This window comes from Mesoplodon bidens (genome assembly GCF_964165515.1).
Source record: "Mesoplodon bidens genome assembly, chromosome: 3".
Taxonomy (NCBI): domain Eukaryota; kingdom Metazoa; phylum Chordata; class Mammalia; order Artiodactyla; family Ziphiidae; genus Mesoplodon; species Mesoplodon bidens.
This window is the reverse complement of record NC_138178.1, coordinates 70,607,424-70,895,781: the sequence shown is the minus strand read 5'-3', so window position 1 is coordinate 70,895,781 and position 288,358 is coordinate 70,607,424. Positions and strand designations below refer to the sequence as shown.

At 44.7% G+C, this 288,358-nt stretch overlaps 1 protein-coding gene across 5 annotated transcripts; it reads left to right on the top strand.

Annotated features, from left to right (window-relative positions):
* Window positions 1–68,442: 68,442 nt before the first annotated feature.
* On the top strand, window positions 68,443–250,244 carry ATP10A (ATPase phospholipid transporting 10A (putative)). Of its 5 annotated transcripts, none has more exons than XR_014015259.1 (21): window positions 68,443–69,028; window positions 141,630–141,834; window positions 188,692–188,777; window positions 206,070–206,176; window positions 206,558–206,689; window positions 207,692–207,822; window positions 209,999–210,251; window positions 213,572–213,789; window positions 215,359–215,553; window positions 218,005–218,569; window positions 224,366–224,469; window positions 224,554–224,680; window positions 229,625–229,809; window positions 235,573–235,900; window positions 238,410–238,486; window positions 241,679–241,804; window positions 246,169–246,369; window positions 248,340–248,420; window positions 248,499–248,583; window positions 249,039–249,226; window positions 249,370–249,490. XR_014015259.1 is itself a non-coding variant. In XM_081227118.1 (21 exons), exons 1-21 carry the CDS (start codon window positions 68,553–68,555, stop codon window positions 249,986–249,988), a joined length of 4,437 nt encoding a protein of 1,478 aa, XP_081083244.1. In that variant the 5' UTR covers window positions 68,443–68,552; the 3' UTR covers window positions 249,989–250,244. The 5 variants fall into 5 exon arrangements, 4 of the variants coding, with proteins under 4 accessions (XP_081083244.1, XP_081083245.1, XP_081083243.1 ...); XM_081227118.1 differs by having other exon boundaries at window positions 210,071–210,251; window positions 248,499–248,603; window positions 249,370–250,244; XM_081227119.1 differs by having other exon boundaries at window positions 246,283–246,369; window positions 248,499–248,603; window positions 249,370–250,244.
* Window positions 250,245–288,358: the final 38,114 nt, after the last annotated feature.

The following is a 288,358-nucleotide window of genomic DNA, read 5'->3' as shown; positions in this document are numbered from 1 at the left end:
ACTAGCTTTCTAAAGCCTCTCATGGTTAGAACACACTCAGTGAGTCCAGTTGAAAACAGGGGGAAAGGTGAAGAATGGAAGCACAACCATCCACCAAGTCTGACGTGAAAGCAGAAATATTCTGGTATGGCAATTCCTCAAAAATGAAAAATAGAATTACCATGTGACCCAGTAATTCCACTTCTCGGTGTATACCCCAAAGAACTGAAAGCAGGGACTTGAACAGGTATTTGTACACTCATGTTCATAGCAGCATTATTCACAATAGCCAAAAGATGGAAACAACTCAAATGTCCATCAACAGATAAACAAAATGTGGTCTATCCCTCAATGGGTTACCATTCAGCCTTAAAAGGAAGGAAATTCTGACACGTGCTACAACACAGATGAGCCTGGAGGACATTATGCTAAGTGAAATAAGCCAGTCACAAAAAGCAAATGCTGTATGATCCCACTTCTCTGAGGCACCTGGAGTAACTAAATTCATAGAGGCAGAAAGTAGATGGTGGGTGGCAGGGGCTGGGGGAGGGGGAGGGGGAGTTAGTGTTTAATGGGTATGGAGTTTCAGTTTTGCCAGATGAAAAGAGTCCTGTGGATGGATGGTGGTAATGGCTGCACAATATTGTGTAGGCACTTAATGCCACTGAGCTGGACACTTAAAAATGATAAGTTTGACGTAAGGTAGATAGCTAGTGGGAAGCAGCCGCATAGCACAGGGAGATCAGCTCGGTGCTTTGTGACCGCCTGGAGGGGTGGGATAGGGAGGGTGGGAGGGAGACGCAAAAGGGAGGGGATATGGAAACATATGTATATGTATAACTGATTAAATTTGTTATTAAAAATAAAATAAAATAAAATAAAACCTAAAAAAAAAAAAAAAAAAAAGCAAGACAGTGGCTACTTCAGGGACAGAGGGGGTGGTGATCAGGATGTGGTTCGTGGATGGGATCACTAAAAAAAAAAAAAAAAAAAATGATAAGTTTGTGGGGAGGGGTGGTAGGGGAGGGATGGATTGGGAATTTGGGATTAGCAGACACGAACTATTATACAGAGAATAGATACATAACAAGGTCCTACTATGTAGCACAGGGAACTATATTCAAAACCCTGTGATAAACCATAGTGGAAAAGAATACGAAAAAGAATATATATATGTATACCTGAATCACTTTGCTGCAAGCAGAAATTAACACAACACTGTAAATCAACTATACTTTGGTAAAATAAATTTTTTAATGATAAATTTTATGTTATGGATATTTTACCAGAATTTTTAAAAATAAGTAATTTTTTTCAAAAAATAATTACTCAGAAGCCTTCCCTTAGAATATGTATACGGCCTAGAATCAATGAACCTCCCGGGAGACCCCTCGTCTCTCCTCATTTTCACCGGGAGGGGGTGCTCCAGAGCCAGCCTGAAGCGGGTGCAGAGCCGCTAAATCTCCCTCCAAGGAGTGTCTCCATGCCCTGCAACAAGCAGGAAGCCTTGGCTGCATAAAGGAGAGGCTGTTCCTCAGACACTTGGGCGCAATTTCTTTACCTGCCTTTCCAGGAGCTGCCTCTCTCCTGGTGCCAGGGCCTGGCGGAGGTGTGCTGCCAGACAGCCGTCAGAAGCCAACATTCTCCTCCCTCCTCCTCCACCCGCCCTGCCCTCCCCATGAAACCACCACTCAGCAGCATGTTTCCTGTGCTAATGGTGTTACTTTGTTTCAAAAAGGGAGACAGGTTCCCTCTTATTTCCTCCACTTTGTCCTAGGACACAGAGAGCGTGGGCAGAGGGTGGGGTGAGGCCCGACCAGGATTGCTGTCCTCCCAGACCAGGTTCCCAGAGGCCTGAGTGGGGACAAGGTGACACTTAGATGACTCATCTGGGGAAGAGGAGTCCACCCTGGAGAAGGGAGAGCGGAGGAGGGGAGGGGCTCTGTCCTGGGGAGGGAGGTGCTGGGAGCCGGGTCTGGGGCTGCTTCCCAGGCCCCCAGCCTGACCAAGGCCCCTCGAGCAGTGTGGCCCCTTCTGTTCTGCTCTGGTTCCCACCCGCCCTCCACCAGCTGTAAGATGGGGCCATCGGGGACCCCTCTGAGGAGAACCATCCAGTCTGACTTCCCCTGAAGATGAGAAAGAGAGAAAGCTGGCTTGTCAGCTGACAGCTGGGAGTTAAAACCGCAGGAAGAGAATTCAGAAGGATTTTACCCAGAGAAGGATGTGGTCAGAACAACTTCGAAATGGGTGGACCTCTCTGCTGGATGTAAAATTGCAATGGAGTTTTTAACGTTCCATATGAATGAGAAAAAGCAGTTTTACACCAACAAAAACAGCAATGCTGAGGAAGTTTAAAGTAGCGCAGTACATCAGAATGCAGCCCACACTCCCACTAAAAACAACTCGCTCCACCAAAAGAGCTGACCCACCAGTGACAGTGGAAGGAAAGTGGGTCAGGTGTCTGGGGAAAGGGCCTCTCTAGAGGAAGGTGCTTCTGGGGGGGCTAGGGGAGGGGGGGAAGGCAGGAGGCAGAGGGAGGGTCCCACAGCCCACCAGGCCCTCTGCCCAGCAGGTGCCCACAGGAGGGGCAGGCGCTCTAAGCCTCGGAGGAGAGCCCTGGGAGAGCCCTCTTTACTGCCTTTTCCTTTCTTTCCTTCTTCCTTTCTTTCCTTCTTTCTTTCTTTTTCTTTCTTTCTTTCTTTCTCTGTCTTCTTCCTTCCTTCCTTCCTCCCTCCCTTCCTTCCTTCACTCCTTCCTTCTTTCTTTCTTTCATACATTGGTTGCAGCTTGGATTCAAATTTCTTCAGACACAGACTTGTTTCCAACACCCTCTTGGTGTTTTACAGAGACCTCACCTGTGTTAGTCTGCGTTCTCCAGAGAAACAGAACCAATAAGATATATAGAGAGGTAGTGTTGTAATACCTTTCGAGGCCCAAAATGGAGCAGCTCCTGCCTGGAGTGCCGCATCAGCAAACCAAAACCTAGATCACTTTTGTGTCCCTCTAGATGCTTTGCTTGACCAGAAATGCAGTCTATGCAGTCAGTCAATTCCCAAATGCCAAGTCAACTTTGGGCCTTCTCACCCCAAACAAGGGTTACTCTGGGGCCCCAGCCAATCAGGTGTGTTCTATTTGTCTTTCCCTTGTTCTTTATTCTTTATCCTGTGAAAGCTTCCTGCCTTTTGCTGTTCTCCAAAAGGAGACTATCTGCTTCATGAGGTGTTAAATTCAGTATGTATCACCTAAACTGTCTTCTTCAATCATCTTCTAACAATAGGAAGAGATCCGTTATGGAGGATTAACTATGGAAGCCAAGAAGTCCCATGACCTGCCATCTGTGAGCTGGAGGCTCCAGGCCAAGTCTGAAGACCTGAGAACTGGGAGTCTGATGTCTGAGGGCAGGAGAGGATCCCAGCTCAAGTGAAAAAAGCACATCCCTCTTTCCTCTCTCTGCCATCCTGTTCTATCCGACCCCTCAGCAGGTTGGGTGATGCCACTCACCTTAGGGGGGGCCAGCTCCTTTAATCAGCCTGCTAACTCAGATGCAGATCTCTTCAAGAGACATCCTCACAGACACACCCAAAATCATGTTTTACCAGCTATCTGGGCATCCCTTAGCCCAGTCAGGTAAACACATAAAACTAACCATCATACCACCCAAGTCACATCTTGGGGAGAGCCTCCCATTCTGAGAAGTTCCTCCTATTAAAACATGTCAGGCTTGATGCTGTAACCACTACTGTCCAAGGATTGTAAAATTCTAAAGCTCCAACAAAACCAAACAGCTGGCATCTGCACATCAAGGTAGGAGATGTTGAAGCTTTGTCTGGCTCTGGATTCTGTAAATATTCAGAAATATTCTGTAAATATTCAAAAATACTGCAGACTTTTAGGTGCAGACTCACCCCAGGCTCCTTTGCAATCAACTAAGAGCCCTCAGATAACCCTCTTCAAGGAACTCAGAGATGCTGACAGCAAAGAGAAAGCCTGGATGATCCATCAGTATATGTGAAGCAGCACACCTGGATTCTAAAAATGCTTCAAGATACAGCCTCTGATGTAGACTGGGGGCTAGGTCTGCATTCAAGCCTTGCAGGCCTGCCATGATGCCTGCTGAGTTGTAAGATCTTGATGACCAGGAACTGAATGCCATGAGCATAATAATTCACTTGTTATAAAATCACTAGCAAAAGTGGCACATGACTACAGTATTCAGGAAGAAACTGTAAAAATGATTTAAGAGGTCATGTTATAGATAGGGATGGTGTTTAAAATCAGATGCCAGGACATGTTCAAGCCAAACGTTTCAGATATTAGAACAAATATCAAAGTTGTACTTTTAGTAGCTTTAATTTGAAAGATTGCCCATAAAAAGAAAAAAAAACATAACTCAAGGATACTTTTGATTTATTTTATATTAGTCTAGAGAAAATTTGTGGATATTTAGGAAATAATACACATAGATGAAAGACAGATCTTTATTTAGTCTAAATGTACTGCTGAGAGTACACAGGAGGCAGCCAAGGGACCTGGGCCCAGGACTGAGAAAGGTGATGCCAGCTTATGTGGAGATGCTCAGTGGGGCAGGGGTGGCCAGTACACTGGCACTGATCTGTCTGACCTTTCTGGATCCAAGCCATTTCAAACAAATAGGATTTTACTGCCTCAAATAAAAATGAAAGATGAGACATTGAGACTCCCTGGGGAATTAAAACTCTTTAAAAGACAAACCCTGATGGGGGGGTGGGGCGACCTTTAAGATGGCAGAGGAGTAAGACGTGGAGATCACCTTCCTCCCCACAAATACATCAGAAATACATCTACATGTGGAAGAACTCCTACAGAACACCTACTGAACACTGGCAGAAGACCTCAGACTTCCCAAAAGGCAAGAAACTTCCCACGTACCTGGGTAGGGCAAAAGAAAAAAGAAAAAACAGAGACAAAAGAATAGGGGCAGGACCTGCACCCCTGGGAGGAGCTATGAAGGAGGAAAACTTTCCACACCCTAGGAAGCCCCTTCACTGGTGGAGACGTGGGGGGGGGGCCGTGGGGGGAGCAGCAGGGAAGCTTCAGAGCCACAAAGGAGAGCATAGCAACAGGGGTGCAGAGGGCAAAGCGGAGAGATTCCCGCACAGAGGATCGCTGCCGACCAGCACTCACCAGCCTGAGAGGCTTGTCTGCTCACCCCCCGGGGCGGGTGGGGGCTGGGAGCTGAGGCTCCAGCTTCAGAGTTCAGATCCCAGGGAGAGCACTGCACTTGGCTGCGTGAACACAACCTGAAGGGGGCTAGTGCACCACAGCTAACCAGGAGGGAGTCCGGGAAAAAGTCTGGACCTGCCTAAGAGGCAAGAGACCATTGTTTCGGGGTGCATGAGGAGAAGGGATTCAGAGCACTGCCTAACGAGCTCCAGAGATGGGCACGAGCTGTGGCTATCAGCGCAGACACCAGAGACGGGCATGAAATGCTAAGGCCGCTGCTTCAGCCACCAAGAAGGTTGTGTGCAAGCACAGGTCTCTATCCACACCTCTCCTGCTGGGAGCCTGTGCAGCCCGCCACATCCAGAGTCCCATGATCCAGGGACAACTTCCCCTGGAGAACACATGGCGCGCCTCAGGCTGGTGCAATGTCATGCTGGGCTCTGCCGCCACAGGCTCACCCCACGTTCTGTACCCCTCCCTCCCCCCAGCCTGAGAGAGCCAGAGCCCCCTAATCAGCTGCGACTTTAACCCCGTGCTGTCTGAGCTAAGAACAGACGCCCTCAGGCAACCTACATGCAGAGGCGGGGCCAAACCCAAAGCTGAACCCCAGGAGCTGTGCGAACAAAGAAGAGAAAGGGAAATCTCTCCCAGCAGCCTCAGGAGCAGCAGATTAAATCCCCACAATCAACTTGATGTACCCTGCATCTCTGGAATACCTGAATAGACAATGAATCATCCCAAAATTGAGGCCATGGACTTTGGGAGCAACTGTAGACTTGGGGTTTGCTTTCTGCATCTAATTTGTTTCTGGCTTTATGTTTATCTTAGTTTAGTATTTAGAGTTTATTATCATTGGTAGATTTCTTTATTGATTTCATTGCTCTCTTCCTTTTTTATATATATAAATCTATTTTTCTTTTTTCCTTTTTCTCTTTTTGTGAGTGTGTATGTGTATGCTTCTTTGCATGATTTTGTCTGTATAGCTTTGCTTTTACCATTTGTCCTAGGGTTCTGTCTTGTTTTTCTGTTTTAGTATAGTTTTTAGTCCACATTATCATTGGTGGATTTGTTTTTTTGGTTTGGTTGCTCTCTTCTTTCTTTCTTTTTTTTTTCTTTATCTTTTTAAATTGCTTTTTAATTTTTTAAATAATTTTTTTATTTTTTATTTTAATAATTATTTTATTTTATTCTTTCTTTCTTTCTTTCTTTCTCTTTTTCTCCATTTTCTTCTGAGCTATGTGGATGAGAGGGTCTTGGTTCTCTGGCTGGGTGTCAGGCCTGGGCCTCTGAGGTGGGAGAGCCAAGTTCAGGATATTAGTCCACAAGAGACCTCCCAGCTGCATGTAATATCAAATGGTGAAAGCTCTCCCAGAGATCTCTATCTCAACACTAAGACCCAGCTCCACTCAATGACCAGCAACCTACAGTGCTGGACACCCTATGCCAAACAACTAGCAAGACAGGAACACAACACCACCCATTAGCAGACAGGCTGCCTAAAATCATAATAAGACCACAGACACCCCAAAACACACCACCAGACGCAGTCCTGCCCACCAGAAAGACAAGATCCAGCCTCATCCACCAGAACACAGGCACCAGTCCCATCCACCAGGAAGCCTACACAACCCATTGAACAAACCTTAGCCACTGGGGGCAGACAAAAAAAACAATGGGAACTATGAACCTGCAGCCTGACAAAAGGAGACCCCAAACACTGTAAGTTAAGCAAAATGAGAAGATAGAGAAACACAAAGCACATGAAGGAGCAAGGTAAAAACCCACCAGACCAAACAAATGAAGAGGAAATAGGCAGTCTACCTGAAAAAGAATTCAGAGTAATGATACTAAAGATGATCCAAAATCTTGGAACTAGAATGGAGAAAATACAAGAAACGTGTAACAAGGACCTAGAAGAACTAAAGAGCAAAGAAATAATGATGAACAACACAATAAATAAAATTAAAAATACTCTAGAAGGAATCGATAGCCAAATAACTGAGGCAGAAGAACAGGTAAGTGACCTGGAAGATAAAATAGTGGAAATAACTACTGCAGAGCAGAATAAAGAAAAAAGAATGAAAAGAATTGAGGACAATCTTAGAGACCTCTGGGAAAACTAATTAAACACAACAACATTCGAATTATAGGGGTCCCAGAGGAAGAATAGAAAAAGAAAGGGACTGAGAAAATATTTGAAGAGATTATAGTTGAAAATGTCCCTAATATGGGAAAGGAAATAGTCAATCAAGTCCGGGAAATACAGAGTCCCATACAGGATAAATCCAAGGAGAAACATGCCAAGACACATATTAATCAAACTATCAAAAATTAAACACAAAGAAAAAATACAAAAAGCAACAAGGGAAAAACAACAAATAACATACAAGGGAATTCCCATACGGTTAACAGCTGATCTTTCAGCAGAAACTCTGCAAGCCAGAAGGGACTGGCAGGACATATTTAAAGTGATGAAAGGGAAAAACCTACAACCAAGATTATTCTACTGAGCAAGGATCTCATTCATATTCGACGGAGAAATTAAAATCTTTACAGACAAGTAAAAGATAAGAAAATTCAGCACCACCAAACGAGCTTAACAACAAATGCTAAAGGAACTTCTCTAGGCAGGAAACACAGGAGAAGGAAAAGAACTACAATAACAAACCCAAAACAATTAAGAAAGTGCTAATAGGAACATACGTATCGATATTTACTTTAAATGTAAATGGATTAAATGCTCCAACCAAAAGACACAGACTAGCTGAATGGATACAAAAACAAGACCCATATATATGCTGTCTACAAGAGACCCACTTCAGACCTAGGGACACATACAGATTGAAAGTGAGGGTATGGAAAAAGATATTCCATGAAAATGGAAATCAAAAGTAAGCTGGAGTAGCAATTCTCATAACAGACAAAATGGACTTTAAAATAAAGTCTATTACAAGAGACAAAGAAAGACACTACAAAATGATCAAGGGATCAATCCAAGAAGAAGATATAACCATTGTAAATATATATGCACCCAACATAGGAGGACCTCAATACATAAGGCAAATGCTAACAGCCATAAAAGGAGAAATCGACAGTAACACAATCATAGTAGGGGACTTTAATACCCCACTTTCACCAATGGACAGATCATCAAAATGAGAATAAATAAGGAAACACAAGCTTTAAATGATACATTAAACAAGATGGACTTAATTGATATTTATAGGACATTCCATCCAAAAACAACAGAATACACTTTCCTCTCAAGTGCTCCTGGAACATTCTCTAGGATAGATCATATCTTGGGTCACAAATCAAGCCTTGGTAAATTTAAGAAGATTGAAATTGTATCAAGTATCTTTTCTTACCACGATTTATGAGACTAGATGTCAATTACAGGAAAGAATCTGTAAAAAATACAAACACATGGAGGCTAAACAATACACTACTAAATAGCCAAGAGATCACTGAAGAAATCAAAGAGGAAATCGAAAAATACCAAGAAACAAATGACAAAGAAAACACGACAACTCAAAACCTATGGGATGCAGCAAAAGCAGTTCTAAGAGGGAAGTTTATAGCAATACAATCCTACCTCAAGAAACAAGAAGCATCTCAAATAAACAACCTAACCTTACACCTAAAGCAATTAGAAAAAAAGAACAAAAAAATAAACCCCAGAGTTAGCGGAAGGAAAGAAATCATAAAGATCAGATCAGAAATAAATGAAAAAGAAATGAAGGAAAAGATAGCAAAGATCAATAAAACTAAAAGCTGATTCTTTGAGAAGATAAACAAAATTGATAAACCATTAGCCAGACTCATCAAGAAAAAGAAGGGAGAAGACTCTAATCAATAGAATTAGAAATGAAAAAGGAGAAGTGACAACTGACACTGCAGAAATACAAAGGATCATGAGAGATTACTACAAGCAACTCTATGCCAATAAAATGGACAACCTGGAAGAAATAGACAAATTCTTAGAAAAGCACAACCTTCTGAGACTGAACAAGGAAGAAATAGAAAATATAAACAGACCAATCACATGTACTGAAATTGAGACTGTGTTTAAAAATCTTCCAACAAGGGCTTCCCTGTTGGCGCAGTGGTTGAGAGTCTGCCTGCCAATGCAGGAGACACGGGTTCGTGCCCCGGTCCGGGAAGATCCCACATGCCGTAGAGCAGCTGGGCCCGCAAGCCATGGCCGCTGAGCCTGTGCATCCGGAGCCTGTGCTCCACAACGGGAGAGGCCACAACGGTGAGAGGCCTGCGTACCACAAAAAAAAAAAAAAAAAAAAAATCTTCCAACAAAAAAAAGCCCAGGACCAGATGGCTTCCCAGGTGAATTCTATCAAACATTTAGATAGCTAACACCTATCGTTCTCAAACTCTTCCAAAATATAGCAGAGGGAGGAATATTCCCAAACTCATTCTACAAGGCCACCATCACCCTGATACCAAAACCAGACAAAGATGTCACAAAGAAAGAAAACTACAGGCCAATATCACTGATGAACATAGATGCAAAAATTCTCAACAAAATGCTAGCAAACAGAATCCAACAGCACATTAAAAGGATCGTACACCATGACCAAGTGGGGTTTATTCCAGGAATGCAAGGATTCTTCAATATATGCAAATCAATCAATGTGATAAACCATATTAACAAATTGAAGAAGAAAAACCATATGATCATCTCAATAGATGCAGAAAAAGCTTTTGACAAAATTCAACACCCATTTATGATAAAAAATACCCTCCAGAAAGTAGGCATAGAGGGAACTTACCTCAACATAATAAAGGCCATATATGACAAACCCACAGCCAACATCGTTCTCAAGGGTGAAAAACTGAAACCAGGGCTTCCCTGGTGGCGCAGTGGTTGGGAGTCCGCCTGCCGATGCAGGGGACGCGGGTTCGTGCCCCGATCCCGGAGGATCCCGCGTGCCGCGGAGCGGCTGGGCCCGCGAGCCATGGCCGCGGAGCCTGTGTGTCCGGGGCCTGTGCTCCGCAACGGGGGAGGCCACGGCAGTGAGAGGCCCGCGTACAGCAAAAAAAAAAAAACAAAAAAACAAAAAAAAACTGAAACCATTTCCTCTAAGATCAGGAACAAGACAAGGTTCTCAACTATCACCACTATTATTCAACATAGTTTTGGAAGTTTTAGACACAGCATTAAGAGAAGAAAAAGAAATAAAAAGAATCCAAATCAGAAAAGAAGAAGTAAAGCTGTCACTGTTTGCAGATGACATGATACTATACATAAAGGATCCTAAAGATGCTACCAGAAAACTACTAGAGCTAATCAATGAATTTGGTAAAGTAGCAGTATACAAAATTAATGTACAGAAATCTCTTGCATTCCTATACACTAATGATGAAAAATCTGAAAGGGAAATTAAGGTAACACTCCCATTTACCATTGCAACAAAAAGAATAAAATACCTAGGAAGAAATCTACCTAGGGAGACAAAAGACCTGTATGCAGAAAACTATAAGACACTGATGAAAGAAATTAAAGATGATACAAACAGATGGAGAGATATACCATGTTCTTGTATTGGAAGAATCAATACTGTGAAAATGACTATACTACCCAAAGCCATCTACAGATTCAATGCAATCCCTGTCAAACTACCAATGGCATTTTTCACAGTACTAGAACAAAATATTTCACAGTTTGTATGGAAAAACAAAAGATGCTGAATAGCCAAAGCAATCTTGAGAAAGAAAACTAGAGCTGGAAGAATCAGGCTCCCTGACTTCAGACTATATTACAAAGCCACAGTAATCAAGACAGTATGGTACTGGCACAAAAACAGAAATATAACTCAATGGAACAAGATAGAAAGCCCAGAGATAAACCCATGCACATAGGGTCACCTTATTTTTGATAAAGGAGGCAAGAATATACAATGGAGAAAGGAGAGCCTCTTCAATAAGTGATGCTGGGAAAACTGGACAGCTACTTGTAAAAGAATGAAATTAGAACACTCCCTAACATCATACACAAAAATAAACTCAAAATGGATTAAAGACCTAAATGTAAGGCCTGACACTATAAAACTCTTAGAGGAAAACATAGGCAGAACACTCTATGACATAAATCACAGCAAGATCCTTTTCAACTCACCTCCTACAGAAATGGAAATAAAAACAAAAATAAACAAGTGGGACCTAATGAAACTTAATAGCTTTTGCATAACAAAGGAACATATAAACAAGATGAAAAGACAACCCTTAGATGGGAGAAAATATTTGCAAATGAAGCAACTGACAAAGGATTAATCTCCAAAATTTAGAAGCAGCTCATGCAGCTCAATATCAAAAAAACAAACAACCCAATCCAAAAATGGGCAGAAAACCTAAATAAACATTTCTGCAAAGCAGATATAAAGATTGCCAACAAACACATGAAGGGATGCTCAACATCATTAATCATTAGAGAAATGCAAATCAAAACTACAATGAGGTATCACCTCACACCAGTCAGAATGGCTATCATCAAAAAATCTACAAACAATAAGTGCTGGAGGGGGTGTGGAGAAAAGGGAACCTTCTTGCACTGTTGGTGGGAATGTAAATTGATACAGCCACTGTGGAGAACAGTATGCAGGTTCCTTAAAAATCTAAAAATAGAACTACCATATAACCCAGCAATCCCACTACTGGGCATATACCCTGAGAAAACCATAATTCTAAACGAGTCATGTACCACAGTGTTCATTGCAGCTCTATTTACAATAGCCAGGACATGGAAGCAACCTAAGTCTCCATCGACAGATGAATGGATAAAGAAGATATGGGACATATATACAATGGAATATTACTCAGCCATATAAAGAAACAAAATTGAGTTATTTGTAGTGAGGTGGATGGACCTAGATACTGTCATACAGAGTGAAGTAAGTCAGAAAGAGAAAAACAAATACCATATGCTAACACATATATATGGAATCTTTAAAAAAAATGGCTCTGAAGAATCTAGGGGCAGGATACGTATAAAGACACAGACACAGAGAATGGACTTGAGGACATGGGGAGGGGGAAGAGTAAGCTGGGATGAAATGAGAGAGTGGCATGGACATATATACACTACTAAATGTAAAATAGCTAGTGGGAAGTAGCTGCATAGCACAGGGAGATCAGCTTGGTGCTTTGTGACAACCTAGAGGGGTGGGATAGGGAGGGTGGGAGGAAGACTCAAGAGGGAGGATATATGGGGATATATGTGTATGTATACCTGATTCACTTTGCTGTAAAACAGAAACTAACACACCATTGTAAAGCAGTTATACTCCAATAAAGATGTTAAAAAAAAGAAATTCATCTAAGATCACACACACACCCACACACACAAAAAAGACAAACACTGGACATTTATATTATTGAACAGCTAAACTGTATTAATCTCCCACCCAGTTTGACTTATTATTCTCAATCTCTACAAAACCCTTCACATTTGTCACTAAAATACATTTCCCAATAAATTTACTGGACTAAATCTTGGTACCATGATGCTATAATATATCATATACAAACAAAACTGGGAAATATTAGGAGATGCTTTTTTCTTTTTGTGTAAATGGTAAAAGCTCAACCTTCTACAGCACTACATTTCATTTGTAAATGTCCAAATGATACCTCTTCTGTGTCAAAATCTCTATTAGACCACAAACTTCTCTGTGACTGTAGCTCATGCTGGCACAGAACATTGTGTTGTTCTTACTTGGAGGATGTCAAGTTCAATTTATTTTTATGAAGAGAAATTGCTCATGGGAAAGTCAGAAGTTTTAAGGGAAGTGGAATCATGACGCACATGAGTTATACATTTAGAATGCCAGTGAATGTTCTCTGGGAGTCTTTGACAAATGTTCATGTCATCAGGATGTCAACCGCTCCAGCTGCTTTCCTGGATTCTTACAGAATTCCCAGAGCCAGAGTAAGTCCCATCTTTGTTTTCTAACTCTTCCCACTTCAAATGCTGGCTTCCGATAAGAAGCCTTCTTTGGCTGAGGCTATAATGTTTTTAGAAATAAATTTAATGAGAACATCTTTGTATCTAACCTACCACACACATTATATGGAATTTAATTCATTTTCTGCATGAATGTTAGCACTCTCTTTATGAATTAAGTGGCTGAAAAATGTAGGGGTGAAGACAGCTCACGATGGGCTGGGTGTGTATTTTGCCTCCTGAATGAAATTCAAAGCAGTGACCCCTGTTTTAAAAGTCCAGGTTCTATTCTCTGCCTCGCTTGCTGCCAGCCCTCCCCTACCCTCCCTGGGTGATACCCAGACTGCCTGGGGCATCCTCACCCTCAGGTCTTTCTTCTGTTTTCCACATCCACAGTGCCCCCATGAATTCCAGGGAGCCCATCCTTCTCCTGCCAGCCAATCAGCCCACACCTCAGCCTTGCTCTTCTTAAACGCTTCAAATGTTTGATGATTGACTATTAGGTTTAGAAACACAGAGCTTCCTTATTTCTTAGACCACCTTTCTATCAAGTACAAATTGAAAAAAGAGATTTTTCTTTATGAGATTTTTCCAATTAAAACAGAAAATGGGTTTGGCAATGGTTACTGTCTAGGTGGTAAGTGACTGAAGAGTGATTTCATTTTAGAAATATTAGCAGCTTTCTTATTTTAGTAAATAAGACACTTGCAGGGAAAATGTGTAAAATAGGGCAAGATACGTGATAACATTTAAAGTCCAGGAAAGGAATCAAAATGAAAAGCAAAGCAGTGTTTGGGGTTAAGCTATTTGTACTGTTTACCTCAAAAGGAAGTCAAGTGTGACTGCATCCTCTAAATCTGACTTTTCCAACAAATTTTGTGTTCTGTAGTTGGCGGTGCAGGCTGTGCATGCACCACTAGGTGGCACCATTGCCCACAGCACACTCCTTACCCCTGCAGGATTTGCCTTCCCGAGGGGCAAAGAAAAATCCCAGTTACACACACTCCCCCACCCCTACCCTCACCCCCAACCCAGTGTCCTGCACTCAGCGTTAAAGATCACAAATGCCTCTTTGCCTTCTATCGTGTGCTGCCTATATCAGAGGCTGTTAGCAGAGCTCAGAACCCTTCACAGTCTCCCCTAGGGCCTGGAAGGTGGGGAAAAGACAGGACCCCCCCCTTATGCTAACGTGCATTAAGGCATCCTGCCTGCCAGCTGGATCAACCAGAATCCCAAAGAGAGGGTCAGATTCAAGAGAGACCTTGGAAGGTTGTTCCAGAGAGAAGCAGGGCAGGTGGCTGTGCCAGGTTTAGGAAGGGTGGGAGCCGTGTGAGGGACTCATTAGCAGGAGAGAAGGCCTGGGAAGGAGAGCCTCAGGGTCCAGGCCTGAGACGGAGTGGCCGGAGGCGGCTGTGTCCGCAGATGCCAGCAGGCCATGGGGGCATGGACCACTGTCCCCATCTGTCAGGTGACACGCAGGCTACAGTATCTAAAGCAAAGAGTCCAGGACTGATCCTCTACCTAACCGTGAACTCTGAGCCTCATCCCCGTGGCATTTGTTTTTTGTAAAGTAGGGATACCAACCGGAGTGAATGGGATTCCAGGCCCTGAGCAACAGGAGGGCAGGAGCGAGCCCCTGGGAGGAGCTGTTATCCAGGAGAAGGTGAGTGAGGGGCAGACACTGCCCACCTGCTTCAGCCACAGGTGTAGGCAGGAGGCATACACCCCGATTACTTCCTCTATGGGTGCACTGCTGTGAGAGTTTCATCACTTTTCAGGCAAATTTTAGCATCAGCAGCTTTTGAGAGCACCTCAGCAGCTGCTCAAACATATGAAGGGCTGTCCTGACTCCTAAATCCAGTGGGTTTGTAATGGGGAAGAACAAATCTGACTCCATATTGGATCCATCTCTTTTACTTTAACCTTTGTGTTCTATTGCTTTTGCTACAGGTTAATCACTAAAGGAAGGCTGCCTACAGTTTAAAGTGAACATAATGGCTCATCTCCAGGAACCCTGCCTCCCATGCCTGAGTGTTAAGCTAAAACACCTTTGTTTATTTTAACTCACAGGAAACATCCTGACCAGGCCCACCTGTGAATGGCTGCAGGAAAGAAGAAATTAACACATCCTATCCGGAGTCTGGCAGAAACCAGGAAATGTTTGCAACAACTTATAGCCTTTTAAAATTTACCTCCTGCCTCCCCCTGTTTGTTCTATAAAAGAAACCAGCACCGAAACCCAGGTGAGATGGTTCTTTGGGACACAAGTCCACCATCTTCTCGGTCTCCCAGCTTTCGAAATAAAGTCATTACTGTTGCCCTAACACCTCATCTGTCCATCTATTGGCCTGTCATGCTGTGAGCAGTACAAGCTTGGACTCCGTAACAGGGTTAGTCATTCCTGAGAGGCACTCCAACGGCTGAGGGTTGAAGGAGCAGGAGAAGGTGCTGGTGCAGCCAAGAGCCCCTCCAGGTCAGTCCTGGGACCCACAACCCGAGCACTCCAAGGGTGGCAGGGACTGGCGGGGGTGGGGGTGGGGTGGCTTGTCAACTTTCCCAGCACAGAGCTGGGAACATTTGGGAATAAGACAGCCAGTACATCATGTTGGGGACAAGCCACCCTACACCAGGACAATCCCCCTTTCAGACCCGGAAACAAGAGGGTTCTGTGAGGGGCTTTCAACACGTTCCCCTGCAGGGGCGCCAAACACGTTCTGCTTTTGGCAGCCCCTGTAAGGAAAAGCCAACAGCATCCTTCAGTGGAACTTACAGATTTCAGGCACTTGCTCCCACCTTCCCAGTCCCCACGGCAGGCATGTGCTCCGAAGACCGAAGGGGCCCCTGTACTATTATTTTAAGAACTAAAATTTCCCAGAACCCTGGAATGCTCTGAGAACTGTTACAAAAAGCTATTTTTGTCCTTTGAAGATTTGGCCTTTTTTTTTTTTTTTTTTGGGCGGTACGCAGGCCTCTCACTGTTGTGGCCCTTCCCGTTGCAGAGCACAGGCTCCGGACGCGCAGGCTCAGCGGCTATGGCTCACGGGCCCAGCCGCTCCACGGCATGTGGGATCCTCCCGGACCGGGGCACGAAGCCGTGTCCCCTGCATCGGCAGGCGGACCCTCAACCACTGCGCCACCAGGGAAGCCCCAAAGATTTGGCCAATATTTAACCTTCTCCCTGAGTATCCAATTTCTTGCCTATGGAAGTACTTCCCAGGTTCTGAAGGCTGCATTCCTGATGCAAACGTTTTCAGTTTGCCAGGACATGGGCTGACACTGCCAGGGTACGTGGGACCCCGAGACTGTCAAGGATCACAGGCTTCTGCAGAAGCCCTGAAGGAGTGCAGGTGCAGGGTAATATCTCCTTTGGCTGGACTCTTCTCCACTCCTAGATTCACTGAGAAAGTCTACCATTGGTGTGGAAATGGTATCTTCATACCTCTAGGTCACAGCCAACTTGTACACGAAGACAAAAGAAAATGTATGTTTCCTTCATAGGACAGGGTAATCCTTTCTCTATTGCCTCATTCAAATTCACTTAACTGTAGGAATTTTCTCATTTGTGAAATTCATAATAAATGCACTCCAACAACCTCTTTTCTTCCCACTTAGTTTTAGAATTCAAGCACTGAGGGTGTGTGTCCCCCACCCGCTGGGTAGTCAGTGCTGTGTTCTTCCTGCTGACCATCCCCACGTGGGAGACTCACTGTGCAGAGGGTCTGCGTTGCGGCGAAGCCCAGGCCTGGGTGGGCTCTGAGCACCTCTCTGCAGCCACATTAACTGTGAAAACTAAGTGTCCACCAGCAATTTGGTAGGACAATGAGGTAAGTGTGCAGAGAGGGGTCACCATCAGGCAGGCCATCCCACACTCGCCACCATCTATTGAGGGCTCCCTGTGGACCCAAAGACTGTCTAAACCCTATACATTTATTCCTTTTTTACTCCTTGTGCCCCTAGGGCAGGGTTTCTCAACCTTGACAGGATCAACCCTGGGAGGGATAATTTCTTGTGGGGACCATCCTGGGCATTGGAGGAGGTTTGGCCACATCCCTGGCCCTACTCACTAGATGCCCTTCCCAATTCAGGACACCAAAACTGCCTCCACACACCAGTAAATGCCTGCTGGGGGTCAACCAGGGGAGAACCACTGCCCCGTGCGGCCACCAAGCAGGAAAGTGTTGGCAGGAAAGTGAAGGTCCTGGGAGGTGGGTCAGAGCGATGCTGTGAACTGGGAGGAATGTCCCCAAATGTCCTTGGACACAACAGCACAGGCTGGGAGACCCTGCAGGGTAACAAAGCGGGGAACAACATCGAAGGAGGAGAAGCTTGATTGCGCTGCAGGATGGGCAGGACAGGAAGCGTAGAGGCTGAGGAACAGAGTGAGGTATCTGTCTGCCAGTAGGGGACCCACTCAGGCTGCACCCATCCCTCAGCAAACAGCTCCGCGTCGCAGTCTGCACAAGTCCGTGTGATCCCATTGCAGAACACAGGCAGCATGTCACCTCCATAGATGAGACAGAGGCATTCTCCCTTTGTGCTGGGTACCAGCAAAGCCCTTCCGTGCCCACCGTGGTTGACACCTGGTAAATGGCATCAGCAGATCAAAGCAGAGAGACAAGTGTGTCCAAGATCGTGAGAGCACCCAACACTGCATCACAGGGGGAATGATGGAAAGAAGTAGACACATGCTTCTGAGAAGAGAAAATGCCTTTCAACAATGTGACAGAGCTTATGGGGTATCCCAGCCCCTGAAAAATAAAGGTGGGGGACAGGACAGCTTCCTTCACACATCTGAAGGGCTCTCATAGAAAATCAAATGAGGATGAATGGATAAATGGTACCAGGATGCAAGTGTCAGGGGAGCTGTCAATCTAGATGATTCTGAGACTCTCTGATTCCATCCAATCTCCCCAGGGAACCAAGGAGTCATGGTAGAGTCATGGAGAGTCATGGTAGGCTCTGAAGACCACATTTCAGAAGGAATTCTACAAGCTGTATCAGGTTCAGAAAAGAGCATCATCTTATTATAAGCAACATTGTCATGTTCAGTTACATTTTACCAAGTTAATAGGGTGAATTTTCTTCTTTCCCCCTTAAGAAGAACATCTATAATTTTATCAGATTATAAAGGTATACATATTCTCTTCAGGATATTTAGAAAATACAAATGAGAGTAATCTCACCAACCAGAAATAACCATTCTTAATATTTTAATATTCTCCTATATTGCATTCCAAGATTTTTTCTATACATACAGATTCCTACCTTCAAACATAATACAAAGAATATTACAAACTCCTAATGAAATCTGTCCTTCCAAACATGATCTTCAAAGTTTCCAGCATTATGAATGGCATCATTAATTTTGAATCTTTCCTAATCCATTGAGCATAAAGATTAAATCAAAGCAGCTGTGATTGGGCTAATGGCCCCCTTCAGATTTCCAACTTCACACTGATTTCATTATGTTAGGGAAGACCTCTCCTGCTATAGTACTTGCATGATTCCATTTTCTTCTCTCTTTCATAAAATAATAAGGGCAAAGTGTAATAAAAGCTATTCAAATAATTGCTCAAACATTGCAATGATGAAGCTGCCAAAATTAGACGTCTGGCCAGTGAGCAGCGTCCCGATGAGATCACTCAAAATGCTGGTCAGTTGATGTATAAAGTGTTCAATCAGCAAGGAAAGAGGAAAGTACATGCCAGATATAGGAAATCCAAGGACTTGATTTTTTCTTCTCCTAATGAAGTGTGTGTTGTATGCAAGGTTTTGAATCCCACTCTTTGCACGTAACATATGCCAGCATTGCTGCCATGTCATTAAATTTTCTAAGAATGCAGATTGGAAATGGATGTATAATATCCATCTGATGAATTTCCTAATAAATTACTTCTTCCATTTAAGTAATGGTTATGGTTAGGGCAATTTTTATCATAAATAAATGATCCTAAAATTAAAACCCTGTAGAGAAAACTTACATGTGCTTTGTTTTTGTAGGCAAGTGCCTTGAAGTGAAATATGACTTTGAAGGGTAAGCATGTGTATGATACTTGATCCATTTTGCCAAATTGCTCTCCAGAAATACAATCTTTCAATGAAGTACAGCCACATGAGCAGGATATAAAGCTACTGTTTGGGCTTCCCTGGTGGCGCAGTGGTTGGGAGTCCGCCTGCCGATGCAGGGGACGCGAGTTCGTGCCCCGGTCTGGGAAGATCCCACATGCCGCGGAGTGTCTGGGCCCGTGAGCCATGGCCGCTGGGCCTGCGTGTCCGGAGCCTGTGCTCCGCAGCGGGAGAGGCCACAGAAGTGAGAGGCCCGCATACCGCAAAAAAAAAATAAAAATAAAAAAAAGCTACTGTTTTATCTTTCCTACAACCCTTGCTAATACTGGCTATTATCTCATTTTTTCCCTTCAATCTTTGACAATAGGCAAAATGCTTATCTTTCTCATTTGCATTTTTACATTTGAGGAGTAGAAATTTATTAGGAGATTGCATTTTACCTTTTGTGTGTTTTGCTCATTTTCTATTCATCAGTATTAAGAATATTCAGCATTTTCCTTGATTTCTATTGAAACTTTTTTGGATAATACTCACCTCCTTCCCTCCCCCCTCAAATTCTCTACCAATTGAGAAATCTGCTTTGCAGCCAGCAAAGGACCTGGTTTCTCATGGAGCTGGATTCTGTAGGTCTGGGGTGAGTCCCAAGAATGTGCATTTCCAACCAGTGCCCAGCTGATGCTGGAGTGCCTGGTCAGGGGGCTGTGGCCACACGCAGGTTAGAAGCACCCACCTAACCTGCACCAGCTCTTTGCTCCCTCTTCTCAGAGGCCTTTTAGCTAACCCTAGTGTTACCCAATTAGGTCCAGCTGCTGGCCATCCTCAAAAATCAATACTCAAGGGCTTCCCTGGTGGCGCAGTGGTTGAGAGTCTGCCTGCCGATGCAGGGGACGCGGGTTCGTGCCCCGGTCCGGGAGGATCCCGCGTGCTGCGGAGCGGCTGGGCCCGTGAGCCATGGCCGCTGGGCCTGCGTGTCCGGAGCCTGTGCTCCGCAACGGGAGAGGCCACGGCAGTGAGAGACCCGCGTACCGCAAAAAAAAAAAAAAAAAAAAAAAAAAATCAATACTCAAGAGAAGCAATATTGATAGAAAGGAAAGTTGCTTTTAATCAGGATGCCGGCAATCTGGGGAGATGGTAGACTCAGTGTCCTCCAAAAACTACCTCCGAAGATTCTACTGGGCCATGAAAGTTTTTAAAGGGAAAAAGGAAAGTAATCTCAGTTAATCATGGAGACAGAGGTCAGAGTCGTTGCCAACCCCCACTGTGTGCAGGCTTGTCCACTTTCTGTGATTTTTCTTTAGAGGCTATCTTGTTCAGTTTGTTCATGAGATTACCGAAGGGGAAGCTAGGGAAGAGATCTGGTCATCATTTACTTACTTATTCTTCACTTCTACTTCTTTGATCTATTGAAGGAACCAACAAGTTAGGCAAGGTACTGTGTGATCAAAAGATTTGCAAGGTGTGCTTGGGCTGGAGATGAGTAGAGTATGGGGGTGCCTGATTTAAGGTTAGTTAGAATATAGCTCTGTTAAAGTGACAAGAAAAGGGGCTTCCAGTTGAGGACAGTTTCCTGCAAAGAGCTCTTTCCTGCCAAAAGCCGCTTATACTGGGGGTAAACAGTGCATTTCCAAAGAGGGCAGGGGTACAGACAGTTGTAAGGTAACAATTCTGTAAGTTCGGTACATTCTGAAAGTTCTTGCCCAGGTCTCCCTGCAGCTGGTTCCCCCAGCATCTCCTTCCACGACACCTCTCCCACGTAGCAGAGGCAGGGCATGTGCCTCACCCATGCCCAGTCATATAAGAGTGTATGTAAAAGACAACCAAACCAAAGATGCTTCTAAAATATCATCCTTCACAAATCAAAACTACAGTGAGGTACCACCTCACACCAGTCAAAATGGCCATCATTAAAAAGTCTACAAATAACAAATGCTGGAGGGGGTGTGGAGAAAAGGACACCCTCCTACACTGTTGGTGGGAATGTAAATTGGTGCAGTCTGTATGGAAAAAGGTATGGAGGTTCCTTAAAAAACTAAAAATAAAGTTCTCTATGATCCAGCAATCCCACTCCTGGGCATATACCCAGATAAAACTGTAATTCAAAAAATACAGGCACCCCTATGTTCATAGCAGCACTATTTACAATAGCCAAGACATGGAAAACAACCTAAATGTCCATCAACAGATGAACGGATAAAGCAGATGTCATACAATATACAATGGAATATTACTCAGGCATAGAAAGAATGAAATAATGCCATTTGCAGCAACATAGATGGAACATAGAGATTATCACGCTAAGTGAAATTAAGTCAGAAAGAGAAAGACAAATACCTTACGATATCAATTATATGTGGAATCTAAAATTCCCTGGTGGTCCAGAGAGTAAGACTCTGCGCATCCAATGCAGGGGGCCTGGGTTTGATCCCTGGTCCGGGAACTAGATCCCGCATGCATGATGCAACTAAGGATCCCACATGCTGCATCTAAGACCCAGTGCAGCCAAAATTTATTAATTAATTAAGTAAGTAAATATGACACAAATGAATTTATCTACAAAACAGAAACAGACTCACAGACATAGAGAACAGACTTGTGGCTGCCAAGGGGGAGGCGGGTGGGAGAGGGATGGATTGGGAGTTTGGGATTAGCAGATGCAAACTGTTATATACAGAATGGATAAACAACAAGGTCCTACTGTACAGCACAGGGAACTATATTCAATATTCTGTGATAAACCATAATGTAAAAGAATATGAAAAGGAATATATATACATATATATAACTGAATCACTTTGCTGTACGGCAGAAATTAACATAACATTGTAAATCAACTATACTTCAATAAAATAAATTTTTAAATAAAATAAAATATCATCCTTCAATAGCTGATAAAGCACCTTAAGGCTTCCTAAGGCTTCTTTCCTGCTCGTATGCACAGAACTGTTGTCACTGATGCTGACCCTATAAGCTGAGACCAGGTCTTTGTTGGGACATTCTTTTTTTTTTTTTTTTTTTCGGTACGGGGCCTCTCCCTGTTGTGGCCTCTCCCGTTGCAGAGCACAGGCTCCGGACACGCAGGCTCAGCGGCCATGGCTCACAGGCCCAGCCGCTCTGCGGCATGTGGGATCTTCCTGGACCGGGGCACGAAACTGTGTCCCCTGCATCGGCAGGCTGAGAGCACGAACCCGTGTCCCCTGCATGGGCAGGCGGACTCTCAACCACTGCGCCACCAGGGAAGCCTTGGGACATTCTTAATTCAGTGTTACTTAGTGCAGTGGTGAGAGTCACCTCATCCCTTTCCAACCATGCCCTGCATTATGATGAAGGATGCACAGCTTCTGAGCAAGGGTTCTGTGAGAGCAAAGCAAAGTGTCAGATTCTAAAAATATCTTTTGTTCTTTCCTCCGAGTGCATTAGGAGAGAGATCCTTAGCAAAAAATAAATGTCTCGCCAAACCGGCAGGAGCAATGCGTGTTAATGATGCTGATTCTTTTTGTCCTAAATAGAATGTTTTTTCAGGACTATCAAAGTTTTAAAGATATACAAGACTTGCAAATAAATAAATTATGAGCTTTCTTTCAGGTTCAGTGTATCATTATTCAATAAGGAAAGCAAACCTGTGTGGTCAAACAAGATCATGAAATATTGATTCTAATCACAAATTCTCACTTTTATTTGATCAGATAGAATGTTCAATATGTTCTGCCATTTATTAACAACAAACAAAATTATACTCTAGGTGTGAGACCAAGGAAAATTTGGCCACGTTCTATAAAAAAAATAATGGACTTATTTTCTGTTGTTTTAAAAAATGACTCTTGTTAATTTTTAAAAATAATTCTTGTTTATTCCTGAAGCCAAACACTGGAGTTAAATACATGCTTGCCTATACATTTATTGAAGGTATACCCTGGTTCCTCTTATGCTCCTCACCCATTTATGTGAGTCTAGCTACATATAACATTTCATTATCACAAGTTAAGTGATGCTAAACAGCATCACTATCTTGTTTTTATAACTTAATAGAATAGATGATTGAATTATATTTAATCAGCAGTTTTAATCTTGACTGCTATTGGTAGTCTATCTTCAAAGACAGGTTCCATAATTTATTTCTCAATGTTTTTTGTAACATTCCTCAAAATGCATTTTAACTCATTTATTTGTATGTAAAAATGAAGTCCATTTTTTTCTAAGAGAAAATGACTGTGATGTGACACATGGGTTGACCATTAGGTTAACCTGGCAGACATTTTCTTTAGGTTGAGTAAGCCGAATCTACAGCTTCAAAGTTTTGAGAAAAATATACTTAAAGTTTGTGATAAGTGTTTTCTCAAAAAGTATTGTATCAGCAAAGGTGTTATGGAAATTAATGTTTCAATTTTCCCAACCCTTTATTAAGAGAATAAAAGTGAAAAATAAACAAACTAGGAGAGTCTCTGTAGGAGAAAATCTGTGCTCCCATGGAGAACTGGGCACTGTCTACACACACTTTCAGCTCATCCAGTTCTTGCCTTTTCCTGCCATTGAGCTATTTTACATCTCTAGTTGTAGACAGCTGATCTCCATGAAAAATACCTCCTGCCTGCAGCCCTGTAAACCTGCATCCTGTGGGGGGTCAAGCTGACCCCTCCCCACAGCGGGAAGCGACCAGTCTCATTTGCACATTCCTTTCAATATTCCTGACCTATAATCTTGGATTCTCCTTTGAACTGATGGTAATATCTTATTAGTTCCCTCACTTATAATGAGTTGAAATAAAATCTTTAACATGGACTCATTTTATACATGTATGAGAATCATGATTTTACCTTTTTTTGAAAATTATCTTTCGCTTTGCTAATCCTGATAAAGCCTTTTTCTCTCCCAGAAATTGAGAACGTAAATGACTTTGCTGACTCAATAACAAACCCCACGTCAAGTATGCGGTTTCCAATTTTTACTTTTAACAAAATTGAATCAAGCAGTCAGCAGGTAGATTCATGAAAATAATTTGTAATGGTGGATTATTATGGGATTTGGAGCATGTAACTGCAAAGACATCCAAAGAGTTGAATATCACGGCTGTAATAAAAATCAGCCCATCTACAGCTATAAAAAACTGTAAAAAGGAATAGAGTCAATGCTGAACTCTACCACAGTCTAGCATTAAGTAGTGCTCATCCACGGGTACATGGACTAATTGGAAACTTATCATTTATTTCATTGAGATGTATCTCCAGTACAACTTTCATATTATTTAATAACAGTTCCAGCGCATTTGTGTTTTCATCCATTTACATACAGGCTTTGTGACAGAGAAGTATGAGATTGAATAATCAGTAAAAGGCATTCAAGCAAAAAATACATTATGTTAGGATAAAATTGTGCGAGGAAGTGAAAAAGAAATAAACAGAAGAAAAAACCTTATAATTTCCAGCTGTCAGAGGTTTTGTTCTATATTTTTTAAGGATGACGGTGTATTTCATTTTACTAGAGGAGTTAGATTTCATTGTATACATTTCAAAGGATGACATAATATATATATTTAAATGTCAATATTTGCAATATATCAGAAACTACATTCTTTTCAAATATTTAAACTCAGGATAAAACATGTCAAAAGCCATTTTTACCGTGGGTAAAAATGTGTACAGTTTTTCAGTGTACTTTTAGGAATTTGTGAGAAAAAGTTGGAAAACCATTACCATAACTACTGATGTTTAATTTTAGTTGGGGTGTCTTTTGACATACAGATGTTTAAATTCACCCTCGGTTCAAATCTTGTGATTCTCCTCGCAATTACTTTCACTGTCTTGAGACTTAGCTAGTACTTCCTTGTTCACTTATATAGGCTAGGGTTTTTAATAGCTCCTGGGAGTGGATTTTAGCAGAGCACTCCCCTAATATCTCTGTAATCACTCGTTCCAGTAACACCTCCCCCCCCCACCTCAGAAATGCTCCCTGCACATCCTGGTTCTCTCCACCAGGGGTCTGCAAGTTTTTGGACTCCTTTTTTAAAAGAATGCAAGTTTCCATGTAACGCCTTGCATATTTTTAAGTTGACATTTACTATTTTTAATCATACATTGAAATAGTTTCAAAAGATTTAACTTTCAGCATGTGACATATGTTGTCATTACAAAATGTACATACTCTTTAAAATGTGTCCAGTGGAGTCTAAACAGCCTAAAAATTTGATACCCACCATTTTTAAAATGCATCAACAAGTTTCTCCTTAACAGCTTAATTTTATACTATTTATGTTTCTGCTTCAACTTACTTTTAAAATTTCCCTTCCCCCATAAGATATTACTATATCAGTTTTTATCATTTTAAAATAGTTTTTATAATAATTTTTATGATGCTTTAAGTCTTTTGCAGATCACACTATCAAGTTTTCTGCAACAAAAATATGTATAGAAACACCATTTTTTCTATAAGCGTAAGTCTCTAAAATTTAGGTGATTTTTTCTAGATTAAGTTATTATTGTAATTAATATTAACATTCAATTCATCAAGGCAAATGACTATGTTATAACTTTTGGTAAATAATTATTAATAATTACTAAAAATATACATTTATCAGAAACACATCTTACAATGAGACAAATGGTCCTGAGTCTTTTTTCAGGTTATTTCATGTATCCATGGATGAATATTACCTATTCATGAGATAGGGTTCTGTATCAATTGTACTACCATTCTTTTTTATATATGTAAGCATGGAGAAAAACCTCTTCTCACTAAAATAAACTTCTTCACATTAAAAGAGTTAAATCTTTTGAAACTATTTCAATGTATGATTAAAAATGGTAATGTGTGAATGAAAGTAGTTTTGTTATAAAGATTTCACTCCTTCCACATTATGTGCTGAAAATTACCTGGTGAGTGATCATGATAGATTATTCTTAATGATCTGATCTGTCAGTTTATAAATTGATTAGATCCTCCTTCAGTTCACGGAAAGCAAAGATCTAGAATTCTCTGATATGCAGGAGGACTTGTGACACTGTTAATCCTTCAAGTTCTGGACACCTTCCAGGACTATGACCGTCCCCTTGGCTGCAGCTGCCTAGAGGCCTTTACCCTCCATCAGGTGGATGCGTCATGGCCCTTCCTCACTATGGGGACAGGGTGGGGAGACTGTGGAGGGGGGGACAGGAGCTGCCCCTCCTCAGGCGGCTCAGCACTGGTTTCAGGAAGCGAGGGTCTAGACCACGGTTCCCTTGAAACTGCCTGTGCCCTTGGAATCTGCTTTTTGCTGGGGTTTGCAGATCCCAGTCGGCTGAAGGCTGCCTACACAGATGTCAGGTGAGGACAGAAGTACATCGCCCCAAGCTTTCTCTTTTTTTGCTAAAGTCTTACTCTTTACTTATCTACATATGCAGCAAACTGCTGCAGAGGCCCCTATGCCACATGGCCAGTCTTACTGCTGCAGGTCCCCCTGTGCTGGGCACCAAGGACACGTTATCCCAGCCTCAAGTTCAGTGGCCCAGGGGGATGGCCAAGGGAGGAACAGCATGCTGTCCATAGACCCCAGACCCCATGGCACTTCTTTTCCAAAGAAGGAAAGAAATGAAGACCCCGGGAGTCCCTGCCCCCCAGACAAACAAATGTTCTGTCACAAATCTGGTTCTCTTCACAGCTGAAACCAGGGGATACACTGTGTTTTAGCAAAACTGTTTTCAGCACAGAGTCTGATTTTAAATACAGTGTCTTAGTGGTCATGCTTGCACTACTGCTGTTGTTAAAAAACGGCTTGTCTACTGATAAATATGATACACATGGATATATGGCAGGTATCTATAAGGTATATAATACCTTGTTTCCTTACAAAGAGATGATCTGAAGGTTTTCTTGGCCTAGAGGTCACTTCCTTTTTTCTCCCAGGAATATCTCTAATGTCACAATTGGTGTTAACGAATGAATAGAACGCTCTTGGGCCAGGACACTCTGTACCCCTAGGTACAGGCCAGCGTGCCAGGCCCTCGGATCACGTGGCCTGCAGCCCAAAGGACTGGGTGGGCCAAGCACGTGGGGCCAGCAGAGTGCCCCCAACAGGAAGGCGACCGGAGGCCAGCCGGGGTGGGGGGCATCTTGTGGTGATAAGGAAGACAGACACCAAGAACTTGAGGAGAGGCTGGAGGCTATCCTGACAGTAAAGAGCCTGTCTCTTCACCAGTGTTTCTCAGGTTAGAGCTCTTGGCGAGCATGTGATGTGACACCCGCACTCCTCCAGGCCAACATCTAGGGCTCTTCGGTGATGAGCCCCGAAGGCCCCCTGGGGTGGGTCGGTGCAGGGCCATGGGGTAACGGCAGGACCTGGCTCTGGACAAATGTCCCTTCCTGACAAACTCTAGCCAGGCCCCTATCAGCCCTCCTCTGAACTAAGCCTCAACCTCTACTATAAAGACCTGAAAAGACTAACCTAATTTCTAACAGCCCAAGCTGCCTCCCTAAGTTAACCCTGGACCCTCCCCACTCCCATTAAATTGCTGTCTTGAGAAAACTCAGCCAAAGGAATTTACTGTTTGTTCCATCTGAGATAGGCCCCTGTCTCTGTGGGAGCCTAAGTTTGGTAAGTGCTGGTTAACAAACCCAGATGGGTTACAAGGAACAGCCGTCCTTTCCCACTTTCTGTAACTTTCCACTTTCCTGACTCTACTGACCGCTGCCCACCCCCCACTCCTGTCCTCTTCCCCCTTCCCTCATCCTCCCTTTAAAATGCTCAGTCACTTCAGATCAAATAGACACATGGAGCTCAGTTCACACTGGGCCCTTTCCCTATGACAACAGTATGTTTCTGATGAAAATCTGTCCTTACCCCTTAAACTGATGTCTGTTTTGTTATCTTTGACACTGGATTCAAGTGCAGCAAGCCTGCCCACCACACTCGCACCAGTGACCCCACTGACCTGCCCTTTTCCTCTCTGAGGTTTTGGAGTGGGAGTTGGTTCTGCTTTGTTTGTTTTCCTGAGTTTCAGTCTCTTTGCATGTAGCCACCATGGTCAGCCCAGGCCAGCAACCTACCCTGTCTGGAGGTCATAATTGTGAGCCCCGTCACAGGAGGGCCTCAGTCCCTGCCCCCAGCGACAGTCACAGGCTTCTCACCCCTTATCCAGTCTCCTCTTTGGTCCCAGCCAACTTTGCCTGCCCTGTGATTTACACTGATTCTCTCTACACTGTTCAGATGTTCTCAAAAGGATCCACCCTTCTCTTTACCCTCTTCCTAGCAACTGGAGTTTTGACTAGAATCCAGTGTTATTTTGCCCTTCACAGTGACCGCCGGCCCCTGTGCTGGCCCTGCACCAGCCTTGACACTGGCCCTGGTGTTGGATACCCACAGGTCCACCCACCCCTGCTCAGAGCCAGGCCCCTGGGACACTGGCAGTGAGTATATCTGGCGACCCCACCCAGGGTGCTCCAGTGACCCTTTGAAATATAGTAATAATGCACCAGAGTTTACTGAGCACCTTCTAAGCACCAGCACTGAGTCTAGAGCTAAGGATTGTCTCACTTGATTCCCCAAAGTCTTGTGGGGTTGGGGGGGTGGGCGGGGAGGGAATGTGCTTCTCTGTGTTTCATAGACGGGCAAGAGAGTCCATAAGACATGAGCTATTTCCTGAAGACCATAGAGCAGCAATGCTGGGTTGGGGGTGAATCCCTCACTGAAGGATTGCCCTCAGAGATGACCCCTCGGAATGTGTGCCCACCACAGTGGGTCCACCTAGTGCCGGATTCCTCTTGAGCTGAAGGAACCTGCTCTCAAGCTTCCTTGATGTGCTGGGCCTCTCACTCCCTGTATTTGCTTCCCATTGTGGGAAAACAAACTACCGCACACTTAGCCACTCAAAACAACACCTACTGATTATCTCTTGGCTTTGGTGGACCAGGACTCTGAACACGGTTAGCAGGTCCTCTGCTCAGTGTGTCACCAGGCTGAGATGAAGGTGTTGGCATGGACCATGGTCTTGTCTGGGGCTGGGGTTCTCTTCCAAGCTCCCTGTTTCTCAGCACAACTCAGCTCCTTGTGGCTGTAAGACGGAGATCTGCACGCTCTTGTGGGCTGTCAACCAGGGTCACCTAGAGGTCACTCTCAGGTCCGAGCCATGCGGCCCCTCCAGTCAAAACATGGAGGCAAACTCTCCAGGGCCATAAAGAAGATGTGGCAGGGTAAGCTGTGACAAAGTGAAAGAGCGGCATGGACATATATACACTACCAAACGTAAGGTAGATAGCTAGTGGGAAGCAGCCGCATAGCACAGGGAGATCAGCTCGGTGCTTTGTGACCGCCTGGAGGGGTGGGATAGGGAGGGTGGGAGGGAGACGCAAAAGGGAGGGGATATGGAAACATATGTATATGTATAACTGATTGAATTTGTTATAAAGCAAAAAATGTAAAATAAATAAATAAATAAATAAATAAAAAAGAAGATGTGGCACATATATACAATGGAATATTACTCAGCCATAAAAAGAAACGAAACTGAGCTATTTGTAATGAGGTGGATAGACCTAGAGTCTGTCATACAGAGTGAAGTAAGTCAGAAAGAGAAAGACAAATACCGTATGCTAACACATATATATGGAATTTTTTTTTTTAATGTCATGAAGAACCTAGGGGTAAAACGGGAATAAAGACACAGACCTACTTGAGAATGGACTTGAGGATATGGGGAGGGGGAAGGGTAAGCTGTGACAAAGCAAAAGAGAGACATGGACATATATACAGTACCAAACATAAGGTAGATAGATAGTGGGAAGCAGCCGCAGAGCACAGGGAGATCAGCTCGGTGCTTTGTGACCGCCTGGAGGGGTGGGATGGGGAGGGTGGGAGGGAGGGAGACTCAAGAGGGAAGGGATGTAGGAACATATGTATATGTATGACTGATTCACTTTGTTATAAAGCAGAAACTAATAAAAATAATTATTGAGGTATAAAAAAAAAAAATTCTCCAGGGCCAGCAGGAGGGCTTCATTCTCTTTTATGGACTCACCTGATGAGGTCACGCCCACCCAGAGTGGCCCCCTTTTGATTAACTCAGAATGAGCTGATTACATTTGCAAAGGCCCTTCATGCCGCATCATGTGATCTGTGCTAGTCACAGGTACAGGGTGAAAGCTCATCCCATGCACAGCCCCTGTTCAACGGGAGGGCATTCTGCAGAGCATGCACCAGGGTGCAGGGCCAAGGCTGACTATGGATCCTCATTCCCTCTTAGGCCCCTCAGAGCCGTGAATCACTCCCACTTGAAAACAGGGCCAGTCACATGGGTGTTCAACTCTTGTAGGAACTCAGGAGGCTGTGTGGCCACTATGTGACAACTGGTGACAGGGGGAGGAGCAAGTCTGCAAGTCAAAGGGTGCACCCCTCCTGCCCTACCTGTCATCCCACCAGCCTGCCCTCTGCCCCACCCCGAGATTCCTGCACCTTGGGCATGAGTCGCTGGCTGTGAGAGTGGAAGTTTGTCTGGACAGATGAGGACTGTGCTCCACCTTGGCCCCAGCCGTGCCGAACGGGCTCTCCTCCCCACTCAGTGTGGAAGACTGGATCCGTTTCCCCCTCCTGTCAAGCTACACACACAGGAAAGGCAGATTTCCTGAGACCGGAGAGAGAGAACAGGAGCTCCTGCAATAGGTATGGAAATGCAGATGCCAAAGGGAGCTGCTCAGCGAGATTTGAGTCCTGCCTGCTGTTCAACGAGAGCCCAGAAGAACGGTGCCAAGTGTAATTGAATATTCCTATCCAGAGCCTCCCAGCCACCTCCAAGACAGCATGCAAGTTTAATCCATCATTCTTATTAAGCAATGTCTGCCTGTGGCAAAGGAAGAAATCCACGTGGTTCAGCAGGGCCCTCAATCAGTCTTTCTTCTCTCCCTCTGGCCATACTCCACGGGGTGACCACTGGCCAAGGTCGCTGGCTTCAGGTCTTCAGAGGGCTCTCCCTTTATGTCCTTTTGCTCTAAATCCTCAGAGATTTCCTCAATGTCAGCTTCCAGGTCTGCAAATTTGTATTCAGCCATCCCCCCTTCATTATCCCTCCCTTCCCTTTGACTCATATTTTATTTACAATGTTTCTAAATTCCAAGAACACGTTCACATTCTCCCGGGCTCCTTTTTCATTTTAAAGCTGTGTCTTCCTATAGTGTGTATATATGCATTCTACATGTATGTATATGCAACATGCATGTATATGTAACATGCATACATTATTATTATATGTATATGTAGTCATGTGTGATTTATGCCTTAATTTTCTGTATATTACATATTATCTATGTATGTAGATATGTGTATTATATATAATTCATTATATATAATATGCTATGTACATACAATATTTGTAAAACAACATACACACATGCACTCAATTACTAGTTACATCCAATTAAGTTTCCTCCAGATCTTTGGCTTCTCTCTTCTCCAGAGTCAGCCTGTTCACTCGCTCTTTCTTTGTGGTTGGTAGTTTTCCTCACCTGTGGGGTTTTCCTTTGAAGAGAGGCCTTCGGGGTTAGTACAGGCAGTGCGGGAGAGGGCAGAGCTCCCAGGCAGGCAGGCCAGCCAAAGGTGCCGGTGCACAGGCTGCTGGAGCCTTGTTCCGAAAGGGCTGATCTCCGCCCTCACCGAGAGCCCATCAGGACCAAGGCCTCAGCCAAGGGCCTCGTGCCTCGGGTTGTTTAGGAGCAAAGGGTAGAAAATAAGGACACAACACTGCCAGTGACCCCATGTAGTGATTCACTGGGTCTTGCCTTTGTGCCAAAAGACCCCAGCTTGTCCCTCCAGTCTGGCGGAGACAACCCCTGCTGACCTTTGGCTATTCAGATCCTAGTTTTATCCCTTCCTGCTCAATCAGACCCACCTGCATTATATTTCTCAAGACTTCCTCAAAATTCAAAGCCCACCGATGTCTCCTTTCCTATGTTTCTGCATCCATGTATTTTCTTACTTTTCAAAAGTATCTTTTCTGTCTACCTGGAGGAGGGGTAGGGCTGCCTGGGCCACATCTGCATTGCCGTTGTGATTGCATCCTGCCAAGGCTGCAACCGTCTCCTCTTGCCATCCACCCTGTCTCCTAAGACCTGGGATTTGGGCGTTGGCTGAGGGTTGGGCACCCTCTTGCAGTCAGTGTGTGGGGCTGCCATGCTTTCTCCAGGGAAGAAGAACCCCCCGCCCCACTTTCAGATACTCTGATTCAGTAGGTTAGGTTGGAGCTCAGGACTTAACAAGGGCACCTGGTCATCTGATGCCAGGGCTCGGACTAACTTCTGGGAACAGGTCTATCCTGGAGCCGGGTGGTCCAGGTTTGACATTCCTCCATCATTTATTGGCCTTGGGAAATTCAGTCCCACTATCCAAGCTGTAAGAAGGAGGGAATGGGGGCCCCTCCCTCATGGTTTGACTGGATAAGTAAATGGTAAAATGCAGCAGAGGACAGAGCACAGCAGGAGGAAACCCCAGAGGTTCCAGCAGGTGTACCCCAGCTCCTGCTCATGCGTGGGCGGGGGCTCCAGTTGGTGACCCTGGGCTGGAGCCTCTCGAGTGGTGGAGTTCAAGCTGTACCACTTATGCAATGTCTTCGTAAGCAGTGGAGTGTGGAGGTCAATCGAGTTCTTCACAAAGGGACTCAGGCTTGATGCCACTTGGATCCTCCAGACAGCTTTCCCAGGTTGTTCTGACCCCTCCTTGGATGGCGGAAATTTGGCTGTCAATCCTTTCAGCGGGCAGAATACCCACCTCTCATGCCCTCAGATAATTTGCAATTGTTAATCTCCCATTCTGAGGAAAACTCACCAGGTGTGTTAGAACTACACCCAATTTAAAAGAAAGGTCAGAGTGGCTATTCAGTCTTTGATCTCGTTGGCCGATTGTTTGGGTGGAGTGGCTGCTGCATGTGGTGTGCATCACCACTCACTCACATCAGTGTGTGCATGTGCTTGTCCAAGTGCCTGAATATAATAAAGAACGAATCTGACTCCTTATTAGATATTTCTTTTACCTTAAACTTTGTATTCTACTGCTTTTGTTACAAGTTAATCACTAAAAGAATTTTGCCTATTTCCTGAAATGTACAGGATAGCCCATTCTCAAGTCTATGATCTTTAAGGATTTAACACTTTTCCATTCATATAGGGATAAAAAGTTGTAGAACAGAGAAAACATTTGTCTTGTTGGAGGTTTACAAGAGCATTGTGACTTGACCTGCCTGGACCCCTGAAAGGACAAAGGATTCCAACACCAAGATGTTTGCAACAACCAACCACACCCCTCCCTCACCTTGCCTTTAAAAATGCTTTGCTGAAACTCTTCGGGCAGTCGGGGGTTTGTGGGGCCTGAACCCATTCTCCTTGCATAGCCCTGCAAAACCCACCTCTGCTCCAAACTCCAACATTTTGGTTTGTTTGGCCTCACTGTGTATCAGGTAACATTAACAGGGTGGTATGCCCTAGATGGTACCTCACTTCTATTCAGAACCAAGTAATTTTTGTTAAATACTTGTTCTTGGTAATAAACCCCTTCATTTTCTGTGAGGAACAAACAAAAAGCTACAGTGTTACTAACACTCATCTACAATTAGCATGTTCATCATGATGCAGACTTGGATAATAATCCCAAAGATTTTGAAGTAACCCCTGAATGCTGAATACAAAATTGAGGCCATACACAGAACCCATCTTATTCTAGAACCCATCTTATTCTACTTTGGAAAGATGAGAAGATATCAACTGGTGATAAATCAAGTGATTAAGATGAAATGGAAAAAGTTTTCCTTTCTGATCTGACATGAATGTCAGTGATTGGAAAAGGAAGCAGATTTGGTATATCAGAGCAGGTGGGTCAGAGTTCATCTTGATAAATTTCAAAGGAAAATAATGACCTTGATTTAAACTGTTGGTACATAGCTCTTCAAAAGAGAAAGGAGTTTGTTTCAAAATACACCCTTCTTTCTTTGATCCTGCCATGGAGCTGAAAGATAAAACACATCATAACAAAATGGATGTCGATTTAAAGAATGTCTACTCTGGAAAACATAATTTTATCAGAGACAGGGAAGAAGAAGGGAAAGAGGAAGGAAGAAGGAAACTCACACTGAGCACAGTGGTTCTGAGACTCAAGATTACTTCCTTCTGGCACAAATGCAGAAACATGATTATGAAAAAACTAGAATAAGATGTAACTCTTTGTTTCTAATTCATGTTTGTGGTTATTGCATTTCATATTTTAATGAAATGTTAAGGAAAATTGAGTTTTCCATTTCTCTTTTTCAAATCCTATGACCTCCCCCTGTCCCCACCCCAAATGAGTCTGCACTGTGAATGAAGCAGGGTTCCACCAGGAACACCAGGGCATCCTCCTCAGACCACAGGGCCCAGGGGTACCAGCATAGCCCAGTCCCCTGTGCCATGCATAAGGCCCCTTGGGCTTGGCTCTGGTTTTGCAGGTGATGGGCACCCTCACCAGCCTCTGTCGACCACTGAGTTCTCCTGCCCCACAGGCCCTGTGGTCGAGAGTGAGACAGGGGAGGCTACCCCCGCAGGAGAGTTTTGGTATAACTTGAGTGCCAGTACTGAAGGCTTTCCAAAACTCTTTTTCAATAGAAACCAGCTTCTCAGAATTTCTCTCTTTTGTGCCTATATACACACTTTGGCTGTTGATTTAGAGTGAAGCTTCCTCACTCTGTTATATTGTTTTCTAATCTTCACTACCACTCACTGGACTCAGTCTCCAAGAGCTACTGTCTCTCCTATCCTTACATTGTTCTCTTGATCTATTGGTACAATGTTTCTTACACATAATAATAGTAATAATAATAATGCTACTTCAAATACAACAACATATAAAAATAACTATATACCATGACCAAGTGCGATTTATCCCAGGTATTCAAGGTTGGTTCAACATTTGAAAATCAATGACTTCATCAAATCAACAATTGAAAGAAGAAAAATCACATGATCATATCAATAGATGCAGAAATAGCATTTGACAAACTTCAACACCTATTCATGATAAGAACTCTCAGCAAACTAGGAATAGAGAAAAACTTCTGCAATTGGATGAACATCTACCAAAAAACCTACAGCTAATATCATACTTAGTGGTGAGAAACTCAAAGCTTTCCCACTGAGATGAGGAACAAGGCAATGTTGTTCCCTCTCACCATGTTTTCCAGCAACACACTAGAGGTCCTAGCTAATGCAATAATACAAGAAAATAAAAGGCATGCAGACTGGGAAGAAGAAATAAAACTGTCTTTCTTTGCAGATTACATTACTGTCTATGTGGAAATTCTGACAGAATTGAGAAAAACACTCCTGGAATAATAAGTGATTACAGCAAGTTTGCAGGACACAAGGTTAACATACAAAAGTCAATTGCTCTCCTATATAATAGCAATGACCAAGTGGAATTTGAGATAGTAATAGTCTTTTGTGATCATTTTGATTTGAATTCCTAATGCCTGAATTAAGGTGCATCTTTTCTTCATTTTTTAATCATGGCATTCCATCTTTCTGTTTTTGTTAGCTGTTCTCTGCTCCATCCTGTCTTCCGGTTCAGACCAGGAGCCAGAAGGCACAGGGAATGAGCAGGTCTGCTCTCCTTCCCATCCCACTCCCACAGAGAGCAGCACATCAGTCAGCAGAAACTACACACAGTGCTTATTTAGTCACTGCTGTCCTGGGAAAGAGTTCCAAGTAAGGCAGTAATTTACTTATTACAGTTTTTAATGAAATGTATGCTTTTACGATCAATAAGTAGAAGGTCTGAAAGTTAAATGCAGTGAATGCTTATAGTCTGAAGCACCATATTTTCTCCTAGGAGAGCAAGGGATTAAAAAGGACATTTTTTTCCCTCTAAATCTACAGGAACAAAAAATGGACTCCTTCTGGGGAAAAAAGGACCCTGAGAGTTTTAAGGTCTAAAAGATAACATTTCTATAAAAGAATGCCATTTTTTATCATATTAAAACAGAGAATTAGGATTTATTGTGGGAAAAAAACCCGACTGTCTTTGCACCTGGATCAGCTCACACATTCTGTTATTACTAGGGCCCAATTCTCTAGAATTGCTACATTATTGTAAAGAACCCAAGTCAGATATAAATTTACTCATTTCACTTTCTTTTAAAGAAGTTCAGACTAAGTTTTCCTACTTCAAGCATGTACCATGTTAACTTTGGGTATGAGGCTCAAAGGACCCTGAATTGTTGGAGATATTTTAAATATTGTTTTTAACTAAAACAATAAAGAATCACTTATTTCTCTGAAATTAACCACATCCAAACCCTAATTCTCCCTATGGATATTAACCATGTTGCTGGTGTCTCCTCCCTGCCCCAAGCTTTCAGAAATTCACAATGACCACAGGTGTGCACATGCCAAATGTCTCATGTTCTCCATCTTCTGAGTCCAGCCCGCATTTCCAATCTCATTTCATGCTGTGCCCATGGTACCCCTGTGCCCCCATATTCTCCTACTTCAACCCCAACAACATTTGCTCCAGCACCAAGGAGTCATCACCATTTCCCAAACATACCACATGGCCCTTAGCTTCTGGTCTTTACACACTTTGTTCCCCTGTCTGGGTCTCTCTCTTAAAACACAGCCCCTTACAGCTACTGGAATCCAATCATTCTTCAAAGCCAATCACAAAGGCCACCATCTTGTCAAAGGCTTCCAATTCCAAATGAATATCCTCTTCTTCTGTTCCCCCTGGGAACCTGGGATTCTACTCCAGCCTTCCCCACAACCGTCTGTTTGATTTAATCAAGCACTTTATATATTGGCCTCTGGCACATGTTTAGGTAACTTTCTCTCAGATGGTCTCTACCCTTTAGTAACTTAGGGGGTCTTCTTATGCTGTGGTAATTGTTGTTCATTCTTCTTCACTAGATTGTGAGCTTACTGAGAGCAGAGACTCCTCTCCTTAGCTTTGTGCCTGGGTTATTGATCAAAGTCAAAGGAAGCCAGTGTAACTATACACTTCCAGGTGGCTGCTCACGGCACCTGTGGGATGGCAGACACCTTGCCTTCAGAAATGATCCAGCAATAAAAGAAGACCTGAATGTACAAGTTGATTATAATGTCCATGTGGAAAGATAAAACAAGTAAGAATAGTCTGAAAAACTCTGGAAGAAAATAATAGGGGAGGAAACTCTCCTTACCTGATAATAAAATATATTATAAACCTTCCTTCATAAAAGTAGTATGGTATTGGAAATGAAAGGACAGCAGGCCAATTAAACACTATAAAGTCCTGAAACAGAACTAAGGACATATGGAGATAGAGAATATTATAAAAATGACTTCATAAGTCAGTAAGTAGAAGAATTCTCAAACAAATGTTGTTGGGACAACTGGATAGCTATTTAGACAAGTAAAATTGGATCCATGCCTCACTCTCTACACCAGATTATATTACACATGTAACAGAAATTTAAGTGTAGAGTTTTGAAACTATCTAAGTTCTAGAAGAGAACAAGAGTAAACCTCTTTATTACCTGGAGTAAGAAAACCTCCCTAATTATGACTCAAAATTCAAAATATAGAAGCAATGAAGGAAAATACCAACAATCTGTAAAAAAATTAGGCAAGATATAGACAGAGTTCACAAGGGAAGAAATAGTGAAAATAGCCCTTAACCATATGAAAAGATGACCAACCTCACTCAATATAGGAAAAGCACAGGGGAGTGGGGGGCGGGGGTGAAATGGGTGAAGGGGGGCAATAGGCACAAACTTCTGGTTATAAAATAAGTCCTGGGGGTATAATATAAAGCATGATGACTGTGCAATACTGTATTGCATATTTGAAAGTTGCTAAAGAGTATATCTTAAAATTTTCCATCACAAGAAAAAAAATTGTAATTATATGTGGTGATGGATGTTAATTAGACTTATTGTGGTGATCATTTCATAATGTGTACAAATATCAAATCATTATGTTATGCAGCTGAAACTAACTAATGTTATAGGTTGACTATATCTCAATTTTTTAAAAAAGAATTTGGGAAAGACTTGCAAATTACATATATTGAGATACATGTTATTAATAAGGTTTGAACTCTAGATAGTTGAGTTAAAATAACTAATGTCAATATTATTTAGATTGAAATACATGTTGACATTCAAGTTCAATTTCCACTTATATCATCAAGTTGCATTCCTCTACAAGAGATATCGTATTCAGCATGTAAAAATGATTCATTCCATTGAATTAGGAAAACTGAAAAATGCAACTCTAAAATTATACTGAATATATAATATAATCTTTCTTCAAACCAAGAGATTTACTTTCAATAGAAGGAAAAACATTTTTGTAGACTATTCTGATTGTTCTGATTCTGACCTAAGCAGGAGTTGGTTCTAACGGGAGTGGCTAAGATTAGACATACATACCACAGGTATCTTTACCACCCTCCCACCCCGCCCCAAAGCAGACATCACTAGTTAATTAGTTGATCATGGAACATTTAATCTTGTCGAGTCTGGATTCAGTTGCAGAACGTTTTTCATCCTAGTACTTAAGTCAGTACCAACAATTCATCCTTTAGCACCTATTGCCATTCTCTGCCTTTGCAAAAAACTTTAAATCAGAGTAGAAGAAAACATAAATGGTCAGTGTAAGAGTGTTTAAGGCCTCATAATTCTGAACAAAAGAAAAACATAGGAGAAATACAAATTAAAACTAAATTGGTGGAAAACAACAAGGCCCTACTGTATAGCACAGAGAACTATATTCAATACCCTATGATAGGGACTTCCCTGGTGGCACAGTGGTTAAGAATCCGCCTGCCAATGAAGGGGACACGGGTTCAATCCCTGGTCTGAGAAGATCCCACATGCCGCGGAGCAAATAAGCCCATGTGCCACAACTACTGAAGCCCATGCACCTAGAGCCCATGCTCCACCACAAGAGAAGCCTCCACAACGAGAAGCCCGTGTGCCGCAATGAAGAGTAGTCCCTGCTCGACGCACACAGAGAAAGCCCGCGCACAGCAACAAAGACCCAACGCAACCAAAAATAAATAAATTAATTAAAAAATACTAAAAAAAAATCCTATAATAAACCATAATGGAAAAGAATATTAAAATAAAAGAATGTATATATGTATAACTGAATCACTTTGCTGTACAGCAAAAGTTAACACAACATTGTAAATCAGCTCTATTTCAATAAAAAAAAAGAAAATCAAAAAAATAGTAAACTGGGATACCATTTCTCACCTACCACGTTGACAAAAATACAAAAGATTGTCAAAAAACTGCTGGAGAGACAATGAGGAAGCAGGCACTCTCAAATATTCTGGGTGTAATGCAACACAGGAAAATTTGGCAACGTGGAGAAAAATGACATGTGTATTTACTCTTTGACACTACAATCACACTTCTTGGAATCTAGCTTAAAGACACACTTGCAAAAATGTGAAAAGATGTAGACAAAAGAGTATTCATTGCAGCAAGGACCAGAAACGGCCCACATGTCAAAGTAGCAGGAACTGATTGCACTATGTATACCCTGAAATGGTTAAAAGGAAGGAGGGCTCTGGGCAGTGGCTGTGTTAGGGTTGATGTGTTATTCTCCTGACTTTTGTATTTATTTTTTTTTAATTTATCTTAAATACTACCCTTACCTTTCCCCCGAGATTAGCCATGGAGGAAGGTCAGTAGACAACTTTTCTATTATTAAAGCAAGAACCTGAAGGTGGCCCATGCCTGTTTCAGGAGCTTACCTTCTACTTGGGGAGTATTATATGTTTCTAAAGTTTGAAAAGCATTGCTGTATAAGACTTATGCCTGACTACATTACAGAGAAATATTTTGTTACCATCACAATTCTTTTCCACTCTTCAACTTTCTGAGTCTGGTGGCCCTTCAGGCTTCCATAGGCTGCCTCCCCTTCAGCTGGCTTCATCCCTGGCTGCCTGCATGCAACCGCGTGAATGTTGTTGCTATAGCTTGAGATACCTCTTGCCGTCTCAGTACTTCACAGCCCCCAAGTCTCTCTTTCTGTGTCCCTAGGTGGCACTGCTCATGGGGCAAGGGTGTCAGAAATTCAGCAGGACTGTTAGATGCCATGTCACAGCCAAACATACCACTCCTGTGGCACTAGAAAGCAACCTTATAAATAAATAAAGCAAACTAAATGAGATTGTGTTTACAAATAAAAAGTGCTATGGAAATTGTTAACTGCTAATCAGATGGGAGGTATATTACATAAAAATGCCAGTCACATAGTTTCACCATCCCAAGCCTTTTAATCCCTATAAAGTCTGGCTTGCCTCAGAGCTTGGTCCACCAACTTGTAACCGTTATGAATAAACATTTCCATTCTAGCTTAAACACATTTCCCTTATGCTGCCTAATCCTTTATTTCCTTCCCCAACTCAGGAGAAGTACATTGAAGGTAACAATTTTATCATCCTATAGAAGTTTCCCATCTAATTAATTAAAAAAAAAAACTTGGCACCAGAGGAACTGGCACACGCTTCTCTGCATTTAAGATGTAAGAAAGATTTTGAAGGTGTCATAAAATCTGCTTTCCTCCACCCAAGATCAAAGCTCTTCACACTCAGTGCCCAGGACTGTGGGGCAGCAGGTAACTTTGCTGGTCATTTGGTTCAAGTTCCCGGTTGATCTCAACCTCTTGGAGGTTGGTTAACTCAAAGGATACCAACCAAGCCTGGGGTCTTCCTCCGTGACAATCTCTGTAGCAATCTCTCAGGACAAAGTCTACGTTAATACATGGAAGGGTCATCATGGACGCAGAGAGAGAAGGACAGGGGCAAGGAGGTGGTTCGAGATATATGACAAACACCTTTCTAATCCTTCCCACTGCTGCTTTCTCACACCTGCCTCATTTTGTCGGGCCCATGGCTACCCACAAAATCCTTCCCTCCTTTCCTCGCACCTGAATAATTATTTCCTGTCTTCCCCTCTCTGATGTATGTTCTACCCTCCATAACTTCGCTTTTATCTTTCCATATCGTCACCAGGAAAACTCTTTAAAATACAGCTTCAAAATAAAAATCCCTCAGTATTCAAAATTGTTTAGAAACTGTGAAGTATCAATTCCCCCCATCAGATGAGCAAAAGTGGACAGATGAATAGTATCTTGGGAATTCCCTGGTGGTCAAGTGTTTAGAACCCTGCACTTTCACTGCCACAGGCCCAGGTTCGATCTCTGGTCGGGGAACTAAGATCCTGCAAGCCACATGGTGCAGCCAAAAAAAAAAAAAGAGAGAGAATGGTATCTTGTTGGTGTGAATAGGGGAAATCAGCTCACTCCGCACAGTGGTATAACATTTTGGAAGGTCTGTGTCTATCTAAATTCAAATGCACTTTTTTTTTTTTAACTGAGAAACCAGTTCTAGGAATCTAATTTATATGAATTCTTCAGCTTGTAAATAAAGGTGTGATGTATGTTTCTGGTGACATTGTTTACAATAGGAAACTGTTAAAGATGACTTACATGCTTATGAATATGTAAATAGCCAAGAATGTTTGGGGAATATGTTGCCAGAGAACGTAACAGAACTACTGCAAAAGGTAAGGTGGACCTACAGGTCCTGCAGAGAAAGAGCTCCCATCTCACAGTCTCAGAGTCACACGATGAACGAAGACACAAGATAAATCACATGACCACCATTTACATATGAAAAAACTCAATTAAGTCCTTTTGTCAGGACCAAACACCAAACCATTAAGATGTCTCTTCCCTTTATATAATAATAATTTTTCAAAACTATAAAATAAACGTAAGTCCAACAAAGTTCTGATTTTTCTCCTCATTCTGAAAGTCTCATTTTGTTGCCGGTGCACCAACTTCATTGTTAACTCACTGCTCAGAGATTGAGTGGTGATTCTGCGAGAAAGTGAAAAGGAGGCTTGCAGTTTTTATTCTGTAGTTTTCTGTATTGTTGGAATGTTTATAATAAGCTTATGATCATACACTTCTTTTGAAATTCAGCTACATGTATATTTCCAAGAGTTCTGTGCAGGTTCCACTTATATCTCAACACCTCCCCACCATCCCTCCACCCTGGGGGTGTCATCACATCAGATTTCTGACCAACCTCAGAGACAGTCTTCAGAGTAGTGGCTGGGCTCCTCTTCACACTTCTGCCCCTGACCATCATCCTTCTCCCTGCAGACTTGGACCCTGACTCACACCTCTTTCTCATTCTACAAGACCAAGAAGAGCCATGATTCTGTCTTAGAGAATGAGTGATACACTGAAGCCCACCCTCCCTCCACAAATGGAAAGGATATGTATTTTAAAAACAAAAATATAGCAGACTAAGGTTGAAAACTATCAGCACTGGAATTACCAAAGAAGTACAGCGGTTAGATGGGAAACAAAAAGATAAGCAAAGGAGAACTCAGGTTTCTAAAACGTGAAACAGTAAGCATTAGGAAATGTTAAGTGCAAACTAGAAATTAGGTATTTAAGAGAATCTGATTAATGTATTGAAAAATGTACAAAAAGAAAGAATGAAAGAGTGTACCAAAGCCAGTTTTAAAGCATCAAAAGAAAGAAGTTAGCTGAGGAATCAACAGTGAGCAAAGCGAGAGAGCAGCTAGTGCCTGTAAGAATGAAAGCCATTTGGAAAAATGGCTACTAGTCATAAAAATGCAAATTAAGGCAACGAAGTACAATTTTATAACTAATAAGTTTAAATATATATAATGATAAAAATCCCGGGCTTTTGAGCTCCATGGTAGCTGGCTCCCTAGCGTGTATGTATGTAGGCCCCACACCCTTTCCCCTACACAAGAAACACTTCCCCAAGTGAGACAGAGCTCCCAGCTGCTGGCATGGAAGAGAGAAATTGGGCAAGACTCTGAGTGGGAAGGGAACAGAACAAGGGCCTGGGAGAAGGGGTATGGGTGAACTTGACTGGAGGCTTTGAATGTCCCACCTCACTGGTCTTGTCCCATTGCCCCATGTTTCTCCACCCTTCCCCACCCTGCCCCCTGCCCTGACACATTCTCTGCCTTTCCTCATGGATGGAGAGGAGCAAACCATTTATGTCCTAACAAATACCTGCATGGTGAGATAATATGTTGATATTAACCAAGGTTAGTGTTAATTTTCTCATATCCCTTTTCCCATTTCAGCAGCAACCTGGAAACTCTTGTCTTACCAGCTCGGGAACAGTGGCCAGAAGGGTAACAAAGACCTAGCGCTTGTGTTCTCCAAACAGACTTTTGTGGCAGAGAAAACCAGCTGAGAGAGACCTCAAGGAAGCTCATGATGAAAAGTCATTGATCTTGCACACTCTACCCCAGACTTGACAAAGACGTCGGAGCCAGAGAGAGGAAGGAGGAGAGGGCCCACGGGGCTCGGCCAAGGGGCACAGGGCATAGGCAGCCCCTTCAGACTTTTTCTCACTGGCTTCTTCCTCTCCTGACTTTTCCCTTTTTATTCAGTCTTTTGTCACATCTGTGTTTGTTCTGCTGTCTCTCAGTCTTCTGATGGAAATATGGTGATGATGATGATATATGTGTGTATGTGTTTGCACACACATGTGTGTGTTTATCAGCTTCTCATGCCCTTTTCCAACTGTCTCATTCATTCATTCTTCGAATATTTACTGACAGCATACTATGTGCCAGTCATGGTTCTAGGTACTGGAGCTATAGCAGTGAACAAGCAGACAGAGATTCTAGCCTTCTGTTTGCACAGATTTTATATTCAAATAGGTAGGGGGCAGTGCCGGGAGGATATACAAATAAACAAAAGGTGCACGGAGACCACAATATCAGGTGGCAATGAGGGCTTTGAAGTAAATATGTGAGAGTGACTAGAGAAATAGGCAAGTAGAGATGTGGGCGAAGGGACATCCAGGCTGGGGGAACAGCATACCTGGGGGCTGACGTGGAGCAGGCTCAGCATGTTTTTTGTTTTCTTCTTTAATATTTATTTATTTATTTATTTGCCTCCATTGGGTCTTAATTGCAGCACTCGGGATCTTTTTCAGTTGCCGCATGCAAACTCTTAGTTGCAGCATGTGGGATCTAGTTCCCTGACCAGGGACCAAACCCAAGACCCCTGCATTGGGAGCATGACGTCTTAGCCACTAGACCACCAGGAAATCCCCTCAGCATGTTTACATGCCGGGAGGTCAGCACTGCATGTACAGGTGTGAGCGGGGGGAGAGGTACAGTATGGGGCCATGGAGACAACCAAAGGCAGGCTTGCTGGGCTTCCTCCACCATGGAAAGGACTTTGTGAAGTCACTAGGGGTTTTGAATAGAGGAGTAACCTCATCTGAAACACAAAGTTAAAAAGATCACCCTGGGCGCTGTGTGGGAAATAGACCAGAGTGGTGGTTTCTGGGCCAGATGGAGGCAGGAGGCTAGGGGAGCATCTTAAGGGAAAGATGGTGGCTTGGGCAAGGGCAGTGTGGCAGAGATGGAACTGGTGAGGAGGAGTGGGTTAAGGTCTATTTTGAGGGTAGAACGGACAGGATTTGTTTATATAGCACATGCGGGACATCAGAGAACATGAGTAGCCAGCTCTTCCTCTCCCTGAGCTCTTACTTCTGTTTTATTTCCTCAAAATTTCTCTTTTTAACCTTTATAAAACAGAGATCTGAACTAAATGTTGTGTATTTATTAGTCTTTCCGGAAAAAGATTCATGCCTTAATTTTAAATGCTTCTTTTGAATATATTATAATTTATTTAGAATAAAAAATAAACTTTCTGATGTTTGTGATAGAATTGCTTTTTTTGTTTTTATGTGCTGCTCAGTTTCTTTGATCAGCATGCCAAGAGCCATTTTTCTTATTTTTAATTCCAAATCAAAGTCCCTTTATTCATAAAAATATGAAAGACATTTTTAGAGCTGTGTATTAACAAAGTAAATGCAGTGACCTCTGCAGTAGCAATAAATGCCCCATCACACAAACTGAAGTTTCTGAATATCATTTCCCACTCTACACTACACCATCAGGGCTCTTTTGAGAAATGGTTTATTCCAAGGCTAGGATAGGGAATGTACAAGATGAGCCTGGAACATCACGTTATCCAGTAGATGAGGAACGTTGTAAAGCACAACGGGAGTTGTATCAAAAAGACTCAGAAACCAGCCTGAAGAACCCTCACTGACCAAATGCTGTCTACAGTAATTGACATCCATGAGTTCATTATGACACAAAACAAAAATATCCAGATTGGTCATCATAGGAGGATGCTATGGAACAAAGTCATTATTCCATAAACTAGTTAATAACATTTAAAAAAAAGACTGACCCAAATGTCAGTGTATTGAGAGGTCCTGGGGAAAGTTAACTTAGTGCACTGATGGTGGCAGTTAAACAGAGTTCGATTGCTGAGAATACTCACAGGACTGAATGGCAATGCTCACAAATTTACAGGTTATAACAGAAAAATCTGACATACTGCATCTAGCATTAAAGTGAGGACATGCATCACTGCCAGAGTTTGTCCCCCTGTAAGGCATCCAGAGAGGTAAGCAGCAAGCTATGCTCCCTCTGAAAGGGCTGTGGTCAGGCACAGGTTCTCTGTGTGATCAGGAACCACAAGGCTGGAGAGGAAACTGCTAAGCATGCTGATAAAGCATAGCGAAGATGCAGAGCAAAATTGGGATGGTGAAGTGTAAAGGATGCCAGAGATTAGGGCCAGGGAGCAGAGGCTGGAGCGTATTCCATTGTAGGAATATACACTGTGGTGTTTTCCAGTTTTTAACTATTTTGAATAAAGCTGCAATGAACAAGCCTTTTTGTGTGTGCATGTATTCTCATTTCTCTAGAGTAAATGCCTAGGACTAGAGATGCTGATCAGAGATGTTTAATGAAATGAAAAATGACCAGTTATTATTCCAAAGGGGTTGTCCCAGTTTTACACTCCCACCAGCAATGGTGGAGAGTTCCAGTTTCTCCCCATCCTCACCTCATTTTGTGCTGTCATTCCTTTTCATGTTAGCCATCCTAGTGAGTTTGTAGTTGTACCACCTGGGCCTGGAGTTTCCTTTATGAGAAGGGTTTTGATTATGAACTTAATATCTTTAATTGATACAGAGAGGCCCTGAACCAAGATGGCAGAGTAAAAAGATGTGCTCTCACTCCCTCTTATGAGAACACCAGAATCACAACTAGCTGCTGGACAGTCATCGACAGGAAGACACTGGAACTCACCAAAAAAGATACCCCACATCCAAAGACACAGGAGAAGCCACAATGAGATGGTACGAGGGGCACAATCACAGTAAAATCAAATACCATAACTGCTGGGTGGGCGACTCATAGACTGGAGAACACTTATACCACAGAAGCCCACTCACTGGAGGGAAGGTTCTGAGCCCCACGTCAGGCTTCCCAGCCTGGGGGTCCAGCAATGGAAGGAGGAATTCCTAGAGAATCATACTTTGAAAGCTAGTGGGATTTGATTGCAGGACTTTGACAGGACTGGGGGAAACAAGAGACTCCACTCTTGGAGGGCACACACAAAATGGTGTGTGCATTGGGACCCAGGGGAAGGAGAAGTGACCCCAGGGGAGACTGAACCAGACCTACCTTCTAGTGTTTGAGGGTCTCCTGCAGAGGCAGGCGGTGGTTGTGGCTCACCGTGGGGACAAGGACACTGGCAGCAGAAGTTCTGGGAAGTACTCCTTGGTGTGAGCCCACACAGAGTCGGCCATTAGCCCCACCAATGAGCCCAGCTAGGCTCCAGTTTTGGGTTGCTGTCAGGCCAAACAACCACAGGGAGGGAACCCAGCCCACCCATCAGCAGTCAAGCAGATTAAAGGTTTACTGAGCTCTGCCCACCAGAGCAACAGTCAGCTCTACCCACCACCAATCCCTCCCATCAGGAAACTTGTACAAGCCTGTTAGATAGCCTCATCCACCACAGGGCAGACAACAGAAGCAGGAAGAACTACAACCCTGTAGCCTGTGGAACAAAAACCACATTCACAGAAAGATAGACAAGATGAAAAGGCAGAGGGCTATGTAACACATGAAGCAAAAAGATAAAACCCCAGAAAAACAACTAAATGATGTGGAGATAGGCAACCTTCCACAAAAAGAATTCAGAATAATGATAGTGAAGATGATCCAGAACCTCGGAAAAAGAATGGAGGCAAAGATTGAGAAGATGCAAGAAGCGTTTAACAAAGACCTAGAAGAATTAAAGAACAAACAAACAGAGATGAACAATAGAATAACTGAAATGAAAACTACACTAGAAGGAATCAATAGCAGAATAACTGAGGCAGAAGAATGGATAAGTGACCTGGAAAACACAATGGTGGAATTCACTGCTGTGGAACAGAATAAAGAAAAAAGAATAAAAAGAAATGAAGACAGCCTAAGAGACCTCTGGGACAACATTAAATGCAACAACATTCACATTATAGGGGTCCCAGAAGGAGAAGAGAGAAAGAAAGGACCCCAAAAAATATTCATAAAGATTATAGTCGAAAACTTCCCTAACCTGGGAAAGGAAATAGCCACTCAAGTCCAGGAAGCGCAGAGAGTCCCATACAGGATAAAACCAAGGAGAAACATGCCGAAACACATAGTAATCAAATTGGCAAAAATTAAAGATAGAGAAATTATTGAAAGCAGCAAGGGAAAAATGACAAATAACGTACAAGGGAACCCCCATAAGGTTAACAGCTGATTTCTCAGCAGAAACATTACAAGCCAGAAGGGAGTGTCATGATATACTTAAAGTGATGAAAAGGAAGAGCCTACAACCAAGATTCCTCTACCCAGCAAGTCTCTCATTCAGATTCGATGGAGAAATCAAAAGCTTTACAGACAAGCAAAAGCTAAGAGAATTCAACACCATCAAACCAGCTCTACAACAAATGTTAAAGTAACTTTTCTAAGTGGGAAACACAAGAGAAGAAAAGGACCTACAAAAAGAAACCCAAAACAATTAAGAAAATGGTCATAGGAATATACATATCAATAATTACTTTAAATGTGAATGGGTTAAATGCTCCAACCAAAAGACACAGGCTTCCTGAATGGATACAAAAACAAGATCTTTCTGTAGGCTGTCTACAAGAGACCCACTTCAGACCTAGGGACACATACAGACTGAGAGTAAGGGGATGGAAAAAGATATTCCATACAAATGAAATTCGAAAGAAAGCTGGAATAGTAATACTCATATCAGATAAAATAGACTTAAAAGTAAAGCATATTACAAGAGACAAGGAAGGACACTACATAATGATCAAGGGATCAATCCAAGAAGAAGATATAACAATTATAAATATATATGCACCCAACATAGGAGCACCTCAATACATAAGGCAACTGCTAACAGCTATAAAAGAGGAAATCGACAGTTACACAATAATAGTGGGGGACTTTAACACCTCACTTACACCAATGGACCGATCATCCAAACAGAAAATTAATAAGGAAATGGAAGCTTTAAATGACACAATAGACCAGATAGATTTAATTGATAATTTATAGGACATTCCATCTAAAAACAGCAGATTACAATTCTTCTCAAGTGCACATTGAACATTCTCCAGGATAGATCACATCTTGGGTCACAAATCAAACCACAGTAAATTTAAGAAAATTGAAATCATATCATGCATCTTTTCTGACCACAAAGCTATGAGATTAGAAATGAATTACAGGGAAAAAAAACATAAAAAACACAAGCACATGGAGGCTAAACAATACGTTACTAAATAACCAAGAGATCACTGAAGAAATCAAAGAGGAAATCAAAAAATACCTAGAGACAAATGACAATGAAAAGAGGACGATCCAAAACCATGGGAAGCTGCAAAAGCAGTTCAAAGTGGCAAGTTTATAGCTACACAAGCCTACCTCAAGAAACAAGAAAAATCTCAAATAAACAATCTAACCTTGTACCTAAGGGAACTAGAGAAAGAAGAACAAACAAAACCCAAAGTCAGCAGAAGGAAAGAAATCATAAAGATCAGAGCAGAATTAACTGAAATAGAAACAAAGAAAACAATAGCAAAGATCAATAAAACTAAAAGCTGGTTCTTGAGAAGATAAACAAAATTGTTAAACCATTAGCCAGACTCATCAAGAAAAAGAGGGAGAGGACTCAAATCAATGAAATTAGAAAGGAAAAAGGAGAAGTTACAACAGACAGCGCAGAAATATAAAGCATCCTAAGAGACTACTACAAGCAACTCTATGCCAATAAAATGGACAACCTGGAAGAAATGGACAAATTCTTAGAAAAGTATAACCTTCAAAGACTGAACAAGGAAGAAATAGAAAATATGAACAGACCAATCACAAGTAATGAAATTGAAACTGTGGCTAAAAATCTTCCAACAAGCAAAAGTCCAGGACCAGATGTCTTCACAGGTGAATTCTATCAAACATTTAGAGAAGAGCTAACACCCATCCTTCTCAAACTCTTCCAAAAAATTGTGGAGGAATGAACACTCCCAAACTCATTCTATGAGGCCACCATCACCCTGATACCAAAACCAGACAAAGATACTAGAAAAATAAAAAATTACAGACCAGTACCACTGATGAATATAGATGCAAAAATCCTCAACAAAATACTAGCAACCAGAATCCAACAACACATTAAAAGGATCATACACCATGATCAAGTGGGATTTATCCTAGGGATACAAGGATTCCTCAATATATGCAAATCAATCAATGTGATACACCATATTAACAAATTGAAGAATAAAAACCATATGATCATCTCAATAGATGCAGAAAAAGCTTTTGACAAAATTCAACACCCATTTATGATAAAAACTCTCCAGAAAGTGAGCATAGAGGGAACCTACCTCAATATAATAAAGGCCATATATGACAAACCCACAGCAAAAATCATTCTCAGTGGTGAAAAACTGAAAACATTTCCTCTAAGATCAAGACAAGGATGTCCACTCTCACCACGATTATTCAACATAGTTTTGGAAGTCCTAGCCACAGCAATCAGAGAAGAAAAGAAATAAAAGGAATACAAATCAGAAAAGAAGAAGTAAACCTGTCACTGTTTGCAGATGACATGATACTATACATAGAGAATCCTAAAGATGCCACCAGAAAACTACTAGAACTAATCAATGAATTTTGTAAGGTTGCAGTATACAAAATTAATGCACAGAAATCTCTTGCATCCCTGTACACTAATAATGAAAAATCTGAAAGAGAAATTAAGGAAACACTCCCATTTACCATTGCAGCAAAAAGAATAAAATACTTAGGAATAAACCTACCTAGGGAGACAAAAGACCTGTATGCAGAAAATTATAAGACACTGATGAAAGAAATTAAAGATGACATAAACAGATGGAGAAATATACCATGTTCTTGGATTGGAAGAATAAATATTTTGAAAATGAATATACTACCCAAAGCAATCTATAGATTCAATGCAATCCCTATTAAATTACCAATGGCATTTTTTACAGAACTAGAACAAAAAAATCTTAAAATTTGTGTAGAGACACAAAAGACCCTGAATAGACAAAGCAGTGTTGAGGAGAAAAAACGGAGCTGAAAGAATCAGAATACCTGACTTCAGACTATACTACAAAGCTACAGTACTCAAGGCAATATGGTACTGACACAAAAACAGAAACACAGATCAATAGAACAAGATAGAAAGCCCAGAGATAAACCCACGCACCTAAGGTCAACTAATCTATGACAAAGGAGGCAAGGATATACAATGGAGAAAAGACAGTCTCTTCAATAAGTGGTGCTGGGAAAACTGGACAGCCACATATAAAAGAATGAAATTAGAACATTCCCTAACACCATACACAAAAATAAGCTCAAATGGATTAAATAAACGCAAAATGGTTTAGAGACCTAAATGTAAGATCGGACACTATAAAACTCTTAGAGGAAAACATAGGAAGAACACTCTTTGACATAAATCACAGCAAGATCTTTTTTGATCCACCTCCTAGAGTAATGGAAATAAAAACAAAAATAAACAAATGGGACCTAATGAAACTTTAAAGCTTTTGCACAGCAAAGGAAACCATAAACAAGAGGAAAAGGCAACCGTTAGAATGGGAGAAAATATTTGCAAACAAATCAACCGACAAAGGATTAATCCTCAAAATATATAAACAGCTCATGCAGCTCAATATTAAAAAAAACAAACAACCCAATCCAAAAATGGGCAGAAGACCTAAATAGATATTTCTCCAAAGAAGACATACAGATGGCCAAGAAGCACATGAAAAGCTGCTCAACGTCACTAATTATTAGAGAAATTGAAATCAAAACTACAACGAGGTATCACCTCACACCAGTTAGAATGGGCATCATCAGAAAATCTACAAACAACAAATGCTGGAGAGGGTGTGGAGAAAAGGGAATCCTCCTCCACTGTTGGTGGGGATGTAAATTGATACAGCCACTATGGAGAACAGTATGGAGGTTCCTTAAAAAGCTAAGAAACGAATTACCATATGATCCAGCAATCCCACTAATGGGCATATACCCAGAGAAAATCATAATTCAAAAAGGCACATGCACCCCAATGTTCATTGCAGCACTATTTACAATAGCCAGGTCATGGAAGCAACCTAAATGCCCATCAACAGACGAATGGGTAAAGAAGAAGTGGTACATATATACAATGGAATATTAGTCAGCCATAAAAAGGAATGAAATTGGGTCATTTGTTGAGACGTGGATGGATCTAGAGACTGTCATACAGAGTGAAATAAGTCAGAAAGAGAAAAACAAATGTCGTACATTAACACATGTATGTGGAACCTAGAAAAATGATACAGACAAACCGGTTTGCAGGGCAGAAATTGAGACAGATGTAAAGAACAAACTTATGGACACCAAGGGGGGAAAGCAGCGGGGGGCGTGTGGTGTGTTGAATTGGGCGATTGGGATTGACATGTATACACTGAAGTGTATAAAATTTATGAGTAATAAGGACCTGCTGTATAAAAAAATAAATTAAATTAAAAAATTTTTTAAAACATACAAAAAACAAACAAAGCAAAAGGAAAAGGTGAGGATAATGGCAGTGCTACTGGGCTATTAAAGGAGTTCAATCTTTCTTTCTGATTTGAGAAAATGTGGCTATGAAAAGGGGTATCAGCCCTTTTGTGGCTGAAAAACGGTTAAGTGTCACCACCCTAATTACAACGATGTTCCACTCAGCAGAAAGCAAAAGCTATTGTTTGTCAGGTGATATGCTAGGTTATTAGTTTTCTAAATAAACAGAATTTTATTCAAGAAAAGTAAAAAAAAATATTGACATAGAGATATTCAGATTTCCTATTCCTCTTGCGTTAGTTTTGGTAAACTGTTTTTCAAGGAAGTTACTCACTTCATCTAATCTATTGACTGTATTGGCATAAAGTTATTGCAATGTTTCTTCATTACTCTTTTAATACCTGGAGGTTGTAGTGATAATGTAATTCCATTTAACTTCTCCTTTCCGTGCTATTGTTGTCATATATTTTAAATTCAGTTGTTATAAAGCTCACAATAAATTGGTATAATGTTTGCTTAAACAATCATTTGCATTTAAAAAATGTTAACAAATTAAGAATATTATTTGGAAATAGAGTCATTGCAGTGTAATTAATTAAGATGAGGTCATACTGGAGAGGGTGGCCCAAATCCGATATGACTGGTGTCTTTATAAAAAGGGGAAGTTTGGAGACAAACGTGCACACAAGGAGAACACCATGTAAAGATGAAGGCAGAGATCTACAAGCCAAGAAATGCCAAAGATGGTCAGCAAAGCAGCAGCAGCTGTGAGAGAAGCCAGGACTAGATTCTCCCTCACGGCCCTCAGATGGAATTAACCCTGCTGACCCCTTGATGATGGGCTTTCAGCCTCCAGGCTGTGAGATAATACATATCTCATTATGTGAGATAATACATTTCTGTACCCGAGTTTGGGGTACTTTTTTACAGCAGCCCCAGCAAACTCATACAGGGATATACTGCTCTACACTTTGTTCACATCCAATAAATGAGATATAACACACATCATTACTACACATATTCTTTTCCAACTTCCCTCTTTCACGCATTAATGTATAGATATCCTTCACCAGTGCATTCAATTCTACTTCATTTTTAAAAAATGGCTACCTAGTATGCATAGTATGGACATACCTTTTCTCTGTTAAAATGTTATTTACCTTTTATATGTTATATGTTAGGCTTTTATAGTACAGAAGTATTCACTTATGTAGTTGATCTTGTTCTTTATGGCTTCTGGGTTTTGTTCTTGTTTAGGAAGATCTTTCCACTCCAACATCTTAAAGATAGTATATATTTCTATGATATTTTTCCTTTTTAAAGTTTAAATAGTTAATCCACCTAGAATTTATTTTAATTTATGGTGTGAGATTAGACTTTTTTTCCTAGTCAAATTTTCCAATATAATATATTGAATAGTTCTTCCTTTCCTCAGTTGATTTAAAACTCTACATATATCATTGACTAAATTTCTATAAATACAGAAATTTGTTACTGGGCTCTATTTTTATCCCAGTTATACATTAATTCATGAAAACCAGAAATTATAGCTTTAATTGATGTAAAGTATGATATATCCCTTTTTTTACATTTCAGTTTACAGTGTGTGTGTGTGTGTGTGTGTCCCACCTTTTAAATATATCATTTGATATATAAACTTTATGTTAGATATGTTTGTTACAAAGTATAATGATATACTTGAATAGTAGTTATTAGTAATAGTTAATAGTAGATATTACTATTACTGTGAAACAAATTACCCAAAAACTTAGTGGCTTAAAACAACAGCCATCATTTATTATATCCCAGTTTCTGTGGATCAGGAATTCAGAAGAGGTTAGCTGGTAGTTCTGGCATGGGGTCTTTCATGGTCCTGGAGACCTCAGCTCCTCGCTGTGTGGATCTCCCATCGGGTGGTGTGAGTGCCCTCCAGCTTAGCAGCTGGCTTCCTCCAGAACAAGTGATCCAAGAGAATGGAGGCAGAAATGGCAATGTCTTCTGACCAAGCCTAGAATAACACATTGTCATGTCCTCAGTATCCTCGAACACCAGGAGATGGGGCTCACTGGGGCCCCTGGATAAAGCACAAGAAACAGTCCACTCCTAATAACTTACATCTACTAGTGTGTCCTGTCCTCATCACAGCCCCCTTCCTCCTCCCTTTGCTATTTAACATTTCACCCTGTTTTTTTTTTAATGTCTGCATTTTCAAAAAGTTTTATTTTGAGATAATTGTAGATTCATATGCAATTGTAAGAAATAATACACGGAGCTCCACTACACTCTTCACTGAATGTTCTTCAGTGTTAACATCTTGTATAATTATGGTACAACATCACAACCAGAAAATTAACATAAATAAAATTTATTAACTTTATTCAAATTTCACCATGCAATCATGTTTTACGTGCACTCATGTGTGTGTATGTATGTGCATGTGTTTAGTTCTATGCAATTTTGTTTCATGTGTAGATTCATCTTATCACTGCTACAGTCAAGATGCAGAACAGGTCCATCACAAGGACCCCTAGGGATACCCTTTTATAGCCACAGCCACTTCCCTTCTTTTCTCCTCCCAAACCACTGGCAACCACAATACTTCTCCATCTCTAGTATTTCATCATCTCAAGAATGGAATGGAATCACACAGTATGTAATGCTTTTTTTTTGTTTGTTTGTTTGTTTGGGTTTTTTTGTTTGTTTGTTTAGCAGAGAAAAATTTATTGCAAGGCTCAGCAAGGAGAACGGGGAGATCCTACTCAAAAGGCCCAAACTCTAGTATGTAACCTTTTGAGGGTGGCCCTTTTTTTCACTAAGCATAATTCTCTTGAGATCCATCCAAGCTATTGTGTGCATCAATAGCTCATTTATTTTTTTGCTGAGTGGTTAATTCCATGAAATGCATGTACCATTATTTGTTTATCCATTTACCTGTTACAGGCATTTGGTTTGTTTCTAGTTTCTAGATATTATGAATAAAGTTGTTGCTGTGAACATTTGTGTACAGGTTTTGTGTGAATGTAAGTTTTAATTTATTGGGGATAAATGCCTAAGAGGGCAATTGCTGAATTGCATGGTAAGCACTAGTTTCGTTTTCTAAGAAATTAGTTTATCACATATAAAATGTGCTGAATAATATTTAGCTCAGTATTACTCATATTTGTGCTGTGTAAGAACAGTGTTGTTCTGTATGTAATCTTCTAGGACTTATTATTTCACTGAACATTAGGCTTCCAAGATTTCTCCACTTTGTTGCATGTACCTGCAATTTATTCATTTTCATAGCCCCACACATTTTTCACTTTGTGACTGTATTACTGTCCACAGGCAGTGGTGGAACAAGTCGCTCCAATTGTGAACAAACACACCATTTACAATGGAAGTGTTCATGGGCAACGTTTCTTTGGGCTGATTCTTAGAGATGGGGGTGCTAAGATTTAAGGAATTTGAATGTTCAACTTTCAGATGAAACACCAAAACACTAACTGAAGTGAGTACACCAATTCATACTTCCACTGATGAAGTTTAAAAGTTTCTTCTAGAGAGGGTGTGGAGAAAAGGGAACCCCCCTACACTGTTGGTGGTAATGTAAATTGGTACAGCCACTATGGAGAACAGTGTGGAGGTTCCTTAAAAAACTAAAAATAGAACTACCATATGATCCAGCAATCCCACTCCTGGGCATATACCCAGAGAAAACCATAATTCAAAAAGATACATGCACCCCAGTGTTCATTGCAGCACTATTTACAATAGCCAGTACATGGAAGCAACCTAAACGTCCATCAACAGATGAATGGATAAAGGAGATGTGGTCATATATACAATGGAATATTACTCAGTCATAAAAAGGAATGAAATAATGCCATTTGCAGCAACATGGATGGACCTAGAGATTATCATACTAAGTAAAGTAAGTCAAACAGAGAAAGACAAATACCATATGATATCACTTATATGTGGAATCTAAAAGAAGATAGAAATGAACTTATTTACAAAACAGAAATAGACTCACAGAGGAAACAAACTTATGGTTACTAAAGGGAATAGTTGAAGACGAGGGGAGATAAATTAGAAGTTTGGTATTAGCAGATGCAAACTATTACATATAAAATGGATAAAAAACAAGGACCTACTGTATAGCACAGAGAACTATATTCAATATCTTGTAATAACTATAAATGGAAAAAAATCTGAAAAAGAATATGTATATACATATATATAACTGAATCACTTTGTTGTACACTTGAAACTAACACAACATTGTAAATTAACTATACTTAAATTTTTAAAATTACTGAGTAAAAAAAAAAAGTTCCATCTAGTCCACATTCTCAAAAGCCTTAAGTATTGTTTGGCTTCTTAATTTTTGTTAATGCAGTATGTTATTAATTTCTTATCTCCAAATTTTTTTCATATTTATCTTCATTTATTCTTCAGTTACTTATATTCAATTTGTCAAGTTGAAAAAAAAATCCAGTTGCAATTAGTTTGGAAAATGCACAAAATCAACAGGTTAATTTGAGAGGTGCACCCAGGGACACGGCATACTTCTATCTATTTAGATCTTCCTTTATCACCTCAGTAAAATGTCATGTCACCAGCCACGTGTTCACATGTTCCTCATCTCTAACACTGGGATAAAAATCCTTCTGCCTCAGGGCAGGATGATGGAGATAAAGGCTATAAAGTGATCAGCACATGCCGATAAGGTGTTACCTGCTCCCCAAAGGTTAGACATTACTGCTGCTATTGTCAGGGTTTGTCATGTTTATTTGCATACAGCCCAAACAGATTTTTAATTGCTTTTCATTAGGTATTTTATATTTATTCTAAAAATGAGGCCCGTTGGTTGATTCATTATATTTTCCAATTGGCTTTTGGTTGTATATGAGAAACCTACTGATTGTATATCTTTATCTTGCCATTGGACATATTACTAACCACTTCCTTGCATACAAGCCATGATGTTGCAAAGAGTGATAAACTGTGCCTTTTTCTTTTCCAATATTTATACCTATACATATTACTATAGGGTAATAAACTATAAATAAACTATAGACGGTTCCTTCACAATTACACGTTCTGATTTTAATGGGGGTTTTGCTAGCCTTGTAGAACAAATTGAGAGGGTCTCAATATCTTTCTATACTATATTATGAATACAATTTAAAACTAAACTATTTGAAGTTTCAGCAGAATTTGTCTGTCAAATGTTCTCCATTGGGTGCTTTTGGAGGATGGATTTCTGAGGACACTTTCAAGATCTTCTGGGGCTGGTTAATCTATTCAAAATGTTTTCTTAGCAAACCATGCAACTGACAAAAGATTAATTTCCAAAATATACAAACAGCTCATACAGTTCAATATCAAAAAACAAACAAAAAAACCCAATAAAAAATTAGGCAGAAGATCTACAAAAACATTTCTCCAAAGAAGACATATGGATGGCCAACAGGCACATGAAAAGATGTTCAACATTGCTAGTTATTAGAGAAATGCCAATCAAAACTACAATGAGGTATCACCTCACACCAGTCAGAATGCCATCATTAAAAAATCTACAAATAATAAGTGCTGTAGAGAGTGTGGAGAAAAAGGAACACTCTGGGCTTCCCTGGTGGTGCAGTGGTTAAGAATCTGTCTGCCAATGCAGGGGACAAAGGGTTCGAGCCCTAGTCCGGGAAGATCCCACATGCCCTGGAGCAACTAAGCCCGTGCACCATGACTACTGAGCCTGCACTCCAGAGCCTGTGAGCCACAACTACTGAGCCTGCAAGCCACAACTACTGAAGCCCACACACCTAGAGCCCGTGCTCCACAGCAAGAGAAGCCACCGCAATGAGAAGCCTGCACACTGCAACGAAGAGTACCCCCTGCTCGGCGTAACTGGAGAAAGCCTGCGCGCAGCAACAAAGACCCAACACAGCCAAAAATAAATAAATTAATTAAAAAAAAAAAGGAACCCTCTTACACTGTTGGTGGGAATGTAAATTGGTGCAGCCACTATGAAGAGCGGTAAGAAGGTTCCTTAAAAAACTAAAAATAAGAGTTACAATATGATCCAGGGATCCCACTTCTGGGCATATATTCGGAGAAAACTCTAATTTGAAAAGATACATGCATCCCAATGTTCATAGTAGCACTATTTACAATAGTCAAGACTTGGAAACAACCTAAATGTCCATAGACAGATGAATGGATAAACAAGATATGCTGTGTGTGTGTGTGTATACACACACACACACACACACACACACACACAATGGAATATTACTCAGCCATAAAAAAGAATGAAATAATGCCATTTGCAGCAACAAGGATGGATCTAGAGACTATCATACTAAGTGAAATAAGCCAGACAGAGAAAGACAAATATTATATGTGTGGAATGAAGAAAAATGATACAGATGAACTTATTTACAAAACAGAAACAGACTCACAGACATAAAAAACAAACTTATGGTTACCAAAGTGGAAGGGGGGAGGGATAAATTAGGAATCTTGGATTAACATATGCACACTACTATATATAAAATAGGTAACCAACAAGGATCTACTGTATACAGGGAACCATACTCAACATTTTGTAATAACCTATAAGGGAAAGGAATCTGAAACTAATACAACATTGTAAATCAACTATACTTCCATAAAAATAAAAGTTTTCTTATTCCTGAGTCACTTATTCTAGTTTATATTTTCTAATTGTAGAAAGTAGAAAAATAACACTAATATATAAAGGCAGATTATGTTCATTTTATAGATATACTACCACAAATAGTAAGCTACTTTTTTTTTTTTCGTTCAGAAAACAAGCATGAATGGTTGCCTCTCTGAACTTTTGAATGTCTGGCAATGCATTTAATTGCCAGGACAGTTGAATATCAATTTGACTAATATACAAATCTGTATTCAAAATCTGCCTCCCATGGAAGAGTGTTGCAGTTTTTCCATCACATGGGGAAGGTAAATGTTTATCTGCTGAGTACGTTCCAGAGGCAGCCCTGTGAGGCACTCTCCTGGCACCAGGACGCGTGGCAGCAGTGACCAGGCAGCCCCCAAGCCTGGCCTGGTGGAGCTAGGTCTTGAGTTGCAGAAGAGCGCCCACAAACAGCACATCAGGAGTGAGTCACAGCAGGGAGGGGACAAGCCAGGCTGCTAGGGAGACGGGCTTGCAGAGTCCTGTCCCAGACGCTGGACTCTGCTCTCTGATGTCCTCCTCCTTCTGGGTCCTGGCCTCATTACCTTTGCTTTTAGTTCTCTCTCTGATGCTTCCATACAGATTTTCTATTAATGTTTTGTCCATTTTTTCTAGATGTCCTCTGAAGCGTTGGTCCAATTTACCTTGTCAGCCATTAGCACAGGCATCTGGGAGGGAATTTTCTGGATCCATCCTCCACATTTCTAGCCTCTTCTCTGCAGTTTTCATTTCTTCATCTTTATGCCCTGCATTCTAAAAGATTTCCTCAGTTTACCATCCAGATTACTAATTTTCCCCCTCTATTATTTTTTTAATTATGATAAAATATACATAAATATAACATTTGCCATCTTAGCCACTTATGTTGTACAGTTCAGTGACAGCAAGTACATTCACATTGTGTATTATGTTTTTAAAAACTATGTAACCAGCCCTGCCTTTGCTCCAAAGTTTTTACTATTTTTAATTTATTGTTTCTCATTTGCTTCTTTCCCGTGGCAATTCTATACATGGGCTGGACTTTGGGATCTTTTTTAAGGATAATAATGATTTTTAATGTTATTCTGTGTTCTGTGCTGGCTCTGTATTCTCTCAGAGAGGACAAACTTACTTGTGTGGAGTTGTTTTCTTTCTCTCATGTTACTAGTTCTGCTCAAGAACCCGGTGACTCTTGACTGTTTAATAAGTTCATACTCAACAACTGCAGATGTAGACCAGAGTCTAAACCCACCTGCATGTAGAATCACCCACATATAACTGGTCTGGAGCGAGACTTGGGTGTTGGTGTGATTTTGAAGCTCACCAGGGGTCCCTCATGTGCATCAGGCAGTGAGGGCAACTAGTAGAAATAACGGGCCTGGGGTCTAGAGCAGCAGCCTGGTTCTTATAATGCAAGAATGATGGATCTCCTTTCCTCCCCAGATGCCCCAGCACGGCTCGTGCTCCCAGACCTTCTCTTCAGATTTGGGACTTTTCCAGGGGGTATATTTGGAAAACACTTTTTAAAAAGCGTCCTTGCCTACTTGACTATATAATGCATTCCCTTATATTTATTAGACTTCCTCACCAACCCACTTTCACCTGCTTTATACCTCTAGGCATCCCTTTCTATCTTCTGAAGATACTTTCCCCAGTTTCCCAGCACAACTATACATTTATCTTAAAAAAAAAATTCATCTGTCTTTCACAAGAAATTTAGTTTGGAGAAAAGGAGAACAAACTGTGCACAGGCAAGCATTCTAAAATAGAAATGTTTACTTGAGTCTCGGTGAATTTAGCATTTCTGGGATTTGGGGCATTACCATGGATCATTAACCAATTAATCTAACCTAATATTCCACAGCTCTATACTTTGATAATTTTAAAATAAATGTTAATTAATTAACATTTATTTAAAATCACATTATTAATGCCAGCATCTGTGCCTTGTTAATAAATGGCCAGCATCTGTGCCTGCTTTGATACATTTCACATTTCAAACTCTCTTATCCCTTTTTTTAAAAATTAGGGGTAGTCACAGAGTAAATATTAAACAAATGTTGTTAGTTTAAAACGTTGAGAATGTGATTGTCACTTAGTCCAGAAGTATTAATTAAGCAAGCATCACACCATCAAAGGGGCTGATTCTCAGTACATGAAAGCTGGACACAGTTTTCAGGACTGCCTCGTCTGATCCTCTACGTTGTTCAGTGAGAACGTCACACCAGGGTCTCTGCTATACACTCTATTTACGCTCTGTCTGTAGGTACCAGCTTCTCATCACATAGCTCTAAATTACAGGTCTCTTTTGATGTTGCCCAGATCTGTATCTCTGGTGCTGGCCTCTCCTGTGATGTTGAGACCTCACTATCTCACTGCCTACTGGGCATCTGTTTGATGTCCAACAGGCACCTCACACTTAGCATGGCGTATGCTACCTTTGTGTTTTCTTCCCCAAACTTGTTCTTCCCTTTAGGGGTGGAAAAACTTTTCCTTCTTTCCTCCTAGGTTCTGTGGCTGGTCTAATAGTTAAACTGACATAAGACAAATTAATAGAAGAAAAACACATTTAATTTTTGTACATAAAAAAAGAGACTCAAAGAAGCAACAAAAGCAGGCAGCTTTTAGACCTTTTAGACAAAGAAACAATGCATTTGTGAAGAATTGATGAGACAAAGGGGTTTGGGCTCAGGGAGTAAACGGTGAAGAAGTAAAAAGGTTTGTGTATATAGCCTTCTCAGTCCTAAAATTCCTTCTTTCTTTCTTTCTTTTTTTTGGCAGCACTGTGCGGCTTGTGGGATCTCAGCTCCTCAACCGTGGATGGAACCCAGGCCATGGCTGTGAAAGCCCGGAATCCTAACCACTAGACCACTAGGGAACTCCCCTAAATTCCCTATTTCTGGTGATAAGTATGCTTTCTACCCTCCTGTTACAGAGAGGGCATCTTCACATGGGATATTTATTTCCTGATTTCAGGGGGACAAAGGAGGGTCAAAGTGTCGTTCTTGCACTGGCTGTTTCTCAAGTAACTTTTTTTGTGTGTGTGCGATATGCAGGCCTCTCACTGTTGTGGCCTCTCCTGTTGCGGGGCACGGGCTCCGGACGTGCAGGTTCAGCGGCCATGGCGCACGGGCCCAGCTGCTTCGTGGCATGTGGGATCTTCCCGGACCGGGGCACGAACCCGCATCCCCTGCATCGGCAGGCGGACTCTCAACCACTGTGCCACCAGGGAAGCCCTCTCAAGTAACTTTAATTCAAACTAATCAATGTGCCAAAGGGTGGCATACTCTGCTCCCCTTCATCCCCAAGTTATTAACTAAACTCTTAAGTGTTACTCTTGATTCACCTCATTTCCTCATCCAAACATCCAACCTGTTGGCCAATCAATTAACTCTACAGCAAGTCCCCTACAAACAAACGCGTTCCATTCCAAGAACATGTTCCTAAGTCCAATTTGTTCATTAAGTCCAACGAAGTTAGCCTAGGTACCCAGCTAACACAATCGGCTATATAGTACTGTACTGTAATAGGTTATAATACTTTTCACACAAATAATACATAAAAAACAAACAAACACAAAAAATAAAGAAAACATTTTTAATCTTACAGTATAGTACCTTGAAAAGTACAGTAGTACAGTACAACAGAAGGCATACAGGGGCTGGCATCGAGTGAACAGGCAAGAAGAGTTACTGACTGGAGGAGGGAGAGGAGGTGGGAGATGGTAGAGCTGAAGGATCGTCAGCAATAGGAGATGGAGGGCCAGCTGCAATTTCACTCACACCTGACACTGATGCCACAGGTTCTGGTTGCTTGCTGGATTCAATTCTATCTACCCTCTTGAAAAAGTGATGTCTGGGTAGTAGCTCTTTTTTTCTCGTCATAGATTACATGGTAGCACTGGATGGCATTCTGAACAGCTGCTGCAACCTTCGTGTACTCTTCTACATTCGGGTCCTGTGCCTCAAAAACTAGCAGTGCCTCCTCAAATAAGGAAAATCCCCTTGCCATTTCCTGTGTCGTGAATCTCTTCGGTTCTTCAGTTACTTCTTCTTCCTCTTGTTTCTCTGTGCCCTTTCTCTGGGCCCCCAATTCCATCAGGTCTTCATTAGTAAGCTCCTCATGTTGCACAGCAAGGAGTTCAATGAAGTCGTCCTCTTGCAGACCTAGCTCCAGCTTCTCACTGAGGGTCACTAAGTTACTGAAGACCTCTTTGGACTCCTCATCCACTTTCTCAAATCCACGAAAATCATGAACAAATTGCAGGCAAAGTTCTTCCAAACCCCATTCATGGTGACGGCCATAACCTCACGCCAAGCAAAGTCAATGTTTTTTATGGCCTTATACATGTATGGCCTTATAGCCCTTCCAAAATTGTCACAAGGTTGTTCCTGATTCGTCACTCACCTTTACTGCCTGATGAAAAGTGTGACATAAATAATATTTCTTGAAAGTCGCTGTAAGTCCCTGGTGCATAGGCTGGATCAGCGACGCAGTATTTGATGGCACATGCACTACTTTGACATTGGGATGAAAGTCGTCCATGAATGGGGGGTGGCCCAGAGCGTTGTCAAGCAGCAAAAGAATGTTGAATGGGACGTCCTTCTCCAAGCAATATTTCTCTACCTCCAGCATAAAGTGGTGGAAAAACCAGTGTACGCCAGACACATGAACTAACTTACATGATTGGACATGCGAACACACATTCACACCTTTGAAAGTTTGCAACTGAAGGTGTGTATGTAAGGGACATATTGTACCTGGAAGACATACTGCCAATTTTTCTACTGTCTATCCATTGCCTGGGTCTAAGACACCTCCTATTTAATCCACTGCCTTGTTGCTCCCACTGGGCTCCAAGCCCATCTTCCATCTTTTAAAAGGGGAAATCAGATTCTTTCATCTCATGCCTTTGCTTGGGGCAGTCCATGGCTTCCTGTTGCCCTTGGAACATATCCAGAGAGGCCTGTCCCTTCCAAAGGCAGGTGAGGCCCTGCACGCTGGCCCCTGTGCCCCAATCCCACTCCCAGCCACGCTGTCCTCCACCCACATCCTGCTCTTTGACCCCAGACTGACATCTCTGGCTGGGCCTCCCTGTTGAGCTGGGATGTGTGCACCTGTGGACCCCTGCCTCCTGCACCTCGGCTCTTGGGCCCGGTGCCCACCTGCAGCACCCTCCCCCCGCTCCCCACACTGTCCTCCTGCCTCAGCAACGCAAGTTTTTAGCTACACATCCTCAACTCCCTTCTTTCTTTCAGACACCATGCCCAGGCCACCAGCAGATTCTGCTTGCTTGAGTAGCTGCTTTCCAGCCTCCACCATGGCTACCCCCACCTGAGCCACTGTCCCCTGTCCAGGGTCACTGCAATAGCTTCTGACGGCCTCCCTCTGCTGCTCTCACTCCTCTGCATTCTATTCACGCAACAGCCAATGATCTGTTTCTTTTTATATAAATTTATTTTATTTTTATTTATTTATTATTTTTGGCTGTGTTGGGTCTTTGTTGCTGCGGGTGGGTTTTCTCCATCCACTTGCGGCGAGCGGGGGCTACTCTTTGTTGCGGTGTGCGGGCTTCTTATTGTAGTGGCTTCTCTTGTTGCAGAGCAGGGGCTCTAGAGAGTATGGGCTTCAGTAGTCGTGGTGCATGGGCTCAGTAGTTGTGGCGCAGGGATTCTAGAGCGCAGGCTCAGTAGTTGTGGCGCACGGGCTCATCTGTGGCATGTGGGATCTTCCCAGACCAGGGATCGAACCCATGTCCCCTGCATTGGCAGACGGATTCTTAACCACTGCATCACCAGGGAAGCCCCAGCCGATGATCTTTGAAAACCTGAGTCCAGTCACATGAGTCCTCCACCCAACCCCTCCCCCCAGCTTCCCTTCTCACTCAGCTAAAAGCCAAAATGATCACCGTGATCCTCCAGGCCCTCCAAGAGCCCACCATGGGGCCCTAGTCACCTAGCCCATCTTCTGGGCCCGGAACCTCACCCTCTCCTGCACTTGGCGTTTCTTCTCCCAGACATCTGTGTAGCTTGTTTCCTTAGCCTCTGCTCAGGGCTGCCTAGGAGAGGCCCACTCTGACAGCCCTAGCTACAGTAAGCCAAGCACACCCCTCCCTGCCGGGTTGCCCGTGCCCCTCCATTTCCTGTGCCCGCCTTGTTGGAATTCCCACAGGAGAACACAGTGTTCCAGAGAGCAGGGACTTAGTGTGTTCCCAGAGTGTCCTGTTTAGTGGCTGCCTTTGTTATGGGACACCGATTCCAGTATGTGTGTGTGGGAATTCACCAGCTGGTGTCCTACAGTTCAACTCAATTATGACACCATCTCCCACAGGGTAAGGGCTCAGTCTCACAAGACTGCTCCCACTTCAGGAGACAATCACAAGTTCAGGTTTGTCAGCTGGGCTTCTGACAATAGATCAACTATAGATTCTGGCTATAGATTGGAGGTTCCCAAAGGCCCCCCTTCCTTGAGTTTAACTGATTTGCTAGAGTGGTTCACAGAACTCAGGAAAACATTTTACTTACTAGATTACCAGTTTATCATAATAGGATATAACTCAGGAACAGGCAGATGGAAGAGGTGCACAGGGCAAGGTGTGGGGAAAGCAAAGAGTATCTATGCCCTTTGTGAGCCCTCGACACTCCTAGAATCTCCACATGATCACCACCCTAGAAGCTCTCCAACCACAGTCCTTTGGGTTTTTATGGAGGCTTCATTACATAAAAGTGATTAAAACCTTTGATTAATGGTAATTGATCCAACCCCCATGCTCACTCCCCTCCCCAGAGGTCAGGGTGGAAAGTTCCAACCTTCTAATCACTTAGATGGTTCCCTGGCAATCTGCCCCATCCTTAGGGGCTTTCTAAAAGTCACTTCATTAACATAAACCCAGGTGTGGTTGAAAGGGGTTTGTTATGAATATCAAGGCACCTTTATAGCTCTTATCACTTAGGAAATTCCAAGGGATTAGGAGCTCTGTGCCGGAAACCAGAAATGGAGACAAAGACCAAATATATATTTCTTATTATAGATCACAATATCACTGCCTCTTCTACTAGAATGTTAGATCCGTGAGACAATTCTCCCCTGTGGCCCCAGTGCCTAGAACTGACGCCAGGCACATGCAGGTGATGAATAAGTATTTGCTGAGTGAGGACAATGAAAAATACTTGCCCGGGGGTCAGCAGCAGGGCCTCCTTAGAGCTCGGGTCCAGATGGCCAGCCTGGGAGTCCGTCCAAGCCTGGTCCGGGCCCAGGCAGCTAAGAGTCTGAGAGTTTGGCTGACAGAAGACATCCAAACCCAAAACCCCTGCAGAACAGTCTAAGAGAGGTTTACATACCACTACACATATGTCAGAATAAAAGTAATTCCATGAGGTTCAATGGATCATGCAGTGTGGAAACCTTCGAGGACAGATGAACTAGGCCTTAGTGGAAATACTGAATTTGGATTGGTGAAGAGCAGGTGGGGAGAGGTTCCAGGCTTAGGGAGCAGTGTGACTCACAGAATCTTGGAACCTTAGAGCGGAACATAGATGGGAACGAACAAGGCCTGTTCTGAGAAGCGTAAGGAGACCTCTCCCTTGGGGCTGGTGGGGAGGAGGGCGGGGCAGAGTTAAATTAGCAAGTTGATGCCTGTTCCCTGAGGGTCTCAAGGGACCTTTGCCTGAGGAGCCAGCCTTTGTCTTTGTAAGCAGCAGGGGACTCCTGTAAGCTCCCGGGTTAGGAAATGAATTGAAGTAGTCAAGGAAGTCAAGTAACCCCTTTGGCCACCTGGGGACTGGCTGTAGCTGGGAGACTGGAAGGCAGGGAGACCCACCCAGAGGCCCTGGGGCAACCCTGGGGATACTGTAGGGATGGGAAATGGAGGGAACCAGCAGGCCCTGGGACCTCGCTGGGTTGGGGGATGGAGGAAAATGTGGATCCATGAGTTAGTCCCTGGACACCAGAGAAATTGTGGTCCTTCGTGGGCTGTTAACACTCAATTTGGTAGACCACTGGTCCACTGTGAGATCTGATTTCTTTCCCGAAAATGCAGGCACTTCAGTCAAAATTTTCTCTGATTTGGGCCTTTGATGTATGATGATGTACCATACATCAATATGGTACCCCCAGGAATGGTGGAAGGAAAGAGGCTTGATCGATTGCGTGGATTATTTTCTTAGTACCTGTCACTCTACCCTCCTCAAGCTGGATTCTAGTAAATATTGTGGTCCATGGCAAGGTTCCCTGTAGACATGTGAGCCCCTGGCCTGGCTGGATGGGTTGTAAGCCAGGGTATGGGAGGTGAGGACCATTCTGAGAGAGCGTTATGGGGAAGAGGTAAGTGATTTGAGCAAAGCCAGGGAAGTGACTTGTCAGCGGGCACCTGAGGGAGGAACTCAGGCCAGCAGAGGCTGCTGAGGTGGTCCCTTGGGAGTTGATAGTGGCCCATTGCAGTAAGAGAAATGAGGGGCTGGCCTGAAGGAGGAGGAGGAGGCCAACAGCTCCCCAGATTCAGATAGGCAGCACCCAAAAGTGCTCCTCTCACCCAAATTCCCAGCCATGGTCTCCTGGGCAAGAAATCCCTGCTTCTCGCATCTGTACTTCTAAAGTGGCCGAACTGTCACCGCTGGCTGTAGTACATCTGGGGGCGAGTCTTACTGTCCCCACTTGGGGCTCCCCATACCTTCTGCCATGCCCAGTCTCTGCCCACCCTTCACACACTGCTCTCTGATTCCCTATGAATACTGAGGGGAGCCCTTTGCACCAACAGACACTTCTGCCACACCCTCCTGGGCACCCCCCTTCCCCTTCCAACAACCATCTTCAACGCCCCGTCACCGTCTGGGTCATAGAGGCCACTTCAGAACCAGAGCACACAAGGTATATTTTGGCCCTAAGGGTTTACCAGAGAGGAAAAGAGACGGAAATAGAGCAAACCAAAGCCTGCCTTTGCTTAGCGAAATATTCCTCCCTTCAATTAAGGGGAAAAAAAGAAAAAAAATTCTATTTAGGGAAGTAAAGAAAGGCAGTGATTGATGATCATGAAAGTTCAAAGTCTAGTTCACCCAAGAAGTGAATCTGAAAGGGCAGGGTAAGGAAGAGTGTAGAGGCAACGAAGAATCCTCTTGGGGTCCCAGGAGCAGATGTCCTTGGTAAATAAGACATAAAAATCGGAGCATTGGTATGCTCTGGTTCATTTGAACTGTGATTCTAGTTTATTCCAGGAGGCTCCCAGCCTCCTGCATGGACTCGGGAAGAGCCCGCCACCCTAGGGGGGCTGCGGTCCTTTTCTCCCACACTCTGCCGCCTCCTCTCTCCTCCGGTGGCGGGGCGCTTTTGCAATGTGCTGGGACCGAACTGATGCTTCTGGGAAACGAAACTAAGCCGCTCTAAAGTTTCCAGCTCGGCTTTTTGTTTCCCGCTCTCCTTGGTGTCCCACGCTGGGCGCGGCGCGGGGCGGGGCCGGGGGCCGGCGGGGCGGAAAGGCCCGGGAGGGTGCGAGGACAAGTGGTCTCTGTGCGGTGCCCGGCCCCGACGGCGGGCGGGCGGGCTGGGCTGGGCTGGGCTGGGCTGGGCGGGGCTGCCGCTAACCGCGTCTCTGTGCGTCCCGCAGGCTGGGAGCCCGAGCCGCCGCGCTGGGCCGCCGGCGATGATCACCTAGGAGGCTGGCGCGCGCGGGCGCGAGCGGCGGAGTAGCCGGGCGCGGCGATACGCGGCCATGGAGTGGGAGCCGGCGGCGGCTGAGGAGCCCGGGCCCCCGGGACGGCGGCGGCGGCGGCGGCGGCGGCGGCGGCGGCGGCGCCGGGAGGTCAGGACGCGCACGGTGCGCTCCAATCTGCTGCCGCCCCCGGGCGCCGAAGACCCCGTGGCGAGCGCGGCCAAGGGCGCGCGGCGGCGTCGGTGCGGGGGCGCCCAGCACTTGGCCGACAACCGGCTCAAGACCACCAAGTACACTCTGTTGTCCTTCCTGCCCAAGAACCTGTTCGAGCAGTTCCATCGCCTGGCCAACGTGTACTTCGTCTTCATCGCGCTGCTCAACTTCGTGCCGGCGGTGAACGCCTTTCAGCCCGGCCTGGCACTGGCGCCCGTGCTCTTCATCCTGGCGGTCACGGCCTTCAAGGACCTGTGGGAGGACTACAGCCGTCACCGCTCCGACCAAGAGATCAACCACCTGGGCTGCCTCGTCTTCAGCAGGTGAGCGGAGCGGGCGGGGCGGCGCTGGGTCCGCGCAGGGCCGGGGCGCTCCCGGAAACTTGGCGTTGGGCGCGGAGTGAGTGGCACGGGGTGGGGAGGCCCGGAGAGAGCGGCTCAACTCAGGGCGGAGGGCCGGCCCTCGAGGGACCGGGGGCCGAGCCGGGACTCTGCGACTCGGCTCGCGGAGAGCAAGAAACCGTAGATGTCGGGGCGCGGGGGTACCCTGTCCTTGATTGTCACTCAGACACCGCTTCTGAGCCTAGGGATCCCAGGGCTGGAATCCAGAGGCAGCTGGGCGTCCTCATTCCCAACCGCTCCTGCCTTGTAAGTAAAAAGGAGGGAAATCTATTCCCGGGCGCCCCAGCCTGAAGTCCCAGCCTCAATCTTCAGCCAGACTCCAAGCGCCAGGATGTTGAACGACTTTAACAGCCTACATAGGAATGAATGTAAAGCTCGGTCTTAGATAACATTTCGTACTGGGGCAACAGAGTGAAACTGCCGCCAAGTTCTGACATGCCAGGCAGAGACCAGTTAAAAGGGCAGGGGTAGTAACAGCGGCGCCCATCCATTGACGTGAGCTGTGAGCAGGCCACCCAGCTGGGTGCCATCCCATAGTTGACTGTTTAGTTTTTTAAAAATTAACCTCAGTTTCCAGATGGAAAGACCGAGGCTTTGAGGGGTTTTTCAAGCCCTGTCCACAGTTAGTACCAAGGAATGTACTTCCTCTGGGCTCCTCCTGCACCTCCCTAAAGTTTTGGATCCTCAGGCGGGACCTGTCTGGGATGCTTCTGTCTCTTCTCTCTTTACACTCCCCACCCCAAGAGAGCCACTTGGCTGCATACCCATCTTGGAGCTCTGTCTAGTAGTAGAGTCCACCTCAAGGCCACACCCCTCAGGATGGCAGATGGTCTTGGCCTCCATCCAGAACTCAGCCCATCTTTCCCTCCTGTTGTCTTTGCTTGAGTCTCAGTGTAGGGGCTGATATGGGCCGCTGAGGTGAAGGACATTACCCTTGTTCAGCCACCATCACATGTGAGCGGACTCCAGGAAGCCCCTTGTACTCTCAGTGGGCCATGGTTATTCCTGCCTCTTAGGATAGTTTAGACGAAGACCATGAATGCCTTTGAGTATCTCTGACCCTCCCAGCAGCACTGACTGTGCCTTATACTTATTTTACAAATGAATAAACAAGTTCAGAGAGGTTAAGTAACTTGCCCAAAGCCACACAGCTGCTATGTAGTAGTATTAGAATTTGACCCATGTCTTCCCTACTTCACAGCTTTTACAATATTCTGGTGCTTGTGCTTCTTAAATTTATTTAAGAATCAGCCTGAGGAGCTTATTAAAAATAACAATTTAACAACTTGAATTTAAGAATAAACAATTTAACAATTCTCAGGCTCCAGTCCCCAACACATCTGACAGGCTCATCTGGGATTGGGCCCAGGAATCTGTATTGTATTAGCACAGAAGTGATGCTTATATCATGACCCACTTTTGAGTAATGCTACCTGCTTGCTGTCAAGGGGTACCCATTGTCCAGTCAGCAAGCATGACATCGATAGAAAGGGCTGTGGGGTTTCCTAGCTCCTGTTCCCCAGGCTCCTGAAGCCAAGAAGGGAGGGGGCACCCTTACGCAGATGTCCTCAGGGTCCCCCATTCCAACACTCCAGTCTGTTCTGCTCACCATGACCCCAGTGGGGCTCCAGGTTTTAGTCTTTACACATGTATCACTTCCTGTTATTACTCAGCTGGTAGCTCCTGTAGCCTCCTTTTTAGGAATACTTAGGCCTCAAGAAACAGTTTATTTTCAGATGACAAAGTGCTTTCGACCCATGAAGTCAATTAACCCTTAAAACAACCATCACCCCCAACATGCCCATGAGAAAACTCAGAGTGGAACCCCAAAGCAACCTCTGGACTCCATGGCCTCAGAATGTTTCATGGGATTCTGAAACCTTCATCTTCCTCGTGGACCCACCCATCCGCGTTCTCTTCCCCTTCTACCCTGACCTGACCTGGGTTCTCAAAAGCTGGGTACAGTCCTCGGGGACGAGGCCTGGGGGATAACGGTGCTTTCAGGAGGAGTTCCCCAGAACCTCCCAGTTCCCAAGTCAAATTCCTTGAATGCTTTCCTGGGGAGAGAATTGGCCTTCTTCCTGGAGAGACTCCGTGGGTGTGAGATGGTGGCAGCTGTGTGTAGAGAGGAGGCCTGTCTGGAGGAGAGCCATCCCTTTTCAGAAGCCAGGTCAAACTTCTCTGGGCCCAGAAAGTCTGGGATGGGTGTTTTCCGGCCTAGGCTTTGAGTCCTGTGGATGTCTGAGCCCTCCCCGTCCTCCAATTGCATTCCACGCTGCATGTGGCTGCCTTGCTGCTGTTGCCCATCGGCTCAAACCAACACCCTGAGCTCTTCCTCACTGAGCCAGACCCAGCCCAGGCTCTGGAGAAGGGAGAGTCTGGGTCTCACCTGGAGCATACCGTGGGGACCGATTGCACCGTGGGGCATGTCCTTGGGGGTCCTGGGTGGGGCTGCTAGCCCAGAGAGGCAGCTCAGGAGACTCCCTGCCGAGGGCACGAGTCCGGGGACCAGGGAGCGTGGCGCACGTGACAGAGTCAGGGCCCCCTGAGACTGCAACCAGGTCTTAACCTGTATGCAGACAGACACGTGTACGGCCTTGAAGTCAGGATCTCAGAGAGCTGGCACTGAGGCTGGCCAGAGAAGCCTGGGAAATGACATTTTATGTCAGGCCAGAGTTCGTTCAAGGCCTTTGATGACTACGGAGGCAGTGGCCCCACGGTGGTGCACAGTCAGGGTCTGTCCTGTGTTGTGTCACTGCTCTGGTGGCTGTGAAATGGGGCTTCTCAGTCAAGTGCATGTAAATGCAGAGTGAGAGCAGACTGGTTGTGGAAGCCTAACCTGTTGACAGTGTCTCTGGAGGGTTGCTTCTCTGTGTTCTGACTGGAGCGTGCAGTGCATCAATGATTTGTACCGTTATTTATGTGGTGTGTCCCCATAACGGAGTCCTTGGGTCCCCTCTCTGTGAGAATCCCCCATCAGGCTTGCTGGAAGTGCAGGTTCCCAGGTTCTCCTCCCCCCACCCCTGGGCTGCTGAGCCTCTGGAGGTGGGAGAGTTGGGGTCCATATCACGGCTTGGTTTGCACGAACAAACCTGAGCGGAGGTCCTATTTCCACGGCCTGAGCCCACGGTATCATCTCCTGGATTTCAGGCTGTGTTTAGGAAAACCCTCCTGAGCCAGCAGGATAGGAGCGCAGTGGGTGATCTTGGGGGTTCAGGTCCTGCCTGTGGCCCCCACCCTGGGGGAAGGTCAGTCTGAGCATCACTCGGCTGTGGGCTAGTGCGATGGGGGAGGCATGGAAGCCCTTTCTGGTCACGTAGACCTCGCTGGTGTTGGTGACAGTTGGCTGGAGAAACCACCTCCTTCTGGGCACAGGTGGAAAGAAAGGGGGTGACTGAGTTCTGTCCCCCTCCCCTCCCAATGTGACCTCAGGTTTCTGTTGCTGGGGGGCTTGGAGTTCACTTTAGCTGGCAGGCATCCACCTCCAGTACCAAGCGAGCGTCCAGCTGGGACAGGACCGGCGCCACCAGAGGCTGGGATGAATGGGGGCAGCGAATGACCACAGGTCCCAAGGCAGGTGGGACTGACAGAGGAGAGGGGACAGGAGTGCAGAGCCAGCCCAGAGGATGGCGGTTCTGGTGGTGGGAAAGCAGAGCATGGTTATCAGAGGGGAAGCTGGGGGGAAATTTAAGAAGAAACATTCCTGGAAGGGGATTTGCCCAAGAGAGGTGAAGAGCGGAAGCAGGGGTCCAAGCACTCATCCACCTCTTCAACCACAGGGCCGGTGGGGGGGTGGGTAACACGTTAAAACCAGAAACCTCGCCCCTGCTGCCAGAAATGGGATGAGCCTCAGAGTGGTGCAGCCTGAGGTGGGGGTCCTGCCTGGCTGAGACTCTGCACAAGCCCCCCCTGCCTCACTTGCACTCCATTTCCTAACTAGCCAAGTGGGGTACTGGCCCCAGGTCCACGTGCCCCTTCTGGCCCTGATCCTGTGGCCCTGGGAGAGTTTGGCACCCTTGTGCTATGGGCTCCCCACCCTCTGCCCAAACCCTGCCTGGGTTCTTGTGTAATGTTTTCCCTTTTGCTTCCATACGCTTTGAGATAACTCAAACATAGGCACCTTTCAGTGTCTGTCTCTAGGATGATGGAAACAGCAGCGTTTCTGCATGAATTAACCCAAGGTGACTTTTCCCTGAATCTTTTGGGCTTTGGGGGCTCTGTTCTTGGATTTGAGTATGGCATCTTGGTGTCTTTCCATCATCCTTTGGGAAAACAGGTAGTCAGGGCGTGCTCTACTGCTTATCTTGGAATTACTCTGATTTTTGTCTCTTCCCTTTCCTTTGATTCTCGCTTTGTTCCCCCAGCTCATCAGGGTTATCTGTTCAATTTGCTTACCCTGGGCTTCATGATTTGTTTTTTCAGAAGAGCCTGAAATGGGACCTGACAAAGTTCTCCTTTTGTTTCTGTCCATTTATCTTGTCTTGGTCCTCCTTTCCTCCCTTTCCTGGAGAGCCCAGTCTCTTCCTCACCAGCAACAGAAACATTTTGCCCCTGGGAAGCACAGCATCTTTGTCTTATTTGGAGTAAAAGATTTGAAGAAGCAGAGGTACCAGCGCAAGACGCAGGGGACAGGGACATATCAGGACAATGCAAGTCTTCTTTAAGCAGGGACATCCCTCTGGTGTGCTAGTTTGGGGGATACTTGAGGAATAATATTTGGACATTGCCATTCACATGGTTTTTGGAAATAATTTTTCTTTTGATACCTTTCATGAGTCATAAGTAGGGTCCAGTTATAGAAAAATAACCTATCTTTCCCTAAAAACTTGCTTGCCTTCAGGAGATAGTCTTGTTCATGGGAAGGTTCTTTTTATACTTGTTAATATGAGCCAAGTGTTTTAGTGCACAGTTCCATCTTAACATCCTGATGGTCCTATTTTCACATCCCCATTTCACAGATGAGGAAACTGAGCTTCAGGGCTTGATAGCTGCCTTAGGGGTTCCCTATTAGGAGATGACAGTACCATGGCTTGAGCCCAGAGTCATCCTGCTCTGACTCCGTGTTTGTAGTTTTCTTGTACTTGTCATCTCCACCTCCTAGAGCAGTATGCTTCATTTAAAAAAAACCCCAAAAAACAAAACCTTCAAAATTTTATTTATCTCAGAGTATTTTCTAATTTCCCTGGTGATTTCTTCTTTGACCCATTTTATTTAGGAATGTTTTAATTTCCATATATTGCTGACTTCCCCAAACTTCGTTGTTATTGATTTCCAGTTGCATTCTATTTACACAGATAAAGAGCGGTGCACAGATAGGGAACCTCTGTGTCTCCATCACCTAGTTTAACAGTTAGCACCTCATGGCAACATTGTTTATCCATATTGCCCTCACTCCCTCACCCCCTTTTATTTTGAAGCACATCCCAGACATCAGGACATTTCTTCTGTAATGCTTCAGCATTTATCTTTAGAAAATCAACAACTTTTAAAAAACCTAAACTATAATACCATTATTATAAAGAATTAATATTAATTCCTTAATATTATTAAATACCCAATCAATGTTCAAATTTCCACTTGTCTCATACATGCCATATTTTTTCAATTTGTGTGTTTGAATCAGATCCAGATAAGGTCTCCTCATCGCAGTTGGCTGATCTGTCTTTTAGAGCTCCCTTTACTCTTTTGATTTCCTCCTCTAAAATTCCCTTTCTCCCTCTCTCTCCCTCTCTTTTTTACCCCTTGCAATTTGTTTTATTTATTTTTCCCCTTGCAAAATATATTTGAAGGAACTGAGTTATTTGTCCTGGAGGGTTTCGCATAGCTTGAATATTGCTGATTCCATTCCTGTGGATATGTAACACATATTTCTTTCTACTGTAATTCCTGTGAAGTGGTAGGTGAGTCTCGATGCTTTATCAGAGTTTCATCAGGTTCAGGTTTGATTTTTTTTTGTTTGTTTTGGTCAAAACCACAAGCGTAGGTGGTGCACTTCCATCATGAGGAACATAAGTTCCTTGGTCCATCTTTTTATGATGTTAGCAGCCATGATGATCATTGCCTACATCCATTTATTTGCTAGTGGTTGTGAAATGATGGTGGTCTAATTCTTTCATTTATTATTGGGAATACTTTCATAAAAAAATTCTTCCCCTCATCTACTGCCTGGTTTCCCAGTGGTACAACTCATATAGGAAAGAGAGAGAAATGCTTGATTTGGATCACTAGCATCTTCCAGTTGGAACTAATTGGTTTTCTAAAATGTTTCAATTTTTATTTTGAAATAATTTTAGACTTTATAGAAAAGTTGCAAAGATAGTATACCCCTAACCAACCTTCCTCTAATTTTAACATTTTACTTAGCTGTACTACAGTTGTCAAAAATAAGAAATTAACATTAGCACAGCACAAACCTATTAAATTAAACTACATTTTTATTCAGATTGAAATGGTTTTTCCATTAATGCAGTAACAAGTATTGGTCAGTCCTTCGGGTACTGATCCTGTATCCTGCCCCCTTGCTAACTCATTTATTAGACCTAATAACTTGTTTTGTGGATTCCTTAGGATTTTCTATATATGATCATGTCTTGCTCCTGATCTAAGGGTGAAAACATTCAGTCTTTCACCATTAAGTGTGATGCTAGCTGTGGCTTTCTTATAGATGCCATTGTCAGAGAAAGTTCCTTTCTATTCTTTGTTGAGTTTTTTTTTTATAAATTTATTTATGTATTTATTTACTTATTTTTGGCTGTGTTGGGTCTTTGCTGCTGCGCACGGGCTTTCTCTATTTGTGGCGAGTGGGGGCTATGCTTTGTTGCAGTGCGCGGGCTTCTCATTGCAGTGGTTTCTCTTTGTTGAAGAGCACGGGCCCTAGAGCGCGCGGGCTTCGGAAGTTGTGGCACATGGGCTCAGTAGTTGTGGCTTGCGGGCTCTAGAGCGCAGGCTCAGTAGTTGTGGCACACGGGCTTAACTGTTCCGCGGCATGTGGGATGTTTCCGGACCAGGGCTTGAACCCGTGTCCCCTGCATTGGCAGGCAGATTCTTAACCACTGCACCACCATGGAAGTCCGAGTTTTTATTTTATTTTATTTTATTTTTTAAAATCCAGAAAGAGTCTTGGATTTTGTTAAATGGTTTTTCTTCATCTATTGACATGATCATGTGGCTTTTGTCCTTTATTAAATTAATATAATGTGTTACATTGATTTTTCTTTTTTAAAATAAATAAATTTATTTGTTATTTATTTATTTTTATTTTTGGCTGTGTTGGGTCTTCGTTGATGCATGTGGGCTTTCTCTAGTTGTGGTGAGCAGGGCGGTGCACGGGCTTCTCATTGCAGAGGCTTCTCTTGATGGCGGTGCACGGGCTTCTCATTGCAGAGGCTTCTCTTGTTGCGGAGCACAGGCTTTAGGTGCGTGGGCTTCAGTAGTTGTGGCGTGTGGGCTCAGTAGCTGTGGCTTGCAGGCTCCAGAGCACAGGCTCAGTAGTTGTGGCACACAGACTTAGTTGCTCTGCGGCATGTGGGATCTTCCCGGACCAGGGCTCGAACCTGTGTCCCCTGCATTGGCAGGCGGATTCTTAACCACTGCGCCACCGGGAAGTCCTGATTTCTCATGTTAAACCAATCTTGCCTTCTTGAGATAAATCCCAAGATTTGTCATGGTATATAATCCTTTTTATAATTTGCCAGATTCAACTTACTAGAATTTGTTGAGGATTTTTGTATCTTTATTCATATGGGATATTGGGGTGTGTGTGTGTGTGTGTTTGGTTTTGCTGTAAGGAAAATACTATACTGGGCTCATAGAATGAGATGGGGAGTATTGCTACTATTATCTTTCTTGGAAGAGTTTGTGAAGAATTGGTATGTATTCTTCACTAGATGTTTGAAAGAATTCACAGTTGAAGATGTCTTCAGTCTGGGGTTGGGCTTTTCTTTGTGGGGAGTTTAAAAATTACTGGTTCAATCTCTTTACTTGTTGTAGGTTTCCATTAAGATTTTCTATTTCTTTTTGAGTCAGCTATGGTAGATTTGTATCTTTCTAGGAAATTGTCCATTTCATCTAAGTTATTTTGTTTGTTGGCGTAGAGTTGTTCATAATATTCCTTTATAATCTGTTACGTTTCTGTAAGGTTGGTGGTGACATATTCTCTTTTATTACTAATTTTAATGATATGCGCTTCCTCTCTTTTTTACTTGGTCATTCTAGCTAAAGGTTTTTCAATTTTGTCGATCTTTTCAAAGAACCAACCTTTTTTGTATTGATTTTTCTCTATTGTTTTTCTATTTTCTACTTCATCAATTTTGCTCTAATCTTTATTATTTCCTCCCTTCTGTTTGAGTTGGGTTAGTTTGTTCTTCTTTTTATAGTTACTCAAGGTGGGAGCTTGGGTTTTTTTGAGATCTTTTTTGTTTGTTAATGTGGATATTTATAGCTATTAAACTTCTCTGTATGAACTACTTTAGTCACATCCCTTAAGTTTAGATGTATTATGTTTTCTTTTTTTGTCTCAAAGTATTTTCTAATTTCTCTGATGATTTCTTCTTTGGCCCATTGGTTATTTAGGAATGTCATGGTTAATTTCCACATATTTGTGAATTTTCCAAATTTTTTGTTATTGATTTCTGATTTCATTCTATTGAAATACTTTGTGTGGTATCAATCCTTTAAATATGTTGAGGCTTGTTTCATAATCTATCCTAGAAAATGTTCCTTGTGTGATTGAGAAAAATGTGTATTCTATTGTTCTATGAAGTGTTCTATAGATATTTGTTAGGTCTAGTTGATTTAAAATGTTGCTTACGTTTTCTGTTTCCTTGTTGATCTGCTTATTCTTCTAGTCATTATTGAAAGTGGGATACTGGAGTCTCCCACTATTGTTGAATTGTTTTATTTCTCCCTTCACCTCTGAGTTTTTGCTTCATGTGTTTTGGGGCTCTGTTATATAACTGACATGTCTCCCTCATGGATTGACCCTTTTATCATAAAATACATTTCTTTGTCTCTGCCAATTTTTGTCTTAAAGTCTATTTTGTCTAGAAATAATACAGCCTCTTCAGCGCTCTTTTGGTTACTATTTGCATGGTATTTTTTTTTTTCATCCTTTTACTTTCAACCTGTCTGTGTCTTTGCATCTAAAGTGTGTGTGAGACTTCCCTGGTGGTGCAGTGGTAAAGAATCTGCCTGCCAATGCAGGGCACATGGGTTTGATCCCTGGTCTGGGAAGATCCCACATGCCGCGGAGCAACTAAGCCCGTGAGCCACAACTACTGAACTTGCGTGCCTAGGGCCTGTGCTCCGCAACAAGAGAAGCAACCGCACAGAGAAGCCCACACACCGCAATGAAGAGTAGCCCCCACTCGCCGCAACTAGAGGAAGCCTGCGTGCAGCAACGAAGACCCAACGCAGCCAAAAAATAAATAAATAAAATAAATTTATTAAAAAATAAAGTGTGTGTCTTGTAGGTAGCATATAGTTGAATAGCACATTTTAAATCTTTTATTTTGTTAATTTTTGCCTTTTAATTGTAGTGTTTGTCTTATTAACATTAAATGTAATTACTGATAAGATATGTCTGCAATTTATTAATTGTTTTCTACATGTCTTAGGTATTTCTATTCCACAGTCTTTCATTATTGTCTTATGTAATAAATATGTTGTAGTGTATGATTTTAATTCCTTGTTATTTTTTTACTATATTTATGTTTTTAATTATTTTTTCAATGTTCTGGGAATTACAAGTAGTACCTTAATCTACAGTAATCTAATTCAGATTAATACTAACAATTTCCATACTATACAGAAACTTTGCTCCAATATAGTTTCATTCTCTCCCTCTCCTTTCTGTTATTATCATACAAATTATATCTTTATTATCAATCTATTAACACAGATTTTTAATAGTTGCTTTACAGAATTGTCTTTTTTTTTTTAAATACTTATTTATTTGGTTGCACCGGATCTTAGTTGCGGCAGGTGGGCTCCTTAGTTGTGGCACATGGGCTCCTTAGTTGCAGCAGGCATGTGGGATCTAGTTCCCTGACCAGGGATCCAACCCGGGCCCCCTGCATTGGGAGCACGGAGTCTTAACCACTGCTCCGTGGGGAAGTCCCCAGAATTGTATTTTAAATCTGGATAGGAGAAGAAAACAGTTACCAAAAAATACACTTGTCTTGTTTTCCCCAACTGATATAGCAGCCTCAGGCAGCTGTGATGTTGAACAATTGCCGCTGATTGTTTTTAATGCCTGTTCTATTGTATAGGGCTTTTCCCACAGAGCGAGGTCCAGATCAGCTCCCATAACAACACTGTTCTGGGGTTGGGACTTTTTGAGGAACTCCAAACTCAGTCTCCCTCTTCTGGTGGCATCTAGTCAGCTGGTTTTCACAGGTGCTCTGGAGCTAGGGAGAGGGGAATGGGAGTAAGTCAATTTAAAACACCACCAATCCTACTGTTCTTACTGAGGTTTATCAGGTTTTTTTTTTTTTTAAATAGACTCTCCTCAGACTATGGCAAGCCTTTGTTAATATACAGCACTCTGAAAAAGTTGACTTGGAAATTTTTGCCAGTGTAGAGTTTTCATGCAGGATCAAATTTACAGAGGTCCTCGCTTCACCATCCTGGCAGTCCCACCTCCTGATCAGTAAAATTTTTCCCTCAGTTAGTGTTGGTCTGTTGTTCCTCATTAAATTGAGATTTTTGGTTTTTGGCGGGAATCCTACTGAAGTGATGCCCTCCTCTGCATGATATCAGGGGGTATACAATGCCAATATATATTACTACTGATGAGGCTAACTTTGATCACGTGGTTAGGATGGTGTCTGCTAGGTTTCTGCACTATAAACTTATGATTTTTCCTTTGGTAAAAAGCATCTTGGAGTCGATACTTTGAGACTTTGTAGGTATCTTATTTCTCCTTAAATTTTGCCCTCCAACATTAGCATCCATTGGCAGGTCTTGTCTGCAGTAATTATTGCAGTGGTGTTCTAATGATGATCTTCTTTATCCCTCACTTCTTCTGCGTTTATGAACTAGAATTCTTGGAAGAGCCAGTTTTTCCTTCCTTGTTGATTTAGTTACTCAATTATTTATATCAGTGCAGATTATTGCATATTTATTCCAGGGGTTATAGTCAAATACTACTGTAATTTATCTTGTTGCTCACATTGTTCCAGCTTTGGTGATTGGGAGCTCTCTCAGGCTGGATCTGTGTCCCTTTGATGTGCCCCCAGCTTTTCTTTTTTTAAATTTTAAAAAAATTTTCATTTTATTGGAGGATAGTTGATTTACAGTGTTGGGTTAGTTTCAGGTGTATAGCACCCCCAGCCTTTCTTGAGCTGTGCTTATTTTCTGGCTCTGTAAGATGCTCCAGGCTTATCTTCTGTTTTCCTTTCCCTGGTTCTGGAATGAACCACTTCTCCTAAGGGTATTTAGCGTTTAAAAATTATTATTATGGCTTTTATAGATTTATTTACTGTGGAATTCATAGATTTAAATATAATTCATTGGTTTTAGTTATTGTAGTTATTATAATTGATGTTCTTTGGTCAAGTTGACTCCTGAGTCCTTTTGACAGAACTGCCCATCATTTCTTTTGGTCCATATCACAAGCTCAGTCTTAGACATTTTCTACCGTACTTCTCCAACCAAAGATGATTTGTTATTTTTTTCATTTTATTGAGATACAATTAAAATACAGCACTGTGGGACTTCCCTGGTGGCGCAGTGGTTAAGAATCTGCCTGCCAATGCTGGGGACACAGCTTCGATCCTTGGTCCGGGAAGATCCCAGATGCCGCGGAGCACCTGAGCCTCTGCACCACAACTACTGAGCCTGTGCTGTAGAGCCCACAAGCCATAACTACTGAGCCCACATGCTGCAACTATTGAAGCCCACGTGCCTAGAGCCCATGCTCTGCAACAAGAGTAGCCACCGCAGTGAGAAGCCGCACACTGCAATGAAGAGTAGCCCCCGCTCACCGCAACTAGAGAAACCTGTGTGCAGCCCAAATAAATAAATAAATAAGTAGCACTGTGTAAGTTTAAGGTGTACAGCATAATAACTTAATTTACATATATTGTGAAATGATTACCACATTAAGTTTAGTTAGTATCCATCATCTCATATAGATGCAAAAAAAAAAAAGCAAAAGAAAAAAATATTTTTTCCCTGTGTTGAGAACTTTTAGAATTTACTCTCTTAGCAACTTTCAAATATACCTTACAGCAGTGTTAACTATCGTCGTCATGTTAACACTATATCCCCAGTACTTACGTATAACTGGAAGCTTTTACCTTTTGACCACCTTCATCCGTTTCTCCCACCCCTACCTCTGGTAACCACAAGTCTGATCTCTTTTACTGTGAGATTTTTTTTTCCAGATTCCACATGTAAGTGAGATCATATAGTATTTGTTTTTCTCTGACTTCTTTCATTTAGCATAATAACCTCAGCATCCATTCATGTTGTTGCAAATGGCAGGATTCCATTTTTTATGGCTGAGTAGTATTCCATTGTGTATATGTACCACTTGTTTAGCCATTCATTGGTCAGTGGACACTTAGGTTGTTTCCATTATCTTGGTTATTGTAAATAATGCTGCAGTGAATATAGGGGTGCAGATGTCTCTTTGATATAGTGTTTTCATTTCCTTTAGAGATATTCCCAAAAGTGGAATTGTTGGATCAAATGGTAGTTCTATTTTTAATTTTTTGAGGAATTAAAAACTTATAATTTTTAAAATTTTTAATTAAAAAACATTTTTTACATACTGTTTTCCATAGTGGCTGCACCAATTTACATCCCCACTAACAGTGTACAAAGGTTTCTTTTTCTCCACATCCTCACCAACATTTGTTATCACTCTCTCTCTCTTTTTTTTTTTTTTGATAGTAGCCATTCTAACAGGTGTGAGGTGATATCTCATAGTGGTTTTGATTTGTGTTTCCCTGATGGTTAGTGATGTTGAACATCCTTTTTGTGTACCTGTTGGCTATTTGTATATCTTCTTTGGGAAAATGTCTATTCAGGTTTTTTGTCCATTTTAGTCAATTAGTGGCCTTATTATTGATTGATTGATTGATTGATTGATTGATTGTGGTACATGGGCCTCTCACTGTTGTGGCCTCTCCCATTGCGGAGCACAGGCTCCGGATGCGCAGACTCAGCGGCCATGGCTCATGGGCCCAGCCACTCCGTGGCATGAGGGATCTTCCCGGACAGGGGCACGAACCCATGTCCCCTGCATTGGCAGGCGGACTCTCAACCACTGCACCACCAGGGAAGTCCTGGCCTTATTATTTTTGACACAGTTCTTTGATAGCTTTCAGTGGCTTGAGAAGCCCAATATGTCTGTTCTGTTCTGCCATGCTGTGGTCTGGCTGGACCTTCATCTGATGGTCGTTCATTATGGTGATCAGCTACTCTGCAGGTTTCATCTTTTCTGGAAGGAGTCAGGTGTCTCATCTGTGGGGGCAGTACTGCCTCTAGGTGTGTTTGCAAATATTCAGTTATCACAGTGACTGCCAGCCTTCCTAGGACTTGGTGCTCCTGGACCAGGGTGCTGAATGGTATGTGATGCTCTTGCCTAGTTCTGGTTAGTCCCACCCCATTAAGAACCCCCCTGTCCCCAAGACCAGTCAAGCCCTCATTGAAAAGCACTTTTGGAAGACATTTTAAAGACAAAGCTTATCCACGTTTCTGGATTCCTTGACTTGGGAAGATTGAGAGAGGGCTGTGTGTCTGCTAGGGTTCTGCCCTTTACAGTGGGTGGTCCAGCTTCTTGTTGAATTCCCTTAACAAGGGAGCCCATTTGTACTTATTTGTACAAGACTTACCTTGCTATATATAATGCACTGAAAGAATTCACAGGAAAAATGGAGAAGCTATTTTGATCTTTGCTTTTTTAGAATACACTTAGTTTGGCTTTCTATGTTTACTTTTTTGCATTTTCCCAGAGTACAGTTTGTATGCATTGCCCCCAACATACAAGTTGAAGTAGATATACTTTCAGCCAAAACAAAGACCTTTGTCATTAGCCTGTGTAGTTTTATCCTGGGTAAATGGACTGCTTTTGAAAGCATTTTGAAATATTGAAAGTAGCTTGCGGACTCCCGTTGGTAATCTCATGGACCCCTGATAATCTCGGGATGCTCCTGGTGGCTCAGGTATCTTCTTAGAAATGCACTTCACTGGAGAAGCACTGCAGGGACATGGTGACATTAAGGCATTGTTTGTTTAGATTAATAATTAGAAAGCAGTGTGGTGAGTTTTATAAATCCATTGGATGTGGTAAAATCCTTTTTTTTCTTTGGTTTTAAAAATATCAAATGAGTTAAATTCATTGACCTATTTGCAACAACAACCAACAACAACAACCAGGTCCTTGGTTTTCAAAAGGAGAACAAGGCTTGAGCAGCCAGGGTGGCTCCCTCCAGTGACCTGCGTGCAGGGCTCCTCAGAAGAGGACTTCATGGCCCTTCTGAGATTCCAGAGCTTAGGAGAGTAGGAACATCCCATCAGCTCAAGACCTGCCTTAATTTTTCTTCTTCTTTTCTTTTTAAAAACATTTATTTATTTATTTTGGCTGCACTGGAGCTTAGTTGCAGCATGCGGACTCCTTAGTTGCAGCATGTGAACTTTTAGTTGCTGCATGCATGTGAGATCCAGTTCCCCTGACCAGTGATCGAACCCGGGACCCCTGCATTGGGAGCTCAGAGTCTTACCCACTGGACCACCAGGGAAGTCCCATCAGTGCTTTTCTGAAGGAAATTTCTGCTCCTAAAGGACTCTAGTGTCTGAGGGGTTAACGGAATGGGAGGAAGCCCAAGCTGTCACCAGGCGCTTTTCACTCCTCTTGTGTCCCGCCCTGTGTTTCTGTGTGCTTCCATGACAGCTAAAGATAAGCAAGTTCAGGAGAGTTCAGTTTTGGTTCCAAGTTCTCTCCTTTGTCAGATGTGACCTTGGGGCTCTTGGCGGCATCTGCTCCATGGGTCAGCTGCGGATGGGGACGCGGGAGTGGCGCATGCAGGTGGATCCCACCTGAGCTGCCCTGGCTTCGTGTCCGCCAGCCTCCTTCGGGTGGTGCCCAGATGCAGGGTCTTCTCCGGACGGTGAGTGGGCGGAGGAGGGTGCCCCGGGATTACTCAGGGTGCGGCCACCTCCCAGTCTAGTGCTGTTCTCTCCAGCCCCCGGGCGGACACACAGATGGGGCCTCTCCCCTTGCCCTTGGCCAAGTTGGAAGTCATTTTCATTTCAGTTACAAAATCCATCCACTTTCTCTATCCCGGTCATCTTCAGGACCAGTGGCTCAGGAAATCTGTTGACTCAGAAAGCTCGGAGCGATCTGAGGCAAAAAGACACGGCAGGAAGAGAGTGGGTTGTTGGGAGGGAGGCAGCGTTCCTCTTGGGATGCTCTCAGCTTTTGTCTCTGAACAAACAAGCCATCTTTACACGTGTGCAAGCGATTTGTTCCCTCTTCATTTAACGGCCTCAGGATATACACAGCATGTATTTATTTTCTAAGAGTACTTGTGTTAAAAGGCACGATAGTTTAGTAGATGTGTCTTGTTTCTCATGACTAATTGGTAGCAGCCTAGGCCCTAACATTCCATATTGCAGTTATCATCTTCATTCTTTTATTTTCTTTCTTTATTTTGCCATGACAGACTTTAGTCAAATCAGATGTGTGCAACTGTTCCTGGCATATTGAGACTGGCACTGTAACGTTTTCCACTTACAGTGGTTTTTTGTTTTTTTGTTTTTGGAAAGAAAAAACATTGCTTTTAAGCGGGGTGGAAAGTTTGATTCATTACGTTGAGGTCTGGTTGCTTTGTTGCCTCTTTAACAGGCTTGATGCTAGGCCAGGGCTCCAGGCCCGGGACTCCTTCACATCAGCTGAGCATCAGGGTGGGGCTGAGTCCCGGGGCTGTGGCTGCCCCATGGCAGGGGCGTCTTCCTGGTTCTGTGGGTACTCCCCACTGATCGCCGTGCCGTAACCGCCCTGCTTCTGGCCTTACTTTCTTTTCACCCTGTTTTTTGTCTCATTGATCCTCTGTGACTTAATGGGAATTCCTGCACAGTGCTGCGGGGCTGGAGGAGGGGTGGGCTGCTGCAGGGACCGCCATGTCTGTCACTCTTGGCTCTGATCCCAATCACTGCATACAGTGACGTCTTAAGTCAGTCCCTGCTTCTTCAGGCCCTTGTTTTTTTAATTGTCTGTGCTCAGAGGCTTTGACATCAGGGCTTTGCCACCTGTGGGTGGATGGCTTCTCCCAGGACCAGCCAATTCCTAGAGAGAGCAAAGGACTGGCCAGTGAGTGTGCCTTTTCATATGCAAACCAAACGATCCCACCTACACACCCTTTTATCAGGCTGTCACACTCAGGGCCCCCAAACCCTCAGGGCCAGGTAGCAGACAGCTGAGGACAGCCCCCATGTCCCAGAGCCTACTGATACTATTCCTGAGCCTGGTTACCGTGCCTCACCCTGTCCTTCCCACGGAAACCGCAGTGAAGTCTCTTGCCCACGTTTTCCCCTCACTCCTCTTCCTCCTGACTGCCGTGGTGCTTCCCACGTGGCCTCTCCTCCTGGGAACTGTGAGAAACAAAGTATCTTTTCACTGGCAGTGTCTCCTGATCTGTTGGCTTCCCCACACCTGAGTAACAGTAACCCTACATTAAGATGTGTCTCCACACAGCTACTACCCCAGGCCCTCTTCAGCTTCCTTGTGTGTCTGACTTCACCTCCGAACTTAGCTACTCCTGCTTCGTCTGCACCTCTCCTGTGGTCTCCCCTCCTCATTGCCACCAGAGCTGTCTTTTTCGGTTTATAACTGTTACATCTTTTTCTTTGACTCTTGGAACCTCTTGGTTAATCCCGATGTCATCTGTACCCTGCATGCTGAGCTGCAGCCCTGGACCTCTGTGCACAAGGTCCCCGGGCCACCTGCTCTCCGCTGTGCTGCACACACCTGTAGCCCCTCCGCCCCAGCACCCTCTCCCCATCCCCAGCCCTTTTCTCCAAGGCCTGGTAACCGCTCCCTCCTGCTGCCATTCATATCTGGAGCAGGAGTCCCTCCTCTGTATCCTGGGTGTCTGTGCCCTTCCTCTGCTCCATATGCTCTGTCCTGTCCTGCTCTCTGGGACCAGCCAGTCCTCACTGCCCCTGCTGTGATGCTGTGACAGGGCCTCAGCATCTCTGATCTAATGAGCGAACTAATCCTTGTGATACCTGAGTCGTGACACAATGAACGCCTGTTGGTAGAATAACAGCCCCCTAGAGATGCCCACATCCTAATCCCCAAAATCTGTGACTCTGTTAGACTACATGGCACAGGGGAATTAAGGTTGGTTACAGATGTAATTAAGGTTGCTAATCAGCTGACCTTGAGATGGGGAGATTATTTTGGATTATTCTGGTGAGCCCTTAGTCTCATCACCAGTCCTTAAAGGTAGAGGAAGAGGGCAGGGAGATGCAACGTTTGAAGGACTCAACTGGCTGTTGTTGGCTGTGAAGATGGAGGGAGGGTTCCCAACCTGCGGGGTGTGGGTGGCCTCTGGGAGCTGGAAAAGGCAAAGAAACCCTGTCTCCTACACCCTCCAGAAGGAGCACAGCCCTGCTGAGACTTCGGTTTTGTCCCCTCGAGACCCGTATCAGACTCCTGACCTCTAGAACTGTAAGATAACACTTTTGTGTTGTTTCAGGCCACTGAGTTGTGGTGATTTGTTACAGCAGCCACAGGAAATGAATACATCCCTGTTGATGGGAGGATCTGACAAACAAATACCAAGTTCTTGAACCATAGCCTTTTGTGTGTTCCTTTCTATTTATCTAGTTTCAGTTGAAAACATCTGTAGCTGTTTGAAATCAGCTGATGATACCTGAGAATTCCACGTTTGCTGAGTGGGGCATGAGGACATGGTAGAGTGGAAAAGAGGTGTTTACTTGTTTTTTCAGTTGAAATATTTAGTGATAAGACATCATACATGTCTCTAGCACTGTATACTTTTCAGAGTTTTTATGAGTTTGTGTGGGAAGTTCACAGCCAGCCCCGAAGGTACTGATGAATTCTTCATTGAGCCTCTCAGGAAATGGTGGCCCAGAGAGGGAGGTCTCTGCTCAGAGGGGGTGTACCTGGGGAGTGGGACAGATGGCTCTGGGCTCTGGGATCCCAGGTGACGCTACCCAGGGCCACCAGCCACATGCTGGCTGTGTGCTACCCTATGTGAGTATCCAGGGCCATTTTCATCTTGCGTATGGGTGCAGATAAGGCTCCAGCTGTTTAATTATTTCAGGCTTTTGAGAAAGTTATCTGAAACCAGATAGTTATCCTGACACATGCCAGGACCCAAAATTTACCAAGGGTTAATGACCAAGAGAATGTATGCTTTTTAGAAAAGTTTAAATGTCGTAATGGACATTCTTTTTAGTGTAGCTGGTTCATTTGAGCAGTAATCTCCAAACTTTTTTGATCTCACACCCTTCTAAGTCACAAGCACTTGTGTGTGTGCGCTCAAGATGGACTTATTTATGTATAAATCATAGACATGTAGTGCAATGCATGAATATATAAGTGAATTTAAAAGTAAGGTAAATAGCAATTACAAATAAAAGTGGTGATGTTTTTCTGTTTTTGTGTATGAGCATTGCCCTGGAGCATTCTCAGGTGGCCTTCTGTTTATCTTCATTCACTGGAGACCGTTGCGTGTGTTCAGATGCACAGTCAAGCTTATTCTCGGGATTTCTTTTATTTATCCAGGGCCACTTAGGAACCTTTAAAGAACCTCAGGCACAGCTAATGCCCACTGTTCACAGAGGGATGGTCCTTCCCCTGTGTGCCATGAGGTCCGTCTGGTGATCGTGGCCTGTGAGATGCTGGGTGTCTGGCTATGTCCACTTTCTGGGCACAGATGGCTTGTCAGTTCACACTGGGCAGCCTGAGCCACGCCGCATGGGCACACCGGCCACCTGCCCTCCAGTGTGCTCTTTCCTGTGCTTTACTTTTAAAACCTTTTTATTGTGGTAAAATACACATAACATTTACCAGTTTAACCATTTGTAAATGTACAGTTCAGTGGCATTAATTACATGCACATTGTTGTGCAACCATCAGCATCACCTGCAGAATTTTTTCATCTTCCCAAACTGAAATTATCCCCATTAAACAACAACTCATTCCCACCTCCTCCAGCCCTGGGCACCCACCAGTCTTCTCTCTGTCTCTTTGACCTCACATGAGTGAAATCATACAAATTTGTCCTTTTGTGTCTGACTTATTTCACTTAGCATAATGTGCTCAAGGTTCATCCGTATTGTACAGCATGTGTCAGAACTTCCTTCCTTTTTGAGGCTGAATGATATTCAGGGAGTATGTGTAGACCCCATTGTGTTCATTCATTCAGCTGGTGATGGACATTGTTGGGTTGCTTCCACCTTTTGGCTGTTGTGAGTAATGCTGCTATGAACATGGGTGTACAGGTATTTGCTTGAGTATCTTGTGCTTGACCTATGGGGATGTTTTGCATGGATTTCATTTGGATGCCTTGGTTTCCAGGGCTGTATCTATGTATCCAGGATGGCACGGTCAGGGTGCATCTAGGCAGCATGAACTACGGGGTCTTTCCCCACCGTTAGCTTTTGTGTGGCTCCCATGAACTAAGGAGGTTGCTTCAGCCCCTTACCTTCAGGTGGTGCTGCCAACAGACAGGTTTCCAGGAGCCCGGCCGGTGTATCCGTAACCACACCTGTCCCCCCAACTACACACCTGTGGGCTTGGGGGCACTGCTGTCAACTTAGCCTGGGTCAGGTGCTCCCTCATGGTCCTGTTGCCTGGATATCGTCCCGGCCTTTATCTTTGAGCTTGAGATTCCTTTGGGTCCGGTTGCAGCCCTGTTTACTGGCCGCCCAGGCACAACTGTGGGCTCACTGCAGTGCATGCAGGTGGAGGCACCAGGTGTCACTGTTGCCGCATCACTGGGATGACCTCTGATGCCCACACGTGGAGGAGAAAGGGCCTGCTGTCTTCGCAGTTCTGCAGGTGTGACTTGATCTTCGCCGCCTTTGGCACCTTTCTCACCTCTGTCATCCTTACTGGTGTTCAGAGTCTCCATCCTTGTTCACGCTTTGATTCCCCACGGTTAGAGCCCTGGTTATCTTACAGCTCCTGAGAATCTCCGACCAAGGTCTTGCTTGGTGAGTTCCACCTTGTCAGATGGAGGTGCCACCATCTCCCTGCATTTGGGGCTTTCTCCTGGGTCACTTCCACCCTTTTGATGGGGCCTTTGTTCTGGGCTGTGTCCCTTTTGGTCAAATCAGAGGCATGTGGTGACTGGTGATTGGAGGAAGATGGGGAGGGCCCAGTGGACCTAAAATCTGTCACTGAAGACAGGGAGGGATTGAGATCATTCCGTGTCCCTGAGGCTGTCACAGCATCCCTGCCCACATGGCCTCACCCCTTTTCCACGTCTCATTTTACAGTTGGGGCTAGGCCTGTCCCCAGAGGGTGAATCTGCAGGTCTACAGTGCTGGTGGCTTTGCTGCAGGAGCAGGGCCAATGTGCCCGCCCCATCGCTTGCCTGCAGCCCTGCGGGATGGGCAAGGTGTGGACAGGGAGGGCCCCCTGTCCCCCCCGCCAATCAGAGTGCATGGTGTGTGGGGGGGCGTGGTGAGGGGACAGGTGGGGCTGTGCCCATCACTCTCACTGCATGATTGTTAAGCCCTTTCTGAAAGAGGCTGGTTTTCAACCTTCTTTTACTAATAAGTGAGTTCTCACTCTACCTACATTTTGAACGCTTTCAGGAACACAAATTGTTTTTAAAGGATAACAACTTTACTTATTTCCCTTTTGATTACCTGAGAAATTAAAATATCCCTTTAAAAATAGGACATCATAAAAACGAATATATTAGGAAAGTGGATGTGTAGAAAAATATTTCTTAAGCTTCATTACCCTTGTTCAGGCCCATAAAAGTTCCTTTGATTTGCATCATAATTAAACTTGAGCTTGGAGTTTATTAATCCTCCTATTTGTAGAGGGTCCAGCTGGCCAGAGGTGGGATGTACAGGGAAACTCCAAGATTTGTTATCTCAAGGTCATCTCCACTGAATGGCAAATTCTCTCCCTTTTTGAAAGCATTCAAATTGTAATGTTATGACATACAGCCAATGAGAAATAATAAACATGCTATCAAAGTGCATGACAAAGGCGTTTTTTAATCCCTGTGTGCTTTGTGGCCTTGTGTCATTTGTTTCTCACATTTTGGCTCCTTCATATTACTTGGAGTGATAGTAAAGTAAGGTGTCATCTCCACTTGATTTATCTTGAGCAAAAGTTCCTAGTGTGGTGGGCTTTGTAATAGTTTTGGCAGAGGGTGATATTGTTGTTTTAGACAAATACTTCAAAACTATGCTTTAAGGCCATGGGAAGGAGGAGAAAAGTGAAAAGGAGACTCCAGCCCTTTCTGACAGTGTCTGTTGAGTGTTTGTGAATTTAGAGTTTCTGGTATCAACCAGAAACAGCATCAGAAATTGCTTCTGGAATTAGTGGGGTCTCTGGCAGGAGCTGTGGGCTTGGCATGATTGACTGTGAGAGTTCAAACACTGGAAGTGTCATGTGGGTGACCCAGCATCTGTCTTTATTTGGGGGATGAGTTCTTCTTGAACATCTTCAAAGGACTGGGGTGAAATCTGAGTAGATGGCAATCTGCAGGGTCAGGGCTTAGGGAAAGATGTTGAAAGAAGCTGTCTTCATTCATATGTGCCTAAAAGAGCTGATGGTGCACACACGTGTGTGTCTGTGTGCACCTGCACATTTGCTGTCATAAGGGATGCAAGTATCAACCCGCCACACCCACACCCACCCCCCCAGAAAGGAGCATGTCTTTTCTGTACCAAATCTAGGCAATGAGTTGGGAACATCAGCTATTCAGTCTATGCAGAGGCAAAGTTCAGTCAGTTTCTTAGAGAAGGTATTCTACTCTCTGCCGTTTAATCGCATCTCTGTCTGCTCACGTGGAAGAGTTGCCTTCTGTCTCCAGCTTTCTGTTTTGAAGTTTGACATCCCCAGAGGTGTGGCCCCCTGGAACCCTCTGCACACACTGATGTGGGTTTGAGTGGTGAGGAACGACTTGAGATGCCCCAGCCACACCTCAGGCTGATGAGGGGTGGAGGATGAGCCTTTGCTCCTTGGGTTCACACCTGCTGTCTGTCACGGTGGGTGGGGGAGTGGGGAGGTGTATAGAGTGACCCGGGTAGACAGGAGTTTGCACGGTTTTATTTTGTACCTCCGCTCCAACTTTAAATTGTTGGCACCTCCTGTAGCTGTTTAGAACACCGGGTTTTGAAATTCTGGATGGTGGAGGAAGGCAATTTTAATAGTTAAATAAAGCTACTTGATAATAGAGTCAGACTTTTAGCTGTAAAAGACACCTTATAAAATCAGAGATGACATTTGTGTCTGAGACCTTGAAGACTGCTGGCATTAATCATATATATAGATTATGTAAATTTTATTTATCACAATATGAAAAAGATGCATTTCTTATAGAAATATCTCAAAAATACAAGTAAACTGATGTTTTAGTTTCTCGCAGTTTATTGAAACATGGTAGAAAAACAGAGACTTCTGGTTCCAGAACAAGATGGTATAGATTCACTTTTCCTAACTCCTCCCCTACAACTAAATTCTGGAAATAATTCAACAGACAACAGTCAAAGAACACTGGAAGCTGAGAGAAGAAGGCAGACTGGCTGGGGACTTGAAGTATGATAGCATGGTGAATTCTCTGGGTCTCCCTTCTACCTCCCATGTACATCCAGCCTGGGCATGGATAGTCCTGTAACCAGAACTGCCAACAAGTATAGACAAAAACAAAAAAGGCTCTGTGGCCAAAGGGGAAGCCCAACAGAGACCTAGGGGAGCCCCGTCCCACACAGGGCACCAGCAGGCACTGATGCTCCTGTAGGAGCAGTGTTGGCACAGCTCTGGGTACCCTGCTCCCCACCCAGTAGTATAAGGAGACCCAGGCCCAGGGGTGTCTGCCCATCCACCCACACCACAGTGGAAGGCAACCCAGGGAGGTGCCTTCCACTCCCTTATCGCATGTACAAAAATCCCAGAGTTAACATCATACTAATGGTGAAAGACTGATGCCTCCCCTCCTAAGAATGAGAACAGACAAGAATGTTAGCTTCATCACTCTTACTTGATACAGTACTAGAAGTTTTCGCCACTGCAATAAGATACGAAAAAGAAACAAAATGCATACAGGTTGGAAAGAAAAAATAAAACTTAATTTGCAGGAAACATGATTACCTATGAAGAAAATACTAAGGAATCTACCACCAAAACCGAACCAAACCCAAACAAAAACAAAAAAACTAGTAATCCTAGAGCTAATAAATGAGCTCATTAAGATGACAGCATACAAGATCAACATACACAAATCAATTGCATTTCTATACACTGACCATGGACAAGTGGAAACTGAAAGCATAAACACAATACCACTTATAATTGCTCCAAAGAAAATAAAATACTTAGATATAAATTTAATAAAGTTCATACAAGATCTGCATGAGGAAAATTACAAAGTGCTGATGAAAGAAATGAAGAGAGAGCAGGGTAAATGTGGAGACATACCATGTTCATGGATTGGAGGAAGCATTGTAATGCAGATGTCAGTTATCCCTAAAATTATCTTTAGGTTTAACACAATTCCTATCAAAATCTCAGCGAAATTTTCATAGACATGGGCAGGCTTATTCTGATATTTATGTGGAAAAGCACAGGTCATAGAATAGCCAAACAGTTACGAAAAGGAATAAAATGGGAAGAATCACTCTTCCCAATATTAATGCTTGCTGTAGAGCTACAGAATTCAAGATAGTGTGGTATTGGCAAAAGGATAGTCACATATATCAAAGGAACAGAATAGAGAACTCAGAAATAAACCCACACAAATATGTCCAATTAATTTTTGACAAAGAACCAAAAACAATTCAATGAAGGAAGGTATAGCCTTTTAAGAAATTGTGTAGGAGCAATTGAATATCTAGAGGCCAAAAAAGAAAAAAAAGGAAAGAAAGAAAGGAAAATACCCTAAACCTTACACCTCATACAAAAATTTACTCCAAAAAGATCATAAATTTAAATGTAAAACTACAAAACTTCTAGAAGAAAACATTTTGAAATTTTTTTTCAGGACCTAGGACAAGGCACAAAGTTCTTAGACTTGATACCAAAAGAATCATCTATAAAAGGAGAAGTTGATAAATTGGACCTCATCAAAATTAAAAACATTTGCTGTGGGAAAGACCCCGTGAAAAAGAGAAGACAGATTACAGACTGGGAGAGAATATTTGCAAATCACATACTCAACAAAGTGCTTATATTCAGAATATATGAAGAACTCTAAAAATTGAACATTAAAAAAAACCTAATTTGGGCTTCCCTGGTGGCGCAGTGGTTGAGAGTCCGCCTGCCGATGCAGGGGACACGGGTTCGTGCCCCGGTCTGGGAAGATCCCACATGCCGCGGAGCGGCTGGGCCCGTGAGCCATGGCCGCTGAGCCTGTGCGTCCGGAGCCTGTGCTCCGCAAGGGGAGAGGCCACAACAGTGAGAGGCCCACGTAACAAAAAAAAAAAAAAAAAAAAAAAACCTAATTTGAAAATGGGCAAAAAATGAGGAGACATTTCACTGGAGAAGATATGCAGGTGGCAGTAAGCACGTGGAAAACGTTCAGCATCCTTAGAGAAATGCAAATTCAAACCACCAGGAGATATCTACTAGAATGGGAAGAACAAAAATGGTGATAACACCAAATGTTGCCACAGATGCAGAGAAACTGGATGTCTCAAGTATTGCTTGTGGGATTGTAAAATACACCCACTTCGGGAAATAATCCTTTTAAAACCATAAATAGAATTTCTGTATGAACCCAACTGTACTCTTGGGCATTTACCTCAGAGAAATGAGGATTTATTTTCACACAGAAATCTGTACACGAGTGTACACAGCAGCTTTATTCATAATAGCCCAAAGCTGGAAACAACCCAGGTGTTCAACGGGTGAATGGTTAAACAAACTGTGGTCCATCCACACCTTGGAATGCTACTCAGCAAGAAAATGGAATGAACTGTTGTTACATAACCACTTGGATGGGCCTCAGGGACATTTTACTGAGTGCAAAAAGCTGATTTCAGAAGGAAACATGCTGCATGATCCCATTTACATAGCACTTGTGAAATAACATAATTATGGAACAGATTAATGGGTGTCGGGTTAGGGACGGGGAGGGTGGGTGTGGCTACAAAGAGGTAGCATTGAGGGTGTCTTGTATCTTGATGTGGTGTTTATAAGAGGTTACACATGAAAAATCACAGAAGTGCACATATACATACACAAGTGCACTTAAAGCTGGTGAAATCTGCATAAACTGTAGGTTATACCCTTGTCAGTTTCCTTGTTTCAATATCGTACTCTGGTTATGTAGAAACGCAGGATGTTAACATGGGGGAGGCTGGCTGAAGGGTGCACGGGCCCTCCCTCTACATTTCTCTGCAACTTCCTGTGACTCTACTATTATTTTAAAACAAAAAGTTTAAAAATGATCATTTTGTTATTAAGTACTATAATTATTAAATATGAAAAGGAGACACAGAAATCAATGTTCCTAGGACCCAGACAGTGGGAACGTGAGGCTGCCAGGACCATGGCCTCTGAAGGGGTGCCTGTTCCTTCATGTTGCTCTACCATTGCAGCAGGATGGGGAGAGATGTGCTGCCACCCCTCCCAGGGAGTGGTAGTGTCAGACGTTACACGTCCCAGCAGAGATGAAGCGCTTGGGTACCAACATCTCTTATGGGTGTGGGTATAAGCATATATACCTTGTGAATAACTGTAATTAAGGGCAAATAGAAGAATCTTGCTGTTATTCCATACCTGACTTTGAGGTGACTTGGTTCTCTGGTTATAAGGAAAATATTAAACACTCGGGAATATTAGCTTAAATTAATGCCTGGAAATATCCCCTAGAATTTTATCTTAATAACGTCCTTTTTTAAAAAAATAAATTTATTTATTTTTGGCTGCGTTGGGTCTTTGCTGCTGCACACGGGCTTTCTCTAGTTGTGGCAATCAGGGACTACTTTTCATTGTGGTGCGCGGGCTTCTCATTGCGGTGGTTTCTCTTGTTGTGGAGCACAGGCTCTATGCGTGCGGGCTTCAGTAGTTGTGGCACATGGGCTCAGTAGTTGTGGCACACAGGCTTAGTTGCTCCATGGCATGTGGGATCTTCTCGGACCAGGGATCAAACCTGTGTCCCCGGCATTGGCAGGCGGATTTTTAACCACTGCGCTACCAGGGAAGCCCCCTTAATGTCCTTTTATCTTATTGTTATGAGTAATTCAGATAATGATGTTGGAAGGGATGCACTAATGCACACACCCTGGAGTTACTTATTAACCCTGTCTCAGTCCTGGGAATATCCCAGCCCTTTGCCTTTGAGATCAGGATTGTAACTGGATGCTGAGGGATAGCCAGTGTCTTCTAAAAAGAATTGGTCTTGGATAAAAGCATATTGCTATGTCACAGTTGACACCTATGTAAATACACATTTTTAACATATTTACAAGAGATGGATCCTGCGCAGAAACACTACACTGCATGGGATGTTCCTAAAATAAACAAGCTTTCAGCCAGAGACATTCACTCCCAGGAAATAAGAACAGGGGCAGGTGTCTCGCAGTCCTGTGGAAAGGTGAGGAATTTCTCAATAGGAAATGCCTCCGAAAGGACCTTGATTTCTAACTGTAGAGAAAGGCTACTTCTAGAACAACATCTTGGAGACATGCCCGCTCCTTCCCAGTTTGCTCAGGGGAAATAGGTTAAAGGAAGTACCACACGCAATATCATTAATCAAGAGCCTTAACTCTCAGCGGGACACTTCCCTGAAGAGGCTACAAGGGACTCCATTGCGTTTAAAGCTGCAGAAAATCAAAACTTGATCTGCGTTTGAGTAACAATCCCTGTTGTTGGATTAATAAAATTATTTGGGGGGGAGGGATGGATTAGCAGTTTGGGATTAGCAGATGCAAACTATTATATATAGAAGGGATAAACAACAAGGTCCTATTGTATAGCAAAGAGGACCATATTCAATATCCTGTGATAAACCATAATGGAAAAGAATATGAAAAATAATGTATATACACATATAACTGAGTCACTTTGCTGTACAGCAGAAATTAACACAACATTGTTAACCAATCATACTTCAATAAAATAAAAACAAATGTTGTTTGTGCTAGAACGGAGATTGAAGGGCGACCTTGAGCGCAGAGCTGAGCCCTGAGGCTGTTGTTGGGATGCTCTAAAATCTGGTTCAAGCCAGGGCCGCCTTGGGCTCCCACACTGAGGCTTGGGAAGTCGTCACCCAACCCAGGTGTGGCTCTGCTGGGGATGTGAATTTGTCACAGGCCGTTTGGAACCTCCAGGTCCAGGACCTTTGCTCTGGCTCCTGAAGGAAGCTGAGGCTTGTGCAGGAGCTGAGCTTGCTTGCAGGCACGTGACCTGATGTGAGATGAAGCGTACATTCCGAAGTGTTCGTTAGGCCTCTGAGATTCTTACTGTTGAGTACTAAGCACTTTGAGTATGTTGGTTTCACATTGAAAAATCAGAGTATCCAAGTTTCTGTTATGTCTGAATCAGGCCAAATGAGAACCTGCCAAACCTCAAGAAAACTGGACCCAGATGGAGTACACACTTCCCGAAAGGGCCTTCCCGTGGGACCAGCTACATGGGACCTGGATGTAGAGCAAAGATGACCTATATGCTTCTCTGACATGTGCCCACCAGAGTTAAATGCCTGGGCCATTTAGCCTTAGCTATCCGCAGCTTTCTTCTTCTTATTTTAATTGGTTATCCACCCCCCAGCCCCACTCTGTTGCATCTTAGTACTTTTACATATTTTCTTACTCTCAATAAATTTTTACTTAAGGGTAACCATGTGACAAAATAATTCCTATCTAAATCATCATTTCTCTGAAAGTTGAAGGCCATTTCATATCTAATGAGATTTACTAAAGTTAAAAATCTCAGTATGGGACTTCCCTGGCGGCGCAGTGGATAAGAATCTGCCTGCCAGTGCAGGGGACACGGGTCCAAGCCCTGGTCCAGGAAGATCCCACATGCCGCGGAGCAACTAAGCCCGTGCACCACAACTACTGAAGCCTGTGCGCCTAGAGCCCGTGCTCCGCAACAAGAGAAGCCACCTCAGTGAGAAGTCCATGCTCTGCAACGAAGAGTAGCCCCCGCTCGCTGCAACTAGAGAAAGCCTGCGTGCAGCAACGAAGACCCAATGCAGCCAAAAGTGAATAAATCTATAAATAAATTTATTAAAAAAAAATCTCAGTATGTCTGAGTTTTTAATAAAACAGTGAGTCTTACTGCCATATACATTAAACCATTCAAACTAGCTTTCTTAGCTGTATAGGCGGGGGGTGGGGTGGGGGGAAGCCCTCCTGGAGAGACCATATCAGAATCAGCTGGAGAGGTGCTTTTTCCGAGTGTTTTTGCCTCCCTAGGTGAATATTTCCTCTTCTCCACTTCCCCTTTACTGCCTTGGTTTGCAGCCATCGCAGGAAAACAAACTTGCTTCCCGCTGGTTTATTCTTTTGCAGACAGAGTAGAATGAGGTCTCTTAAGGAAGGCTAGCGGCAACCGGAAGGTACCTCTTTTCTGGAAAGCAGCTGGACCTATACTGTTTGAACTCAGAGACCAAAGCAGACCCAGTTTTAACTTGACTAAATGTGGGGTATAACGACAGACACCAGTGTGGTATGTCACAGAAACACTGGAACAACTTCTGCTAAAGTTATGGCTAGAACTCCCTAGTGCAGTGGTTTTCAAAGTGTGGTCCCTGGACCAGCATCATCAGCATCGCCTTGGAACTTGTTAGAGGTTCACATTCTAATGCCCTGTCCCCCACCAACTGAATCAGACTCTGGGGATGGGTGCTGTCCTCTGTGTTTGGTACTGCCGCTTGCTGAAGTTGGAGCACAGGCCTGAGAACACTGGTGCCATCAGCTTTCTCCCTCCTCTTGACCTCCACACTGCCCAAGGGCAGTGCCCCCAGCCAGGCTCTTTCTTCTAAGAGCATCATCACCTAGTTTAGCCCTCCCCTGCCCATCTTCCCTCCTGCCGGCTTCCCTTTTAACCAGGTCTTCTGTGTGTTCCCCCTTCAGTTTGCCCAAAGCCTGCCCCCTACCCTCAGCTGTTTCCTAGGAACCCCCTGGGGGGGGACCACCCAAGTGACTGTGAGTGTGCAGTTTCTGGTCCTGTACCCATTGGTGCCCATCTGTTTTAGATAATAAGATCTTAGAGCCTAAAGAGCATTGCAGTTTGTACCTTTCCTTTTTGTTCCTCAAGTCGGCATCATCATCTACACATATGAAGCCCAGTTGCAGATGTTCTGTGGACACAAAGGTGAAACATTGGCCTTTATCTTTAAGGGGCTTACAGCCGAGCCAGAGGGACAGTTGCTCACAGAGATGGCCTTTCTAGAAGTGTGGTTCTTTGCAAGTGACTTCTGCCCTCACTCTCCTCCTCTGTGAATCAAGGGTGATGATGGTACCCATTTCCTAGGGTTGCTATGGAGACCAGCTCACGTGAGCCAATACTGCAATATATGTAGGACAGTTCCTGGCACATATAGTTGGCACTAATTAGTTACATAGCTGTCCGAGAGGATAGGGGGGATGGTCAGCCCTGGCTGCACTGCCCAAGAAGACTTCCTGGAGGAAGTGGGGTTTATGAGGGCCTTGAGGATGTCTTAGTGTTTGAATAGATAGGCAGGAGTTTAATAAAATGTGTCTGCACTTGGTTGCCTTGTGTTAGTGACGTCTACAGTAGTTCAGCCCACACCAGGAGCCTTAAACACTTCTTTCTTTGATGTTGGCACTGCCACCTCTGTGGTCAGGGCGTGTTTCTTTTGCCACCACGCTTATGGGGTAGTTGGTTCAGACAGCCCTCTGGAAGGAAGTTAGAAAGGGAATAGAATTAGCGAAGAGAAAAGGGTGCAGAAAGAGAGGAAGAAATGAAGGGATCCACTGGGAAAGGTGGAGCAGGAATAACATAAGGAGCTGCCGGGGAAGAAAAAGTGGGAAGGGATTGGGAGGGAGGGAGGGCGGGATGCCCAAGACTCCGGGATTGTGTTCCTGCCTTAGAGGCTGCACTGACTCCTGCAGCCCCAGAAGCAGCTGCTGATGTTGGTGACTGAGTACCCATGTCCCTGCCTTGACACAGAGTGGAGCCACTTCTGGGGGTGTTGCCCCTGTGGGGGTTAGGGGGGCCACAGAGCAGGGATTCCTTTTACATTTTTTCTTTTTAAATTTTGACTCCAAAGTGAAAAGAAATGTTTGGTAGCAGTATTCTACTGGCAAGTGACTCTTCAGAAAATAAAATAGAGGATCCTACAGGAAAGTCAGCCTGAACTGGCCTCTAACCAGTCCACCTTGGCTGCTGTGGAACCAGGTTTCCATTCTCTAGAGACAGGGGTATTCCATTCCGTGAGGTCTTTGGGGAGCGTGGCCAGCATGCATGTGTACGTTGTGCTCTTTTAATTTCCTCTCTAGGCAGAAGGCTAGTGGTTGCCCGTTTTTGTTTTACTTTTCTGCTTTACATGTAGTACATGAAAGGAGAGTGACTCGGATGCAAAGGATATGCGCTTGGAAAAAACCTAGAACCCATCTGAAATAGTTCCCATGATCGTAAAACAAAAAATGGAATCTGCCCATCAGCAACCTGGGATGTAAAGATGCCAGTGTGGAATCCCTGTGATGGACCCAGAGTGTCTCCTGTCTTTGTGACGTCTGTGCCCTGCTGAAACAGGGTCTCTGTCAGCATAGGAAGCGGAGCTCAACTCTCCACCGTGGCTTTGGTAGTTTGGACACAAACCGGGTGGCTTAAAACAGTGGAAATTTATTCTCTCCCAGTTCTGGGGGCCAGAAGCGTGAAATGGAGCTGTTGGCAGGGCCGTGCTCCCCCTGAAGGCTCGAGGGAGCCTTGCTTCATCCAGCTCCTGGTGGCTGCTGGCCATCCGTGGTTTTCCTTGGCTTGTAGCTGCATGGCTTCAGCTTTTATCTTTATCTTACCTGGGCCGTCTTCTCTCTGTGTGAGTCTCTGTGTCTTTGTTTTCTTTACAAAGGACAGCAGTCCGTGGATTAGCACCCATCCTATTCCAGTGTGGCCTCATGTTAACTTACAAAGACCCTATTTCTGAATAAGGTTGTGCTCTGAGGTTCTGGGTGGACATGGCTTTTGAGGAAACTATTCATCACAGTGTAGTTGATGTAGTCACTTACTGACACTTGTCTCTGTCGGCAAGGTTTGTTGGTTTTCTGTTTGTAAAGGATTCCATTTAGGTGGTGAATAATGAGTTGTTAAGAGCCGAGGGTGGTGTGGCTCTTTGGAGATCTCTGACGGTGCTTGTCTTCTGGGTCTTCACCTGATCAGGCAGTGAGGTGGTGCTTTCAGTGCAGGGAGAGTCTGGCTCATGGTCCCTGGCTCCCCACGCCTGGCACAGCGCCTGGCACATCATATGGCTCAGTTAGAGCTTGTAGATAAATAGAAACTCAGAAAACACGGTGCATTAATCCATATGGTATCTGGAAAAAATCCTTGAAGACACTCTGATTGCCAAGTATTTCAAGGATGTTGCTGGGTCAGCTTTGCTTTCACATCTCTACGCACTGACGTGTGTTTTTAGAGAACTCCCGAAAGTGGTTCCCTCCCCTATTAGGAATTGCCCGCCCATAGCGTTCCCCTGGAAAATGTTATCAAGGAGATTAACTGTGTCCGTGAATAAATCTGTCGCCTTTTGGAGGGAGCGTAAACACACAGAACACACTGCAGTTAGTCATGGCCCATGTAATTGCAGTGAGTACCTTGTATGGGTGGGTCCCTGCAGCCCGAGCCACACGCAGCTTTGGAATGAGCTGGGCTTCCAGAGGAGGAAGTGGGTGTGGGCAGTGCTTCCAGACGTCCAGACACAGTGGAGGGTGCTGGGTCGCGCCCAGGGTGCAGCCTCTCTGTGGGGGGAGTGGTGGGCGGGTGGGAAGTCTGGCTGCATTTCACTGTGGATTCGTCATGCACTCCAAATACAGTTCTAGCTTCTAGTGATGCCGATGGGCTGTCGGATGCAGGGAGCCTGGCACATGGCGAAGCCATGAAGCTGGAGGAGGGTGGATGCTCCTCTGAGAGCACTGTCAGCTCGGCCAGCTGTTTTCTGGTATCTTTTGTGCATCTGAGGAAATGGATTCCTTAGATTTGAAATGTTGACTCCCATAAGCTCTTAGTTACTGAAGGTCTCATCAGGTGACAAGCTTCCTAAAGCTAATATTTTAAAAGGGTCTAATAATGACAACGAAAAGAGGTAATCTTGTAGTGTCATGTCTTCTTGGGTGTGAGAAAATTATAGACTTAGAGTTCTGGACCAAGGACCCTCAACCCACAGTGAGAGAAGGGAAGGGGTCCCACAGAAAGATGCCCATTAGTAGAGCAGAGGTGTGGCATCTGGGGACATATGCTGAGTGAGGTGACAGGGAGGATGGGGCAGGGTGCCAGGCGCTGCCTGTGGGCACTGCCTCTCCTGCAGTTAAGCCTCTGGTGTGCTTGTGCTGTGGAGGGGGTGGGGCTGTCCTCACTCCCCTTCGCTTCATAGATGGATCCTAGCTCCAGATGGTTTTCCCTCCCTGCATCCCTCACTTGTCACCCCTCCACCTCCACTGACCCAGCTGGCCTCTGCCTCCGCCCCTGCCCCCAGCGCACCCTCTACCCAGCAGTGATGCCTTACAACCTAAAGCAGATCTCACAGGCTTCCGCTCAGAAGCCTCCCTGCCTCCCCTCCCACCCAGAGGAAGACCCAAAGCCCTCTCCTGGCCACAGGTGCTCTTTACCGAGCTGGCTGCTGCCTGTCTCCCTCCCTCCTGTCCTCGCCCCCCACCACACATCCCACCACCCACCCCACATTGGCCTCTGGGCTGTGCCCACTTCAGGGCCCTGGGCAGCTGCCCTTTCTGGAAACTTCCCCACGCTCCCTGGCTTGTTCCACACAGTGTCATCCACATCTGGGTTCCAGTGTCGTGTCCTCAGGGAGCCCTTCCCTGCATCCTGCTCTGTTTATTCTGACACCACTCACCACAGTCCACTGTTGGTTGTTTTGCAGCATTGTCCCCCCGCCCCCCCATTAGAGTGTGATCTCAACAGGAGCAAGAGCTTGGCTGCACACCTGGCCCCTTGAGGGGAGCACACCTGCCTCCTAAACATGCTCAAGGCATACGTACATAAGGTATATTTTAAAGAACAAATAATGTCACAATGCTCATTAACCATTTCCTCACCTATTTAGACTTTACTGGGGGCCTCGTTTTTACTAATCTTTAAAATGGAGCTGACACTTCCTCCTCAGTATAACTTTAGGTTAAAAGGATGCAAAGTCCTGGTAGCATTGCTCCTTGGATGCTTTCAGGGGTTGCCCTCCTCCTTGGTGACATCACTACCTGCCATGAAGATACCAGAACTGACACCTTCCCCTCCCTCCAGACAGGTGTGGCCAAGCTTTGTAAAAATTCTGTTATAAAAAAAGCACTCTGGGACTCCTCTGGTGGTGCAGTGGTTAAGAATCCACCTGCCAATGCAGGGGACATGGGTTCGAGCCCTTGTCCAGGAAGATCCCACATGCCATGGAGCAACTAAGCCCGTGCGCCACAACTACTGAGCCTGTGCTCTAGAGCCCGTGAGCCACAACTACTGAGCCGGCATGCCACAACTACTGAAGCCCGCACGCCTAGAGCCTGTACTCCGCAACAAGAGAAGCCACCGCCATGAGAAGCCCGTGCACAGCAATGAAGAGTAGCTCCCGCTTGCCGCAACTAGAGAAAGCCTGCGTGCAGCAGTGAAGACCCAATGCAGCCAAAATATAACTAACTAACTAACTAACTAACTAACTAAATAAATATTTTAAAAGCACTTTTTGGACATACTTGTGTTATTGCAAGAAAAATGGGAAAGAAAGGAGTACAACTGTCCTCCTCTCCCCTGCTCCCCGTGTTGGTTCTCGCGAGCACAGTGGAATCACAACATCTGCCACTGCTCCTTCTCCCACACATTTCCAGCATGTGTAAGATGCTGGACATGGCTTCATAGACAATGAACAGAAGGTTGCCAGGTGTCGCCAGCCATAGAAATACCTACCTTCTGAGTGAATGTTCCATTTCTGTAAATCTATCCTGAGAAAATAATCTTTAATGCAGTCACAGATTAAAGTGTCCGAAGATAGTTTGTACGACAGCAAAAATAGAACACAACTTAAAAGCTGCTAAATTAGGATAATGGTTAGATATTATAGTACATTCATTTCTTGGAATATTAATGTATTTATTAAAGTATATTTTAAAATACTTTTATTGTTAATTCCATGGGAGTACTTATAATTGAAAAAAACAGTACAAATGATACTTAATATAGCATGTTAAATTCCCCTCTGTTTTAGGCCCCTTTTAGCCACATTCTGTATGTTTTGGTGTGTTGTGTTTTCGTTTGCATTAATCTCAAAGTATTTTCTTTTTAAACATTGTTTGTTTATTTATTTTTGGCTGCGTTGGGTCTTCGTTGCTGCATGCGGGCTTTCTCTAGTTGTAGCAAGCAGGGGCTACTCTTTGTTGTGGTGCGTGGGCTTCTCATTGCAGTGGTTTCTCTTGTTGCAGAGCATGGGGTCTAGGTGTGCAGGCTTCAGTAGTTGTGGCTCACAGGCTTAGCTGCTCCGCGGCATGTGGGATCTTCCCGGACCAGGGATTGAACCTATGTCCCCTGCATTGGCAGGCAGATTCTTATCCACTGTGCCACCAGGGAAGTCCTCAAAGTATTTTCTAATATCCCTTGTGATTTTCCTCTTTGATCCATTAATTATTCAAGAGTCTATTGTCTAATGTCCACGTATGTATGTGTTTTCATTATTAAAAACTCTCACCAAAGTGGATATAGAAGGAACAGATCTCAATATAATTAAAGCTATTTCTGACAAACCCACAGCCAGCATAATACTCAACAATGAAAAGCTGAAAGCCTTCCTGCTAAAATCTGTAAAAAGACAATGATGCCCACTCTCACTACTTCTGTTCAGCACAGTATTAGAAGTCCTAGCCACAGTAATCAACCAAGAAAAAGAAATAAAATGTATCCAAATTGGAAGAGTCATTACATGCAAATGACCTGATACTATATACAGAAAACCCTAAAGACTCCACACAAAAACTATTAGACTGACAAACAAATTCAGCAAGGTAGCAGGATACAAGATTAACAAACAGAAATCTGTTGTATTTCTTTACACTAATGAAATATCAGAAAGAGGAAAAAAATCCCTTTTAAAATTGTGTCAAACAAAATATATCCGTGAATAAATCTGACCAAGCAGGTAAAAGACTTATATGCTGAGAACTATAAGATACTGATAAAGGAAAATGAAGATGATTCAAAGAAATGGAAAGATAGCCCATGCTCTTGGGTTGGAAGAATTAATATTGTTAAAATGGCCATACTAACCAAAGCAATCTACAGATTTAATGAAATCCCTATCAAATTACCCATGACATTTTTCACAGAACTAGAACAAATAATCCTAAAATTCACATGAAACCACAAAAGACCCAGAATTACCAAAGCAGTCCTGAGGAAAAAACAAAGCTGGAGGCATAACCCTCCCAGACTTCAGACAGTACTACACTACAAAGCTATGATAGTCAAAACAACATGGTATTGGCACAAAAACAGACATATGGATCAAGGGAACAGAACAGAGAGCCCAGAAATAAACCTACACACCTATGGTCAATTAATCTTCCACAAAGGAGGCAATAATATACAATGGAGAAAAGACAGCAGTCTCTTCATGTAAATCAATGCAGTTAGAACACTCCCTCACTACTTACATAAAAATAAACTCAAAATGGCTTAAAGACTTAAATATAAGACATGACACCATAGAACTCCTAGAAGAGAATATAGGCAAAACATTTTCTGACATACCAGTGTTGTCTTAGGTCTGTCTCCCAAGGCAAAAGAAATAAAAGCAAAAATAAACAAATGGGACCTAATCAAACTTATAAGCTTTTGCACAGCAAAGGAAGCCATAAACAAAACGAAAAGACAACCGAATGAATGGGAGAAAATATTTTCAAACAATGCGACCAACCGACATGGGCTTAATTTACAAGATATACAAACAACTCATACAACACAATATCAAATAAACAAACAACCCAATCAAAGAATGAACAGAAGGCCTGAATACACATTTCTCCAAAGAAGACATACAAATGGCCAATGGGCACATGAAAAGTTGCTCAACATCACTAATTATTAGGGAAATGTAACTCAGAACTACAATGCAGTATCAGCTCACAGCAGTCAGAATGGCCATCATCAAAAAGTCTATAAATAATAAATATTGGAGAGAATGTGGAAAAAAGGGAACCCCCTCCTACATTGTTGGTGGGAATGTAAATTGGTACAGCCACTTTGGAGAACAGTATGGAGGTTCCTTAAAAGACTAAAAATAGAGTTACCATATGATTCAGCAATCCCACTCCTGGGCCTATATCCAGAGAAAACTCTAATTTTAAAAGATACACGCACCCCCCATGTTTGTAGCAGCACTATTTACAATAACCAAGACATGGAAGCAACCTAAATGTCCATTGACAGATGAATGGATAAAGCAGATGTGGTACATACAATGGAATATTACTCAGCCATAACAAGAATGAAATATGCCACCTGCAGCAACATGAATGGACCTAGAGATTAGTAAGTCAGAGAAAGACAAATATCATATGATATCACTTATATGTGGAATCTAAAATATAATACAAATGAACAGAAACAGACAAAAATACAAAACAAAAACAGACTCACAGACATAGAAAATAAATTTATGGTTACCAAAGGGGAAAGGAGGGGGAAGGATAAATTAGGAGTTTGGGATTAACACATACAAACTACTATATATAAAATAGATGAACAACAAGGACCTACTGTATAGCACAGGGAACTCTATTCAATATCTTATAATAACTATAATGGAAAAGAATCTGAAAAAGAATATATGTACATATAAAACTGAATCACTTTTGCTGTATAACTGAAACTAACCCAACATTGTAAATCAACTATACTTCAGTTGAAAAAAGATGAGTGTATTGTTTAATGTCTACATGTGTTTGTGTTCTCCAAGTCTGCATCTGTCATTGATTTCTAAGTTCATTCCATTGTGGTTAGAAAACGTAGTTGGTATGATATCCATCCTTTAAACATATAGAGTCTTGTTTTATGACCTGTTCTATGGTCAGTGCTGCAGAGCATCCCATGTGCACTTGGGAAGATGTGTATTCTGTTGTTGGGTGGCATGTTCTGTAGTTGTTTCTTAGGTCTAGTTCATTTATACTATTGTCAAGTCTTCTATTTCTTTACTGATTTTCTGCTAGTTCTATTCATTATTGAAAGTAAGGTATTGGAGTCTCCAACTCTTACTGTTTAATTGTCTGTTTCATCCTTCAGGTCTGTCAGTTTTTCTTCATAAGTTTTGGACCCTGTTGTTAGGTGCATTTATGTTTAGAATTATACGACTTCCTGGCAGATTAACCCTTTTATCATTATAAAATATCCTTTACCTTTAGTACCAACTTTTGTTTTAAGTCTATTTTGTCTAATATTAATATAGCTAACCTAATTCCATTTTGAGTACCATTTGTATGTTACATATTATCTGTGGCTGCTTTGTGCTCCTGTGGCAGAGTTAAGTTAATAGGAAAGAGATCTTATGGCCTGCAAAGCCTAACAAATTTACTCTCAGGTCCCCTGAAGAAAAAGTTTGCCAACCTCTGGAATATAATAAAATAGCTATATTAAATTAATTTTTTTGGGTAAAGAATTGAAGTTGGAATTGGGAAAGATGTTAGCTTAAAGTTTGCTTATTACCACATGGTTATTTTCAAAGCTCTATTGTCAAGAATAAATTTATCAGAATGTTTGGATTGTGAGCTATGTTATGCCATGGCAATTTTTTTTTTGCTTACCTTATAGAAATTAAGGATCAGTGATAGTTGAATTAATTCAAGCAATGTTTTTTGGGCTCTGAATAAATTTGTATAGTAACTTCCTTGGAAAAATCTTGTACTTGGAACAATTGGTCCAGTCACTTTAGTTTAAGAATTTGAAATACAATATTATGAATTTCTGAGTTTAAGAAGGAAGAATGCCTGTGTAAAGGCACTGACCCCACAGGAGGACACCTGGTGGAAGTCCTCAAGCTTTCAGGTGACTTTGCCTTTCTTTCTGGCCTCTATTCAATGGGTACAATATAACTCTTCTGACAATGCTGTGTGAAAATGAGGTTATGTGTGTGAAAATGCCTCATAAACTGTAAGAGTAAACAGTTGTCTATTAGTATTATTATTACTAATATTGTTACTAGTATATAATAGAGATGCAGAAGAGTTTTTTTTCTGTTGCTAATGCATACCATTAAAGCTAGATTTTTTTTAAACTGTTAAGCTCTCCATTAATTTTAAAATATTATAGGTGTTTCCAAACTCAAACCTCAACTTCTTCACTCTTTCTTTAAAAATTTATTTATTTATTTATTTTTAATTATTTATTTTTGGCTGCATTGGGTCTTTTTTTTTTTTTTTTTTTTTGTGGTCCACGGGCCTCTCACTGTTGTGGCCTCTCCTGTTGCGTAGCACAGGCTCCGGACGTGCAGGCCCAGTGGCCATGGCTCACGGGCCTAGCTGCTCCGCGGCATGTGAGATCTTCCCGGTCCAGGGCACGAATCCGTGTCCCCTGCATCAGCAGGCGGACTCTCAACCACTGCGCCACCAGGGAAGCCCTGTGTTGGGTCTTTGTTGCTGCGTGTGGGCTTTCTCTAGTTGTGGCGAGCGGCGGCTCCTCTTCATTGCAGTGCGCGGGCTTCTCATTGTGGTGACTTCTCTTGTTGTGGAGCATGGGCTCTAGGTGCGTGGGCTTCAGTAGTTGTGGCACAGGACTCATTAGTTGTGGCTCGCAGGCTCAGTAGTTGTGGCGCACCGGCTTAGTTGCTCTGTGGCATGTGGGATCTTCCCGGACCAGGGCTCGAACATGTGTCCCTTGCATTGGCAGGCAGATTCTTAACCACGGCACCACCAGGGAAATCCCTATTTTATTTATTTATTTTTGGCTGCGTTGGGTCTTCGTTGCTGCGCATGGGCTTTCTCTATTGTGGCAAGCAGGGGCTACTCTTTGTTGCTGTGCGCGGGCTTCAGTAGTTGTGGTGCGTGGGCTTCAGCAGTTGTGATGCACAGGCTGAGTTGCTCCACGGCATGTGGGATCATCCCGGACCAGGGCCCGAACCCATGTCCCCTGAATTGGCAGGCCGATTCTTAACCACTGCACCACCAGTGAAGCCCCGCTTTCACTCTTGAGGTTTGTAAACTTTAAAGTCTACTAGAATATGTAAAAAATGAGCTTCTTTAAATATTTGGTTAACTTCTGAAAGTTTGCACATTGTAGAGGCATCAAGATTTCTTATTTAGGTTAAATGGTTCATAACTTAATGAAGGTGGATTTGTAACTTTAGAAAGAAAATCTAGTGTAAGAAAGACGTTATGTAGGAATCTAGATTTGTTTTTACGTTAGGTTGGAATTAGCAATTCAGTTTGGCTGAACTGTTTACCACAGTTAAACATTCAAACATTGATTCAGCTATGAATTGGCAATACACTGCTTTGTATAAGGTACGAAAGGTGACGGGAAATTGTTATATGTAAGATAATTTTCCCTATTGAGATTATTTTCTAAGCTGTAGGTTCTGAGAGAGAGAGAGAATAAGACTTAATATGCTTATGGAGTGAGACAGACCTGTGTTTTGGCTCCAGCTGTGCTTAGATGCTAGTTATGTGAATTTGGGCATGATGCTTGAAGCCTGTATTTCTCTGTAAAATGGGAATATTACCTACCTCCTAGCCTTGTTGTGAGATGCATAAAGGCACATTGGGTCCTTGTGATGTCCCTGGTCATCAGGGTTAGGAGGACAAAGCGTGGGTCAGATAATAAAGTCCAGAAGTTACATAGCCAGGCTAAATTTGCATGTAATACTGAAACAAACATAGATTATGACATAGCATTAATTTTATCATTAATCATTAGTATTTTTAGAAGTACTGCGTGACAGCTTAGCACCACACAATACATATTTTTTAGAAATATGTACATACTTAAATAAATAGCAAATGAATACATAAATACATAATAATACATATTTAATGCATATATACATAAATATTATGTTTCTAAAATGTATATATGTTTACTATAGATCATTTGGAGCATGTAGTAATTCAGAAAGAAGTAAATACCAATCATGTGCAACCTTTCCTGTCACTCATAGACTTTTACTGTCCTCATGTACTTATAGTTTTGTATTCCGTGTTTGTTGCCTTGTTATTATGTTTTATGTATCATGAAATATTCTGCAAAAATATGATTTTTAAAGACTGCAAAGCTTCTGCTCTACTTCATTGTTCATGAATTTTTGAACGGGTTATGCATTCCTATACGATCCTTGTGCAATCTTGTTGTTTTTGCTGGACGTATTCCTACAGGGCTCCTGAAATCTGAAAGAAAAAGCCTTTCCAATATAGGTGCCCCAATTGTCAGAGTGTCAAAAATAAGCTGGGTGCCAGTTTCAGAGGCCACCCCCTCACTGGCATTGGCCCCCAGCTTATTTTTAGTCTTTGCCTAAAGGCAGACAAAAATGGCATTTTCTTATTTTTAATTTGTGTCTTTGATGGTAAGATTGAACCTTATTTCCTTAGTGTTACTAGCTATATGTTTCCTTTTAAATCACCTGTTTTTCCCCAGTTAAAAAATAATTGTTTACTTTTCATTAAATTTATAAGATATATAGACATATACCATCATGTATATTAATTTTTATCTAGTATATATGTTGCAGGTATTTTTCCCACTGAATCATTACTTTCAGTTTTGTTGAGTGTTTTTTGACACATAAAAGTTGAAAACTTTCATATAGTCATATCAATCAATCTTTAGTTTTTTATACCTTTTAACTTATAAAGTTCTTCCAAACCCTGAAATATCAAATAGTCACTTACATTCATTTTTGTTTTCCTTATGATTTTGTTTTAATTTCTCTCAAACATTTTACAGTGTATTTTGTGAGGGTAGAAAGTATGTTTTTCCCTTCATATAATAAATTTTCCAAGAAGAATTTATTAAATTTTTTTCCTCACCAATTTAAAATCCTACTTTAATTGTATTCATTTTTTTCGTTTTTTTACTCCAGACCACCAGTCTTACCCTGAATATTCCTTTGCACATTTATAAACATTTTAACATGTGGTGGTGAAAAATCACTCCACTTAAACTGTTTTCTTAGGTATTTTCACCCATTTATTTTTCCATGTAAATATTAGAAATATTTTCAAGCCAATATAAATGGGTTGAAAAAATGTCACCAAAAAAAAGTCCCTGTGGAGTTTTGGTTGGGCTTGCTCTGATAGAAGGAGAATCAACATCAGTATGGTGTAGCGTGTTTCCATTTAGGGCCATGGTTGTCCTCGTATTAACCAGGTTTTCCTTTTAAGTTGTTCAGAAAGCACTACCGTTTCCTTCATAAAGATTCTGCACAGTAATTTTAAAATTTCTTTCTTTTTTTCTTTTTTTTTTTTTTTGTGGTATGTGGGCCTCTTACTGTTGCGGCCTCTCCCGTTGCGGAGCACAGGCTCCAGACGCGCAGGCTCAACGGCCATGGCTCACGGGCCCAGCCGCTCTGCGGCATGTGGGATCTTCCTGGACCGGGGCACGAGCCCGCGTCCCCTGCATCGGCAGGCGGACTCTCAACCACTGCGCCACCAGGGAAGCCCTAAATTTATTTCTTTACATTTGTAATTTTTGTGCTATTGTGAACGGTCTGCCTTCCTTGGACAAGCTCCCTCCCCTAGATTTTTGAGCTAGTGATTACAGATGTAGATGTATGCTGTTCAATTGCATGTGGCTCTTTCATTGAAGTTTTTTATTATGATCATATCATGATAGTTCTATCATACTTATATTCATCTATATGTATTTATATTTACCACTATAGTATGATCTATTCCTTTAGTGTCTTTTGTTTAAAAATATTTATTTAATATTAATTTACTGTCTTAAAAAATTATTTTCTCATATATTAATGTTTGTCCTATATTTTCCCACATTAACATTTCTTTTGGTTTCAGTTTGCTTTAAATGTATCCCATAATGAACACTTTTATTTTTATATATTGTTTGCATAACAATAAATTAGCAATGTAAAATTATCCCTAAGGTTCATTTTAATGGAACCTAAGATCAAATAAATAATGGTATAGGTTAATTATGCTTTTTTAGATGGCCTTTTGTGTTTGTAAATTAATCTTCCAGTTGTTTCAAGCAAATTCAATGAAAAATCAGTTTACTAGACTATTAAAACTAATTTATAGTGAAAAACAAAAATGAATACATTAGATATTCCATCTAGATATTGTACATCTAAAGGAATGTACAAGTAGAACTTTATCATCATCGTAGCATTCTACATTTAATTACGAAAAATAACCTTTCAAATTCTTTAGCACCCTTCTTCTAAAGAGCCGTATTTGGTCTTGTTCCCAGTGTAGAGATAAGGACTCTGACCCTGGGAAGGTCAAATAATGTGCACCCACCTGGATTTCCATCTATGAAGAGGTGAACTGATAGTTGAACCATGGAGGTGACCAGTGTCCTCCCGGCTATGATCTGGGTGGACTAGAGAGTTTGGAGAAAAGAAAGAGCTGGTAGTGTGTGTGCATTTGGGCAGTTGTTGTTCTTATGAAGTAAATGATTTTATAAATCATTTTTAGACACTTTTGTAAGATTAAGTATGTTATGTCAACTTTCATTTCCCTAAATGAATAGTATTTTCATAGTCTTCATGCAATCAAAGTTGGAAATTGATCTATTAAACTGATCTATTTAAATAAGGGTTTACCTTCTAGTGGGTTATGGACTGCATTGTTTGTTAAAAGAGAGAGGGAGAGGGCTTCCCTGGTGGCGCAGTGGTTGAGAGTCCGCCTGCCGATGCAGGGGATACGGGTTCATGCCCTGGTCCGGGTAGATCCCACATCCCACATGCCACGGAGCGGCTAGGCCTGTGAGCCATGGCCGCTGAGCCCGTGAGCCACGGCCGCTGAGCCTCTGCGTCCGGAGCCTGTGCTCCGCAATGGGAGAGGCCACAACAGTGCGATGCCCGCGTACCGCAAAACAAAAAAGAGAGGGAGAATTGCATTATAAATAGATTACATAGACTAGTAGATTGTAAAATTCGAGCAGAATGTTTTCCCTACAGATGATCAAATTCTAGGGTGGGACTGACACCTTTTGTAGCCCAGAGTAAGCTATAACAGAAATTCTCCCACCCATTCTTATAATAGGCTTTTCTACTCCTAATGAGAATAATACTCTAAATGTGGAGATCTTAGATCTTTTCACTTTGCAGATAGGTCACACCTCAAAAATTCATACAGATAAGACAAAAAAATCAGTTTTTCTCACTTAAAATTTTTTCATAATGTCATTATCTCAGAACTGTGTAGCATAGTATTTGATGTAGCAGGTTAGGGAGAGAAGTAACCAAATCTGTGGCATGGTTGAGGGTTACCTTTTAAAGAAATACTAAAAGCATGGCAATATATTTGAAAATATCAAACCAATGTATACTCTTAAAAAACTTACATTTTTTAAGAAAATTCTGTATTTCATTTATTTTTACTGTGTCCATCATTAACAGAAATCTGGATTTTTGCCTTACATAAAACCAATTATATTCTTTAGGCACAGAAAGGAAAAATTTTGAGTTCATTTGGTTTTTCATATTTTTCCACTTTTGTTTTAAAAGCAAAACCAGAAAAGCAACATAAGATCAGTCATGTTATTCATCATAAGTTTTATTGCTCTGCAAGTTCTGTTCACTAACTTCAAATATTTTAAATTATAAATGTTAACTATTATTGATAATAAAGGAACAGGTATATCTCACTTTTAGAAATATTTTAAGTCTTCTGTAAGTTATTTACTATAGGCATTCTAGATCCCCTATGATGGAAATTTCTGGTTTAAAAAAGATTTACATAATTTTCCTTCTTATCTTAAAATTCCTTCCATAAAACACAGTTGTCAGAGTAACCCTCAGATTATCAGCCTAGAATTGGAAAGGCAAAATTTCCTTTCATTTGCAAGAGTTGGAACTGAATTGACCCATCAATTTAAAACACAAAGGTAATAATAGCCTGTGTAAAGCAAAATGTATCACCCTAAGGGGGGAAGCTAGTTCCTTGGTAAAGTTAACATTTCCTTGAAAATGGCTAATAAATAAAACCAGTCTTTTGTTTTTAACATTTTCAAGGTAATATCATTTTCTTGGAAAAAGCCACTTTTCACATGTGTGGAATATCTAATCATTGCAATAAGCTTAATAAAGGATGTTTGCAGAATTTATTCCTGAGTTTGGTTTTAGCCCGTGTCCTGTAATAACCAGGAGAGGTGACCTGGTGTGTCGGTTGAGAGTTGGAAGAGGTGAGCTCTAAGCTTCTTTGCCATCTGCAATGTTAAGACCATCTGCTAATAGATAATAAAGTTGGTGCATTTAAGTTTTCCATCTTCTTCCCGCCTGGCCACTCCTGGGAGTGAGAGGAGCTGTTGGGAGGGGCTGAGGGGAGCGTCTGGGAGAAGGGTGTGTCCCCCTGGAGGTGTCAGGCTGTGCAGGCACCCAGACCCCATGATGGACGATACTGTGCTGCAGAGGCCAGCCCAGCCCTGAGACGTGCCCCTTGTTTCCGTGCAGTTGCAGTGCTGACTGAGTTTCACAACAAAGTAGACATCAAGATTTTTTATAAATGTCTTTTTATAAGTCTCTTGTTTTGAACTCTGAAGGCAGAGGTTATTGTGGACCACTGGTTTGAGACCTTGACACTCCCATGGAAGAGGCCCGCCGTTGACTCTGTAGATACTATTTAAGAAGTGTCCAAAGTAGAACCTTGAGATGGTTGCAGAGCCACAATCCCTCCTTTATGCAACGAGAAATCAATGCTGTTATGAAATGAGAAAACAGGCCTAAATATGCAAGTAGCCGATCTGTGGTTGCAGCTTTCTGGTTCTCCTGTCACCTCCCTGGGTCCCCTCCCTAGAATGCCACACAGATTTCTCCTGGTTTAGAATATGAGGTTACGTTAATCATTTTGAGTATAGATAATCTCAACTGATCAATAACCTCAACTGATTGGGTTAAGTGAATAGTTATTTGTGTCAATTTTTGTTTTTGTTTTGATGGAGCACAGCTGCTTGTGTTTTATGGAATTTAACTTCTGAGTGCTCAGTGGTTTGATGTCAACTTGGTAGAGGGTGAGGGGGTGGAGAGTTCAATTTAATCAAATTGATTTTAGCAAACAGCAAAAAATTTAACTGTAAAATCTTTTTGTCACGAAAGGATGTTCTAGCTTCTTGAGAGAACCTTCTTACATACATATTCTTCACAAGCCAAATGGACATTTTGTGTTTGGGAGGTATACACCTTACACAAATAGTGCAGATATTTGTGCATTTTCCTATTAATTTTTAAACATTGGTCCCAGACTCTGACAAACTTCACAATACCAGGTTAATACGGCTGGCTCTGCCTTTATCTTCTGTCTGTCCCCAAAAATGGAAATGCAAAAGAATTTCCTCTTTTTTGTACACAAAATAAGTTCCCAAACCAGAAATAGTTCCAAGGGAAATCCAATGTGGCCTAATTGAAATTTAAGACGGCTTATTCATTTATCTTTCGAAGTAACAGACTCCCTTCTGCCCAGCTTGAAGACGTGGAAACCTCAGGGATCACAAGGAAACATGTATTTTCCAGAACAACTTAAAAAAATCGCAGGAAAATGAGGCCCGGGTTGGCATGGGTGGTCCTGAGGAAAAGGGCAAGTGAGGATTTGGACTGCAGACCCAAAGGCATTGATCTGCAGACGTCACTGCTGACACCAGGTGATGGGTATCGTTTCTGGTGCCTGTCATCACTTCTGTGCAAGCAGATTTCCACCTGGTGTGACGTTCCTTCTGCCCGAAGGGTTTCCATTTCCTTTCCCAGAGTACAGGTCTACCCGGGGTGAATTTTTTCCATTTTTCTAGGTCTGAAGAAGTCTTTATTTCTTTTTTGTTTTCAAAATGTGTTTTCACTGGGTGTAGAATTATAGGTGGACAGTTTTTTCTTTCAATACTTTGAAGGTGTTGCTTCACTGTCTTTTTTGCTTTGGTGTTTCCAATGACAAGTTTATCATTCTTGTCTTTGCTTCTCTGTATGTAACGTATTTTTTCTCTGTTTTTATGATTCTCTGTCATTGATTTTTAAGCAGTTTGAATATGATTTGCCTGGGGTGTCGTTTTCTTCTTGTTCTTATGCTTGGGATTTATTGAGGGTTTTGAATCTGTGATTTATAGTTTTCATCAAATTTGGAAAATTTTTGGTCGTTATTTCTTTTTTTTTTTTGCGGTACGCGGGCCTATCACCATTGTGGCCTCTCCCGTTGTGGAGCACAGGCTCCGGACGCGCAGGCTCAGCGGCCATGGCTCACGAGCCCAGCCGCTCCGCAGCATGTGGGATCCTCCCGGACCGGGCACAAACCCATGTCCCCTGCATCGGCAGGCGGACTCTCAACCACTGCGCCACCAGGGAAGCCCGGTCCTTATTTCTTCATCCATTTTTCTCTGCTCCCCCACCCACCCCCCGACTCTATCTCAGATGTATTAGCCTACTAGAAGTTGTCCCAGAGCTTACTGATGTTCTTTTTATACCCTCCCATCTTTTTTTAAAATCTATTTTTCATATTGGATAGTTCCTATTTCTGTATCTTCAAGTTCATTAGTTTTTTTCTTTTAAGATGTCTGATCTGCCGTTAACCTCATCCAGTGGGTTTTTCATCTCAGACTTTGTAGTTTTCAACTCTAGAAGTTTGATTTGGGTCTTTATTTTTTAAATCTCTTCCAAATGTCTACTTAACAATTTCATCTTTCCTCTAGTTTCTTGAACACACAGATTATAGTTGTCACAACTATGTTAGTACTCTACTCATTCTGTCATCTGTATCATTTCTGCATCTGTTTGTATCGCTTGATTTTTATTTTCTTGATTACCTTTCTTCTTCTTTGCATGCCTGTGGTTTTTTATCACCAGGCCAAGTGTTATGAATTTTACTTTATAAGCTGTTGGACACTTCTGTACACTTTTTTTTTTTTTTTTTTTTTTTTTTTTTTTTTTTTTTTTTTTTTTCTTTTTTTTGTGGTATGCGGGCCTCTCACTGTTGTGGCCTCTCCCGTTGCGGAGCACAGGCTCCGGACGCGCAGGCCCAGCGGCCACGGCTCACGGGCCCAGCCGCTCCGCGGCATATGGGATCCTCCCAGACCGGGGCACGAACCCGTATCCCCTGCATCGGCAGGCGGACTCTCAACCACTGCGCCACCAGGGAGGCCCCACTTCTGTACACTTTGAACTAAGAAACTTTCTACCCTAGCTGGTGACAGCAAGGACTATTCCTGGACCACTGGGAAATCCAGAGATCTTTCCTTTGTTTTTTTTTTCAGGTGGTTCTTTCCCAGGCCTTGGGTTGTTTCCTCAGGGGACCCTCAGTTGGTCTCCAGAGCAGCTGGCCTCTCTGGGCAGCTCTCCCTTTTTGGCACCCTGCCCTGCAAACTGCAGCGGCCTTGGTGTCCCTGGACCCTCAGCTCTGTCCCCCACCGGCTTGGGGAGACCGAGGGCTCTGCCTGGTTCCCCATCCTGTCTGCAGCCTGAGACCCTTCAGACAATAAAGCAGGGCAAGTGTGGGGCTCACCTCAATTGCTCCCCTCTCACAGCTTCCTGCTGTCCAGTGTCTGAAAAGCATTTTTTTAAAAAATTATTTACTTATTTATTTTTGGCTGCATTGGGTCTTTGTTGCTGTGCGTAGGCTTTCTCTAGTTGCGGTGAGTGGGGGCTACTCTTCATTGCAGTGGAGGGCTTCTCGTTGTGGCTTCTCTTGTTGCAAAGCACGGGCTCTAGGCACGTGGACTTCAGTAGTTGTGGTGCATGGGCATAGTTGCTCCGTGGCATGTGGGATCTTCCCAGACCAGGGCTTGAACCCGTGTCTCCTGTATTGGCAGGTGGATTCTTAACCACTGCACCACCAGGGAAGTCCTGAAAACCATTTTTTAAAAATGTATTTTGTCCCAGCTTCTTACTTGTTTCAAAGTGGAGAGTAAATCCTGTATATTCCACTTGGTCAGAAGTGGAAGTTGGCGATCATTTTTGAAAATGGAATTACAGTTTGTCTTTTCTAAAACTCCAACTCAGAGATTAATAGTATGTTTTGCTGCCCTTCCACAGCCAGGTCTCAGAGTAGCGTATTCCCCTGTGTTCAAAGAAAAATAAAGACAGCCTAGTACCCCAAAAATAGCTTGTTTTAATTTAAAGTGGAACAGAATGAGTATTTTTTCCTCAGTGTTTAAGTGTGATTGATTGTAGATAAATTAAAGGACTTTGATATCATCAGCAAAACATTCTTGCCAGCCCAGGGACAAATACAAGTGTTCTTGGAAAAGGTTTGTGGGTGTGCTTAGGGCGTCCTTGTTATTTTCCCTCGCTTTGAATGAGAAAAGAAACTTATTTATTTTTATAGTAATGTTTCCTCAAAGTGATTGTGTAGCAGTGGTAGAACATAACACTCTACATTACAAAGCAGAAACAAATCGAGCTTTGTACTCAGCACAGGGCATGATATCCAAACTACAGAAGTGTTCTTTAACATGGTAAGAATCAGAGTGAGGTTCCTGTTGCCTGACTTATTTTTAAAGTGTGATTGACACTGTGCTCTTTATCAGAGGATAGTCAGAAACGAAGGAAACTGTTTAAAAGACAAACAAACAAAAAAACAACTAACTCCTAGGCATCAGTTTCTTAGCGGGCCAGGCAGGCACTACAGCTGTCATCTTTGCTCCTGTAAATGTTTGCTATGTCTCCTGATCAATTGTGTCCACTTCAGAGGAGCTGTGTGGGGAGAAACATGGACCAGGCACTGAGCAAGCATCACCATCACTCCAGGTCCTGCGTGATGCCGTGCACTCTGCCGGCTGGCATCTTCCAGCCCGTGCCTCAGTTTCCCTGGCCTCACAGAGTGGAGAGCAGTGGGGCTGGGCCTGGGGAGACACACAGTGACTGGCGGAGTGAGCTGTGGTACAGCTGGATTAGGTGTGATGTCAGTCCCCATGTGTCCGATGACCCATGTACACTGTCCCTGTGTCCCTGACACTTGTGATGTTTCTGGGTCCCTGAAGCTTTTCCTCCCCACAATCTCACTAGTGCTTTTTAATTTTTTTCTTGTAAATTTTTTTTCTTGTAAACGATCAGGCCCTGCCCTGATCGTTTTGTCTTTCTCCTCTCTCTTCCCTCTCTGTCTTCATCTCCTGTTTCTCTTAGTTTTTTCCTCTCCTTTCTTTCCCCAACTCTGCTGTATGTCTTGGTGGGATGCTTCCCTCTCTCTGTGGCCAGGAACTGGCCAGTCAGAAAAGTTTGCCTCTGGCCTTCTTCCTCTTAATCACCCAGCTCTGTATCTGTAGAGAGCCTGCAAGAGCCCGAGTGGTCCACGTCTGCCTGGGACATCCCGGCAGCTCCCTTCTGGGCTTCTGCAGTGTCCCTGATGCTGGCCTTCCCCGCCTCCTGTGTTCCACCCACACTGACCCCTCTGGGACCTATGCTCACTGGACCCCATTGTCTGGTGGCTTAAGGCTTGTTAATGGGTTGTAATTAGTGAAGTGAAGAGAAATTTCTGCTAAGGTGGTGTCAGGTCACCTGTGACCCCTGCTGGATGACACATGTCCTCCACCTCATTTAAACACACACTGTTGTCATGGCTAGGAGACTTGTGCTGACTCCAGATCAGGGCAGTTAGTTCTCTGCTTCTGTCAGGCTGTAGTTAAAGGGAAGGCTGTGCTACACTTGGCTTCTAGGTATAATTATGGTGTGTCTTTGTATACCTCACCTCCCTGGCTTTGCAGATGAATTTCTGGCCACCCAGTGGTCACCCCCTGGATCCCAGTAATGGTACTTTCTCTGGAAGCCCCTTTTCCATCAGACCCGGGAGACCTCGTCTCGTAAGTCCTGGCCAGGACTGTTTGCTCTGTTTTCAGACTGTGGTACAAACATTGCTTCTTGTTTTCCTGCTCTGGCCTCCTCATTTCTCAGCCCCCACTCTGTAACACTTACATGGATCACAGGGAGTTAGCATTAAGTGATGGGGAAACTGCCATCAAGGCTTCATCTCTAGTTGAAGACCCTGACTTTGAAAACTAGATTCTAAAATGCACATTGTCATTTTTGGAAAGAAAATTCTTGTAATTAATTTCTTATGTCAGGTGGTTTACCATACACGTCCTAGATCTACCTGAAGTGCATATAGTCTGCAGCGTGGGTGACCCCAAGGCAGACCACTTCTGTATCGGCCGCCAGCCAGGATCTAACCACCCAGTTCTGCGACGGCAGAACTGAGAATACAGGCCATGGGAAAGGGGGCAAAGTATCTTCCATCCCCTTCTCGTTTCTACTTCAGGATTTTTAGCAACAAGTCCTCATGCTTAAATTACCATGTGCTGTGCTTGCTTTGGCAGCACATATACTAAAATTGGAATGATACAGAGAAGATTAGCATGGCCACTGTGCTAGGATGACATGCAAATTCATGAAGTGTTCCATATTTTTTGTATAACTGATTCACTTTGTTATAAAGCAGAAACTAACACACCATTGTAAAGCAATTATACTCCAATAAAGATGTTAAAAAAAAAATTACTGTGTGCTGCTAGACCAAAGATGAACAGTGGTCATGGAAACATCTTCCCGCCTCTCGGCATATCCAGGGTGATGAGCACTGTTCTCAGGCACATGGTGCATCTATGTAACTATGAGTGAGTTTGAGGTTTTCCCAAGAAGGAAAGGAAAATGAGCACAAATAAAAATTTCTGAAAGCAGAAATTTAATTACATGTTACCTTGAAGATAGACGTTACCAAAAAAAACAAAAACAAAAAAAACAGCCATCCTTATATAAATGTGCCCTTTGTTAATGTTAGCTCACAGCAAATTTGTGGTGAAGTGGATGGAGTTCTTAAGGTTGGTTGCTCATTTGATTTTTCTCATCTTTAGTTTTAAAAGAAACATCATAATTTTGAGAAAGTCAAAGTGAAATGTGTGTCCTCCATCACTCTGCCGTCAGTAATTGTCCCTGGTGCCCTTAGTTCATGGCTCGCCACTCCCACCCTGCTCCCACTAGACTCTTTGTGGGAGGTATAGGCCTTACAGGCTCCCTCCCGTATCCCATCTCTTGGGGACTCCTCCACTGTGACATGTGGCCCCCACCATCCCACACTCAGCTGGGTTCTTTTGGGGGGTGGTCCCACCTCCCTACCTCCCACCCCCCCATCTGGGGCCGCCCAGGGTGCTCTTACTTAGAGTGCAGACTGTCCCAGTGCTGGAAGCTTCCGCAGGGCTCAGGCCTCAGAGAACACAAGCAGGGATCCTCCCATGCAGCCATCGTGTCTCCCCTCCCCACCATGTGGGCCGTCTCCTGTAAGGAGCTTATTGCCCACTTGTGGCCTCTCTGCATACCCCCATCTCACGGCCAGTCAGTGAGCACATCACATCCTCCCAACCGTGTCCATCTTCCTGAAACCCAGGAAAGCCTTTGCTGTTGTAGCACGTGTGAATTCCCCCAGCTTTTAATCCTAAAGCCAAACTCCACCTTCTCTAAGAAACTTCTTCTAAGTTCCCCCAAAGAATAGACAGCATTTGGCATAAAAATATTATAGATCCAGGCTGGTCACCTGATGGGGGAAAATACTGGCATAAAAATACATGAGTCGTGAATCATTAGTTCCTTATACAAACTGCTTTCTCACCTGGGAAACAGGAGACTAACGGGAGAGTGTTTTGATGAGAGTTGATTGATAAATTGTGCTGAAGTATAGGTATCCCCCACTTTTTGAAAATTCAGTTTATGCCTCTTTGTTTTTACTTTTATTTATTTATTTTTTTGCGTTCACTTTTGCTAACCAAAAGAAATCCAAAGAGGATTTTTGCTTTTATGAAAAAAGGCAAAAAGCAAAAATAGCATTTGTTTTGCAGCAAGCAGTAATAGAGGCAATGCACACCTCAAAGAGTGACACCACCAAGCTCTTCCTCTGGGAACCACACTCAGCATCTCTGCATCAAGTAGCTTTGAACTGTGTGAGCATCTGTGCTTTATCTAGATTTATTTTTGTGCATCCCTTGCCAGATGTGTCGTAAAGTAATTGCTTCTTCATTTATGCCATTTCAAGTCAGGAAAGGTTTCATAGAAACACTCTGCTTTTGGATAGTGGGGGAAACCTGTCATCCGTTTTTGCTCATTTAACCATTAATTTATGCTTAGCTGCTTCATCCAAAATACCCCTAGCACAGTAAGGCCATAGTGAGACCTTGAAGAAAGCAAATGCAACAGTGAGAACAAACCCTAGAACTGGGAAGTAACCTTGCTACCCAGTGGTGACTCATGGTGGTGTTATTTTCATACTGTGAAATGAAGGGCCTTGTTGTGTAGTACAGCATGGGAACCAACAGTTAAATCGGGGGCTGTGTGCTTTCAGCCTGCTGATATATTTGACACTTGTGAAAGTAAATAGGACACATTTAACTTTCAATATTACTTAAATGGTGATTGCTTACTGCTTTTTTTCTTACTGGTATGTTCTACTGTGGTCTTCCTCAAAGAAATCATTCAGTCGAACTTTTTTTTTTTTTTTTTTGTGGTACGCGGGCCTATCACCGTTGTGGCCTCTCCCGTTGTGGAGCACAGGGTCCGGGCGCGCAGGCTCAGCGGCCATGGCTCACGGGCCCAGCCGCTCCATGGCATGTGGGATCTTCCTGGACTGGGGCATGGACCCGTGTCCCCTGCAGAGGCAGGCGGACTCTCAACCACTGCGCCGCCGGGGAAGCCCCAGTCGAACTTTTTACCTTCACTTCCACTATAGTTAGAAAATTTGTGAGGACCTCATTTCAGAGTCCCAACTGGCACCAACGAAAGTGTTTTTCTCTTTAAAATATTTGGTTAATTAGGACTTCACTTCAAACCATCACCCCACAAGGAATGTTTGACCATCGCAAGAATCTCAAAGCATTCATCCATTCAGCCAGCAAAACCAGCTTGACCTCTGGGAGGCCGGGCCATGGGCAGGGTGAGGGGATGGGCGGCCTGAAGGCCAGTGCGCACCCTGTGCGTGTGGCCCGGTGGAGTGGGTGAGGAGGCCCGCGGGCAGGCTGCCTGCCCACCCTCCCTGGTGCAGGTGCTCAGAGCCTGGGCATCTGGTCCCCTTGAGCGTTCAGAGGCGCTCAGTGGAGGAGAGAAGATGGCATTCGGGCTGATTCTTAAAATATGTGAAGATTCCACTGCATGAAGAAATGAGTGAAGGGTGTTTTCCTGGTCTCACACCCAAGGTGGCCGTTCTTTGAAAGTCCTGAGCACTTCTCCTTTGCCCGTCTTTTGTTGCTCCTGAAAAGCTGAGCTCCCAGCTGAGATGGAGGCAGTCTGTGTGGTGGAGACATGGGTGCCTTGAAGGTAGGCTGTGGTCAGAACTGGGCCATTTAGATGCACTGGAGGAAACACATGCCTGCCCTTCATTTCTCCTGGTTTGGGGTCAGGGAGCATTCATAGGGGAGGGAGAGCAGAAGGTGTGTCAGGGTGGCTGATCTTCTGTACTAATTAGAAGATAATTATGTTTAGCAGTTTGCAGTTGCTTCTTCTCAAAGCAATATAAGGGGCTTTTCTAAGAATTAAGGTAAATGTCTTGGAAAGACTATTCGAAATAACTAGCAGATGTGCTTTTTTCATCTTTGATTCTGAAATACCTTTTCCTCCAGACTCTGGGAATTATGGGAATTTCACGTTTTCTTTTTTTCTTTTTAGTAAAGGTAGAAACTTGTTTTCGTGAAGCAAATTATGAAATGTTTGCCAATTCCTAGAGCTATGTGAGTTTTGGGAAGGAAAATAGTCCAGCCTTCCTTTTTTAACCCATGGATTTAGAATTTCCTCATGTTCTGCCCCTAGAAGGGACACATAAGCCTCCAACCTGTGGGCCCAGGAGGTGCTAGAGTGGACACAACCCATGGGTGTTGAGCTACAAGACTTCGACTTTTATCTGGAACTTTCGTATATGTTCATGCGTTATTTTCCCAGTCAAAATCTGTAAATAACCAGCTGTTCGAACTCAAACATAGCACAAAAATATGTATTAAGTGTGATGCAGGGGGTGGGCCCACTTTTTGGTGAATGCTACTATTGAAACACTGATTATGATAAAAGACTTTCTGTTTCTTAGTGAGGCAACATCTCTTTTCCCGGATCCAGACCCTTGTACAGCAGGAGGAACTCAGGGTGATGAAGCGGGGGCCCTGAGGCCAGTGTGTGCTGGGCCTGGCGGATTCCATCTGCACTGTGGGTCCTAGGGACTCAACCAGTCATTCTAAACTAGCTGGAGAAGCATCGCTGAGCGGGTATCCAGCAGGGTCCTGTGGGCCTGTGTGTAGATGTGGAGGCTGGTTCTCTCAGAACCTTCTCCCGCATCACCATTAGCTTGCCACACCTGCTGCATGTGCCTTATAAGATTTCAAAAGAGGGTTTTTACTTTTCCTCCATTCCCACCTTTCTGTTTTCCAAACCCAGGTTGTATTACAATTTGAGCAAATCTAAAAAGCCAATACTTAAAATTCCTGATATTTTTATAATATTCTATACTTCTAAAGGAAATACCACATAATATTATTCATTCAGCTGTTTAACAAACATTTATTTGACTCTATATATTTAATATTCAAAAGTGCGTGCTGGAAAAAATTGGTTTGATTCCCAAGGACAGTTCTGAGAGGTGACTCGCCTGTGTCATTAGCCACGTTTTCCAGACAAGATGACTTACGTTCACGTTCCTAGTAGTTAGGTGGCTTATCCAGGCACACAAACTAAGTGGATGCCAGAGGCTGACTGAACACGTCTATCTTTGTAGATCTCAGGCTCTTTCTACTTGACTTCCATGCGTGTCAGTTGTCCTTGATGTGTATATCTGTGTGTACCCATCCATGTACATGTGTGCACCCCCCCACACCTACAGACACACCGCACACACTCACGTGCATACACCACACACACATGCCTCCCACTCGCACACATCTTGCGGCAGGGCAGTGTGCAGACAGAGCAGCAGTGTGGGTGGTACTAAGGTGTACTCAAGCCCATGTCTGGCAGATCTGTGGCTCCCAGTCTACGCTCTCGCAGAAGCCAAGGCCTATGGAGGTTTGGGAATTGCCCAGCTTGGTCCAGACTGAGTGAGGTTCATTCTTGGGCTTTCCGAATTCACTGCTGGGTTTAGCAGGTGCTGCTGGTGTGTCTGTCCACTGTGGGCTATCTTGGCCTTATAAGCAGGACGGCAGCACTTCGGAACCTGAGGGTCACATCCTTATGGAACAGGTGCTAGTTAGTGACAAGGGCCCTTGGGAATGGGGACTGGACTTTGCCCGCCAGGGGTTAGAATGGCAGCTGCATCATGGCCAAACCCTGGTTCCCACGGACTAACTAAGGCAGAGCAGCTCAGGCTGCTTGTGTAGGTTCCGTCACTCTCTTTAAAGAACTCTCCATGGTGGGCGAGTTGCTCTAGTGATGCAGTCCTTGTGTCTGAGAAGCAGAGAGGAAACTTGCAGATGCCCAGAGGGCATGAGGGCGTCACAGGCCCCCTTGCTCCCTGTCGTGCCTTGTCCCTTAGCACGTAGCTCAGCAGAACCAACAGACACTGGATGAATGAATGAGTGAGTGAATGAAAGGAAGAAGGTGCCCAGCGGGTCACGAGTAATCCAGGGGTCCTAGGGGACTGCATGGCAGATGTGCCTGAGGGATGGTAAATGGGGGCCCAGCACAGGCCACAGAGTCACAACCTGACCACCTTCCCATGAACCATTGTCTCCCCTCAGACCCTAGGCTGCTGTGTCCAGGGTCAGAGGGGGATGTGTCCCTGTGGCCGGGCCTTGCCTTGTTTCAGGAATCGTCCCCCCTCACAAGGGTCCCTTGGCCATGAGGGCACCAGGTGGGAGCTGACTTCAGGACACATCCCACTGAATATTGGCCACACCCTCCTCACATATAAAATGCACTTTTACCTGACTTCTGCTCATGATTTGTTTTAGGCAGCATAATGGTCCCCCAAAGACGTCCACCTCCTAATCCTCAGAACCTGTGAATATTTTCATGGCAAAGCACAGTTAAGGTGGCTCATCAGATGACCTTAGGATAAAGAGATTATCTTGGCTTTTCTGGGTGGGCCCATTATAATCCCAGGGATCCTAAGGTGGAAGAAGAAAAAATCAGGAGAGAGCCAGAGAGATGGAGCTCAGTGAGAGAGGCCTGACGCCACGTTGGCCTTGAAGGTGGAGGAGGGGGGTGGCCTTGGAAACTGGAAAAGGCATGGAGACGGGTTTGCCCCTGGAGCCCCCAGAAAGGGATGCGGCCCTGCCGACACCTCGATTTTAGCTCAGTGAGGCCAATGTTGGGATTCTGACCTCCAGGACTATAACATGATAAATTTGTGTGGCTTTAAGCCACTTCGCTTGTGGTAATCTGTTACTGCTGCCAGAGGAAACTGGTCCATAGTCCCAGACTCTGACTCAGTGCATCCACGTGGCCCCAGCTTCAGTGAGGGAGGCCTGTGGGTCTGAGAGAAGCTGCCTCCATATTTCCCAGCCTGGTGGTTTCAGTTTTCAAGGAGGAAAGCCCAGCTCCGTGTTGCAACGTTAATACAACACAGTCACTGCAGAGACAGGCATATGCAACGTCTCCGTGGTGCACTTTGCCCAATTTCTGTTCTGTTCTCAGAAGGCAAGCATCCAGATGGAGAGTTCCCAAGTAAGTTTTGGCCCCAAAGCAACATTTTACTGAGTTGAAACAGGAAAATAATTTTTAAAGTCTCCCTGGTGAACAAAGATGGCTTTGTGTGTGGTACTAGCCTGAGTCGGCCACGTGCCACGCCATCACGTGGAGCACGTGTTCCCTGTGTTGGTATAAAAAATGTGCATGAGATCCTTCCCTTTGGAACACAGGGAGATTCTCAGCCTTTGGCCCAAGGCAAGTGGTACTGCTTGCTGGTAACAGAGATATACTGCCACGTGGCCTCTGTTCTCTGTGAGGCATGTTGGGTTCAGAGATTAGTAAGGAGGGGTCCCCATGGGGGCCCGAGGTGCCCCTCCCACCTGGTGGTGCAAAAGGACAGTAGCCTGGTGAGCAGTAGGTGCAGAAGGGGCAGGGGCAAGGTGCTTTATAGAGCGGAAAGGTGTGTTTTCCTTAAAAGCAAGCTGTTCCATGCCAGGTTGAACCATTTTCAAAATGAGCACATTGAGGCCTGATGATTGGGGAACTAAGGGTGAGAGGTGTTGGCTGCCTGGGAGGTGAGTACGAGTCAGCATTCTAAAGCTCCGTGGTGGCACCTTCCCCCAGAGACTTTCACCCTAGACCCCGTCACAGCAGCCCTGAGTACACAGCCAAGCTCATCTCTGCACCCATTCCCTACCCCCACGGTACAAGCATTGTCACTGTTAGCCCACTCTGCAGATGGGGACACGGGCTCAGACACATGCCTGGCAGCACAGCTCGGAAGTGCTGACCCTGGGGTTGAACCTGGGGCCTGAGGAGCTGCTGGCTGAGGGACCTCAAGTCCCAGTGTGTAGGACAGTGTGAGGGCAGTACATGTGGCCGGTTCCCCAAAGCATCTCTCTCCCCCTGGGGTCATGGCACACACTGGACTGCCTTCCCCAGCTGAGGAGAGGCTGTCACTCCAAAGAGTTTTCTTTTGTTCAAGTTAGTTACCTAAGAGGAGATACATTTTCCTTTCACCCAGAATGACGCCCCAAACTCTCCTCCGTAAGGGGGGCAGCATGAGGATAGTGCTGTCACTAAAGTTATTCAAATACCGGCGTTTGATTAAATGTGTGGACTTTATATATAAAGTCTATGTGTATAAGCACATAGACTCTGCTGTTGTTGAAATACTAGGAATAAAATAGAAATAAAAAATAAGGTGAGAAATAGATGTTAAAATAGTTAGCCATGTATTGGTATTTGAAATAAAGTGAATTTTATTAGGATGGGTAGGAAGCCTCCCGAATGTTCCAGAGTGGGCTGCCTGACACACCTTCTACGCTACACTAGACTCAGTTTGCATTGTTGGGGGGTCCAGATGAAAGCCCTTTATGGGCGTGTCCAGTGTGGGTGGCAGCCAGAGCAGCTGAATTGGGTTTTGTCACCATGATCTGGAGACTGTTCTCTTGTTGGGTGTTTGTCATCCAGCCCCTGTGGCCCAGGAGACCTGGAAGCTATCTCACCAGACTGGGATCACATATTGCAGGAAGTAAAAAAGCCTTTTTTCTCCTGCCGATTGGAATCTTCTCGCTGTTCTGTCCTGCCCTCTTTGTGCCCTTGGCCTTGCTGCAGGATGTCCACAGACGCGGGCGGCGGGTCGGCCCCTCTTCATGACAGTGACCTGCTCAGAGGTGTCTCCTGGACCTAGGGTGCCTGTCCCAGCTTTCCTGGCAGCAGGGGGATTCCTTGTGCCACTGAGGAGCCTTAATATACACAGGTGTGTGTTTTGTGAATTCTCTTCTGAAAGATAACCTTTCCAAGTTACTAAAGTTTCAAGAGCCACTGAAGGGAGTGAGAGGCCTTTCCAAGGCGAGTTTGAATTACTGCTGCTGCCATTTCCACCCAGGGGGCATTGTCCTGAGGCCCAGTTGGCCCATCCCAGGGGGCAGCAGGCAAGTTCCAGGCAGAGGACACCTGTCCAGGTCACTTGTGGCTGCAGCCATGCCCAGGTTGCCTGCCTGGCCACAGGGGCACATCCCCAGTGGAAAGAACTGGAGTGGTCCGAGGAAGGGTGAGTGCTCTCTGATGTTGGCCAGACTCAGCTTCTGCAGGAACAAAGGCTCCCTGGCCAGCACCCTGCTGTGGGAACCCCCGTGTGCTGGCCCTGGCTGTGTGTGCACACAGGGTCATGACAGAGCCGTGGCTGTGTGGGTGAAAGAGACTGTGACACTCAGCGCCTGTGCTTTGGCTGCGAAACAAACCCTTTTCACAGGTCAAATTTTTCCCAGCGGATTTCATGACACACTACTTCAGTTAAGGAATAAAATGTCTCAAGAAATATTTCCAGGCAGTAATTTTAGTGCTGGTACCTACCTGGAAGTCTTTGGGAAAATAAGTATTACTATTAATAGTGGTAAAGATAATAACATATTGCTAAAACCAAAATCAGGAATCGAATTCAATGGTATTTAGATTGTTAGAGGCATAAGCAGAAATCCAAAACATTACAAAATTTTTTTGTTCCTATTTACAAGCACTTTCAACCCCAAATCACTGAAGTGGATTGAGGGAAGAGTCTGTCTCTCTCTCATCTCAAGAAGCTACGTTGAAATCCCAAAGTCGTCATTGTTACGGGTTTAGAATTGGGCCAGAGGTGACCAGTTGGCGGGCCTTCCCGCAGTGGGGCCTGTGTGACAGTCACGTCTATGGCACCCAGACCTCGTGATGTGGGCTCAGCAGTATGACGGCGATTTGGTGCTGGGATGGTGGGAACCCCTGGCTGATTCAGTTCCTCCGAAGCGGTGTGCTTCTTAACTTTGCACATTTGTGTAGCGACAAAAGATTCTTTGAATGTAACTTACTGTAACCTGCTTGATTCCCCCAAGAAGAAAAAGACATTTTTTTTTCCTAAATAAAGGTAGGCGAGAACATCTATAATTTAGCAATTCCCATTTCTTAACATTTTTGCCCCCAATAATCTAAAATTGGAAAGCATGGGTTACGTTCGTTTCAGGCCTTCTTTCTATGCGTGTTTTTGGAGCAACTCTCCTCTCTTCCAGCCGTGAGTCAGGGCATAGGTTTAACCCCCTCTGGTCCTCAGCATCTTCATCCTTAAAGTGGGAGTGGCACCCCCTCACAGGGCACTGCAAACATGACTGGTGAAAGTGACTCTGCGGTGGCCTGTGGCGTCTGGCAGCCGTGGCACAAGGAGAAGGGGACCATCAGCAGCATGGCCGAACTCACCATGTCTTTACCCAAGAAGGGGGTTAAGTCAATTCTGAATTCCAGCACTGTTGATCGTTCTCAGAAAATTATTGGGTGAAATCAATTTCCTGAGGTTACTGTTACCGTTACTGCTTTACTGGAGAAAATTGGGATTGGACTCCCAAGCTGTGAATTCCAGAGGTGTCTTACGTCCCCACACAAACTGCTTCAAAAGAAATCATGTCGCCAGAGCATAGTTTGATCCATATTTTAACATCCCTTCCGTTCCAGGGGCTGAATCTTCTGAAGGACAGGGCTTGTTTGAGGTCGTTCACCATGCTTGTCATGACTGAGGGACATTTGCAATAAATCGGTTATGGAGAAATGTTATTGCGGTGATTTTTTTAGAGAACTTTATATAGAGAATAGGTTGCTTGCATGATCCCTCAGTCTGCTTGGCCAGGGAGAACCCAGCGTGGTATTAGTCAGAGAGTGACAGTGCTTTTCAGTGAGCCTCGGGAAGACTCCTGGTAGTGCAGGGGGAGCAGACCATCACCCCCACTGAGTGGGAAAGTCCGTCTACTTCTCTGGCCCTTAGTCCCCTCAGAAGGTCAAATGAGAGGGAGGGACCTTGTCATCAATGAAGCCTTCTCACTTTCAAAATTCAGATTCAGAGAAAGCAGGGGGCTCTGGGGAAATGGGGGCCTGAACCTTTCTCCTCTCCAACCTGCATGCTGGAGCAGTGGCCACAGGTCTCTGTGCATCTGGACCGACCTTGGTGCATCTGGGTCCGTGCAGAGCACTGGCTCAGGCTCCTGCATAGGCCACAGGCACTCGGAGAACAGCACTGGGGTGGGTGCCCCAAAGGAGAGTGTCTTGGAGAAAGCCTGGGCCTGCAGAGGGCCGTGGGCCTTCAGTGGGGAAGGTGGCCGTTGGTGCATGCAAGGGTGACCTGACGCTCTGGCCTCCGGGGTGCTTTTCATTTGCCCCTGAGGCTGGGAGAGGCTGCCAGCGGGAGCCCGGATGAACTTCATGCTCACTGCTCTCTTGAGGGCCGCTTCACTTTCCGTAAGGCGGGCACCTGCCATCATTTTAGAAAGCAGAGCAGAGCCCGAACATACTAACCAAGAATAGTAACCATTCCTTCAAAGGGGCCTGGCCGCCAGGGAAAGGAAAATGGTTTGAGCAGAGGGACCTCATGCCCAGAGAAACAGCTGCTGAGGAAGGCTTGGGACCATAAAGAATGACTCACAGTAACTCAGGGAGCAGTGAGCACCCAGAGGGCAAGTGGGGAGGATAGTGCTGAAAACAGGAACAAATACTATAAAATACCTAGGAGTGAATTGAACAAGAAGGGCTCGAAACCTGCATGAAGAAAACTGCAGTATCTCTTTGAAGGATGTAAGCCAGCAGGAGGCTTCCTGTGGCCGTGGGTGGGAGAGTGAGTTCTCCAAGAAGAGGGTTCATGTGTGTTGTGTGGTTCTGCCTGCAAGGTTCTCTTGGAATTGAATAAAATGGCCTTAGAGTTTATAATGCCCCAATATAGCCAAGACATTTTTAAAAAGATCAAACAGAAGGGACTTTTCTTACAGTTAGTGGAACCAGGGCTGCAGCATGAAGTTGACTGTGACTTGCAGGGGTGCAGAGGTGGCAGCAGGAAGGACCCAGTGTCACCCAGAGTGCCAGCCAGGGCCCTTCCACGGGGCTGCCTCCACCCGGGGTTGGGGGCTCCCAGTGGTGGGGCTGATCCAGCACACTGTGCAGTGGATCCCAGTGTCAGAGTGTGGACATGGAGAAAGACATGATAACCCCCAAATACATGATATTAAATGTGAGAATTTTAGAGTGGGTGCTTAAGTTCCGTGGGAAAGGATTATTTAATAAACAGTGTTTATACAATTGGCTGTCTGGAGGAAACAGCCTTGGACCCTCAGTTTGTACTATATAAAAATGAATATCGGTTCATTTGAACACTTGAATAATATAAAAGAAAAGAATGCTGCACTCCCCAACAAAAAACGAAGAAGTAAACGTCCAGTCTAGGGGCACAGGGGACTTTCTTAGCCAGGCCTAGAAAACTCATACATACTTAACTATAGAAAAATTTAAAACTGTTATATGACAAAAATATACTATAAGTAAACATTAAAAAACATAATTCTTTAGAGAAAAATATTTTCAAGGTAAAATAAGAAGGATTAATATTTTAAATATAAAAGCTCTCACAAATTAAGTTGTCAAGAAGGAAGCAAACAATACGATAGGAAAAACAGTGGGAAAATAGGCAGTTTATTCCCAGAACAGGTTAAATGGCCTGGGAGTCAGGCAGGAGCAATAAAAAGGTAAGGTGTCCTCTCTGCCTATCAGGTGGCAAGGAGAGAAAACAAAGAAGCACTTACTGTTTGCAGAAACAGGGCGGGCAGGTACTCTTAGGTACCAATGGAGAAGTATGTATTGTTGCAGCCTCTTAGGAAAAATTGTTAAAAACACCAGACCTCTCCCAGCTTTAAGGCATTGCCTGAAAAATGTGTGTCATCCTGCCTGTTTCATGAGAATGTCATACCAACCAGTGAATGTAGAAGAAGTTACCTTGAAAATTCTAAAAGTGCCCCCAAAGTGTTCTACATGCTTTACAAATGGGCAGTATTATTATTGGGATAGAGAGTCTGATCCCCGCATCCTGATGTCTGGTGAGCTATTTTGAGACTGTCCCATGAAACTCAGAAAAGATTGCCATAGAAATGATTTGTCCAAAAACAAAAGTTTTATAACTCACCAAGAGGTTTCTAATTGGTCATGTTCCTTTAGGTGTCATTTTGCTGTCACAAACTAGTACAGCTCCTGGGGAAAATTCCTTTCTTCTGGGTATGCAGTGTGGCATTGCAGTGAATAATTGTGTGGTCCCAGCATAGTCCAGTGGGGGCTGGGAAAGTCAGCATCCAATCTTCATTCTAAAGAAGACAGAGGCCCTGTAATCTGGGGGGAGTACCGCCAGCATGCTCTGATGTTTAGTATGAGATTCCGAATCCATTAGCATGTCTCACCGAAGGAGCAGCTGTTTCAGTTTAGGGTGGAAGGGAGACACATTCTGGACGTTACGCAACAGATTTGGGTCGGGTTCTTGCTGCAGATTTTGCCATTTCTGTTTCAGTGCTGAGTTCTCACCCACATAATTTAAAAAATATGTTGGTTCTGTAAAGGTTACTTAATAACCCACCTTTCTGAATGTCCATCCTGGGTGCTAGGAAGTGGTGGTCCTCCACCTGGAGCGACTTTGCCCCCAGGAGGAACTTGGCTGGTAGGATTTGTGGGGAGGGGCTGCTGCCCCTCTTGGGTGGGGGCTTGGTGCTGCCCAAGTCCCACAGTGCAGATAGCCCTCTGCAAAAAGAATGATCTGGCCCCAGCTGTCAGTGGCGCTGAGGCTGAGAAACCCTGCTTTAAAGCCATTATCTCTCTCACTCTGGGCTTTTCCCTTCTCTGCCTTGCTAGGGACCAGGGTTCTTGGCCTCCTTAATCAATAGAAATTGATCAGAGGCCAGACAAGAAATTCAGGCAAGGCTTTATTGGGACTCCTGCTGCAGCAGGAGGGAGCTAAAACAAGTAAGAGATTCCCTTGTTTGCTCCCTGAGGGGAGGGGCGAGCTGATTCCTTAAATGGGGTGAGGGTAGGGGTGTGTCCAGGGGTCGGGCCGGAGGGGTGGTTTAGGGGATCTGCCCACCCCCTTGGTGGTGGTGGTGGGGGCATGCGCAGCATCCTGCTGTTGCTCCCGACCCCCTGTTTTTGTTCCCGGCTCTTCAGAAGTGGCAGTTGGGTTTTTTGGTCTCTTTGTATCTTGTTGTCCAGAATTTGCCCCAACTGTACATACATGCAGTTGGTTTTAGTTCGTTATAGTTTCTTTGTATTTTGTAGCTAGAGGAGAGGTTTGTCCAGGTGCAGGCATCACAGCACTGCAGCAAAGGGTCCCAGGTCCCAGGCCTGTCTCATAATGAGTGTATATTAAATTTGGGGTAGTTTCAGAGTCTTGATGGGTCTTTTTAAAGTGCTGTGAAAATTGTCCATCTCTGTCTCTCTCTCTTCATCCCCACATACTCCTTCGTTTGACCACCATCTGAATAATGAATCCATGAAGGGTTTTCTTATCCCTAAGGCATCAGGCCTTGGCACGATGATTATTCCACGAGATTCTTGGATCTGTTGCTGCCACACTCCCATTTAGGGCTTGCCTCACTGCATCCTGTTTTCTCATTTGTTCTGTTTGCTTAAAAAGGTGTTGAGCAGCTCTCCCCTTCGAGGGCCAAAGGAGTACTTCACTAGGGTGATGCTTGGGAGGCCTGAGTCTAGTCGGTTTGCGTGTTTTGTGAGTTCTCTGGGCTTCTCTTTTTCTTAAAAATGTGTTCTGTGGATCTTTCTAGATACTTTGTGTTTGACCCTACCTCAATCTTGAACCATTTGGAGGAAAGAACATGCCTGCAACTGCATGCATCCCGATATTTCTGGCCAACTTTTTTTCTGTTTAGTGAATGAAGCACGACTTTAGTTGGAGCTTGCCTTTCTTATCCAGGGGATGTTTTAACAACAGGAGATGTGATAAACTGACAGGTAGACCTGAAGCAATTTTATGTTTGGAAAGAGCTTTCTCTTTACAGGGATAATTGTTCCATGTCAGAGACGTTGTATGGAATGTTGCTAACCATGCGGTCTTATTTTCTGTATGATTCTACATTCAGCGCTGCCCATACAGGTACCCCATTCACTTAACTGTTCTGAACAATCACACCATCTTTCTAAGTTAAGAAAACAAAATCTCAGCTCTTGCTTTAATTACAAACCACAAATTAAATGTAAAATGTATAATACTTTAAAAACCAGACCTCCCCCAGGGCTTCATGGGCCCCGGAGTCGGACAGATTTGGTCCTCGCTGTGCCCCTTTCTGGGTGTGACTTTGGACAGGTCAGTCTGTCCATCCGTAAGTGAGAATGTAGTGTGAGGACTGTGTGTAAGCATTCTGCATGCTGCCTGCTCCATGTGAGGGCTGCACTTAGTGGGGGGGACGTACCTACTGTTCTGTTGCTCTGATTATTAAGATGATGCTGATGTGTGGGCGCTGACGGGGATTTGGTGTCAGCCTCCAGCTGGCGTTGGCTGAAAGCCTTGTCCCAAGCCGTTCAGCATGCGTGAACCTTGTGCAGGTGGCCCACTCCTGGAAAACATTTCCCGGTCTTTCAAGAGACTGAATTCTCTCTTAGCCAGGCAGGTAATGTGCTTGAGTGGAAAACAGGTCTGGAGAGGGAGGAAGAAGGGCGAGGAGTGTTTGGAAAAGTGACCTTTGATCTTAACAGGTGTGCCGTATTCAGGTTTGTGCCACTGAAGGTTGGGGCCCCACAAAAGGAAATAAGAATACAGTGACTGTGAGCACACATTCCATGACTGTTTGTCCAGATGTGATCACTTGGCAGTGGAAAGCATGGCCCCTGGACTCCTGCCCGTGGCGGTGAGCGGGCACCACGAGGCCTTGGGCACATCTTCATCCTGGGCTCCCAGCCCCCACTCTCTGCCCCGCCTGCCTGCCCAGCCACCCCCGCCGGCTTCCCCTCCTCGGCATTCCCTCCCTCGTTGCCTCCGTCCGAGCTCACGCTGTTTCCTTCTAGCCAGCTCTCTCCCTGGTAGTCACCATGACAGTGCCCATGGTCGGCATCCTGTCACCTCCATGCGTGTACCCTGAGTGCCTCTTTATCTATCTTGGTCTTGGAAGCATCTCCCAACCCATACGCCCACCAGCACCTTGGACTCAGAATTGCTCACAACTGGACTCTGTTCCATCCCACAGCACACCCACTTCTGGGTGAGGTCAGTGGCTCCCACATTCCAGCCACCAGGGCTGGAGACCTGGGCACACTGTGCCTGACTGATCTAATCATTCATGGAGTCCAGTCACATCGATTGTACAGTCGAACTCCCACACCTGGTCTTTCTTTTCTGTTTCTGTGTCTGAGTCTCCTGATCTCTTTTGCTGTGCCCTGCCTTAGCTCTGGTTTGGGCACTGCCCTTTTAGCCTCTCCCTAAATTCCACTCTTTAGTATAAGTAGTCCCCTTGGGGTGGGTGGGGTATGGGTTAGGCTAAGATTTTTTTTCGTTCTTCAGGAGCTCAAGTCAGATGCTCCCTCTTCCAGGAGGCACTCCCTGACTGCCTAATCAAAACAAGTGTTCTTCTCAGCCCTGAATTGTACTTAAAACACAAGTGAGGGAGTTGTACTTTCATCTTTAATGCCTTGTTTTCAAGTGGATTTGCTCAAACCTTAAAAACCCTCCATCTCTTCTTTCCCTTTCTCATTCTTTCCTGCCCATCCAAACCCAAGACACTCCTTTGTTTGTTGGTCTTGTTGGGGGAGAGACAAGTTTAAGGGAGGGAAAAATCAAGGGAGGTGAGTGAGATGTGCCTTGTTTATCCCTGCACACGCATTGCCAGCACCTGAGCAGGGTGTGGGCATGGTGAATGGTGGAAGGGCTTTGGGGAGTTCCCGTGTGTGGTTGTGAAACTTATATGCAATTGAATTAAAGGGAGCATTTTTGGAACATGAGAAAGTATATGGTAAAATATGGCCACGTAAAGTTGTTAGATAATGTAAGGGCCAGAAAATCAAATGTGTATCCAAGTTATAAGCATTTCAATCTTCTCATTCATTTCCTAAATTACTGAGAAATGGAAGAGGCAAGCATTTCCAACAGCAAGATGCCCTGGGACGCTGGTTCCATGCATGTGACATGGGCATTTCATGGACACATTTAGAACTGTGGGCAGCCTGCCTCCTGGCCACTAAACTGGAATGGTGGTGTCACATTACAAGGGAGGAGTCACCTGCTGTAGGTGGAGTCAAAAATGAGCATGCATCTTCCTCTCCTTCCTTCAGGCGGGAGGACTCTTACGTTCATGAATCCATAAACCAGGTTGGAGATCAGGGACAGTGACAGCCCAATTCTTGTTGGGAATTGTCCTTGTACAAGGAGGGGCAGTGGGTCACCAGGGATGTTAAATGGTTTCTCAAATTTGGAATCTGTTGTCACCTTAAAAAAATTTTCTTTTGCTGTTTGGGAAAATGGTAATCCAAGAACCTAAATGAAAATTTCTTTGAAAACAGCACATTGAAGATGAAAGTAAAATTCCCTCAATTCTGCAAGTGCCTTTTTTTTTTCTTTGAGGCTCAGAAAAACCAGTGGCAGTGCTTCCCTAGAAAAGAGATGTTTTTGCCTGTGGCCTCCTAAGGGTTCTTTTGAACAGAAGGCATTTTTATCAGGACCCCTCCCCCACTCCCGCCCCCATCTCAGAAGAATCACACTTTTTTCCACCAGTGACCCTTGAACTCTTGGATCGACACTCTGGGGCAGACCCCTCAGGACACCTGAGCAGGGTACTCGGTGTTGTCAATCTTGTGGAGGGTCCATGCTCCATGCTTGTAATATGTATGATGTGGCCCATATTCCAAGACTACACGTTTTCAGGTTCCCCCACATTTTAATATGTTATGCATACCTTCTGTCGGGCTCCCACTTTGTGAGGAGAGGGAAGTGTGTTTGGATTTTAACCAGTCTTGCTCTGCCTTCTTTTCCTATGAGGTAGTCTTTTCTCAGTATGCATATTCTAAAGCTGAGCGGGAGTTCTCCAGTTGCTGTGCCCTGAGAGGACTGAGCTGCCTCTGACTCCTGCTTCTGTGCAGAAGAAGGGAATTGTGTGTATTAGTTTTCTACTGCTGTGTGATGAGTTACTATCAACTCAGCAGCTGGAGACAACTCAGATGCATACTGTCACAGCTTCCGGGAGCAGGCGTGCAGGCGCGGGTTGGCTGGGTGCCCTGCCCCGGGTGTCACCCGCTGCAGTCCAGGTGTTGGCCTGGCTGTGGTCTTGTCCTCTTCCAGGCTCCTTCAGGTTCTTGGTGGAATTCAGCTCCGGTGCTGGTAGGCCTGGGGCCCCGTGCTTTTGCTGGCTGACGGCCAGGGCCACTCTCAGCTCCTGACCCTGGTCATGAGGCCCTTCCATTGCTCTCTACACTTTAATGTCTGACTTACTGTCTCTGGTTTAGGCCCAGTTTACAGGGCTCTTGTGGCTCCATCAGGCCCACCTGATGATTAGCTCGTAGCCCACTGACTGGTCACCTTCATTACACCTGCAGGAGTGACTCCTCCCACATTCACAGCCCCCACCTTACTTGGGGGCCGGGGGTGGGATGCTGGCAGGGGCTTGCACACCAGGGCTGGGGACCTAGGGGATGTCTCAGAATCCTGCCACCATGTGGGGCAGCACCTGTGCTTAGAAGGAATATCTCGGGGGCAAACTACACAGTGCCACTTCCTAAAATGGCTGGAAACAAATGCATAGTGTTGAGGACTGGGTGATTTTAAACCTTGCATCTCAGGTGGATCCCCTGGTCCCTGGAGGAGTGCAGGCACCTGCCTGGTGGAAGTTAGAATTCTGGAGTTTGCAGGGAGGCCACAGGTGGCATACACTCCTGAGACTTTTCCTATGGAGAGGAGGGGTCGTGTGTCCTGTCCACCCTAGCCTGCATCCACCGTGACCTGAGGAAATAGAAGCCGGTCCTAAATTGTTTACCTGCTGCTTCTAAAATCAGTGTTCTTAGGAGGCCAGTGTTGCCGTACGGTGTCAGTGGGACTTACATGTTTTCTCTGCAGTGCTTTTCCTGTGCACAGACACGGGGGCATGTGGGACACAAGCCTGTGGAAGCGTCTCCTGGTGTGATGCCCTCTGTCCCCTGGTCCTCTGCTGCTCTCCCCCTTCCCATCCCTACAGGCTGGGAGCCGCCCCTTCCAGCTGGAGTCACGGGAATGGAAGGTATTGGGTGCTAGTCTGCTCGGGCTGCTGTGACGGCACCGCAGACTGAGCGGCTTAAACAACAGAAGTTTATTGTCTCACGGTCTGGAAGCAGGATGTCCAAGATCAAGGCCTTGACAGGACTGGTGTCTCTGGGGGCCTCTCTCCTTGGCTTGCTGATGGCCGTCTTCTCCCTGTGTCCTCACGTGGTCTTCCTCTGTGCACACACATCCCTGGTGTCTCTCCCTCTCCTTATAAGGATCAGGGCCCCACCCTATGACCTCATTTCGACTCAGTCACCTCTTTAAAGACCTTATGTTCAAATACAGTTGCTGAGAAAAGGAGGGCAACTTATATCTAATATGTATGTTATATGTAAGTTTTACAGTATATGTTACTCTATAATGTATATGATATACATATAATAAAAATAAGAGTAATGCAGGCCAGGCAGGGGCGTTGCAGGGTCGGTGTAGTGTCCACAGTCAGTGCTGGAGCTCCCGCTGGAACAGTCAGCCGGACTGTGGGGCTTCAATGAGGTATTTTTGTCTGTCTCTTGAGGTGATGAAGGGGTTCTGTGATGCTCTTCTTCCACGATGACTCCTGAGTCTGGGTTTTAAGGGTCCTGCTGCTGTAGGAGTTCCTGGGAGCTGCAGGGCCTTTCTCTTTCAGGCATCCTGGAGCTGCTCTGCTGCCACTCCCTTTGCTTTCCATGGCTGGGACAGGTCCTCCCACCAGGACGGCTGGTCACCGAGGTCTCCTCATCCATTGCTCTGTGTTTCCAGGGGCCTGTGCGGGGGTCTCCTTCGGGCTCAAATGCCTCCATCAAAGTTACTGTTTTCAATACGTGCTCTGCTGGACTGGGCAAGCTAATGTTTTAAGATTTCAAGGCAGATGGAAACTGACTTTATTTTTGATGAGTTCTGTAAATGGAATGTAGTCAAGATAAACAACCCAGACAGTGTCACGCCCTGCCTCCTCCGGCCAGGTCATCCCCGCCTCCTGCCTGTCCCCAGGGCCAGTGTAGGACCACTGGTCTCCTGGCAGCTGCTGTCACACTGGGGCCCATCCAGCTCACTGTCAGCGTGCACTGCCCACCTCAGTGACCACACAGCGAATTAGCTTTTGGAAACTTTCTTCTGGAAAGGACAGGGCCTTTCAAATTCCTCTGTACTTTCTGTGGGAAGCCAACAAAGTGTCCTGATAAGGAAGAAAGACTAAAGAGCTAATGTTGCAATGATAGAAAGTCAAGGTTTGATCTTCAGAAGAGGAAATAGGAACATAGTTAAGTGATGTTTCATTTGTCACTCATCAAGGCTGTTTGTCCACTGGGAAGAAGTCAGACTGTGACAGTGAGTGGGCAGTGCCCTTGGGTCGGGGCCGGGGGACTTGTCACAGCTGGAAAAGGATGCCTCACCTGAACAGCACCCTGGCCTTGCAGGGAGGGTTGGGTCCAGAAGAATACCTTTGTGCTCACATCGAGGGCTTGATTCTATAGCCCCCAGGGGGTGCTATCTAGTGCTTTGGTCTCGCCTTGAATTTATTTTTGAGGACAAAGTTGTATCTAATTTATCTTTGTTGGCCCTATAGTGACCAAACTACGGTGGATCTTGAAACAGAGGAATGCAAGTAAATAGAGGCTTATAGTGGAAGGGGCTTTTTCTCTTTTCAGCACCTGGGGCAGCTGATGCTAGGAGCCCCTGGAAGTCTGCCATGGGTTCCCTCAGATCCACAGTGTGGAATAAAATAGAGGTCTGACACTCAGGACTCATCACCCAGCGCTCAGGAGTCAGGTGAGACTCAGATTCGCTGCTGAATTGTTCTCCGGGAGCTCAGGCAAGGAAGTGTGGGGGGCCAGTGAGAAGGTGATGGTGAAAGTGAAGTGTGTTTTAGGGCGTTTTATTTTCCTAACAACATAACTCAGAGGATTTTTTCACGCAGTTTTCTCATGTAGAATGTCATGTTGAGATAAAGTCTTGTTCCTCTGCTTATTTATAAAACTGGACAAAACTGCCTCCAAGGAGCTCTTAAAAATGCCCTTTGTAGGATTAATGAGCCCATTTTTCCATAGTAAACAAAAAATCTAAAGCAGAAATCTACCCGTGTTTTCATTCTACTACCTATTTTTTTTTTTTTTTTTTTGCCGTACGCGGGCCTCTCACTCTTGTGGCCTCTCCTGTTGCGGAGCACAGGCTCCGGACGCGCAGGCTCAGTGGCTATGGCTCACAGGCCCAGCTGCTCTGCGGCATGTGGGATCTTCCCGGACCAGGGCACGAACCTGCGTCCCCTGCATCGGCAGGCGGACTCTCAACCACTGCACCACCAGGGAAGCCCCATCCTACTACCTATTAATCAATAGTAACTATCAGGGGTTGAAAGCTGACTGTGGCAGGCACTGTTTTGAGTGATTATCTACTTCATCTTGAGTGACGTGGAGGGAATACATCTGCTGTGATCTCCATCCTGCAGAAGGCACAGAGGTTCTACTAGCTGTCTCTATGAATTTGTCTATTTTTGTCTAATTTGTAGGGACCTCATAAAAGTGAAATCGTACAGTGTTTGTCCTGTTGTGACTGGCTTATTTCACTTAGCATAATGTCCTCTGAGTTCATCCACGTTGTAACATGTGTCAGAATTTCCTTCCTTTTCATGGCTAAGTCATATTCCACTGTATGGATATACGACATTTTGCTTATCCATCTACTGTTGGGCATTTGGGTTGTTTCCACTTTTGGGCTATTGGGAGTAATGCTGTTATGAACATGGGTAGGCAAATATCCATTCGAGTCCCTGCTTTTAATTCTTTGGGGTATTTACCTAGGAGTAGAAAGTGTAACCATTTTAAAGTGGACAGTTCAGTGGCATTTAGTGCACTTAGTGTTGTGTAACCATCACCACTACCTAGTTCCAGAAGATTTTAATCACCCCAAATGGAAACCTGTACCCAGGAAACAATTTCTCCCCATCCCATCTCCCCTCCCCTCACGCTCTGGCAGCCACGAATCCACCTTCTATTGCCATGGATTTGCCTGTTCCAGATATTTCATATTACTGGAGTTTCACTATATGTGGCCTTTAGGAGTCTTCTTTTATTTTTATTTTTTATTTTTTTGCATTACGCGGGCCTCTCACCGCTGTGGCCTCTCCCGTTGCGGAGCACAGGCTGCGGACACGCAGGCTCAGCGGCCACGGCTCACCGGCCCAGCTGCTCCGTGGCATGTGGGATCCTCCCGGACCGGGGCACGAACCCGTGTCCCCTGCATCGGCAGGCGGACTCTCAACCACTGCGCCACCAGGGAAGCCCAGGAATCTTCTTTTAAATGCTTGTTATTATGGAAAATTTCAGCATACCAGAAAGTGGCACAAAGTGTTCAATGAGCTGCATGTGCCCATCACACAGATTTGGCCTCCAGTGATCTCCTCCAGACTTGTTAACGGCTGTCTCTTTACCAGGGAAGAAAAACAATACGTGAACCGATTCTGGAAAGAAATCCGCGTGGGAGACTTTGTGCGTCTTCGCTGCAACGAGATCATCCCTGCAGACATCCTACTGCTCTATTCGAGTGACCCCGACGGGCTGTGCCACATCGAGACGGCCAACCTGGATGGAGAGACCAACCTGAAACGGCGCCAGGTGGTCCGAGGCTTCTCCGAGCTCGTAAGTGGCCTGGCGTGTCCAGGGTCCCAGGTACCACGTTCCGTGGTGCTTCCCATGCCGGCCCTCCAGGGCTTCGAGCACCTGCATCCCTTCCATCAGGCCAGGCTGATGGATGAATGTGGGACTGAGGGTCTGAGAGGACCCCAGTCCCCCTGAGTGCATAACCGGCCTGCAGCTATGGGAAACAGGACCCAGTTTTATGACTCTGATTTCCACTGTACACTTCGTAGATTTGGAGTCCCTTTAAAGTCACTAGGAACACTTGGGACTGGCTGACTGTCAGCATTTACCCAGCTGTTGCTCTCATTCTAACAGAGCAGCGTCAGCAGTAATGACCTGACCCCAGCATGTGGCTCAGGAATTTCTCTCCTCAGGGGTGTTTCTGAGTTCAGTGTCCGGTCTTCTGTGACTGAATTCTGCCTTGGAGGAGCATCGACCACAGCTCAGAAATGCTGGCCCTGTGGGGAGCGAGAAGTAGGAAGGGTCCCACCACCTATACCCACCGATAGCCTTGTGGCCGGAAAGTTCAGGCCCTGTCAGGGGTTTCCAACCTCTGTCCCCCTCCAGGTCTGTGCAGAGGATGCAGGGGTGCCAACGCCAGGGGACAGAAAGCAGCATGAGCCCTTGGGGATCAGGTGGTGTCTGGCAGGGCAGTGGGCTAGCCCACACCTTGTTCTCCTGACACTGAGCTGCCTGTCTCTGTCACTCAGGGTCCTTGCCATCAAGGAAGGAAGGTTTAAGAAGAGCCTGAGGCAGTAAGCTCCTGAGTTTCAGGAAGGCAGCCACTGCGGGGGTTGGGTGTCTCTTCCTCTGTCACATAATGGGTGTCAGTGTCACACACTGGGGATTTTCTTCTTCTGTCGTTGGCGCCCTCTCAGTGAGCTCTTACAGGAGAACCAGGCCTTAGAATCAGGACTGGGATGGGTTTGGAGCAGTTGGCTTGTTTTATAGCCTGGGGGTGTCCCTGGGGCACTGTCGGCATTTGACATAGGACATTAGTTGTGCAGGATTGTGGGGGGCGGGCATCCCCGCATCCCTCTATGAGTGTCCGTGCCGTTTACCCTCGGTCACTGGGACAGCCGAAGGCACCTCCTGCACGCTTGCAAAGGGCCAGATGGCGTCCCATACCCAGGGGCTACTGGCGGCCTTGGTGGCAGGACTTTCTGAGCCTGACCCTCGCCCACCTCCCGCGGACGGCCCGGACTTCCTCACCAGTGTCTGGATTGTTCTGCCCTCGCTTCTGTCCACCACGAGGATTTCCTCATTTTCATCTCCTTTTGTGCCAAGAATGTTTTTGTGAGCTGCCTCAAATCTTCCTTGGAACGAGGCAAAGCATACATAAACGTTAAAAATAGTATTTTTTTTAAATGGGATGCTCTTCTCCCAGATCTGGAGAGTTGGTGACAGTGCTTGTTTGGGACCCTTGAGGCCCAGCACTGGCACATTCAGTGCATTCCAGCTTCTGCATTGATTGTGCTCCAGGGTTTGGTAATAAATGTGGGCCAACCTTCCCCTGCCGTTTCCCCCCCGGCCACATGTGCATGTGTCCTGAGGTCGCCTCACCCCAAGGCTTCTCCCCCAGGCCTGCCCCAGTCCCCCAGAACCACTGTTCCCAAGCTCTCTCCAGGGCACAGGCGTGGGGACGAGCCCTGAGGTCAGCAGGGATGGGCTTGGATTGGAGGGAGGTGGTGACCGCACAGGCTCTAGCTCCATCCAGGTGGAGTAGCCAGTGTGCGCAGAGGGTGCCTGTAACATAAACGGATGCATCTGTGTATCTAATGGGCGAAACTTCAGACGCTGTGGAAAATCTGGCAAAAGTGCAGAACCTGAGAGCAGGGTGGATCTGTTTGGGTGGCGGGTGGGGCAAAGCCAGGGGGGTGCATCTCCTTGGTCAGCTCTCGGGAACAACTTTCTTGTTTCCTGTCTTCTAATTTGTTCAGCTGCTGAACCCAGTAATATCTAAAAGCCTCCTCTACCCACTTTTCTCACTGGTGCTTTGTATAAACGTGCTGTTTGTAAGATGGATGTTGAAATTCCAGGATCGCTACAGACACATCCTATTATCCTGCTGCGTAGGGCCCGTGCATGCCTGAGGAGGTCAATGGAGCTGAGCCGTAACTTAGTCAAAATGGCCAAAATTAAGAACCAAAACCATTTTGATTAAAAGAAAGTTTCTTTATCAGCACCCAAATTCTTCAATATGTGTGCACACTCTAGTCCCTCTTATTGGTATGTTTTTTCACTTTGTGTTTTTTTCTCCCTCTTTCCCTAACATCCAAAGGCATTTTTCTGGTACCTGAATTCTTGTTCATACATTATTATTCTGAAATGTATGAACTGCCCCATGGAAAATAAAGATAGGAAGTCTCTGGCTTTTAAAAGCCTGACAATTGGAAAACCAAGGTTTGGCTGTAACATTACAATGCCAGGAACATTTCAGTTCTATGTATTGAAGTGGGGTTTTCACGGGTGGAGTCAGCTGGCGTCTCAGGCAGGTGAAGAGCGGATTCCTGTCCAATGCACAGTAACACAGTGCCATGTTGACGAGGGCTCAGTTGGAAGTGCAGGCCCCTAGGAAAACTCAAATTAGGGGTGATTTGCAAAACTAAGGTGAAGAATATGAGAGGACTTTGACATTCATGCAGGGGCTGGGTGTATCTGTCAGGGTCCAGTGCGGAGGCAGAAACCACAGCTGATTCGGTCAGGGCAAGTTTGATGTAGAGAACCCCTCATGGGGGATTGCACAGTAAAAGTGAAGGGACTCCCCAGAATGCAGAAGAGCTGATAGAGGGAACAGCCAGTGGTCCTGGTGGTAAGATAGCACCCAGGGAAGAGGCCCCCAAGCCTGAGTCTTGTTTTCATGGCCGAGGGCATGGCTGTCCCTCATGGGATGGCAGAAAAGTTACTGAGGGGCGGGCTGTACCAGTGGGTCAGCCCTCACAGGTGCAGGGGAGCCATCCACTGGGAGGTGCTGGGCCTGGGAGCTTGCGAGATGCTGGGACAGGTGCTGCTGGATCCGGGTGCTGGGGATGCCACCCTCCGTGTGGGGCTCCCACCGCTGCTGTGGACGAAGGCCAGGTGGCGGCTCTCTGGACAGCAGCCCCATGGGTCCCAGGCCTGTATATGCGAGGTGTTCAGGAAGGCATGCAGAGAGCAGCAGCCTGGGCTGGGGTCCAAGGCTGAGCCTCAGGGATCTGGTTTCCCTGAGCTGAGAGCTGGGGAGAGCTTGTGCAGGCTGGGTCCTGGAGAACAAATCCACTGACCCTCCACCTGAAGGCCAGCTCCTCCCTCCAGCAGCCTTGGCTGACAAGACAAGAATGTGGCTCCTCTTCCCACCCTCTCCAATTTCCAAAGTCATTTATGAAGTGCTTGTTTGCTTGGGAAAGGATGCTAAGAAAGAGGGAAGTGGTTCACATGCTGTAGGGTCTGGTCATTTAAGGCAGTGGGACCAACACCTAGAGGACCCAGGCCTGCTCACCAGCAGACACTTGACACTGAGCAACAAGAAGAATCCCATTAGGGGATTGGGCTTGGAAAGTGGCCTTCCGAGAGGCCTAGGGAGGCTCCAAGAAAGAGGGCTTAAATTGTATTCTGAAGGCTAGGATGGGAGGGTTTGGGTGCTGGGTAGGTGTTTCAGGCAATGATACAGGTCAGGTGATGTCTCAGAGGTGGAAACAGGATTGTATATAAAGAAGAGAGTTAGACAAATTGTACAGAATTGAGGGGCTGGAAGCACAGCGAGGTGGGGATGCATGGCTTGCCCAGACCCCTGAGTCCAAGGGGACAAGGCCCCCAGACACCTTCGGCCACCCAGCCACCTTGCCTCTGGAGAAGGAAACGTAGATACTGGCACTTCAAAATAAACATTTGATTTAAAAGTTGGGGTCATGGGAGTTCCCTGGCGGTCCAGTGGTTAGGAGTCCGTGCTCTCACTGCCAGGAGCCTGGGTCCAGTCCCTGGTTGGGGAACTGAGATCCCGCAAGCCACACAGCGTGGCCAAAAAAAAAAAAAAAAAAGTTGGGGTGAAATTGGCATTATCCAAGAAATAAGAGGGACCCCAAGGCTGAACACGAGCTGTCACAATAACAACTCACATTTGTTCAGGCTTCCTGGGGGCCAGGCGTTATCATGTCTCTCCCATTCATAGTGGTTCAAACATTTTTTTTTATTTTTATGCAATTTACTTTTACTGAAAATATCTGTTGCAGACATCTTTCCTGTCAGCACGTATATATCTACCACGTTCTTTTTTTTTAATTTTTTTTATTAGTTTCTGCTTTATAACAAAGTGAATCCGTCATACATATACATCCGTTCCCACATCCCTTCCCTCATGCATCTCCCTCCCTCCCACCCTCTCCATCCCACCCCTCCAGGCGGTCACAAAGCACCGAGCTGATCTCCCTGTGCTCTGCGGCTGCTTCCCACTATCTATCTACCTTACGTTGGTTCAAACATTTTTAAATCATATTTTTAAATATAAATTGTGAGGTAATGATGATCTTACCCTTTTATAGATGACAAACAGGGAAGTCAGGAGATTCTGCCAAGGCCCCCCTCCCCCACCCGTCAAATCAGCGGAGAGCCCGAAGCTTCCGGGTCTGGCAGCTCCTGGGTTCGCAGGATGGGGGTTCTCCAGCGCCCCGTCTTTCCTGTTCATTGGGCATCTGTGTTGCTTCATCCCACGCGTTCATTCAGACCTGCAGCCCTGCCCGTGCAGCTGCATGTGTTCAGCCTCTATACGGGGAGAAGTTTCTAGCTCATCTGTAACATTCGCACAGTCATTTCTGCAGACTGAGGAGGTCCTTAGGCTGATAATTTTACATAAAGATCTTTTTTTTTTTTTTTTTACAGAGACTCACTTCTGTGATTTTTCATTCTTTTAACAAATATTTATTGAGCACCTACTATGTTTGTTTGTTTTTTTTTCCTGCGGTACGCGGGCCTCTCACCGTTGAGGCCTCTCCCGTTGCGGAGCACAGGCTCCGGACGCGCAGGCTCAGTGGCCATGGCTCACGGGCCCAGCCGCTCCGCAGCATGCGGGATCCTCCCGGACCGGGACACGAACCCACGTCCCCTGCATCGGCAGGCGGACTCTCAACCACTGCGCCACCAGGGAAGCCCGCACCTACTATGTTTTAAATGCCATTCTAGGCACCCATCAAAACAGGTAAACGTCTTTCCCCTCATGGTGTTGTGTGACGTGTGAATAGGTAAATCGGTCAGAGGTAGACTAGGGATACTGCTGAGGATAAAGCAGAAGCAGGGGCCCTAAGCGTCAGGTGGTGTTGGAGTTTCAGAGGGGGTGGGGCCCTGAGGCCATGTAAGCCACGTCGGTGTCAGGGAGGGGCCGTCTAGGAGGGGACTTAACGTGTGGGTTAATTTCCTGGGAAAAAATGTTCCTCCAGTTTGTCTCTTGGATGGACTTGTGGGATTGTTGCCCCCCCACCCCGCCCGCTACACCCACAGGGCCATCTGCTTCCCACAGTTCGGAGCGGTGATTGTGGGAGCTGCAGGAAGAGCTGAACCCACAAGCCTGCCGAAGCTCGCTCTTCCCAGGCGTGTGTGGGTGTGTGCACACGTGTGTGCATGTGTGCCTGGCGCGTGCTCCCGATGACATTAGTGTGGAAATTTCCTAGGCTGGAAAAAGTCTGAGAAGCACTACTTTAAAAAGATGTACCTAATGTCTAGATTGGCACGGATCCTAAGACAGTGACCTGGCTTTTCCTCCACTTTGCACGTAGATTTTACTAAGTTACCACCAGTATTGGGTGCCAGACTCTCTCAGGCAGTGACAAAGCTCAGAGTTTCCTTTATGAGGGAGAGTCAGTCCTCCCCCAAGTTACTTGACAAAATTCAAGGAGTTTAGAATGACTAAAATTCCAAATATGTAGGAGACACAATTAATATTTTTTTGTTTCTACCTACACATGCTCCCAAAATTATCTCTACCACAGGAAAACTAGGGGTGAAAAGTTGGTTTGTAAGATAGTTCTTACACCAAAGTTTCTTTTTCCTTAAGCTGTTGGAGTATTCAAATTAGCTATATTCTCTGCTGTGGGATTGAAGAAGGAAACCATCTGTCATCTAAGTGGAAAACAAAGACAGCTGGCTGGGTGTGTTAATTGGATTGGTCAATATCAAGCCTTGGCAAAAAGATTCATGGTTTTCTTTTACATAATGAAATATAGTCACTAAGCTCATAATTTATACTGTGAGACATTTTTATTCTCATATTTAACAATCATATACTTTTGTTGAAGGATATAAATAGGTAACAGGAAAGACTATGAGAAAGAATTATTTTGAGAATATAATAACTATATTTGGACTAAAGATTTAATTCTAGCAAGTGTGGATATTCAAAGCAATTCAGTTAGGTAGGTAATATAATTATCTGAGACATACCATGTTTTATAATATCAACTGCATTTACTTCATGGGGAATGTCAATTTGGTTGTATAAGACGTTTTGGTTTCCAATCCAGGTGACTTTGCCATGGATTCTTTGCCTTGAACCTGTGGTCTAGGAAAGCAGTGCTTACAGAGAGTAAAGTACTGTAATCTTAATGAAAACAACTAAATGCCAAGAAGTTGATAATATTAGGCTCCCCTGAAGTATTAATCCTAAAAGATCTTATTACAATATATAGAAACTTTAACATTTGTTTGTGTGCATTTAACTTTGCGGTTTTTTGTTTGGTTGGAAGTGGTTATTTTCTATTCTAGGAAAAAGACAACTAAAGCAATAAGGTTTTTGTTCCATTCATGGCGGTATACAATGTGAAGTTTTATTTTTCTTTGTATTTTCATTGGAAAAAAAAGGAATTTAATCAAATTCCAACTTTTCTAAATGTAGTTAAATTGCATCAGCAATCGCAGAGTTTGAGGCTCTGTGTGTGTGTGTGTGTGTGTGTTTCTGGAGCAGGCATTTCTTACCAATAGAAGGAGCTGGCAATGTGAGATCTGTCCAGTTGGCAGTAAGGTCCTCCTCACAAGTGGGTATGGGTGTGTATGTAGACGTGTGGTTGTGTGCGTGTGTGTTTGCCCACGTGTGAGTGTATTTGTGTGTGGGTATATGCATAGGTATGTGTATGTGTGTGAGAGTGTGTGTGTGCAAGTGTATGTCCCAAAGCATAAAGCAAAAGGAGCTAAGCGTGCCCAGGTTACCACTTTTGACTATCTTTGAGGAGACGATAAAGATTCTTTTCCTGGGCTAAGACACACTGTTCTAGCAGTATATTGATGTGCAGGAGCTCATTCCTGGGGGACCTGGAATTTTCAGTCTGGTTGTTGAGCATCTCCTGTTCACCGCTCGCATTAGGCGATGGTGCCCAGGCAGTCCCGTCTCTGCACAGTGGACTGTGGGGCAGTTTGTTCCTTGATGGGGTGTCATGCCTGGGGCTGTGTCCCTTCCCCTGGTTTTCTGAGCAGAGCCCCCGACAAGAGGAAGGTCCCTGTTCCCACAATATGAGACCAGTTGCCACAGCATTTGATTTTTTTGAGTTATCCTCCTTTTGTTTCTGAATGTTGAGCCTAGTTCCCCATTTTACCAAGAATTACTGGGGAAGTTATATAAAGCTTTCAACCTGCATGTGCTCCTCCAGTGGAAGCCAGTGCTAGGTTCTTGTACTGGTGTGAGTGCTTCTGAGAGTCTGGCCTCCCCACACAACAGGACAAAGCAGGGATCCTTATCCACATCTGCACGGTCATCATGATGTCCTGTGAACCAGTCCTTGTGTTACCTACCAGGGTTCTTGGCCTTCCCCAATCAGTAGAAATTGATCAGAGGCCAGACAAGAAATTCAGGCAAGGCTTTACTGGGGCCCCTGCTACAGCATGGGGGTAGTGAGAACAAGTAACAGTTTCCCTTGCTCACTCCCTGGCGGGGGTGGCGAGCTGGTTCCTTGTATGGGGTGTGTCTAGGGGTCGGGCTGGAGGGGTGGCTTAGGAGGTTTGCCCACCCCTTAGGTGGTGCTGTGTGCAGGGTGCATGCCCAGTACCCTGCTTTTGCTCCTGACCCCCTGCTTTTGCTCCCGGCTCTTCAGCAGTGGCAGTTGGGTGTGTTTTTTGGTCTTTTTGTATCTTGTCCATAATGTGCCCCAACTGTGCATGCATGCAGTTATTTTTAGTCCCTTATAGTTTCTTTGTATTTTGTAGCTCCAGGAGACATTTGTCTAGGTGCAAGCACTGCAGCAAAGGGTCCCAGGTCCCAGGTCCCAGTCTGTCTCACTTGTAAGGGGAAGGGAGCTGTGCTACAGAGCACACTGTTACCTGCTTGGGTGTGGATGAAACTGTGCTCCTGACATCTGAATTGGGTTTTAAACCATATTGAGATACATTCGGGGCTTTTCCAGCAGTGCTGACGAATAATCCATACTGGGGAAGGCACTGGGATTCGACCTAGCAGCCCCGATTGGCATTGTCACCCAGCCGAGGTCAGGCTGAAGTTTGTTGGTTTCCAGTGGAGCCTCTTGCATAACAGATGTGTCAGGGCACCTTCCCCTCCAGCAACCAGAGCCAGTGTGTCATAGCCAGTGACCAGAAATCTTCCCCTCCGATCCAGAGAGGGGACACTGAGGTACATCTGCATGGGTTTTTGTAAGTTTAGAATTAGGCCAAAGCTTCAGAATTGTTCTTTGTTGCACACACACACCTAACCCTAACCCTAACAGAAATATCCACGTGTGAGTCTTGTGTCTTTGAGAAAAAAGGAAAAAAATATTCTCACATACTTGTGACGAGTGACTTTTCAGCACATCTTCCTGCTGTTGGTTAGAAGTGAGCCCTTTCGTTTGGGTGGTAAAGAAGGTTGGCTTCAAAGGACTGCAGATCTAGGTTTGTTTTGGAAGGAACATCAAACGGCTGGTTTGGTCATCCGGCCTTTATCAAGCATTTTGGAGCCTTGACCATCAGGCAGGAAATCTTGTGAGGACAGACTTTGTGAGGTTGACATGAGGACAGACTGAGAGGGGGCGTGTCTCTCTCAGCCCTGGAGACCCTCCTCCAGGGCCGTGTGTGTTGAAACCCTGCTTGGATATTCTGAGTGTTGGTGTGTCAAGGCTAAGGGCGGGCAGGGAAGATGTGCCAGGAGGGTCGGGCTCTGTAGCTCAGGTGGGGCTGTTTGTCCCAAGCACCAGAGATCAGAGGCTCAAGACCACTTGGATTTAACAAGGTGGGGGCCATCTGCCTGTTCTAAGCCATCCTGCACATCGTGCCCCTTGGGGAGATGGGCATCTTTGTGACAGCTGCCTGCCAACCCCCTGTTGACCCTGTTGACAGGAGACCCTAGGGCTGGCACTGTGCAGAACCCGGAACTGGGGGGGGCTCTGTGTTAGTGTTCAGAGAGCTTGTGACCCTTCTGGTGAGAATGAGACTGTCTGCGCCAACCGCCCCCCCTCCACCCCCGCCTTGGGTAGTGGTACCAGCTGACACTCACCCAGCACTCACTGTGTGCCAGGCCTCTCTGAGCCTCGCAGGTCACTGCTTCCTCTGATTCTCTTGAGGGAGGTGCTGGGACACCCATGTCATCCAGGTCCCGTGTGACAGATGAGTCCTGACACACAGAGGGACTCAGCCCCTTGGCCTATCATGGGGCAGAGGGACAGTTGGGACTCAGGGCCACCTCCGGAGAGCCCTAGACCATTGCTGTTGAATATACTGGATGAGGAGGGCCGGGCCGGGCTCATCCACAGCCATGGGTGCGGGGGGCGGTGGGGGGCGGGCAGAGCGTGGCCGTCCTTGGGGTGTCCAGGGTGAGTCTGGGGTCCTGTGGTCGCACTGCCACACCTGGTCTGGCTGGCTTCCTGCCCAGCTTGGAGTGTGTGCTTCTGATTCCACCCCTGTGGCTTGAGAGGCATAGGAAATGTTTGCTTTATTCTAAGCAGAAGAAGCCATTTGTTCCACTGATTATACCTTTCACAAAAAAAGTCCACAATTAAAGGCGTCGAGCTGCTGTGGCAGGAGCAGGTGGCCAGGACACCGCTTCCTTCTACTACCCGCCCCACAGCTCAGGAGACCCCTCTGACCCTCCCCTCCCCTTGGTCATGGTCACTCCTCCCCAATGGCTGTCACGGTCCAGTCATTTCCCGGCCACCCCAGCCCAGCACTTGGAGTTACTGCTCCCCCGACCCTCCCTGAGTGCAGAGAGCTGGTCCCTGTCCTGTAGCTTCTGCAGTGCCAGGCCTGGGACCCCAACTGGGAGGCAGCCCCTCATGAGGTGTCACCTCAGCTGGGGACACCCAAGGCCCTTGTCCCAGATACGTGACTCTGAAAGGTCCCTTCATGGAGAGCATCTCCCCTCCCCTCCACAGAGCTCTTCAGAACTGTGAAAGCTGCTGGCAGCTAGCCTGGGGCAGTGGTCTCCACAGCTGACATTTGCTGGCACTTAACCACTAAACAGTGCTTTCTAGTATGGTTGACCTAAACCTGCCCTGGGGGGGTACATGGGACCCTCTGGGCTGGGCCCCCCAGTGCTCTGCCTACCTTGGTGTGGGGTGGGCAGGCACTGGACTGTTCGGAGCTCCCCAGGGTTTCCCCAGGGCTGAGGACAACTGCCCTGAGATAAGAACAGTTGCCTTCCTGTTTTACAAGTAAGGTGGCCCAGGTCCAGAGAGATAAGCGGGCTCGCCCCAGTCCTGCAGCTACAAAGCAGGCATCCTGGCTGCACTGCCCATTCCTGCAGCGCCCCTCCAGCTCCTGCACTCACCCTGCAGGGGTGCTTGAGTCCATCCTGCCTAGGACAACACCTGACTTGGCTCCTCCTTGCACCTTCCCAGTGTGTGCACGCAGCGTCTTCCCCCTGCAGTTGGCCCTGAGCACTGCTGCAGTGGCTGCTAGAGTCATGTCCAAATGGCAGCTCTCCCCTTGGCACTCTGGCTCAGAAGCATGCGGTGGAGGCAGGCACTTTAGAGCATTGTGGTAAAGTTAAGGGACAAGTCCCTAGGCCAGAACGGGCAGAAAAGAAATTGATTACTGTCCAAATATCTGACTACAAGTGCGCTGTGGAGCAGAACAGCCCAGTCTAAAGAAACTGCTGATGCCAAGAAGCCGGGGCAGAATGCGTGATATGTGTTTGTCTATATATGTCTCTCTCTCTCTATATATATACACACATAGATGTAGTAGATAGGGATGTACATGCACACATGTATCTTAAGTGGGTTCCACTTAAGAGTTGATTAGTGGGTGGATTCCATTGGTTTGAAGTGTTGGCAAAACCCTGGCTAGGTTGTTTCTGGAGCCTTTGGGCTGTGCTTCTCACCGAGCTGTGGTCCTCGTCCCTGGCGTCACTCCAGGACGCCTGGATGAGCACAGGGTTCTGGGGCTGGAGAGAAGGCTCCATCTCTGATGGGGGCTGGGGTGCCCCAGCTGGTTAGCTGGGATGATGAGGGACCCTCGAGCTGTGGGCAGATGAGATGACCACCTGGACCTCTGGCACGTCCCCATGTAGGCTGCTGCTCTCAGACAGCAGGGACAGGAAGCAGTTGCCCCTGGGCGGTGTGGCCATGTGAGCACCTGGGTCACTTCCCACAGCAGTGCTGCACTTGGGCTTTTATTTTGTTTTTTTGTGGTACACGGGCCTCTCACTGTTGTGGCCTCTCCCGTTGCGGAGCACAGGCTCCGGACGCGCAGGCTCAGCAGCCATGGCTCACGGGCCCAGCCGCTCCGCAGCATGTGGGATCTTCCCGGACCGGTGCACGAACCCGTGTCCCCTGCATCGGCAGGCGGACTCTCAACCACTGCGCCACCAGGGAAGCCCCTGCACTTGGGCTTTTAAATGAGCATGACAGCCGTCACCGTTAGGGGTCTGGCCAAGATGTGGAGGGAAAACTGAGCCCTTGCCGTCTTTGCTCTCTGCCCTCCTTGAGAAGGGCAGCCCAGGGTGGGGGGTGGGGAGTACTGCCCCCTCCCCGCCTCACAGGGTGGTGGGATCCAGGTGCTGATGAGGAAACGGGAGGACAGGGAGGCTCGGAAAGGCTCCTTCATTGTTCACAGGCTTAGCGCTTTGTGTGCTGGGCACTGTGATTAAAACAGAAAACATCCCTTCCTTTAAGGAGCTGCGGGTTAAGTGATCTGAGCTGTTGACTAGAGCAGAGCCGGATGCAAACTGAAGCCTGCCTGAAGCAGCAGGGCGGGGCTCGGCCAGCCTCCTGGCTCCCCGGCCACCCCCCAACCCTGCCCTCACTCCCGAAGGGTGGGTGATGCCTGGGCGTGTGGTTGCTCTGTGTGTGTCAGCCCTGCCTGCCCCGTTCCCTCCAAGACTTTCTAAGAAAAACCCAATTATAGTTGAGGCTGGCAGAGCTGGCGAGGCTGATTTGAGGCTGCAGCCCCTCAGTCCACACAGAGTAGAAATAAAGCTGACCTTCCATGGCCTGTGAAGTGGCATGTGGCTGGCTTCCTTCCCAGCTTCCCAGTCCACCTCGGTGGTGGCTGGCTCTTCTCACCCCTTCTTCCTGACTCAGAGGAAACCCCTGTTTTAGGAGGGGCCACAGTCCCTGACAGGCCTGGGGAGGAAGTCGCTGGTAGACAGTTTGGGGTCTGAGAAGGAGGCCCCGGGCAGGCTTGGTCACAGTGAACAAGATGGGGGCCGCGGAGAGCACTGTGGAGAGCAGGGTTCTGCACCTGCTGGCTTGCGACCCGAGAGGGTCATATGACCTCTCAGGCTTCAGTTTCAACATCTGCGAGATGGGAGCAGTGTCAGAGGTCCTCCTCTGCCGGCAGGCCAGAGCTCAGCAGGGGTGTCTCTGCCCCTGCCCCTGCCCCCATGGCTGTCCTCAAAGGAAAGGTGGGAGCGGCCCCTGTGGACCTCTCTGTGCAGAAGAGCCTGATAATAAACACAGCAGTGGGAGGCATTGCCCTGAGCTCAGTGAGTCCAGAGTGGCTGGAGAGAGCTGGAGAGTTGGGTGCTAGTGGGGAGTTGTGCGGGGTTCTGGGGAGGAGGAGGCTGCAGCATGGAGTACCGGCCTGTGGGTGTGGGACTCCGGGTCTGCAGCTTTAACCTGCCTCCCTGGTGCAAGAACATGGGAGCAGGTAGGACACAACCAGCACCCTGGGGAGCTGCTCCTTGACCCACTCGCAGGGCAGGGCTACATGCTTCTAAGGGAAAGTCCTGGTTTTTAGAGGGAATCCTTTTGTCACATATTGCAGCTGTTGGCATGTATTCCACAGAGGAAGGGAGGATGCTGGCTTGATGTGCCGGGGACTGTTAGATCTCTACCCACAGCCCAGGAGCTCAGCAGACGTGACGCCCCCCGGTGCAGGGCCGACATCATTACCAGGGTCCATGGACCTGCCGGGGCTCTCTGGAGGTGCTTCACCTCAAACCGTAGGATGGTTGTAAAGGCCAGGCTTCAAAGGGAAAATAATTGAGAAGGAAGCCTTCGTTTATGTCCACAAGGCTCCTCACAAGCGTTCACCAGACACACTGCAGAGTTATCCTCTGCAGTTGGCAGGCTGGAGCCGGGAGCTCTTGGCACCCTTGAATTCAAAGGCAGGACCCATATGATTTCTGGTATCACAGATGGGGCGTCCTTGGCGATGACCCTTGTGTCTCAGCTACCGGAAGTTAAGGATGGCTGAGATCACCAGATGGGGCATCCTTGGTCCTGGAAGCCCACACTGCACCATGGGTCTTAGACTGAAAAACTATTTGTGCGTAATTCCTTGTGTTCTTGGGTCCTTGTCCAGAGGTTGGTGGGTAGAGCAGCAGCATTGCCCTCACCTGGGGCTGGTGAGAAATGCAGAGTCCCAGGCCCGCACAGCCCCACAGAGGCAGGATCTCATTTTGGTAAGATCATTGTGGGATTCATGTCTGAGAAGTCAAGCGGTGCTGATTCACACCTGGACATACTTAGTTTTCTGTATTTCCTCTGTTTTCCAGACACAAGTAGGATAATAATCAGTTTCTCTGTTCTTCTTGCCTTCTTGATGGAAGCAGATATTTCAGTAATTCACTAATTAAAACACTTCCTTTTTTTTTTTTTAAAGTCACAAACATAGATCACCTTCTACAAAAGATGTGCCTTTGAACACCTCTGGATAAAACAAAATTGAATGATATTCTCCCCTAGAAGTAATTTCAGGGATGCTTTATTTGCACCACTAGGTTAGTCCGTGGGACAGGAGCAGTGCTTCCTGTGGTGAGTACTGGTACAGCAGGTTCTGGGCCCTGGACTTCATGGACCTGGCAGCCTCTTCCTTCGGTGTTCCCAAGCTAGGGCCACTGTCACCTGGTGTCCTAGGGAAGTCGCTCTGCCCAGCTGAGTGCCACTGCGCGTTAAGGCTACTCCGATTCTCACGCTGGCTCTCCTGCACGCCTGCCCTCCTCCATTTCGCAGGACTCCTGCTGCCACCACTTCCAAGGGGACACTCTTTCTAACACACCAGTGCTTTGGAATGCTGTCCCCAGTGTGCCCCAGGCCTCCTTGCTTGGTGTCCTGGGTCCTCCCCCAGGTGTGCCTACAGCCTTTGGGGCTTCCTCTGGCTCCTGGAGTCTGGCTTCCTTTCAGGCTCTGCCTGTGGATGAAATTTCAGATATCACACCCATCCTCTGAGGCCTCCAGAAGTATTGCAACACAAGACTAAGATATATAACAAGCGTTCTTGGCTTTTAAAGTTTAAAATGTACGGACAAACCACAGACACATGGCACACCTCTGTGACCGACATGAGTGCACACGTGTCTGTGTGTGTGCGTACGTGCACGCAGATAGATACACAGAGACCTGCAGTCTTCCTGTTATGGGGTGCCTGCCCTGAGAATCAGGATTTTTACCAGCTAGGTCAGCTGAATCTGAAAGGAGCGACCTTTGGCAGAGATCCCCAAGGGTGGAACTGCTTACAGAAACTGTGTTCTTCCCAACCCCTGCCTGTTTCATACTTATTGCTCTCAGGGCCATGAGACTGTTTTGGGAAGATGCCTTACTTAGGTCTCTGGGAGTCCTCAGAAAGGGTGACAGACCCTAAAAGGTTGTGGTGCATTGTATTAGGGTTCTCCAGAGAAACAGAACCAATAGGAGAGATGAAGATAGATAGATAGATAGATAGATAGATAGATAGATAGATAGATAGATAGGATATAGTCTCTCTGTCTCTTTATATATCTGTTTCTATGTCCATATCTCTATATTTGAATCAATAGCTATAGAAGTCTCTCTCTTTATATATATGTACATATATATGTGTGTGTGTATAATGTTTCTTTAGAGGAATATAGAGATATATAGATATTTCTATATATGGGAATCTATGTACATATAGAGAGATTTATTATGGAAGCTGGCTTACAGGATTACAGAGACAGAAGTCCCATGATCTGCCATCTGCAAACTGACAGGGAGGACCAGGGAAGCGGATGTGTAGTTCAGTCTGAATCTGAAGGCTTGAGAACCCGGGGAACCTAGGGTATGAATCCCAGTCCAAGGGCAGGAGAGAGTGAGGTGAGCTGTCCCAGCTCAACAGTGAGGCAGGAAAAAGGGCAAATTCCTCCTTCCTCCACCTGTTGTTCTGTTCAGGCCCTCAGTGGATTGGAGGATGCCTACCCACTTTGGGGAGGGCATCTGCTTTACCAGGTCCCCTGATGCAAATGCTCATCTTGTCCAGAAACACACAGACACACCCAGAAACAATGTCTGATCTGGGCACCTCGTGGTCAGTCAAATCGGCACATAAAATTAACCACCACCTGTGTTTACTTGGTATCTTGTGGGGTTTTCCTTGGAGAGAGTATGAACAGTCAAAAGGCAGAGGGAGGCAGTTCTGGAACTTCTGCTTTGGCCGTGACCACCCTTTGAGCGTGGACTCTTCTGCTTCTGACCTTGACTTATGGCTTGGGTGGGAGGACGCCATCCCAGGGTCTCACAAGAGAGCAGGAGAACTGGGAGGGGATAGAGTTGTGGTGAACAGGTTCAGGAGTCAGTGAGGCTGGGCAGGGGTTGGGGCGGGGAGGAGGCCGCCATAACATGGCCTCGGGACCTTGACCAAGTCACTTCTCTCCCAGACCATCTAGATATGGGCAGCATTGGACCATGAGGTCTCTGAGGCCCCTCTTGTCCCTGCTCTGTGACTGCCTTTCATGAAAAAGAGCAAGGACACTGCAGTGGTGTGGATGGAGAGATGATGGAGATTAGTAGGCAGCTATGCCCCGGTTGTGACACATCCAACTCCAGTGCCCGCCAGTGCATTTGCTGTGTGCCAGGCCCCCAAGGTGGCCTCTCAGGTGACCCTCAGTGATCCAAGGGGTTTGTGTATATCACTTCTCCCATTTTACAAAGGCAACAGCTGAGACAAGGAACGAGGTCTGCTGCTCGGAATGAGACGCATGGTGTGACGTGCTGGACCCTGGCCTTTGGCCGAGGGAGGCCCTCATCTGCCTCAGAATGCTGCATTCAGAGGCCCAGCTTTGTCAAGAATAGAACAGAGGAAGGTAGACTTGGTCAGGGAAGATTTAAGTTAGACGTGGGGCTAGACTCTCCTGCGTGAATAAGACAATAGTGTGTTCTACCCTAGTGTGGGGAGCTGGGGGCAGAAGTCCCTGCAGCAGGAGGTCCTGAGCTGCTCAGGAAGCTCTGGGCTCTGTTGCAGTGTTGTCAGCAGCAGCTGTGAGATGAGGGATGTGCTCATTGCAGAGGAGGGACGTGGACGACATTTAACGCAAGGGCCCTGGTGGCTCAGAAGGGTTTGTGCCCAGAGAATGACTGGACATCATGAACTTGGGCACCGTGGATGTGTCAGGAGCCTCCCTCAGGAAGGAGAGCCTCTCTAGGGCTTCCTCTGGGTCCCCGCAGCTCCACTCACCGTCTCCTGCTCCGTCTCCTCGGGGAGCTCTTCCTTGGCTGGACCCTCCCCAAGGGGCCTCTTCTTCATTGCCTTGCTTTACCAGCGTAACCGTTCACATCTGCTGCCCTGTTAATTCTCACCCCATGAGACGGCATTGCCGTTGCCTCCACTTTACATGAAGGAATTGGAATCCTGGATAGATGCTGTGATTTGCTGGCAGGCACTCAGCTAGTGCAGGAGAGACCTGGGATTCCCATTTGGATTCGTAGACTCTGCCTACGCCCTTTGTCCTCCCAGCGAGATCACCGGTTCCCAAACTAGTCCACGCACACTAATTGGTAACCAGTGCCCGAGCACTGCAATGTATGCTTGTCAGTTTCCTTCTCAGTTAAATTCTGTGTATTGGGTTGAACCACTGCTGTTGTGTGGGTCAAATAATGACTATACTAATACTTTAGGGACCTCATAAAATATAGAGGACAGACATTTCAGGATGAGATTTAAAAGGAGTATCCACAGCAGTCTATTCCTCACTTGCTGCTGTGCGGTGGATCTCATCTGAGGCCGGTGCTAGTGGAGAGCGTGTGCGGGCATTGGTGTCTTTGTCACGGGTGGATCACACACATCTGTGACAAGGGGAGTGATCAGAAGCCTGTGATCGTCTCCCTGGAAAAGAGGGACATTTGTCTGAGTGCCAGGCACCCCGCTCTGTTCCTTCTATTCTGTATTTCTCCTCTGCTTTGATCTAGATGAACCAGGTTAGCTGCCTGAGACTGTATGTGAGTGAACCTGGCAGGGATTAAGTATACTGCGCCGCTGACTGACTGCCCAGCAGGAGCTGAGAGTTTCCCTCCCTATGCCCTGGAGGACAGACCCACAGGTGCCCCTGCTGCCCCCAGGGGCAGGTGTGCTGAGAGTGGGAGGGAGCAGGGAGAATTGCTGTCTGACTTCAGATGTTGGGTAACAAAGGGGATTCTTTTATTTGCTCAGGATTTTCATCCTGACGATGATTAAGGTCAGGAGGAGAATGAGTGTTGCTAGCTAGTTAAGTGTGTAAATCAGTGTAAGCAACAGAGGTCTCTGCTGGTGACTTGCTTGGCAGAGCAAGTGGGCAGCCGCTGACACCTGCATTGCCAGGGGCAGAGGAGGGAAGGAGGCATGCATGAGAGTAGCACACATGGCACAGCTGTTCTCCCTCACCTGGAGCCCCCTTTCTCCACCCCTTCAAGCTGGTCAGTGTCCAGCAAGAAGGAGTACATGGAAGGGGATTCTGCCAGGGCCAGCTACATGCCTTCTGGGTGTCCCAGTTTCTTCATCTGTGTCAAGTGGGTAAGAAAATGCTTTCCTGTTGTGGGGATTGGAGACAAATTAAGACATGGTTCCTGGCACATGGCATGTCCTCAGTAAAAGAAAGGGCTGTGTTTGGTTGCTAAGCAGGTCTTCAATGGACCAGGGACCTTGTGGATGTTCTCAAGGATCAGAAGGGTTGTGAGTGGGAGGTGAGCTGAGCCTCAGGTGATAGGAAGGTTTAGACGACTGGAGGGGCAGGGAAAGCAGACTGAAGCTGGTGATGGAGGCGCGGGGAGCACGATGTTTGAAGGGATGCTGGAGAGGCGGTCCACAGAGGAAGTGAGTCCTAGGACCCAGTGAGGGGGAGTTGCTGCAGGGGAGCCTGACCATCTGCTGTCATCTGGGATGCATTGTGCTCACCAGTTGCTGATAGTCAAGAGGCAAACAAATAAGCTTGTGTTAAATTAAAGATCTAGAATTGAAAGGACACCAAGTCCCAGGGAAAATAGTTTATTTCAAGAATTCCATGTGCAAGCAACTTAGGCCTGTAAAAGTAAAGCTCTTGTTTGGGGCAGGTTAATTTTGCTGGAGAATGAAGTAAGCATAGGTGGAGGATCAATTATTTTCTTTCAGAAATAAGTTTCTCTTTTTCTAAAGTGAAAAATATCCTCAGAGAAGTCAGATGACAGTGTAGTACCTAAAGGACAGGCAATTAATTAAGTGGTTGTTTTTACCTACTCTATAAGACTCATTCAAAAAATTAAAAATTAGGGAAAATTAGTGTGCCACTAGAAAAAGAAAACCCCAAATTTTTGCTATTTAATTATCAGTTGCAAACTCTAGCTGCCCTTTCATTTTAAAAACTGCATCATTGAGGTGCAATTGACATGCAATAAACGGCACATATTTAAAGTGGACAATTTGGTGAGTTTGGACAACATGCATATACACCAGGGAAACCATCACCACAGTCAAGTTAGTGGACACATTCATCACTCCTAGAAGTTTGTAATCCATCTCTCCCATCCCTCCCTGAGGCCCTGGACAACCATTGATCTTCTTTCAGTCATTATCGATCATTTTGGATTTTCTAGAGAATTACAAATGAAATCATATAGTATGTACTTTCTTTCCTTCTGGCGTTTTTCTCTCAGTACAAATATTTTGAGATTCATCCAAGTTGTGTGTTAATAATTTGTTTCTTTTCATTGCTAGTAGTAGTTCTTTATTTAGATATGTCTCAACGATATACCTTGATACATTCATCTGTTGATAGACGTTTGGGTTGTTTACAGTTTTTGGTTGTTACAAATCAAGGTGCTGTGAAAACTCATGTATAGGTCTTTGTATGGAAATAGGCTTTCATTTTTCTTAGATAAATAAAATACCCAGGAGTGGAATGGCTGGATTTTACAGTAGTTGTATGTTTAACTTTTCTAAGAACTGCCAACTGCTTTCCCAAGTGGCTGCACCATTTTGTGTTCCCACTATAGCATGTATGAAAATTCTGGTTCCTCCATATCCTCAGCATTTGGTGTGGTGAGTGGTCAGCCAGTATTTTTATTTTACTTGTGCTAAAATATGTATAATGTAAAATTAGCCTTTTTGCCATTTTTAAATGTCCATTTAATGGTATTAATTTCATTCAGTGTTGTACAAACATCACCAATATTTAGTTCCAAAACTTTTCATCACCCCAAACGGAGCTCTGTAACCATTAAGCTATACTTTGCTATGGCCCCAGTCCCTGGCAGCCTTTTATATCTACCTTCTGTCTCTATGAATTTGCCTATTCTAATTCTATATATTTTGTATAAATGGAATAATACAATATTTGTCCTTTTGTGTCACTTATTTCACTTACCATTAGGTTTCAAGTTTCATCTGTGATGCAGCATGTATCAGAACTTTATTCCTTTTTTGGCTGTGTAATATTCCATTGTATGTACATAGCGCACTTTGTTTATTTATTCATTTGCTGATGGACACTTGGGTTTTTTCACCTTTTGGCTATCGTGAATGATGCTGCAATGAACAGTGGTGTACTAGTATCTCTTTGAGTCTGTGTTTTCAGTTCTTTTGCATTTATACTCAGATGTGGAATTGCTGGACCATGTGATAATTCTATGTTTAGGATTTTGAGGAACCACCAAACTCTTTTCCATGGTGACTGCACATTTTACATTCTCAGCAGCAATGTGTAAGGGTTCCAGTTTCTCTAGATCTTTGCTAACTCTTGTTATTTTCCTTTTTAAAAAAAAATGATAGCCATCCTAGTAAGTATGAAGTGGTATCTCATTGTGGTTTTGATTTCCATCTTCCTAATGACTAATAATATTAAGCATCTTTTTATGTGGTTATTGACCATTTGTATATATTCTTTGGATAGTTGCTCAAGTTCTTTGCCCATTTTTAAAATAGGTGATTGCCTTTTGTTTTCCAATTGTAAGAATTCTTTATATACTCTGGATATTAAACCGTTATCAGATGTATGATTGCAAATACTTTCTTTTAGTCTGTAGGTTATCTTTTCAGTTCAACGATAATGTTCTTTCACAGAATTTTTAATTTTGATGAAGTCCATTTTATCAATTTTTTCTTTTGTTGCTTGTGCTTTTGTTATCATATCTAAGAATTCATTGCTAAATGCAAGGTCAGGAAGATTTAGCCTATGTTTTCTTCTAAGAATGTTATGGTCTTACTCATATATTTAGATCATTGATCTATTTTGAGTTAATTTTTGTATGTGATGTGACTCAGGGGTCCAACTTCATACCCAGCACCATCTACTGAAGAGACCATTTTTCTTTTTTTCTTATTGGATGGTTGGGCATCCATTTCAAAAATTATTTGACCTTATATACAAGGGTTTACTTCTGGGCCCTCTATCCTATTCCATTAGTCTATTAGTCTGTCTTTATGCTGGTACCACACTCTTTTGACTACTGTAGCTTTGTAGTAAGTTTTGAAATAGGGATGTGTGAATCCTCCAACTTCATTCTTCTTTCTCAGGATTCTTTTGGCTATTTGGGGCCCCTTGCAATTCCACATAAATTTGAGTATTGACTTTTCCATTTCTGCAAAAAAGGCTGTTGGGATTTTGACAGAGACTTCATTGTATCTGTAGATCACTTTGTTAGTATTGGCATCTTAACAATATTAAGTCTTCGTATTCATGACACTGGATGTCTTTTCATTTATTTAGGTAGTCTTGAATTTTTTTCAGCAATGTTTTATATTTTTCACTATACAAGTCTTTCACCTCCTTGCTTAAATTTATTCCAAGATATTTTATTCTTTATGTGATGTTGTAAATAGAATAGTTTTATTAATTTCCTTTTCAGTATATTTTCTTCTAGTGTATAGAAACAGCTGATTTTTGTATGTTGATCTTGTACCCTGCGACTTTACTGAATTTATTAGCTATAGTACTTGAAGATTCCTTGAGACTTTCTATATATAGGATCATATCATATGTCACTTTCTTAATAGATACAGGGCTTTTCAGGTTACCTGTTTCTTCTGCAGTGAGTATTGGTAGTTTGTGTCCTTTAAGGAATTTTCCCCCTTTTGCCAATTTGTTGAATTTATTGGCAAACTTTGTTCATACTTGCTCAATCCTAATTCTGGTAGTTTGTGTCTTCCTCTCTCTCTCTCTCTCTCTCTCTCTCTCTCTTTTTTTCTTTATTGGTCTAGCTAGAGGTTTATCAGTTTTATTGATGCTCTCAAAGAGCAAGCCTTTGATTCCAATGATTCTGTTTTTCTTTTTTCTTTGTAACTGATTTCCAATTTGATCTTTATCACTTTCTTTTGCTTACTTTGTTTCATAAGGTTAATTCTGAGGTCATTGAGTTGAGTCCATTCTTCATTTCTGATGCATGAATTTTGTGCTGTAAATTTCCCCCTATATTCTGCTATAATGGAATTCCACATACTTGTGTTCTCACTTTCATTCAGTTCAAAACACTTTCTAATTTCCTTTTTTATTTCTTTTTGACCCATAGGTTATTTAGAAAGGTGTTATTTTGTTTCCAAATATTTGGGCATTTTCCAGAGATCTTTGTTATTGATTTCTAACTTAATTCCATAGTGGATTGAGAACATATTTTGATGAATTGAACTATGGTAAATTTATTGATACTTGTTTTATAACCTAGAATATGGTCTGTCTTGGTAAATGCTCCACATGCTCGTTTGAGAATAGTGTGAATTCTGCTGTTGGGTGCAATGTTCCATAAGTGTCAAGCAGGTCATTCTGGTTGATGGTGTTGTTCAAGTCTTCTGCTCCTTGCTAATTCTTATGCTACTTGTTCTATGAATTATTGGAAAGGGCTGTAGAAACTTCTGAGTATAATTGTGCATTTATCTATTTCTCTTTGCAAATCTACCAACTTTCCTTCCTTATTTTGAAGCTTTCTTTTTGGGGGGCATTTTGACCCCTTTATCACTATGAAATAACTTTGTACATCCCTGGCTATATTCTTTGCTCTAAAATTGACTTTCTCCAGTAATAATATAGTCATTCCAGCTTTCTTTTGACTGGTATTAACATGCTAACCTTTTATTTTTAACCTGTGTGTGTCTATTTTTAAAGTGCATTTTTTGTAAGCAGCATAGAGTTAGGTCTTGCCTTTTTAAAATTTTAATCCTTTCTGATAATGTCTACCTTTTAATAGAAATATTTAAAGCTTTGGCACTTAATATGATGACTCATGTGGTTAGGTTTAATAGTTGTTTTCTTACCTCTGTTCTCCTTATTTTCTTTTTCTGTTCTCTCTTTTAGCTGTAACTCTTTATTTTGCTATTTTAGTAGCTGCTTCAGGGTTTGTAAGATAATATCTTTCACTCATCACAGTCTATCCCAAGTGAAATTATTCCATTTCACATATAATTAAAGAACCTTGCAATGGCATACTTACATACTTCTTGCAGCCTTTGTACTATTGTCATCATGCATTTTACTTTTATAAGTGCATTAAATACCATAATACATTGCTATTATTTTTGTTTATACACACATATCAAAGAGTATGGCTCTGTTGTGATGAGTTTTTTCCAGCTTTTGTTTATGTGAAAACATCTTTATTTTGCTTTTCTCTTTGAAAGATATCTTTACTAGGTATAGAATTCTAGGTTGACAGTACCTCTCCTTTCAGTGCTTGGAAGATGTTACTCCCCTGCTTCTTGTTTATATTATTTCCACTGAGAAATCTGCAGTCATCTTTATTTTTGTACCTTTATATGTAACATAGTTGCTCTGAAGATTTTTGGTTCTGAGCAAATTGATTATGATGTGCCTTTGTAGTTTTCTTTGTAATTTTTGGCCTTGGGATTCTTGATTCTGTAGGTTTATAGTTTTTATCAGATTTGGAAACTTTTTGGCCATTACTTTTTCAAATATTTTTTATACCCTCCCCCTCCTTTGAGGACTCCAAGTAGTCAAATATTAGGCTTCTTGAATTTGTCCTATAATTCACTGATGCTCTTTTCCTTTTGATTCTTTTTCTTCTTGTATTTTAGTTTGGATAGTTTATGTTTCAGTCATTCAAGTTCACTGTCTTTTCTTTTGGAATTCCAAATCTGCTGTTCATCTCATCCAGTTTATTTTTCATCTCAAACACTGTCATTTTCATCTCTAGATGTTCAATTTGGGTCTTTTTTTTTATGCCTTTCCTGTCTCTACTTAAATTTTTAATCATAGGAAATCCAGTCATAATTACTATTTCAATGCCCTTTCCTATTAATTCTAACAACTATCTCTTTTCCGGATCAGTTTCAAAGGATTTATTTATTCTCCTCATTATGGATCTTATTTTCCTTCTCTGTATTTGGATTTTACATTATTGGGTGCTGCCTATTTTCATGTTCCTTTAAATATTCTTGAGCTTTGCTTTGGACTGCAGTTAAGTAACTGAGAACAGTTTGATTTGTTAGGTGTGTCCAAAGCAGTACTCATTTCGAGTTAATTATTCTCCATACCTGAATACCCTACCAGTGCCCATGGATTATGCATTTTCCCAGTCTGGCTGATAGGAACAGTTACTGTTCCAGGATGTGTTTGAGCCCAGAGCACAGTACCCTCTAACCCTTTTTGAATGTTTCTCTCCCTGCCACATACAATTCCCTCACAAGTATGCATCTATCATCCTTGCTGGATACTCACGGGGGAAGCTCTGCAGATCTCTGAGGTTCTCTGTGTACTTTTCTCCTCTCTGGTACTCTGTCCTGCAAACTAACTCTCCTAGTCTCCTTGGACTCCCAGGTCCAGCTTGTCAACTGAGGAAATCAGCCAGTTGGGTTCCCCTCCACAGTCATGGCCTGTAAAGTCTTTCAGTCTGGGCAGTAATCTGGGGCATCTGTAGGACTCAGTTCCTTTGTTTTCCATCTTTCAGGTGTTGCTGTCCAAATGTTCCATGTCTTGAAGGTCTTTGATTTATATATTTTGTGTGTTGTTTTCAACTGTAGATTAAGTCCTGTCTCTGTTAGTAAATCTTGACCAGTAGCAGAAGTCCTGAACTTTAAATTTAAAAATCTCCTGCCTTTCTCATAGGTATTGTACCTGTCTTTCAGTTCACTCAATGACACATTCCCAACCTCTTCCCCTGGGCGCTTAGTTCTGCAAGGGGATTGCCCCTGAGGAGGATGGCTCGGTTACCTGTCTTTTTGTAATTATTTTTGAAGAATTCTTTGTATATTCTTTTATAAAAGCCCTATGCAGATATTTTCTCCCATTTTGTGGCTTGCCTCTTCACCTTTTCTGTGATGTCTTTTGATGAAGGGAAGTTACTAATATTTCTACAAGACAATGTATTCATCTTTTCCTTTGTGACTAATCTCTCTAGTTTACTATTTAGTAGATCTTTCTTTACCCTGGTATCATGAAGATATTTTCCTGTAACTTTATAAAAGCTTTATTGCTTTACCTTTTACATTTAGGGCCACAGTCAGCCTGGAATTGATTTTTGTAGATGGCTTGCTTTTCCCATGTGGATGCCCAGTTATCCCAAAATCATTTATTGAAAAGACACCCTTTACCCAGAGCAGCACCACCGTATCGTAGATCAGATGACCATCATGCACAGCTCTGTATGCAGGCCTCCATGCTCTTCTATCCATTTGTCTGTCCTTAGTTTGTCCTTATACCAGCACGGTTCTGTTTTAATTACGTTGCTTTCTTTTTTTTTTTTTTGCGGTATGCGGGCCTCTCACTGTTGTGGCCTCTCCCGTTGCGGAGCACAGGCTCCAGATGCGCAGGCTCAGTGGCCATGGCTCACGGGCCCAGCCGCTCCGCAGCATGTGGGATCTTCCCAGACCAGGGCACGAACCCGTATCCCCTGCATCAGCAGGCGGACTCTCAACCACTGCGCCACCAGGGAAGCCCCTACGTTGCTTTCTGATAAGTCTTAGTACGTGTTAGAAGTCTTCCTCCCACTTTGCTCTTCTTTTCAAGAGTGTCATTACTATTCCTGGCTATTTGCATTTCCATTCTTTTACAATAAACTTGTTCCCAAAGGAATTCCCAAAGAGGTTGGAATTTTGATTGTGATTACATTGAATATATAGATAAATTTGGAGAGATGAGAATCAATATTGTAACAATTTTGAATTCTCTAATTCATAAATACTATATATTTCTCCATTAATTATGTCTTAATAACACTTTCTAGTTTTCAACATAGAGTCTTTGTACATTCTTGTTAGATTTAATCCTAGCAAAATAATTTGATTAGCTTGTTATAATGTGTATATAAATGCAATGTGTGTGACTTTACAAAGTAGTAAATGCACTATACATGCATATATATGTATGTATGTGTATACAGTCTGTAGAAATACAGTAGTTGATCTGGTATCCAGAAACCTTGCTAATTAATAAGTGGATTTACACTTATTAATTCTAACAAGTTTTCTGAATATTATTTTAGATTTTCTACACATATAATCATTTCATTTGTTAATGATGATAGCATTTCTACCTTTCCAATTATCATAGTCTTAGTTCCTATTTTTGCCCATTTGCAAAGGTAAGGACCTCCAATACAGTCTTCAATAAAAGTGGTGATATCAGACATTCTTTCTCTGATACGAACCTTAAAGGGAAAAATTTGAACATTTCACTATTATATATGACATTTCAGTATGATATTGCTGAATACCATTTACAGCCTAAGAATGATCCCTCTTATTTTTATTCTGTTAAGAGACGTTATCATGAATGGATGTCGAATTGTATAAAATGCATTTTCTGCTTCAAGTGAGCTGATTGTATGATTTTTCTCCTTTTGTGCTAATGTGGCTAATTACACTGATATTTTTCTTTTTTTTGAATTTTATTTTATTTATTTTTTTATACAGCAGGTTCTTATTAGTTATACATTTTATACATATTAGTGTATATATGTCAATCCCAATCTCCCAATTCATCACACAAACACAACCCCCCGCCACTTTCCCCCCTTGGTGTCCATATGTTTGTTCTCTGCATATGTCTCAATTTCTGCCCTGCAAACCGGTTCATCTGTACCATTTTTTCTAGATTCTACATATATGCATTAATATACGATATTTGTTTTTCTCTTTCTGACTTACTTCACTCTGTATGACAGTCTCTAGATACATCCACGTCTCTACAAATGACCCTATTTCATTCCTTTTTATGGCTGAATAATGTTCCATTGTATATATGTACCATATCTTCTTTATCTATTATCTGTTGATGGGCATTTAGGTTGCTTCCATGACCTGGCTATTGTAAATAGTGCTGCAACGAACATTGGGGTGCATGTGTCTTATAGAATTATGGTTTTCTCTGGGTATATACCCCGTAGTGGGATTGCTGTGTCATATGGTAATTCTATTTTTAGTATTTTAAGGAACCGCCATACTGTTCTCCATAGTGGCTGTATCAATTTACATTCTCATCAACAGTGCAAGAGGGTTCCCTTTTCTCCACACCTTCTCCAGCATTTGTTGTTTGTAGATTTTCTGATGATGCCCATTCTAACTGGTGTGAGGTGATACCTCATTGTAGTTTTGATTTGCATTTCTCTAATAATTAGTGATGTTGAGCAGCTTTTCATGTGCTTCTTGGCCACCTGTATGTCTTCTTTGGAGAAATGTCTATTTAGGTCTTCTGCCCATTTTTGGATTGGGTTGTTTGTTTCTTTAATATTGAGCTGCATGAGCTGTTTATATATTTTGAAGATTAATCCTTTGTCCGTTGATTCATTTGCAAATATTTTCTCCCATCTGGGGGTTGTCTTTTCATCTTGTTTATGGTTTCCTTTGCTATGCAAAAGCTTTGAAGTTTCATTAGGTCCCATTTGTTTATTTTTGTTTTTATTTCCATTACTCTAGGAGGTGGATCAAAAAAGATCTTGGGGCCTCCCTGGTGGCGCAGTGGTTGAGAGTCCGCCTGCCGATGCAGGGGATACGGGTTCGTGCCCCGGTCTGGGAGGATCCCATATGCCGCGGAGCGGCTGGGCCCGTGAGCCGTGGCCGCTGGGCCTGCGCGTCCGGAGCCTGTGCTCCGCAACGGGAGAGGCCACAACAGTGAGAGGCCCGCATACCACAAAAAGAAAAAAAAAAAAAAAAAAAAAAAGATCTTGCTGTGATTTATATCAAAGAGTGTTCTTCCTATGTTTTCCTCTAAGAGTTTTATAGTGTCCAGTCTTACATTTAGGTCTCTAATCCATTTTGAGTTTATTTTTGTGTATGGTATTAGGGAGTGTTCTCATTTCATTCTTTTACATGTAGCTGTCCAGTTCTCCCAGCACCACTTATTGAAGAGACTGTCTTTTTTCCATTATATATCCTTGCCTCCTTTGGTATAGATTAGTTGACCACAAGTGTGTGGGTTTATCTCTGCACTTTCTATCTTGTTCCATTGATCTATATTTCTGTTTTTGTGCCAGTACCATATTGTCTTGATTACTGTAGCTTTGTAATATAGTCTGAAGTCCGGAAGCCTGATTCCTCCAGCTCGGTTTTTTTCCCTCAAGACCGTTTTGGCTATTCAGTGTCTTTTTTGTCTCCATACAAATTTTAAGCTTTTTGTTCTAGTTCTGTAAAAAATGCCATTGGTAATTTGATAGGGATTGTGTTGAATCTGTAGATTGCTTTGGGTAGTATAGTCATTTTCACAGTATTGATTCTTCCAGTACAAGGACACGGTATATCTCTCCATCTGTTTGTATCATCTTTAATTTCTTTCATCAGCATCTTATAGTTTTCTGCATACAGGTCTTTTGTCTCCCTAGATAGATTTATTCCTAGGTATTTTATTCTTTTTGTTGCAATGGTAAATAGTGTTTCCTAAATTTCTCTTTCAGATTTTTCATTATTAGTGTATAGGAATGCAAGAGATTTCTGTGCATTAATTTTGTATCCTGCAACTTTACCGAGTTCATTGATTAGCTCTAGTAGTTTTCTGGTAGCATCTTTAGGATTCTCTATGTATAGTATCATGTCATCTGCAAACAGTGACAGTTTTACTTCTTCTTTTCCAATCTGTATTCTTTTTATTTCTTTTTCTTCTCTGATTGCTGTGGCTAGGACTTCCAAAACTATGTTGAATAATAGTGGTGAGAGTGGACATCCTTGTCTTGTTCCTGATCTTAGAGGAAATGCTTTCAGTTTTTTACCACTGAGAATGATGTTTGCTGTGGGTTTGTCATATATGGCCTTTATTATGTTGAGGTAGGTTCCCTCTATGCCCACTTTCTGGAGAGTTTTTATCATAAATGGGTGTTGAATTTTGTCAGAAGCTTTTCTGCATCTGTTGAGATGATCATATGTTTTTTCTTCTTCAATTTGTTAATATGGTGTATCACATTGATTGATTTGCATATATTGAAGAATCCTTGCATCCCTGGGGTAAATCCCACTTGATCATGGTGTATGATCCTTTTAATGTGTCGTTGGTTTCTGTTTGTTAGTATTTTGTTGACGATTTTTGCATCTATATTCATCAGTGATATTGGTCTGTAATTTTCTTTCTTTGTAGCATCTTTGTCTCGTTTTGGTATCAGGGTGATGGTGGCCTCATAGAATGAGTTTGGGTATGTTCCTTCCTCGGCAATTTTTTGAAAGAGTTTGAGAAGGATAGGTGTTAGCTCTTCTGTAAATGTTTGATAGAATTCTCCTGTGAAGCCATTGGGCCCTGGGCTTTTGTTTGTTGGAAGATTTTTAATTACAGTTTCAGTTTCATTACTTGTGATTGGTCTGTTCATATTTTCTATTTCTTCCTGGTTCAGTCCTGGAAGGTTATACCTTTCTAATGATTTGTCTATTCCTTCCAGGTTGTCCATTTTATTGGCATAGAGTTGCTTGTAGTAGTCTCTTAGGATGCTTTGTATTTCTGCAGTGTCTCTTGTAACTTCTTTTTTTTATTATTATTTTTAACAGGATATTTTTATTTTAATTTATTTATTTTATTTTTGGCTGTGTTGGGTCTTTGTTGCTGTGTGCGGATTTTTTCTTGTTGTGGCGAGTGAGGGCTACTCTTTGTTGGAGTGCACGGGCTTCTCATTATGGTGGCCTCTCCTGTTGTGGAGAACGGGCTCTAGGCACGCAGTAGTTGTGGCACACGGGCTCAGTAGTTGTGGCGCACAGGCTTAGTTGCTCCACTGCATGGGGGATCTTCCCACCAGGGCTCGAACCCTTGTCTCCTGCATTGACAGGCGGATTCCCAATCACTGTGCCCCCAGGGAAGCCCTGTAACTTCTTTTTCATTTCTAATTTTAATGATTTGCATCCTCTCGCTCTTTTTCTTGATGAGTCCGGCTAGTGGTTTATCAGTTTTGTTTATCTTCTCAAAGAACCAGCTTTTAGTTTTATTGATCTTTGCTATTGTTTTCTTTGTTTCTATTTCATTTATTTCTGCTCTGATCTTTCTGATTTCTTTCCTTCTACTAACTTTGGGTTTTGTTTTTTCTTTCTCTAGTTCTTTTAGGTGTAAGGTTAGATTGTTTATTTGAGATGTTTGTTATTTCTTGAGGTAGGATTGTATTGCTATTAAATTCCCTCTTAGAACTGCTTTTGGTGCATCTCATGGGTTTTGTATCGTCGTATTTTCATTGTCATTTGTCTTTAGGTATTTTTTGATTTCCTCTTTGATTTCTTCAGTGATTCTTGGTTATTTAGTAATGTATTGTTTAGCCTCCATGTTTTTGTGTTTTTTTTTACTTTTTTTTCCCCTGTAATTCATCTCTAATCTCATCACGTTGTGGTCAGAAAAGATGCTTGATACGATTTCAATTTTCTTAAATTTACTGAGACTTGATTTGTGACCCAAAATGTGATCTATCCTGGAGACTGTTCCATGCACACTTGAGAAGAAAGTGTAATCTGCTGGTTTTTGATGGAATGTCCTGTAAATATCAATTAAATCTATCTGGTCTATTGTGTCACTTAAAGCTTGTGTTTCCTTATTAATTTTCTGTTTGGATGATCTGTCCATTGGTGTAAGTGAGGTGTTAAAGTTCCCCACTATTACTGTGTTACTGTCGATTTCCTCTTTTATAGCTGTTAGCAGTTGTGTTATGTATTGAGGTGCCCCTGTGTTGGGTGTATATATATTTATAATTGTTATATCTTCTTCTTGGATTGATCCTTTGATTATTTTGTAGTGTCCTGCCTTGTCTCTTATAACATTCTGTATTTTAAAGTCTGCTTTATCTGATATGAGTACTGCTACTCCAGCTTTCTTTTGATTTCCATTTGCATGGAATATCTTTTTCCATCCCCTCACTTTCAGTCTGTATGTGTCCCTAGGTCTGAAGTGGGTCTCTTGTAGACAGCATATATATGGGTCTTTTTTTCGTATCCATTAAGCTAGCCTGTGTCTTTTGGTTGGAGCATTTAATCCATTCACGTTTAAGGTAATTATCGATATGTATGTTCCTATGACCATTTTCTTAATTGTTTTGGGTTTCTTTTTGTAGGTCCTTTTCTTCTCTTTTGTTTCCCACTTAGAGAAGTTACTTTAACATTTGTTGTAAAGCTGGTTTGGTGGTGCTGAATTCTCTTAGCTTTTGCTTGTCAGGAAAGCTTTTGATTTCTCCATCGAATCTGAATGAGAGACTTGCTGGGTAGAGTAATCTTGGTTGTAGGTTCTTCCCTTTCATCACTTTAAGTATATCATGCCAGTCCCTTCTGGCTTGTAAAGTTTCTGCTGAGAAATCAGCTGTTAACCTTATGGGAGTTCCCTTGTAAGTTATTTGTTGTTTTTCCCTTGCTGCTTTCAATACTTTCTCTTTGTCTTTAATTTTTGCCAATTTGATTACTATGTGTTTCGGCATGTTTCTCCTTGGGTTTATCCTGTATGGGACTCTCTGAGCTTCCTGGACTTGGGTGGCTATTTCCTTTCCCAGGTTAGGGAAGTTTTCAACTATAATCTTTTTGGATATTTTCTCGGGTCCTTTCTGTCTCTCTTCTCCTTTTGGGACCCCTATAATGTGAATGTTGTTGCGTTTAATGTTGTCTCAGAGGTCTCTTAGGCTGTCTTCATTTCTTTTTTCTTTATTCTGTTCCGCAGCAGTGAATTCCACCATTGTGTTTTCCAGGTCACTTATCCGTTCTTCTGCCTCAGTTATTCTGCTATTGATTCCTTCTAGTGTAGTTTTCATTTCAGTTATTCTATTGTTCATCTCTGTTTGTTTGTTCTTTAGTTCTTCTAGGTCTTTGTTAAACGCTTCTTGCATCTTCTCAATCTTTGCCTCCATTCTTTTTCCGAGGTTCTGGATCATCTTCACTATCATTATTCTGAATTCTTTTTGTGGAAGGTTGCCTATCTCCACATCATTTAGTTGTTTTTCTGGGGTTTTATCTTTTTGCTTCATGTGTTACATAGCCCTCTGCCTTTTCATCTTGTCTATCTTTCTGTGAATGTGGTTTTTGTTCCACAGGCTGCAGGATTGTAGTTGTTCTTGCTTCTGCTGTCTGCCCTCTGGTGGATTAGTTTATCCAAGTGACTTGTGCAAGTTTCCTGATGGGAGGGACTGGTTGTGGGTTGAGCTGGCTGTTGCTGTAGTGGGCAGAGCTCAGTAAAACTTCAGTCTGCTTGTCTGCTGATGGGTGGCACTGGGTTTCCTCCCTGTTGGTTGTTTGTCCTGAGGCAGCCCAACACTGGAGCCTTCCCGGGCTCTTTGGTGGGGCTAATGGCGGACTCTGGGAGGGCTCACGCCAAGGAGTACTTCCCAGAATTTCTGCTGCCAGTGTCCTTGTCCTCACAGTGAGACACAGCTCCCCCCCCCACCCCGCCTCTGGAGGAGACCCTCCAACACTAGCAGGTAGGTCTGGTTCAGTCTCCTCTGCAGTCACTCGTCCTTCCCCTGGGTCCCGCTGCACACACTGCTTTATGTGTGCCCTCCAAAAGTGGAGTCTCTGTTTCCCCCAGTCCTGTCAAAGTCGTGTAATGAAATCCCACTACCCTTCAAAGTCTGATTCTCTAGGAATTCCTCCTCCCGTTGCTGGACCCCCAGGTTGGGAAGCCTGACGTGGGGCTCAGAACCTTCACTCCAGTGGGTGGACTTCTGTGGTATAAGTGTTCTCCAGTGTGTGAGTCACCCACCTAGAAGTTATGGGATTTGATTTTATTGTGATTGCGCCCCTCCTACCATCTCATTGTGGCTTCTCCTTTGTCTTTGGATGTGTTGTATCTTTTTTGGTGAGTTCCAGTGTCTTCCTGTTGATGATTGTTCAGCAGTTAGTTGTGATTTTGGTGCTCTTGCAAGAGGGAGCGAGAGCATGTCCTTCTACTCTGCCATCATGAACCAATCTCTGATTTTTTTCTAATACCATACCAACCTTGAATGTTTGGACTACAACCACTTTCCTAATGTATTATCTTTTAATATATACTGTTGGGCTTAGTTTGCTAATGTTTTATTAAGAATATTTGCATAGTAAGGTAGGCTTGTAATTTTCTGTTTTCATGTGTTTGTTGGATTTCAGTATCAAGTTGATGTTGGCTTCAGAAAGTAAGTTGGAAAGTGTTTGTACTTATCGCTGAACAGTTTTCATAAATGAGTGTTATTACTTCCTCAGATTTTGCTAAAATTCACTGGTGGAACCATCTGAATCTGAAGTTTTCTTTGTGGAAGATTTAAATATTTTTAAATTCATTAATGTTTAAATAACTAGAATGTTTATTTTTCTTCTATAAATTTTAGTATTTTGTATTTCTCTAATAACCTGTTCTTTTCATTTAAGTTTCAAACTTATTGGCATACAGTTATTCATATAATACCTTTAAACTTTTTGATGCATGTAGGATCTATAGTGAAAACCTCTTTTTTATGCCTGTTATTTGTAATTTGTACTCATTCTTTTCAAGCTCAATCTTTCTGGGGTGGATTAGTTATGATATTTGTACTTTTATTTTTTTCTATTATGTTTAATATAGCCTTCCTTTAACTTTCTTTAGATTTCATTTACTGTTTTCTAATTTTTGAGGTGGATGCTTATCTTGTTATTGCAGCTTTTAATACTTTTAATATATGCAAATAGGCTCTTAATTTCCCTGAAAGGGAGCAATATCCCACAAGTTTTGATACATAGTGTATTTAATATTATTTAGGTAAATACATGTCTTAATTTCTCTTGTGACTTTTTTCTTTGACCAATTGATTATTTAGAATTATATTCCATAATTTCAAAGCAAGTAGTCTTTTTAAAAATCATTTTCTTTTTATTATGTATTCTGGTTTATTTGAATTCTATGTTCACTTCTTTGAGATTTGTTACTTGCTTTATGGCTCAGAAAGTGGTTAATGTTTGTAAATTTTGTGTGTGCACTTGAAAAGGATGTATTCTGCAGTTGTTGAGTACATTGTTTTATATTTATTTATTTATTTATTGGCTGTGTTGGGTCTTCATTGTGGTGTTCAGACTTCTCTTGTTGCAGAGCATGGGCTCTAGGTGCGAGGGCTTCGGTAGTTGTGCCACATGGGCTTAGTTGCTCCATGGCATGTGGGATCTTCCTGGACCAGGGATTGAACCCACGTCCCCTGCATTGGCATGCAGATTCTTAACCACTGAGCCACCAGGGAAGTCTGAGTGCAGTGTTTTATATATATATGTATATATCTATTCAGTTAAGTTTGTTAATAGTGCTGTTCAAATTTTCTATACCTTCTGGGTTTTTGACTGTCCTATCAGATACTGAGAAAGGATTGTTAAAATCCCCCTATTAAGATTGTGGATTTGTTTTGAAGTTATGTTATTTAGAGTTATTTTTATTTTCTTATGAATTGAACTTTTTATCATTTTGAGTTAACCCTTTTTGTATGTAGATATGCTTTTTGATTCAAAATCACCTTGTCTAAGATTAATACAGGTACACTAGCTTTCTTTTTGTTACTCTTTGTCAGATATATTTTTCATCCTTTCACATTGTTTTCTGGTATCTGTATTTTTCTTACAAATACCATATTTAATAAAATTCATTCTGACAATCTTTATATTTTCCCTAAAAGATTTTACATGATTCACTTTTAATGTTACTGTTGGGAAGTATATTTGAGTGTGAAGATTCCATCTTTTATTTGTTCTGCCTGGACCATTTTCCCCTTTTCCTCCATTTTCGCCTGCTTTTAGATTAATTGAGAGGTGTTTTTTTTTTTTGCCATGCCACATGAATCTTAGTTCTCTGACCAGGGATCAAACCTGGGCCCTTGACAGTGAAAGCTCCAAGTCCTAACCACTGTACAGACAGGGAATTCCCAATTGAGCGTTTTACTTTTCTTTCTCCAGTTGGGTTGGAAGTTATACATTCCTTTACTCTTATATTAGTGGTTGTATTAGAAATTACAGCTTGCATCTTTGACTTATCAGTATTTAATAAATATGAATTGATTTTTATCTTCTTCCTGGACAATGCAAGGACTTTTTCTTTTAACATCTTTTTATTCTCTCTTAACTTATATGCTCTTATAGGTATGTGTTGTAATTATATCTGTTTATAAATCCCCTGAGACGTCATTATTATTGTTTAATACAGTCACCATGTATTTACATTTGCCCTCACATTTACCTTTTTGTTGCTCTTCATTCTTTCCTGCGTCTGAACCAGGGCCATTTTTCCTTCTCTTTGAAGAGCACTATTTAGATTTTCTTTAGTTCTAGTCGACCAGTGACACTCTCAGTTTCCTTTTAAGATTTTATCTTCTTTGGTCTTCAACATTTTAGTGTCGTGTGACTAGGTATAATCTCCCTTTACCTATTTAAGGTTTTTGGATCTGTGGTTTGGTGCTTTTAATCAGATTTACTAATTTCTCAGCTATTATTTCTTCAAATATTCCTCCTGCATAATTTGTTCCCTCCTTCCCGGTGACAAATATGTCAGCCTTTCCCCCTCTCTCCTCTGTGTCTCTTACCATCTCTTCTGTTAGCTTTCAACCTCTAGTCTCCCAATGCCTTATTCTATTTTTTTTCTAACTTTTCTTCTAGTGTACTAATTTTCTCTTCAGCTTTACCAAATCTTCCATTGAATCAGTCATCAAGCTTGTAAATTTTTTTAAAGGCCTAGTTGGTTTTTTGTTTGTTTAATTTTTATTGAAATATAGTTGATTTACAATGTTGTATTAGTTTCAGGTATACAGCAAAGAGATTCAATTATGTGTGTGTGTGTGTGTGTGTGTGTATACACACACACACACACATACACACGTATATTCTTTTTTAGATTCTTTTCCATTATAGGTTATTACATGATATTGAGTATAGTTCCCTGTCCCTGTCCTTGTTGGTTATCTATTTTATATATAGTAGTGTGTATATTTTAATCCCAAACTCCTAATTTGTACCCCCCTTTCCCCTTTGGTAGCCATAAGTTTGTTTTCTTTGTCTGTGAGTCTCTTTCTGTTTTGTAAATAAGTTCATTTGTATCATTTTTTTAGATTCCATGTATAAGTGGTATCATGTAGTATTTGTCTTTCTCTGTCTGACTTACTTCACTTAGTATGATAATCTCCAGGTCCCTCCACGTTGCTGCAAATGGCATTATTTCATTCTTTGTAATATTCCGTTGTATGTATGTACCACATCTGCTTTATCCATTCATCTGTTGATGGACACTTAGGTTGCTTCCATGTCTTGGCTATTGTAAATAGTGCTGCTATGAACATTGGGGCGCATGTATCTTTTTGAATTATGGTTTTCTCCAGATGTATGCCCAGGAGTGGGATTGCTGGGTCATCTGGTAACTATTTTTAGTCTTTTAAGGAACCTCCAAACTGTCTTCCATAGTAGCTCCACCAGTTTACATTCTCACCCACAGTGTAGGAGGGTTCCCTTTTCTCCACATCTTCCAGCATTTATTATTTGTAGGCTTTTGATGATGGCCATTCTGCCTGGTATGAGGTGTTCATTTGTTTAAATCTGTTAGGTCATTTTTTATAGTTTCTAGCTCTTCTAAGTGTCAGTCTGGTCAATCTTGTCTTTAGCTTCAGCATCATCACAAGCATGGTAATTTAAAGTCCCTATAAGCCTGATCCTATTCTTGTTTTTGTTGGTTCTTATTGTATGTACCTTATCTTATTGTATGTACCTTATCTTGTGTTGTGCTTGGTTATCTCTGAGTATGTGTCTGACATTGTACTTGGAAATTTATTTCTTATAAATAATTTGAGGACTAGAATTATATGTATTTTTTTTAATTAAATGAGGACTTTGTTTTTTTCATTATCTGGGAGTTTCTGCAATCTGGAATGACCTTAATCCAGTGCCAGTGGGTGATATTTTCTGGGCCACCCAGTTGACCATAAGCTGGGGAGCAGTTTGCACAAAGGCTCACTCTTACTTCTGGTTCTCTCTCTCTCTCTCTCTCTGGGGTGCCAGGCCCCAGTGAGTTCTATGGTAGCAGAATAATAGCTCCTCAGAGTTGCCCATGTCTTAATCCCCTGGACCAGGGAATATGTTGTGTTACATGACAAGGGGAAATTAAAGTTGCAAATGGAATTAAGGTGGTTAATCAGCTGTCCCTGAGGTGGGGATAATATCACTAATTATCCTGAACTATTGAGGCAGTCTCCTAGTAATTACAGGGGCCCTTAGAAATGAAAGAGGAGGCAGGACAGTGAATGTCAGATGCAGCGTGAGAAAGACTCCATCCCCAGGTGCTGACTTTGAAAATGGAAGGAAGCTGTGAGTGAAGGAATGGGAAGGGCCTCGAGAAGCTGGAAGAGGTAAAGCAGTGGATTTTCTCCTAGAGCCTCCAGAAGGAACACAGCAACGTAGCACTCTAGATACCTTGGTTTTAGCTCAGTGAGGCCCCTTTCCAACTTTTGACCTCCAGACCTGGAAGATAGCACATGTGTTACAGCAGAGGGAGGAAACTGGCTCAGGTCCTGCACTCACCACTGGTCTCATTAGCTCCACTCATTTCTCTACTACCTCTTTCACAGACCAGAGACTCCCTGAAGGAAAAAGAGGCCCCAAAGATCAGTCCCAACTCTCCAGATTTTTTGTCTTTTCTAGATTTGATTCTACTTCACCTTCTTGTTAAATCTCTGGTACCTTTGGGCAGTCATTTTTAATATTTTGTCCTGTGTTTCTGTTTGCCCCCAGCTGGACATTTGGTCCAAATTGCCTATCTTTCAAGCTGGGCATTTTTTTTCTGTCTCTTGAATTCCAATGAGTGAACTAGTCTGGTTGTGCTTTAGAATTCTACTTTCCTGCTGCCCTTTTGGTTATTTCCCAGGTTAGTGCAGGGGCTCCTTAGCTGACCTCTTTTTGTATCCTCCATCCTGATTTTCTTCTAATACCAGCAGTATGACTCTCTCCTACATGGTTACCCTTGGGAGCTGCCCTCAGAATCCACTTGGTTATAAATGCACCCCAGGTTTCAGTTCCCTTCAAGCCACCTTGTGAGAGGTGGGTGCCTTTTTTCCAGCTGGGCTGTCTGCTCAGTGATCTCCAAAACGGGACAGGTTCACACCGCGCTGCCTGGTCTGTGCCTACACGTCACACATCACCTTTGGTGATGAAAGGGACTGGAGGCCTGTGGTTGGTGTGAATGAAAAATATCACCTGCTATATCAGTAAAAAAAAGGATGTTGCAGCCATCAAGCCATCACCTTAGGGACAGTGAGCCCTGAGCGAACTCAGGATGGAAACAGTGTTTGCCTTGAAGCCACTCTCACCCTCACGCCAACAGCCTGCCTGAAAAAACTCAGGATGAGAAAGCACAGGCTACTTGGCCCCAGATAGCTGAGATGCATGTCAAAGGAATGATTTCATTGAGCACAGACTCTTGCATCTTTCCCATACAGAGAAAAGCACCGAATTCCTTAACTTGATATATCTGGTTTTCTTTAATCAACGTAATCTTTTGATGTTCCGACTACCTGGTCTTTTGTTGCAAAAACTACTATATATCTTGGCCACCCCACCCCACCTCTTCAGAATGGTTCTTCAGTGTTATCTGAGATGCTGTGTCCTGGTCGTGAAGTGTTCAGAATGTACGCGGAATAAAACACAGCTCTCAACTTTTAGGTTGTGCATGTTTTTCAGTCGACATTGGGAAGCAGACAGGCTGGCCTGTCACCTGGCAGAGCAGATCATTTCAGCAGCGCAGATCCAGACGTGTTTTATGCAGTGGCACCGTGTTGGATTAAGTACAGATTCTTTAAGAGGGCTATTTTAAAGAACGGCCCTTATTTAGGTTTCGAAGTTGGTTTTCTATAAAAACAACTCTATTGCTTAACTGTCTGAAGGCATAGCCAGCCCTTAGATACTCTTTACACATTTGATTAAAAAAAAAAAAAAGGGCAGCTCTGCTGGCAGTCACAGCCTACAGAGGCAGCATGGAGCATTTGTAGTGAGAGGGAAAGAAAGCCTTTTAATTTTGAGAATTCAGGCTCAAACCCAGCACTCTGAGCCTTTGTACTTGGCCACCATCTAAACTAAAACTTTGAGGCTTTTTGACTGTGAACCAGCAAGGAGACAAGGGAACAAAGGAGGAAAAGGTAGGGAAGGAAGGGAGGGCTGGCGTGTGCATTTTTAAGTCAGATTTAACAAATGAAAGCCTGACTTTCTACCTTCACACAAAAGGAAGTCTAGTGCAGGTACTTGTGGCAGGAAAATTTGCAATTGGAAAAAGAAGGCCTCAGCCCAGACACCCCTCGATCAGGTCTCTATCAGCTGTCAAAGACGCTGAGCTTCGGAAGCCTCCTGTGAGGCCCGCTGAGGCCCTGATGCCTGTCTGCTGTCCCTGTCAGCTTTGTTTCCCTGGAGACGCTGATGGATCAGGAGCCGGTGTGGCACTCAGAAAAATCGCCACATTCTGGACTGCCTGCCGTCCAGGGCCCTGTCACCAGCTGCTGTGCCAGCCTCCTTATGCACTTATGAATCTAGAACGTGTTAAATGATAGTGAAACTCCTGCAATTGTAGATTAGTTGCTTAAATGTGTTTTGTGATCACTTCTATTCTATTTCTGTTTGTATTGGGCATAAACTCCCAGTGTTACACTGAACTATGAAACCAACTGGAGAGAAGATTCTTTGGTTGAAGACTCCTTATACATTTGGCTTCTGCTGCCCCCAGGACCAGAGTGCCTTTGGTTTCATTCAGGTTTTTAGTTATTTAATAAAAACGGATTGATCAGGGGACACCCTGCCATGTGCCAGGGGACACCGTGGTAGATGATTTCTTTCCCATTTCAGGGTAACTGACTGAAAATATTGATTTGGCAATCTAATCTTTGCAGTAAATAAGTAAATTCATTCATTCATTCCCTCATTCAGTATTGGGCCGTCTGCCCTCTTTTGAATGCCCACAGCACTGACAGGCGTGTAGTAAATACAAATTGTACTAAAAACGGAAAATAAGAGTTGGGGTAGTTATTCCATGCATTTGGGTTAAATGCTTGGCCTAATTTAATGCAGGTATTAAATAAATAAATAAGCAGCCAGATTAGAGGCTATGAAAAAATCATTTGATATTGCTACCCTCACACTTGTAAAAGAGGGACTGTGCTTTCTGGAACACAGAGAGGCCCTACCAGGCCCCCTGGCAGCCCCATCTGCCTTAGCATCAGGTGGGGAGTGCCTGGGAATCAAGGGGTCCAGGCCTCCAAGGGCTCAGCATGGAGCTCTGGGTCTATTCGGGAGCTTGTGGTACATGAGATCCTTGAGGAATAAGCATCTGTCACCCCTGGGTCATGTGTGCACCAGACCCTGTGCTGGTCTTGAGGAAACAGAAGTCCTGTCCTCAGAGAATCTGAGGTCTAGGGAAGGAGCAATGTGTGTGGGGGCCATGCAAGCTCGGAGTAGCAGTACCCGCCTGCCCAACCTAAGGCAGGGGGCTGTCCACATCCTGAAGTGCAGGGGGTGGTTAGCCAGGTGGAGTCAGGTGGGAGGGCAAAGGAAGCCATGTGGAAAGGTGTGGGCCTCTCCAAGGCACCAGAGTGCAGGAACAGGTGCCAGGAGAGATGGGGGCAGCCAACAGGGTCACCTCGGGGACCCCTGGGCAGAGCCTGGCTGCTGTATGGAGGTACAGGTCTCATTCCATAGTTCAGCAGCCGAAGTAGGGTGATCAGCCTTCGAAGGCCACTGTGGGGCAGTGATGTTGAGGCTGGAACCCTGAGTCTCTTGTGTGGAGGAGATCATGACAGACCACAGGACACAAAGGGCGTCTTCAGGATGGGGGTCCCAGAGGCAGAGAATAGAAGGAGCTCATGTGTGCCCAGGTCTGGCCGCTGGTGCAGGAGGTGGTGTTGCCAGGCTCTGTGGGTCCTCTAACCAGCCTCCTCTGGGACCCAGAGACCAAGACAACACAGCCTCACTCTGAAGTCTCCACAGGGAGATCCAGGTGGGGTTCCTGCTGGCAGCACCTGCTTGTCCCATTGGCAAAGCAATGTAAACTGGTTTATGTAACATTTTAATTTTTTTTAATTATTTTTTTAATTTTTAAAATATATTTATTTATTTTTGGCTGCATTGGGTCTTTGTTGCTGCGTGGGCTTTCTCTAGTCACAGCGAGCAGGGCCTACTCTTCGTTGCGGTGCGGGGGCTTCGCGTTGCAGTGGCTTCTCTTCTTGCGGAGCATGGGCTCTAGGTGCGCGGGCTTCAGTAGTTGTGGCACACGGACTCAGTAGTTGTGGCTTGCGGGCTCAGTAGTTGTGGCTAGCGGCTCTAGAGTGCAGGCTCAGTAGTTGTGGCACACAGGCTTAGTTGCTCCGCAGCATGTGGGATCTTCCTGGACCAGGGCTTGAACCCTTGTCCCCTGTATTGGCAGGCTGATTCTTAACCACTGCACCACCAGGGAATTCCTATGTAAACTTTTTTATGATAAAAAATAATGTGTCTGCTTTAATGGACTATAAATGGCCTTTTTCAGACATCGCTGCTTCTGTTTTAGGATAGAGGAAGTCCACTTTTGCTTTTACAGAGTATTTATTAGTCATTCATTTAATGCAGTGGTCCCCAACCCCCAGGCCGTGGACCAGTAATGGTCCAAAGCCTGAACCATCCCCCACCCAACACCACCCTACCCCCATCCATGGAAAAATCATCTTCCACGAAACCAGTCCCTGGTGCCAAAAGGGTTGGGGACCACTAATTTAATGCAAACGTGAAACACAAGATTGATAACAGAATTTTGCATAGCAAAGGAAACCATAACAAGATGAAAAGACAACCCTCAGAATGGGAGAAAATATTTGCAAACGAAGCAACAGACAAAAGATTAATCTCCAAAATATACAAACAGCTCGTGGAACTCAATATCAAAAAAACAAACAACCCAATTTAAAAATGGGTGGAAGACCTAAATAGACATTTCACCGAAGAAGACATACAGATGGTCAAGAGGCACATGAAAAGATGCTCAGCATCACTAATTATTAGAGAAATGCCAATCAAAACTGCAGTGAGGTATATCACCTCACACCGGTCATAATGGCCATCATCAAAAAATCTACAAACAATAAATGCTGGACAGGGTGTGGAGAAAAGGGAACCCCCTCATACACTGTTGGTGGGAATGTAAATTGATACAACCACTATGGAAAACAGTCTGGAGGTTCCTTAAAAAACTAAAAATAGAACCACCATAGGATGCAGCAATCCCAATACTGGGCATATACCCTCAGAAAACCATAATTCAAAAGGACACATGTACCCCAGTGTTCATTGCAGCACTATTTACAATAGCCAGGACATGGAAACAACCTAAATGTCCATTGACAGGTGAATGGATAAAGAAGTTGTGGTACATACATACAATGGAATATTACTCAGCCACGAAAAGAAACGTAACTGGGTCATTTGTAGAGATGTGGATGGACCTAGAGACTGTCATACAGAGTGAAGTAAGTCAGAAAGAGAAAAACAAATATCGCTTATTAACACATATATGTGGAATCTAGAAAAATGGTACAGATGAACCTATTTGTAGGGCAGGAATAGAGATGTAGATGTAGAGCACGGACATGTGGACACAGGAGGGGAAGGAGAGGGTGGGATGAATTGGAAGATCAGGATTGACATACATACACTACCATGTGTAAAATAGATACCTAGTGGGAACATGCTGTAAAGCACAGGAAGCTCAGGTTGGTGCTTTGTGACGACCTAAGGGGGTGGGATGGGGGTGCGTGGGAGGGAGGTCCATGAGAAAGGGTATATAGGTATACATATAACTGATTCACTTCATTGTACAGCAGAAACTAACACAACATTGTAAAGCATTTATACTCCAATTAAAAAAAAAAAGAATCTTCCTGGTGAATCAAACATTCATTCAGCGACTGGTCTGGGCACTGCATTCGATACCAGACTCCCCTGTGTGGTTGAACCAGGGACATGGCACCTGCGCAGGTAGCTGTTCTACCTGAGAGAGTGCCAGGTGCCAGGAGGATGTGGGAACTGGGCATCTGTGGAGGGAAGAAGTAGGGACCACAATCTGGGGTGACTTGGCTCACAAGGTTCTCAGCTGCCACAGTTTCTAGAGAAATACAAGTTCAAAGGCAGGGCCCAGGGCTCTCCCCTGTGTCACCACCCTGCCTCTTCTTTTCCACCTACCTGATGAGGTCAAATCACTTCATCCAAAGAAGCTTGAGAAATGTTTGCAGCAGAAACCATGTGCATTTTATTGCCAGTAAGGTGCTTGTTTGGACATGCAGGCTCTGCAGTGAATGACGTCAGCTGCACTTGGCCCAAGATGCCGGGTGTGCTGTGACCAAGCTGCAGAGAGTGGGTGGCACGGCTGAAGGCCTGCCGGTGTGAAGGTATCCTCGTGGATCATGCTGCTTCTGCAGCGCCTTCCAGCGCCTGCAGCGCCATTGCAGGTGGAGGGGTGGGGGTGGAGTTAGAATCACCTCTGCATTCATGGAACTGTGAATTCACAGGGCTCCAGAGATCTTGGAGAGGCAAGTCTAAATGCCAAGAGGTCTGCATTTCTTTTTTCTTTTTTTTTTGTGGTACGCGGGCCTCTCACTGTTGTGGCCTCTCCCGTTGTGGAGCACAGGCTCCGGAGTGCAGGCTCAGCGGCCATGGCTCACGGGCCCAGCTGCTCTGCGGCATGTGGGATCTTCCCGGACCAGGGCACGAACCCGTGTCCCCTGCATCGGCAGGCAGACTCTTAACCACTGCGCCACCAGGGAAGCCCAGAGGTCTGCATTTCTTAATCAGAAGAACTAGGAGTAAATCCCAGGGCTCCTGATTTTTTTACTCCGGTTTTGGGTGAACCGTGCTAACTACATCCAGGGGCATTGCTGAAGATGGGAAGGGGGTACATTTAATTGACGCAGGTTTTTGAAAACATTCAAACGTTGACATGTTTGTTTCCTTGGTAATTTCTGTGGAACCAATTGTACACCTTCTGGCTTATACATACGTCATCTTTTCTTGTTAATGCAAGATAGTCTCGGTGAGGTCGGCGGCTGAGCTGGATGTCTGAGAGGCCAAGGAGCTTCCCTCACTTGCTCCAAGGTCTCTTGACCTTGGGCATGGTCCTTAATTATCCCACATTAAAGGTAATTTGAAAACCAACCTCATTGTGGTGTTGTGAGCGGTGGTGAACAGCACTTAGCACAATGCCTGGCATTAGGTGACCTATAAAACATTGTAGCTGTAATTGATGATTATGCTATAGATACTGGTACAGAGGTGCCCTCGGGTGAGTTAAGCATGAGGCTCTCTGTATTTGTGCTGAAATTCCTGGATCTCTGAGCTAGGTGCTACTTGATTATTCATCTGTTTCTTCACAGTCAATTCTCAATGCTTGTTTATATTTGCTTTCTTTAAACTTTTTTTTGTGGTAAAATACACATAACAACAAAATTTACCATTTTAACCCTTATTTGTTGTTTGTTTTTTTTTTAGATAGAGTCTCTTTATTGCTTTGAACATTTCTTTTTTCTTTTTTTTTTTGGCTCGCTGTGCAGCTTGCAGTATCTTAGTTCCCTGGCCAGGGATTGAACCTGGGCCCTCGCCAGTGAAAGCGCAGAGAGAAAGTGTGGAGTCCTAACCACTGGACCACCAGGGAGTTCCCCATTTTAACTTTTTTTTAAATGTACAGTTCTGTGACATTAAGTACATTCACATTCTTGTGCAACAGTCACCACCATCCATCTCCAGAACTTTTTCACCTTCCCCAACTTTGTGTCTGCTTTTTCAAAAAATGGAGTTAGCATGCTTGGGATGGAAGGGTAGACTGGACCTTCTCTCCATGCTCCGGTGCCAGATCAACAGAAGGTTGGCTGTTGGATGACTTGGGCACTACCTTGAGGCCAGTTTGGCATGAAGGAGATGGGTAGATGATTGGATGGAGTGATGAATAAATATATTTCTTAAATAGAGTTATTAAGAGATTGCCAATTACGTTGGAAACAAGGTAAGTAGAATTTCCTCATCCAAAATGTGTGCTCTGGACATGAAACCCTTTTTAAACGGAAAACTTGGAGATGGTCTCTGTATTAGTTTGTTAGGACTAGGAGTGGCCCAAACAACAAATTTATTTTCTCACAGTGCTGGAGGCTGCAGAGTCCAAGATCAGGGTGTCCACAAGGTTGCTGTCTTTGAAGCCCCTCTCCTTGGCTTGTAGATGGGTGTCTCTTCCCTTTTTCTTTTCACAGTCTTCCCTCAGTTTGTGTCTGTGTCCAAATTCCCTCTTCTTATAAGTACACCAAGCAGATTGTATGAGGGCTAACCTTGATCACATTTTACCATAATTATCTTTGTAAAGACCCTATATCCAAATACACTCACATTCTGAGGTACTGGGGGTTAGGACTTCAACGTATGGATTCTGGGGGTGGGGTAAGGAGACACAGTTTAACCCATAACAGTCTCTCAAAACCCCTCCAGCTCTAAAAATCCTCCCCAGTTCCAGACAAAGCAGACGAGGCCAGACATCCCATGCCCTGGGGATGCACATTCCCCAAGGCACATGGTTATTAGTAGAACGTTACAAATGCAGCTCTGAAGCCCCAGAGACAGAATGTTCTACCGTTTCTGAGCCATGCACATTACATTTTTCTTAGAGAGAAAGAATCATAAACAGAGACAGAGTATTTTAAGTCTACCCTCCCTGTCTGCCAAGAATAACCCTGGTGTGCTGCAGAACTCCCTCCCTCATGGCCGTCCTGGGCACTGTATCTGCAGATGTCTGCTCTGGAAAAGTCAGCCAACTGGCTTCAAGAGAAGCACAAGGCTTGAAATAAACACCGCTTCTCCAAGCATAGCGTTACTCTGGAACAGAGCCAAAGGCCATTTCAGTCCACGGAGAGAGGGGCCGATGGCTAATGAAACTTCAGGAAGAGCCTTTTAAAATGGCACTTTCCTTTCAGCTACTGAATTGAGCTACTACTATGTAGTGAGTTCTTTTAATGTACATGCTATACGGGAAAACAGTCAGGACGGACTTTTGAGTCCCATATCCTGTCCCAGGGAGGGCATTGTTGTGATGGAGTAATAGTTATATGGGTGGGTGTCAACAATGTTTATGGCATTCCTTTGATTTTTAACCAGTTGCACTTTTTTTGTGACACTATGCTTGCGTGAGCAAAGACAGGTCCCCCCCCCTTTTTTTAACCACGTGTGACACTTATGGAGAAAAGAGAGTGGCCAGCCTGATCAAAGCAAGCTGATTTTTAAAAACACATAAATGTACTCAGTTGTTTACACTGAAGACGTATTCCCGGTATTTCTCTCCTCCCTCCCTACCACCCCCCTCCTCTCACCCCTTCCCTCTCCCCACTCCTCATCTCTCCACGCAAGCTAGGCCTTGCTGCATCTATCAATGCCAAATACTAAGTGAAGGACTTTTTTTGTGGTGAGCTGTCATTTTTTCATCAAGCAGAATAATAAAGAAATTGTTGGCTGACACATTGATTATTTAACTGTTTTTCCCCAAATATCTGTGAAGAATTTTTAGCGCACATTGAGGAAGTGATATTTTTATTCTAAGTTCCTATTTTCCAGATGGAATCTGCTTCTCTAAATCTGTATAGAAAGTTGGAAAGTGCTGGTCTGTCTCAAGAAACTCACTCATTCCTTCCCGTCACTAGTGGCTTCCCTCTTATACCATATGTGCTTAATTTGCATTAGAGCTACAGTTCTATGGGCTCACTGTCATTCACTGTAAAAACAAAGATGCACAGGCCAAGCGCTCTGTGTGTGGTGTGTATGTGTGTGTGTGAGAGAGAGACTCTGCACAGGTTACAAGGAAGAGTCCTTCTTCATGAAATGTTCCTGCTGTGGGTGGGAGACAGAGAGGCAAGTGCCTTTTAGATGGACAGGCTGAGTCCAGATCTCTCTAATGTGTATGCGCTATTATTTTAGGTCTCCGAATTCAATCCTTTGACGTTCACCAGCGTAATCGAGTGTGAGAAGCCCAACAACGACCTGACTAGGTTTCGTGGGTGCATGTGAGTATCAGACCTCGCCTGGGCTTCCCCTTCTGTTTGACAAACTATATGTACATATGCGGTCAACCCTTGAGCAACATGGGTTGGGGGATGCCAACCCCCACCCAGTTGAAAATTCACATGGTCAGTGTCGATGGGGGATTGGTTCCAGGACCTGCCGGGGATACCAGAATCCATGGATGCTCAAGCCCCACAGTCTGCCCTCTGGATGTGAATCCATGGATTCAGCCAATCTCGGATGGTGTAATACTGTGTTTATTGAAAAAAAACCTGTGAATAAGTGGAACTGCACAGCTCAAACCCATGTTGTTCAATGGTCCACTTTGTATAGTATAGTACAGTACTATATATATATATATATTCTTTGCCACTTGGTGCAGCCTTTGAGGAATGTTGCCCTGCACCTGAGCTCATGGGACTGCTTGGTAAGAGCCTGTCAGCAGTAGAAGTTTGTCAGATCCCCTCCCTCTAGCAGCCAGAGAAGGTGGGGACGTGGGAAACAAGTTTGACTACATGTGGCCCCATAAATGTAAGCACAGGCCCCAGGCAGGAGGAGCCTGCCTGGAAGTTCATTCCTTCATTCATGCACTCAGACATTGAACGAGTATTTGCTGAGCACCTACTGTGTGCTAGGCTCTTTTCAAGGCTCTGGGGATAACACAGTGAACTGAATAGAAAAGAAATACCTGCCTTCATGTTTATTTCACTCTAGTTAGAGCGACAGTAAACAAAATAAGAAGTCCTAGAACATGTTAAGTTGTCCAGCTCCTTGCTCCAAAACAGAGAGACAAGAAACGTAGATGAATGACATTGGATTGGCCATCTGTTGGTCCTTGTTGAAGCTGGGCTGGGGGTCCATGGGAAGTATGGACTGGTATCTCTGCTTCTGTGAATGGTTGGAAATTACCGTAATCATGTTAATAGTTGTGCACGACTTGGCTGGGCAGTGTGGGGAAAAGGGAGGAGGGAGAGAACAGGGTGTAGCGTGGAGTTGTAGAGCTGCCTGCTGGGGGCGGTGGGGGCGCCCCCCACAGAGGGAGCCGGCTGTGTGGGCATGAGCCTGGGGACCACAGGTGTGACCTGGAGAATTGGGGCCTCCCATGGCTGTCCGGCTCTGAGGGCCAGCTGACCAGGTGCAGTGTGGGTGCCTAGGACACACAGGTAACACAGGCGCTCTGCTTCTGGAGGGGCTCCACTGCTGAGAGCTTTCAGTGTGAGGTCAAGTCTTCTGCTTTGCTGACATGTCCAGCAATGTTGCCTTTGCCCAGCACGTGGCAGGCTTCCCATCATGTTGGGGGGCAGGGGGAGAGTTAGTGAATGAAAAGTGTGAACGTGAAGGGCCAGATACTGCCTGTCACCTGCTGAAATTGCGGATACTTGCCTGAGGATCGACTAGAACTTGAAAGTGTTAGATCACCCCTTAAAGGAACCAGTTAAAGGAGACTAAAAGCTCATTAGAAAAATGCTAAAATGTCATCTGTAAAATTTGGGGGAAGATACTCAGCCGTCCACCCGAAACTGGTCTGCTGTGGGTTTCTCAGCCCCTTTGGCTCCCCTGGGCTTCACACATGTGGCACCGTCCTCTGCACCACCCCAAATCTCCCCGGTCAGGCGGGCAGAACAGAGCAGATGCTGGATCCACAGACCCTGAAATGACTACTGTGAAGGAGGTGGGGGCAGCCTCTAGGGAGAATGTTCTGTGGACATTCTTGCTGATGGGGTAATTTTTTGGTGCCAACTCTCCCAAAGGAAAAAGCTAGATCTCCTTCTCCTGACTGTACCCTGGCCTGTGCTTTCCTGCTCTGTGGGGCCTCTGGAGCCCTGTTCTCAGGCGCTCCCCACACTCTTGTTGCCTGCCCCAGACTTGGATTAGTGCTGCAGGAGATTTAGCCCCAAGTCAGCAGCTCTTGGTCCTGCCCTTGGGAGCTACCTCTGTGTTAAACAGGGGTATTGACCAACTCTGGCTTAGTGCTGAGGCTGGCAGACTCTGGAGCCCATGCTTTCCAGCAAGATAGCTCTGGCGAACTACTGAACGTTACTCATCTATATAATGGGGAGAATCCAGGAGCCCCCTCGTGTCCTGGGTGCAAAGCTTTGTCAATTTAATACATGGAAAGCTTTCAGAAGGGTGGGTGCTTAATAAACATTGGCCACTATTATGGTCATTGCTGCTGTTGTTAACATTTCTATGACTATATTACTATATAGTAATATATTATTACTATCATACTATAGAGCAGGGAGAGAGACAGGTCAGGAGGGAGGCAAAGGCGAGAACTCACATGTTCCCTGGGGAGGGAGATAGAGTGGAAGAGGAGGCTGGGAGGATGGTTTGGCTACTATGTATGGATCATGGGGAGCTATAGGTGGAGGAGAGATGGGGTTTGGGATTCCCTGCATTTGAGGAGCTGGCCAGTGCATTCGGTGGAGTGACCCAGCTGACAGAAAAAAATCTATGTGACAGGAATTCAGGGGAGTAGGCGCTAAAGACACAGGTTTGAGGAACCTCTGTCTAGAGTTTGTGTTTGAGGACAAGGAGACACCAGACCAACATGGGACAGAAGGCAAGAGAGAAAAGGAATGAAGACAAAGCAATCCCAACAGGCAGGAGCAGGATCCCTTGGGGATGTGGTTCCAAAGGCAACGCCCAGTGGAGGAGGCCCAGGGGGACATTTAGGAAGGAGGTCTGCCAGATGCTGGACTCCACAGGAGCCTGGGAAAGGGGAGGGCCGCACTGTCGGAGTAGAGCCCAGATTATAGGAGGTGGAAGAGGAATTGTATTTTCAACCACTCTTTCTAGAAATGTGGCTTGAAAAGGAGGGACAGGGCCAGAGATGAAAGCCTCAAAAACAGAAGAGGGACACTTGTTTGGAAGAGAGAAGATAACAAAAGGCCAGGCTGGAGATCTCCGTGGGGACCTCCATGCGAAGGGATTCAGTGATCTGGGAAAGGGGTGTCCCTTGGCCCCTCGCCCACCTGAAGACCCTACATTGCCTCCAAGCCAGCCCTCAGCTGACTTGGTGCCCCAGCTGCCTCTTTCTTGGGAAGATGGCCTCAAGTGGATGGCATTGTGCCTATGGCCGGCTAGGCTGACTTGGCCGCTCAGACAGATGCCGCCAGCAAGTGTTCCCAGCATGCGTCATTTTCTCTGGCACGTTGCCCAAGAAAGGCAAGAAGGGCAACTCTCCCAGGTGAAACCTCTTCCCGCTCTGGTCCAGCCTTGTCATGCTTTCTCTTACTTTTCCCAACAAGCCATCCTGCCCCGAGGCTCATGCTATAGAGCCCGGCCAGTTCAGGCCTCTGCGTGCCTAAACCTCCATGCATTTGTGACTTGCTCTCTCTACCAGGCGATATTTGGGATTTGCTACAAGAATGTCAGGGTGCAGACAGGCCCCTCTCCCAGCTAGGCCTGTCCAGCCAGGAGCTCTGGAGGTTGGATGTTGGTGGCAGTGTGTTAAAAGCTCTTCCCTCCGTGACTCGGGCTGAAGTCTCCAGGAAGAGTGCCGAGGGGAGGGGTAGGGCAGTTGAGCAGGGCCTCTGGGAGGGGCCTGGTCACCCCAGGTCCTGAGTCCTGCTTCCAGCCAGAAGGAAGGGAGGAGGCCCCATCCCCGCTACTGGTCCTGATGCTCAGGGGTGGGGCTAACCTGGGTAGTAGAGCTGAGATTTAGACCCAGGGGGTAGACCAGCTGCTGAGCCCGTTCCCTGGTTTGCTGGCTCTCACTTTCTGCTCCTGATGGCTTTCCTTCAGCCTAAACTCAGCTGCCGCCCTGTAGCCTCACTCACACTGAAGAGCCCAGGACTATAGGCCACTGGACAGGCCAACAGGTTTCACTCTTATTTGGACCAGTCCATCCAAACTGGAAACCTTAGCTGTTTGCAGCTGGAGAACTAAGCTTGCTTGGGGTCGTACCAAGAAGTCCCAAGTTTGAATTCCAGCTCTTCCCCTCCCCTGGGCAAATGGCCTTAGGAAAGTTATCCTGTGTTTCCGAGCCCCGGCTTCCTCCTAATTCTGGAGAGAACAGTGGCTGACATTGAATGGAGTGAAAGACACAGTGTGAATCAGAGCACTTAGTGCAAGAGGGTGGTGTCAGCCATGGTGTGTGGTCCCATTGGTGTGAAATGTCCACAGTAAGAATATCTTTAGAAGCAAAAAGTGGATTCGTGGTTTGCCACGGTTGGGGGGTGGGATGGGAATGGGGAGTGACTGCCATTGGGTACAGGGTTTCTTTCTAATGAAAACATTCTCAAATTAGCTGGTGGGGAGCACTGCACAAGTCTGTGAATATAAAAAACCCTGAACTGTACACCTTAAATGGGTGAGTTTCATGGTATATGAAATATAGCTCAAGCTGTTAAAATAAAAGTATCAGGTGCATCATTATTCAAGTGCACTTTAATGCTCACTAGTTTTTAATGCAGTCCCTGTAGTTAAGCACTTATGAAATCCTCAGAGACAGGAGCTGGAAATAACATTGTTCCCCACCTCTTCAGCTGCCTTGGGCCCTGGCAGCCCAGAGAGCCGCTGTGGATGGGGGATCTGGCTGCTCAGGGCTCCCTGCTCAGCTCGCTCAGCAACTCCAGGGCAGGACAATGTGGGCTTTGAAGCCACCAGTCAACCAAACATTTTCACTTACTCCTAAAGAATAAATAAAGCAAAGAGGTTGGTTGGTTTCATCATCTGATGTGAAATTCCATTTCCAGCTGTAAAGCCAGGCTCCATTTCTTATCCTAAGTTCTCCGTGGAGCAGGTTCTGTGGTCCCTCCCCGTGGGCCACAGAGCCTGCTTGACCACATGAGGCTTCAGGACACTGGCTGCCATCCAGAGCCCAGGGTGTGCTTGTTGGGGCAGCACCCCCACCCCACCCCGGCAGATGGCATGCTCCAAGACTGTGGTCACCCCAGGACACCCTGGCAGTTCCCCCAGCCCCCCAGCCCAGCATCTGGATGGAGCTCTGTGTGAGTTTATATCCAAAATGTCCTCACTCCCAAGGACCAGGCTTTGAGACGAATTGTAACTGCGTCAGCTAGACTCTAAAATCGGAATATTTTCATTTTACCTTAGCACCTTTAACTGATATTTACATCTCAAGAAAACCTAACATTGGCACAAAACACAGTCGGGTCATTTCTGTACTTACATAGATAAACAGAAACCTGAGCAACTATTATTTTAAAGAAGATGATGCCTAGGACTCGGCAGTAGAAGGGGTTATCTCTCCTTCCATCCTCTCTACCTGTGTCAGTCGGGTCCCTTCTGGAAACAGGTCAGATGCTCAAATTTGAATGTGTGGGGCTATTAGCCAAGGGTCCATTTCTGCAGGAGGGGCTAGGGCTTAAGGCAGCCACAAGGGTTAGGAGCAGCTGAGCTGTGGTCACCGTGAGGCCCAGTGGTCCCAAGGGGGTGAGGGGAGTGGCCCCTGGGGACTCATGTCCAGGGGGCGCCTGGGAGGCTCACCACCCTGGTTGAGAGACACAACCAGCCCAGCACTCTCCTAGGAGGAGCCGAGACACGCCCTCATCCTCCCTCGCCTCTGTCCACTCCTTTGGTTTCCTTCCGACATCCCCGTGGGCTGGACCACCCCAAAGCTGAGGGCCAGGAAGCCTCAGCATTTGCCAGGGACTGGGGTGGGCATGGGGTGCAGGTTGGAAGAACATGTGAGGAGCCCGTCTTTACAAGCAGAGACAGGGAAGCACAAAATACCACAGAGTCTCCTGGCTGTGGGGTCTGGGGAGCTTAGTGTTAGCAAAGCATCTTCCCGAGGGCTGTAAAATGTGAGCCCAGGGTAGCAGGCCAAGCTCCCCAAGGTAGGACGCGCTGGGCCAACAGCATGGGTAGCAGGACGTGCAGCATGGGTGGCCGGGGCCAAGAGCCTGCACAGGATGGGCCCTCCCAGGGCGCAGAGTGGCCGTGTGTGCCAGAGGAAGTCAGAGATCCCGCAGGATGCTCCCAGGAGAACACAGCACTCCAGCCTGCACCCTGAAACATCGATTGGTGCCTGGGTGAGAAATGGACAGGAAGGGCCAAGGCTGGTGGCATCCAAGCCACAAGGCATGCATCGAAGGCTGCAGTAGGGAAATTTGGAAGCCTGAATTAGGGCAGTGATGCACAGAGAGTGTGAGAAGAAGGTGGATTAAAGAAATAGCCAGTGAGTAGCGGATTCAAGATGGTGGAGGAGTAGGAGGACGTGGAGTTCATCTCTCTCCACAGATGCATCAGGAATACACCTATAGATGCAACAGTTTTCACAGAACACCTGCGGAGAACTAGCAGAAGATCTTGGACACCAGAAAGGACTATAAAGATCCCTGCATAAGTGTGTAGGACAGAAAAAAAGAAGGGAGAAGGAGGAGGAGAGGAAGCTGGATGGGACCTGCATCCTGGGGTGGGGAAGCTGAAGCAGAGGAGATATTTCCGAATTTGGGGAAACACCCTCTCTGACGGGGAATTCGATTGGGACAGAAGGGACGCATTTGAGGCTGTTGGAAGAGGGTGAAGCGGTCAATCTGTGGCAGACGGGACAGAGTGAGAAATACACAGACGATCTGTACGTCTGTTCACAGGTGTGCAGGGGGGCTGGGAGCTGGTGTGTGGGGATTGGAGAACAGACCCAGAGTGAGAACTGCCGTTGGCTGTGGGGAGATGGACTGAAGGGATGGAAGGGAGGAAATCCACAGCAGGAAATGCCTACGGAGGAAGAATGGACTGCCATGGAAACAGGGCGCTTCTGCTGAGTCACACGCAGGGTCAGGAGCCACTGTTGTAGCCTCTCTCTCCCCACACGCCAGAGCCTGCCGACAACAATAAAAGAAGCACACCCAGAGCTGGCCCTTGCGCGCCTGCAGCTGGGCACCAGAAAAAGCCGGGCCAGGGCTGGACTTCACGTGCCTTATGCCAGGCACCAGAAAAGGCCCTCACTATGGCCATATCTCTTGCACCCGTGGCTGTTGGCTTCTTTGTGCATTTGGCGCTGCCAGGGCTCTGCGATCCAAGTAGTCATACCACCTCTGTGCCCGGTCCTCACAGGGATTGACCCAAGAGCTCGAAGGCAGCCTCAGGACTGGACTCCTGTGGGTGGACCACACACAGAGGTGGGGATAAAACCAAAGCTGAACCCCAGGGACAGGGTGGCTAAGGAAAAATATCAAAAATTTTTCCATCAGCTGTACAAGCTGAAAATTAAATCCCCGCGATCAGCTAGGTAGTCCCTGCGTCTGTGGAATACCTGAGTAGACAATGAGTGTTCCCACAAATGAAGACAGTCTAGCTCTGGCAGCTGTGGACTTTGGGGGTAGCACACGCAGGAATCAGGCCAGATCAGAGTCTGTGTGGTCCCCACAGGGCCCACAGCAGGTCCAGAGACCAGCCTAGAGGCAGAGGACAGGCTCTTGGGGAGGCAGAGGAGGTGGAGGTGGGCTGTGGTTCATGGTGTGTGCAAGGACACTTACAGCGGAGACCCCAGGGAAGTATAATTATTACTATTAATTCTATTTATTTGATTCATTCTGTCGTTGGTTCTAGCTTTTGTTGTTGTTGGGGTTTTTTTTCTTTCTTTTTTTGTTTGTTTGGTGGTGGTGTTTTAGTTTTTTTTGGTCTCCTGGGGTCTCCATGTTTTATAACGTTTATTTTTATTTTTATTTTTTTATTTATTTTGCGTTACACGGGCCTCTCACTGTTGTGGACTCTCCCGTTGCGGAGCACAGGCTCTGGATGCACAGGCTCAGCGGCCATGGCTCACGGGCCCAGCCACTCCGTGGCATGTGGGATCTTCCTGGACCGGGGCACAAACCCGTGTCCCCTGCATCGGCAGGTGGACTCTCAACCACTGCGCCACCAGGGAAGCCCTATTTTTATTTTTTTATATATTTTTATTTTTGCTTTGCTTTTCTTTGGTTCTCTGTTCTTTTCCCTTATTTTTTCTTCTTTTTCTTTAATATATTTTTTCTTTCTTTTTAAAAAATATATTTCCATTTCTACTTTGCTTTTCTGTTATCCTGTGATTTTTCCTTTTTTATTTTATTTTATCCTATTTTTAAAAATCATTTTTACCTGTTTGTTCTGTTTCCTTGCTTTATTCTTAAGTAGGCACATTGCTTTCGTTTTGTTTTTAGGTTATGTGTTTCTGTTGGTTCTAATCCTAATTGTTTGATTTCGTTTTTGAGTTCTTCTATTTGTCTGGTTATTCTCTTGCTTTTTGTTTTATTTGGCTCTGTTTTTGTTTTTTTACGTATGTATTTCTCCGTTTTTGTTTGATTGATTTTGTTTTTACCATTTTTCTGGGGTTTTGTTTGTCATTTTTTAAAATATATTTTCTATTTTTTTAAAAATTTCTGTTTCTATGTTGCCTTTCTTTTGTTCTGTCTTCTTTCTCCTTTCTCTTTTTCTCTTTTTTTTAATCATTTTCGTTGGTTTGTTTCTTTGCTTCATTCTTCTATTGGCACTTTGCTTTGATTTTGTGTTTTTGGTTTTGTGTTTTTGTCAACTTTCTTCTTAATTGGTGGATTTCATTCTTAGGTTCTTTTGTTTGTCTGGTTGTTCTCTTGCTTTTTGATTTATATGGTTCTGTTTTTGTTTCTTTTGTGTGTGTGTGTGTGTTTCCTTGTTTCTGTTTTTTTTTATTTTACTTTTTACCATTTGGGGTTTTCTTAGTCTTTTTTTTTTTTGATCACCTTTATTGCTGGGATGAGCAACTTGCGGGGTCTTGGTCCCTCGACCAGAAATCGGGCCTGAGGCTCTGGTGGGGGGAGCACCAAGTCCAGGATGCTGGCCACTAAAGAATTCCCAGCCCCAGGGAAGACTAATTGCCGAGAGCTCTCCTGGAGGCCTCTATCTGAATTCAAGACCCGGCTCCACCCAACAGCCAGCAGCTCCCAGTGTGGGATGCCTCACACCAAACAACAAACAAGACAGGAACAGAAACCCACCCATTAGCACACAGACTACCTAAAGTCACGCTAAAGCCACAGACACTCTGAAACACACCACCTGACACGGCCCTGCTCATCAGAGGAAAATGACTCAGCTCCACCTACCAGAATGTAGGCACCAGTCCCTCCCATCAGGAAGCCTACACAAGACACTGGACCAATGCCACAAATGGGGGCAGAGAACAGAAGCAAGAAAACTATGACCCTGCAGCCTAGGGAACGGAGACCTCAAATACTGTAAATTAGACAAAATGAGAAGACAGAGAAATATCTTAGAGGCAAAGGAGAAGATAAAAACCCACAAGACCAAATAAATGAAGAGGAAATAGGCAAACTATCTGAAAAAGAATTCAGAGTAATGATACTAAAGATGATCCAAAATCTTGGAAATAGAGAAAATACAAGAAACGTTTAACAAGGACCTAGAAGAACTAAAGATCAAACAAACAGTAATGAACAACACAATAACCGAAATTTAAAACACAGTAGAAGGAATCTATAGCAGAATAATTGAGGCAGAAGAACGAATAAGTGAGCTGGAAGATAGAGAGTGGAAATAACTGTCACAGAGCCAAATAAAGAAAAAAGAATGAAAAAAATGGAGGACAGTCTCTAGTCAATCAAGTCCAGGAAGTGGAGAATCCCATACAGGATAAACCCAAGGAGAAACATGCCAAGACATATATTAATCAAACTAACAAAAGTTAAACACAAAGAAAATTATTAAAAACAGAAGGGAAAAGCAAAAAATAACGTACAAGGGAATCTGAATAAGGTTAACAGCTGATCTTTCAGCAGAAACTCTACAGGCCAGAAGAGAGTGGCACAATACATTTAAAGTGATGAAAGGGAAAAACCTACAACCCAGATAACTCAGCAAGGATCTCATTCAGATTCGATGGAGAAATCAAAGCTTTACAGACAAGCAAAAGTTAAGAGAATTCAGCACCACCAAACCAGCTTTACACTGAATGCTAAAGGAACTTCTCTAGGCAGGAAACACAAGAGAAGGAAAAGACTTACAAAAACAAACCCCAAACAATTAAGAAAATGGCAATAGGAACATACATGTCAATAATTACCTTAAATGTAAATGGATTAAATGCCCCAAACAAAAGACACAGACTGGCTGAATGGATACAAAAACAAGACCTGTATATATGCTGTCTACAAGAGACCCACTTCAGACCTAGGAACACATACGGACTGAAAGTGAAGAGATGGAAAAAGCTACTCCATGAAAACGGAAATCAAAAGAAAGATGGAGTAGCAATACTCATATAAGAAAAAAATAGACTTTAAAGACTATTACAAGACACAAGGAAGGACACTATATAATGATCAAGGGATCAATCCAGAAGATAAAACATTTGTAAATATCTATGCACCGAACATAGGAGCACCTCAACATAAGGCAAATGCTAACAGCCATAAAAGGGGAAATTAACAATAACACAATAATAGTAGGCAACTTTAACACCCCACTTAACACCAATGGATAGATCATCCAACAGAAAATGAATAAGGAAACAAGCTTTAAATGACACATGAGTTCAGATGGACTGAATTGATATTTATGGGACATTGCATCCAGAAACAACAGAATACGCTTTCTTCTCAAGTGCACATGGAACATTCTCCAGGATAGATCACATCTTGGGTCACAAATCAAGCCTCAGTAAACTTAAGAAAACTGAAATCGTATCAAGTATCTTTCCAACCGCAACGCTATGAGACTAGATATCAATTACAAGAAAAAAACTGTAAAAAATACAAACACATGGAGGCTAAACAATGTGCTACTAAATAACCAAGAGATCACTGAAGAAATCAAAGAGGAAATCAAAAATACCTAGAAACAAACGACAATGAAAACACAATGACCCAAAATCTGTGGGATGCAGCAAAAGCAGTTCTAAGAGGGAAGTTTATAGCAATATAATTCTACCTCAAGGAACAAGAAACATCTCAAAAAAACAACCTAACCTTACACCTAAAGCAATTAGAAAAAGAAGAATAAAATACCCAAAGTTAGCACAAGGAAAGAAATCAAAAAGATCAGATCAGAAATAAATGAAAAAGAAATGAGGGAAACAATAGCAAAGATCAATAAAACTAAAAGAGGGTTCTTTGAGAAGGTAAAGAAAATCGATAAACCATTAGCCAGACTCATCAGGAAAAAAAGGGAGAAGACTCAATAAAATTAGAAATGAAAAAGGAGAAGTTACACCTGACACTGCAGAAATACAAAGGATCATGAGAGACTACTACACGCAACTATATGTCAATAAAATGGACAACCTGGAAGAAATGGACAAATTCTTAGAAAGGCACAACCTGCCAAGACTGAACCAGGAAGAAATAGAAAACATGAACAGACCAATCACAAGCACTGAAATTGAAACTGTGATTAAAACTCTTCCAACAAACAAAAGCCCAGGGCCTGATGGCTTCACAGGAGAATTCTATCAAACATTTAGAGAAGAGTTAACACTGTCCTTCTCAAACTCTTCCAATATAGCAGAGGGAGGGACACTCCCAAACTCATTTTATGAGATCACCATCACCCTGATACCAAAACTAGACAAACACGTCAAAAAACAGAAAATTACAGGCCAATATCACTGATGAACATCCTCAACAAAATACTAGCAAACAGAATCCAACAGCACATTAAAAGGATCATACACCATGATCAAGTGGTGTTTATCCCAGGAATACAAGGATTGTTCAATATATGCAAATCAATCAATGTGATGCACCGTATTAACAAACTGAAGGATAAAAACCATGTGATCATCTAAATAGATGCAGAAAAAGCTTTTGACAAAATTCAATACCTATTGATGATAAAAACTCTCCAGAAAGTGGGTATAGAGGGAACCTACCTCAGCATAATAAAGGCCATATACAACAGACCCACAGCAAAAATCATTCTCAGTGGTGAAAAACTGAAAACATTTCCTCTAAGATCAAGACAAGGATGTCCACTCTCACCACTATTATTCAACATAGTTTTGGAAGTTTTACCCACAGCAATCAGAGAAGAAAAAGAAATAAAAGGAATCCAAATCAGAAAAGAAGAAGTAAAACTGTCACTGTTTGCAAATGACATGATACTATACATAGAGAATCCTGAAGATGCTACCAGAAAGCTACTAGAGCTAATCAATGAATTTGGTAAAGTAGCAGGATACAAAATTAATGCACAGAAATCTCTTGCATTCCTCTACAATAATGATGAAAAATCTGAAAGTGAAATTAAGAAAACACTCCCATTCACCATTGCAACAAAAAGAATAAAATATCTAGGAATAAACCTACCTAAGGAGGCAAAAGACCTATATGCAGAAAATTATAAGACACTGATGAAGGAAATTAAAGATGATACAATTAGATGGAGAGATATACCATGTTCTTGGATTGGAAGAATCAACATTGTGAAAATGACTCTACTACCCAAAGCAATCTACAGATTCAATGCAATCCCTATCAAACTACCACTGGCATTTTTCACAGAACTAGAACAAACAAATTTACAATTTGTATGGAAACACAAAAGACCCTGAATAGCCAAAGCAATCTTGAGAAAGAAAAACTGAGCTGGAGGAATCAGGCGCCCAGACTTCAGACTACAAAGCTACAGTAATCAAGACATTATGGTACTGGCACAAAAACAGAAATATAGATCAGTGGAGCAGGATAGAGAGCCCAGAGATAAACCCATACACATATGGTCACCTTATCTTTGACAAAAGAGGCAAGAATATACAATGGAGAAAAGACAGCCTCTTCAGTAAGTGATGCCTGGAAAACTGGACAGCTACATGTAAAAGAGTGAAATTAGAACACTTCCTAACACCATACACAAAAATAAACTCAAAATGGATTAAAGACCTAAATATAAGGCCAGACACTATAAAACTCTTTGAAGAAAACATTGGCACAACACTCTATGACATAAATCACAGCAAGACCTTTTTTGACCCCCCTCCTAGAATAATGGAAATAAAAAATAAGCAAATGGGACCTAATGAAACTTAAAAGCTTTTGCACAGCAAGGGAAACCATAAACAAGATAAAAAGACAACCCTTAGAATGGGAGACAATATTTGTAAATGAAGCAACTGACAAAGGATTAATCTCCAAAATATAAAAGCAGCTCATGCAGGTCAATATCAAAATAACAAACATCCCAATGCAAAAATGGGTGGCAGACCTAAACAGACATTTCTCCAAAGAAGACATACAAATTGCCAACAAACACATGAAAAGATGCTCAACATCACTAATCACTAGAGAAATGAAAATCAAAACTACAAAGAGGTATCACCAGTCAGAATGGCCATCATCAAAAAATCTACAAACAATAAATGCTGGAGAGGGTGTGGAGGAAAGGGAACCCTTCGGCACTGCTGGTGGTAATGCAAATTGATACAGCCACTATGGAGAGCAGTATGGAGGTTCCTTAAACTGAAAATAGAACTACCATATGACCCAGCAATCCCACTACTTGGTATATTCCCTGAGAAAACCATAATTCAAAAAGAGTCATATACCACAATATTCATTGCAGCTGTATTTACAATAGTCAGGACATGGAAGCAACCTAAGTGTCCATTGACAGATGCATAGATAAAGAAGATGTGGCACATATATACAATGGAATATTACTCAGCCCTAAAAAAGGAGTGGAATTGAGTTATTTGTAATGACATGGATGGACCTAGAGTGTCATACAGAGAGAAGTAAGTCAGAAAGTGAAAAAGAAATATCGGATGCTATTGCACAGATATGGAATATAAAAAACGGTACTGATGAGCCTAGTGACAGGGCAGGAATAAAGACACTGATGTGGAGAATGGTCTTGAGGGCATGGTGGGGAGGGGGAAGCTGAGACGAAGTGAGAGAGTAGCATTGACATATATACACTACCAAATATAAAATGGATGGCTAGTGGGAAGATGCTGCATAGCACGGGGAGATCAGCTCGATGCTTTGTGATGAACTAGAGGGGTTGGATAGGGAGGGTGGGAAGGAGGCTCAATGGGGAGATACGTTTCCATATAGCTTATTCACTTTGTTGTACAGTAGAAACTAACACAACATTGTAAAGCAAATGTACTCCAATAAAGATAGTAAAAAATAAAAAGGAATAGCTAGCGAAGGGGGCAAAATCGAAAAGTGATGTCTGTGTGGGTATAAAAATAAGGAGGGGAGTGAACAGTGGCAGCAGGGGTGCTGGTCTATGTGTGACCAGTCAGTGGTCCAGCAATGGAGCAGAGAAGAGACCCAGGTCTGGGTGCTAGAGGTGATGTGACCTAGGGAGGGGCGGCTGCAGGTTGCTGTCCAAGGTCCCCCTTCTCTTGCATCACAACCATGGCACCTTGCACCTGTGTCTGGACAAATGGTTGGTTCCCCCCAGCACCTCCGAGTGCTGGGACTTAGAAGGACAGAGCTGACATGCAAGCCCATCAGGAGACACAGCCTCTCTTGAGAAAGAACAGCCAGGCAGGAGTTTATTAGCTGAGCCCTGTCACATCCTGCATGTGGTATTTCCCAGGGCACTTTTGGACAGTTTCGATTTAGAAGAGATTGATTGGATGAGTCAAACAATGGGGACTTGAACTAAAGGAGCTCTTCTAAGTGGCTCATGTTAAATGTTAAGGGATGTATCCATTTGCTCGGGCTGACACAGACCCGGCAGCTTAAACAACAGAAATGCATTGTCTCACAGTTCTGGAGGGTGGAAGCAAGATCCAGGTGTCAGCAGGACTGGTGTCTCCTGAGGCCCCTCCCCTTAGCTTGCAGACAGCCACCTTCTCCCTGTGCCCTCACATCATCTTAACCTCTGTGCTTGTCCGTCTCTGTGTCCAAATCTTTTCTAACAGAGACAGCAGTCATATGGGGTTAGGGCCCGTCCATACGACCTTATTTTAACGTAATTACCTCTTTAAAGACCTAACTCCAAATGCAGTCACATTCTGAGATACTGGGGTTAGGACAGCAACATATGAATTCTGGGGTGGGGGGGACACATGTCAAGCCATAAGACAGAGGTAGGTGCTGAGGGCAGTGTGATGGGCTCATATTCTCATGCACGTCTTCCTGGAGTCGAGCCTCATGCCTGCTGGGTCCTGGGCCTGTTCGCCCTTGGCAGGGACTTTCCCCCTTAGGAGACCAAGGCAGCACTTGCACTGCCAAGCACCTTTAGGGTGACGCCGTTCTCCAGCCTTCCTTCCCTTCTGATGCAGGGAGATTCACTCAGAGCACAGCCCCCATTGCCTTTTGTATGCTGCCGGGGGCCTTAAACAGGCCGATACACCTACTGTGATCTGTTCTGGTCTGGCTTGGTCTGATTAGAAAGCACAGTAGTTACTGAAAGGTGTAGGTCACATCAAAGGAAGCTTAATGTAATACCTTTTCTTGTTTCTGTTGAGTTCATCTCTTGTTCTGAATAAGCGTGACTGGTTTGATTTAGATGATTCATCCTTGACTGCTGTCCTGAGAAATGGTTTCCATGCATGACTGTTGCAGAGAGAACCGTGGCAGTGGGCATTCTCTCACTCCTGACTCGGGAGCTGGGTTTTGTGTGTAACGTCTCACACACTCGGGCCTCTTGACGCTTTAGCTGGCACTGAGGTTTCCAGTCTTGAATCTCTTTTTAAAGCAGAACTTTATTCTGGAATTGCCACAGGTGGGGGGAAGGGAGAGGGCATCACACAATGTTGATTGGCCCTCCTCCTGCACGTTCCTTTGCATGAGTTCTGCCAAAGAACCAGTGCCATGTTGGTAAATAACAGGCTTGCAGGAAATGCGTCCCCCCAGCATGGTGTTTTGGCCTTTTCTTTATTGTTTAGCTTCTTTTCTTCACCGTAAAATATATTGATTTCCCTGGTTGTGAAGAATACAGGTTTTGTCTTAGGTTGAGAGGCAGCCCCATCCCTCATGCAGGTGACCAGGGTCCAGAAGTGGCAGGAAGTGCTGTTTTCCTGGAAACCTTAACGGCTTCTTCTGACCTTGTACATCTCCAAACTAGCCCTGCTCCCTGGTCAGTGGGCACTGCTAGGAGCTGGTGGGAGGGGCGACACCTGCAGGGGTCCTTGGTGACTTCCGAGAAGGAGTTTGGGCTGCAGGTGTGTGTGGGAGGGCTGGGGAAGGCTGTCCACCTAGGGTATGAGAAGGTGGCTTCTTTCAAGGCCCTCCTCTTGGAAGGCAGGTGGCACTACCTGATTGATGTAGGTTAGGCTGGGCCCCTGCTCTAGTTCTGAAAGCCTCCAGGGCCTCCCCTTGTGACCCATTCATCAGGCTCCCGGGACCTCATCCACCCCAGTGTGGCCCTAGCACACTCCTGACCAACAGGGGTGAGGGTGCGGCTGCCATTAGTAGGTCAAGAGGATGAGTTTGAAAAGCAGGTGCTTAAACGTGGGATATTCTCTGAATCTAAATAGCAGTGAAACCGAATGTATAAAATTGTATCATGGAGTTTACCACATTTCAAATTTAACATGTTAATATTTCTAATAATTGTATGACTTTTAATAAGAAAAACAATGTAGGAAATAGTGCTGAAATCAATATGATCCCCTTTTCTAGAGAAATATTTGTACCCTTGTGACAACATGAGGTACTGGTGAGGAGAAGTGTTCTCTGGGATGATCAGGACATGGGCAGAGACCACCTGGCAGGGCCTTCCTGGGCCAGCTTCCCAACTCGGTCCCCCAGTTCCCAGCTCTGCCCTCTCTAGCTGTGGCCAGACCCTGTGGCATGAAGCCTACAATGGTCCTGGTACCAATTCTGACGTGTGGGTTTTTCCCACACCAAGCTGGGTTTCCCACAGTCTAACTCAATTCTGATACTGTCTACCTGGGGAGAGCATCAGATCCCACAGGTGACAAGCTCAGTCGTGTGTGTTAGGAACAGCCGGTCTCAAAGACCAAATGTTAGAACAAAAGATGTTCCTAGTGCTCTGATCACTTAGGAAATTACAAGAATTTTAGGAGCTCTGTGCCAGGAACTGGAGTCAAAGACTAAATGTTAGAACAAAAGATTATCCTAGGACTTCTATTTACAAAGGTGTCAGGAGCCCTGTGTCAGGAACCGGGGGCAGAGACAAAATCATATATGTCTTATTTCACAAAGCCCGTGGGCAAAGTAAACGAACAAACATCAGGCTCTGGAGGGGCTTCTAGAAGCCCAGTTACTGGTGAGTGCCAGCCCCATCTCAGCTCTTGGAAAGGTCCACTGAGACCCTCCACCCGTCCCCTCCCTAGCCCCAGGTCTAGGCCTTCCTTCCCAGAGCGGTGCTGCTTGAGCTGTGAGGCCATGTAAGCACCCACGTGACACATGCCAACTGTTCCATGACAGCATACACAACAACGGGAAAAAGGCTGGGCTCTACAAAGAAAACCTGCTGCTTCGAGGCTGCACCATCCGAAACACAGAAGCCGTCGTGGGCATCGTCATCTACGCAGGTAGGTGCTGCGTGTCACCTGCAGTCTGTGATGGCATTGGCTCAGCATGGTGGGCTGGCTAGTCCTGGACATTGCTCCTGGTTGTTTTGGTTTTTTTCCCGATTATCAAAGTAGCATAAACCCATTGTAGAAAACCAGGAAAATAGATGGACGCAAAATGTCTAATAATATCTGGACCGGAAGTGTTCATAGTATGTTAGCCTGTTTCTTTCTGTGCATTTCCTCGTGGTGGTTACATAGTTGAGATTAATTGTAGAGCCTACTTTTCTGACTGAACTTACCCCATATGGATCATTGGATGGCAGCACACTTTTCCAATCCATCGAGTCAGCGTAGCCTGTCCCTTCCCTGCTGGGCACTGACTCACCGCCTCCCCCACAGGACACGATACCAAGGCTCTGCTGAACAACAGTGGGCCCCGCTACAAGCGCAGCCGGCTGGAGAGGCAGATGAACTGCGACGTGCTCTGGTGTGTCCTCCTCCTCATGTGTATGTCTCTGTTTTCGGCTGTCGGTAAGTCTCCTCAGGTCACGATGAGTAGGCACTGCTGGACGGCTGCCTGGGGCCCCTGCTGGGCTGTCTGTCTCCTTCTGACCCAGTGCTCTAATTAACACACATTTGTCACTGGCTTGGACTCGGGATGTTTGCATTGGCAAGGCCACGTTGAGACGCTTCGATGAATGAGCTTCGCAAACTAGTGTTTTTCGAATTGGCCTCTTCTGGGGTGGAAGAACGGCTTAATCATGCCTCCTGTAATGATACCAGTGGAAAGAGTGATACTAACCTGGTGATAACAGGAATCAGAGCAGTAGAAGCACAAATGCTACTATTAGGGACTCTGTGAAAAGAGGGAAAACATTATTTGGGTCCCAAGAAGGGGCTAGCAGTTAGGCTGTGTGCAGAGTCTGGCACCCCCAGCTTCTGGTGGCCTCCAAACCGGCATGCTGCTTTGGGAGTGCCTGGCAGGGAAACACGTGGACCTCCAGGTAAACGACCTTCACCGTGTCCCACTCAGCTGCCATCACACACCAGACAGGTGTGACGTGGTCTTGGAACTCAGTGGTAAAAGGCACTGGTGTACGGGGCATGAAAAGGGCTGTGTCATCATTTAGGTGTGGGGCTCAGTTGATGAAATAATGTGTGTTGCTGTTGGCTTTTCAGAGTCTGTGAGATGTGAATTTTGAATCTCTCAGCAGGGACGATAACAGGCAGTATTCAGAGCCTATTGAGACTGGTGTTTAGTGAGGCATTGGGAAATTCCTTTCTGGGGTTTCTCACTGGCGGCTACCAGCACACGTCCAATTCCTGTGTTATGACCAGTGGTGCTATTCAGTACCAACGATGAGAAAGGCCGGGGGTGAGGCAGAATCCAAGTCCCGGGGCCTTCCTTCCAGCGCTCTGATTGTAGTGCCAACAATACCATGGGCTTTTGCTTTCTTAGGTGGCCAGGCGGGCTCATAAAACCCGATGTACTTGTGTCGGGTGAATGACGTTCCTCTTTGAACTTTGCTACAGGACATGGACTATGGGTGCAGCGCTATCAAGAGAAGAAATCATTATTTGATGTCCCCGAGTCTGATGGCACCTCTTTATCCCCAGCCACAGCTGCAGTTTATTCATTTTTGACAATGATAATAGTTCTGCAGGTAACAGTACTAAGTTCCGTATGACAATTGCTTTACTTTTCTGATGAGAACTTTGAGTCATAGTCTGCTAAGAGCTTCCTACAAATTCTGCATCTGGGAGGAGCACAGGTTCGTCTGACAAATGTGTTGCCTTTTGTTTTCCCACCCGACTTATCTAAAGGATCTTTTTTGGGTGCTTTTCAAGTTAAAATTCTCCTTTGCTGTTCTTAAGATTTTTAGGCCTGAGGGGTCGGTTTTTCGATCATTGGTTCTGTTTTGTTTTTCCACTCAATTACTTCTTTTTTTTTTTAATTAATTTTTATTGGAGTATAGTTGCTTTACAATGTTGTGTTAGTTTCTACTGTACAGCAAAGTGAATCGGCTATACGTATACGTATATCCACTCTTTTTTGGATTTCCTTCCCAGTTTCTGCTGTACAGCAAAATGAATCGGCTATATGTATACATATATCCACTCTTTTTTGCATTTCCTTCCCATTTAGGTCACCACAGAGCATTGACTAGAGTTCCCTGTGCTATACAGTAGGTTCTCATTAGTTATGTATTTTATATATAGTATCAGTAGTATGTATATGTCAATCCCAGTCTCCCAATTCATCCCACCCCCCCTCCACTCAATTACTTCTTAAAAAAACCTACTTTTTTTTAAAACATCTTTATTGGAGTATAATTGCTTTACAGTGGTGTGTTAGTTTCTGCTTTATTAACAAAGTGAATCAGTTACACATATACATATGTTCCCATATCTCTTCCCTCTTGCGTCTCCCTCCCTCCCACTCTCCCTATCCCACTCCTCTAGGTGGTCACAAAGCACTGAGCTGATCTCCCTGTGCTATGTGGCTGCTTCCCACTAGCTATCTATTTTACGTTTGGTAGTGTATATATGTCCATGCCACTCTGTCACTTTGTGCCAGCTTACCCCTACCCCTCCCCGTATCCTCAAGTCCATTCTCTATTAGGTCTGCGTCTTTATTCCTATCTTAAACCTACATTTTTATTTCAGAATAATTTTAAGGTTTACAGACAAGTTTCAAAAAATAGCACAGAGAGTTCCCATGTGTCCCTCACCCAGTGTGTCCTAATGTGAGCGTATTACATTTCTCTGGTACATTGTCAAAACTGAGAAACCAACTTTGGTACTTTGTCTCAAACAAAACTCCAGAGGTCATTCGGATTCTACTAGTCTTTCCACTGATGTGCTTTTTCTGTTCCTGGAGTCAATTTAGGATATCACATTGCATTTTGCAGCATTGGTTGTTATTATTATTATTAGTTCCCATGCCTCCTGAACAATTCCCCATCACTAACTGAGAATCTATGCCCCAGAAGCCTGTGAGAGTGGAGAGGGGCAGTGAGCATCTCTGCCACCGTCCTTAGGGACACAGAGTGAACAGAAGATATTGGCTTAGCCTTTGCTTGGAAGGGGGGTTCTGCTGTCTTATATCACATGTACTTGAGTTCATCCTGTAGTAGGTGTTGCATTAACATATACTTAGTTTACCCAGAGAACCCAGTTAGTCTGGATGTGATATTCTGAGCCCATAAGTATCAGTTCAATACTGTTACTCCACAGATAAAGAAAAAATTAAGCATTGATTTCATGAAGGTTTTTCTTGAATTGTCAAAGCATAACCGCGACTGTTCTTTTCAAAGCCTCTTCTCTCTGCTCTGTATTGTACAAAATCACAGAGATTGTCCTTCAGCACAGAACCAGCCTCTGAAAAGACTGTCTCTTCTGAGCTATAGGGTTGTGTCTGCGGGACAGGCAGCTCCCATCGCCCCGGGACAGCCTGGGTGTGAGGTGACTTTGCTTATGAGGACTCTGACTGTGCCATGTGTTTTGTGTTTCTCTTTTCTCCTTTTCCTCTCCTAGCTTCTCTCAAGCACAACTTAGTCATATGAAAACGCTTGCTTCTATACAAGCCATGGTTTCCATACTTCCAGACACGATAGTGGATTTCCGCTCTGCAGTGGCATAGGCTGTCCTAGTTTAAACTCTTTGCCAATATCCTAATACTCTAACAATACTGACTCTAAGCCAACTTGTTTAAGCTCTGAAAGGTACAGTATAGTCCCTACTTACTTGAGGTTGTAGTTATTTGTCGTTTAGATTGGACTAAATCTGCAGTTCCCGGGTCTTCACGGTCATTCATTCTATGTGCCCTGTGTCTCCTAGGTGTTGATCCCAATTTCCTTGTACGTTTCCATTGAAATTGTTAAAGTATGCCAAGTGTACTTCATTCACCAGGATGTAGAGTTGTATGATGAGGAGACGGACTCGCAGCTGCAGTGCCGAGCCCTGAACATCACGGAAGACCTAGGGCAGATACAGTATATCTTCTCCGATAAAACTGGCACTTTAACTGAGAATAAGATGGTTTTCCGAAGATGCACTGTGTCTGGCATAGAATATTCTCATGATGCAAATGGTGAGTCTGGGGATGGGGGCTCCCAATCTGGGCAGGACCAGAGAGCTGCTGTATCAGAGTTGCATGCCCATGTGCCTGTGTGTGCGTGCGTGTACACCTACACACACACACACAGCTTCAGGGGTTGATGATTTTTGAGGGAGAATAAAACAGAAAGGCTGTCAGAGCAACTCTGGACCAGCATCTATAGAAAAGGCCCCACCTCATTGCTGATGGCGCCCTGCTTCCTGCACTATCTGCTGTGGTGGGCATCTGCTTAAACACTCATTTTCTGCCAGACAAGCAGAACCAAAGAGGGCAACCTTGAGGAACTCACCTCAGAGGCACCCGGTCTCTGTCACACCAGGAGGCAAAGAGATGTTTCCTTTGTCACGCATCAGTCTCCTTGTTATCAGCTGCAAATTCTCAGCAGGGCACTGGGCAGTTCATGCTGCGTTCTCTCCTCTGGAATATGACCTCCCGGAGGGAAGTGTCACCTCACTTTGGAATTTAGGCAGTCCCTCCTCCCACCTCTCCTTTTCTCATCCTTGGCTGCCTCCCTCTGTCTCCTCTGAACACACAGGGGAGCCATCTGCTTCCTAAGTCGAGGGGTGCCTGGAGCCAGCTGCCCACCCAAAACAGGAGGGGGTCCCTGCACCACAGAAGTGTCTCTGGGGCCATCGCGCCTCTGAGAGAGAGGGCACCTGCTCTGCAACCAGGACTCCCCTTGTTTCCTGGAACAGCGTCTCAGAACATCAAAGAAACCTTGCCACAGAAACAGAAGCAAGTACAGAACAGGGGGACAACATGGGGGCATCAATAGGAAGCTGTTCTGTAGGGGCATTTGGTGGGAAAGATCTGCTGGAAGCATGAGATTTTTGTGAGTCTTATAAAACCAAGAATTATCATGATATCCACTATATCCTCCATGATAAAAGGAATCATATTAACAGAAGGCATAAGAATGTGTCCAATTTGTTTAATGTTTTATTTGCCACTCAAAAGAATCGGTCAGGAACAGTGTCCCATCTGCCCACCTGCCTCCCTCTCTGGCTCTCCCCTTCCCTGACTCCCCAGGCTTGTGCAGAAGAGCTTGGGGGCCTCAAAGCAGACCTCATCCTGCTTGTAAAGGAGTCAGAGGACCAGGTCTGAAGTTAGCCTTTGAACTGGAACTGAGGCTCTGGGGGCAGAATCCCAAGTAAGATTACAGAAGGATTTTCACAGTTGTCAGATGCTTACCATAAAACCAAAGGGGGGGCTTCCCTGGTGGCGCAGTGGTTGAGAGTCTGCCTGCCGATGCAGGGGACACGGCTTCGTGCCCCGGTCCAGGAAGATCCCACATGCTGCGGAGCAGCTGGGCCTGTGAGCCATGGCCGTTGAGCCTGCGCGTCCGGAGCCTGTGCTCCGCAATGGGAGAGGCCACAACAGTGAGAGGCCCGCGTACCGCAAAAAACAAACAAACAAACAAACAAACAAAGGGGTCCATCGCCCCCAGAAGACACAGGAAAGCATTGCTGGGGAAGGTGGAAACAGCCAGGTGTCTCTGCAGCATGTTTTAAAGAAGAGCTGTGATCAGTGACTGACGGGCCCCTGGGTGGGCACCCTTTGCAGCTGCTCCCATGGTCCGACCTCTCAGATCTGTTAGTGAAACGAATTCAGGCGGGTTTGGCTTTGAGTACTGAGCCCAGCTCACGTGTACCTGAACCGGCCACACAGACCATGGGTGTGTCCCTCTGTACCTCGTGTCCTGGTGACGGTGCAGGGCCAGGGCCAAGCATCACCTGCTCCTTGTCCTCATCTTCCCAAGAGAGCCCGAGAGCATCGCTGAGGCCACTGCTGTCTGGTCACAGAGCACGGACACACCAGCAGCAGCCTGAGGGATGGCCGCTTTCAGGCTAACATCTGCTCACTGCTGTGGGAGGGTGGGCGGGCAGATGTGCCCTTGGGAGGCTGACCCCGTGCTCATAATGTCCAAGCCTAGGAGCTAGACAGGCCCAGTCCAGGCTTGCCCTTCCTTGCCATCCACTCACCACCTCACTACCAGGGGGAAAAGGGGGCGGGTGCAGGAGTTTTCTCCTGGAATTAGGAGCTCCCTGAGGTGGAGTTCTGGGGTTGGCAGTTACCCGCCTGGTGGCCATGGGCAGGTGACTTCCCTTTCCTTATCTCTAAAGAAAAGTCTTCCCAAAGAAGATGCTGAGTTCAAGGCCTGGCCCACAGGACAGACCACACCATGGCATGCCCAGACGGGGGGCCCTTCTCTTAGCCCCTCACACGGGCCACCTCCTGTTAGGATGCCTTGTGTTGCCACCCAGCACCAGGCCTGCCCTGGAAGTTCTTAAAAGTTGCTTGTTTGGAGCGAGTGGTCCCTATGGATGGTCTCCTGTTGCTCACATCTGATGGAAGAAGCTGAACTAACTGGGCAAAGCCAGGAACATGTGTTGAGAGCCCTTGTCAGCAAGAACAGCAGTGTGGGTGCACTTCTGTGATTCACTGAGAGCCCTGGAGGCCTCAGGGACGGTCGCTCCCCGGTGCCCCCTAAGAGCCAAGCACAGCATCACAATCACCGTCTTCTTCAGTGGAGCTCTGCTTGCTGGGTCTGAACTCTGGTGGCATTCTTCCACGTTGTACAACCCCAGGAGGATGTGAGCCTCCCTGCTGCTAAGCGCTTCATCCTCATGGGGTGAGTGCAGACAGCACCTACTCCCCACCTGGCGTTGAGCAAGGAGCCCTGTCAGGAGAGCACCATCAACACAGCCTGAGAACTGTTATTTCTGCTTGACTGCAAGGCAGATGCTCATCGCGTGATCTGTCCTGATGGCCCCAGTAAGCAGGTGGCCCTGTGACCCTGGCATGAAGGTCAAAGCCTGGAACCCAGCTACTCTGTGGGCCTCCCAGCCACCTGCCCACCCACCCCATTCACATGGGGGCTCCCCCTGAACAGAGGGGCTGTATGTGAACCCATCTCCACCCACATCTGACTTTTTGTGGGATGGGGTGGCCCCTTTGCCCATCACGGGTGGGACCTGAGCTTTGGCATCCTGTGGGCCTGGGTGCCATCTCGACCCCCTGCCCCTGCATCCCATGACCTTAACAGCTGAGACTCAGTCTTCTCATCTGTGACGTGGGGTTGAGAACATAAGCCCCATCAGGTTCACTGAAGGTGCATGTAAATGAGAACATCTCCCATCCCTCAGTAGAAACCCCTGTCACCCATGGCCTCGCCATCAGAGAGCAAGGGTGGTGAGGGCCCGGGGTGCCCTGCTGGATGCCTTGTGGAATCTAGACCCCTCAGTGTCACACCCAGCCTCCCCACGATGTCACTTTGTGCCCCTCCCCCACAGCCCAGCGTCTGGCCAGGTACCAGGAGGCAGACTCGGAGGAGGAGGAGGTGATGTCCAGAGGGGGCTCGCTGCCCCAGCGCAGCAGCACCGGGAGCCACCAAAACATCCGAGTCGTGCATCGGAGCCAGAGCACCAGGTCACACCGGCGCACCAGCAGCCGTGCCGAGGCCAAGAGGGCCAGCATGCTGTCCAAGCACACAGCCTTCAGCAGCCCCATGGTGAGTCCTGCAGCCCTCCTTCCCGCTGTCACCTCCCCCAGTCACCAAAAGTGTCTGTACTTCACTGGGGGGTTACCTCTGTTCAGTTAGGGGATGTTTTTCTGTCCAGTGCCACCTTCCCACACTGCTGTATCTTTTCCAAAACACTGATTAGGTCAACCCTTACCAGGCTTCTCAGGCTGGGGACTGCCAGTGACCCACCCAAGTGGGTGAAGGAGAGGAAGTCCGTCCTGCCCTATGAAATGCGTAAAACATCAGGGCAAGATGACAACGGTGAAAAAGCAAAGTCAAATTAAAAAAAAATTTTTTAATTAGATGAACCCAAGTCCATCCTTTGCCTTGTCAGCCGCCCAAACATTTATGGACCATTCTCATCTGGCAGGGAAATTTCCATAAGTACGTGAGTGACAACCTCTAAAAGATCCTTTCACTTCTAAAATTTTTGAAGACCAGAGAGGGAGAATGCGTTTTGTTCACGTATGGTGGCCTCATTCTTTTATGGACTCCGAAACCCATATAGAAGGTGCCATTTGAATAGAAGTCATCTAGACTTGTGGTCACTGATTGTTGTTGTGTTTACATGGGGCACGTGGGCGGGGAGCTGTCACCCAAGCAGCAGGGAGGCTGTGTTGGAGAAGGTTTTCCTGACATCAGTTTCACAATCAGTATGGGTCAAGAGTATTTGAAATGTTCCAACTTTCTGACCTAGGAAGTTAGTGATTCAGTGAAAGATTTCTGTGCATAGAAGCTTATCAGTGTGCTATTTACATCAGTAAAACAGCAAAAAAATGTACCCAGTGATAAAGGAATGGTCAAATAAATTATGGTATGTCCGTTTTTATGCCGTTAAAAATTATGTTTTCAAATGGCTCTTAAAGGCCTAGTAAAGTTGAGGCAATATAATGTTTTTGGGGAAATGGAAACTGCCAATTTATGTATAAAATATTTTGATTAAAAATGTACATGTATAGGGCTTCCCTGGTGGCGCAGTGGTTGAGAGTCCGCCTGCCGATGCAGGGGACACGGGTTCGTGCCCCGGTCCGGGAGGATCCCACATGCCGCGGAGCGGCTGGGCCCGTGAGCCATGGCCGCTGAGCCTGCACGTCCGGAGCCTGTGCTCCGCAACGGGAGAGGCCGCGGCAGTGAGAGGCCCGCATACCGAAAAAAAAAAAAAATGTACATGTATAGAAAAAAGACGAAGGAAAGGCAGAGAAGCATGTTTTTTAAAAAGTATATATTACTGTGAGGTGGTGTGATAGAGATCTGTTACATTTTCCCTATTATTCTCTTATTTTTCCAAATCTTACTTGGAGGCATTATTTTGTAAAAAGAACATGTGTACCTTCTTATATATAAGAATATATGCATTTCATTTCATATGTTAGCTATATATTCTTATACAATCAAGATTATACATAACTTGTAATTATAAAATGACGTGTATATATGAGGTGAAGGTCTGTTTACAGCTTCTAGTAAAATCAAGGTGCCTTACATAGTCAAGCACTAAAAGGACACTTGGCAGGTCACTGGGTCAGACTGACCCTTCGGCCCCTGTGTTCTTCCCAGGAGAAGGACATAACGCCCGACCCGAAGCTGCTGGAGAAGGTGAGCGAGTGTGACAGGTGCCTGGCCTTTGCAAGGCACCAGGAGCACCCACTGGCCTACCTCTCGCCTGAGCTGTCTGACATTTTCGACTTCTTCATTGCACTCACCATCTGCAACACAGTGGTGGTCACGTCCCCGGATCAGCCGCGACAAAAGGCAAGTTCTGGAGCATCGTACTGTGAGCCCGCAGAGCCCCTGCCCCTAGGTGTGGCTCCACTGGTGTCAGTCTTCCTGAGAGGGAGCACGCTTCCCTGTCTTGCAGGAGCCCGGTCGCTCAGCACCACTCTCAGGTTTCAGGGGGTGCACTGGGGGCTTCAGACAGGGCAGACCAGCTCAGTAGCTCTGCGGTGACATCCTCAAACTGCAGTGGGCAGGTGCCAGGATTGTAGTGAAGAGGGAGAGGGCAGCCAGCCAGAGAGAGCTACTGAGCCCAGGATGAGAGGGGCACAGACCACACAGGCATGGCCCAAGGTGGGCAGTGGCAGGAGGGTGGCTGCCCTCCATTCCGACCAGAGCCTCAGGGTCCTAGATTCTTACATGAGCGGGGACAGGATGGGCTGGGGCCCAGATTCTGGGAGGAGCTGCCTGGACTTGCATCCTGACGACACTATAAGCTGGTCCCCTCCTGTGTCTTTGGCACCCTGTCTGGGATGTGGGGGCGGTGGTGGGATTTAGGGAAAGGTCTCAGAGTAGAGTTTGGCACATAGTAAATGTATTTGATGTTAATAAAGGCCTTTAACATTGGCATTCAGGAAGTGGTTGAGAATCAGTGGGAAGTTACGTTGGGCGGTAGAAACATAGCAACACCCAAGTTGGGTTTTGTTTGGGTTAACATCAAGTTTCTCTCCAAAGAGAGTAAGGTTTTATATGTGAAAGGAACCTCTATAACTGAAGCGCTCCTCCGGGTGGACCAGGTGGTGTTACAGGGGGTGGGGTGCACCTAAGCATGGCTGTGTGTCATGCAGCTAGGCAACTGTAAATGGATACAAATGAAGGTGTTCTAGGGCTGATGCACACTGTAGGCCTGTCCCCTGACCCCCCACTCTCCCAGACCCCTTCCCCTCCGCCTGGGCCCTTCCAGCAGGTTCTGCTGGTGAAGCCATTGGTGTGATGGAGGGTGAACAAGGGGCCCCCGCCCTCTCTGCGGCAGCAGCATATCTGGCAGCAGTGTGACCCCCCTGTGCTCTTGCTCACACCCCACCGGCCTTTGGAGGCCCCAGTGGGCCTGGTGGATCCCAGGTGGACGGGCTCTGCCACTCAGAGACTACAGGCTTGTGCCATCAGCCCTGGATGGAGGCTGCTTCCTTTTGCACAGGCTTTTGCTTCCTCAGCATCCCTCGTCTGGCCTCTGGGTTCTTCCTCCACCCTGTTCAGTCCCTCTGGAATACTTCCCTGAAGAGGCCTCTGGTTTCTAGGTTAGACCCTACCTGACTGACTTAGGCATTGTTGCAATTACTGAATAAGTGAGAGAGACCCCGACATGACTGAGGTGTCTGCCCATGGTCACACATGGAGTGAGTTCCATGTAGGGAGCAGAATCCTCAGACTGCACATGAACGTGTCTCTGGATGCATTTCTGTGCCCACGTATGGGTGGGTGCCACCTTTAAGGGCGTTTGGAGCTAGCAGGAGCTCTGGCATGGCTGTCCGAATCTCCCACTTGGATATGTAGCAATATTTAAAGTCAGTAGAAGACCAAAGAAAAAGCACCTTTATCAAAATTGGTCCTATGTGCCTTGTTTTACCAAATGCCTGACTTTTCTGGAGGCTCTTACTATAATTCACAACTTCAGACCCATGCGCAAAATTGCAAAGATTAAGGGGTAACTGTAATTCAATGGTTTGATTGTTTCAACATTTGCTCTAAATCCATTATCTAGCAGAAAATTAAAATAGGTATATTGTATCAGCATTAGCATACAGCACTCGTTTAAATAAAGTGTTGCTTTGTTGCTCCATATTGAGCTTTTTGAAACTTTAACAATTGTATACATGTCGTTTTGTTGTTTTCAGTCCTCGTTAGAAAATGTACAATTTACTGTGATTTTTTTAAACATTTGTTTAAGGATTTGGAGCCTGAATTTGCCTATGTATTTCATTTGTTTAGAAAGATTCTTTAGGTTTGGGAAATTTTGTGTAAATTTAAGTTTTTTATGGACATAATTCAAAGGAATGTATAAATTGGTCTTTTGTTAAATGGTTTTTTTAATTGAAAAAAAAAAAAAAAAGCCAGGGTTCATGCCAGGCAGTGGCAGGCCCACGCCTGGGAAGTTTCTGTAAAGCCACGGGCCACTGCAGTGAGGGGACAGTCCCAAAGCCTTGGGAACCACAGGCCACCCAATGCCCTGAGTCCATCCCGGGCCTTGGTCGTTGCTACCCTACAGTCACATCCTGAAAGAGTGAATATGGCAGAACCTGTGTTGAGGTGAAGAGGAAGAGGCCAAGGGATAGTCTCAAGGAAGAAATGCTGACTCTGGTTGCAATTTTCAGTGGGAAATGGGAAATCCGTATTCAGGCCCCCCTGGGGAAGTGGAGGGCGGCCCTAAGGGAGTCAGGGTGAGGCCTCTTGGGAGACACCTAACCTGTCTTCCGACTACTTCCCTGGCAGGTGAGGGTGCGCTTCGAGCTGAAGTCCCCAGTGAAGACGATAGAAGATTTCCTCCGGAGGCTCACGCCCAGCCGCCTGGCCTTGGGCTGCAGCAGCATTGGGAGCGTGGCCACCAACAAGTCGGCGCACAAGTCCAGCCTCTTGTCCACGCTGGCCAACGACGGCATGCTGTTCCGGCTGGAGGAGAGGCTGGGCCCACCGGCCCCAGGCCTCGCCAGCAACGGCTACAGCAGCGGGGCGGACGGCTGGGCACCTGAGTGCTCAGCGCAGGAGCCTGAGCCCGAGCGGGAGCTGCGCTACGAGGCCGAGAGCCCCGACGAGGCAGCTCTTGTCTACGCCGCCCGCGCCTACAGCTTCGCGCTCGTGGACCGACTGCACGACCAGGTGTCGGTAGAGCTGCCCCACCTGGGCAGGCTCACCTTCGAGCTCCTGCACACGCTGGGCTTCGACTCCATCCGCAAGAGGATGTCGGTGGTGATCCGGCACCCACTCACGGACGAGATCAACGTCTACACCAAGGGGGCCGACTCGGTGGTCATGGACCTCCTGCTTCCCTGCTCCACAGGTACCCTGCTCCCCTCCGCTAGCAGCTCCCCGCTGCAGGGAGCAGTCCTGAGAAACCAGCCCCTCCCTCCAGCGGAGCTTTGCCTCACGGAGCTTTGCCTCTCTGGGTGGCCTTTTCCTCCTCTGAAGGGTTTGGACTAGAATTGGGGGGAGGGCCCAGTGGATGGAGGGCTTCAGTGCCTGAACCCACCTCAGAAGAATGGGGTTGGGGATTAATGGGGGTGAGGCCTAGCATCAGGTTTAAATCTGGGCAATGCAGATTAAGAGCTTTTAGGTTAGAAGTCCCGGAAGGTTCCTTTCTGCCCTGTGATTGCTTGGACCTTGGGCACCTGTGAGGCCCAAGCCATGGTTTTTAGCCCATTTGTGGAGTGTTCCCGGGGCCCAGGTAGTGGGGGCTGCTGGCCTCTGGCCGTCTTACAGCCAAGAACCTCCATCTTGGTCTCTTTTGCACTTGACTTCCATGTAACTTTCGGGTTGAAAAAGAGGGGTTCATATACCACTGGTGTAGAGGGTGAAACTTTGTTTAGCAGAAGGGCTTGTACCTCTTTCCAGATACAAATGCTTCTGGGACTTGGAAGGGGGAGGGCCTGGGTCCCCACTAGTAAACCTAGTCACCCCTCCCTCTGTGCCCAGAGGACAAAAAGAGGTCACATCTGACCTTCAGTGGGGAGAAGCGGGGTGGATGGCAGATGGCAGATGGGAGAGGGACCACTGCCTGACCCCCACAGCCTCCCTCTCTCCTATATCCTGGAAACAGCTCTGGGTACCACCTGTGGGAAACCCTTACGCTGGATATGCTCTTCTGGGGCTCTGGAACGGAGCTAGGGGTTACCACTTTGCTTCCCATGGTCCTCTCGCCATGATCTCAGTGCCTCAGAACAGGACTCCAGCTCCAGTTAAGGGAAAGTGCACTGGTGGATCTCTGCAGACGAATCCGTTTTCCTGTCACAGAGCTATCGCCTCCCAAAGGCAGCTGAGCGAATTGCAAATGCGTCTTTGAAAGCAGTTTGCATGGCCTTTCTTGAGGGTGACCTACTCCAGGGCAGGGTTTGCCTTCCCACCCGTGTGTTGGTTCTAGGGTGGACGTAGAATCCAATTTACAGGCTGATTTTGCATTCCAAGAGCCTCCTTCATTCTGAAATTCGATTTTGCATCCACGCAAAAAGAAAAACAGATTGGTATGGCAATTATCTGAGCAGATTTTATTCTACTGCAAAAATATCACCTTTGTCCTATTCCACAGCCTTGTACTAAAGATAGTTTAATGGACTGCTGTGTTTCAGACTTTACTACATACAGTGGGTCATGGATAAGGTGAAAAGACTGGACCAGCTCTAGCAAGCAAGGGTGGGATGGGATGGCAAGAGAGGCTTACTCCCACCCCAGAGAGAGGGCAGGGAGCCTGCTGAGCTGTGCAAGGGACACAAGAGCAACCGAGAAGGCTGCAGCAGTGGCCACGCTTGTGCTTGGCTGGCAGTGCACTTTTAAAAATGAGTAGAAAGCCTCAAATTTCTAGACAAAGCACAAACAAACAAAACTTCTATCACTCAGAGTCAGCTTCAAGGTCAAGGGGTGAAGGGAGCCCTTGTGCAAGCTGGGGAGCTTCCCAGACCCCTCCACCTGGTCCTGGGAGGAATTAACTACAGGTGAGAAAGAACAAAGCCATGGAACAGACAGGTTCAAAGCACAACATTGCCCAAACCGTGACATTGAAGGGGGCACCTTAAAAATAAGCAGTTTGTGTAGATCTCCGCCTTGCTCTGGGAATTTCCAAGCAGTGTGCACTTCAAGTAAGTTTGAATCGGTCAGAGCTACATGTAGACACCAGGCAATTTAAGATTCATGATGTTCAGAGCCCCCAGTGGTTTCCCAAGAAAGGGGATGGCTCTGGGGTAATCTTGAAGTTATCCACCAGTGACACCCTGACATTGTACATGAATCATTCAACTTTCACTTTGGAGGTGGGGTGGGAGGGTACTGAGCAGAGCAGGCTTGCAGATGGCCAAGCTGCTCTACCTGTGTGCAGGCAATAAAGTGAGGGGGCACATGAGTGTCCAACATCTTTCTTCAAAGAGCTCACAACACTTTTACCAAAAAGGGCACGAGAAGGCTAAGCTGATGGTGGATGGGGAATGTGTTGTAGTTTTAGGACGTGGCTGTGTCTTCCCTGCCCTGCCACTAGGTTGTATGGGATCAAGTAGAAAGCAGGGACTCTACCCCACCCATTACCTTACAGACCTTGGTTCAAATCCCAAGTCTACATTTATGGGCTGGGGTCACCCTGGACAAGTCACTCCTCCTGTGCCTCAGTTTCCCATCTGTACAAAGGAAATCAGGCTTCTGACCTCACAAGAAGCCCCTGTCCAAGCTCCTAGCAGTGCTTGGTGTGTTATAGGAATAAAGCATAAGCTGGGTCCCTTTCCCTTCTCTCTGGTTTCTTTTCCTTAAGATTCACTTGCCTGAGGTTCAGTCCAGTGCCACTCTGTGTGGATTCCCTTCCTTCCTTCCTTCCTTCCTTCCTTCCTTCCTTCCTTCCTTCCTTCCTTCCTTCCTTCCTTCCTTCCTTCCTTCCTTCATTGGGTCTTCGTTGCTGCATGCGGGCTTTCCCTAGTTGTGGTGAGCAGGGTCTACTCTTCGTTGTGGTGTGCAGGCCTCTCATTGCAGTGGCTTCTCCCATTGTGGAGCACGGACTCCAGGCACACAACCTTCAGTAGTTGTGGCACATGGGCTCAGTAGTTGTGGCTCGTGGGCTCCAGAGTTCAGGCTCAGTAGTTGTGGTGCACGGGCTTAGTTTGCTCCGCGGCATGTGGGATTCTCCCAGACCAGGGCTCGAACCTGTGTCCCCTGCACTGGCATGTGGATTCTCAACCACTGCGCCACAAGGGAAGTCCCTGTGTGGTCTTTAAGACACAAAAGTTGTGATGGCTCCACCCTCCTCCAAGGGCAAGGATAGAGGGGGAGGGATGGGCAAGATGTGGCGGTCACGGCTTCTCTCCCTGCTGGGCTGGGTGGGCTCCGTCCCGCACAGAAAACGTCAGTGTGGTCTGTGACCGCACCCTTGTCCAGGGCACCCTGGGTCCCCAGTGGCCCACCCTGCCTTCTCTCACTCATTAGTTTTGTTTGGACCAGTGTGGTTAAGGGCAGCATCACAGCCCCTGCATCCTGCTCCTGCCCTGGAATGCAACCTTCCCCTCCCCCTCTGGACAACTCAAGTACTTTATTAGTGTTAATTCCAGAGTTCCTCAGCTAGACATGTCTTTGCTCAAAGAACAGTCAGAATCTGGAATAATGTTATCACAATACCAGGAGTAAATGGTAGTCAAAATTAAGATGACTTTCAGTGTCATCTTTTCAGGAAATTTAAATTCCTGAAGCACAATGATCTAGGGCAGTGTTTCCCAACTCTCCCTCTCTTTTTTTCATTATTGCCCCCTTAAGGAGTCTGTTCAGATATTTTTTTTCTAATGTACTGTACATGTATCTGTGCTTTAGGCACAATAAGATTTTTTGCCTCCGAGGGACCAATCTTTGGTCTGTTGGGGGCACTGTCTTCTCCATGAAGAGCACAGATCTAGAAGATTAAGAGTGTTTCGTGTGTCAAGGAGCTGACCTGGTTAGTAGACAGCCTTCCCCAGACCAGGGGCCTCACCACTGGAAAGTAGGGTTGCCAGATTTAGCAAAGAAAATATATTGAATGTCTAGTTAAAATTTAATCTCAGATAAACGACAAATAATGTTTTTAGTAAAAGTATGTCCTGTGTGCTATTAGGGCATCTTATCTTCTTTTTTTTTTTTTTTTGGAAGGTGTAAATTATTTCTCACCTTTATTCTTATTGATGTATAGTTGATTTACAATGTTGTGTTAATTTCTGATGCACAGCAAAGTGCTTGTTATAGTTCCCTGTGCTATACAGTAGGACCTTGTTATTTATCCATTCTATATATCTTTGCATCTGCTAGTCCCAAAACACCCAATCCATACCTCCTCTACCCCTCACCTCCTTGGCAACCACAAATCTGTTCTCTCTCTGTGAGTCTCTTTCTGTTTCATGGATAAGTTCACTTGTGCCATATTTTAGTTTCCATATATGTGATACCATATGGTATTTGTCTTTCTCTGTCCAACTTATTTCACTTAGTACGATAATCTCTAGGTCCGTTCATGTTGCTGCAAATGGCATTATTTCTTTTTTATGGCTGAATAGTATTCCACTGTGTACATGTGTACCACAGCTTCTTCATCCATTCCTCTGTCGATGGACACTTAGGTTGCTTCCATATCTTGGCTATTGTGAATAGTGCTACAGTGAACACTGGGGTGCATGTATCTTTTCGAATTATAGTTTTCTCTGGATATTTGGGCATCTTATATTCTGTCTGGCAACATTACTGGTGTAGGAGGATAGAAACTGCACTTTCTATTAAGTATGACTTTTCCTAAACGGGAAGTTTATGTGCCTCCATTTACACCCACCTCCTGGACAAAAAGATGCCAGATCACTCTTAATGAGGTTTTGTTTATGTGAGATTCTCATTTCAACAAGGGATATTAGAAATAGTCAAAAATATTATGAGATTCTTTTTAAGATGACATCTAAGTTTTGCTTTAAGTTTTATATTGAACATGTATACTATTGACAAGTAACGAAGCAAGAGGTGGGCTAAATCTACTGGTGCAGGGCTTCCCTGGTGGCGCAGTGGTTGAGAGCCTGCCTGCCGATGCAGGGGACGCGGGTTCGTGCCCCGGTCCGGGAGGATCCCACATGCCGCGAAGCAGCTGGGCTCGTGAGCCATGGTCGCAGAGCCTGCGCGTCCGGAGCCTGTGCTCCGCAACGGGAGAGGCCACAACAGTGAGAGGCCCGCGTACCGCAAAAAAATAATAATAATAAAATAAATAAGTCTACTGGTGCAGATGTTTTCTGGGCGCCCTTTCTGGAGGCTGTTGGAGTAAATCACAGTGATGTGACAGGGCGCCTGTGACATTCCTGCTTAATGAATTGCAACAAAATTCCTGCTGCCATTCCAATTGCAGCCAGCTACAGTGAGGCAGAATGGGGAGGGCCACGTCGTCCTCACTGGCTCTGAAACACATTCACTCCTAACATACTTTTATCACACGAAAACTAAAGTGCCTTCCGCCTTCTCACTAACAATTATTGACCCAAGAACACAGTGGCGTTAAGAAGGTGTGTGGCACTTTGCCATGGATTCCACAGTGGTGAGGCTCAGAGTCAGCACTTCTGCAGTCTGGTAATAAACAGCAAGTCTGTTCCACATCTGGGTCTACAGAAAACAGAAAAGGGTGGATGTTTGGAAAAATCTTACTAGCTGATAGCTAATTTCTTAGTTGTTTTGTGTGTGTGTGTGCACGCACGCGTGTGTGTGTGTGTTTAAAAAAAAACAATATAAATTTACCATCTTAACCAGTTTTAAGTGTACAGTTCAGTAGTGTTGAGTATATTCACATTGGTGTGAAGCAGATCTCCAGAAATTTTCATCTTGCAAAACTGAAGCTCTGTACAACTCCTTTCTCCCCTCCCTCCAGCCTCTGGCAGCCCTCATCCTACTTTCTGGCTCTCTGAGTGTGATTACTTTAGAGACCTGAAAATGTGGCTGTTTTCTCTCCCTGGGTGAGAAGAGTACCCAGCTAGAACCTTTGATGGCGCTGAGCTCTCAGCTGCGGAAACTGCATATATGCAGACTCATTTCAATGGGCCAGGTGTCCTGGGAGTCCAGGCCATTTCACTGGGCTCTGTTGTTCTCACTCATCCTTGTTTCTGCTCTTACTCCAACTTAGATGACGCCAGAGGAAGGCATCAAAAGAAGATCCGGAGCAAGACTCAGAACTACCTCAACCTGTACGCGGTGGAGGGCCTGCGCACCTTGTGCATCGCCAAGAGGGTGAGTAGGCGTGGCTTCGCGGAAGGGGCGGGGCCGGCCACGGGGCTCGGCCTGGGCGCTCGCTCATCAGCGGTTCTCACCCAGGTTCTGAGTAAGGAAGAGTATGCCTGTTGGCTGCAGAGCCACTTGGAAGCGGAATCCGCCCTGGACAACCGCGAGGAGCTCCTGTTTCAGTCTGCCATTCGCCTGGAGAGGAATCTGCATCTGTTGGGTAATTACGCTCTCCAGCGGGCGGGTGCTGCGGAGCCGGGTGGAGTTTGCAGCATCCTGGATGGAGAGGTGCCCTGGCTCTAGTCAGTGGCAGCTCTGCACACGCTAGGCTTGATTAAGGACCCCTCTGGCCTGACGCTAGCGCGGCCCCCAGGCAAGGCTGTGCTCGATTGAACGTTCTCCTCGTGGCTCGTTTCTGGGGCATTCTTTGTGCCACCCTGCCAGGCACCACGACAGCGCCCGACTTGCTTCCCCTGAAACCCTGCTTTCCCACCAAAAATAGAGATGAGGAGCAAGGCTTCTCAACAACTGATGTGTTAAAGGATCCCCCAGTCCCAGGAAACAAACAGAAACCGTTGGACTTGACAGGGCTGCATTTTACATCTAGTAAATATTTCACAGATTTGATTTGGGTGAAAAAAAAGGGGGCTCATTTTTACCAAATTATGCCCGTATTTGCTACTGAGTTCATGTTAGTATTTTTAAAAGTATTTATTGCTTTAGTATTTATTTATTATTTAAACTATTTATTAATGTATGTATTAAATTAGCTGGATCTTTGTGTACATGCTCTCTGTGCTCTCACCAGGAGCTGGTTGTGGCAGTGCTGTGTATACACACTCCCCATCTCATGGTGCTGGTGGTCAGATGATGATACTCTTGGGGCATGAAGATATGGGGGTTCATCTTTCAACAAGAAAGGCTGTAATTCATTTGGCCCCCCTTCGTAGGCAGAGGCGTTGGGATATCTCTGTATCTACATACTTATATCTAATAGAATAGCTAATATTCAGATATTTAAGAGCACTACATATACATACTTTATGCAATATTCTATTTCGCCTACGGTGTCCTATACGAGGCCATGCACTATTCAAAAAAGCCCGAAGATCCAGAGGCCCAGAGGCATCCTGAGCGGTACTCAGGAGGTGAATTAAATGAAACACTTGGAAAATGTCTGTGCCTCCTCTAGATTGCCAGGTTTTGATTTCCTGAACTAGGACTGTTCACATCTGGAACGTGCTTCTCCCAAAGACACTGTTGATAGACCTGTGGGATGGGAGGGGGTCCGCTGATTATCATGGCCCCCCTCTCTGCAGAGTGTTCTCCCCTGGGACAGCTCTCCTCCCACCAAGCTCTAAAGTCTTGAATGGAGTGAAATCCGCCTCCCGGTACCTTCTTCCAGGGGGCACTGGTCCTACCCTCTAGAGCAATGCAGATAAAATCTCTTCCCTTTTTCACAGGATGAGACCTTAACTGTTTGAGGACACAGCTATGAGTCCCTGAGCTGTCCCTCCTCTGCCTGTCTTTGCAGGTACTCCTTTCTTTCCTTCTTTCAGAGTCTTGGAGCCCTGGCTCAGTTGTCCAGTCCTGGCTCTGCTGCTTACTGGCCTTGTGAGCCTGGGCACTTGCATCCCAGTTTCCTTATCTGCCAGGTGGAGGTAATAGTTCTGTGAGGGTGAGCAGAGGGGATGCAGCAAAGCACTGAGCAAGGTGCAGGCACTGGGTCCAGCCCCACGTAGCTGCACGGTGAAGGTGATGAAGCTCGTGTTACTGCTTCCATACCTGTGTGGCCTGGCTGGCATCTTCTGCACAGACTCTCTGCTGATTGGGACCACAGAAATGGCAAACGCACTAATCATCCTTCCTCCTGCAAGCCAGTTCTTAAACATGTACCATCCCCTACAACCTGGAATGTTTATGGTTCAAATGATGAAGCCAAGCTGGAGAGCGGGAGAACCCCCACCTCAGTGCTCACCACTGCTTCATCCATGGGCACCGTGCTCCAGCTCCTCTGATTTGTATTTGAGAAATGTGAAGTCAGCTTTTATATGTTTAATATACCATACCAAATACCCCCTTTTAAACCTTTTCATTTAGGTTCTTACATTAAGTAACATCAGAGAGCCACAGGGCAAGGATTGTCCTTCCCACTGTGTTCTTGAAATTTTCTTTTCCATAATGTTCTGGCCAAGAACCTAAATTCAAAAGACAACATTCTGCTCACTCTCCCCAGCGTTCTTGCTGGTTTCTCCAAATGTCATCTGAAACTTTCCAGTTGGTGAGATTTTTCCCCTCCATTGAAAGCTACCTTACATCTGAGTGCAGTGAAGTAAGGTGGCACTAGCTTGAACTCCATTAACTACCCTGGTTATGATACTCAAGATGCCAGGTTCTCCCAAGGATCAGGTTGTAAAGAAGGTGACATTTATTCAAAGTCACATAAATTATATTACAAACAAGCTACCTTGGAGAGCTGAAAGGAGATACTAGGCTTCCAGATCATTTTAAAAGGACTGTTCCTCAGATTGCCTCTTTATTCTCAGCCATAGTTCATGCTGAGACAGACATGCTTTCCATAACTATATTTCTAAGTTCATTAATATCCTGTGTTTGATTCAAACATGTGCGTTATATAGGTGAGGGGCAGTCAAGTGACTCAATTAGGAGCCCATTACTTTGGCCAATAAGCTCCTGAGATAAAGAGGGTATGTTTTCAAGGTGTTAGGTTTTCCCTGAAAAGAGGCAGACTTCCTCTGGATGGGAATTTATCTGCGAGGTCTTCCTTGCTTTCTTTCTTGGTGGATACTTGCCAAGGAGCCCTGGCTGAGTGGCCAGAGTACAAGGATGGGAGATAGAAGGCCTTTCTTCAGAAAATCCCCATCTAGTGAAGTGGTTGAGTTGTACACAAAGCACTGCATTATAGGAAGTGCTATCCTAGAGCAGACATGCAGCTCAGAGGTTTGGATCAGAGACATACCGTAAGGAGAATGCTGGCCCTTCCCTGGCTAACTCACTTCCCTACCCTGCTTTCCACACCTGTGTTGTGGGGATCATTGTAGTTCTCACATCTTAGGGAAGCTGTGAAAACTTTCTCTGGCATATATGAATCCATCAAGGTTAGCCATGGTTATGATTATTCCACAATCATTATTAAGTATGAATAAGACACTATGAACATGCAAAGGTGGCAAGGTCATCCCTTCCTCTTTCCCCCACATCAGGGAATATATTCTGGCAGAAGTGACACTTAGGATGCACTGAGAGATGTTGACTCTGTTGGATGGTGAAGATAAGGAGCCAGAGATGCACACTCGATTCTAATGCTAGAGCCACAGAGCTGGGGAAGGGGAGAGGGGCCAGGAGGGTGGTCAGGGTCATGCTCACCATGAGCAAGCAGCATAAAGTGGTTCCATTCCTAAGCAGACCTTGAATCCCACACCTCTGCCTGCTCCTTCCTGGGAGGACTTAATGGTTCAGAGCAGAGGAAATCTTGGGTGCAATGTCCCCTCCTCCTTTCTGGGTCCTTCCCAAGTTACCACTTAGCCTTCTGGTACATTCATCAAGTGTGGGGTAGGCCCAGGTCCAACACCCCACACAGGCTGCATGAGATGGAAGAGAGAAGACAACCACTTGCCCCTGAGGGGGGCTTCTGGGGAGTTAGTGACACTGTTCCCTGAGCTCAGGGCTGACAACACAGCTGTGTGATTTATGAAAGTGTATCAAAGCGTATACTTAAGAAATGTGCACTTTTTGTACGTGTGTTCTACCTTGACTCCTTCCTCCCCGCACCTGCCATCTTACCCATTCAAGGCAGAGAAAAGGAAATGGCGTCTATCTTAGTCATTTCAGGCTACTTGAACAAAACTTCCATAGACAACGTGGCTTAAACAGCAGACATTTATTTCTCAACAGTTCTGGAAGCTGGAAGTCTCAGGTCAAAGTGCTGACCAGTTTGGTTCCTGATAAGGGCTGTCTTCCTGGTTTGCAGACGGCTGCCTTCCTTCTGCATCTTCGCACAGTGGATAGAAGTCGTCTCCCTTGTGTCTTTTGCTGTGAGGACACAAATCCCATTCGTGAGGGCTCCACTCTCATGACCTAATCACCTCCCAAAGGCCCCACCTCCTAATGCCATTACGTTGTGGATTAGGGCATCAACCTATGAATTTTTAGGGGGGACACAAACATTCAGTCTATGACAGCATCCCAGCACAGGGAGCAGCGTGCATAAAAGAGAAAGGCAAGGCTGACTGACAAGGAGGCCTCAGGCAATGCTGCACTTCTAGAAGGAAAGTGAGACCATCTCACCAAGTTGGAAATGGAGGGGAAAACAGGCTGGCCTAGAGGACACTTTTCTGCATTGGGTAGTATATTTTTCCCAATATACTGAGACCTGCATGGGAAAATCTGCCCCTTAATCATTATTTTTGTGGAAAAAACATTCAGGATAATGTTGCTTTCAAGAAATAGTGGGCCTTTGTGGTCTGTTTCTACAGCTAGTGGTAAGCATTGTTGAGAGCAAGCACTGTGGGTGTCATTCACCAGAAGCTTTCTGTGGGATGGATAAGTTTTTGTTTGTTTGTTTGTTTGTTTGTTTGTTTTTTGCGGTACACGGGCCTCTCCCGTTGCGGAGCACAGGCTCCCGGCGTGCAGGCTCAGCGGCCATGGCTCACGGGCCCAGCCACTCCGCGGCATGTGGGATCTTCCCGGACCGGGGCACGAACCCATGTCCCCTGCATTGGCAGGCAGACTCTCAACCACTGCACCACCAGGGAAGCCCTAGGATGCATAAGTTTTAAAACTTTGCATCCCTCAGAATATGGTCACTCCCACCATCTCCCCACAAGCTTCGTTTCCAAGCTATCTGTAAAGTTAAAAGTTGTCTGCATGTTAGAAAGCATTGGAGGTGCTCTGTTGTACGTCCAGAGAATTATGTTCAGTGCCTCCCAGGTATTCCTACCGTGTGGAATTGACAGCTAGTGAAGGTGCCCCCATGTCCTGAATGAGGAATCACCCGAGTGCTTCCAGATAAGATGGACCACAGCAGGACCCAGTCTGCAGGGTAGGGCCAGCACCTCTGCTGTGTTGGAGTGAGGCATTCATGCCGGTCAGGGTCGGGGCCCATGAGCAGGGGGCTTACCCACACTGTTGTACCTTTGACCAGGTGCCACTGGGATTGAAGACCGCCTGCAGGACGGAGTCCCTGAAACCATTGCTAAATTGCGTCAAGCAGGCCTGCAGATTTGGGTTCTCACTGGTGACAAACAGGAAACAGCCATTAACATCGCTTACGCCTGCAAACTGCTGGACCACGACGAGGAAGTCATCACCCTGAACGCCGAATCCCAGGTGGGTGGATGTTGGGGAGACCCGCTCTGCCTGGGCAGCCTCACACCCCACCAGCCCCAGAGCAGAGCAGGAAAGAACACCTTCCATTTCTGGCAGCCGCTGTGAGGCGGTCCTTTGCCCTCTGCTCTGTTTGCACCTGTGTTGTGTTTCTGGCACTCGGAACGTGCTTGTCATAGTCTTGGAAGATGTGGGATTTGCTGAGATTTCTTAGGAACGCACATCTGGGCTTTATAATGCAAAGTTCAACCCGCTTTTTCCTGAGATACTTTCCAGCCAGCAGTATCAGAGAGTGTTTTTCGTGAGGTCACATGGAGCCAGGGCAGTGGTCCATTCTGCGTTGGTGTCCTCAGGATGGCATGTGTTGTCTCACGGATGCCCCAGTGGCATGTGGGTTTTCATTTGTCACATCTATTGACCGAAATCCCCAAGGTGGAGGGTGGATCTCTTCCCATAGGCCCTGGCTGGGGCTCTGATTCCTCAAGTGACTGACTCTCCCTTGGAACATCTCCTCCAGCAGATGACAAAGTCTAACTTTTATGGATCATGCTGTAGGTGTCACACTTAAGATGTGCCTAATCACAAGGATTTCTCCTTTATTTTCTTCTAAAACTTTTATAGTTTAGCATCTCAGCTTTAAACACAATCTTTTTTGTGTAGAATTTTGTCTAAGGTGTGAGGTTTACATCAAACTGCATTTTTCTGCATTATTCAGGCACCGTTTGTGGACAGTCTTTCTTCCACTAAATTGTCTTTACACCTTTGTTGAAAATCAATTGGTCCTATTTGTGTGGGTCTATTTCTAGACTTTCTATTCTGTTCCATTGATCTGTGTGTCAGTCCCTTCACCAATACCATGCTGTCCTGTGGGTTTTTAAATGTCTTAAAATAGGCAGTGTTTTGTTTAATTTCCAAGTGTTTGGAGTGTTCCTATTTTCTTTTTTCTGTTACTGATTTCTATTTGAAACCTATTGATTTCTATCCATTATTGTCATAGAATATGCTTTTTATGATTTTAATTCTTCCATATTAATTTTTTTAATGACCCAGGGTATGGTCTGTCTTGGTGAATGTTCACATGCATATGAAAAGAATGTGTGTTCTGCCATGTTGTTGGCTGGTATATCAATTAGATCCAGTTGAGAGATGGTATGGTTCAATTTTTCTATAATAGGGGTCAGCAAACTGTGGTGTACGGGTCAAATCCAACCTACCACCTGCTTCTGTAGAGTTTGAACACAGCCTTCCCCATGTTTTTATATACAATCTTTGGCTGTTTTCATGCTATAATGGCAGTTTTGAGTAGTTGCCACAGAGACTGAATGATATGAAAAGGCTGAAATAATTTACTCTGGCCCCAGATAGCTACTCCAGCTATTTTGATTTCTGTTTGCATGGCATAACCTTGTTTGATCCTTTAGTTTTTAATCTACCTGTAGCATTACATTTGAAATGAGGTGAGGTTTTTTGTTTGTTTATGGTTTTTTGGTAGATAGGTCATGTTTTCATATATTCAGACAGTCCCTTTTAATTGGTATGCTTAGGTCATTTACATTTATGATAATTATCAATATGTTTGGATTCAAGTCTACTATTTTATCTTTTGTTTTCTTATTATTCTCTGTTTTTTGTTCTTCCATTCCTTTTTCTACCTTCTTTTGGGTTATTTGAACATTTTTTAGTATTTCATTTTAATTTGTCTCTTATGCTTCGACATCACTTAGCTTTTTTAGTGTATTTTCTAGGATTACACTATGCATACTTAAGTTGTCACAGTCTACTTAGAATCAGTGGGATGAAGAAATCTTACCACTCCACGTGCCCTTTACTCTTCCCCCTAACGTTGAAGGTGTCATATATTACAACTGCATAAACTGAAATCCTCATCAGATATTATACTTTTTGCTCTCAATCTAAAAGCATATTTTAAAGAAATCAAGAGGAAAAGAATGGTCCATTATATTTAGTTAAAATAAATCATATTTACATAAATTAAATTATATTTACAATTTCTGTTGCTCTTCTTCCATTTCTGTTGTTTCAGGTTTCCTTGTGGCACAATTTCCCTTCTCTAGGAAGAACTTCCTTTATCTATTTTTTAGAGTAGGTCCACTGGTGGCAAATGCTCTTGCTTTTCTTCATCAGAGAATGTCTTTATTTTACTGTGGTACCTAGTGAGAAATCAACAGTCATTTGAATCATTATTACCCCATAGCTAATGAATCATTTATATCTGGCTGCTTTCCAATGTTTTTCTTTGTCTATAATTTTAATTAGTTTCATTACGATGTGTTTGGGCATGGATTTCTTTTGATTTATAATCTGGGACTTGCTAAGATTCTTTAATCTGTGGGGTTATGTCTTTCACCAGATTTGGAAAGTTTTCAGCCATTATTTCATCAAATACTTTTTCTGCACTGCACTTTCTCCTCTTCTTCTGTAAGACTTATGACATGACTATTGGGTCTTTTGTTATTTTCTCAAGGGTCCCGCAGGTGCTCTTCAGTTTTCAATTTTTTTTTCTCTCATTCAAATTGGATAATTTCTCTTGATCTGTCTTTGAGGTCACTGACTTTTTCTTCTGTTATCTCCATTCTGCTATTGAGCCCATTTAGTGGTTTTTTTAAAAATAAACTTTTTATATAGAATGGTTTTAGATTTACAAAAAAATTGTGAAGATAGTACTGTTTCACCTATACATAATTTTGCCTATTATTAACTTCTTTACAATTTTTAATATGGTATTGATATACAGTTACTTACTAAAATCTGTGCTATATTCAGATTGCCTTAATTTTTACCTAATGTCCTTTTTATTTTCCAGAATCTCATTGAGGACCCGCATTACATTTTCTTTAAATTAATTTATTTATTTGGCTGCGTTGGGTCTTAGTTGCAGCACATGGGATCTTCGTTGTGGCATGTGGAATCTTTCGTTGCGGCACATGGGCTCTTCATTGCAGCACACAGGCTTCTCTCTGGTTGTGGTGCTCGGGCTCCAGAGTGTGCGGGCTCAGTAGTTGCGGCACACAGGCTCTCTAGTTGTGACGCGTGGGCTCTAGAGCGCACGGGCTCAGTAGTTGTGGTGCACGGGCTTAGTTGCCCCGCAGCATGTGGGATGTTAGTTCTCTGACCAGGGATCGAACCCACATCCCCTGCATTGGAAGGAGGATTCTTAACCACGGGACCACCACCAGGGTAGTCCCCAGGATCCACATTACATTTAGTCGTCATGTCTCCTTAGGCTCTTACTGGCTATAACAGTTTCTCAAACTTTCTTCATTTTTGATGACCTTGACAGTTTTGAGGATAGATACATTCAGGTGTTTCGTACAATATCTTTATATGGGAATTTCTCTGATATCTTTCTCATGATTAAAGTTATGAGTTTTGGGGAAGAAGACCACAGACAAAGGGCCATTTTCATCATTTCATCACATCATATCAAGAGTACATTCTATCAACATGACGTATCACTGTGGATGTTAATTTTGTCAGGTTTCTCCCCCATAAACTAATTCTCACACTGTCCTCTCTGGAAGGAAGTCACTGTGCACAGCTCACACTTAGAGAGTGTGGGGGTTATAATCCCCCTCCTTGAGCACAGAGAAATTATGTAAATTATTTATGTAATCCAATGGTGGACACATAAGTGGAATCCAGTGAGCTTTTCATTTTCGTTAATTTGTTTTGGGTGTTCTAAAATTTTTATTTGATTCCTCTTTATATCTTCTGTTTTTTGCTGAGACTTCCTTTCTATTCATTTCTAGAATTTTTTCTTACTTCTTGGAACACTTTTATAATGGCTGCTTCAGAGTCGTTGTCAGGTAATTCCAGTATGTATGTCATCTTGACATTGGCTTCTGTTGATTGTCTTTTACCACAGGCACTGAGAATTTCCTAGCTCTTTATATGCTGATAAATTTGGAGTTATGTTGTGGGTATTTTGAATGGCACTCTGGTCATTTTAAATTTGGAGAATGTGGATTTTTTTAAGGCAAGATATCAGTCCTCTTGGGTGCAGGCTGCAGGCTCTGAACAGCCTTGGGGTGTTGATTTCAATGTCAGTTTTGTTTGGCCTTTGCCAAGCTGTTAGAATCTGTCTCACATTTTTGCCAAGCTCCCCGCTCCTGACAGTTTTTCCAGTACTTTCTGACTCTCTGGGACTCCCTCTGGCATGAAAGCTGGGGTTTGAGTTACCTTGATCTGCTTTGTACTTCTGCACCGACTTCCAGGGCCAAGTGGTGGCAGGACAGACAGAAAGGAGGGCAGCCGTTGCCTTGCTGTCCTGGGGCCAAGCTGCTCTGATAGGAAGGAAGGACCACCTCCCTCAGAGTCCCCAGCAACAGATGGCTGTGCTACCACTGTTCTTCCTACTGCTGCCCACAGAGCAGAATTGCCTGGGGCTGCGTTCAAGAGCATAGAGGGAAAAATAAATAAAAATGGGGTTTCCTCCATTTTCTCTAAGCATTGGAAGTTCTCTTTTCTACTCCTCAAGCCAGAAGTAGAGGGCTTCTAGAGCTGGAGCTTTCTCTGTCCCTGCCTCGGTGTCCACCTCCAGCTTCCGTGACACCTGGGTCCAGGTGAGGGCCTGCCAGAGTGACAGTGGAAACCTTGTGGTTCAGTGTGTTTAGAATGCCAGTCTTCTTCCCCAGCCTGACAGCTGCTGTTTACTCTGAGTACTCAACGTGGCTCTATGAATCTGTCCAGGTGCCACAGCTGCACCTGTAGGGGAGGCAGGGCGTGCTTGCTCCATCCTACCTTGTCAGTGTCTTGTGCTAGGACCAGGGCATCCATGGTATTCCTGCAATGAGGTCCTGCATTCTCTGCAAGGCCTTCCCAGTCACCACCACTCCCAGCCCTGCCTGGAAGCAAGTCTCCCCCTCCCTGTATCCAGGGACCTTTTGCACATGCTGGTCAGTGACTTGCTGTGGTCATGGGGGTGTGTCTGTGTGTCCGGCTGCCTGCCCATCACTCAAGGCCAACAGCTGTGTCTTCCTGGTCTTCTTTTCTCCAGTCTCACTCACTATCCTTGATATAAAAGGTCCTCAGTTAAGTGCTTGTCAGACACACCTGGATTCCCACAGTGCATTGTAGGAAGCTGCTTACTAACCTGTGGGCTCACTGTCCTTCCCTGGAGGACCAGGAACCACTTGAGTTCCCTGGAGTATGTTCGTTCTTGGCAACACTTTTCCCTCCTATGCCTCTGTCCCCTGACCTTGCAGGTTCCCCAGGAAATTTCCCTATTTTTTCTGGAACTCAGATACAGCTTTGGAAGGACACTGCCAATTCAAAGCCTCAGTAATTAGGCTTTTTTTTTAACTTCATTTTCCTGAGCTTAGGGAGACACTGATTACTCTTCTTTTGGAGCTAATCACAACAGAAGCTTTTGTTGGTACCTCACTAGGAAACAAGAAGGTCTGAGTAAGGGCCTCTGAGGACCATGGGGTAGTGTCTGGAAAGCTCCCATAGCCTAACTCGCCAGCAGCTCAGCCAGTCTGGCCAGCCCTCCCAAAGGGAAAATGCTTTGTCCTAACCTCTACACAGTATAATGGAATCAAGTAGAGTCTTATAGGAACCCTAAACCAACTCAAATCCTTTCATGTTGAAAGTCATCCACTTCTACTGACTTCCCAGGCTCAGGAGGGCCACTTCCTGGGCAGAGCCTGCAGCCTGGGTCCCTGGAGATTCTCAGATGTGTTGTGCGGGTAGCCTGGTCTGTGATGCGGCCGAGTGACCTGCACCATCCTCTCGTGTCCATTTCAGGAGGCGTGCGCAGCCCTGCTGGACCAGTGCCTACGCTATGTGCAGTCCAGGAGCCCCCACAGTGCCGCCGACAAGACCGCTGGCGGCGTGAGCGTGGGCTTCTCCCCACTCTGCCCGCCCTCTGTAGCTGCCACCTCTGGTCCCAGCCCCAGCCTTGTGATCGATGGGAGAAGTCTGGCCTATGCCCTCGAGAAAAACCTGGAGGACAAATTCCTCTTCCTTGCTAAGCAGTGCCGGTCTGTCCTTTGCTGTCGCTCGACTCCCCTACAGAAGAGCATGGTGGTGAAGCTGGTCAGGAGCAAGCTCAAGGCCATGACTCTGGCCATAGGCAAGTATCCAGGCCGAACAGCCCCCACCTCTGCAGCTGCTTCCTGTCAAAGCATCTTGAGTTTCCTGCCCCTTCTACGCTATGCTATAGGATGGGAAAACGCTTCCTTGCTCTTTTTTCTGTTTATAAAATCACACCTGGTACAATGAAACAGGCAGCCTGTTCCAAATATAAAGCTTGGATTTGAAAGCCACAAAATGTACTAGCAACAGATACAGCTACATATTAGGAAGTCAGTAATTCAATGGTGGTTGAAGAAGATGGAGCTTATTACTGTCTCCTGGGTGACAGAAGACTACTGTCCAGCAGCCTCGGCCACAGTGGAGCCCAGCACACTAAGCACGACCCCAGGCCAACTTAGGAAGAAGGCCCTTTGCAGGTGCTTCTGATGGCCGTGAGCCGCCTGGAGTCCAAGGCTTCTTCACACTGCACGACCCAGGGACTCCATGGTGATCAGAATTCCCATCGCTTCTTGTCTGTTGAACTTTGTTTCAAGACAAGCATCTAATTTGAATAATCCCTCCTAAGGCCTGAATAGTTGCTAAATTTTGCATCATTTCCTTAAGGACTGTGCATCTAATGGTGGTTTTTCCTTGCAGACTGTTGGTCTGGAGAGCCTTCTCGGCTCCTCTTCCGTGCTGCACAGTGCTCACTTGTCTCCCCCAGGGGAGTGTCCCCACGTCTGATACAGGTCCAGCCTCCAGTGAGGTTCAGGGACTTGGCAGCGCCACCTGCTGGTGAGGGATGGGAGAGACTGCAGGTAGCCCAGGAAAAGAGATGATACGATCCCCGGGATCCCCCGATATCAAACAGTTTGTTTTCTCTGCATATAGAATGCACACCGGGGTGAGAGTTGGCTCTGAAATAAAGCATCCTCACCAATCAGTAATAGTTGCCGTATTTTCTACAAAAGGTCTGTGACAGCCCCTCCTTGATGACGTAGGGATTGCCGCCCTGTCATACAGGACGCCTCATCAGGATAGTTGAGGCCGGTGTTGAGCCCAGTCTGTGGGGGATGGCCTTAGCATGGTCGTCATGGAGACGGCTCTGCACATCCCCAGGGCCATGGTATCTGCTAAGGGGAGTGAGTGTGTCTTCATCTGTGGCCCCTTGGTTCAGGCTGAGGTAAGACAGGCAGCTCTTCTGGGGGTGGCCCCTCCTCAGGGAGGCTGTCTCAGGACCACCTTTGCCCTCATGTGCCTGGAGGGGCCTTTAGGGCTCTCTGAGCAAGTGTTGGAGGGAGAAGCTGAGGAGTCTGCAGGCTGGGTCTACACCCTTACCAATAACTTTGCTCCTGTGTAACATGAGGACAGTGCCCCTCAGTGGGTCTGGTGTAAGACCTGAATGATAAAGCACATTTTCACTGCCTGGTCAGTGCCTGCTCAGCCACAGAATCACTGATGGGTGGCATTCATTTAGGAAAACGGAGGTAAAGCTTGGCTGGTTAGAAAGAAAAGAAAAAGCAAAATAGAATCTCAAAAGGGAAAGGGAAAGTAAGGACCAATCAACTTTAGTTCATTTCTTTCTGTGAATTAAAGCATGGATGTGACCTAGTCCTGGGCATCCAGCGGTTAATAATCCAGAGAACATCATTGTCTACATATCTCATTTTGAATGGGACGTTCTGGAAAAAGCTGCAGAGGTTATTGCTTCACAGAATTTCAATTTGACAAATATTGACTCGTCACCCATGTTGGGCCCAGTGCAATAAAGAACAGAGGAATCACAAGGGAGAGATGTCCTATAGCCATGGTCTGAGATACTCCGACTTTATGTATCTACACTTTTTGCATATGTGAAATTTGGGAGGTACTTGGTGATGCTGCCCTGTTCCAAGAACAGTCACTGTCACTGAATGACAATGACTTTAAGTCTCTGCTTGCCTTTCCCTAAAGGTGTCCAGAGCTCTGACCTATACCCTGTATTCCTACACATTTTCTGTGACTGAATAAGTAGACGGTGTCCTTTATCACATGCTCAAAGAGCCCAAAGGTGGGCACAGTAGCTAACAAGTTAGCTGGACATTGGTGTGCAAAAAGAGCTCCACAGTTTGTTTGGGCAGAGTTTAACCTCCTTCATTCAGTTTAGAAAACCACTCACCTGAGTATGAATTGGAGTAGCCTTGACTGACATGTGACAAAGTCTGGAGTGGTTCAGGAAACAGCAATGAAGGTGGTGGTCATATCTCTCCCTGTGCTGGATGCCACGTAAAGGGCTCTATTGGTGTATGAGCCAGTAGCTTGGAACGTGTACTAACTGGAAAGGGACACGCTGGCCACCACTTTTGGAAATACCTCCTGGTGTGGCTGGTGGGTGCAAGCCTCCCACTAGGCTCTTTCTGGCTGCATAACTTGGCTTCCCCGAGACAGACTCTGCACTGCCTCTTCCTCACTCCTCCCCAGGACCCTTCACAGGACCCAGCTCACGGGGACCCCATGAAGATCCATCAAGCTGATTTGATTCTGTGTATCTCAACTCAAATGATTCTTCCTGCCCGTGCTGTTTCTAGGAGATGGAGCCAATGATGTCAGCATGATCCAGGTGGCAGACGTGGGCGTGGGACTCTCAGGCCAGGAGGGCATGCAGGTAAAGACCAAAGGGGTTGTCCTGGGTGACCAAGGGGTCCTCACACTGTGAGCTGTGCTGGCCTTCTTGTGGGCTCTGTGCCGCAGAGCTAAAGGGTTGGACTTCAGTACAACTGGTTCTCTCCTTCTGCTAAGCCAGTGGTAGGAGATCAGGTGGCAGGTGGCTCTTCATGTTTATGAAGCCATGTGCAGTGAATGTGTCTATTAGCGTATTTCTGTGAAAAGGTGGGATGGAGTGAGGCACGGTGAGTCATCGCCTTCCTCTGGCTGTCAATGGTTCGTCCCTCGAGGGCATTTTTTACTGCTCCTGAACATTAGTGATACCATTTGAAGAATGGACTTTGCTGTAGGACTGTTGTATCCTGGTGTCACTATAAAGATGGAGTGCAGCCGTCCTTGCTCATGTGAAAATTTATTTCTGCATTTTTCATTTGCCACTGTGTTGGTTCCTGACATGTGATCCAGACGATGAACAAATGAGTTCATTAAAAATGTACTTCTTGGGCTTCCCTGGTGGCGCAGTGGTTGAGAGTCCGCCTGCCGATGCAGGGGACGTGGGTTCGTGCCCCAGTCCGGGAGGATCCCACATGCCATGGAGCGGCTGGGCCCGTGAGCCATGGCCACTGAGCCTGCGTGTCTGGAGCCTGTGCTCCGCAACGGGAGAGGCCACAACAGTGAGAGGCCCGCGTACCGCAAAAAAAAAAAAAAAAAAAAATTGTACTTTTTGGGACTTCCCTGGCGGTCCAGTGGTTAAGATTTCGCCTTCCAATGCAGGGGGTGTGGGTTCGATCCCTGGTCAGGGAGCTAAGATCACACATGGCTCATGGCCAAAAAAAACAAAAACATAAAACAGAAGCAATATTGTAACAAATGCAATGAAGACTTTTAAAAAAATGGTCCACATCAAAAAAAAATCTAAAAGAAAAAAGATGTACTTCTTTTGGATGTAACATTACAACAATTGCCAACATTTGATTAACTTTGAGTCACAGTATTTTTTAACTTGGTGGAGACTTTCAGGAACAATCTATCCAGTTGTCTTCCTTTAAAAATCAGCATGTTGGTCACTGGTCATTGGTCAATCTCATTGATGCATTCAGTCAGTAATTAGCTATTGAGCATTCATGTGACATGCTTGTGCAGGCTTGTTGATTTTCTCACTTGACACTGAAATCGCAGTAAGATGGAAAGTCCTGAGCCAGAAGCAAGGTCGCTCCATCTTGGGCCCATCCTCAGCACCTTCTTACTCTCCTACTGCCACTCCTCTGACTTGTGTTACCTTTTTGTACATTTTCCTTCCTCCATGAAATTGAAAATAGAGCCCAGCTTGGACTCATCCATGCCTCTTCATGGTGCCATGTACATGGGGGAGGCTCAAAAAACATCTGTTGAATGAATGAACAAAATAGTTAATTCCTTCTGATTTTTTCAGCATTGCCTCCTTTGCATTCATTTCCTAGAGTGAAAAGCTACCCAGGGCAGTGTTTGTAAACCACATATGCAGAGAAATGCACCCAGTGAATCCACTTTGTATCAGTGTCTCTAAGGTTGAGCATGTGGGTGAGGAGGGGCATGAGCTGCCCCCACTGCATGGCCTCAGGGCAGGAGCCAGAGGGGTCTATGAGCCATGAAAGAGGTGTGGGGATCAGCCAAGCTGTAGGGCTCCTATTGAGACTTGGTTTTGAGTGGACGTGACTTCTGCGTGGGGTGTTACTGGATGCTTCTGTATTGTTTAAAGCTATACTTCTTTCTTGAGGGCACATTATGTAAGATGGCAGTAAGACTGGACACCTTTTCTTACTGCTCTAAGGGCTCAGGTTACCCAAGGGAATGTGGCCCTGTTTGCATGTTAGTCAGTCTGATAAGCAAAGGGACATTGTGCAGAGCTCTCTGGGAGATGCACTTTGTGGGGCGCTGTGGCCGCAGGGACCCAAGGAGTCCAAGCTGAGTCCCTGAGGAAGAGTGAGGGTGATTGCAGCTCCCCAGCTCAGCCAAGGTGGGAAGGGTGTCCAGGGCAGGGAGACAGAGGGGACCAAGGAGATTCTGTAGCTCTGAGGTGCTCAGTCTTTGTAGAGTCTTCTGGTCAACCATGTTTGTTGAGTGCCCCATGGGCCAAGCACTGACTGGGAACTAGGGCTGCAGGGTGATCACAACATCTACCGTCCTGGCTCTCATGGGATGTTCAGAAAGACCAGAGAGGGAAGACAGAGAAGTATTTTAAACTTACACCAGTAGTCATAATTGTAGTGAGTGCTGTGAAAGAGAAATACTAGTTTCCCTGTTGAGGATGTGACGGGAGGCTCTAACCCAGCTGGGAGCATTGGGGAGGCTCCCTTGACGGAGGAACAAGCAGTGTGTTTGGGGTGTGGAGGTGGAAAGTTGTGGCCAAAGGCTGGAGAAGCAGGTAGGGCCTGGAAGGAGGGGTCTATCTGCAGTTCTCAAGGGTCGGGGCTGCTTCTCAAAGACCCCCTGGGCCTCTCCTTAACTCTGTTTAACAGCAACCCTTTGAGTTTTTAGACTGACTCCACTGAGGACAGGGACCCTGTGTGATGGTGTCTGTCTCCAAGTCTATGCCTGGCAACTGGAGTGTCTTAATACATGATTTTTGAGAGGATGAATCATGGAATAAATGAAGGAAGGAATAAAAGATGCACAAAACCCTTGACTCCTACATGTTGACAGGAAGAGGGGTAAAGACACTATTTGCTTTCAGATCCTTGTGTTTGGGTTCAGAAAGCAGACATTCTAAGTCTTCATTCTTTTCTGTCATGCATAACGATGTTATTCTGTTGCACAGATGGGACAACATCATCACCTACTCTTTTCCACCTGTTGTTTAAGGAAGTCCATAAAATTTGAAAAGCAGACTTAACAATTTTGTGTGGAATAACCCTCAAAGATAAGCAGAAATGTATGGAAAAGAAAGCATGGAAAAGAAAAAGCAAAAACTTTAAAAATCCATCAATTACATATATTTGAAATCTTAAATGAGTCCTCTAGGGCGATATCCCTAAACTAGAGTGTTGTTGAGATTGGAATTTTCTTAAATGCAGGCATTCATCAGGGAGATGGTGGTACAGCCAACTCAGACTGGATTTCTCCATCCATGTTGCGCCTTGTGTTTGGGGGGAGATGAGACAGACCTTAGGCTCAGTGAAGCGGCACCAGTAACGGGAACTCTCTCCCTTTCAAGGCAGTGATGGCCAGCGACTTCGCGGTGCCCAAATTCCGATACCTCGAGAGGCTCTTGATCGTTCATGGACATTGGTGCTATTCCCGACTTGCCAACATGGTGCTGTACTTCTTCTACAAAAACACAGTACGTATTTGGTGCCAGTGTCAAGGATTTTTTATGTGAAAGGCCTGAGATTCACAGGACCATCACCTGAACATGGCCGGAGGGCTACCCCACAGCCTCCCATTGGTCCCACCCTCCTTGACCTTTGTGGATTTTCCCCAGGCCTGGCCTGGTGTTTTACCCTGCAGGCTCAGAAGTCTTAACTCACCTGCACCTCTGAGGATGGAAACAGGTAGATCCAAGGAGAGCATCCACTTGGAGCTTTATAATAAGTAGAGTGACCACAAGGTCCAGGGGTTTGCATGAGGTCATCAGCCGGTGAGTGGCTGAGGCTGCATTCAGCCCCCATCCATCTGACTCCAGCTTCCAAGCCCTTGACCACTCTGTCCCTTGGTCTCTAAGGAGTGGTCTGCCAAGGTGCCCACAGACAGGAGTGCTCTGATTGGTGCTCTCTCCAGAGCAGGCAGGGGATCAGAAGATAAGCAGGAGTGTGATTGGCAGTCCTGGGTCAGCATGAGAGGACTCAGCCAGGCTTTGATCCTGATACTGAGCAGTCTCCGAGAAACCTTTCCTCGTTTCCCCTGGCCGACATGAATATACATACTCCTATGGCTGCATTGTTGCTTCTGTATTTGTTAACCATAGGCATCGTCACATTTTACCATAGTTTTCTATTTACGGTACTTCCGCACTAGACATTGACTCTCTACTACAACTTACTACACTCTACTACAACACCTAGTCCACTGCACCGTCTCCATAAATATGCAAATAAAATAATTTCACTTGTAAATCCAGGATTAAGATGGACTGTCCAGGGACTTCCCTGGTGGTGCAGTGGTTAAGAATCCACCTGTCAATGCAAAGGACACGGGTTCGAGCCCTGGTCTGGGAAGATCCCACATGCTGTGGAGCAACTAAGCCCGTGCGCCACAACTACTGAGCCTGTGCTCTAGAGCCTGCGAGCCACGACTACTAAGCCTGCATGCCACAACTACTGGAGCCCGCGAGCCACAACTACTGAGCCCACATGCCACAGCTACCGAAGCCTGCGTGCCTAGAGCCCATGCTCTGCAACAAGAGAAGCCACCGCAATGAGAAGTCTGTGCACTGCAACGAAGAGTAGCCCCTGCTTACCGCAACTAGAGAAAGCCCGCACGCAGCAACAAAGACCCAGTGCAGCCCCAAAATTAATTAATTTTTTAAAAAAAGAAAAGATTGTTCAGAACCAGTGAATGAAGTATGTGAAATGATAAGTTTGATTGTGACCTAAACTGATTTCATAGAAAATTGTTTATTCAGATACAGATGGGCTTTGATATAGCAATTGATGGCATTGAAGCTTTGGGGTCCAGATTTAATAAAGTAGAAACAATCGGGAAAAAAATGTGCCCACCCTGGGCCAGTGGGAAGGGGATGCCAGCAGGCACCCTCTCTAGCCAGCTCAGTCTGTACTTGACCCTTCAGTTAAGGCATTCCCAGACCTGTCTGGCTCAGGACAGTTCTGTCTCTCCAGGGACTCTGATCCAAGGCCCTGGTCCATTTCCTCTTGACCCTAACATTTAAATCTTAGTTCTTTCACTACTATGTCCTTGGCAGACAGCTGTATGGCAGCCATAGTCCTCCAGGCTGGACCATATGGCCATTTCAGGACCCTATCCTACTTGTAAGTGAGGTATAGACGTTCTGCTGAGAAGTTGCTGGATTGCTACTTGTCTGTCTTGCCTCTGATAGCTTGTGGTTGAATGTACAAACAAGGAGACAAAGTAAATAAACTCTTGGGGTAACTGACTCTGCAGAGTAGTCCAATAAACCTACCCTGCTGAAATCCACAGCTCCAAAGTCAAGATCATCCTGTAGTCTTCTGAAACAAAATCAAATAAATTAAAAGGTTTATTTGTTTATTTCTGATTCCATTTTAAAGCTCCATGTTCACTCTGAACTACCATCAGGACAGCTCTTGTGCATGTTCTTATAGTTCGTTCCAGAGGCTTAGACCCACCTTTCTTTTCCCATCTCCCACCTCCTCACTCTCACCCATTTTTCTGAAATGTCTTCTAGCAAATTAATACAGATATTCAGGACCAATCATGGCATGTCTAATTTTATAAGTTGGGTCCTGGAAATAAATTGAGATATTGGGTTCTGCCTGGGACTCGATCCACACAAGGATGTGCCATGCTGTCCCTGTCCTTGTCAGATCACTCCCCTTTTTTCTGACTGCCTGGCATTGCTTCCCTAGCACCCCTCCTCCCCACCAAGCACACAGTTGCAAACCTGGAGGGTCCCAGCTCCCAAGGGGGTAGGAGGGTGCTTTGAGTAAAGGTGAGCGGGGCTGGGCAGGGTGGAATCCTAGCCCCGTTTCTTTAATTCATTAGCTGTGCAATCTGGAGTGAGTTATTTGCCTTCTGTGGATTTTGTTTTCTTTATCTGAAAACAAAACAAAATGGAACACGTGAATTGAACTCCGCTCTCTCTAATTCCTAATGAAAATTTCTCAGATTGAGGGGATGGCATTCAATATTTCAGTTGCAGACGAGGCCCAGAGTGGCCGCCTGCAGTAGTCACTGGCTCCTGCCTGCCACGGTGAATCTGTCCTCACGGAGGGGACAAGGAAGGAGAAGGGGTGCCTGTTTTTATTCTGTATAAGATGCAAGGCCTCTGTTAACAAGTACTTAATCTACTTGAGAAATTCGAGGATAATCACTCTGCCTCCCAAAGTGAGAAATTCATTAGTTTTAGGAATAAGGTGGCCTTCCTTCCAGTAAGGAGCAGAGAAGAAAACTTTCCATAGCAACAGTGGTTTGGGGAGAAGGCTTTTGGGTACTGCAGTAAAAAAAAAAAAAAAAAAAAAAAAGTCTCAGGTATCTAAGTACTTTTCCTCCTCTTTGTCTGACTCCACTTGCTCACTGATGACTCATTAGGCTGTGCCTGAGGAGGTGGGAGAAAGAAAAGCAGGCGTGGGTGTGAAAAAGGGAAGAAAGTCAATGAAAAAGCCAAGTTTGTCAGTTTTCAGGCTGGAGGGGAAAAGTTGCATTAAGTCATAGATTGAAACAAGTCCTGGAGGATCTGTGTCATTAGAGGTGATATCAGCGTAGACTATCATTTTTTCTGATCTTTGGAACAAGCCATTTTCAGGTCAAGAAACCCGAGCTCAGAGAGGTTAAATGACTGTGTCAAGGTCAGAAATGTGCACTGTGGCAGCTCCAGAACCCACACCCAGGCCGTTGTATGCGGTGCACAGCAGAGAATGTTCTTCCACCATGACTCCTCCAGCCCACGAGTGGTTGAACAAGTTGGGTTTGTTACTCATACAATGACCATAGTCCAGTCGTTTGACATCTTGGACCTCAGTTCACTTTGCTCTAAATGGGGTGAGCACACTGGCCCTGCTTGAGCCTCAAACAAAGGAAGTAACGGTCCTGCTGACAGTAACGACCACAAACCATGGATGAGCATCTCAGCGTGCAGGAAGCTCTTGTGAGTACTTGAAGGTGCATTAGTCATTAATCTTCACCACAACCCCACAGCTAAGTACCATTGGTGTGCCTATTTCACGGACAAGGTCACTGAGGCAGACAGGGGCTAAATGGTCTGTGCCAGGTTGCACAGCTAATAAGCGTAGGAATGCTTTGCAATTGCTAACCTGCCATGCGCCCCATATAACATCAGGCCACGGATGTTCAGTGATCAAGTAATAGTGGGAAGAGGTCCACCCAGCTCCTACTGCGCATGGGAGGAGGCTCTTCCACCTCTCTGGACCTCACTTTCCTGTTCAGGGTAGCTGTAGGGACCAGCGATAATGCCTGCAGCTCACCCACCAACAGAGTGCCCAGCAGATGCCAGGGCTCAGTCAAGGCAGTGATGTTGGTGTCACCATCAACTTTACCGCCGTGCTTGTGTGTGTCCTCCCCTCCATGCGAGCCAATAATTGCACACTGTTCCTCATTAAAAGAGGGAGGCAGGATCCAGGGTGTAGCCCAGGTAGGTTTGGTTTAGTGCCACAGAGAGGAGTACAAGGAAAGAAGCCTCATGATGGGTGAGGTACCTAGCCAGCCCTCTTGAGATGGGAGCCACCCTAGACCCTGCCAGACCTTTGTTTTTTCTCTTATCTGTGGCGTTTGGGTCCAAGACTCCATCCTTCCAAGGGCTGTTGGTGGGAATTCCCAGCTCCCAATGCTGGTCTTTGATGCTCGAGGGATCGAGGAGGGAGGGGGAGGGGGAGGGAGAGACAGAGGGCACCAAAGTGAGGGCTGTCTTTGGAGACAATTTCTGCCTATAAATTCAGTCTTTACAGTCAGACTCTGCAAAGCCCTCAGCTCCCTTGGACGAGATTCTGCAGGGCAGCTGAGAATTGCTTGTTCCCACTCTTCCCTTGATCGCAGATGTTCGTGGGCCTCCTGTTTTGGTTCCAGTTTTACTGTGGCTTCTCTGCGTCCGCCATGATTGACCAGTGGTATCTGATCTTCTTTAATCTGCTCTTCTCATCGCTTCCCCAGCTTGTGACTGGGGTGCTGGACAAGGACGTGCCGGCTGATGTGCTGCTGACCAAGCCGCAGCTCTACAAGAGCGGCCAGAACATGGAGGTGAAGCCCCCCTTCTCCCCACCCCATCTCCTGGCCCTCCACGCTCCACATCCAGCTCCTGGAAAGTTCAGGTCCCCACACCTGCCTTTAAATGGACACCCTGGGCAGACAGAGAAAAACAAATATGATATCACTCACGTGGAGTCCAATTTTAAAAAATGATATAAATGCACTTATTTACAAAACAGAAACAGACTCTCAGATTTCGAAGACAAACTTATAGTTACCAAAGGGGAAACATTGGTGGGGAGGGATAAATTAGGAGTTTGGGATTAACATACACATACTACCATATATAAAATAGAGAACCAACAAGGACCTACTGTATAGCACAGGGAACTCTACTCAATATTCTGTAATAACCTATATGGGTAAAGAATCTGAAAAAAGAATATATATATGTATAAATAAATCACTTTGCTGAACACCTGAAACTAACACAACATCATACATCAACTGTACTCCAATAAAATTTTTAAAATAAAATAAAATCTTCCAAGAAAAAAATGGACACTGTGGAACAAACAGTTAAAATTCTAGAATCTGACCAGTGGGAGGAAAACAATGAATTCTGTCTCTTGACTGCAATGCATTTATTTAAGTAGAGAGTTGATTGGTTGTGGTGATGGTATCAGGGGTGTATGTATGTGCCCAAACCCATCGAAATGTGTACATTAAAAGTGTGTGGTTTTTGTATATCAATTTACCTAAAGCTTTTTGGAAAAAAAAAAAAAAAAGATTTTTTAAAAAGTGTACTGAGGTGAAAACTGTCTTTACACCAGGAGTCTCAAGGAGCCCAAGGAAAGCCCGTTTGGAATCTAAGTCACGTGGGATGACTGCAGGCAGAGCAGAGATTTTTCTAAAACACCCCCAAAGAAATGTGATTTCCTTTGAATGGGGATTAATGGGAAAATAAACCCTTAGGGAAACCCTGGGAAGAACAAGTGAACACAAACAGATGATGTATAAAATACATGTTTACGTCAGTACATCACATAGATTGACATGCTAATTACCAGCTGTTCCTAGCTGGCCATTAAAGAAAGCCCTGTGAGTGCTTCTCTTGGGCTGGTTGGAATTACTATACGAGTGCCCAGGGAACGGATCCCCGCATCTCCCAAATGGTCTCTCATTCGGAACTGATGTACTGAAGAGTTGACTTCCCCACAGGCAGCCTTGGGTAGGTAGGGGCTGCTGAGGGTCAGGTAGATGAGGAGGGCCTCTGCTTGTCACCTGTCACCTGGGGGAGCTCTTGCACTCAGCCAGGCCTCACGTCCTAGGTGACCACAGCGAATTTGTCCTGGGGACAAATGGGAAGGGCCTGGCTTTCGTTAAGTGCTCAGTTAACGCTCATCCTGCCTGCTCTGTGCGGCCTGCGGCCTGCAGGCCAGTGCTGGCACCAGCAGCTCAGAACTCAGCAGTGCCAAATACAGATTGGGGCATCTAGATAAGGAAGACTTGATTAGTCCGTTTCAAAGCATTTTTTGCCCATGGTAGGCAGCTTTTTGATTTTAGCATTAGGAAACACCCATGATCTAATTTTAAAATAACTCACTTTTAAGAAATATTCTAGCTGGTCCACCAATGGAGGGAAGCAAAGCCCTGACAAAGTAGACGGCTCAGGTCGGGGCAGGTGCCGGAATTTCATGCACTAGTCCCTGTCTAGGGAAATTTCTTATGGGATTTAGAAAGTGTTTTCATCTTTCTGCTGTTGATCAAGAATGCTGTAGCAGGCCTTGTGGGCACAGATGCTCACAGTGACTTACTCAGCCCCATGTGCCCCTGCAGGCCTTTCTGTAGTGTTTTTTCACCAGCCCTCCACACTCCAGGATCTCCCTCTCCAAGGTCCTGAATTAGCAGGTGTCCCTGGGGTGCTTGACTTGTGCCTTCATGGCCCCCGTAGGTGACGGAAAACCATTTGAAGAGATGAGACCTTTCCTGTAATCTCCGTGCTTGTTTTTATGTCTCAGGAATATCGGCCTCGTACGTTCTGGTTGAACATGGCTGATGCTGCCTTCCAGAGCCTCGTGTGTTTTTTCATTCCCTACCTGGTAAGTTGGCACCTGGCCCAGCCTTTCCCACCAGCTTTATCTGGCAACACACAGACACAGGACCTCGCTGTCTTTCAGGCCTACCACGACTCAGACACAGACATGTTCACCTGGGGGACCCCCATCACCGCCATCGCGCTGTTCACCTTCCTCCTGCACCTGGGTATAGAAACCAAGACCTGGGTGAGAGTTGTGGGCCTGATCCAGAAGGGGGCTGGTCTGCGATCTGCTTACTTCCGTGCACATTCTGTGAGATTGAGCAGAGTTTTGAGTTGGCGGCTGGGGGGACTGCAAAGCTGGCCTCACTGTGATGAGAACAAAAGCAGATGCACAGGCCGGCTATGCACACGCAAGCCCAGGGTGTGGGAGCAGCACTTGTCCCAGGCAGCGCTGGGCTCCTGCCTGCCCGAGCCCCTCCACCCCCGCTCTCCTTCCCCCTCCTTCCCTTGGCACCTGACTTCCATCTCCCCATTTGTGTTCAGGCCGGTCCACCACTTCTCAAGGCTCCATGCCCCACCAACCACCCTGTTCCCACTCCGCCCTCTTACATCCTCCGCTTGCAGAGGACCAGTGCATTTTTGTTGAGATAAAAGCCCTGTCTTTCTTTTTCCACCTCAGACCTGGCTCAACTGGATGGCTTGTGGCTTCAGTATCCTTTTATTTTTCACCGTGGCTTTGATTTATAATGCTTCCTGTGCAGTGTGCTACCCTCCATCCAACCCCTATTGGACCATGCAGACGTTAATGGGCGACCCTGTGTTTTACTTCATTTGTCTCATAGCACCCGTCGCCGCGCTGCTGCCCAGGTGGGTATCAGGGACAGTGGCCTTTGGGTCCCACTTGGGCTCTGACAGCATTCTCCTTTGTGTGTTCCTGTACTGTTCGAGTCTCAGAAGCTCAAAGGCCCCACTGCAGCAGTAGCTGACTGTGTTCTATATGTTCTTTCCAGATTGTTTTTCAAAGCCCTGCAGGGGAGCCTTTTCCCCACCCAACTGCAGCTGGAACGCCAGTTGGTTAGAAGGTCCCCCAGGAAACTCAGGGCTCCCAAAGAGACCTTTGCTCAGGGACACCTCCCAGGAGAACCGAGGGCGGAACCGTCAGAACAGAGGAACATCAGTGCCTTGGGGTCCTTCTCCCAGGATTGTAGCTCGCAGGTGTTTTGGCACACACAGCAGTCGGCCTGCTCCCCAGAGGGCAGCGGGGAGACCAGCATGGTGGACATGGGCGTGTCTCTGAGGGAGGACACCCTGCTGGAAGGGCTGGGCAGCCAGACCCCAGGATCCTCCTCACCAGGGGAGGTGATCCCGGAAGGCTGTCCAGGGGACTCCAAGATGAAACCCACAAGTGCCAGCAGGGCAGCTGCCCTGTCGTCCATCTTCAGCCTGCCCAGCCTCAGCTCACTCAACTGGATTTCCTCCCTCTCTCTGGTCAGCGGGCTGGGAAGCGTCCTACAGTTCTCCCAAAGTGGTTTACAGATGGACAAGCGGGACGGCGAGTTCCTACCCAGCCCCCCACAGCCAGACCAGGACCTGCGAGGCTTGAGTGGGCAGACCACGGACTACTTCTAGGACCTCCTTCCAGGGACTACAGCTGGCGCTGGCAGCGGTGAAAACCTCAAAATGCCTTTTTTGTATAACATAGATGTTAATACTATTTATGTTTATTATTTGCACAGAAGAGTTCTAGTAAGATGTATTTTATATATTTCCAAGGCCAACACAGGAAATGAAAGGTACCAAAAAAGAAAGTTTATTTTTTAAAATTTCTAACTAGAGTATATTGAAAAATAAGAGCTTTATCGTATATAAAAGTTTAAGGAAGAGCGACACTTGAGAGGTGGGTTTAGATTTATTTTTTCATCTCATTTTATAAGAAAATGCAGTCTGATTGGTTTTCTTCAACATGTGTGATGTTTGCCTTCCCCTAGTGGAAATGCGTGTGAGCACAGTGAACCCTGGGTGGGTGTGGACGGTGTGAGGGGAGGTGACAGGCACGCACACGGCCCCAGCAGAGATCCCCACTGTCTGTCTCTCAGTCCCACCACTGGGAGGGTGGGCTCTGCTTCACCAGGAAAGGGAAAGTGAGAACTCTGGGAAAACACACATACACACACACGAAATTCATTCCAACATTCTACTCTATGCAGGCATTTGGTAAAGACCACCTGTAGGTATTATAGTTCCTATGTAGGGTCTCGCCTGTTAAAATCATAACAAGCAATAAACAACCTTCACTTTGCAAAGAGAACGTTTCGGGTTGCCACTGTTGTGTGGTATTATTAATATGTGACCTAATGTTACCGAATGCAAGTTCATGTGCTTGATGCACAGTGAGGCCAAACAAAGCAAAACATCAGAGTTTGGATCAGAGAAAAGTTCATTGCAGGGCTAAGCGAGAACGGGTAGCCCATGCTCAAAAATACCCCAAACTCCCCAAAGGGTTTCAGCAAAGCATTTTTAAAGGCCAGGTGAGAGAGGGACATTGCAGGGTCTGTGATCAGCTGTGCACAATTCTCTGATGGTGATCAATCCTTAGGGCTCACGATCATCAAACATTAACTTCTTCCTTCTGGTGGTGGTACCAGCATCTGGAAAACTCAGGAAATATGCATCAGATACTATCATCTAGGTACTTCAGAGAGGAGCTATAGCAGAGAATATGGGGGAGGGGTCTGTCCTGGGAAGACCCCGTAGGGTCCTGCTCGGTTACACTGACAGAACATATTCTGAGTACTCCAGGGCACTTCCTCATGGCAAGTCCTTTTAGACCCTGTGGAGGAAACAACTGGGTGACATGCAAGCTGCACATTGGGACACTGTGACATGGGCTACACCAGCTCCCTGCACCAAGAGGCTGGGCTCTTTAGATTTTTGTCTTATGAGTCATTACTTCTGTCTCTAAACAGAGAAAAAAGAGAAGGAAAAGATTATAAGAATCCAAGGCAGTTATATAGCATTTACTCTTCAGAACCCTCTCTTTGACTTTGCCAGCCATTGTGAGTTGCCTGCTCGCTCAGCCTGGAGATGTGACGTGAGCAGGGTGTGCTCCTGCTTAGGACTCCTTTGGCTGCCTGTCCCCGGAGCAGCGATGTGCAGAGGTCGGAGGATCTCAGGACTAAGCAGTTTCTGAGCACAGCATGCCAGCAATAATGGCTGGTTACCCAGCATGTGTGGCTCATTGCATGTGACAGAAGATGGACCTCCTCTAGTCAGATGGAAAGGGAAGGCAGGCCTCATGTCTGCAAGGCCAGAGAGAAGGTGGGCTCCAGGGCAACTGAACATGCAACTCAGACCTGGGTTTTCCCCTTTCTCCCTGCACTCAGCTTTCTGGGATCAGCTTGATCCCAAGGCTGGCTCTGTTCTTGGTAATGACATGACTGGAACCATCCCAGGACATGTGCTCACATCGTGCTCCAGAGGAGAAGGAGGGTGCCACTCTCCTCAACCTGAGCAGAGTCTTGGTTTCCTTGACCTCATGCAGTTGCAGGACAGCCTTAAACCAGTTACTGGCAAATTGTGAGAATGTCCTGATGGGCTCCAGGGTGGAGCTAAGAGAGAGGTCAGCTTCCCTCCATGTACCTGGGCTGCATGAGTGGATACTCAGGAATATCTGGGTCCTGTTAGTGGGGCAAGAGAGAAGAAGGAGTGGAAGGGCTTCAGCAGCCAGCAATGCCCAGGACTGAAAGTGGTGCTGTCCTAGCCCGCCCCCTCCCCCCACGCCTGAGATTACCTCATGTTTTCTTGGAGCAACACATATAAAAAGAATTGCCCTGGGAAGAAATTTCCTGAATTAAGGTAATGGTTGTTAGTACAAAGTACAAGAAGAACTAGACACCTATTTACCTGAGAATCTGATAATTCAAAATGCCCCAGCTTCCAGATTTTACTGCACTCACAATCTACCTTCTTTCCAAAGACATCTTTCTTCCATAGATACTTCCTCTTGGGAAATGGAATGATCCAGGAAGTGGCTTTGTGAATATGCCTACCAAGGCCATTTCAGAGAAAAAAGCATCATAAAGGGCATTGGCAGTTAGCTGCCCAAAGGATGAAGAATATTTATAGAAGCCTACAATAATATTATCACAAGCAGCTAAGTCATCTCAAATGAACATACTACAGAGATGAACTCCATAATTATCTCAAAAGAACCCTGGGGAGTACATGTCATGTCACTCAATCCTAATTACAAATCCAAAATAAAGAAGGCTGCCTCTGCTCTTGGTGACAAAATGGATGCACTAAGTATTTGACATTATACAAAACCAATTTTAAGTTCTTGGAGGTCAGATCTTGTGTCCTCTTCACCTTACACCCTTGGCAGTAGCATAGAACCTAGCTCTTAGAATGCACTCAGGAAATGTGTGGTGACCCCAAGAACTAATGTTTATGTGAAACACTAAAGGCATTCCTGTTAGAGATAAAGGAAAGTTGCTTGTTATAACCCAGTATTATTTAATATTTTTTGGAACTTCTGGGTAATGCAATAAGACATGAACTTTTAAAAAGAATGAATATTGGAATTAGAGACCAAATAATCATTACTTACACATATTGAAACCGTGCACCTCAGATGGGACTTGAACCCATGGGCCAGACTCAAACCCAGCCAAAACCCAGGTTGGGACTTGAACCCACTGTCTTTTAATTGAAATCACACACCTGATCTCAGGACTTAGTGAAGCTCAGGTTTTTTTTTATTCTCATGGCAGAAAGAATTCAGTGAGAGGTAAGGTAAGAAGTGGATTTATTTAGAGAGAAACACTCCACAGATGGAGTGTGGGCCATCTCAGAAGGCGAGAGGCCCCGAAATATGGGGTGGTTAGTTTTTATGGGCTGGGTAATTTCATAGGCTAATGAGTGGGAGGATTATTCCAACTATTTTGGGGAAGGGGCAGGGATTTCCAGGAATTGGGCCACTGTCCACTTTTTGACCTTTTATGGTCAGCCTGGAAACTGTCATGGCACTGGTGGGTGTGTCATTTAGTTGATGTATTATGATGAGCATATAATGAGGCTCAAGTCAAATCTTCTGCCATCTTGGACCTAGTTGGTTCTAACCAGTTAATGTCCTCAATGGCTATGCCATTCTTTTAAACGTTGTATCCTGCCCCCTTTCCTCCTCTTTCATTCCCCAGTCAGAGATTTTACTCCCATATTCTTTTGGGAAGTAGAGGGGCAACAGTCCATCTCTGTAACTGCTTCAAGGCTGAGTAGGGGGATCGCTCCTGCCTGTCAGGGAGTAAAAATCTCTAGATGCCTGATCTAGGGACCCCAGGGACAGGACAGCTCCTTGTTTTAAGTTGGTATGGGCTGGAATCCTCATACAGCCATCATCTTGATATGGAACTGTTGTGACTGTTTCCTTAGCCTTCCTATGAATCTTCTTGATGATGAAGCACTTTTTGTAACAGCATCAGAGTACAAAAATAGCCATCTATAAATGACAAAACACTTAAAAGTCATGGTTAAACCTCTGATTACAGTGTAATTGATAAAGAAACTTGGTTACAATAACCAGAATTACGAATGATTACATTTAACATACCAAATAGTCTTAGTTAAGTACTTTTCTTTGAGATGCCTCAGGGGCCCTCTAAAGCATTCCAAAGTTAGCTGTAAATCAAAAGAACATTAATTAAAATTTGATCTTTGGGGAGTTTGTCAAAAAGTTTTAAAATACTTGGTCAAATACCATCAAGGTCACTGTGAGACAATACCTATTCCTTAACCAGAGTTAAAAGAAGTCTCAAAAGCAAAAACAGGTCACTTAGAGGCAAAGAAATTTACATAATCTATTATCAAAAGCAGCATTTCAAGAAAACTTTGGAGGGAGAAACCAAATCCAGTCTTGCTTCAGCCTACTCCCAACAAAATCCATTTGCCCAACTAAATTTAATCCAATCTTAGAAAATCCTGATCATGCACAGCTCTTTTTTCAGTATTTTTTTTATTCCTCACACCTTCTTTCATTGAAGACATACGTCTTACTTTCCTTAAAAGTTTTTTTCACGTCGAGTTAATTTTCTTACTGACAAATTTGCAATAGGAATAACATAAACTTGACCTTCAGTAAACCTAGGTACAACAGAAGTATTATACTTAACATTGATGACTCTAAAGACATGTCTATATTAATCAAACCAACAAGCTTAAGCTAGCTTTAATACCAGATATCCGTTCAGTACTGAATATTTCCCAGATCATGTGAACCTGAAATTCATTTGGCTGGTTTTCTTCACATTTATGAGTATTTATATAAGCACTTAATTTTTAAAGCCAATTAAATAGAGCTGTTTTATGAATTTTGGCAGTACCATAAATCTATAACACATATATAGATAGGAACAAACAAAAACCTCATAGCTCCTGTCTCAAAATTTCAGCCATGAGTCAGGTACAAAAATGTAAAACCCATCATTTACAAGAGAGATTGGATTCAAATTGGGCTCTGGCAGATGAAACAGATCAAGGTCACCTGTCTAGATGGCTAAACTTTTTACTAATGATTAGTAAAAGACACTTAGGATTTCTATTTATCCTTGAAAAGTCAAGTTCTAAATTATCCCCCGTTTCAAAATTTGTATTTTAAAAGATGGTGGAGATAAGTGTTCCTGGAGAAGACCAGGTAGAACATTTGTATCTTTAAGAAGGCACAGGCAATTTCCTTCTAGGATGACTTTTGTTCCCTTAAGGCCAGAAAAATGAATTTTTCTTCTTTTCTTTTCTTTTTTTTCCCTCGAACAATTGGGTGGCCACCTCAATGATATCAAATGACTGACACGTTCATTCACCTATGTTGTAATGTTTTACTTTCCCTCATTTAGCTTAGGGAAAAGGGCTTCCCCGGAAAGTTTTTATCAGGCTCCAAATATCAGCTATGGTTAGTCTAGTTCGATTAGTGACCTCCCATTTTGTAATGTATTCACAGACACTTGAGGATCTTCCCTGGTTTAAGAAATTTATGTCTTATATCCAGACACTCTGTAACCCTTTTTAACTTAATAATCACCAGCTGGAAATCTTTGGCCAAGCCCGGAACCTCAATATTCCATACTCCAGGGTCTACTAAGTCTTCTATTTTAGCTCCAGGTTCAATCTGTCACTTTTCTGCTTTCTGTTAGAATCATATGGTGGTGAAGGTGTTTCTCTTGCCCCTCAAGAAACAGAGTGGCCCCTAACATAGTTAATAAATCTCTTCCCATTAAAGAGATGAGACAGTCAGGCCCAAAGAGAAAGGAATGTAGAAACAGCTGGCCATTGATGTTGCATAAAAGGGGTTCCAGGAAAGTGTGCCACTGCCTCTTCTCTGACACCCCCATTACATACTCCTTATGATTGCTAAGGTTTCCAATCCTTTGGGTTAAGACTGAAAAGGTTGCACCAGCAACTACAAGAAATTTTATAAAGTGGTCCACCATATCTGTGATCACCCGAGGCTCGACATTAGTTATATAGATGGTATCTCTAGGCAGAGCCACCTTTGGCCTTGGGCCCCTTCAGTCTTCTGATTGTAAAACCATCAATGGCCGAGGGGCTCCCCATCACTCTCTGGCATCTGGGGCATTCCCTCTTCCAATGTCCTGGCTATTTGCAAAGGGTGTAATGATTGCAATCCTCATTCTAGTGCCCTGTTTGTCCACACAGGGTACATTGGTCCTGCCTGGGTGCCCGTGGGCCTAGTGGTCTGCCAGGGCCAGATTGGCCCTGAAAAGCTGGCTTCCCCTTTGGTGGTCTCTGAGCAGACAAAGCCACTGCCAGTATTTGGGCCTTTTGCATGTTTTGCTGGGTGCATTCAGCCTTCTTGGCCATATCCCTATTATTGAAAACTTAATAAGCCAATTGAAGCAAATCATTCATTGGAGTCTGAGAACCAGCAGTTGCCTTCTGAATTTTGTGCCTGCTGTCTGGGGCAGACTGAGCTATGAAACTCAGAGCCAAAAGGGTCTGTCCCTCCGGGGAGGAGGGATCTATGTTCATATACTTCCTAAAAGCTTCCATTAGTCTCCCTTGGAAGACTGCAGGATTTTTGTCCTGTCCCTGTTGGATCTCTTTTACCTTTTCATAATTAACAGGTTTTACTGTAAGTTTCTTCATGCCCTCTATTAAACAGGTAATCATATGGTCTTGTCTATCTCTTATCAATAGAATTTACCTGGTAATTCCATTGTGGGTCTACCTCAAGAATGGCACTGTTCCCCACCCAGTGTACTGCATGGCCCCATAGGGTGGGTCAGTTAAAATGTCCTCTGTGTTCTTCCCAGAGTTATCCCTCTGAGCTATACATTCCTTAAATTCCTTTGGGTTTCATTGTCTAAGTACAAGGCCGTGAAAATTTGAACATACAGAATCTCACTCCATTTTAATTTTCTTCTACAGTATAAACCTAACTACAATATAGTATCATAACTCAGGGACCCATTTAGTGGCCACTTTTCTTGGCTTTCTAACTAATATTGTGGCCAAACCTGATTATATAATGTAATATGGTTTTTCCTTTCTAATATCTGTTATCTGATTTTTTCCCCCAATCCCGGAGAATATGATCCAGAGGGGTATTGGTTGGGATTGATGTGGCTTGACCCATTTCAGACCCAAGCCTGAGGTGAGGTCTTTAATTTCCATGCTATCCAAAAGTCCCCCTCTTATGTCAAAATCCACCATGCAATTTGGTCAAGATTTGCACTTATGATTTTAGGTGCTATCCCTTCCAAGGTAGTCTCCCAACCAGGTGTTAGTGCCCAAAAAGTTGCCACAAAGGAATGGTACAGAAGGTGTCCCCCACAGTGTTGATGATGAACGGGAGTTGGCCTAGCTGCAAGTCGGGAATAAACGGTCAGCACTTGTCAATAAAAAGTACATCTTGGCAGCCACACATGTCTTCTGGGGTTAAGAAAAGAAAGAAAGAAATAAAACAGGAATGAACATAGAATGTAAGAGAAAAACCAGAGTCAAGGAGAAGAGTATAGATTATCAAATCCTGCAGTAATAATTCTGTCCTGGACCTGCTGTTGGATGTGCCTAAGCATAGCCGTTCCACACCAGCTTTTTATAGCAAACCATGCCAATTGCCATTATTCCTCTGGTCTAAACCTAGATTCCTGATCAGAGCCCTGAAGCATTCGGGGTTGACCAGCCCATCAAAAATGGGCAGACATTGGCAGAGCATACTCCCCAGTACACCTGGCTCATGGAATCCCTCAAGCCCTTCTACGACCAAGACCTAACTCTCAACATTTTCTTACCTTATCACTGTCCCTTCATGAATTGCCAGCTGAAACTATGCACCTCAGATGGGACTTGAACCCACGGGCTGGGACTTGAACATGGCCAGAACACAGATTGGGACTTGAACCCACTGTCTTTTAACTGAAAAATCACACACCTGGCCTCAGGAGTTACTGAAGCTAAGGTTCTTTATGTCTCACAGCAGAAAGAATTCAGTGAGAGACAAAGTGATAGGTAAGAAGTGGATTTATTTAGAGAGATACACATTCCATAGACAGAATGTGGTCCGTATCAAATGGTAAAAATGGCCCTGGGAGAAACACACTCCACAGACAGAGTGAGAGCCATCTCAGAAGGCTAGAGGCCCTGAAATATGAAGTGGTTAGTTTTTATGGGATGGGTAATTTCATAGGCTAATGGGTGGGAGGATTATTCCCACTATTTTGGGGAAGGGGAAGGGATTTCCAGGAACTGGGCCACTGCCCACTTTTTGGCCTTTTATGGTCGGCCTCGGAACTGTCATGGCATTAGTGGGCGTGTCATTTAGCATGCTAACATATTACTATAAACATTTAATGAGGCTCAAGATCTACTGGAAGTCGAATCCTTTGCCATGTTGGATCTAGTTGGTTCTAACCAGTTTTTGTCATGTCCTATGGCTATGTCATTCTTTTTTTTTTTTTTTTGCCATATGCGGGCCTCTCACTGTTGTGGCCTCTCCCGTTGCGGAGCGCAGGCTCCGGACGCGCAGGCTCAGAGGCCATGGCTCACGGGCCTAGCCCATGGCATGTGGGATCTTCCCGGACCGGGGCACGAACCCATGTCCCCTGCATCGGCAGGCGGACTCTCAACGACTGTGCCACCAGGGAAGCCCTATGTCATTCTTTTAAAGGTTGTGCTCTGCCCCCCTCCCTCCTGTTTCATTATGGTTGTATACCCCAAAATCCAAATGAATAAACTAGAAGGTTCTCAGGACTAACAAGAGGAAGCAATAAATGGACTAACTACAAGGGAAAAAAATTAGTTTTTCTATAGAGCATGATAGGGAAAAGGAAAAGTTCTCATTCACCAATACAACAGCAACACTAACAAAAATTTAAAAACCTAAGAATACTCTAAATAAGTATAAAGACAACCTACCAGAGTTTAGGAAGATGTTAACCAAAGTCTTAACTATAAAGACTTGCCTCATTTCTAGGTTAGAAAACTAAGTATTGAGGACTTTGCTGGTGCTTCAGTGGTTAAGACTCCACACTTCCACTGCAGGGGTCACAGGTTCCATCCCTGGTCCTGGTCGAAGAACTAAGATCCCACATGCCATGTGGCATGGCCAATTTAAAAAAAAAATAAGGAAAACTAAGTATTGCAAAGGTACTGCATTCCAAACACAATTTCTATAGCCTTTAAAAATGTTTAGTTCTTTTTTGTTTCTTTTCCTTGTTTAGGTATTTTTGAAATTAATAGAATGGATCTAGAGTTTATCTGGCAAGATATACAGGCAAAAATATCAAAGAATATTCTAAAAAGTAAGAGTAATGGAGAGACCAAATAGTAAAATATAAAGCGCTGATACTTAAAATAGTGTAGTAATAATTCAGAAAACGGTACATAAACAGAACTGACTAGAAATGTATCTGACTAGAAATGAACTGACTAGAAATGAAAGAAATGTATCCTGTTACATACAAGAACTTAATGTATAAGGTTTAAGAAAGGATCAAGAATCAATGAGGAAGAGAAATAGTTACTAAAAATCTCATTGGTAACTGGTCAACAGTGTAGAAAAATAATTTATTCTTATGTCCATATCAGTAAATTCCAAATAAATTAAAAATTGTAGGAGATCAAACCATGGTAAAATTAGAAGAAACTGAAATCAACTATCCTCAAACTGCTGAAGAGAGAGCCCTTAGGCACATGTGACGGGTCCTGAGGTTTTGCCTGCCCTTTGGCTAGGGGCATTCCCCAGCCTCCTTTTCCCACAGCCCCTCTGAACCTGAGCAGAGCCCCACACAGCTCCTTTCCCAGCCTTCTTGGTTTCTCATTTGCACATTTTGGACTTGCCCACACTATTCAATATTATAATCCGGAACCTGGACTGTCTAGGATGCTGCTCCTACAAACATCACTTAGGCTCATTTTGATATTGTTACTTATAATTAGACAGGTCCTGTTCCTAGCACAGTGCTCCTAAAACTCTTGGAATTTCCTGTGAAGAGAGCAGTAAGTTGTTTTTTGTTATGTTAATGAAATGGTTTTTAGAAAGCACAGAAGGATGGGGGCAGGTTGACTGTGAAGCCAACTAAGTGATCAGAGAGTCTGAACTTTCAGTCCCACCCCCTGACCTTTGAGGAGGGGAGAGAGGCTGGAGATTGAGTTCAATCACCAGTAGCTAGTGATTTAATCATGCCTATGTAATGTAGCCTCTGTATAAACCCAAAAGGACTGGATGGGGGTGGGGGTTCAGAGAACTTTCAGGCTGGGAGAGTGGCACACTTGGAGGGGACATGGAAACTCCATGTCTGTTCCCCATACCTCACCCTGTGCATCTTTTCCATCTGGCTGTTCTGAGTTATATCCTTTTATAATATCTAATGAGTAAACTGGTTTCCTGTGTCCTGCAAACCACTTTAGCAAATTAATGGAACTCAAAGAGGGGGTCAGGGGAACTTCTGATTTATAGCCAGTCAGATGCACAGGTGACAATCTGGACTTGGAATTGGTGTCTGAAGTCTGAGACTGAGCCCTTAATCTGTGGAATCTGATGCTATCACTGGGTAGTGTCAGATTTGAGTTGAGTGTAGGATATCTAGCTGATGTCAGAGAATTACTTGGCAGTACAGGGAAACCCACACATTGGAACTGGTGTCAGAATCCTACTCACACACCAATACTCCCATGAAGCATGAGGGGCCATGTCTATGGCCCCACCCAGTCCCTGGGACCCCAACAGTCAGCCCAGAGCAGTGGCTTTGTTTAGGAAATCTAACAGGATAAACAATTATGATACAAGAAGTACAGCTTTAAAAATACAGAAAATAAATTTAAAGACTAAAAATTATTAGGATCATACGCCTCTTCCCACAAGGTAGGGGGAAGAAAGGAACAACAACAACAGATGGACATTTGTTTACTATTTAGTAAACAAATAGCAAGATTGTAGACTTGAACCAATCATATTGATAATTACATTCAATGTAAGTAAACTAAAAACTTCAATTAAAAGACAAAGATTTTCAGACTAGATAAAAAAAATAAGATCCAACTATATGCATTTGAAGTATAAAGACACAGACAGGTTGAAAGTACCAATGTGGAAAAAGGAATAACAAAAAAAGAAAGGTGACATAATTGGAGCAATAGCAGATACATAGACTTGAGACATAAAGAGGGACAATAAATGTTAAAATGTCAGTTTCTTGGGAGGACATAACAATCCTGAATGGTGTGCACCTAATAACAGAACTTCAGAATACGTGACACAAAATTTGACAGAAGGGAGAAATAGAAAAAAATCACAAATATAGAGAAAAAAATCACAAATATAGCTTGACCCTCTCTCGGAGATTAATAGAACAGGTAGAGAAAAAAAGTAGTTGTAGAAGTTAGAAGATCATAAGCAGCTTGTTTCTGTACTTGTGACTGTGAAGTGAGTAGAAAATAGTGGCCCAACTATAAATCTGCAGAGGCCACAAGTCCCTAGACAAAGCACCTCCACTTCCACTAGAAGTGGATTAGGTCAAGCAAGGCCAAGGAGGAGCTGGGGGTGGGGTTGTGGACAGTGAACAGAGACAGGGACAGGGAAGGTCCTGGAGTCCCTGACTCTCATCGGCTAGGGAGGAAGTCCCTCCCTCTCACCTGGCTCTGCCCTGGCCTTTCCCTTTGTCTGTGCCTCCAAGGAGGGAGGGTTCCATGGCCTCTTTCCTGAGCCCCTCACACATTTGCCAGCTCCAGCACTGTGACTCAGTTTCACCTCATCCTGCATTTCTTGCATCTCCACTGAATAATCTCCATACTGGGAATTGTTCTTAAGTCCTTTCCTTAAGTGTTCACTCTGCCACCACAGAGAAACCCATCTGGGGTTGGGGCCCATTCATAGGTTATAAAATCAACTTTGTCTCCACCAACCATTTTTCTTTTCTTTAATGAATTGATGGCCTTGGGTAATCTGAGCAAGCCACAAGGAAGACAGGGCTTCCTCACCTCCCTCCCAGTCTCTGGACTTTGATCTTACTCAGAATGAACACTGCCTCCAGGATGGCTGCCTCTGCCCTGCCCAGGGATGACCTCTCTGTCATGTGGACTGTTACACAAGTCCCTAGTGTCTCTTCCAGAAGGACCTGCATGATTCCTTTTTTATCTCAACCTTGCAGTTTTAACATAATCGCAAGCTGGTTTCTTTCTTTTGTTTGTACATAAAAGCACTAAAACACTTCTGAACAATTTCATCTTAGTTTATACCTAACTTGAAGCAAGCGTTTTGGAAAAATGACAAAGTGTTTTCATGACGCTTATAATGGTATTTCTTTCCTCCTGTCCTCATTAATAAAAACAAAGCTGGAGACCTTCACTGGAAACTTTATGACACGGTTCAGACACTGGCTGGCATAAGGAAAACCTTAACCAAGCCCGGTCCTGCTCGGCACATGGCGGCCCTCCCACCCTGCCAGGAAGACAGCTCCCTGCCTTACAAGTTACATGAGCCATGTTCCCATCCCACACACACTGAGTTAGGATAGTTTAGTCACCTCAACTCAGGGTGGATTTCAGGTGACTCTGGTTTTCTTTATAATTAGGATTTTAACTTTCTTCAGTTTTTTGATTTGTTTTTGCTTTAATTTTGCCTTGCACTACTATTCCATGTATTTGTTTATATGTCAAGTCTTTAAAAATCAACATTTAGGTAAATTGAGGTTAAGAACCATCTGTCATCCTCAGTTCTTCCTTAAACCAGCACACAAGGCCTAGATTGCTAGTGGATTGAACCCCTTCTTGGTTCTCACCGGTTCTCACCCTTTTTGGAGGGAGGGTGGGGTCAACCCTAGCTAAGGGGGAGGCCGAGAAAAGAGCTGTGCTTAGGAAGAGAAGTGTCGTCCTCTGCTCTGCCTTCTGTACATCCAGTGAGGCTGCATTCTATGACACCCCAGGTCAATTAGTCTTTTACCTCAGAAATTAATATTTCCTAGCCTGTAAGTTAATTATTTTAGAAGATGTTGCTTTTTAGTTTTAAAGATTTTTGACTCTGCATCTTGCCTTTCAAAACTAAACGACAAAAAAATAACAAATGACACAAGATACGCTGGTCATGCTGGCTCCAGCATATATAATCCACATACAGAGAAATGCAAAAATGTTGTAGGCTGTCAGGGTGGATCGATTACACTGTTGGGATGAAGCCAAGAATTTTAAGAACTGGCCAGAAACATGGCTACATAATAAAACAGAAGAGCGGTTCATGGTTAGCATGACCAATTGGAGCTCATGGTTCTTTACTGTAGATAAAAGTCCATATGCTGGGTGGGCAGCCAAGGTAGGTAGAGGAGTTTTACCAGATCTGTTCTCTTCCTGAATTCCACTTTGTACCTAAGGTCAGGGCATGTGGCCTGGGTACTCACTCCTGGGCTTTTTTAGGTGTAAGTGGCTGTGTAGCTGAAATTCAGCCTCTGTACACCAGTACCGAACAGAATCTCGGAGACAGAGTTTTGCGTGAAGTAGGAAAGAATATCTTTATTGCTTTGCGAGACAAAGGGGGTCACAGTGGGCTAATGCCCTCAAAACTGTATGTCCCGACCTGGGTGGAGTAGTGAGAGGTTTTATAGTAATGATTCAAAGAGCAGGGCATGATCAGCTCATGGACCCTCTTCTGACTGGTTGGTGGTGAGGTAAGTGGGAGTCAGCTTCATCAACCTCCTGGTTCCAGCCTGTCTGGGGTCTGTGTGCTGTGGGCAGCATACTTCTTCCACCTGGTGGGGGTTTCAGTATCTGCAAGACAGCTCAAAGGTATTGTTATGTATATCCCTTGAGGGGGAACCAGGCCCCTGCCCCAAGGTTGTATTACTGTTTCTTGACTGCTCCTCCCTTGTCTCTGCATCCCCTCCCTTCCCTGATTAGCAACAGTTTGAACCTGCCCCTTAGAACTCAGGGAAGGTCATGGAGGCTGAATGACGCTTGCTTCCTGTAATCAAGAAACGGGGGACACAGAAAGGCTTTTGTACCCAGGATCCCCACAGGGTCCTGCTCCGTTTCAGCTGCAGGGGTTTCTCCGTTTGGAAAATGTTCTGGAGTCCTGACTCACATCAGGAACAGCTTCCGGCCCTGGTGCACTTGTCACCTCCAGCCCCAGCAGCCCAGGTGGGGACAGCGGGCAAGCCTCCTCTTCCCTCTCTGGCTCAACTGATGGGTCAGGGGTCATGAGGCTCTGGTCCATGTGCAGCAACTCAACAGCTTCAATGGAGAGTGTCCAAGGCCGGGGACGTGCACAGAGGCTTGTCATATGTTCTTTCCATCCCTTTAAGGAGAGTGGTTGTCAGGGGCATGGCATTGCTGTCTCGCATCACACTGCTTGGGCCAAGGAAGCAGGGCTGCTGGAGCTGTGAAATACGAGTCAAATGCATGTCCAAGATGCCTACGTGGCTGTCACACCAACACCCACAGCTGCCTCCCTTGGCATCTGCACATACAGGTGACCCCAGGACTGCCCCAACCAGATAAAGAAGCAGGCTGCCAAGAAAGAGTGGAGGCTCCCAAAGGAAACGGTGCATTTCACCGTTAAGGACACACAGAGAAGCACTGCTGCCCACTTCCCTTTTTCATTTTTTTTCTTTTTTGAGTAACATTTTATATATTTTTACAATTTTTATTTTATATTAGAGCATACTTGATTACCAGTGTTGTGTTAGTTTCAGGTGTACAACAAAGTGATTCAGTTATACATGTACATGTAAATACAAGGAAAAGGGATCTCGGTATTTTAAGTACTCACTATTCTTGAGACTTTTAAATGTGGCGACCTCAAAATGAGCCAAGGCAGGCTAGGAAGGGTGTGCCAAACCTCTCTGGGTGATGGTCTAAAAGGACAGAGCAGGCTGTTGGAAACCCACCAGCAGAAGTCCCACCTGGTTGAGGAACCACCCCTTCGGGTGCTTAGAAGTCACCCTAGTCCTTGTTCTGTGAGCCGGGTTCTCAAAGTCTTGTGTGAACGAGGTCTGAGGAGACAAGAGTTGCTTGAAAACGAATAGGGCATTCAGTGCAGAAGGAGGGCGATTTCAATAGAAATGTATATCTTTTCCTGCTGATTTTTAGCCATGACCCATTGGTGTTGCCCAGTAGTGGAAGTCTGGCAATACAGACACCCAGGAACTTACCCCTCCTCCATTCTTGTTAGTAATTTTCAGCCAAGAAGTGAGGACTTCTTATTCAAATGTGCCTCTGCCCAGTGCTGTAAGAGGGGCCAGAATGCCAGGGGCATGTTTTGCCCATGCCTGACTCTCTCAGGGGAACAAACTGCCCCCCACAGCCCACCCTCTACTTTGGAACTGGGATTTCTGAGTTCTTCTTGTGGCTGACTGCTGGGGGAGAGACGACCCATCCTAAACACCTGCAAACCACCAGCTGGGTTCTGGGTATGGACCTCATATTCTGCTAAGTAGTCCCTGTCCCTGTGGACCCTCCTTTTGTCCTTCCCATCCAAAGTGTATGATGCTTGGGGTATTACTGAGTATGTGTTCCTGTACCTCTGTGTCAGGGCTGATGACTTAGATTAGTTCTATTTTTATATATAGACGTTTCAGGTGTACAGCATTATAGTTCAACATCTGTGCACACTACAGAGTGATCACCACTACATGTCTAGTTCCCATTCATCACCCTTCACCTATTTTGCCTACTGCCCCAAACCCCTTCCCTCTGGTGATCACTAATCTGTTCTCTGTATCTATGTTTTTATTGTTGTTGTTCATTGATTTTTTTTTGTTATGTTTTGGTTTTTTGTTTTTAGATTCCACATATGACTGAAATCATATGGTATTTTTCTTTCTTTATCTGACCTATTTCACTTGGCATAATATCCTCAAGGTCCATCTATGTTGTTGCAAAAGGCAAGATTTTATTCATTTTTATGGCTAAGCAGTATTCCAACATGTATATATATACATATATACACACACATATATACATTATATGTATGTATATATATAATGTATTATATATATGTGTATACATATACACACACACACACATATATATATATATATATATACATATGTATATATATATACCATACCTTTTTTATCCATTCATTCATCAATGGACCATTGATGTTTCCATATCTTGGCTACTGTAAATAATGCTACAATGAACAGAGGAGTGCATATATCTTTTCAAATTAGTGTTTTTGTGTTCTTTGAATAAATAAAGGCCTACCTCATTTTATTGCACTTTGAAGATATTTTTTGTTTTTTACACACTGAAGCTTTGTGGCAACCCTGCACCCAGCAAGTCTATCGACAGCATTTTTCCAAAGGCATTTGCTCACTTATTTTGTCCCTGTGTCACATTTTGGTAATTCTTGCAATATTTCAAACTTTTTCATTATTGTTATATTTGCTATGTCTATCTATGAGTAGTGACCTTTGATGTTACTATCTCCAGAAGATTACAACTCACTGAAGGCTCAGATGATAGTTGACATTTTTTAGCAATAAAATATTTTTTAATTAAGGTATGTACATTTTTAAAGACATAATGCTATTGCACACTTAAAGACTCATTTTAGTGTAAATACAACTTTTATTGCACTGGGAAACCAAAAAAATTGTGACTCACATTATTGCAGTGGTCTGGAACTGAATCCGCAATATCTCTGAGGCCCACCTGTACCCAGAAATGAAATAGCTGTGTCATATTGTAGTTCTATTCTTAGTTTTTTGAGAAACCTCCATACTGTTTTCCATAGTGGCTGCACCAATTTACATTCCCACCAACGGTGTAGGAGGGTTTCCTTTTCTCCACATCCTCACTGACATTTTTTATTTGCAGGTTTTTGATGATAGCCACTCTGACAGGTGCGAAGTGATATCTCATTGTGCTTTTGATTTGCATTTCCCTGATAATTAGTGATGTTGATCACGTTTTCATGTGCCTGTTCCCCATCAGTATACCTTCTTTCAAAAAATGTCTATTCAGATCCTTTGCCTATTTTTTTTTTTTTTTTTTTTTTGGCCACACCGTGCAGCATGTGGGATCTTAGTTCCCTGACCAGGAATCGAACCCGTGCCCCCTGCATTGGGAGCGTGGAGTCTTAACTGCTGTACTGCCAGGAAAGTCCCCTTTGCCCATTTTTTAATCAGGTTGTTTGTTTTGGTTTTCATCTGTTTATTTTTGAGTTATATGTGTTCTTTTCATACCTAGGATATTAACCCCTTATCAGATATATGATTTGCAAATATCTTCTCTCACTCTGTAGGCAGCCTCTTTGTTGATGGTTTCCTTTGCTGTGCAGAAGCTTTTTAGTTTGATGTTGTCCCACTTGTTTATTTTTGCTTTTGTTTCCCTTGCCTTTGGAGTCAGATCCACAAAAACTTCGTTAAGATTGATGTCAATGAAGTTACTGCCTGTGTTTTCTTCTAGGAATTTTATGGTTTCAGGTCCTACATTCAAGTTCTTAATCAACTAGTTCTTAAACCTATTATCACTCTACACAAAACCCCCAACCACATCTTGTTCTGCCCCAGGGATCCCATCTCCCTCCCAAACACCATGGTTTCCCTTACCCTCAACCTTCACTTCAAAACATGACTTACGGGAGTTCTTTTCATTGTTTTGATAATCACTCATGTTAAAATCTCATAATATCAACAATATAATAATCTCATAATGTCAATGGTTGAGGCATGTTCTACATCACTAATCATTAGGGAAATGCAAGTCAAAACCACAATGAAATGTCATGTCATACCCCCATGAAGGTTAGTATCAAAAAACCAAAACAAAACAAAACAATAAATGTTGGCAAGGAGGTGGAGAAACTGGAACTCTTGTGCACTGGTGTAGGAATGTAAAACACTACAGCCACTGTGGCAAATAGTATGGTGATTTCTCAAAAAAAACTAACCATAAAATTAAATATGATCTAATAATTCTACTTCTGGGTATATACCCAAAAGGACTGAAAACAGGGACTCAAACAGGTATTTATACACTCATGTTCATAGCTGCATTATTCACAATGGTCAAAAGGTGGAAGCAATCCAAGTGTCCATCAACACTTGGGTAAACAAAATGTGGTCTATACATACAATGGAATATTATTCAGCCTTAAAATAGAAGGAAATTCTGACACATTTCTTATAACACGGATAAACCTTGTGGTCATTATGCTAAGTGAAATAAGCCAGACACAAAGAGACAAATATCACATGGTCCCACTTATATGAGGTACTTAGAGTAGTCAAATTCATAGAGACAGAAAGTAAAATGTGGGTTGCTGGGGGAGGGGAGAAAGGGCAGTTATAATTAAAAAAAAATTTTTTTTTCAATTTTATTATTTTTATTTTTGGTTGCATTGGGTCTTCATTGCTGCACATGGGCTTTCTCTAGTTGAGGCGAGCAGGGGCTACTCTTAGTGGCAGTGAGCGGGCTTCTCATTGCGATGACTTCTTTTGTGGAGCACGGCCTCTAGGCACGTGGGCTCAGCAGTTGTGGCTCATAGGCTCTAGAGTGCAGGCTCAGTAGTTGTGCTGCACAGGCTTAGTTGCTCCGTGGCATGTGGGATCTTCCCGGACCAGGCCTCTAACCCATGTCCCCTGCATTGGCAGGTGGATTCTTAACCACTGTGCCACCAGGGAAGCCCTACATGTAAATTTTTAAAGGAAAGCTCTAAGTACTTTCCTACTGAATAAGTGACCATTTTCAAATTTAATTTAGGCTTAAATCTACTCATTTAAGGAATTATTTCTCAAGATTCTGAGCTTGAAGTCAGTCACTCTCAACATTTACACTGACTACATTTTTGTAGATATTTGGTTTTTGTTTTTTTAATATCTTTATTGGAGTATAATTGCTTTACAATGGTATGTTAGTTTCTGCTTTATAACACAGTGAATCAGCTATACATATACATATATCCCCATATCTCCTCCTTCTTGTGGGCAGTTATAATTTAATGGGTGCAGAGTTTCAGCTCAGGATGATAAAAATGTTCTGACAGTCTTTTTCATAGTTAATTGAGGATGATTTTTATAATGGGCAAATGTCATTTTGATCTTTGATACTGGAACATCAGCACCATCTCACACTAGGTTTTTACCATTGTTTTTGAAATAAGGGCACAAATTCCTACTGGCTTCCTGATGTTAAAAATGCTAGCTTTTACAAACACTTGCAATTTGATCAAGCAGTTATAAGCAGATTCAATAAAGCGAGCTCCATACGGGGTGTACCTTGAAAATTTGTATATTTTTAGAGATTGCCCAAACTCTCTTTCTTTGGCCTCTTCTTATTGAATCACACTCTGGGAGTAAGGCTGAAGAGAACATGCATTTTTTTTTTTTTTTTTTTTTTGGCCTCTCCCGTTGCGGAGCACAGGCTCCGGACACGCAGGTTCAGCGGCCATGGCTCCGCGGCATGTGGGATCTTCCCGGACCGGGGCACAAACCCATGTCCGCTGCATCGGCAGGTGGACTCTCAACCACTGCGCCACCAGGGAAGCCCAAGAACATGCATTTTTTTAAAAAGGAAGTATAGTATTACATTCCACTGTGTGAAAAAAAAGATGTGATTCTTGGCTACACTTAAAAAATGCAACTGCATATTTATCCCTTGAAAGGTACATGCTAAGACATGTGACCTCCTACTTGAGGTGCCTATGTATGTGGAGCCCAAGCTGGAGAGACCAGCTGCCCACTGGCCTTCCTCCCTTCACATTCTAGATCCATCAGAAGGCACTGGAGTTAAAAAGAAAACCCCAGCATTCAATGTTTTCTCATGTGCCAATCAGAATAAACCAAAGTCTCTGGTATCTGAAATTTCTTCTGGGCTGTGCACAGAGCACTCCTAAGGCTCTCAGACCCCTGGGTGAAAAATCCTGCCTAAGTGGGAGGCACAGGGCTAGTTTCAGCTTGCATTTCTCATGAGGACTGGCCCTGTGGTCTGCTGCTGCTCTGTGCAGTCACTCTGCTGGTCATCCTGCAAAAGGTTTCAGGGTAACTGCCTCCTCTCTGGTGGTCCCCTTTTTCCTTTCCTATGCTCTGAGGGATTCTCAAAACTGGCCAGGAATAAAAATCAGCTACCCAACCTGGGGCTACAGAAAGATCTTTTTAAATAAGGATGTACTCCTTAAGACAATAATCCCATATTTTCCTGAAAAAAAAGTTTATATAAATATGCTATATATATTTATAGATGTTATAATCACCTTTTAGAAAAGTGTTTCCATACATTCTTTTTTTTATATATAAATTTATTTATGTATTTGTTTATTTTTGGCTGCATTGGGTCTTTGTTTTTGCGTGTGGGCTTTCTCTAGTTGCGGCAAACGGGGGCTGCTCTTCGTTGAGGTTCACGGGCTTCTCATTGTGGGGCTTCTCTTGTTGTTCAGTAGTTGTGGTGCACGAGCTTCGGTAGTTGTGGCGCACAGGCTCTAGAGTGAAGGCTCAGTAGTTGTGGCGCACGGGTTTAGTTGCTCCGCGGCATGTGGGATCTTCTCAGACCAGGGATTGAACCGGTGTCCTCTGCATTGGCATGCAGATTCTTAGCCACTGTGCAACCAGGGAAGTGCCTCCATACATTCTTAATCTATTATGTACTGCAGAATATTAAGCATATTCCAGGAAAGTGATGGGTAGGTAGTATCCCTGGGAAGGCTTTTTTTTTTTTGCGGTATGCGGGCCTCTCACTGTTGTGGCCTCTCCCGTTGCGGAGCACAGGCTCCGGACGCGCAGGCTCAGCGGCCATGGCTCACGGGCCCAGCCGCTCCGCGGCATGTGGGATCTTCCCGGACTGGGGCACGAACCCGTGTCCCCTGCATCGGCAGGCGGACTCTCAACCACTGCGCCACCAGGGAAGCCCCTTGGGAAGGCTTTTACAAATTCTCTCTCATCCCAACACACACACACACACACACACACACAGGGCAGTGAGAGCTCTGTAGTGTGAACTTTAATTCAATTGTTTACAATGGTGGTGATGTTAATTTGTTTCTCTTGAAACACAGGCATAAAATTTGTCTGTGAGGCACTCTGGTTTTTATAGTTAGATGTAAATGAGAAGCAGCCCTCTGTATTCTCAGCTCTAAATGTATTTTATGTACTTTATCCATCTCTATCTACATCTCAGTGCTTTGGGGTCAGCAACTGGTGGTGGGGCAGGGTAGGGATCCAGGTCCCTCTCTGGATCCGTTAGATCAGTCTCATCATGTGACACCCACACATTTCAAGACTAAATTAAGTAACATCCTCGAATATGCTCCTTATAAAGCAGACATCCATCTAAGTGGTTTCTATAGATGGACTTCCTTACCCCTCACAAAAGCCTATGAGGTATATTCTAATTTTGTTCCTTTTGCAGATGCAGAAAATTGAGGCCCAAGGAGGGTAATTAACAACAGCATGTGGGAGAGCTGGGATTTGAGCCCAGGCAGGTGGGTGCACAAGTCTTAACTCAGACCATGGTATTTTGGTTGAGGAAAAGCTCAATAAATATTAACTAATTTCCACTTATAAGTTAAGAATACTACTTTTATTTGTACATTGACAGAACAAATTCATTCTCCAAAGTGAATAAAGTAAATTAACATAACTTAAATACTTTTTATAAATACAATGAAATATTACTCAGCCAAAAAAAGAATGAAATAATGCCATTTGTAGCAACATGGATGGACCTAGAGATTATCATAATAAATGAAGTAAATCAGAGAAAGACAAATATATGATATCACTTATTTGTGGAATCTAAAAAAATGATACAAATAAACTTATTTACAAAACAGAAATAGCCCCACAGACATAGAAAACAAACTTATGGTTACCAAAGGGGAAAGGTGGTGGGGGATGGATAAATTAGGAGTTTGGGAATAACATATACACACTACTATAAATAAAATAGATAACAATAAGAACCTACTGTGTAGCACAGGGAACTCTACTCAATATTTTTTAATAACATATAATGGAAAAGAATCTGAAAAAGAATATATATATATATATATATATATATATATATATAACTGAATCACTTTGCTATACACCTGAAACTGACACAACATTGTAAATCAACTATACTTCAATAAGAAACAAAAATATTAATTTTATTTGCACATAGAACAAATTCATTCTCCAAAGTGGATAAAGTAAATTAAAATAACTTAAATACTTTAAAGGTAATTCTGGTGGAACATCCATTATTTCTAAACCAAGTTTCATGTGACACCTACTGTTCAATTCAATTCCCTCATCCATCCATTCACTCATGCAACGAACATCTATTGAGCACAAAGGGTATGCCAGGTTGAGGGGCTCCCCTGCAGGGTTCTCAGTCAGCATTTGGCTTCACCCTGCTCCCTGTCCTGGAAATGTTTAGAGTATGACTGGGGACACATGCGGTCACCCCAAGTGTCAGAGAATCAGAGTAGGAAAGTGCCTGTTGTCCATGAGTCACCCACGTCACCAAGAGCTTTGAAGTAGACGGATTGCGGAAAGTGGGATGGGCCAGGGAGGAGCAGGCGGGAGGAGTGGGCGCATGCGTGGACAGAGGCATTCAGGGAAGGAACAGGAGGGCGTGGCGCGTTGGAGCGGACAACAAGGGAGTGGTTGCTACAGGCCCCCAGGCCACTTATAGAGTGGAACACAAGACACACATCACTATGATGCACACGTGCACAGCAAAGAGGATTGACTTTCTCTAGAATAATCTGGTCTTTCGCCCCACCTGCTCTCTTACCCACTGGGTAGCAGGAACAAATTAGATTTTTCCCTGTGCCATCAGAGCAGTCCCTAAGGGGGCTTCTCAGTCTTTAAGGGTGCTTGTTCCTCATTCTCATTCTCACCCCGACACCAGCCTCTAAGATGACCTTATGGCTCAGAGAGGGGGTGGGTGAGACTCCTCAGACTCCCCTGGAGGTGTGCTGGGACTGTGTAGGCTGTTCCAGCCAGGGCTGTCAGACTGTGGGTGGGTCTCTGCGCTTGGACGGGGTCATCTGGTGAAGACCCCAGACTCCAAAGTCTCACGTTTCTAAGCAAACAAAATGAACTATGTTAATGACAAAGGAAACCAGTTATAATGAAATAGCAAAATAATTTTTTAAAATTTTGCTATATATTAGATAATAGAACATATATATATTGTTCTCCGCTCCCAGTCCCTGGCACAGAGCTCCTAAATCCCTTGTGAATTCCTAGGTTGTAAGAATACTCGGAGCATCTTTAGTTCTAATGAGGTGACTCTGGGTGGGCTCCTGGGTGGTTCCTAGTCGCCAGAAAGACCAAGCCATGCTTAGAAGCTTGGAATTTTTCAGCCTCACCCCTCACTTCTCTAGACGGGAGAGAGGGGCTAGAAATGGAGTTAATAATTGATCGTGCCTGCGTGAGGAAGCCTCCATAAAAAATTCCCAAGTATGGTGTTTGGAGAACTTGTAGGTTGGTGAACATATCCGCGAACAGGGAGGGTGATGCACCCTAGGTTCACGGGACAAAACTTCCTGTGCTTGGGACCCTCCAAGACCTCACCATAAGTATCTCTTCATCAGGCTGTTCATCTGTACCCTTTATCATATCCTTTAATACACTGATAAATGTAAGCGAGTGTTTCCCTGAGTTCTGTGAGCTGCTTGCTCTAGCTAATTAATCAAACCTAAGGAGGTGGTTGTGAGAACTTCTGATTTGTAGCCAAGTGGAACAGAAGTTGTGGGCAACCTGGGAACCTACTACTTGTGACTGGAGCCTGAAATGGGGACAGTCTTGTGGGACTGAGCCCTAAACATGTGGGATCTGATGCTATCTCTTGGTGTATAGTGTTTTAATTGAGTTAAATTGTTGGATACCCAGCTGGTGTTGTGGAGTTGCTTGGTGGGGGGAAACCCAAACATATGGTGACCAGAAGAGTCAGACATGAAGTACTCTGTGTGGGGAGCACAGGAGACACACAGGAGGGAAAGACTAATTCACTATATGATAAAATGTGCTCCTTATGAATGCATTAAATAAGCTGGCACCTGGCTTAATACCTCCAGCAATTCTGGAGAACTGATGCATATATCAATATTTTATGATAACTACACCAACCATAATGTAAATGGAAATAGCTAATTGCTGTTGGGAACAAAGATAACTTAGGGTTGCCAAATAAAATACAGTATTGCCAGTTAAACTTGAATTTCAGATAAAAAGCAAATAATTTTTAAATGTAAGTATGCCCCAAAGATTGCATGGTATCTACTTATACTAAAACAAATTATGTTGTTTACAAGTTCCTACTGTATAGCACAGGAAACTATGTTCAATATCTTGTAATAACCTATAATGGAAAAGAATCTGAAAAAGAATATATATATTTGTATAACTGAATCACTTTGCTGTACACCAGAAACTAACACAACACTGTAAATCAACTATACTTCAATTTAAAAAAAGACCAAAAAACACATATATGTGTTGTTTATCTGAAGTTCAGATTTAACTGGGCATCCTATATTTTCACTGGCTAAATCTGGTAACCCTACCAGTGTCATTAATACTACAGTAGTTTATTGCCCACGTTTATAACTAAAAGAAGTACAAAACATCAGTTAGAGATTAGTGAAAATAAATATTTTTTTCTTCCCATCCCAGTTCACAGACCCCTCTGTGGAGAAGCTGGAGCCCATCACCATCACTGCCTGGGACACCTGGGTGCAGGGCACCAGCCCATGGGGGCACCTGTTTCCAGTTCTCACAAAGACATCTCATCAGTGCCAGGCCCTGTTTACCTGTTGGCTTGGCCTCACTTGGGATCCTGCTAATGCCCTAGACACCTGAGTACCTGCTGGGTCCCTGACCAGTGTCATCACTCCTTGTTATAGGTTGAATTGTATCCCTCCCCCCCAAAAAAAGATGAGTTGAAGTCCTAACACCCACCCCACCATAGCTCAGAATGTGACCTTATTTGGAAATAGGGTGGTTGCAGATGTAATATTAAATTAAAATGAGGTCATACTGGAATGGGGTGGGCCCTTGGTCCAAATGACTGGTGTCCTTATAAGAAGAGGAGAGAGACACATGGGGGGAGATAGCCAAGGTTCTAGGGAGGCAAAGATTGGAGTGATGCAGCTGCAATCCCAGCAATGTCATGGATGGTTGGCACCAGCAGCCAGGAAGGGGCAAGAAAAGATTCTACCTAGAGCCTTTAGAGAGAACACAGACCTGCTGACACCTTGACTTTGGACTCCAAGCTTCCAGAACCCCGAGACAATACATTTCTGTTGTTTCAAGCCCTCTAGTTTGTGGTACTTTGTTACAATAACTCCAGGGGACAAATATACCCCTGCCAGGAACCCCCCCCCTTACCCCCACTCTGCTCTTCTCTGCTGCCTTCGGTATCTGCTGGGACTGTGGACCCCTCCTCTACACTCTGGGAATGAGGGCAGCCCTGGGAAAGCTGAATCTCAGTGTCTCTTCTGACAACCACAGTGCATCTCCTGGGGACTTGAGGAGTCCACTGCCTTTTCTGGTGGCCTTTGATCTTGGAGCCCTCACTCAACTAATGTGTGCCTTTCTTTCTGGCTAAAACCTGGGCAAGGGGCAGAGGGATGCAGCTCTGACCCCAGCTCTCCTCCTTCCCTCTCTTCCTCCCGCACATGGTTCCTGACCTGTCAGTACTGGTGCTGGGGGGGGGGTGGGGAGGTGCTTTCCTCCCTTTCTCTTCCAGTCTGGCCCTCCCAGGACTGGTCCTGTCCACAGGAAGGGGGCTAAAGGAATCTTTAGGGTGTGTCCATATCACTCTGCCACCTTCCTCAAGAGGTGAAGTACATTCTCCTAGGGACCGTGACCTCAGACGGGAGAGGCTGCAAGGGTGTAGAACTTTAAGATAAATCAAAAGATTTAATGTTTAAGATTTGCAAAATGTCTTCATTACATATGTGTGAAGCAAGAGAAAAATCGGGAGGCAGATGGGGGAGGAGTACTTGTGCTGAATTAGAGGAAGGATATATTCCTGGAAAGGGTCTTTTTTTCCTGCCTTTTTCTCCGTCTTTTTCTCTCCTGCTACCTCAGGTCTTGTGAATGACAGAATTTAGTGTAAAGGCCACCCCGTCACCCTTGGCACCCTAAATTAAAAAGGAAGAGAATTTAAAGGCATATCCTAAGAATGCAATAATAATAAATATCACCGGTGAACAAGATAGTGATAGATTCATTATCTACCCATGAGATTCACAAATTTATTATAAAGAAACACATTTACGATGGAAGACAAAGATCATGGTCAGGTGCATCTTCAGCATAATCAGAGAGTATGTCTAGAGGTGGGAATTCCCATGGAGAATATAGACGGAAATTGCTGAGGGACCATTGGGCTGACACATCCTGATTATTGAAGCCCCAGCCTGGCTGTGGGTCCCTAAAGAGGCCATCTGTGCCATGTCTGAGTGGCCTTGCCTGTGACGTCAAACCCTCTAGACTCTCCCATGCAGGGCATTTAGTCTCTCTGTAACTGAGCAGGACCCTATGGGGCCTTCCCAGAATAGACCCCCCCATGTCCTTCAGGTGCCTCTTGTCTTTAGAAAACATTAGCCTCCTAGGCCTTCCCTAATTTCCAAAGAGTAAATTTAATCAGAGAAGTGATAAAATGCAAAAAGAAAGGAAAACAGTCAAGCAAGACAAAATAATAATAGTTTAGCCATTAAACAAAGTCAAGGACTTTTAGTTCTCCCTCAAGAGCTATGGATATTTTGAGCCATATCCTTTTAGCTGTTTGTTAGATACTGAAACCCCTCCACCAGGTGGAAGAAGTTAACTGTATGCTGCCCACAAGCACACAGTCCCCAGACTGGTTGGAACCAGAAGGTTGATGATGTTGACTCCCGATTACCTCACCACCAACCAATCAGAAGAATGTCCACGAGTAGATCACGCACCCCACAACCCTCTCCCTTGCCCCAAAAACCTTTGCCTGTAAGCCTTTGAGGAGTTTGGGCCTTTTAAGCATTAGCTGCCTGGATTCCTTGCTTGGTGCCTGCAAAAAATGCTGCACTTTCCTTCACCACAACAGGTTTGGCTTTACTGCACACGAGCAAGCAGACCCAAGATGGTTTAGTTCTCCACACAGTGGTTCTTCTCTTGTTGGTGTTACTCCCCAGATTGTAAATCCCACGATGACTGAGCTGAGACCCCCTTCTGCTCACCCATGTCTTCCTGGCTCCTAAACAACATTGTGGAATGTAAAAAACAAAATATAATACAAAGTCACAGGCTACATCTTACATTACTCATTCTGATTATGTTTGTTATTGGTGTGTAAAATATGCCTAGAGAGGTAAAATGCAGCCATTTGGCAGATCTTTGAAAACTACAGTGAGAACTTTAATTTAAATTTTAATTTTAATTTCATGAACTGGGAGATTCTGAGCCATTTTCAGCTTCTTGGGAGGGAGAGATATATTCATAGTGTTAATAAAGAAAGAACATTTTTGGTATCATTCTTGGCAGGGCGAATGGGAACAAGAGAGATATCAGGATGAGTTCTCTCTAGACTGCTCCACACTGTCTAGCAAAATGCATTGCAGGTTCCCTTCTGTGTGGAAACGATGTCATAGAGACTTACTTTCATTTCATGGTTCTTCCTAAAATCTACATCTAAAGTGGCTTTTATAATGCCCAAATCTGGAAGATGAAAATCCGCCCACTCCAAGACCACATTAACACGGAAAGCTGCCACTGTGATGGGGAAAGCTGGGGCTAGGAAGGCCAGGATGCTCCACTAGCATCATCTTCTTGGCCCAGCCTCCTTTTGTAAACTCAAAAATGTTCAACAAACCCAAGCCTAATACAAAAAGGATCTTTGACAACTGTTCATGGCAGGAAACCAGCTCTGAGCAAATATGAAAGGACCCTGCTGAATCCAAGGGGCAAGACACCTGGGAGTAGCAGCCAACCATGGCCAGAGGAGTGAGAAATTGCCTCCCAGACATGCAGACACTTCCTCAGTTCAGTCCCCTTCCCTCCCCCTACTACATCCATCATTAATGAAATCCTGTTGGTCCAGCTTCAAACTGTGTCCAGATGCTACCACCTCTGTCCACTTTCCCCTGTCCCTGCCTCTGCATCGCCCCCTGGGACTACACTGATGATCCACCATGTCTCCCCAAAGGAGGTATGTCAGAGCCAGACCCTGCTCTTCTCAAAGGCCTCCAGTGGCTTCTGTTCTCCCCCCAAAACCACAGTCTTTGCAGGGCCTACAAGGTTCAACATGATCTGTTCCTCCTGCATCCCTCCCTCACCTTCTTGGCCTATTGCTCTGTCCTCCCCAGGACAAACAATGGGCCATGCGCCTGCATGAGGGGCTGCTCCTCCTGCTTGGACACCAGGGCCCAGATGTGCACTTGGCTGATGTCCTCTGTGCTCCAGAAGACCTCCCTGGACTCCATGTAACACTCATCTCTCATCCCCCCCACCCAATGCAGAGCACCCTTCCCTACCCTACCTTACCCTACCTTGACTTTTTCCCCCAGAGTGACCATCACCTTCCGGTAAACTCTTCTATTTACTTTTATAAAGATGTTCACTGGTTCCATCTCTATTCCTACTGCACTGTAAGTGCCACGAAGCTGAGGATCTTTGTCTGTTCTGTTCACTTCGTGTGGGGTTAGCACTGGACGTTAAGCTTTCGATTGCCAAGGCATTCCTTTTGAAGACACCCACCTTGAAGCGACAGATTGCCTACTGTAAGGCACAGCTACTAACAAAACAACCAGATGAGGAGCTGGGCACCCGCACACCTGAAGACCCCTCTTTCAGAAAGCCCTGGGTGACCTAGATAACTGACCACTTGAGGGACCCCCTTCTCCTTTCCTGCACCATAATTCCTGCTCTATGCTTTGAATTAGCCTATGAAGGCTCTAGACATGCCACCCTTGGGCCCTACTAAAGGCAGAAGCCCACGTCCATGCTCCCTCCCTCCCTCTCCACAGAGATCTCTCTGTGTGGCCCTCTGTGTGCCCATCTGTATGCCCTGTACCCTCTAGGAAAGGCGGCGAGTGACAAATCTTGTTCCTCAAAGTTCCCTGACAGTTTTGCTGAAGCACATCCTGCAGGACCATCATAATAAGAACTACAAGGTCCAGTCCAACGGCAACATAGGCCCCAGTGAGGGAAGTGTCTGTGGGACTCCCTCTGGGTCACATGGGTCCAGGAGAGTGCCTCAGGCGTCTGGTTGTGAGCATCACGACCCATGGGCTGGGACTGACACAGCGCTCTAGCACCCCAGTGCCTCTGGCAGTGCCTGTCTCACAGGGCCCTCAAGAGTTATTTGTGGAACGAGTGAGGAAATGAGTGAATGGATGGATTCACAGCCTGGCAAGATGGATGACTCAGACTCTGCTCCAAGCTGTTTCACCTTGGTTAACTACCAAACAGCAGACATAGCACATAAAGGACATCTTGTGCTCAGGGTAAGGCATTGGGCATGCACATTCCCTCCTTCCCACAGGGGAGCCACCGCTGACCAGTCAGAGGAAGTCCTGCTAGGCCAGCCCTCAGGATGCACTGTTGTTCCTGAAGGGGTTCCCACCTCCATAGCCAGCTCTCCTGTGTCCCCCTCATGCCGTGGCTGGGCCCACCTGTGTAAGCAGATTTTGGCAACAAAGAGCACTCTGCAGGAAACACCTGGGCCATGTCACTTTAGCAAAGCTATATTGTAACTAACCTTAAACCAGTCACCACCATGCTCTACTCATCTCGAGCCCAAGCACACCTTTCAGATCTTTTTTTCTTTTTTTTTTTTAACATCTTTATTGGAGTACCATTGCTTTACAGTGGTGTGTTAGTTTCTGCTTTATAACAGTGAATCAGCTATACATATACATATATCCTCATACCTCTTCCCTCTTGTGTCTCCCTCCCCCCCACACTCCCTATCCCACCCCTCTAGCTGATCACAAAGCACCGAGCTGATCTCCCTGTGCTATGCGGCTGCTTCCCACTAGCTATCTATTTTACATTTGGTAGTGTATATATGTCCATGCCACTCTCGCACTTTGTCCCAACTTACACTTCCCCCTCCCTGTGTCCTCAAGTCCATTCTCTAGTAGGTCTACGTCTTTATTCCCGTCCTCCCCTAGCTTCTTCATGACCTTTTTTTTTTTTTTTTTTAGATTCCATATATATGTGTTAGCATAAGGTATTTATTTTTCTCTTTCTGACTTACTTCACTCTGTATGACAGTCTCTAGGTCCATCCACCTCACTACAAATAACTCAATTTCGTTTCTTTTTATGACGTAGTAACATTCCATTGTATGTATGTGTCTCATCTTCTTTATCCATTCATCTGTCAATGGACACTTCAGTTGCTTCCATGTCCTGGCTATTGTAAATAGAGCTGCAATGAACACTGTGGTACATGACACTTTTTGAATTATGGTTTTCACAGGGTATATGCCCTGTAGTGGGATTGCTGTGTCATATGGTAGTTCTATTTTTAGTTTTTTAAGGAACCCCCATACTGTTCTCCACAGTGGCTGTATCAATTTACCCTCCCACCAACAGTGCAAGAGGGTTCCCTTTTCTCCACAGCCTCTCCGGCATTTATTGTTTGTAGATTTTTTTTTTTACATCTTTATTGGAGTATAATTGCTTTAAAATGGTGTGTTAGTTTCTGCTTTATAACAAAGTGAATCAGTTATACATATACATATGTTCCCATACCTCTTCCCTCTTGCGACTCCCTCCCTCCCTCCCTCCCACCTTCCCTATCCCACCCCTCTAGGTGGTCACAAAACACCGACTTGATCTCCCAGTGCTATGCAGCTGCTTCCCACTAGCTATCTATTTTACGTTTGGAAGTGTATATATGTCCATGCCACTCTCTCACTTTGTTACAGCATTTGTTTCTAGATTTTTTGATGATGGCCATTCGGACCAGTGTGAGATGATATCTCATTGCAGTTTTGATTTGCATTTCTCTAATGATTAATGATGTTGAGCATTCTTTCATGTCTTTGTTGGCAGTCTGTATATCTTCTTTGGAGAAATGTCTATTTAGGTCTTCTGGCCATTTTTGGATTGGGTTGTTTGTTTTTTTGTTATTGAGCTGCATGAGCTGCTTGTAAATTTTAGAGATTAATCTTTTGTCAGTTGCTTCATATGCAAATATTTTCTCCCATTCTGAGGGTTGTCTTTTTGTCTTGTTTCTGGACTTACATTTAGGTCTTTAATCCATTTTGAGCTTATTTTTGTGTATGGTGTTAGGGAGTGTTCTAATCTCATACTTTTACATGTACATGTCCAGTTTTCCCAGCACCACTTATTGAAGAGTCTGTCTTTTCTCCACTGTACATTCCTGCCTCCTTTGTCAAAGATAAGGTGACCATATGTCCGTGGGTTTATCTCTGGGCTTTCTATCCTGTTCCATTGATCTATCTTTCTGTTTTTGTGCCAGTACCATACTCTCTTGATTACTGTATCTTTGTAATATAGTCTGAAGTCAGGGAGCCTGATTCCTCCAGCTCCGTTTTTCGTTCTCAAGATTGCTTTGGCTATTCGGGGTCTTTGGTGTTTCCATAAAAATTGTGAAATTTTTTGTTCTAGTTCTGTGAAAAATGCCAGTGGTAGTTTGATAGGGATTGCGTTGAATCTGTAGATTGCTTTGGGTAGTAGAGTCATTTTCATAATGTTGATTCTTCCAATCCAAGATCATGGTATATCTCTCCATCTATTTGTATCATCTTTAATTTCTTTCATCAGTGTCTTATAATTTTCTGCATGCAGGTCTTTTGTCTCCTTAGGTAGGTTTATTCCTAGATATTTTATTCTTTTTGTTGCAGTGGTAAATGGGAGTGTTTTCTTGATTTCACTTTCAAATTTTTCATCATTAGTGTATAGGAATGCCAGAGATTTCTGTGCATTAATTTTGTATCCTGCTACTTTACCAAATTCATTGATTAGCTCTAGAAGTTTTCCGGTAGCATCTTTAGGATTCTCTATGTATAGTATCATGTCATCTGCAAACAGTGACAGCTTTACTTCTTCTTTTCCAATTTGGATTCCTTTTCTTCTCTGATTGCTGTGGCTAAAACTTCCAAAATAAGAGTGGTGAGAGTGGGCAACCTTGTCTTGTTCCTGATCTTAGTGGAAATGCTTTCAGTTTTTCACCATTGAGGATGATGTTGGCTGTGGGTTTGTCATATATGGCCTTTATTATGTTGAGGAAAGTTCCCTCTATGCCTACTTTCTGGAGAGTTTTTATCATAAATTGGTGCTGAATTTTGTCAAAAGTTTTTTCTGCATCTATTGAGATGATCATATGGTTTTTATTCTTCAATTTGTTAATATGGTGCATCACATTGATTAATTGGCATATATTGAAGAATCCTTGCATCTCTGGGATAAATACCACTTGATCATGGTGTGTGATCCTTTTAATGTGTTGTTGGATTCTGTTTGCTAGTATTTTGTTGAGGATTTTTGCATCAGTATTCATCAGTGATATTGGTCTGTAATTTTCTTTTTTTGTAGTACCTTTGTCTGGTTTTGGTATCAGGGTGATGGTGGCCTCATAGAATGAGTTTGGGCGTGTTCCTTCCTCTGCAATTTTTTGGAAGAATTTGAGAAGGATGGGTGTTAGCCCTTCTCTAAATGTTCAACAGAATTCACCAGTGAAGCCATCTGGTTCTGGACTTTTGTTTGCTGGAAGATTTTAAATCATAGTTTCAATTTCATTACTTGTGATTGGTCTCTTCATATTTTCTATTTCTTCCTGGTTCAGTCTGGGAAGGTTATACCTTTCTACGAATGTGTCCATTTCTTCCAGGTTGTCCATTTTATTGGCATATAGTTGCTTGTAGTAGTCTCTTGGGATGCTTTGTATTTCTGCCCTGTTTGTTATAACTTCTCCTTTTTCATTCTAATTGTATTGATTTGCGTCCTCTCCCTCTTTTTCTTGATGAGTCTGGCTAATGGTTTATCAATTTTGTTTATCTTCTCAAAGAACCAGGTTTTAGTTTTATTGATCTTTGCTATTGTTTTATTTGTTTCTATTTCATTTATTTCTGCTCTGATCTTTATGATTTCTTTCATTCTGCTAACCTTGGGTTTTGTTTGTTCTTCTTTCTCTGGTTCCTTCAGGTGTAAGGTTAGATTGTTTATTTGAGTTGTTTCTTTTTTTTTTTTTGCGGTACGTGGGCCTCTCACTGCTGTGGCCTCTCCCGCTGTGGAGCACAGGCCCCGGACGCGCAGGCCCAGCGGCCATGGCTCATGGGCCCAGCCGCTCTGCGGCACGTGGGATCCTCCTGGACCAGGGCACGAACCCGCGTCCCCTGCATTGGCAGGCGGACTCTCAACCACTGAGCCACCAGGGAAGCCCTGAGTTGTTTCTTGAGGTAGGCTTGTATAGCTATAAACTTCCCTCTTAGAACTGCTTTTGCTGCATCCCATAGGTTTTGGACCATGTTTTCATTGTCATTTGTCTCTAGGTATTTTTTGATTTCCTCTTTGAGGTCTTCAGTGATCTCTTGGTTATTTAGTAACGTATTGTTTAGCCTCCATGTGTTTGTGTTTTTTACCTTCTTTCCCCTGTAATTGATTTCTATTCTCATAGCACTGTGGTCAGAAAAGATGCCTGATATGACTTCAATTTTCTCAAATTTACTGAGGCTTGGTTTGCTACCCAGGATGTGATCTATCCTGGAGAATGTTCCATGAGCACTTTAGAAGAAAGTATAATCTGCTGTTTTTGGATGGAATGTCCTATAAATATCAATGAAATCTGTCTGGTCTATTGTGTCATTTAAAGCTTGTTTCCTTTTTAATTTTCTGTTTGGATGATCTGTCCATTGGTGTAAGTGAGGTGTTAAAGTCCCCCAGTATTATTGTGTTACTGTCAATTTCCTCTTTTAGAACTGTTAGTAGTTGCCTTATGTATTGAGGTGCTCCTATGTTGGGTGCATATATATTTATAGTTGTTATATCTTCTTCTTGGATTGATTCCTTGATCATTACGTAGTGTTCTTCCTTGTCTCTTTTAACATTCTTTATTTTAATGTCTATTTTGTCTGATATGAGTATTGCTACTCCAGCTTTCTTTTGATTTCTATTTGCATGGAGTATCTTTTTCCATCCCCTCACTTGCAGTCTGAATGTGTCCCTAGGTCTGAAGTGGGTCTCTTGTAGACAGCATGTATATGGGTCTTGTTTTTGTTCCATTCAACAAGCCTGTGTCTTTTGGTTGGAGTATTTAATCCATTCAGGTTTAAGGTAATTATCGATGTGTATGTTCCTATTACCATTTTCTGAACTGTTTTGGGTTTGTTTTTGTAGGCCCTTTTCTTCTCTTGTGTTTCCCACTAGAGAAGTTCCTTTAGCATTTGTTTTAGAGCTGGTTTGGTGGTGCTGAATTCTTTTAGCTTTTGGATGAGCACCATTTTTTGATTCTGGAGAAATTAAATTTATTTTTCTTGTGTGTGTGTACTGTCCAAGGTATATTTGCCTACACAGTGGTTACATGTTAGTCTTCTAGATTATTCCTAGAAGCTTTATAATTTTGGATTTTGTGTTTAAGTCTATGATCTATCTTAAATTAGTTTTTGTATGTGGCATGAAGTAAGGCGTTTACCACAGGGAAAGGAGTGGTCATAGGTGAAATGATCAATGCCTCAGCCCAGCTAAAGTTCTGGTAATTCTTGTGGTGGAACAAACCATCTCATACCACCATCTCTCCAGGTCTGCTAAATGTAGTTGGCACTTGTTGTCTCTCAGAATCTTAGGTTAGGTTTGTACTAATGACATGCATATATTTCTAGCAAGACAGAAGCCATTTGGCATCATATCTACCAAAAAATCACTGGCTTAACACAAGAAACATTAGGATTATATAGACTAGTGGCTTAATTTTACAGATGTCAAAAATCCAGAAATGGCAAAAGTAAAACCATGAAATCAATAGATAGTATTTACTAAGAGTTTACTGTGCGTATAAAAACTCTTCACTAGGAGCTTCCAAATTCAAACTGGTATGAAGCTCAGGGCCATGAAGTTACAGGTTGGCTTATAAAGTAAAAAAGAGGATTGGTTACTACAATGGGGGTTTCCAGATAACAGGAGATTGGTTAAAAGTGATTATCTCATACCATTTTTAGGAAGATGAGAAGTTTCTTTTAAAATTGTCAGAGACTTCCGGGTAAGATGGCGGAAGAGTAAGACGCGGAGATCACCTTCCTCCCCACGGATACACCAGAAATACAGCTACACGTGGAACAACTCCTACAGAACACCTACTGAATGCTGGCAGAAGACCCCAGACCTCCCAAAAGGCAAGAAACTCCCCACATACCTGGGTAGGGCAAAGCGGAGAGATTCCCGCACAGAGGATCGGTGCCGAGCGGCACTCACCAGCCCGAGAGGCTTGTCTGCTCGCCCGCCAGGGCGGGCGGTGCTGGAAGCTGAGGCTCGGGCTTCGGGCAGAGCGCAGGGAGAGGACTGGGGCTGGTGGCAAGAACTCAGCCTGAAGGGGGCTAATGTGCCACAGCTAGCCGGCAGGGAGTCCGGGAAAACTCTGGAGCTGCCGAAGAGGCAAGAGTCTTTTTCTTCCCTCTTGGTTTCCTGGTGCGCGAGGAGAGGGGATTAAGAGCGCTGCTTAAAGGGGCTCCACAGACGGGCGCGAGTCACGACTGAAAGCGCGGAGCCCAGTGACGGGCGTGGGACGCTGGGGCTGCTGCTGCCGCCGCCAAGAAGCCTATGTGCGAGCGCAGGTCACTGTCCACACCACCCTTCCGGGAGCCTGTGCAGCCCGCCACTGCCGGGGTCCCGGGATCCAGGGGCGGCTTCCCTGGGAGAACGCACGGCACGCCTCGGGCTGGTGCAACGTCACGCTGACCTCTGCCGCTGCAGGCTCGCCCCGCACTCCGTGCCCCTCCCTCCCGCCCGGCCTGAGTGAGCCAGAGTCCCTGAAGAGGCTGCTCCTTTAACCCTGTCCTGTCTGAGCGAAGAACAGACTCCCTCTGGCGACCTACACGCAGAGGCGGGGCCAACTCCAAAGCTGAGACCCAGGAGCTGTGAGAACAAAGAAGAGAAAGGGAAACTTCTCCCAGCAGCCTCAGAAGCAGCGGATTAAAGCTCCACAATCAACTTGATGTACCCTGCATCTGTGGAATACATGAATAGACAACAAATCATCCCAAATTGAGGAGCCAGGAGTCAGTGCAGTGCCTCTGAGGTGTGAGAGCCAACTTCAGGACACTGGTCCACAAGAGACCTCCCAGCTCCACGTAATATCAAACGGCGAAAATCTTCCAGAGATCTCCAGCTCAACACCAGCACCCAGCTTCACTCAACGACCAGCAAGCTACAGTGCTGGACACCCTATGCCAAACAACTAGCAAGACAGGAACACAACGCCACCCATTAGCAGAGAGGTGGCCTAAAATCATAAAAAGTCCGCAGACACCCCAAAACACACCACCAGACATGGACCTGCCCACCAGAAAGACAAGATCCAGCCTCATCCACCAGAACACAGGCACTAGTCCCCTCCACCAGGAAGCCTACACAACCCACTAAACCAACCTTAGCCACTGGGGACAGACACCAAAAACAACGGGAACTACGAACCTGCAGCCTGCAAAAAGGAGACCCCAAACACAGTAACATAAGCAAAATGAAAAGACAGAAAAACACACAGCAGGAGAAGGAGCAAGATAAAAACCCACCAGACCTAACAAATGAAGAGGTAATAGGCAGTCTACCTGAAAAAGAATTCAGAATAATGATGGTAAAGATGATCCAAGATTCTATTTCCCAGATCCAAAATCTTGGAAATAGAATAGACAAAATGCAAGAAACAGTTAACAAGGACCTAGAAGATCTAAAGATGAATCAAGCATCGATTAAAAACACAATAAATGAAATGAAAAATACTCTAGATGGGATCAATAGCAGAATAACTGAGGCAGAAGAACGGATAAGTGAGGTGGAAGATAAAATAGTGGAAATAACTGCTGCAGAGCAAAATAAAGAAAAAAGAATGAAAAGAACAGAGGACAGTCTCAGAGACCTCTGGGACAACATTAAACGCACCAACATTCGAATTATAGGGGTTCCAGAAGAAGAAGAGAAAAAGAAAGGGACTGAGAAAATATTTGAAGAGATTATAGTTGAAAACTTCCCTAATGTGGGAAAGGAAATAGTTAATCAAGTCCAGGAGGCACAGAGAGTCCCATACAGAATAAATCCAAGGAGAAATACGCCAAGACACATATTAATCAAACTGTCAAAAATTAAACACAAAGAAATCATATTAAAAGCAGCAAGGCAAAAACAACAAATAACACACAAGGGAATCCCCATCAGGATAACAGCTGATGTCTCAGGAGAAACTCTACAAGCCAGAAGGGAGTGGCAGGACATAATTAAAGTGATGAAAGAGAAAAACCTGCAACCAAGATTACTCTACCCAGCAAGGATCTCATTCAGATTTGATGGAGAAATTAAAACGTTTACAGACAAGCAAAAGCTGAGAGAGTTCAGCACCACCAAACCAGCTTTACAACAAATGCTAAAGGAACTTCTCTAGGCAAGAAACACAACAGAAGGAATATACCTACAATAACGAACCCAAAGCAATTAAGAAAATGGGAATAGGAACATACATATCGATAATTACCTTAAATGTAAATGGACTAAATGCTCCCACCAAAAGACACAGATTGGCTGAATGGATACAAAAACAAGACCCATATATATGCTGTCTACAAGAGACCCACTTCAGACCTAGAGACACATACAGACTGAAAGTAAGGGGATGGAAAAAGATATTCCATGCAGGGGCTTCCCTGGTGGCGCAGTGGTTGAGAGTCTGCCTGCCGATGCAGGGGACACGGGTTCGTGCCCCGGTCCGGGAAGATCCCACATGCTGTGGAGCGGCTGGGCCCGTGAGCCATGGCTGCTGAGCCTGCGCGTCCAGAGCCTGTGCTCCGCAACGGGAGAGGCCACAACAGTGAGAGGCCCGCGTACCGCAAAAAAAAAAAAAAAAAAAAAAAAAAAGATATTCCATGCAAATGGAAACCAAAAGAAAGCTGGAGTAGCAATTCTCATATCAGACAAAATAGACTTTAAAATAAAGACTACTAGAAGAGACAAAGAAGGACACTACATAATGATCAAGGGATCGATCCAAGAAGAAGATATAACAATTTTAAATATTTATGCACCAAACATAGGAGCACCTCAATACATAAGGCAAATACTAACAGCCATAAAAGGAGAAATCGACAGTAAAACAATCATAGTAGGGGACTTTAACACCCCACTTTCACCAATGGACAGATCATCCAAAATGAAAATAAATAAGGAAACACAAGCTTTAAATGATACATTAAACAAGATGGACTTAATTGATATTTATAGGACATTCCATCCAAAAACAACAGAATACACAATTTTCTCAAGTGCTCATGGAACATTCTCCAGGATAGATCATATCGTGGGTCACAAATCAAGCCTTGGTAAATTTAAGAAAATTGAAATTGTATCAA

What these genes read in the sequence shown, in the direction of transcription:
- ATP10A (XM_081227117.1), top strand. Translation starts at nt 68,553, where the DNA reads ATGGAGTGGGAGCCGGCGGCGGCTGAGGAGCCCGGGCCCCCGGGACGG. An exon ending in GGGCATCGTCATCTACGCAG is followed by an intron (nt 206,177 to 206,557) that starts GTAGGTGCTGCG and finishes CCTCCCCCACAG; the next exon opens with GACACGATACCAAGGCTCTG. An exon ending in CAATGATAATAGTTCTGCAG is followed by an intron (nt 207,823 to 209,998) that starts GTAACAGTACTA and finishes TGTGTCTCCTAG; the next exon opens with GTGTTGATCCCAATTTCCTT.